General features: G+C 46.5%; 4 protein-coding genes across 5 annotated transcripts; 3 read left to right on the forward strand and 1 right to left on the reverse strand.

The window, feature by feature from the left end:
- Positions 1-2353: 2353 nt before the first annotated feature.
- LOC144479233 (CMRF35-like molecule 8) lies at positions 2354-24904 on the forward strand. Its single transcript, XM_078197901.1, has 6 exons — positions 2354-2432; positions 9602-9931; positions 14686-14821; positions 17943-18049; positions 19562-19593; positions 23524-24904. The coding sequence occupies exons 1-6, from the start codon at positions 2393-2395 to the stop codon at positions 23674-23676; spliced, it is 798 nt and encodes a 265-aa protein (XP_078054027.1). The 5' UTR covers positions 2354-2392; the 3' UTR covers positions 23677-24904.
- An 11540-nt stretch (positions 24905-36444) lies between these two features.
- Positions 36445-58033, reverse strand: LOC144479232 (polymeric immunoglobulin receptor-like). Its single transcript, XM_078197899.1, has 7 exons — positions 57861-58033; positions 55083-55409; positions 49842-50162; positions 41789-42115; positions 40019-40049; positions 37850-37956; positions 36445-36704 (listed from the first exon to the last, which is right to left on the reverse strand). The coding sequence occupies exons 1-7, from the start codon at positions 57898-57900 to the stop codon at positions 36685-36687; spliced, it is 1173 nt and encodes a 390-aa protein (XP_078054025.1). The 5' UTR covers positions 57901-58033; the 3' UTR covers positions 36445-36684.
- A 29223-nt stretch (positions 58034-87256) lies between these two features.
- LOC144511801 (polymeric immunoglobulin receptor-like) lies at positions 87257-190470 on the forward strand. The gene is made up of 12 exons (XM_078242137.1): positions 87257-87408; positions 92973-93299; positions 97590-97910; positions 108539-108865; positions 126757-127083; positions 132317-132643; positions 139816-140142; positions 173174-173500; positions 180542-180868; positions 187695-187728; positions 189039-189145; positions 190319-190470. Exons 1-12 carry the CDS (start codon positions 87369-87371, stop codon positions 190336-190338), a joined length of 2811 nt encoding a protein of 936 aa, XP_078098263.1. The 5' UTR covers positions 87257-87368; the 3' UTR covers positions 190339-190470.
- Positions 190471-198993: 8523 nt separating this feature from the next.
- Positions 198994-235662, forward strand: LOC144511802 (polymeric immunoglobulin receptor-like). 2 transcript variants are annotated; one of them, XM_078242138.1, is made up of 8 exons: positions 198994-199093; positions 204449-204775; positions 209034-209360; positions 216372-216698; positions 222867-222897; positions 224487-224605; positions 231282-231328; positions 234493-235662. In XM_078242138.1, the coding sequence occupies exons 1-8, from the start codon at positions 199054-199056 to the stop codon at positions 234721-234723; spliced, it is 1449 nt and encodes a 482-aa protein (XP_078098264.1). In that variant the 5' UTR covers positions 198994-199053; the 3' UTR covers positions 234724-235662. The 2 variants fall into 2 exon arrangements, with proteins under 2 accessions (XP_078098264.1, XP_078098265.1); XM_078242139.1 differs by lacking the exons at positions 222867-222897; positions 224487-224605 and having other exon boundaries at positions 199000-199093; positions 234493-235656.
- The last annotated feature ends 10133 nt before the right edge of the window (positions 235663-245795 follow it).

The following is a 245795-nucleotide window of genomic DNA, read 5'->3' on the forward strand; positions in this document are numbered from 1 at the left end:
TGCGTGGGTTTCCTCCGGGTGCTCCGGTTTCCTCCCACAGTCCAAAGATGTGCGGGTTAGGTTGATTGGCCATGCTAAACATTGCCCTTAGTGTCCTGAGATGCGTAGGTTAGAGGGATTAGTGGATAAATATGTAGGGATATGAGAGTAGGGCCTGGGTGGGATTGTGGTCGGTGCAGACTCGATGGGCCGAATGGCCTCTTTCTGTACTGTAGGGTTTCTATGATTTCTATGATTTCTATGATCCCTCTATTCCCATCCCATTCACGGAGCTGTAGAGATGCCCCTTAAAGGCCACTATCGTATCTGCATCCACCACCTTCTTCAGCAGTGAGTTCCAGGCACCCACTACTCTCTCTGTGCAAATAAACCCCGTACATCTCCTTTAAACCTTGCCCCTCGCAGCCGAAACTCATGCCCCTGAGAAGCTGCCTCAAAGTGAGTGGAGGAATGACAGATGCTCACGTCTGGACAGCAGCCCGACCATGCAGTCGCTGGCAGCCCACAGCTCCCCTTCTCTGGAGAGCTCCAGTGCCTGCTCCTCAAAGTGGGTGAAGACCCGGAGGTCTGGCTCACCAGCCCCTCTCTGCGCCCTCTCACGGGTGTTATGGTCGGTCTTCTTCTGTGGAGACAGAAGGAGCCATGAAAGAAATGATAGCATGACTCCAGCCCTTAGAGGGCCAACACAGCGGGGCTCATTGGGGAGGAAGGAAGGAGGTGTATGGGGATCAGGAGCTGGAAGCGTGCAGGGTGTTGGGAATGGGAGGATCTGGGGGAGATATGAGGGAACATGCAAAATGGGGTTCAGCACTCACCCTTGCTGCACGGATGAGGTCATTGAGTTTCTTCTGGCACTATTTCGTGGTTCGGGGGGGCCAGTGCCCTGGCACTGACTGAGGCGGCGACTTCCTCCCAGGCCGCATTTCCAACAGCCCCCCTGAGTCTGCGTCCTCCTGCGGGGACGAGGGTGTTCTGCCTCACCTCTGCTGCATCCAGCAGCCTCCCAGGTCACCCTCAGATAATCGGGAAGCTCATTTTCTCCCTGCACTGCCTGCCTGCCTGTCCATCCTTGAGTTTTTTATGGAGCTGCCCCTCATTAGGGCAGATCAGCTGCAGGCAGTTCGGCAGAGCATTCCGGCAAGTTCCACGCAGTTTGCTTGTTAGCATTGAGGGGAAGGCAAGTGAGCACTTGCAGGTGTGCTGCTGGGGAGGGGGGGGTGGGTGATGGATCAGTGCCTCAATGCGTGGGGACAGGGGAGAGAGAGGGAGGTGCCACACAGCCATCGGAGTCCGGAGGAGATGGGGGCCTAGTGTGGCAGGGTCCAGGGTGGGGGAGAGGGTGCTCACTCTGCCTGAGATATGTAGGGTGGAGGGGGGAGGATGGATCTCTCAGCCTGAGTTCAGTGAGGGAGAAGAGGGTGTCCGCTGTCAGTCTGCCTGAGATCAGTGGAGGGGAAGGGGGGAGGGGGCTGCGATCGGTCTGGGTGGCGGGGGGGGGTGGCGGTGGGGGGATAAGTGGGTCTATAATGTTATGGGGGTGGGGCCATGTCTGTGGGGGCCGGGGGGAGGCCCGGGCGCAATGTGGCACTTTTCAATTTATTTTACTGCGCATGCGCAGCTGAAGGATCCAATCGGAGCAGCAGCGTTTCGGGCGGGATAAGCCCCGCCCACAGCGCGATTCGGACTCGCGACTTTTTTTTTTCAGGCTAAGTGCGTACGGGGGCGCCTGAGAACAGGGTTTACAAGTCGGATCTGAATTACGCTCAGATTCAGCACTTAGAATCAAAAGGGTAAAATTGCCCCCTTTGTCTTCCTTCTCTCAATATCATCAAAATTTCGATCTCAGCTTCTAAACAATCTTCACAGACCACAAGGGGTTTCTTCTGGGAGATGAGGTGGCGATGGACAGTGATTCGGGGACAATTTTGATTAGACAGTTATTTTGTTGCTAAGGAAAAAATACCTCCTTAGTTTCCATGTTTCCGTTGTCATGGTGATTGATGAAAATAGAAGTTTTGGTCAATGTGTGAATAAGCCTGTAGAAGTGTTAATGTGTAAGGAGAGAATAAAATTGGATTGCACGGGAACACCGGGTTGGTCCAGTCCTGCTGAACGTCCACGGACTTTCTCCTGGCCCTCCACATCCCCGGGGGGCAGGGCCCAGCACGGCGGGACTGGAAAACAACCCAAGTGGAGTTGAGGAGCGTGGATGCAGATTCTGCAGTTGGCCTCTAACCACATCTACATTGTTCAAGAGGAACTGGCCGATGTGACAGAAATATAAAGAAGGAAATGACATACACAACTGAGGAAACTACCCGGTTGAAAGATAGCACGGCTGAAGTACAATATCTGGACAGAGAGAATTCACCCGCCAGAAACACTCAGAACAATGGAGTTAATCGCTCTCTTGATTCTAATGTCTGTATCAAGTAAGTCTATTAAATGTTTTTCATTGATTTTTAATATTCATAGAAAGTATTTTTGGCAATCTGAGATGATGAAGACCAGAAACAGCGACTGACCCAGGCACCAGTTGGTGTGAGCTAAAGATGAAGCACTTACGGTTTTGCAGATTGTGGCTGTTGTTGTGAAAGCTGTCTGCTGCTCCGGTATCTTCAGAAGATGGTGGCGTAGGGGTAACGTTTTGGGCTAGTAATCAGGCTAATGCTCTGGGGGCTTGGGTTCAAATCCCACTGTCACGGCTGGTGGAATGTAAAATTCAGTTAATTTATTGGGTGGCACGGTGGTTAGCACTGCTGCCTCAGCGCGGCGGGACCCAAGTTGATTCCTGGCCTCGGGTCGATATCTGTGTGGAGTTTGCACATTCTCCCCATGTCTGCATGGTTTTCCTCCGGGTGCTCCAGTTTCCTCCAACATTCCAGAGATGTGTGGGTTACGCTGATTGGCCATGCTCAATTGACCCCTTAAGGTCAGGGGGACGAGCAGGGTAAATATGTGGGTTTGCAGGAATAGTTCCTGGGTGGGATCATGGTCAGTGCAGACTCGATGGGCAGAATAGCCACCTTCTGCACTGTGGGGCTTCTGTGACATTCTATGACAATCAGTCTTTGCCTCTTTCTGTGCTTTGCCTCTGCATTCTGTCTCTATCTGCCTCGTCACAGCTCTGTCCTCCCCGAAACACCAGCTCCTCATCAACGACAAGGAACTAACTGGGTTTTTCTTTCCATTTGTCTCACACAAGCCCTGTTGTGTCGCACCTCGACCTGAGGGAAAACTCTCAAGGAGATTCACATGGTGCAGATTGCAGAAGAATCGAGAACCTGGAACACATTTGTGCCTTAAAAGGCAAACTGTCAAATATTATTCTTTAGAACAAAAATACATTTGGAGAACAAAACTCACAATCAGTTATTTCATTTCCGCAAAAATGAATTGTGTCTGAATAGACTGAGCACTTTCATTGTTTCTTTGTGTACTTTTTTTACCCAGTTTCTGAAGCTCAAAATGATCTTTTTTGTTAAGCAATTGTAGTATGTCTTTACTCGTAATTATTTGAACACATTTCTCAACAGGGCGGCACTGTGGCGCAGCGGTTAACTCTGCTGCCTCACAGCGCCAGAGACACGGGTTCGATTCCCGGCTTGGGTCACTGCCTGTGTGGAGTTTGCACATTCTCCCCATGTCTGCGTGGGTTTTCTCCGGGGGCTCCAGCTTCCTCCCACTCTCCAAAGATGTGCAGGTTAAATGGATTGGCCATGCTAAATTGCCCCTTAGTGTCAGGGGGTCTAGCTAGGGGAAATGCATGGGGTTATGGGGATAGGGCTTGGGTGGGATTGTGGTTGGTGCAGACTCGATGGGCCGAGTGGCCTCCTTCTGCACTGTAGGACTCGGTGATTATGATAATACCAGCTCAAAGCCAACAATTCTTCTCCTCGAGCTGTTCACGTCACCCTGCAACCTCTCTGACAACTTTTCCCATTGACTTTGTTATGAACCTCTCGATGCTGCTCCCATGCCCACATGTCTGTCCTTGGCCTGCTGCGATGTTCCAGTGAAGCTCAACGCAAACTGGAGGAACAGCATCTCATCTTCCAGCTCCCCACATTACAGCCTTCCGGTCTCAACATCAAATTCAACAACTTCAGATGATTAGCTCTACCCCACCTCGATTCCTTTCTTTTCATTCTATTTTATTTAATTTTTTACTGTTCTCCACCTTTTATTTCTTTATTGTCTTTCTTCATTTTTCTTCCCCCCCCCCCATTCTATCTCCCCCTACTTTATCCCTCTTCCCTTCCCTTTTCTCCCCCTTTGCTTCTCCTTTTCTAAATCTTACCTCTGTCCCATCCATTTTCCTCCCCCCTCACCCCACCCCCACAGCCACCGCCCCCCCCCCCCCCCCCCCGCCCCACCACCACCCCGCCCCGCCCTCACATCTTCATTTTGGCTTCTCTGCCGTTTGGCCATTCACATCCTTTATTCTCTCTGTGGACAGCCATTAGCAGCCTTTCCCCTGGTTTCTGTGGCTATGACTCATCTTTCATTCCCTCACCCTGCACTATAAATATCTCCCACTTTCTCTGCCTTTTAGCTTTGACAAAGGGTCGTCTGGACTCGAAACGTCAGCTCTTTTCTCTCCTGACAGATGCTGCCACACCGGCTGAGGTTTTCTAGCATTTCCTCTTTTGCACCAAATCCCCCAGATTCAGCCTCACCAAAGCTTCGCGTTGAGACATCATTGCTGCAAAACTCAAATCCTCTTGTCACTAAAGCCAAAATACCATTTGTCTTCTTAATTGTTTTCTCCATCGCCATGTTCACTTTCAGTGACCCACAAATAATTTCTCCTCATCTCTGCCTTAAATGTCACGCCTCAGTTTGAAACAGTGACTCCCTCCTTCTAGATTCTCTGACAAGAGGAAACTTCCAACTCACATTCACCCTGTCATCAAGTCGTAAAGCTTTACAGCACGGAAACAGGCCCTTCGGCCCAACTTGGCCTTTTTTTTAACAACTAAGCTAATCCCAATTGCCCAAGTTTGGCCCATATCCTATCTAAATGTTTTTTAAAAGACAAAATTGTACCCGCCTCTATTACTACCTCTGGCAGCTTGTTCCAGACACTCACCACCGTCTGTGTGAAACATTTGCACCTCTGGGCCCTTTTGTATCTCTCCCCTTTCACCTTAAACCTATGCCTTCTAATTTTGGACTCCCCGACCTTTGGGAAAAGATGTTGACTATCTAGCTGACCTATGCCCTCATTATTTTATAGACCTCTATAAGATCACCCCTAAGCCTCACTATTGTAAGACTGGCAGGAACCTAACTTACTTCTTCACTTAAACCATTCGTTAATTGCGAAACGCAAACAAAAACTAAACCACAGAGAGAGATTAACCCTTTAGTGACCTCTGTGAGCACCAGGATCGTATTTTACAAGGAGTGGTTATTGGGACAGAGAATACCTAATGAGATTGAAATTATCCTGAGAGCCATTGGTGCAGAACAGAGGCTGGACATTGGTTTCCCTCGCTGAGCAAGCCCACATCGTCTAGAGGTGTGCAGGCCCACAGTTTTATACCGACCAGGCCACTCCCTCCGCCTGTAATTGTCCATGGGCTCAGAAATGGGCAGACTGAGAAAGAATGAAGGGATTCATTTTTTCTTCTCAAGTTTCTTTTCATATTTCCCATTGCGACAAAGTCTGTAAATAAGGAATCTTCTGATTTGGTGGAATCTGGTCCCACAAGAAGCTCACAGCAGATAATCAGAGGGCTGCCTGTTGGGGAAATTGGGGACAAAAACTGTGGCCTCAATTTTTCGCCAATCGGACTCGCTGGGGCTGGAGGTGGGCGTAAGACATGTTCTCAGCTGCAGTCAACGCCATTTCACATTGGTTGGCCAATTAAGAGTCAGCCAGTGTGAAACACGCACGTGAAAATGCCACAGCCCTGACGGGGAGGGCATAGAACATAGAACATAGAACATAGAACATTACAGCGCAGAACAGGCCCTTCGGCCCACGATGTTGCACCGACCAGTTAAAAAAAAAAACTGTGACCCTCCAACCTAAACCAATTTCTTTTCGTCCATGAACCTATCAACGGATCTCTTAAACGCCCCCAAACTAGGCGCATTTACTACTGATGCTGGCAGGGCATTCCAATCCCTCACCACCCTCTGGGTAAAGAACCTACCCCTGACATCGGTTCTATAACTACCCCCCCTCAATTTAAAGCCATGCCCCCTCGTCCTGGATTTCTCCATCAGAGGAAAAAGGCTATCACTATCCACCCTATCTAAACCTCTAATCATCTTATATGTTTCAATAAGATCCCCTCTTAGCCGCCGCCTTTCCAGCGAAAACAATCCCAAATCCCTCAGCCTCTCCTCATAGGATCTCCCCTCCATACCAGGCAACATCCTGGTAAACCTCCTCTGCACCCTCTCCAAAGCCTCCACATCCTTCCTGTAATGTGGGGACCAGAACTGCACACAGTACTCCAAGTGCGGCCGCACCAGAGTTGTGTACAGTTGCAACATAACGCTATGACTCCTAAATTCAATCCCCCTACCAATAAACGCCAAGACACCATATGCCTTCTTAACAACCTTATCTACTTGATTCCCAACTTTCAGGGATCTATGCACACATACACCTAGATCCCTCTGCTCCTCCACACTATTCAAAGTCCTCCCGTTAGCCCTATACTCAACACATCTGTTATTCCTACCAAAGTGAATTACCTCACACTTCTCCGCATTAAACTCCATCCGCCACCTCTCGGCCCAACTTTGCAACCTGTCTAAGTCTTCCTGCAAACTACGACACCCTTCCTCACTGTCTACCACACCACCGACTTTGGTGTCATCAGCAAATTTGCTAATCCACCCAACTATACCCTCATCCAGATCATTAATAAATATTACAAACAGCAGTGGCCCCAAAACAGATCCCTGAGGTACACCACTTGTAACCGCACTCCATGATGAATATTTACTATCAACCACCACCCTCTGTTTCCTATCCGCTAGCCAATTCCTGATCCAATTTCCTAGATCACCCCCAATCCCATACATCTGCATTTTCTGCAGAAGCCTACCATGGTGAACCTTATCAAACGCCTTACTAAAATCCATATATACCACGTCCACTGCCTTGCCCCCATCCACCTCCTTGGTCACTTTCTCAAAAAACTCAATAAGGTTAGTAAGGCAGGAAGAAGGCAGGAGCTGATAACGGGGACGATGCAGGCTGGTGCTTCCAATGCGCTCCCTCAGGGGGATGGCCGGTGTGGAGTTGCTTCAGGGAGCTGCAGACCTGTGAAAAATAAATAGCCATGGAAAGACTATGCAAGGAGTGTCTGGTCAGCACATTCAAACACAATGTGCAGATTAAAGTCACCCATGATTAGTGCCGTACCATTCTTCCAAGCCCCCAGTACTTCCTGGTTTATACTGTGCTCCACTGAGGAACTACTGCTTGGGACCTATAGATTACTCCTACCACGTACTTCTTCCCTTTGCTATTCCACATCTTGATCTCCGGTCCTTTCTCATCCAGCACTGATCCCTTTCTTCACCAGAAAAGCTACTCCACCTCCTTTTCCTTTCAGTCTATCTTTCCGAAATGCTGAGTACCCTTGGATATTCAATTCCCAGACCTGCTCTCCTTGTAACCATGTCTCAGTAATCGCCACCAAATCATACCCGTCTGCTTCTATTTCCACCATTAACTCATTAATTTTGTTCCGAGTGCTTTGTGCGTTTAGATACAAAGCTTTTAAATTTGTTCTACTGGTAAACTTCCCTGCTCTTTTATAATTCCTTGGTGCATAAAGACTTTCACTCGTTCCGTCCCTCACTTTTATTGTCTGGTAACCATCCGCCACATCGCTAACCTGCACTCTTACCTCCTCCTTTAATTTGGGTTTTCTAATTTCCTCGACAAGTGAACCCTCCCCCCACCATTCAGTTTAAAGCCCTATTTACAGCCCGAGTTATGTGGTTCACTCGGACTCTGGTCCCTGCATGATTCAGATGAAGACTGTCCCATCGAAACAGGTCCCTTCTTCCCCAATACTGGTGCCAATGTCCCATTAACTCAAACCCATTTCTCCCACACCAATCTTTAAGCCATGCATTTACCTGCTAATTGGACCCTGCGTCAATTTGGTCATTGCTCAGGTAGTAATCCAGAGATTAGTACCTTTTTGGTTCTGCTTTTTAATTTAGCTCCGAGCTGTTTATACTCCCTTAGCAGAACCTCTGCCCTTGTTTTGTCTCTGTCATTTGTGCCCACGCGGACCACAACAATTGGATCTTTACCCTCCCCACTCCAAGTTCCTCCGCAGCCCAGATGAGATATCCCAAACCCAAGCATCAGGGAGGCAACACAACCTTCGGGACTCTTGATCCTGGTCACAGAGAACAGTGTCAATGCCCTGAACTATAATATCCCCAATTGCAACTACATTTAATTTCTCTCCCCCCAACTTGAATGGCTCCCTGCACCAAAGTGTTCCGCTCAGTTGGCTCACCCTCCCTGCAGCCCCCGTTCCCATCCACACAGGGAGCAAGAATCTGGAACCTGTTGGATAAGTACAAGGGCTGAGGCTCCTGCAACCCGCCCTCCTGGATCCCTCTACCTCCCTCACTCACAGCCACGCTCTTCTGTCCCTGACCGCTGGCTGAATTCAAGTGAGTTTGTCTAAGGGGTGTGACTGCCTCCTGAAACACGGCATCCAGGTAACTCTCCCCCTTCCTGATGTGTTGCAGCATCCGAAGCTCAGAATCCAGCTCATCAACGCTGAGTCGGAGTTCCTCCAGCAACCAACATTTCCTATGGATGTGGTCACTGGGAACCAGCTCCCACATCATGCAGGAACAACACATCACCTGACCCTCCATCCGTATTTTATTTAATTAGTTTTGAATTTGTGTTTTTTAAAATGTTTTAACTGTTTTCATATCTCTGCTTATTATCTCAATCTGAATGCAACTTATAACCGGCAATTTAACACAGATTCAAATTTAGCAGATTCCCGATTAGCTAATCAAATCACAGCCTTACTCTGAAGTTACTTTTCAGTTCCCCCCAGCTGAAACACTCAGAATCAGATTCCCTTACCGTCTCAGGTTATTCTCCGGCTCGCTCCCACTCTGTCCACTCCTGAAGTCAGGCCCACCACTTACCTGCCGGCTGTGACGACACGGTTCGATTTCTTTTTACCTTTCTCTTGCCCTCGAGTCTCCCTCGCAGGTCCATATCTTGGCTCCACCCAAAGACAAGTGCCTCTTTCCCCTCTGTGCCGAATTCCCACTCAGCTCCAAATTCCCGATACCCTCACTCTGGCTGAAATCTCACTCAGGCTGCAGTCTCTCTCCCACTGGCGTGCGCAGGCTCAGTGGTATCCGTAGTGAGCAACATAAAATTCTGGCCTGTGTCTGTGCAGTGCTTTGAAGGCATGTTGGTGAAATGAAGCAGCACAAGGAATTTGATCTTAACAATGTAATTTGATCCATCATTGCAAAGGAGATTGTTACAACAATGAAATGGGACTTTTTACTTGGTTGTTATTTAGTTGATTCAGATCGAGCTGTTAATAACCTTTCCTCATTAACATCCCCATAGGTTCATGTCAATTAACTGGACCCAAGGAGGTTAGTGGCCAATTAGGAGGATCAGTCACTGTGAAATGTCAGTATGATCTGAAATACAAGGACCATGTTAAACAATGGTGCAAAGGTAATTATTACTACCTGGTTAAATGTCCTGTTGTGGTTTCTACTAAAAAGCCGGAAGAAGGAAGAATATCACTGACTGATAACAAAACACAAGGGATATTTTCAATAACCATGGATAACCTAATGAAGAGTGATGAAGGGCAATATACCTGTGTGATAGAAACACCAACATTTGAATATAATCAACGGATTTCTATTGATTTGAAAGTTTCTCAAGGTAAGATGCAAACGTATTTCTATTTAATTTATTCTGCCTCAATTTAAACATTTTGAAATCAGAAATCCCACCTGTCCAATCAGCGGGCCAGCTTAACCTTGGCAGTGTCACCAATTCCCATGGCCACTGCTGAGGCTACAGGGGGAAGGTGAAGGGACTCCATGCTGAGGCCCCATCAAAGAAAACATATTTTTTTAAACCGAGCTGGGGCCTGGTGGGCAGGCCTCAGTAACCCGGGGCATGCACACTCCATCAGGAACACCCTAGCACGGAGGGGATCATTACTGATTGGTGGGCATCTCCACGGGCCATCTGCAGCCACAGAGGAGGCCTCCCCTTCCAGTGAAACAACTGGGACAGCAGCCAGGGTTTATCCGGAAGTCTCAACATGTGTTAGCAGCTGCTTCCAATGCCAGAAAATTGCTGATTGCAGCAGTGGACAATTAATTGGTTTAATTGCAGAGAGGCCGTGGCACAGTTGGAATCTCACTGGAGCAGGCAAACAAAGGGGGTCGTCCGACCTGGCTGTCTGCCCCTCTACTACGGTTACATTTGTGGCTGGTTGTCCCTGGACAGGAGCATGCAGTGTCCACAGACACTTCGAGGCCTTCCGTGCTGGTTGGGCACCGCAGGGACTGGGGTGCCTGATTGACCCCTTTAATCACATTTTAATTTGATGTTTTAAGTTTCATTTGTGCTTTGTTTTTGTTGGATTTAGGATCGCTCTAAGGTGCTGCCCTTTTGACTTTCTCCCTCAGTTCGTTTGATTTGGTTTAATTGGTTTATACAAAAGAGTTGCAATCACATTGGAGGTTCCCAGTGGAGGTCTCTCTATGGAGCAGTCCTCCCTTATCATTGGGGACCTGAGGTGGAGGGTGCCGCATGTCGCAGACCCACACAACCTTAGATTGCATCGGTTCATGGATTCCCAAGATGCTTGTCCTTTGTGTGGCCTTGAGGACCATGCATATATAGGATGCGTTAGACTGCATTTCCTTTTTAGTTATTTAAAATATCTTCTGTTACAGTTTTGTTTGCACTTCAGCCCCACGCTCCTGATCGACAGGCACCCGGTGCGGGGAGGGGCAGGGAAGGAGGAGGACCTCCTCATGAACCTGCTCCTGGGCCTGGCCAAACTTGCCCACAACAGGTCCAGGCAGCAAGCAACAAAGGGGGTCATCCGACCTGACTGCCGCTTAACTGCGGCTACATTCACGGCTGGGTGTCCCTGGAGAGTGAGCATGCAGTGATCAGGGGCACCATCAAGACCTTCCATGCCCGTTGGGCACCATGGGGACTGGGGTGCCTCATTGACCCTTTAATTACATTTCAGTTTGATGTTTTAAGTTACATTTGTGTTTTGTTTTCGTTTAAGGCACTGCGGTGACACAGTGGTTAGCACTTTACTTTACTTTACTTTACCCCTTTAAGGGACTGACACTTTTACTTTGTCCATCAGTTCATTTAAATCAATTAAATTGTTCTATACAAAAGGGTTAGAATCTCGCTGAGCTGGCAATCCAGTGGCCCAGAATATTGCCCTGGAACTATGGGTTCAAATCAAACCACAGCAGCTGATACAATTTAAACTCAATTAATAAATCTGGAATATAAATCTAGTCTCAATAATGGTGACCATGACAACTCTCATCAAATGGTGCAAAATCCCATCTGGTTCATAGAATCAGACAGTGCAGAAGAGACCCTTTGGCCCATCGATTCTGTATCGACACGTGAGAAACACCTGACTTCCCACCTAATCCCATCTGCCAGCATTGGGCCCATAGCCCTGAATGTGCAAAATCCAGGTACATTTTAAAAGATGTGAGGCAACCCACCTCTACCATCCTCCCAGGAAGCACATTCCAGACTATCACCACCCTCTGGTGGTTTTTTTCTCACATCCCACCTAAACCTCCTGTCCCTCACCTTGAACTTGGTCCCCTCGTGACTGACCCTTCAACTGAGGGGAACAGCTTCTCCCTATCCACTCTGTCCACGTCCCTCATAATTTTGTACGCCTCGATCAGGTCACCCTCTCAGTCTTCTCTTCTCCAAGGAAAACAACCCAAGCCTATCCAACCTCTCATCATAACTTAGATATTCCATCCCAGGCAGCATCCTGGTGAACTTCTGGTTCATTGCCACCCTTACATATTACTCCAAAACCACAGCAATGTGGTTGACTCCTAACTGCTCTCTGGAGTGGCCCAGCAAGCCATTCAGTTCAAGGGCAATTAGGAATGGACAACAGAAAACTGACCTTTCCCCTGACACCCACATACCGAAAAAGAATTTGAAAAACCTGCCACCTTTTTTTTATCCATTTGTTCTACATGGGCGTCACTGTCTGGCCAGCATTTATTGCCCATCCCTAGTTGCCTGAGGGCAGTTGAGAGTCAACCATATTGCTGTGGCTCTGATTTTGGTGAAGGGTCTTCTGCCTCCGAAGACTTATTACAGGCCAGACCAGGTAAAGAGAGCAGATTTCCTAAGGACATTAGTGAACCAGATTGGTTCTTCCAATAATTGACAATGGTTTCATAAGAACATAAGAACTAGGAGCAGGAGTAGGCCATCTGGCCCCTCGAGTCTGCCCTGCCATTCAATCAGATCATGGCTGATCTTTTCGTGGACTCAGATCCCTTACCCGCTCACTCACCATAACCCTTAATTCCTTTACTGTTCAAAAATTTATCCATCTTGCCTTAAAAACATTCAATGCTTCACTGGGCAGGGAATTCCACAGATTCACACTTTGCTCTGCCACCCACCTTAGTATTATCTGTGAATTTTGACACACTACACTTGGTCCCCAACTCCAAATCATCGATGTAAATCGTAAACAATTGCGGTCCCAACACTGAAGAAGTTCCTCCTCAACTCAGTCCTAAAACTGCTTCCCCTTATTTTGAGGCTATGTCCCCGAGTTCTAGTTTCACCCACCAGTGGAAACAACTTCCCCGCTTCTATCTTATCTATTCCCTTCATAATCTTATATATTGCTATAAGTTTTCTCCTCATTCTTCTGAATTCCAATGAGTATAGCCCCAAGCTACTCAGTCTCTCCTCATAAGCCAACCCTCTCAACTCTGGAATCAACCTAGTGAATCTCCTCTGCACCCCCTCCAGTGCCAGTATATCCTTTCTCAAGTAAGGAGACCAAAACTGTACACAGTACTCCAGCGTGGCCTCACCAGCGCCTTATACAGCTGCAACATGACCTCGCTGTTTTTAAACTCCATCCCTCTAGCAATGAAGGACAAAATTCCATTTGCCTTTTTAATTACCTGCTGCACCTGCAAACCAATTCCTTGAGATTTCTACATAAGGACATCCAGGTCCCTCTGTACAGCAGCAAGCTGCAATTTTTTACCATTCAAATAATAGTCCATTTTGCTGTTATTCCTACCAAGATAGATGACCTCACATTTACCAACATTGTACTCCATCTGCCAGACACTAGCCCACTCACTTAGATTATCTATATCCCTTTGCAGACTTTCAGCATCCTCTGCACACTTTGCTCTGCCACCTATCTTAGTGTTATCTGCGAATTTTGACACACTACACTTGGTCCCCAACTCCAAATCATCTATGTAAATCGTAAACAATTGCAGTCCCAACACTGATCCCTGAGGCACGCCACTAGTCACTGATTGCCAACCAGAAAAACACCCATTTACCCCCAATCTTTGCTTTCTGTTAGTTAACCAATCTTCTATCTATGCTAATACATTACCCGTAACACTGTGCACCTTTATCTTATGTAGCAGTCTTTGGTGCGGCACCTTGTCAAATGCCTCCTGGAAATCCAGATATACCACATCCACAGGTTCCCCATTGTCCACTGCACATGTAATGTTCTCAAAGAATTCCATCAAATTAGTCAAACATGACCTTCCCTTCATGAACCCATGCTGCGTCTTACCAATGAGACAATTTATATCCAGATGTCTTAATATTTCTTCTTTGATGATAGATTCAAGCATTTTCCCTACTACAGAAGTTAAGCTAACCGGCCTATAGTTACCCGCCTTTTGTCTACCTCCCTTTTTAAACAGTGGCATCACATTTGCTGTTTTCCAATCTGCGGGAACTACCCCAGAGTCCAGCGAATTTTGGTAAATTACCACTAGTGCATTTGCTATTTCTCCCGCCATCTCTTTCAGTACCCTGGGATGCATTCCATCAGGACCAGGAGACTTGTCTAACTTTAGCCCTATTAACTTGCTCAACACCAACTCTTTCGTGATAATGATGATTTCTAGGTTCTCACCTGCCATAGCCTTCCTGTCATCAATATTTGTGTCTTCCACTGTGAAGACCGACACAAAATATCCATTCAATGCCTCAGCCATTTCCTCTTCTCATTTCCAGTTATTACATTCCCCTTCTCATCCTCTAAAGGTTCATGGTCATCATTAGATTATAATTCCAGATTTTTTTTATTGAATTCAAATTCTGCCTTCTGCCGTGGCGGGATTCAAACCTGGCTCCCCAGAATATTAGCTGACTTTCTGGATTAATAGTCTCGCGATAATCCCATTGGGCCATCGCCTCCCCTAAACTGGAGGTAGATGGCTGTGTTACTGAGGTTGCTGCCACTGACAATGGCATGTGGCATCAGGAATACATTGGGTGACCCTCTTGTCACCTCCCACTACCATTGCCCAAGTCTTCCTGCCTCCCAATCCACCATATACACAAAGTACTTTTAATAATAAAATGTTCAACAAGTTCCTCTCTTTTAGGCCAACCACAAAGTTCAACAATAAGCCCGACCACCAGCGCAACAGGAAATACCAAGGCTTCTGTCAACACAACAGGAAATACCAAGGCTTCTGTTATCACAACTCTCACCATTTCACCCATCCACTTACCCCACAGGTAAGTTCTGCAAAAACTGAAGTCAGTATATGTGTACATACTATCTGTGATGGTCCACAGAACATTCTTAAGGAGAACTCCTATTCAACTGGCTGCAAACTAGTGCTTCACGCTTCAATCAATATTAGTTGTCATTATTGAGATGAGCTCCAGCTTCATTTTCCAGATTTATTAATCGAATTCAAGTTCCACCAGCTGCTGTGATGGGAGTTGAATCCATATCTCCGCGGCTATATCCTGGGATTACTAGTCAACTATTGGCACTGAGTTTAGACCCACAGCCTCTGCTGCCTAGGCAGTACATGCATAGGATCATCATTTCTGACCTTACGTTGGAGGATAGTTCATTGATGAAGCAGATAGTTGGGCTTAGGACCTAAGGAACTCCTGCAGCAATGTCCTGGGACTCAGTTGACTGAGTTCAAAAAAAACAGCCATATTCCTTACTGCTGAACGTGACTTCAATCAGAGGAAGGTTTTCCCCCGATTCCCCGCTAAAATCAAAATCAATATTGTGCATCTTTACCATAAGTATGTAACCATTTTGCAAATATCTCACCAAGACCTTTTTAAAATGCTGAAATGAAGAGGCACGCATAATATATAAATTCACTGCCCTTAGGCGAAACTTAAAATAGATCCTTTTTTAGCTCTGACATGAAACAGATGATGTGGAGATGCCGGCGTTGGACTGGGGTGAACACAGTAAGAGTTTTAACAACACCAGGTTAAAGTCCAACAGGTTTATTTGGTAGCAAATACCATTAGCTTTCAGAGCGCTGCTCCTTCGTCAGATGGAGTGGAAATGTGCTCTCAAACAGGGCACAGAGACACAAAATCAGGTTACAGAATACTGATTAGAATGCGAATCCCTAGAGATCCCTGTAGAGATTCGCATTCTAATCAGTATTCTGTAACTTGATTTTGTGTCTCTGTGCACTGTTTGAGAGAGATGATGTGGAGATGCCGGCGTTGGACTGGGGTAAACACAGTAAGAAGTTTAACAACACCAGGTTAAAGTCCAACAGGTTTATTTGGTAGCAAAAGCCACACAAGCTTTCGGAGCTGCAAGCCCCTTCTTCAGGTGAGTGGGAATTCTGTTCACAAACAGAGCATATAAAGACACAAACTCAATTTACATGAGTAATGGTTGGAATGCGAATACTTACAACTAATCAAGTCTTTAAGAAACAAAACAATGTGAGTGGAGAGAGCATCAAGACAGGCTAAAAAGATGTGTATTGTCTCCAGACAAGACAGCCAGTGAAACTCTGTGGGGGTTTGAGAGCACATTTCCACTCCATCTGACGAAGGAGCAGCGCTCCGAAAGCTAATGGTATTTGCTACCAAATAAACCTGTTGGACTTTAACCTGGTGTTGTTAAACAGATGAACATGAATTGCTGATAACCCATCTTTTTCTTAAGATGATCAACTAAATAAAACTAATTGAATTATATTTTTCCACCTTCCCTTTGCACGGTGCCATGTTGTGATGTCCTATATTTATCCTCTGTAGGATCTCCATGGGTTAATCTGCCAGGAAGAACTATTGCAAAGCACACCAAAAGTAGGCTTCAGTATACCCTCATTTTCAGCATTTAATCTTCCTCAGAAGTGAATGGGGACAAGTTCAGGAAATGGAAAATAAGTGTTAGTCTGTGTATAATCAATCCCAGTCGCTGTCTGTAGTGGTCGATGGCAGAATTGCCCAACTCTCTCCATTCTGCATTGTCATTGTGTGCAGGCAAGTGTAACAGCATTCTGCGTGCGTGTGTGTGTTCCTATGTCCCAATAGACAGGAAGAGTGTGATGCACGTCAATCGAGCACAAGACACAAGGCTTCGGTAACTGAAGGCTTTTATTGTCTAACAATGGAACTATTTGAACACGAGTACACCACTCCAGACTGGAGGGGTCCCGCCCGAGCAGAGGGTCTTATACCTCTCCCAGGAGGCGGGGCCCGACTGGGATGTGCCACAACAGCAACAACCACAGGTGTATTAATCCCACAGTGTAAACACCCTAGCCCAACAACAACATTATAACAACCCCACAGTGTGAACACCCTAACCCAACAACAACATTAGAACAACCCCACAGTGTAAACACCCTAGCCCAACAACAACATTAGAACAACCCCACAGTGTGAACACCCTAACCCAACAACAACATTAGAACAACCCCACAGTGGTAACCAACGATGGTTCACCACAGAGTGGCCATTGCGACATCCAATTATTTGCATCCCAGATGTCAGCTTTTGAACAACCCTTGCTACTGTTGCAGGAAAAGGAATTTAGTAGGAACACATTAAATATTCAATCTTTGCACTGTATAGTTCCATGGGCATAGAGCTCTCTTAATGGCATCAGACAGTATAGCGGCACGGTAGCACAGTGATGAGCACGGTGGCACAGTGGTTAGCACTGCTGCCTCACAGCATCAGGGACCCAGGTTCAATTCCAGCCACGGATGACTGTCTGTGCAGAATCTGCAGTTATCCCCGTGTCTGCGTGGGTTTCCTCCGGGTGCTCCGGTTTCCACCCACAGTCCAAAGATGTGCAGGTTAGGTGGATTGGCCATGCTAAATTGTCCCTTTGCATCACAGGGACTAGAAGGGTAAATACGTGGGGTCAGGAGATAGGGCCTATATAGGATTGTCGTCGGTGCAGGCTTGATGGGCCGAATGGCCCCTTCTGTGCTGTAAGTATTGTATGATTCCTTCCAAACTCTATCAGGCTGGAATAGAGCAGGAATGCTGGTCTGGACTAGTACAGCAACACTGTATTTCTCATTTATACGAGATCAGGTTGGAACAGAATCTGTGGAACTCGCTACCCCAAAGTGCAGTGGATGCTGGGACAGTGAGTAAATTTAAGGAGGAGTTAGACAGGTTTTTAATTGGTGATGGGTTGAAAGGTTATAGGGGAAAGGCAGGAAATTGGGGATGAGGAGCATATCAGCCATGATCGAATGGTGGAATGGACTCGATGGGCCGAATGGCCTAATTCTGCTCCTATATCTTATGAACTTATGAAGAATGAACTTAGGAGGAATGTTGTCTAATGATATCAGATCTGTCTGTCTCATGCCCCATATATCACAATTGTATTTTACAGTGTGGAAGCCTGGCATGTGACCCTACCAATAGTTATGGTGCTAATTATCCTACTGCTCAGCACCGCTCTTATTCTTTATGTGAAACTAAAGCAGCAGAAGAAAAACGGTGCGTTCTGTTCAAGTCAAAATGTAAAAATTATCAGCAAACATTTTTAATGTAACTGTGGAAATTAATTTGCATTTATTTATTCAGCGCTTTCCGGGAACTCTGGATGCCCCTGAATCACTTAACAGCCAATTAAATATTTTGAAGTGCAGTTACTGTCATGACGTCAGAACTGCATCTAATTTGCGCACAGCAAGATCCCACACACTACAAAGAGGGAGAGGCGATGGCCCAGTGGCATTATCGCTAAATCAATGGATTCTGTAATCCAACAGGACATGCTGATCATGTGATAAGGAACCTAAATCCAAAATCTATCCTTCAGAAGAAAAAGATCTCCATAGAACATACAATAAACTGGCTTCATGTAGTTATGATGTGGAGATGCCGGCGTTGGACTGGGGGAGGAACACAGTAAGAAGTTTAACAACACCAGGTTAAAGTCCAACAGGTTTATTTGGTAGCAAAAGCCACACAAGCTTTCGAAGCTCTAAGCCCCTTCTTCAGGTGAGTGGGAATTCTGTTCACAAACAGAGCTTATAAAGACACAGACTCAATTTACATGAATTACACCTCAATTTTCATGTAAATTGAGTCTGTGTCTTTATAAGCTCTGTTTGTGAACAGAATTCCCACTCACCTGAAGAAGGGGCTTAGAGCTCCGAAAGCTTGTGTGGCTTTTGCTACCAAATAAACCTGTTGGACTTTAACCTGGTGTTGTTAAACTTCTTCATGTAGTTATCCATAGAACATCTATCACATATCAGTTAAATTTCATAGAATCCCTCCAGGAGGCCATTCGCTTCATTGAGTCTGCACTGACTCTGAGAGAGCACCATGCCCTGTCTCTCTCCCTCACCCTATTCCCATAACCCCACACATTTACCATGGCTAATCCATCCAACCTACATGTCTTGAGACACCAAGGGACAATTTATCATGGTCAATCCACCTAACCTGCACATCTTTGGACTGTGGGAGGAAATTGGAGCACCCGGAGGAAACCCACGCAGACACGGAGAGAATGTGCAAACTCCACGCAGACAGTCACCCAAGGGCAAGAATTGAACCCAGGACCCTGGGGCTATGAGGCAGCAGTGCTAACCCACTGTGCCACCGTGCCGTCCAATAAGTAGATAAAACCCACCAGGAACCTTTGCATGTTTGAACTCAGTAAAGTTCTGATTATAAACCGATATTTTGATTATCATAGAGCCATAGAGGTTTACAGCGTGGAAACAAACCCTTCGGCCCAACTCGTCCATGCCGCCCTTTTTTTTAAACCCCTAAGCTAGTCCCAATTGCCCACATTTGGCCCATATCCTTCTATACCCATCTTACCCATGTAACTGTCTAAACGCTTTTTAAAGGACAAAATTGTACCCGCCTCTACTGCTACCTCTGGCAGCTTTTTCCAGACACTCACCACCCTCTGTGTGGTGAGTGTCTGGAACATTATAATTATAATTTACAATTATTAATGGTAATTAAAATTATAATTTTACTTTACAGGCATTGGTGCGGAGAGCCCTGCAACCTGCAAGGTGAGATGAGGCCGCGTCAGGGTCACATGGTAGACCCAAAGAGACAATTGACAGTTCTGATTGGATAGATCCTGACATGACATTCTGAGCACATGACACTCGGGTCACGTGACTCTGGTCACATGATGTCCAATCATGTGACAAATGCAAACGTGAATGAATTTACTTTATAAAGGTTTGGTCACCTGTGAGTTTGAACCAGGTGCTGATGTATAAGCAGATCGGAGAGCCAGCAAGTTACTCACGGGCAAGCAGAGAGAGGAAACATAGGACAGGGAAGGGTAGAAATTGAGAAGAAGGGTGAAATTCACAGAGGGGGAACTGGGTGGGAGGAGCTTTAGTTCCACCATTAACTAGAAATTACTCACTGGAATTGACTGGTAACTAATAGTGTTACTGGGAACACTCAGACACCCTCGAGTAAGTGAAAGGAATTTGAATAACTCACTGATAGCTTTCTTTATTCCTTCATGGGGTGAGGGTCTCACTGGCTAGTCCAGCTTTTATTGCCCATCCTCATTTCCCTTGAGAAGGTGCTGGGGGGTGAGGTGCCTTCTTGAATGGCTGCAGTCAGTGTGGCGTAGTTACACCCACAGTACTGTTGGGGAGGAGTTCTAGGACTTTGACCCAATGACAATGGAAGGACAGTGATATACCTCCAAGTTAGGATGATGTGTGTCTTGGAGGGGAGCCTGCTGGTGGTGGTGGTATTCCCATGTATCTGCTGCTCTTGTATTTCTAGGGACTGAAGGTTGGTGCTGTCTAAGGAGCCTTGGTGAGATGCTGCAGTGAATCTTGTAGATGGTACACACGCTACACTGTGCATCAGTGGTAAAGGGAGTGAATGTTTAAGTTGGTGCATGGGTTCCAGTCAAGCGGACTGCTTTGTCCTGGGTGATGTTAACTTCTTGAGTGTTGTTGGAGCTGTATTCACCCAGGCAAGTGGAGACCATTCCTTCACACTCCTGACCTGTGCCATGTAGATGATGTTCTCCAGTTGATGCCACTTTTAACAGACCTGCTCTCTCTCCCTATCTCCTTGGACTATGGTTCGGTCTCTGGTCCCCTGTCAAGGTGACAACTCCTTTGGAATCCTCATTCAGAGCCGACCTGTATTCGCATTATGTCAAAACTGACTGACACAAATTCACCTGAAGCGAACCGAGAAATCACGCAAAGGGCAGTAACCTTAGTGCTTGGCACAGTTCTCTGAAATGCCAAGGAGTCTCCTGGATTGAAGCTTGTGATAGTGCCCAGTCGATCCAAGTTTTGGGGCAACTGCAGGATGGTCGCTGACCCAGACCCAGGATTGGTTGTAAATGTCCGGAATCATCAGGGAGCCAGTGTTGGGAATGAGAGAGAGCAATGAGAACCAAATGGCATGAGTAGTGGGTGTGAGAGGTGGAAACTATCATTGGTTGATTAGAGCAGCCGAAGTCCAGGGAGGTAAGACATGCGGGGGCAAATGAGTCAGGGGGACCCAAGGTCAGGGCAAAAGGATTAGAACATAAGAACTAGGAGCAGGAGTAAACCCTTGAGCCTGCTCAGCCATTCAATAAGATCATGGCTGATCTTTTCAGCTCCACTTACCCGCCCACTTAACATAACCTTTAATTTCTTTATTGTTCAATTGATTGGAAGGTGCGAGAATCTTAGTGACTGTAAAACGGTTGGGATTCCTAAAAGACACAATATGGAGTTGTCGGCGTTAGACTGGGGTGGGCACAGTAAGTAGTCTCACAACACCAGGTTAAAGTCCAACAGGTTTATTTGGTAGCACGAGCTTTCGGAGCACTGCCCCTTCATCAGGTGAGTGCCTGATGAAGGGGCAGCGCTCCGAAAGCTCGTGCTACCAAATAAAGCTGTTGGACTTTAACCTGGTGTTGTAAAAGACACAACATTGTGGACGGCATGGTGGCACAGTGGTTAGCACTGCTGCCTCGCAGCGCCAGGGACCCGCGTTCAATTCCAACCTCGGGTCACTGTCTGTGCGGAGTTTATACATTCTCCCCGTGTCTCCAGGTGCTCCGGTTTCCTTCCACACAATCCCAAGATGTGCGGGTTAGGTTGATTGGCCATGCTAAATAGCCCCTTAGTGTCAGGGGGTTTGGAGGGGTAAATACACGGGGTTACTGGGATAGGGCCTGGGTGGGATTGTTGTCAGTGTGTGCTCGATGGGCTGAATAGTCTCCTTCTGCACCGTTGTGATTCTATGATTCTATGCAACTTCCTTTTTCCCTTACTTTCTTACTTAATTCAGAACAATTCCAAAAAATCATGGCAGATCTCGGACTTCAAATCCCTTTCCCTGACTCTTCCCAAATCCCTTAATTCCCTGAGAGACCAAAAATTTGCCATTCACAGCCTTAAATTTGATTAGTGATGGAGCATCCACGACTCTCTGGGATGGAGAATCCCAAAGATTCAAAACCATTTGAGTGAAAAAGTTTCTCTTCTCAGTGCTAAATGATCGGCCTTTCATCCTGAGATTGTGCCCCTGTGTTTTAGATTCCCCAACCAGCAGAAACAATCTCTTGAGTGCCCACCCTATCAAGCCCCTTCCCAATGTTGTAGTTTTCAATGGACTGGCCTCTCATCTAGAGGCACAACTTACTCAGCCCCTTATCATTGGACATCCCCCTCATTCCAGGGGCCAATGTAGTGAACCACTGCTGTCCTGCCTCCAATGCAAGTATATCCTTTCCTAAATGTGGAGGTGAAAAATGCGCACAGCACTCCAGATTCACCCTTTACAACAATAGCAAAACTTCTTCATTCGTGTCGTCCAAACCCCATGCTTAACCTTGATCCTTGATTCAAGTTCCTCAACGTAAAAAAGAACAACAGATCAGAAGAACAATGGACAACAACAGAACATTTGCAGCCCTAATATTTATTAGTTGTGATAAAATGTGTGAGCAGAATTTAATGTCCTTTCCCATGGCAACCATGATGATGGAGGGAATCACGGGGGAGGCTGGGGTCCCCATTGCCTTCCCCACTTCACTTCCCCCTCCATCTCCCCCTCCCCCTTGATTGAGTCTGAGGCTGGAAAGCTTGGGAGCATTCTTCCTGTCTATAATAACCCCAGGAGTCGGCTGTGAAGGAGCCGTGCTTTTATTGCACAAAATGAAAATTAAAAATTACCGCAAGCCTGCGGTGAACACAACTGGGACTAAAAGGTTAATGGATCCTCTCAAGGTCTTGCTTTATGCAAGGCTTGGTATTCGAGCTCCACCTGGTTGGTTAATTATTATTCCCCAGGGAACTTGTATTCAATGAGACCAATGGGGAGGTTGATTAGTGACTCCCCACGCAGATCATGGAGGCTGTCCCACTGCTGATTGAGGCTCTTCTAGTAGTCATATCCTGCCACCCAGCGCCTAGTGGGGTGATTGCCATGCGGGGAATGTGACAAGCAAAACTGTGCAGGGCTGCGTGTGGGCTTGGGAAGGGGGGGCGCGGTGGTTGTTGTCCTTATTTAAAGGCACTCAGTGCCTGATGGAGGGGCCAGCTGAGAGTTACCCACCTATCCTTGATGCCCCTCCCCCCATGACCCCCGACCTACTCCTGCCATCAGTCATCCATGTGCTGGGGTCCAGCTATTATACTTGGCCACAGGTGTAGGTCTTACCAATAACAGCCACCACTTCCCCAGTGCATAGCCATTCAATAGAGCTGCCAGCATCTGATTGGCTGGTAGCTCTCGGCAGATGGCACTTCCGCCCCTGGGGTCCTTGATCCCAGGGAAGGCTCTTCACCGTCCAGTTAAGTGCCTGACTGACACTTCATACAGCAGCAAAGAGGATTCTTGCTGGGTCAGCAGCAGATGGGAGAAACACCCTTTGCCTCCATCAAATACCCGCTATGAGTTTGGTTAACATTGTGCATAACTGTGGTGACAGTTTTCCCTTGTCTCAATTTCCTCAGGAAAATCAAGAGGTGACGTATTCCGCTGTGACCGTGGTACCCAGACCTGACTTGGAAAATACTTACCTTAATCTTCAGGATCTTACAGCTCAAAGAACAGCCAGAAACCAAGACTTTTCGGAAACTGTGGAATATTCTGCAATTCTTGTCTGATCATAATGAAATGAACCAACAAAGGAACCATGTTTGTGGTTTTTCTAGACATTTTTCGTACCAAAAAATGGCAGAGTGTTGATGCCGGCGGGAAAACTCATGCCTTTTTCTCCAGAGAATCACCCCGGTTTTACCTCCAGATCTTAGAACATTCTGCCTAAAATGAATCAAGGGGGTGTGTTTCACGCCGTCATGCAGGGGAGCGGGACCTCAGCACGCCAGCAAAACCTGGCTGCACTGAGATTGGGGTGCTATCTTTATCGGGCACCCCAATCATAACAGGAATAAACCCCCCACCCCCACCAGCCCACCACAGAGATTTTAACGGCTCCCTTCCCTGCCCCCACATGGAGTCAGCACTTTTTTCACCCTCCCCCCCCCATCATCAACCCCTTCTCTACCCCCAGATCATTGGCCGCATCAACACCATAGTCAGGGTCGGCATCCCTCCCTACCCCCACTAACAGCCATCACCAGCATACCCTGCTCCTCAATCTGCTCCTGCCCCACAACCAAATCTGAATGAACACCCCCCCCCCTTCACCACCCCCCATAAAACTCCCACTGGGGCCTGTCCCTTGGCACAAGTTGGCACTGCCAGGTTGGTGTGGGCATGGTGCCAACCTGGCAATGACAATCTGTGACAAGAGGCACTGCCAAGGGGTACTGCCTGGCCATGTCCCTCTCCCCCCCGCAGTGTATTCACCTTTACACCCCCACGTCCGGGTGAGCCTGTTGTAAATGGTGCCGGTGTGACATCACACTGACATCCGCTGAGTATCCGCTGTGGGGGGCAGGGTGGATGTCCCAGAGAGAGTGCTCGCTAATGACATGCTAATGTACTTAAATGAGCTTTCCGTGGTCCCATGACATGTTTCACGCTACTCCGCTGGCGAGGGGCCGGTAAGATCAGAACTCGGAAACTCACTGCTGCGAATCGCGCTTTCCGGATTTTGAGTGTGCGCTGCCATCTTGCAGGCGGAGAGTGCGGGCTCAAAATCTCCCCTGAGACTGTTTTCTTTTGTTGCTGCAGTTTCCCTGTCTGTTCTAACAACACTTTACGTCCATTCTAAGTGTGGCACAAGAAGTGCAGTGGCCAACAAGGAGAAAGACACGAAGAGCAGGAAATGTACATGAGACACAGTGTCTGATTATACTATAGAGTGTAACATTGATTGTTGGAAATGGTTAGATACCAGTCTTGTTTCATTGATAGGTATAAATATGTGTGTAAGATGCATAATGATGTATACAGAGTTTGTGAACGCAAATAAATCAAAAATATTCAGTGTAAATTTGAAACTAGTTACTTAAGACACACAGCACTGATACACAGATATCTGTCTAATTTCATGCATATCATATGGGAGCATTCCAATAACATAAGCCTACTTTAATATTGACTCTTCTGCAATGTTAGACCATTGACTCCATAGAATCCCTACAGGAGGCCATTCAGCCCATCAAGTCTGCACCGAACACAATCCCACCCAGGCCCTATTCCTACAAGCCCATGCATTTACCCTAGTTAGTCCCCCTGACACTAAGGGTCAATTTAGCGTGGCCAATCAACCTAACCTGCACATCTTTGCACTGTGGGAGGAAACCGGATGATCAACTCACTCCATTTCTCAGTGAATTTATATATCTGATATATCCATGGAGTATTGTTCTAAATAGAATTTTAAAAACTTGTATTTATACAGAACCTTTCACGGCCTCAGAATGTCCTGAAGCATTTTACATGCAATGTAGTAGTTTTGAAGTATAGAAATATAGTGATTGATTGTCAATTACTTATCCTTCGAGACAGCTTACACTTAAGTAGTAAAACAGACAGACACATACTAGTATACACAGATACACAAATACACACAAACAAACAGACACACACGCACAAATACACACACACACACACAACTAATATACACAGTCACACACACAAATATACACACACACACTCACCTTAATATACAGTCACACACACACAAATATACACACACACATGCACACACTAATATACACAGTCACACACAAATATACACAAAAAGAAAGACAGACACACACAAACAAATATATCCGTGCACACACACACACAAATATACACAAACACACACACAGATATACATAAACACACAGGCAGACACAAATATACATACACACCATATAGATAGACACACACACAAATGTATACCCCCTTCTTCCCCCGATCATTGGCCACTTCCTCCCCCACCCCCCAGCAAAATACTGCAGATGCTGGAACAAGATCAGAGGATGCTGGCAGCATCTGGAGGGGGAGAAAACAGAGTTAATGTTTGAAGTCCATTTGACTCTTCAGCAGAGCTAAACGAGAGGAAAACATCAGGGATATAACATTGTGTAGGAGGGGGTGGGACAGCTGGAACAGTGATTAGTGAGAACTGGGAGTGATTGCAACAACGATGTAGCAAAATTAAAAACTAATAGCTAAAGGCCCAATGGGAGGACAGAGAGGAAGGGAAAGGTTTTGCATTGAGAGAAAAAAATGTATAGGCTATAAAAAGGGGGGTTAAGACGGAGGAGAAAGATCACAGTCTAAAGTTGTTGAACACAATGTTGAACAACTTTAGACCTTGAGCACTCTCCCACATCTTAATCCCCTTTCTTATATCCCATATATTTCTTTTAGCTCAATGCAAAAACCCTCGCTTCCCCACTTTCACCACTGGGTCATTTGTCATTTGCTTTTAGATTTGCCAAATTTTTGTTGAAATCTCTTCTAGCCTTCACTAATCACTGCTCCAGTTGTCCCAGCCTTCATATACAGAATAATCTCAAGCCCATTCTCCCTCTCCTTTAGTTCTGAAGAAGAGACAGGCAGACTTGAAACGTTCACTCTGTTTTCTCTCCCTACGGATGCTGTCAGACATGCTGGGTGAGTTCTCCAGCCTCCCAGCCGCTTGTTTCCCACCAGAGAATTCCGGCCCCTGATCTTTTCCAACATTCTCTGCTTTTTGTCACTTGATAGCAATTCCCTGTAAGTGAGAAAACCTAACAGAGTGAAGGACTGTCACTAACGTCGAGATCACCTGAAAACCAACTTCATAGAAATTCAACGACCAGCCTGCTAAGAATCCTTCCCCTAACAAGAACCTCGATCCAACTTTAAACCATCCCCTTCATCTCAGAAAATACAGCATGGGCCTGCCATGAAATAGATAATTATAAGCTGTGACCGTATATTCCCTTCATCTCTGTCTCATCTGTGTGTGTGAGGGAGAGTGTGTGAGAGAGGAGTGAGCGAAAGATTGCATTATTTTGGGGGTAAATGTGTGAGAATAAACAGCCTTCTTTGTTTTTTAACTTCACAAAAGCTTGCTGCTAAAATTATTTAATCTGGGTAAGCACATACTCATAGATACAAATTTAAAACAGAGTTGAGGAGAAACTATTTCTCTCAAAGGGTTGTGAATCTGTAGAATTCGCTACCCCAAAGTGCGGTGGGTGCTGGGACAGTGAGTAAATTTGAGGAGGAGTTAGACAGATTTTTAATTGGTAATGGGTTGAAGGGTTATGGGGAGAAAGCAGGAAAATGGGGATGAGGAGTATATCAGCTTTGATCAAATGGCGGAACGAACACGATGGGCTGAATGGCCTAATTCTGCTCCTATGACAGAATCTCATCCTACGTCTCTCCAAGGAGAATCTTATGGATTTATGGATCTTATGGATTTATGAACTATACAGACATCCTGATCATGGACAGTTAAGGGAACACATACATTTTGTACATGACAACTGATTGGGCCTTGGGTAAATACCTCACCAAAAATATATAATTGCACTTTCATGCTGACTACAGATGAAGGAAGTGCACGGTAATTTGAAACAAGCTTAGCAACATGTCTCCTTAAACGCTGTCGGCAGACTTTACCAGTCATTCACGGTGGGATTCTCTGGTCCTGCTGCGGTGAACGGAGATTTGGCTGAGTGCCAAGTTCTCCATCCTCGCTGGCAGCGGCAGTGGGACGTGAGCGGCTGGAAAATTCCAGCCTCTACGTTATCCCTTGGGCTAAAATAATGGACGTTCCTCTGTGTACCAAGACTGCCCATAGCACTCTGAGGCTATCTGTCAAGATATGTACGGCTGGAACGCAGGAGAAATACATTGATAAACTTTGCCCCTCACTTACTGGGAAAGCACATACAACGTAGTCAGTCCATCTCCTCAGTCACTCCAGTAAGACAATTTGCCAAGCTGGGAAACAATAACATAGAAACATAGAAAAACTACAGCACAAAAACAGGCCCTTCGGCCCCACAAGTTGTGCCGAACATATCCCTACCTTCGAGGCCTCCCTATAACCCTCCATCCTATTAAGTCCCATGTACTCATCCAGGAGTCTCTTAAAAGTCCCTATTGAGTTTGCCTCCACCACCACTGACGGCAGCCGATTCCACTCGCCCACCACCCTCTGTGTGAAAAACTTCCCCCTAACATTTCCCCTGTACCTACCCCCCAGCACCTTAAACCTGTGTCCTCTCGTAGCAGCCATTTCCACCCTGGGAAAAAGCCTCTGAGAGTCCACCCGATCTATGCCTCTCAACATCTTACATACCTCTATTAGGTCTCCTCTCATCCTACGTCTCTCCAAGGAGAAAAGACCGAGCTCCCTCAGCCTATCCTCATAAGGCATGCCACTCAATCCAGGCAACATCCTTGTAAATCTCCTCTGCACCCTTTCAATCTTTTCCACATCTTTCCTGTAATGAGGCGACCAGAACTGAGCACAGTACTCCAAGTGGGGGCTGACAAGGGTCTTACATAGCTGCATCATTATCCCCGGACTCCTAAACTCAATCCCTCGATTGATAAAGGCCAGCACACCTTACGCCTTCTTAATCACCTCCTCCACCTGCAGGGCCGATTTTAGAGTCCTATGGGCCCGGACCCCAAAGTCCTTCTGATCCTATACAGCACTAAGAGTCTTTCCCTTTATATTGTACTCCTTCATCCCATTTGACCTGCCAAAATGGACCAATACGCATTTATCTGGGTTGAAGTCTATCTGCCACTTCACCGCTCAGTCTTGCATCCTATCTATGTCCCTCTGTAACTTCTGACATCCCTCCAGACTAACCACAACCCCACCAACCTTCGTGTCATCGGCAAACTTACCAACCTATCCCTCCACTTCCTCATCTAGGTCATTTATGAAAATGACAAACAGCAAGGGTCCCAGAACAGATCCCTGGGGCACACTACTGGTGACCGACCTCCATTTAGAAAAAGACCCATCTATACCCACTCTCTGCTTCCTTTGGGCAAGCCAGTTCTGGATCCACAGGGCAGCAGCCCCTTGGATCCCATGCCCTCTCACTTTTTCTAGAAGCCTTGCATGGGAGACCTTATCGAACGCCTTGCTAAAATCCATATAAACCACATCTACCACTTTCCCTTCGTCAATGTGTTTACTCACATTTTCGAAGAACTCCACCAGGCTCATAAGGCACGATCTGCCTTTGACAAAGCCATGCTGAGTATTCTTGAGCATACTACACCTCTCTAAATGCTCATAAATCTTGTCCCTCAGGATCTTCTCCATCAGCTTACCAACCATTGAGGTTAGACTCACCGGTCGGTAATTTCCTGGGCTATCCCTATTCCCCTTCTTGAAAATAGGAACCACATCCGCAATCCTCCAATCCTCTGGCACGTCTCCATCGACGACGCAAAGATCATCACCAGAGGCTCTGCAACCTCTTCCCTCGCCTCCCACAGTAACCTGGGGATAACATGGAATAATACCCTACCAGCTGGCACTATACCATGCCCATATGCCAACATGCGGCACCAGCCACATATAATTGTAAATATCTTGCAACTTGCAATTACACTTGGGCACTCAAAAATAATTCATAGTATTATCCCAGTTTACAATGGTAGGCTTGTCTAAGTTAATGAATTATTTTTCTTGCCCCAGTAACATCTGGTAGAGTTTGCAATGGGCTTTGCAGGATTATATAATCCTGCCAACTAGTCAAATAACAAAGAACAAAGAAAATTACAACACAGGAACAGGCCCTTCGGCCCTCCAAGCCTGCACTGACCATGCTGCCCGACTGAACTAAAACCCCTTATGCTTCCGGGGACCATAACCCTCTATTCTCAACCTATTCATGCATTTGCCAAGACACCCCTTAAAAGTTACTATTGTATCTGCTTCCACTACCTCCCCAGCAGCGGTTTTGGCACCCACCACACTCTGTGTAAAAAACTTGCCTCGTACATCTCCTTTAAACCTTGCCCCTCGCACCTTAAACCTATGCCCCATGGTATTGACTCTTCCACCCTGGGAAAAAGCTTCTGACTATCCATTCTGTCCATGCCCCTCTGTCTCATAATCTTGTAGACTCCTATCAGGTCACCCCTCAACCTCTGTCGTTCCAGTGAGAACAACGTTTCTCCAACCTCTCCTCACAGCTAATGCCCTCCATACCAGGCAACATCCTGATAAATCATTTCTGTCCCCTCTCCAAAGCCTCCACATCCTTCTGCTAGTGTGGCGACCAGAATTGAACACTATATTCCAAGTGTGAAAAGACCAAGTTCAGAAGCAATCTATTTATTTAACATCAAACAGGCCATTGGCAAAACAAATATATTTGTGAGACCATTGATCCAAAATTATTCTTAGTTTCTATTGATACGCAAATAGCAATCTGAACCAGAATCTTTCCAGAAATGCACTGCAAGTTGGCTCAGGTGAGAGAAACAGTGTGAAGCTCGCAGGCTGCACAGCCAGTTTTCCCCGCCGTATTTAACAGCACTGTGAAACGTTCAACACTCTGTGAAATTTCAAAGGGGAAGAGAGATTCGCACAGTCAGCTGGAGGGGCGGAGCCCCTCCCGGCTTGGGTCACTGTCTGTGTGGAGTTTGCACATTCTCCTCGTGTCTGCGTGGGTTTCCTCCGGGTGCTCCGGTTTCCTCCCACACTCCAAAGATGTGCGGGTTGGGTTGATTGGCCATGCTAAAATTGCCCCTTAGTGTCCTGGGATGCGTAGGTTAGAGGGATTAGCGGGTAAAATATGTAGGGATATGGGGGTAGGGCCTGGGTGGGATTGTGGTCGGTGCAGACTCCATGGGCCGAATGGCCTCTTTCTGTACTGTACAGTTTCTATGATTCTATGATTCTAAGCAAGCCAGCAACACCGGGAATCAATCCTATCATATGTTGGAGGGTGGACTCCATTGTAATGCTAAATTGCACAATGCTTATTGACACACAGAGAAAAACTTTAACAAGGCTGCTTTCCACGTGGAGTACCAGAGGAATTGGGTGGATTAAAAATTGACAAGATTCTTGTCAATTGTCTTCTACATCCTAATCACCGCAGCAATAAGCGTACAACATGGCTGACCGATTTCGATAACATGCTAATTTTGATTTTGATTTGATTTATTATTGCCACATATATTAGTATACAGCGAAAATTATTGTTTCTTGCATGTTATACAGACAAAACATACCATTCATAGAGAAGGGAAGGGGAGGGTGCAGAATGTAGTGTTACAGTCATAGCTAGGGTGTAGAGAAAGATCAACTTAATGCGAGTAGGTCCATTCAAAAGTCTGACAGCGGCAGGGAAGAAGCTATTCTTGAGTCAGTTGGTACGTGACCTCAGGCTTTTGCATCTTTTTCCCAAAGGAAGAAGGTGGAAGAGAGTATGTCCGGGGTGCCTGGGGTCCTTGATTATGCTGACTGTTTTCCCGAGATAGCGGAAAGTGCAGACAGAGTCAATGAATGGGAGGTTAGTTTGCGTAATGGACTGGCCTTGATTCATGATCCTTTGTCATTTCTTGCGGTCTTGGGCAGAGCAGGAGCCATACCAAGCTGTGATACAATCAGAAAGGATGCTTTCTATGGTGCATCTGTAAAAGTTGGTGAGAGACGTAGCTGACATGCCAAATTTCCTCAGGCTTCTGAGAAAGTAGAGGCATTGGTGGGCTTTCTTAACTAAATGTTGGACATCAACGAACACCAAAGAAGGCAGCATTTGTGGAGGGACCCCGTGATCAACACTACAGATAAAATATTAATATGAATATAATAAATAACGCTGAAAACATTCAATTTGTTCAGCCCAAGTAGGGGAGCATCTCAATGAGATGGGATGTCACTATGGGTGTATCACCAGTGCCTGCTAGCAAAACACTGTCAGAAACATGCTCAAAGGTGAGGGGTGGTGCAGGGGGTAGTTTGGTTGGTACGGTGGATGGGAGGAAACCAGGTTGATTTTCATGTTTAGACCCCAGCATTGGCACTTACCTGTGCTTCTACGCCTCACCAGACTGGCCAACATCGATGGGAGAGACGAGGAAATAGGTACCCTGATGATCAAATTTGAATACAAACGGAGGACACAGGTGAAGTTCCAGCAAGCCTCACCAACTCCAAATCAGGGAATGAGGAGGTCCAAGAGGGAGAGAGAACAAACCCCTACCTGCTCTAACCCCAGCTCCCCTGACTGAACCTCTAACTCACCTTCTCTCCAGTAGTCATTGTGATGTTACTGTGCCTTTAAGAAATGCATTTGTGTCATGTTTCTTGTGCAGAATTTTTTGAACATTCAGTTCTATTCGCCCGGTGCCGCTTTGTCTGTAACCGGCAGCCCCTATTTATACTGCAGAACCATAATTGGTCCTACTTGCTGAAATGTTTGTTTAATCTGGGCTAATGCAGTGTTGTTGTTTTCTCCTGGGGTTTTCAGAGTAGGGCTTGATTAGGTTGATTGACAGGAAAAATCATGTGACTGGGTTTTAAAGAGGGTGTTAAATGGGGAGCGTTGGTGAGCAGGAGGGGTTTGGTAATGGAGTTTCAGAGTGTTGGATCCAATTCAGAACACGGCCATTAACGTTGGGGCGAAGGGAGAATCCAATGCACTTGTTTCAGGTGAATGAAGAGTTAGCTCCTTCAGGGAGGGGGTTAGTGGAATCTTGGAGAACATTACAGGAATGTAAACAGATGAGTATAGCTTGCATAATCTAGAGGGCCACATGGCACTCACTCCTGTCACCTAGGGAAAGATCCCTTTAAATAAAGACAGAAACCAGAGTATCAGTCTTAACCAGCCAGGAAGTCAGCTCATTCTATCTCCGCCAATTTGGCCGAGTGAAAATCATCCTCAGGTTAAATCATTTCAGTTTAAGCCCATTGGCAAAATTGTATTTCATTCAGAGAATAATAATGAAGATAAACTTACAGCTCATGTGGAATGCAAGGTTAATATGAATGTCACATCATTAGATTTTAACCTGCAAAGATCATTTTAATGATGAGTTTCTTAGCTGGCTGACTGGCTGTTTCCTTCAATGGGTTCTATGTGCTCAGCTCACACTTTTCAATGTGATTTTTTGTGGTATAAGGATTTGGCACAAATAGAGTCACAATGGAACTGAATACAATACCGCCACATACTGACTTTTCTTCCAAACTTTATTCCTTTCTCAGGGTTACAAAGCCAATGCTCAGAGTGGACAGGGCCATCCATCTCCTTGCTTGTTCCAAAAAACAATTACAATTCAAATTGAATCCAATTCATGGTCTCCTGGAAAGGGACATCGTAGACCCAAGCTGACAAGAACAGACATTGCACCTGATCTCAGGCTTGATCCTAGCCAAAAGGCATAATGATGACCCAAGCTCAGCGGTGTTGAGCAGAGATCATAGACTCAAAGAATCCCTACAGTACCGAAGGCCATTTGGCCCATCGAGTCTGCACCAACTTTCCAACAGAGCTTTCCAACATTTACCCTAGCTAGTCCCCCCAACACCAAGGGGTAATTTAGCATGGTCAATCCAGCTAAGCCGCGTATCTTTGGACTATTGAGTTGTTGAACTCAATGTTCAGCCCAGAAGGAGAATGTGCAAACTCCACACAGACAGTGACCCAAGCCGGGAATCGAACCCAGGTCCCTGGAGCTGTGAAGCAGCAGTGCTAACCACTGTGCTACCGTGCCACCCTTGCAGTTAACTAATGGAAGAATATAGAGTCTTCTTGAAAACTAACACTTTTCCAACAGTTCTACCTTTGCAGCTCCATCACAAAAAAAAGAAGCTCCTTTTGTCAATTAAAGTTACTATAATGGTTCTACCGATCAACTGGATGATGATTTTTGATTTTTATACATCATCTGCGTGAGCAAGAGGGTTTGGAGTCGAGTGCTAAGGTCCACAAATCTCATACTGACTCACTTCTCATACTTCAAGCATCGTTCTGAAACGTACTGGATCGACCTCAGCCGCTTTCAATGTCACAGGTTCTCCAGACATATCCGTCATGTTGCTCAGTAGAAGGAAGATTCACATACCCAATGGCCCCATGACATAGTAAGAAGTCTCACAACACCAGGTTAAAGTCCAACAGGTTTATTTGGTAATGGCTTGTGCTACCAAATAAACCTGTTGGACTTTAACCTGGTGTTGTGAGACTTCTTACTGCGCTTACCCCAGTCCAACGTCGGCATCTCCACCCCACGACATAGCCCAGTGTCTCGGTATTGGCATCCGAACAAAGTAGAGCAGACTGCACAGGCTGACTTCAACATGAATGAAAAACAGAAAGTGCTGGACATGCAGACTCTGCACAGACAGTGACCCAAGCCGGGAATCTAACCTGGGTCCCTGGCGCTGTGAGGCCATGATGTGGAGACGCCAGCATTGGACTGGGGTCAGCACAGTAAAGAAGTCTCACAACATCAGGTTAAAGTGCGACCAAATAAACCTGTTGGACTTTAACCTGGTGTTGTGAGGCTTATTACTGTGGCAGCAGTGCTAACCACTGTTCTCCTGTCCATATCAGAATTTGTTGCTGCAGCCAAGATTGGAACCAATTGAACTGAAATGAGGCAAATCTGAGGTTAAAAGAATAAACTGGGAACAAGAAGGGAAAGTGCAGCAGCTGAAAGTGTTTCTTTGAAATGAAAAGCCTCGAGCAGCATGTTTTGTGCGTTTGTCACCACTAGAGGGTGGAGTGGCTCGATTCAATGTGAACTCATTTGTGGAAGTGGAGGATTGAACTCAGCAAAGGTTACCAGCCCCAACAACAGAGCAGCTTCAAGCAATAACTAGCCCGGTGGGACTCACTGTGAGGAAATGGGCACAACACACTGAGGAACTAGAAATACTGGCTGAGGAACTTGGCCTCAACTGGAACAGGCAGAAGACACAAGCCTGACACGGACCAGGTTACCCTCGGCAAGATTCAGCTGGAGGAGCAGAGGCAAGAGTTAGAGTTTCAGGCAGGGAAGGAAAAGGGGGATTCCAGGAAAGAGAGTTGGAGTGAGCCTTCCCGCTGGAGAAGCTTGAGGATGAATTACAAGCACCAAACGAGAGGGAACCAAAGCAGATTGAAGCAGCTTTGGAGAAATTGTCTTTATCCAGGAGAGACACCGCTTGATTGGCACCACATCCACAAACACCCACTCCCCCCAACACCGACGCTCAGTAGCAGCAGTGTGTACCATCTACACAATACACTGCAGCAATTCACCAAGGATCCTTAGACAGCACCTTCCAAACCCATGACCACTTCCATCTAGAAGGACAAGGGCAGCAGATACATGGGGAAAACCACCGTCTGTAAGTTCCCCTCCAAGTCACTCACCATCCTGACTTGGAAATATATCGGCCGTTCCTTCGCAGTCGCTGGGTCAAAATCCTGGAATTCCCTCCCGAACGGCATTGTGGGTCAACCCACAGCACGTGGACTGCAGCGATTCAAGAAGGCAGCTCACCACCACCTTCTCAAGGGCAACTCGGGATGGGCAATAAATGCTGGCCAACCAGCGACACCCTTGTCCCACGAATGAATTAAAGAAAAGACACCACTGGTAATTTAAACCCCCCGGAGCTCAGAGACACACTTTGACCTCTCGAAGTATTTCTGATTCACCCCCAGGTTTGACGATGATGCTGTGGAAACCTCCTTCACAGCCTTCGAGAAGCTGGCTGATTGGTTAAAGTGGGTGGCAGAGACTTGGACTCTCCTGATGCAGGTTGGCTAGTTGGCGAAGTGCCCACAGTTTATTCCAGACTGCCTGCAGAATGCTCTGCAAGATATCAACATCAGTGAAGAGCTAGATTGAGCTGATCAGTTAGTAACAGAAGCACCATCAGAGATTTAGGAATTGTTGCAAAAAATCCACGCGACCGTCTTTGAATTTGAAAGAATTAAACTGTTGGCATTTGTTTAAAGCTATTTATTAATGTCACAAATTGGCTTACATTAACACTGCAATGAACTTACAGTGAAAATTCCCCAGTCGCCACACTCCGGCACCTATTCAGATACACTGAGGGAGAATTTAACATAATGGACCTAACCAACACGTCTTCTGGAGTGTGGAAGGAAACCGGAGCACCCGGAGGAAACCCGCGCAGACACAGGGAGAATGTGCAGACTCCGCACAGATAGTGACCCAAGCCCGGAATCGACTTGGATCACTGTCTCTGCGGAGCCTGCATGTTCTCGCTGTGTCTGCGTGGGTTTCCTCGGTTCTCTAGTTTCCCCCCACAGTCCGAAGGACATGCTGGTTCGGTGCATTGGCCATGGTAAATTCTCCCTCAGATTACCTGAACAGGAGCCAGAGTGTGGCGACGAGGGGGTTTTCACAGCAACTTCATTGCATTGTTAGTGTAAGCCTACTTGCGACACTAATAAATAAAGATTAAAACTTAGACATTTGTGACCATGGCAAAAAACAACTTGACTCCTTCAAATAAAAATATCAAGAAAGTTTATCTATTTTTTATTAGAATAAAAGGAGTTTGCACACAATTTCTGGAGGCGGTACAAAGCATTTCAGATTGTCATAAAGTATAAAATACTGCAATATTGCAAAGTAACTTCCAAAAGCAAGTGGGAATATTCTGGATATTCGTGTAGGAATTAGTCAATCTTCCGAGCAATCTTCGAATCAAGCTCTGATCCATTTATGTTCTGTGGTTGAGGTTTCCACATAACCCATCATTTGCTCACCTGGGGAGCTGAAGGAGAAATTAATTTAAGCAACTGGACTGTCGAAAATGGATGAAGTGAAATACTTTGAGAGACACTGGCAAAAAAATAGGCGAAGGAATGGTTGGGGATATCCTCACATAATTGCTGAAGCGTGTTTGCCATAATCACAAACAGTGATATTGTTCAAGTTTCCTGAGGTAGGGGGAACTTTCTATTTTGCGTGCGGTGCCCATAGCTCTGGCGCCCATCTTGGGGTTCCAGGTTCTACAATGCAATATACTGGGCGGGATTTTCCGGCCGCACTCGCCCCAAGACCGGAAAATCCCGCCCGAAGTCAGTGGCCATTTGCCCCTCACCTGTTCCGATTTCCACGGCGGGCCAGACGGAAAAATTCCACCAACTGTTTCTGATCCAGGAACACTGCTGGTGTTCATTTATCCATGTTCCAGGCCATTGAGTCATCTTGGATTCTTAAGGGGCTTGACAGGGTAAATGCTGAGAGAATGCTTCCCATCATGGGAGAGTCTAGGGCCAGAGGGCACGGTCTCAGAATAAAGGGGCACCAATTTAAGACTGAGATGAGGAGGAATTTCTTCTCTCAGAGGGCTGTGAGTCTTTGGAGCTCCTTGTCACAGAGAGCTGTGGGGGCAGAGTCCTTGTGTATATTTAAGACCGAGATAGATAGATTTTTGATCAGTAAAGGAATTATGGGTTACGGGGAAGGGCAGGAAATGGGATCAGCCATGATCCTGTTGATTGGTGGAGCAGGCTTGAGGGGCCGAACAGCCTTCTCCTGTTCCTGTTTCTTATGGTCTTATGGCCACCTTTGTCCACAAGCGTGCATTTTAAATAAACATTGAATGAAACTGAGTGCTTTGTATCCACTGCCTACTTGGAATTTTCCCATCTTGGACTCCCACGTGTAAACTAAAAACTGCAGATGAACTGACAGTTTATCCTTTCTATTAACAAACATAAAATTCACTCCAGCAGTTCTTGTTCTAACACTGGCCTGGTGATAATGGTTCATTCGGTTCGATTTCTCGAGTAGGAATCATTTTCTTGTGGATTTTTTTGCTGTGTTTTTTCAGCAACTTTCAAAGTGCCTAAGCTTTAAGATTGAAGTTAAATATCTATAAATATTAGAGGAAACAGATTTAAAATATTATACCTGGGTCTTTTGCAAAATGTGCATAGCATGTGACTGAAACAGTGCAAGCAACCAGAGCACTCAAGAGCAGCCAGCGGAATATCGCCCATATCTCCAACAGAACGTCTCTGACAAAACAAGGAGCTATAATTAATACCAGATAACTTATCTCAAAGTTTATGTGATAAACTTGTGTGATAAACACGGTGGCACAGTGGTGCTTTATCCTTTTTTACCTCAAGTGCTATTGGGGTCATGCTCACACACATTCATGGTGGCACAGTGGTTACCACTGCTGCCTCACAGCACCAAGGACCCGGGATCAATTCCCGGCTTGGGTCACTGTCTGTTGAGTTTGCCCGTTCTCCCCGTGTCTGCGTGGGTTTCCTTCAGGTACTCTGGTTTCTTCCCACAGTCCAAAGATATGCAGGTTGTGTGGATTGGCCATACTATAATTGCCCCTTAGTGTCCAACGGTGTGCAGGTTAGACAGATTGTCCATGGTAGATGAATGGGTTTATGGGGATAGGGCAGAGAGTCGGTGCTGATTTGATGGGCCGAATGGAGTTTTCTGTGCTGCAGAAATTCTATGACCATATTCAACCCCCCAAAATGTGTGCAACATCATATTGAAAGCACAGACAGTTTGGACAAGCTGTGGGCTGATTTACAACGTGTAATCACATTGCGGAGTTATTGGGGTGTGTGTGCACAGGGAAAATATCTCCAACAGATTGACCCAACTTGAGGAATTCATTTACTTACTCCTGAGCTGAGAGCTGGGCAATGTTCTGGTGAGATTACATCTCGTTGTTGACGATACTTTGCAGCAACTTTCTGAGGCTTCTTCAACATGACCTTCCAAACCTGTGACCATCGCCATTTACAGAGACAAGGGCAGCAGGCATGACAGCGCCACCTGTAATTCCCCTTTTAACTCCCACGCTAACTTGAATTGGAAGTGTATCACGGTTTCCTCACCTTTTCTGGGTCAAAACCCTCTCCACTGAATAACATTGTGGGTGCACCGACATCACATGGACAGCAGGGGTTGAAAGTTGGCAACTTACCAACTCTTTCTCAAGGGCAATTAGGGATTGGGAATAAATGCAGGCTCTGTCAGCAGCGCCCACATCCCGGGAATGAATGAAACACCGGGCTGAGGTGACGGGTGTTCCATGGAGGAGCAGAGGGATCTAGGTGTATGTGTGCATAGATCCCTGAAAGTTGGGAATCAAGTAGATAAGGTTGTTAAGAAGGCATATGGTGTCTTGGCGTTTATTGGTAGGGGGATTGAATTTAGGAGTCGTAGCGTTATGTTGCAACTGTACACAACTCTGGTGCGGCCGCACTTGGAGTACTGTGTGCAGTTCTGGTCCCCACATTACAGGAAGGATGTGGAGGCTTTGGAGAGGGTGCAGAGGAGGTTTACCAGGATGTTGCCTGGTATGGAGGGGAGATCCTATGAGGAGAGGCTGAGGGATTTGGGATTGTTTTCGCTGGAAAGGCGGCGGCTAAGAGGGGATCTTATTGAAACATATAAGATGATTAGAGGTTTAGATAGGGTGGATAGTGATAGCCTTTTTCCTCTGATGGAGAAATCCAGCACGAGGGGGCATGGCTTTAAATTGAGGGGGGGTAGTTATAGAACCGATGTCAGGGGTAGGTTCTTTACCCAGAGGGTGGTGAGGGATTGGAATGCCCTGCCAGCATCAGTAGTAAATGCGCCTAGTTTGGGGGCGTTTAAGAGATCCGTAGATAGGTTCATGGACGAAAAGAAATTGGTTTAGGTTGGAGGGTCACAGTTTTTTTTTTTAACTGGTCGGTGCAACATCGTGGGCCGAAGGGCCTGTTCTGCGCTGTAATGTTCTATGTTCTATGTTCTATGAAGGAATCAGCAGAAAGTTGCAATGCGATCCTCACATATTATTGTACTGAATGATTATTGCCAGGACATGCAAGAACTTTACTCCCTGACTTCGATGTTGTGTGTCTTAAATGGGAAGACAATCAATGGAAGAATCCTGAGGAAAAATATGGCACCAAGATTGCCGCTATCTGGACTGTGGTAATATAAAGACATTGCATTGCTCACCATGACTTGTGAGGGAAGCTGGATTATCTATCAACTGTGGCTTCATTCAAAATGGCTCAACAATTGTTATTTATAAGATGCAAATTCAAATCTTACCTTGAGGTATTGTTGGAAACTTCTGAATTTCCTATTGTAGCAAATAAACATGAATGAATAATTCAATGAAGAACTGATAACCACCACAATTCTCTTCAGTAGACAGTACTTATAGAAAGTGAGCCTGGGTGTTGTGAGTGGGGGAATGGCAGGTTGGTGGTGGGGGGCGCAGGGGTTTAATTCATTCTGAAAACTGGCTGGTTAAGTTTCCTTACATCAATTGGTCAAATACAGGATGAATGAACAGTGATTTTTTGAATGGACTTCTGTGTCCTTAACTAACATATTGAAAAATGAGCTGAGGAGAAGGTTTTGATTTGATTTATTATTGTCACATGTATTAGCATGCAGTGAAAAGTATTGGTTCTTGCGCGCTGGACCGACAAAGCATCCCTAACATGGTGACAGGAAGGAGAGAGTGTAGAATGTAGTGTTACAACCATTGCTCAGGTGTAGAGAAAGATCATCTTAATACGAAGTAGGTCCATTCAAAAGTCTGATGGCAGCAGGGAAGAAGCTGTTCTTGATTCGGCTGGTATGTGATCTCAGACTTTTGTATTTTTTTCCCGATGGAAGAAGGTGGAAGAGAGAATGCCCGGGGTGCGTGGGGTCCTTGATAATTCTGGCTGCTTTTCCGAGGCAGCGGGAAGTGCAGACAGAGTCAATGGGTGGGAGGCTGGTTTTCTGAGGGGGTTTCACAAGGGGCTAATAGTGTTGGAAAGACAATATTCTGTGAGGTATAGCATAAACTTTCAATGTAGTTTTATTATTCGTGGTTGTTATTCGTATCAGTGAAAATTTCTAAACTCTTTACCCAGAGAGTGGTTAGAAGGTGGAACTTGTTCAATGTGGAATTGGGTGGAATCGCTCAAATCCAGTCCTGCTGGATTTCAGACCTTGCTGGAATGCGGTCGGTTGGTTCAGGCCACGGGTGGTTCATGTCTCTCTGGGTCGGCTGGTGTAAGGGTCACTTTGAGTGGCGGAGAGAGTGGAATATGAAGCGATGAAGCCGGTAACTAGTCGAGAGCTACATGACGGCCAACACAGTGCCGAGGCAGAATTGTCCAGGTAAGTTTAAAAAAACACTCGGTTAAAATTGGTGCACGGAGCATCTTAAAGATGTCCAGCTTATGGACATTGCTGGTTTTTGGTCAGTGAATGTGAGATATTCTGAAGGAATACTCTTGCTCCCATTTCCTATGTTTCTGTGTTTACCTGCACCATAAGGTGCAGTTGTGGCAAATATTGTCGATACTTTTCGGGGGAATCGAGAGGAACTTACTGGGGAAAAGAATAGAAGGATATGCTGCAAGATTGAGATGAAATAGGGTGATAGCCTTGTGTAAAACATGAACAACAGCATTGACCAATTGTTCAAAGAATCATAGAATCCCCACAGGACAGAAGGAGGCCATTTGGCCCATCGAGTCTGTACTGACCACAATCCCACCGAGGCCCTATTCCCATAACCTATATTAACCCTGGTAATTCCCCTGATGCTTGGGTCAATTTAGCATGGCCAATCAACCTAACCCGCACATCTTTGGAGTGTGGGAGGAAACCGGAGCACCCGGAGGAAACCCACACGGACACTGGGAGAATGTGCAAACTCCACACAGACAGTGACCCGAGGCTGGAATGGAATCCGGGCCCCTGGTGCTGTGAGGCAGCAGTGCAAACCACTCTGCACCACCATGCCAGCCTCTGTTATTGTTTTGTGAGTTTTATACAATACTGATTGAATTATAATAATTTTATATTGATCCTTACCTTCAGTAATTGTCAAGTTTTTGATCGCTACGATCTTTATGTCATTGATTTTTTCTGCTCCACACCAATACTCTCCTTCATCGCCTTTGTCTATGTTAGTCATGGTAACGGTAAAATTATGAGAATTATTAATAGTGATTGAAACGTTCCCATTATTCCGATTCTCTGTAACTCCATCAGAGCTGGCAATAATAATACATTTATTTACAGAGGTTGCTTTACACAAGAATTTCTTATAGAGTCTCTCCTTCTCCGTGAACAGACACGGTATAATGGTGGCATTTCCCACAACACCACTGACCTCTGATAGGATTGGTTCCCATCTACCTGTTGATAAATGAGAAAAAGAGTTTTGAAAAGTTCAAAATGGTGAAAAACTGAACATTTTTCATTGCCCAAAACATGATAAATTAACCAAACATTGAAAATGTCAACAATATTTTCTGTTTTTAAAGTACGAAAAGGATTATAGTCATAAAATGCAGTGTAATTGTTAAATGCTCCTGTATTCAATTCTTGCTCATTCTAAACACTTCATTTAAAATTTCAGAGGTGTCTGGGTCTAAGGTTAATAAAAACCATTTCTATTTTCTGCAGCTGCAATGAAATTGCTCAGCATGTCTGGGTGAATTTCCAAAGTTGATGGATGGTATCCAACTCCAGGCCTGTTCTTCATGAACTGGGTCTAGTTTTGGATGAACACTACAGACTTACAAGTAACATGAGTTTGTTACTTGTAGGTCAAATGGAGTTTGAATCTTCATTGCAAAGTATACCCACTGTGCTGTTAGGGTGGGCATTCCAGGATTTTGACACAGCGACAGTAAAGGAACAGCAATACATTTCCAAATTAGGATGCTGAGTGGCTTGGAGGGGAGCCTCCAGGTGAAAGGTGTTCCCAGATTTTTGTTGCTCTTGTCCTTCTAGATGCCAACTAGAGAGGATGCGATATTGGATCTCCTATTGGGAAAGTGGATGATGGATGTGAGTGTGAGGGAACACTTTGGATCCAGTGATCATAATGCCATTAGTTTCAACCTGATCGTGGATATGGATAGATCTGGTCCACGGGTTGAAGTTCTGAACTGGAAAAAGGCCAAATTTGATGAAATGAGAAGGGATCTGGGAAGTGTGGATTGGCACAGGCTGTTCTCTGGTAAGGATGTAAATGGAAAGTGGGAGGCCTTCAAAGGAGAAATTTTGAGAGTGCAGAGTTTGTATGTTCCTGTCAGGATTAAAGGCAAAGTAAATCGGAATAAGGAACCTTGGTTCTCGAGGGAGATTGTAACAGTGATTAAGAGGAAGAGAGAGTTGTATGAAATGTACAGGCAGCAAGGAACAGATCAGATGCTCGAGGAGTATAAAAAGTGCAAGAAGCTACTTAAGAGGGAAATCAGGAGGGCTAAAAGAAGACATGAGGTTGCTTTGGCAGACAGAGTGAAGGAAAATCCAAAGAGCTTCTATAGGTATGTTAGGAGCAAAAGGATAGTGAGGGATAAAATTGGTCCTCTTGAAGACCAGAGTGGTAGACTGTGTATGGAACCAAAAGAGATGGGGGAGATACTAAATGGGTTTTTTGCATCCGTATTTACTGAGGAAACGGGCATGAAGTCTACGGAAATAGGGCAAACTGGTAGGGAGGTCATGGAACCTTTACAGATTAAAGGGGAGGAGGTGCTCGCTGTCTTGAGGCAAATCAGAGTGGATAAAGCCCCAGGACCGGACAGGGTATTCCCACGGACCTTGAGGGAAGCTAGTGTTGAACTTTCAGGGGCCCTGGCAGACATATTTAAAATGTCAGTATTCACGGGGGAGGTGCCGGATGATTGGAGGGTGGCTCATGTTGTTCCGTTGTTTAAAAAAGGTTCCAAAAGAAATCCGGGAAGTTATCGGCCAGTAAGTTTGACGTCGGTGGTGGGCAAGTTATTGGAAGGTGTGATAAGGGATAGGATCTACAAATATTTGGATAGACAGGGACTTATTAGGGAGAGTCAACATGGCTTTGTGCGTGGTAGGTCATGTTTGACCAATCTATTAGAGTTTTTCGAGGAGGTTACCAGGAAAGTGGATGAAGGGAAGGCGGTGGATGTTGTCTACCTGGATTTCAGCAAGGCCTTTGACAAGGGCCCTCATGGGAGGTTAGTTAGGAAGGTTCAGTCGCTAGGTATACATGGGGAGGTAGTAAATTGGATTAGACACTGGCTCAATGGAAGAAGCCAGAGAGTGGTTGTGGAGGATTGCTTCTCTGAGTGGAGGCCTGTGACTAGTGGTGTGCCGCAGGGATCGGTGTTGGGTCCATTGTTGTTTGTCATCTATATCAATGATCTGGATGATAATGTGGTAAATTGGATCAGCAAGTTTGCTGATGATACAAAGATTGGAGGTGTAGTGGACAGTGAGGAAGGTTTTCAAAGCTTGCAGAGGGATTTGGACCAACTAGAAAAATGGGCTGAAAAATGGCAAATGGAATTTAACACAGACAAGTGTGAGATATTGCACTTTGGAAGGACAAACCAAAGAAGAACGTACCGGGTAAATGGTAGGACTCTGAAGAGTGCAGTTGAACAGAGGGATCTGGGAATACAGGTACAGAATTCCCTAAAAGTGACGTCACAGGTGGATAGGGTCGTAAAGAGTGCCTTTGGTACATTGGCCTTTATAAATCGGAGTATCGAGTATAAAAGTTGGAGTGTTATGGTAAGGTTATATAAGGCATTGGTGAGGCCGAATTTGGAGTATTGTGTACAGTTTTGGTCACCTAGTTACAGGAAGGATGTAAATAAGATTGAAAGAGTGCAGAGAAGGTTCACAAGGATGTTGCCGGGACTTGAGAAGCTGAGTTACAGAGAGAGATTGAATAGGTTGGGACTTTATTCCCTGGAGCGTAGAAGATTGAGGGGAGATTTGATAGAGGTGTATAAGATTTTGATGGGTATAGATAGAGTGAATGCAAGCAGGCTTTTTCCGCTGAGGCTAGGGGAGAAAAAAACCAGAGGGCATGGGTTAAGGGTGAAAGGAGAAAAGTTTAAAGGGAATATTAGGGGGGGCTTCTTCACGCAGAGAGTGGTGGGAGTGTGGAATGAGCTGCCGGATAAAGTGGTAAATGCGGGGTCACTTTTAACATTTAAGAAAAACTTGGACGGGTTCATGGATGAGAGGGGTGTGGAGGGATATGGTCCAAGTGCAGGTCAGTGGGACTAGGCATAAAATGGTTCGGCACAGACAAGAAGGGCCAAAAGGCTGTTTCTGAGCTGTAATTTTCTATGGTTCTATGGTTCTATGGTGGTGGTCGTGGGTTTGGAAGGTGCTGCCTAAGGAGTCTTGGTAAGTTCATGCAGTGCATCTTGTAGATGGTACACTGTCACTGTTCATCAATGGGGGAGGGATTGAGTTTTTTGTGGAAGGGATAGCAATGAAGTGGGCTGTTTTGTCCTGGACGGTGTTGAGCTTCTTACGTGTTGGTGCTACACACATCCAAACAAATGGAGAGTATTCCATCTCTATCCTGACTTGTGCCCTGTAGATGGTGGGCATGGAATTCAGTGCCTGAGTTGGCGGTGGAGGCAGAGACCCTAAACTTGTTAAAAAGTACCTGGATCTGCACCAGTGCTGTAAGCTACAGGGCTATGGGCCGGCATGAAGATGAAATGAGAAAGGGCACCTGAGTGTCTTTGGGTTGGCATGGACAAGATGGGCTGAATGGCCCCCTTCTGTGCTGCATCATTTCTATGGTTCTATGGTCGGCCTTGTGGAGTCAGGTGGTGAGTTACTCGCCTCAGGAATCCTAGCCTTTGATCTACTCTAGTAGCCACAGTGTTTACATGGCTAGTCCAGTTCAGATTCTGTTCAATGGTAAATTCTAAAATGTTGAAATCTCATCCATTGAGATCAAAAGCTGCAAGAAAAAGTTGATGTTATTTTTGCGCTAAAAATGATCAACTGACATTTGACATCAAATGTGATCAAAGGCATCGAATTCGCTCAGAAAACCTGCACCAAAACACAAGGAAATGAATTAAATAAAACCTGAATTTATTTATTTTATTTAGTCCAAAAAAGCTATCACTCTAGGTTTTCAAAACTACCATCAGATCCCCATTAGTTATTAGTTAATTTTATTAATGTATGCATTACTATTCTGCTGTATTCAGGATTGGAGGAGTGAGTCTCGGTGGCCCTGGGCGTAGAGTGGGGGATGGAGAGAGGAGAGAAGAAGAGTGGGGTGGAGGAGAGGGAGATAGAGGGAGGAGGAAGTGGGAAACGGGGGTAGGACAGAACCATCGAAAAGTTACAGCACAGAAGAGGGTCATTTGGCCCACCTTGTCCATGCCAGCCCGAGGACACCCAGGCTCACTTTGTAATCCCACCTTCCTGCACTGGGACCATGAGGGAAGAAGACTGGCGCAATCCAGGAGTGGGGGAGTGGTGTCTGGATGGGGGGTTGGGGAGGGGGGAGGGCGGCGTGAGAGGAATCTTTGAGAGTGAGTGAGTAATTAGTGAGTACCACACGCTATTGTCTGGGCTCACTTGCCCTTACCTTGCCACCAGTCGAGGTCCTTACTTGCGAGGATCACGTACGGTTCCCCAGCAACGGGTACCAGATGTGATTGCCTCGCCGGTGGGAGTGGAGACCATTGAAGCCTCCTGGATGGTCAGGGGCAGTGCCCCTAGCAAAATAGGAAGAATCTGCCTGGCAACAGCAGGAACCCACATTCGAACGGGCTGATGAGATGCGTTCCCTAGCAACCATCTAGATAAATTCAGATGTAAATGGCCCTGTTATCAGGAAGTGGTTTACCGAGATATCTGTGGCATCAAGGGTGGCATACAGATCCTAATTTTTGAGGGTCAAGGAATGTGGGAGAGACAGACAGTCCATAATACAGTGAGCGCAATCAGAGAGCCAGGGGTATAATTGCCAACTCCCGCAGAAGCAGTGAGGCCAGTTTTAACACGTCACAGGAAGGCCGGTTTTAACATGTCCCTTGGAAGATGAGAGGGGGGATTTAATAGTGGAAAATGAGGAAATGGCTGAGACTTTAAATAAGTTCTTTGTGTCGGTCTTCACGGTGGAAGACACAAATAGTTTGCCGAATATTAGAGATCGAGAGTTGGTGGGAGGGGAGGTCCTTAATATAATTACTGTTACTAAGGAGGTGGTGCTTGGTAGACTAATAGGACTGAAGGTAGACAAGTCCCCGGGCCCGGATGGAATGCATCCCAGGGTACTGAAAGAAATGGCTGAGGTAATAGCAGATGCGTTAGTAGTAATTTATCAAAATTCGCTGGACTCTGGGGTAGTGCCGGCTGACTGGAAAACAGCTACTGTTACGCCGCTGTTTAAAAAAGGAAGTAGACAAAATGCGGGTAACTACAGGCCGGTTAGCTTAACGTCCATAGTTGGGAAGATGCTAGAGTCCATTATTAAAGAGGAAATAACAGAGCACCTGAATAAGAATGGTTCGATCAAGCAGACGCAGCATGGATTCATGAAGGGAAAGTCGTATTTGACGAATCTACTGGACTTTTATGAAGATGTCACTCGTGCGGTTGACAGAGGGGAACCGGTGGATGTGGTGTTTTTAGATTTCCAGAAGGCGTTCGATAAGGTGCCTCACAAAAGGTTGCTGCAGAAGATTGGGGTACACGGAGTTAGGGGTAAGGTGTTGGCGTGGATTGGGGATTGGCTATCTAACAGGAAGCAGAGAGTTGGGATAAATGGGTGCTTTTCTGATTGGCAGTTGGTGACCAGTGGCGTGCCGAAGGGATCGGTGCTGGGGCCTCAATTGTTTACCATTTACATAGATGATCTGGAGGAGGGGACTGAATCTAGGGTATTCAAGTTTGCTGATGACACGAAGGTGAGTGGGAAAGCGAATTGCGTGGAGGACGCGGAAAGTCTGCAGAGAGATTTGGATAGGCTGAGCGAGTGGGCGAAGATCTGGCAGATGGAATATAACGTTAGCAAATGTGAGGTTATCCACTTTGGAAGAAATAATAGTAATTTGGAATATTATTTAAATGGAGAAAAATTACATCGTGCGACTGTGCAGAGGGACCTGGGGGTCCTTGTGCACGAATCGCAAAAACTCAGTCTGCAGGTGCAGCAGGTGATCAAGAAGGCGAATGGAATGTTGGCCTTTATCGCGAGGGGGATAGAATATAAAAGCAGGGAGGTCTTGCTGCAACTGTACAAGGCACTGGTGAGGCCGCAACTGGAGTACTGTGTGCAGTTTTGGTCCCCTTATTTGCGAAAGGATATATTGGCCTTGGAGGGAGTGCAGAGAAGGTTCACCAGGTTGATACCGGAGATGAGGGGTGTAGCTTATGAGGAGAGATTAAACAGATTGGGTCTGTACTCGTTGGAGTTTAGAAGGATGAGGGGTGATCTTATAGAGACATATAAGATAATGAAGGGGCTGGATAGGGTAGAGGTGAAGAGATTCTTTCCACTTAGAAGGGAAACCAGAACTAGAGGGCACAGCCTCAAAATAAGGGGGGGCAGGTTCAGAACAGAGTTGAGGGGGAACTTCTTCTCTCAGAGGGTAATGAATCTCTGGAATTCTCTGCCCATTGAAGTGGTGGAGGCTTCCTCGTTGAATATGTTTAAATCCCGGGTAGAGAGTTTTCTGATCGATAAAGGAATTAGGGGATATGGGGAGCAGGTGGGTAAGTGGGACTGATTCGCTTCAGATCAGCCATGATCTTGTTGAATGGCGGGGCAGGCTCGAAGGGCCAGATGGCCTACTCCTGCTCCTATTTCTTATGTTCTTATGTTCTTATGTCACAGGAAGGCCGGTTTTAACATGTCACAGGAAGGTCGGTTTTAACTTGTCACAGGAAGGCCAGGATAACATCTCGCAGCAAGCTGACTAATATGAGAGGCCACTTCTAAAGTCTTACAGCTAACTTAATGCAGAAGTCTTACAGCTAACTTAAGGCAGTTTATCTGTCTTCGCTGAACCACTTTCCAGACTGGATCACCCTTCTGGTATTGAGTGGTAACAACAAGCTGGATTTTGCTGACAGATTTGTTTAAGGTGGAGGTTGTTTGGGGAATGGGGGAGTCTTGTTGAGTTCAGGTATGGTAGATATGGTTTGGAACGAGGGGGAATTTGTAAATGAAGCTGTGTGTGTGTGTGTGTATTACTCGGGTGCTTATGTGTCTTATAGAATTGTAGTCCTGTTTCTCTGGATACCAACAGAAGTTAGGAATATTTTTGTGGCAGTGTGACCCTTTAAGGGGAAAGGCGTTCTCGTGAGCCACATGATCCCGCCGGACCCAATGGATTGTCAAGGCCGGAAGCTGAGCCAATCAGCAAGAGGGTGCGTACCATGGATCTTACAGTTGGAACCAGGGAACCAAGTTGTTGAGTTGCATTGTAATTCAGCCTGACCTTGTTGTATATATAATATATATATCCGTATTGTTGGCAATAAATCCTTTATTGGTTCAAGCCACATTGAGTCACCCTCGATCTATTACAATGTTACTATGGAGACACACAGCATTGAATTAAATCTCCTTCCAAACCTGCAAAATGTAACACCTAGAAGGAGGAGGGAAGCAGGTGCATGGGAACACCACCACTTACAAGCTCCCCTCCAAAACACGCACCATCCAGACTGGGGAATATATCGCCGTTCCTTCACTGTCACTGGCTCAATCCTGGAACTCCCTCCCTAACAGCACTGTGGGTGTACGTACACCACATGGGCTGCAGCAGTTGAAGAAGGCAGCTCACCACCACCTTCTCAAGGATAATTAGGGATGGGCAATAAATGCTGTTTTAGACACATCCCGTGAATGAATCAATAAAAGAGGCTTGCGTGGAATATGATTTTTGGTTTGTAAGAGTAAAGGAGGAAAGGATGTGGAAATAGGTTAATGGAAATGGATAGAAATGGGAATATGGGAGGTCACTACTTGTACATGAGGAGTTGTGATAATATTTTATTAATCTGAGTTCACACAGCACACAGCAGCTGTCCTGTGTTATTGCAGCCAGATCACATTATCAGTGCTATAATCAATCTTCTGAAATATTCTTACCTGAGAAAACCTTCAGTATTATAACATCTGAAATATGTATTTCGGGTAGAGGTCCACACCAGTATGTTCCTGTATCTGTCTCCTGAAGTTGTTGTATGGTTACAGAAATGTTACCATTGGTATCAGCGATCGATGTTCTTCCATCAACATTCCAACCTCTGTCTCCGTCAATGCTCGATATCAGATTGCAACAGTTTTTTGAAGTTTCCTTACACCACCAGATTTCTCGGTGTTTTTGCTGTGTTGCCTGTGGACATTCCACAGTGATGGTTTCTCCCACTGCAGCTTTCATCACTATCGAGGCAGTTTGTGTCCATAAAACTGTTGGTGAAACATAATGTTTTAAGAAAGCTGGAAATATCCCAACAACCAATTGTAGACAATCCTTTTGGTCCAATGCTAGCCAGTGCTTCACAAGGGGACACACACAAGTCCTGGGTGGGACTGGAATCAAGAATCTTACAGCAGAGAAGGAGGACATTCGGCCTGTCATGTCTGTGCTAGCTCTTTGAAAATTTATTGTCCAGTTGAATCCCACGGCCCAACTTCCCCCACAACCCTGCACATTAATCCCCTCTAAACACATGTCCAATTGCCTTTTAAATCCCTTCCTCATTTTCAATACATTGATTCGGTTTCTCTTTAATATTTTCTGTTTCAAGAACAATAATCCCAGTTTCTCCAATCTGTCCACATAACCAAACTCCCTCATCCCTGGCATCATCCTGGTAAATCTGCTCTGTGTCCTTGCCCCCTTCCTCGAGTGTGGTGCCCAGAATTGAACCCAGTACTCCAGCAGAGACCTAATCAGTGATTAGTAAAGGTTTAGTGGAACTCCTCATTTCTCTAATTAATAGTCCAATTTTATTTATTTATTTATTTATGAATTGTCACAAGTAGGCTTACATTAACACCGCAATGAAGTTGCTGTGAATATCCCCGAGTCGCCACACTCCGGCGCCTGTTCGGGTACACTGAGGGAGAATTTAGCATGACCAATGCACCTAACCAGCACATCTTTTAGACTGTGGGAGGAAACCTGAGCACCCGGAGGAAACCCACACAGACACGGGGAAAACATGCAGACTCCACACAGACAGTGACCCAAGCCAGGAATTGAACCCAGGTCCCTGGTGCTGTGAGGCAGCAGTGCTAACCACTGTGCCACTGTGCCATCCCCAAGAAACCCACAACTGCCTCTCAACCTGCCCTTCCACCAGTGGGGTGTTGCTGTCAGAGTGCACCGGAACCCAACTCCAGCACCTCCAAACGAGGCCTGGGGACAAGCATGAGGAGGCCCTGGGGAGGCGAGCTGGCCACAACGCCCAGGAGTGAGACTCTGTTGAGCAAAGCCCTAGGCCATGATGGAGGGTGGGAGAGGATGACTACTGTGAGTGTGTGTGTGTGTGTGTGTGTGTGTGCGTGCGTGCGGGCGTGAAAGAGAATGTGTGTGAGGGAGAGAGTGAGTGTGAGAGAGAGAGTGTGTGAGGGAGAGAGTGAGTGTGAGAGAGAGAGTGTGTGAGGGAGAGAGTGAGTGTGAGAGAGAGTGTGTGTGAGGGAGAGAGTGAGTGTGGGAGAGTGTGTGAGGGAGAGAGTGAGTGTGAGAGAGAGTGTGTGTGAGGGAGAGAGTGAGTGTGAGAGAGAGAGTGTGTGCATGTGTGTGTGTGTGGAGAGAGTGAGAGAGAGTGAGAGAAAATTAGAGTGCGTGTGTGATTGGGAGAGAGAAGAAGAGAGAGATAGTGTGTGTGTGTGTGTGTGTGTGTGTGCGGGAGTGAGAGAAGGTGTGTGAGCAAGAGAGTGAGAGAGAGTGTGTGAGAGGGAGAGTGTGTGTGTGAGAGAGAGACAGGATCAAATGTGGAAAAGAAATACTCCCAGATAGATAAGGAAAACTTGGTGGTCATTTATGGGCGACATTTTACAATAGTTTCAGACCACAAGCCATTGTTAGGTCTATTTAGAGAAGAGAAGCCAGTGCCACTCTGCTCTTGAGCAGACACAATTAGCCGTTGCCTTTGCCACAAACAGTCGCACCACCACCGGTTCCTCAAGAGATTATACTGGCTCTGCATCTGGTAGAGACCTTGCCAGTCTCGGCGAAACAGATAAAACTGTGGAGAAAAAGAGAGCCGGTATGGTCAGAAGTAAAGAAGATGGTAACGCAAGGGTGGCGATATAAGTCAGAGTAGCTCAAACCCTACCAAAGGAGATGGATGGAGATAACCTGTGAAGATGGGGTGTTGCTGCGGGTGGCTAGAGTTATAGCGCTACCACAGGGCAGATGACTCCAGGAAGGCATGGTGGCACAGTGGTTAGCACTGCTGCGTCACATCGTCAGGGACCAGGGTTTGATTCCCGGCTTGGGTCACTGTCTAAGTCGTGTCTGGTTATTCTCCCCGTGTCTGAGTGGGTTTCCTCCGGGTGCTCCAGTTTCCTACCACAGTCCAAAGATGTGCGGGTTAGGTGAATTGGCCACGCTAAATTCTCCCTCAGTGTGCCCGGAGAGGCGCCGGACTGTGGCAACTTGGGGATTTTCACAGTAACTTCATTGCAATGTGAATGTAAGCCTACTTGTGACTTTAACTTTAACTCCTGTTACAAGAACTGCACCACTCTCATCGAGGTCAAAGTAGAATGAAGGCCCCACGCATATGTATTTTCACCAGGCATTGGCAGGGAAACAGAATGGATGGTTTGTCAATGCCATAGTTACGAAGCTCAACGGGCTTCACCATCACAGGTGAATTTGCACCATTGGGAATGGCCTGGTCGACCTTAGTCGAAGTTACATTTGGATTTTGCCGGGCCATTTCTGGGTCATATGTTTCTTATATTAGTTGTAGTTGGATATGCAGTTGATGAAGTCCCCAACAGCCACGGACACCATTGATCGATTGAGGAAATTCTCTGCTATCCGTGGCATTCCGGAAGTGGTTGTGTCGGACAATGGCACATCATTCACTGTGGAAGAATTCCAAAAATTCCTCAAGCCCAATGGCATTCACCATGTGAGGTCAATACCTTCCCTCGAAGCCTCAAATGGACCAGTGGAGAGTGTGGTACAAACATTCAAATCATCAATAATAAAACAAGTAAACTGTCCTCTTCCTTTATGTATGGACAGTTTTTTGTTGTCTTATAACCCCACCCCAAACGTGACCACAGGGGTTACTCCAGCAGAGTTACTGATGGGATGCCAGTTAAGAACACTATTGGACATGATATTCCCAAATCTGGCAGGGAGTGTGCAGTCCTTCAGAAGGAAAACTGTGATTCAGGAAAAGGAAACAAAGTGTTTCAAGCGGGGGGTGCAGTCTTGGTTCCAAATTTTACACCAGGCCCGTCCTGGGTGGCTGGTAAAGAGAACAGGACTGGTCTCCGACATTGTGGAGATACAAGGCTGTCGGCTCAGGTAGACCATTGAAGGAGGAGAGACTGATGGACGCAGAGGATCAACAGGTGCCCCCTGCAGTTGGTTGAACTTTGCCGGGGTTGGTTACTGGGATTTTGGTGGAGAATGTGGGAGCGCAGCAACCGCTGGTTGTGGAGACTGAGGAACCAGAAGCTGCTGAAGAGCCACCAGACCCTGGATTGATGAGTCTGCCTTTCCCGTCTGTCCCGTCTGGCCCTTTAAACTTAGGAGAGCAAACCACTGAACTGAGGCGCTCTGCCAGAGACCGGAATCCTCCGGACTGATTAAACCTTTGATGGGTTTTCCATTTCTGTCACTCTTTTCACTTTAACACTAATCCTGTTCTTTATTCCTCCATAGTTGTATTTCGGATTTTAGGGGGAAGAATTGTGGCCCTTTAATTGGGGTGGGGGAGTGTTTAGAGGGCCATGTGATTGGGTCAGGCCCTGTGGATTCTCAAGCCTGGAAGCTGAGCCAATCGGCAAGAGGGTGTGAATCATGGGTTGAGGAACGTTTTGCATTTGGAGCCAGGGAGCTGAGTAGCAGATTCGCATTGTAATTCAGTCTGACCTTGTTGTGTGTATATATATATATATACTTATTGCGAACAACAAAGAACAGTACAGCACAGGAACAGGCCCTTCGGCCCTCCAAGCCTGTGCTGATCATGTTTACCTATCTCAACCGAACGCTTAGATCCCTCTATTCCCCGTTTGTTCCTATGCCGATCGATATAAGTCTTAAATGTGACTAAAGTAATTGCCTCAACCACCTCACTTGGGACTGCATTCCAGGCCCCCACCACCCTCTGTGTAAAAAACTTCCCCCGCACATCTCCACTGAACCTTTCCCCCCTTATCTTGAACTTGTGCCCCCTTGTAATTGTCATTTCTGCCCTGGGAAAAAGCTTCCAACTGTTCACCCTATCTATACCACTCATAATTTTATAAACTTCTACCAGGTCGCCCCTCAGCTTCCGTCTTTCCAGGGAGAACAACCCCAGTTTATTCAACCTCTCCTCAGAGCTAATACCCTCCATACCAGGCAACGTCCTGGTAAACCTTTTCCTCACTCTCTCCAATGCCTCCACATCCTTCTAATGGTGTGGTGACCAGAATTGGACACAGTATTCCAAATGTGGCCGAACCAACGTTTGAGACAATTGTAACATAATTTGCCAACTTTTATACTCGATGCCCAGTCCGATGAAGGCAAGCATGCCATATTGTTGGCAGTAAAGTCTTTATTGATTCAAGCCACATTGAGTCACCCTCGATCTATTACAAGTTACTCTGGAGACACAAAGCAATGAATTAAATCTCCTTCCAAACCTGCAACATCTAACACCTAGAAGGAGGAGGGAAGCAGGTGCATGGGAACACCACCACTTACAAGCTTCCCTCCAAAACACACACCATCCAGACTGGGAAATATATCGCCGTTCCTTCACTGTCACTGGCTCAATCCTGGACCTCCCTCCCTAACAGCACTGTGGGTGTACGTACACTTCATGAGCTGCAGTGATTCAAGAAGGCAGTTCAAGGATAATTAGGGATGTGCAATAAATGCTGTTCCAGACACTCACATCGCATGAAAGAATCAATAAAGGAGCCTTGGGTGGAATATGATTTTTGGTTTGTAAGAGTATAAATGGAAAGCTGTGGATATAGGTTAATGGAAATGGATAGAAATGGGAATATGGGAGGTCACGACTTGTACATGAAGAGCTGTGATAATATTTTATTAATCTGAGTTCACACAGCAGCTGTCCTGTGTTATTGCAGCCAGATCACATTATCAGAGCTATAATCAACCTTCTGAAATATTCTTACCTGAGAAAACGTTCAGTAATATAGCATCTAAAGCATGGATACTGTTTTGTCCTTGAGGTCCACACCAGTATGTTCCTGCATCTGTCTCCTGAAGTTTTGTTATGGTTACAGAAATTTTACCATTGGTATTCGCGATCGACATTCTTGCATCATCATTGCTGACACTGTGTCCGGAAGTGCTCACTATCGAATTGCAATAATTATATGAAGTTATCTTACACCACCAGATTTCTTGGTGTTTTTGCTGTGTTGCCTGTGGACATTCCACAGTGATGGTTTCTCCCACTGCAGCTTTCATCACTATCGAGGCAGTTTGTGTCCGTAAAACTGTTGGTGAAACATAACATTTTAAGAAAGCTGGAAATATCCCAACACCCAATTGGAGACAATCCTTTTGGTCCAATGCTAGTCAGTGCTTCACGAGGGGACCCACACAAGTCCTGGGTGGGACTGGAATCAAGAATCTTAAAGCAGAGATGGAGGACATTCGGCCTGTCATGTCTGTGCCAGCTCTTTGAAAATTTATTGTCCAATTGAATCCCACGGCCCAGCTTCCCCCACAACCCTGCACATTAATCCCCTCCAAACACATGTCCAACTGCCTTCTGAAAGTTCCTTTGGAATCTCATTCCATCGCCATTCCAGGTGGTGTATTCCGCACCATAACAATCTTCTGCATGAAATAATTTCCCCTCATTTATCCACTGGTTTGTATTCCAACTATTTGAAATCTATGATCACTGGTTCCTAATCCACCAGCGAGAGGAAATAATTGCTCTCTCCACTTGCTGTATTAAAACCCTTCCTCATTTTCAATACATTGATTAGATTTCCCTTTAATCTGCTCTGTTCCAAGGACTATTATCCCGGTTTCTCCAATCTGTTCACATAACCAAACTCCCTCATCCCTGGCATCATCCTGGTAAATCCGCTCTGTGCCCTTGCCTCCTTCCTTCGGTGTGGTGCCCAGAATTGTAAAGTAAAGTTTATTTATTAGTCACAAGTAGGCTTACATTAACACTGCAATGAAGTTACTGTGAAAATCCCCTCGTCGCCACACACCGGCACCTGTTCAGGTACACTGAGGGAGAATTTAGCCTGGCCAATGCATCTAACCAGCAAGCCTTTCAGACTGTGGGAGGAAACCGGAACACCCTGAGGAAACCCACGCAGACACGGGGAGAACGTGCAGACTCCACACAGACAGTGACCCAAGCCAGGAATCGAACCCAGGTCCCTGGCACTGTGAGGCAGCAGTGCTAACCACTGTGCCACTGTGCCGCCCCTTTTTATATCCCCATACCTGGAGTACCCAATACTCCTGTAGTGAGCAGTAAAGGGTTAATGTAACTCCTCATTTTTATAATTAATATTCATATTTAAAGCACATTCTGCAGGTCAGCCCCTCAGCCTAGCACTGGGGTGAGGCCAAGCCAGTCGATTTCAAGCCTGTATTCTTCCAGAAGAAACAATATATCCTGCTTTTCGAGTAATGTCCTTTTTTCCTTTGTGTTATCACAAGCAGGAGTGAATCAGGTAATGGCCTCAATTATAGAACCTCAGCACCAGGGCTGTGATCTCGTTCATCTTCCCAGCCTGATAAATATTTTATAAAGATAAAAACCTGGGTCATGTGAAGCCACATTCTCTATGAACAGAGAGGCTCCTTTCGACCCCAGAGGTTTTGTCCGTGTCTCTTTTAGTCGCATTTGAAGGAGAAACGCAACATCTAAAATGTAAAATTGATATATATTATGAAGCGATGTTAATTGGTCAGAAATGACGGTGTGTTATCTTGTGCAATAGAAAGGATGACAGGAAAGATAGTTGAGGGCGCAGGCAAGAATTTCTTCAACATGATATTTGCTCAACATGTTGGGAAGTAATGGATTTAATCCGTATCCTGAGATATTTGATTTCCATGTGGGCAAAGTAGTAAAGTTTATTTATTCGTGTCACAAGTCTGCTGATATTGACATTGCAATGAAGTTACTGTGAAAATCCCCTAGTCGCCACACTCAGGTGCCTGAGGGAGAATTTAGCATGGCCAATGCATCTAACCAGCGCGTCTTTCAAACTGTGGGAGGAAACCGGAGCACCCGGAGGAAACCCACAGACACGGGGAGAACGTGCAGACTCCGCACAGGCAGTGACCCAAGCTGTGAATCGAACCCAAGTCCCTGGCACTGTGAGGCAGCAGTGCTAACCACTCTGTCACCGTATTTCACAGCACAGAAAGAAACTCTACTGCCCATCATTGAAACTGCAGAACTCTCGAGAAGAACTATCGAGGCTGTCCTATTCCCCATCTTCCTCTCTTTTCTTTACTTCAGGTATGAAAGGTATGATGGATTCTATTCCTATCGCTATCTCTGGGTGGCAGGAGTGAGCGCCATGTGGGTTTCTAGATTAATTTGCAAATTATACACGTCTGTTCACATTCCTGTAATGTCTTCTGATATTCCACTATCCCCCTCCCTGAGGGAACTCTCCATTCCTCTGAAACCAAGTGCCCCACCATTAATGGCCGTGTTTTCAACTAGATCCAACCTTTTGAAACTCTGTTGTCAAAACTCTTCTCCTCGCCAATTCCCTCTCCCCCTCTTCAAAACCCTTCTCTTCGACTGAGCTTTTGGTTCACCCTTTCCACCTGCCCTCCTTTGGCCCAGAGTCTGTGTTTCTTCACTCCTCTGTGAAGAACGTTGAACCATTTTCCTCAGATGAAGATTTTACATAAACATGAACTTTCATTCCAAATATAGAACTGGAAAATCTTACTTGATATCAAAGTGAGGAGCAGCAACTCGGTGAACCTCATGGTCCCGGCAAAAGTATCCACAGTTTTCAGCACAAGTGTCTCTAAATCGGTCAAAGGATCTGCACTGAATCATTTACTTCGTCATAGCAGTGGAACTATCTCCCCCACACCCACAGGATCAGAGAAGTTGACCAACCACACTCTTTCACAACGTAGTTTGTGGAGATGCCAACGGATGAAGGTGCAGGAAATGATCTGTCCTTGGCTGACTGTTGTCAAAGTACAACGTTACATAAAGATGTTAGCAAAGGAAAGACATCTTCTTTGTAAAGACATTTTCAGTTGGAACTTCTGTTTGTTCTGCTTTTTGCTGCAATGTGTATTGAAGCAATAAATCACCCTCCTTGGTGCTTTCCGTCAGAAATTAATTCCAATGCATCCTGTTTGAGTCATGAACAACAATTCAATTTGAGGGATGGGAATCAGTGTGACTTGGTTTTCAGGGAGTGTGAAGAGGAACAGGACTGAGGATGTTTTAACTTAAAGCACATCTATAGTATTTTGAACTGGGGTGTTTGCTCCCTCAGGTTTACGAGATCCAAAGAGAGACCGAGCTTATCAGATTTCCATTCATTTATTATCAGAGATCTATCGGCCTTTAATGTTTGAATGATTCTTTCTCTACACCCCAGCTATGACAGTAACACTATATTCAGCACCCTCTCCTTTCCTCCACCCCTATATACTCTGTGAACGGTATGCATTGTCTGTATAGAGCGCAAGAAACAATACTTTTCACTGTATCCCAATACATGTGACAATAATAAATAAAAATAAATCAAATCAATGACAGAGGCTGACAGTGCGACACTCAAAATCTGACATGTAACTTTAGTGAGACCACCTAACCAGCCATGATGAAACTCTGTGCCCCTCCCCTGCCCCTTCCAAACCTCCACCCCAGCTGAAAATGCCAATGTTCCTCAGCTGAAGCATTGGATGTGATCAATGGTCCATCCCACATTCACTTAGCTGAAGTCACATGAATATTTTCCTCAGTTCAATGGGTTTTCTACATTGATGTGGAGATGCCGGCGTTGGACTGGGGTAAGCACAGTAAGAAGTCTCACAACACCAGGTTAAAGTCCAGCCAAATAAACCTGTTGGACTTTAACCTGGTGTTGTGAGACTTCTTACTTTCTACATTGGCCAGATGTTGTCACAGGCTTGTCAGCTGAGAGCTTTGTGTGGTGCAGCATTTGGGTTTTAAATAAAGTTTTATCGTGAGTAGAACATTGTCACTGGGTTGAGTCAGTCTCCATTCCCTGTAGACCTCGCTGAAGATTCACTGGATCAGTGCATCATTCGTGTCCCTGCCCCCCACCCACCCCCCCTCCAAAATCCCACCTCCCCAGACACGTCTGTCTGTCTGACTCTGACTTGGATCTGAACAGGATTCAGCCGTCCCTTGTGTTGCAGTAACTATTGGTACTTTACCCGCATCCCAACTGTCCAATTCATCAAACTCACTTGATTCTTTCTAACCTTCTTAACCTTTGTGAATCTCTGAAATTAAAACAAGAAGTATGTGTACAAACGTAACATTTCCAGCATCAAACATCTTGACTAAACATGTGCAAGGATCACACATTTTCATGACTATTCTTGGGAGTCTTCTCAGCCACTTATGATGATGTTGTTTCATCTTAACTTCCTGGTTTAACTTCAGACTTGTTTCTCTTACTCCACCCCGAACAGGATTCTCTTTCTGTCTGGTTTTGTCCCTCTTCTACTCACTGTGCTAAATGTTCTCAGGAAAATGGACACGATGACAGAGTGCCAGCGACGCTTCACCAACTGATTGAGGGCATATTGGAGTGTTGGAAGAAGACCTGTTTAAAAAGAAAGTCCAAGTAAAGTCATGGATCACAAACTGTTGATGCTGTAACGTGTCCAACTTCTGAAAAAGGGGAATTGGGACTGTACCCTCTCCTGAGAGGACATGGAATTTGGCACTTGAAAAGGTGTCAAGGCCCATTTCAAGCAGAGACACTTGAAAGGAAGGCCTGGAAAATGCAAAGGCTGGACTCTAATCATCATGACTTTGTAAAGTGTCAGGAAGACTTGAGCTGCTCCAGTTTGTCCCGCAGTTCAAAAGATGTGCTGGTAAGGTGCGTTGGAATGCTAAATGCGCCCTCAATGCACCCGAACAGGTGCTGGAATGTGGTGACCAGGGGATTTTCACACTAACTTAAAGTAAAGGGCGGCACGGTAGCACAGTGGTTAGGGCGGCACGGTAGCACAGTGGTTAGCACTGCTGCTTCACAGCTCCAGGGTCCCGGGTTCGATTCCCGGCTCGGGTCACTGTCTGTGTGGAGTTTGCACATTCTTCTCGTGTCTGCGTGGGTTTCCTCCGGGTGCTCCGGTTTCCTCCCACAGTCCAAAGATGTGTGGGTTAGATTGATTGGCCAGGTTAAAAATTGCCCCTTAGAGTCCTGGGATGCGTAGGTTAGAGGGATTAGCGGGTAAATATGTGGGGTGGGATTGTGGTCGGTGCAGACTCGATGGGCCGAATGGCCTCCTTCTGCACTGTAGGGTTTCTATGATTTCTATGATTTCTATGATAAAGTTTATTTGTTAGTCACAAGTAAGGCTTACATTAACAGAGCAACGAAGTTACTGTGAAATTCCCCAAGTCGCCACACTCTGGCGGCTGTTTGGGTAAACTGAGGGAGAATTTAGCACGGCCAATGCACATAACCAGCCCGTCTTTCTGAATGTGGGAGGAAACCAGAGCACTCGGAGGAAACCCATGCCGACACGAAAAGAAAGTGCAAGCTCCACACATACAGTGACCCAAGCCGGGAATCGAACCCGGGTCCCTGGCTCTGTTGCAGTGTTAAATTAAGCCTGCTTGTGACATTAATAAATAAACTTTAAATAAAATTTTAAACTTGAAACTCAAGCTTGAATGAAGTAAAGATTTAAGAATTGGATGCAATAAAGATGAAGGGAGTTCCGATAAAATGATGTTTAAAGAATTGGATAAAAGGTCATTGCAGTTGTCTGGAAGATTTTGATATATGAATTAGCTTAGCAGCAAGGCAAACAAATATTTACCGCAGTGAGGTGGAGAACAATAGGGTATAGAATTGTAAAACTGAGGAAGAGGTATGTTCAAAGTGGAGACATATGAAAGCGGGTCACACTTACATGCTAAAAGCATGGCTTCTAAGGTGAGTCCTATAGAGATTGTGAGATCAAAATGGAAGTATGATATGTCAGCAACAGGGTGCTGGTGAGTGGTTAAGATCATCTTCACGCCCAGCTGGTAAGAGAAACTCTCCGGAAAGCAGCATTCTGTTCTAGCCCCAAAGCAGATCTGGGCTCAAAGATATCCTGAACATTCCTTAAATCTTCAACTTCACCCTGAAATTCCCGTAGTCACCACAGTTTGGGTCAATGCACCAAACTAGCACGTCTTTCAGACTGTGGGAGGAGTACCCGAAGGAAACCCACGCAGGCACGGGGAGGACATGCAGACTCTGCACAGACAGTGACCCAAGTCGGGAATCTAACCTGGGTCCCTGGCGCTGTGAGGCCATGATGTGGAGATGCCGGCATTGGACTGGGGTCAGCACAGTAAAGAAGTCTCACAACATCAGGTTAAAGTGCGACCAAATAAACCTGTTGGACTTTAACCTGGTGTTGTGAGGCTTATTACTGTGGCAGCAGTGCTAACCACTGTTCTCCTGTCCATATCAGAATTTGCTGCTGCAGCCAAGATTGGAACCAATTGAACTGAAATGAGGCAAATCTGAGGTTAAAAGAATAAACTGGGAACAAGAAGGGAAAGTGCAGCAGCTGAAAGTGTTTCTTTGAAATGAAAAGCCTCGAGCAGCATGTTTTGTGCGTTTGTCACCACTAGAGGGTGGAGTGGCTCGATTCAATGTGAACTCATTTGTGGAAGTGGAGGATTTAACTCAGCAAAGGTTACCAGCCCCAACAACAGAGCAGCTTCAAGCAATAACTAGCCCGGTGGGACTCACTGTGAGGAAATGGGCACAACACACTGAGGAACTAGAAATACTGGCTGAGGAACTTGGCCTCAACTGGAACAGGCAGAAGACACAAGCCTGACACGGACCAGGTTACCCTCGGCAAGATTCAGCTGGAGGAGCAGAGGCAAGAGGTAGAGTTCCAGGCAGGGAAGGAAAAGGGGGATTCCAGGAAAGAGAGTTGGAGTGAGCCTTCCCGCTGGAGAAGCTTGAGGATGAATTACCAGCACCAAACGAGAGGGAACCAAAGCAGATTGAAGCAGCGAGGGAGAAATTGTCTTTATCCAGGAGAGATACCGCTTGACTGGCACCACATCCACAAACACCCACTCCCCCCAACACCGACGCTCAGTAGCAGCAGTGTGTACCATCTACACAATACACTGCAGCAATTCACCAAAGATCCTTAGACAGCACCTTCCAAACCCACGACCACTTCCATCTAGAAGGACAAGGGCAGCAGATACATGGGAACACCACCACCTGAAAGTTCCCCTCCAAGCCACTCGCCATCCTGACTTGGAAATATATCGCCGTTCCTTCGCAGTCGCTGGGTCAAAATCCTGGAATTCCCTCCCTGACAGCATTGTGGGTCAACCCACAGCACGCGGACTGCAGCGATTCAAGAAGGCAGCTCACCACCACCTTCTTAAGGGCAACTAGGGATGGGCAATAAATGCTGGCCAGCCAGCGACACCCATGTCCCACGAATAAATTAGAAAAAGACACCACTGGTAATTTAATCTCCCCCGGAGCTCAGAGACACACTTTGACCTCTCGAAGTATTTCTGATTCACCCCTAGGTTTGACGATGATGCTGTGGAAACCTCCTTCACAGCCTTCGAGAAGCTGGCTGATTGGTTAAAGTGGGTGGCAGAGACTTGGACTCTCCTGATGCAGGTTGGCTCGTTGGCGAAGTGCCCACAGTTTATTCCAGACTGCCTGCAGAATGCTCTGCAAGATATCAACAGCAGTGAAGAGCTAGATTGAGCTGATCAGTTAGTACCAGAAGCACCATCAGAGATTTAGGAATTTTGCAAAAAATCCACGCGACCATCCTTGAATTTGAAAGAATTAAACAGCTGGCATTTGTTTAAAGTTTATTTGTTCATGTCACATTCACACTGCAATGAAGTTAATGTGAAAATTCCCCAGTCGCCACACTCCGGCACCAGTTCAGGTACACTGAGGGAGAATTTAGCATGGCCAATACACCCTAACCAACACGTCTTCTGGAGTGTGGGAGGAAACCGGAGCACCCGGAGGAAACCCACGCAGACACGGGGAGAACATGTAAACTCCACATAGACAGTCACCCAAGCTGGGAATCAAACCCAGGTCCCTGGCGCTGTGGAGCAGCAGTGCTATACACTGTGCCACTGGAGGGTGCGAGCTCTCACAACTGACCGCTTGTCTGAGGGATTAAGTGAAATAATCCTTTTGCAGGATTTCAAAAACCTCCTCTCGTCCAACCCTAAAGCTCATGTGGAGGAACAAGGAGATTCCAAAGCCAGAGGAGCAGCCACCCTGCCCAGTGACAACGAATTGATTCACAACCTCCTCACTCAGAGTGAAGCTGGATTTAATAATTCCCACAAGCTCGAGAGAGATGAGGTGGAGGTGGATGAAACAGAATCAATCTCCAGAGAACAGGAGAGCAGGGAAGAATAAACAGACCGATTTGCCACTGTTCAAAGAAGGAACATTAATGGATGAAGTGCTTGGGAAACCATCAAGAGCAGTCATATGGCTTCTGGTGAACTGTGGGTTCATGGAGTGTCCAGCTTAATTCTGCAATGCTGGAAAGATTTGGACTTCACAGGCTGTTGGAGGACAGCGCCTACACGATGCAAATTAGAGCTTCAAGAACTTCTCGTGGAAGCCTTAGTTTAACCCTTTGATTGGTGCTTCTGCAACCCCTTAGTTACATTGTTCTGTTTCTGGTCTATGTATAAATTTTCCAGCCATTCCCCCAATGGGATCCTCCGGCCCTGTCATGGTGACCAGTCACGGCGCGATCCCAGGGGCGGTAGGTGTGGTGCATCCAAAGCACTGCAGACATTGGCGGGACTGGACGATCCCACCAACAGCCAATGGCAGACCACCTCCATCGCCAGAAATATGACACTTATTTGCCACGCGATGTTGGGCAATTAATTATTTTTAAATCCTTGTGAGACATTTGAGTTCAACTCCTGCATGTTGTCCTCAGTGGGTTGTGAAGGTGCATTGTTGGGTTGAGTGAGTTTAGAAATTTGAACTTTGCCCTGTGATATTTTAGTGGGTAATTCTACACAGACTTTTATTTCCCCCGTGGTTTTCACAAGGTGCTGTTTGTCTTTGGGTATGGCATCTCCCCTTCTCCACTTACCTCAGGGAGGGATTTTCCCCCAATCTATTCCATGTTCCCTGGGACATTACTGCCCTCAGGCGTCAGCCAGGTTTTGCTGAACCCTCTGTGGTGCTACAACCGGGTGAGGCATCTCCATCAATTTGTGTCTGCCCGCTTGGGAATTCTCTTGGGAACCTTCAAGAACTTTCCAGGGAGCCCTTTTGCCAACACCGTATGATTTGTTATGCTTTCAGTTTGCATCTCTGAAACCTTTGGGATGAGTCGGGGGTGATTCTCCCCAAAAATATCGAAATGTTGAATTCACGTAAAAACTGGAGCAAATCCCGCTGGATTTTTCAGCGGGAGTTTCCAAATGAATCTCCCACATTGTGCATTGCAGAGTGCACTCGCATGAATCACACTGAAAATCAGTGGGCGGTGCCTATTCCCGTTGGAGAGGCCGGCAGTGTAGAGCTGAGCGGGCCACTGTGCATACGCTGATTGGTCAGAGCAGAGATTGATGCATCTGTCGTAGTCCCGCACTGCCGGCCGCCTGATTGCTGGCCAGCCCCCAACAGCCCCCTCCCACCCCCTCCCACCCCCCCACCCCCCCCCCCCCCCCCCCCCCGCCCCCCACCCCCCCACACCTGCCGCCCATGGCCCAATTGCTGGCCACCCCAACATGCTTGGACCAGGCTCGAACCACCACTCCCCCCACCCCCACTCAGTCCCGGCAGCCCCGATCTCCTGATCCATCCCTGTTCCGCCCCTCCCCGCAGCCCCGACACCCCCTCCCCGCAGTCCTGTCCCTCTCTCTGCAGCCCCGACCCACCCAGCAGGCTTCCCCCTCCCACCCTGCTGGCCAGCCCCAATAGCTGGCCTCCCTCCCTCTGTCACTCAGCCTATAGAGGAAAGTGGCAACGCGACCCCCCACCTTCACAGATCGCCCCTCCCTCCCCACTGAGGTCCCCCCCATCAGGCCCCACCCCCAATAGGCCCCTCCCCTTGTCCCTGCTCTATGCCCGGTGAGCAGTGCTGAGAAGCCCCCTGGGCATGGCACTTTGCCACTTGGGCATTTCCAGGGGCCAGGTTGGCACTGCCAATATGGCAATGCCCAGGGGGAACCCCCCCCCCCCCCCGCCACTGCACCCGATCCTGTGGGGGGCCTCGATGGCTGCTCTTCACTTGAGTGGGTCGGGCCACCGGCTCCCCTCAAGTGGGGAACGATGCTAAACCCGGCTGGAGTGAAATACTCCTGGCAGGGGGGGTGAGAGGCTGATTTTAAATATATTTAAATGAGGGTCTGCAGACATTATGCAACTGCCCGATTTCCGACGCGGAGCTGACTGCACCAAAACCCCGGCTACGGGAGATGCGCAGCGGCCGTGACGCCCAGTGAGGAGCCCCAGAAACTGCCTCTGCTCGAGTCTCCCAGGTGCCCGGGTTCAATGCCGGCTTGGGTCACTGTCTGTGTAGAGTTTGCACATTCTCCCTGTGTCTGCGTGGGTTTCCTCCGGGTGCTCTGGTTTCTTCCCACAGTCCAATGATGTACAGGTCAGGTACATTAGCCATGCTAAATCGCCCCTTAGTGTCAGGGAGTTAGCAGGGTAAATAAGTGGGTGTGATAGGGATAGGGCCTGGGTGATGTAGGAGGGAAATAAAGCGAGTTGAGCCTTGGAGACTGTGTTGAACTTCAAGGAAAGTTTTTATTCCGCATGCATGAGGGAGAGCTGGACTCCGGCCTGAAATCTCAGGTTTCCTGCCAGTCCTTCTCTGCCCCGATAGGTTGGTACTGGTTAATATACTTTTTCAAGTCACAAAGGTTTACATTAGCATATTAATTCCTTGAGTTGGATACAAGATGGTTCTTCTAATCTTGTTATGCAGACTGCATTGTGAAGTACATCATCGTTAATCAGTTCTTTGTCGGTTCCGTTTACCCGATTATAATGTGAAAGCGCTGTATTTGCTCAACTGATTTGCACTGAATCGTTCCCCCCCCCTCTGCTCGATGATCGTGTTTTACAGAAGACAATATCCTCCCTGGACTATATGGAGCCTGGCTGTCTTCATGCCGGTTCTCCCATTGTTGTGATAATTCGGAACGATCTCCTGCACATCAGAAGTTGATGGCACGCGTTAATTGTTACCTGTCGGCAGAGCAGGCCTCGAGCTGTCTGCATTAACCCTTTCCTTCCCTCTGATGAGGCCTGGCTCTCTGGGCTTGCTCTATGTAGCCCTGCATGTATTATACTGAAATTAAATAAAATATGAATGAACATATCCATTAAAATATAAAAGACACAATGCCCGATATTGTGCTACAACAGTGGGATTGTGATCAGTGCAGACCTGATGGGCCGAATGGCCTCTTTCTGCACTGCAGGGATTCTATGATTCTATGAAACAAGAGCTTGTAGCTCATCAAAGAAAACACAAGACTATATTTGGAAGGTGGCGATAAATAACCACGTGGTGAGGAAGACCAGTTTTTGTGCTGCCCCCTTTTATTCAAAGATTCAGGGCACGATCTTACCGGTCGTTCACGCCCCACTGCCGCTGCAAGCGAGGATGGAGAATTTGGTGTTCAGCCAAATCTCTGTTCACTGCAGCGGGACCGGAAAATCACGCTGACAAGAATGGCGGGAAAATCCCGTCCTCAGTCTTCAGATAACGCCTGGAAAGATGCCAGCTGCAGCAGGTGAGGCAGTGTTATCTTTGCCTTTAAAGACCCAGGGCAAGAATTCTCCAGCCGTTCATGCCCCGTGGCCGATGTCAGCAAGAACGGAGAAATTGGCCCTCAGCGGGACTGGAAAATCCGAGCTGCAAGCGAGATCGGAGAATCCAGCTCCAGGTGGCCAAAACTCCAAGTCCATCTGTGAATAAATTTTTGTAGGATGGTATTGGGATCCTGGTCTTCTGTGACTTTTAGGGGATTAAACTTTAAAACTTAGACATTTGTGACCATGGCAAAAAACAACTTGACTCCTTAAAATAAAAATATCAAGAAAGTTTATCTATTTTTTATTAGAATAAAAGGAGTTTGCACACAATTTCTGGAGGCAGTACAAAGCATTTCAGATTGTCATAAAGTATAAAATACTGCAATATTGCAAAGTAACTTCTCAAAGCAAGTGGGAATATTCTGGACATTCGTGTAGGAATTAGTCAATCTTCCGAGCAATCTTCGAATCAAGCTCTGATCCATTTATGTTCTGTGGTTGAGGTTTCCACATAACCCATCATTTGCTCACCTGGGGAGCTGAAGGAGAAATTAATTTAAGCAACTGGACTGTCGAAAATGGATGAAGTGAAATACTTTGAGAGACACTGGCTGAAACATAGGCGAAAGAATGGTTGGGTATATCCTCACATAAGTGCTGAAGTGTGTTTGCCATAATCTCAAACAGTGATATTGTTCAAGTTTCCTGGGGTAGGGGGAACTTTCTATTTTGCGTGCGGTGCCCATAGCCCTGGCGCCCATCTTGGGGTTCCAGGTTCTACAATGCAATATACTTAGTGGCACTTTCCGGCCCGCTCGCCCCAAGACCAGAAAACCCCGCCCGAAGTCATCTGCTCTGATTCCCACGGCGGGCCAGACAGGAAAATTCCACCAACTGTTTCTGATCCAGGAACACTGCTGGTGTTCTTTTATCCATGTTCCAAGTCAGATTGGATTCTTAAGGGGCTTGACAGGGTAAATGCTGAGAGAATGCTTCCCATCATGGGAGAGTCTAGGGCCAGAGGGCATGGTCTCAGAATAAAGGGGCACCAACTTAAGACTGAGATGAGGAGGAATTTCTTCTCTCAGAGGGCGGTGAGTCTTTGGAACTCCTTGCCACAGAGAGCTGTGGGGGCAGAGTCCTTGAGTATATTTAAGACCGAGATAGATAGATTTTTGATCAGTAAAGGAATCAAGGGTTATGGGAAAGGGCAGGAAAGTGGACGGAAGGAATGTTGGGAACAGCCATGATCCTGTTGATTGGTGGAGCAGGGTTGAGGGGCCGAACAGCCTTCTCCTGTTCCTGTTTCTTATGGTCTTATGGCCACCTTTGTCCACAAGCGTGCATTTTAAATAAACATTGAATGAAACTGAGTGCTTTGTATCCACTGCCTACTTGGAATTTTCCCATCTTGGACTCCCATGTGTAACTGAAAAACTGCAGATGAACTGACATTTTATCCTTTCTATTAACAAACATAAAATTCACTCCAGCAGTTCTTGTTCTAACACTGGCCTGGTGATAATGGTTCATTCGGTTCGATTTCTCGAGGAGGAATCATTTTCTTGTGGATTTTTTTGCTGTGTTTTTTCAGCAACTTTCAAAGTGCCTCAGCTTTTAGGTTGAAGTTAAATATCTATAAATATTAGAGGAAACAGATTTAAAATATTATACCTGGGTCTTTTGCAAAATGTGCATAGCACGTGACTGAAACAGTGCAAGCAACCAGAGCGTTAAAGAGCAGCCAGCGGAATATCGCCCATATCTCCAACAGAACGTCTCTGACAAAACAAGGAGCTGTAATTAATACAAGATAACTGATCCCGAAGTTGATGTGATACACCCGTGTGATAAACATGGTGGCACAGTGGTTCGCACTGCTGCCCCACAGCCCCAAGGAACCCGGTTCAATTCCCGGCTTGGATCACTGTCTGTGTGGAGTTTGCCAATTCTCCCTGTGGGTTTCCTTCAGGTGCTCTGGTTTCTTCCCACAGTCCAAAGATATGCAGGTTATGTGGATTGGCCATACAATAATTGCCCCTTAGTGTCCAAAGGTGTGTAGGTTAGACGGATTGGCTATGGTAGATGAGTGGGTTTATGGGGATAGGGCAGAGCAGAGGACCTGGCACGGAGTCAGTGCTGATTTGATGGGCCGAATGGACACATCTGCGTTGAAGGGATTCTATGACCATATTCAACTTCCCAAAATGTGTGCAACATCATATTGAAAGCACAGACAGTTTGGACAAGCTGTGGGCTGATTTTCAACGTATAATCACATTAAGGTGCTATTGGGCTGTGTGTGCACAGGGAAAATATCTCCAACAGATTGAACCAACTTGAGGAATTCATTTACTTACTCCTGAGCTGAGAGCTGAGCAATGTTCTGGTGAGATTACATCTCGTTGTTGACGATACTTTGCAGCAACTTTCTGAGGCTTCTTCAACACGACCTTCCAAACCTGTGACCATCGCCATTTACAGAGACAAGGGCAGCAGGCATGACAGCGCCACCTGTAATTCCCCTTTTAACTCCCACGCTAACTTGAATTGGAAGTGTATCACGGTTTCCTCACCTTTGGGTCAAAACCCTCTCCACTGAATAACATTGTGGGTGCACCGACATCACATGGACAGCAGGGGTTGAAAGTTGGCAACTTACCAACTCTTTCTCAAGGGCAATGAGGGATTGGGAATAAATGCAGGCTCTGTCAGCAGCGCCCACATCCCGGGAATGAATGAAACACCGGGCTGAGGTGACGGGTGTTCCATGGTGGAAGGAATCAGCAGAAAGTTGCAATGCGATCCTCACATATTATTGTACTGAATGATTATTGCCAGGACATGCAAGAACTTTACTCCCTGACTTCGATGCTGTGTGTCTTAAATGGGAAGACAATCAATGGAAGAATCCTGAGGAAAAATATGGCACCAAGATTGCCGCTATCTGGTCTGTGGTAATATAAAGACATTGCATTGCTCACCATGACTTGTGAGGGAAGCAGGATTATTTATCAACTGTGGCTTCATTCAAAATGGCTCAACAATTGTTATTTATAAGATGCAAATTCAAATCTTACCTTGAGGTATTGTTGGAAACTTCTGAATTTCCTACTGCAGCAAATAAACATGAATGAATAATTCAATGAAGAACTGATAACCACCACAATTCTCTTCAGTAGACAGTACTTATGGAAAGTGAGCCTGGGTGTTGTGAGTGGGGGAATGGCAGGTTGGTGGTGGGGGGCGCAGGGGTTTAATTCATTCTGAAAACTGGCTGGTTAAGTTTCCTTACATCAATTGGTCAAATACAGGATGAATGAACAGCGATTTTTTGAATGGACTTCTGTGTCCTTAACTAACATATTGAAAAGTGAGCTGAGGAGAAGGTTTTCATCATAGAAGAAATCATAGAAACCCTACAGTGCAGAAGGAGGCCATTCGGCCCATCGAGTCTGCACTGACCACAATCCCACCCAGGCCCTACCCCCACATATTTACCCGCTAATCCCTCTAACCTACGCATCTCAGGACTCTAAGGGGCAATTTTTAACCTGGCCAATCAACCAAACCCACACATCTTTGGACTATGGGAGGAAACCGGAGCACCCGGAGGAAACCCACGCAGACACGAGGAGAATGTGCAAACCCCACGCAGACAGTGACCCGAGCCGGGAATCGAACCCGGGACCCTGGAGCTGTGAAGCAGCAGTGCTAACCACTGTGCTACCGTGCTGATTTGATTTATTATTGTCACATGTATTAGCATGCAGTGAAAAGTATTGTTTCTTGCACGCTGGACCGACAAAGCATCTCTAACATGGTGACGGGAAGGAGAGAGTGTAGAATGTAGTGTTACAACCATTGCTCAGGTGTAGAGAAAGATCATCGTAATACGAAGTAGGTCCATTCAAAAGTCTGATGGCAACAGGGAAGAAGCTGTTCTTGATTCGGCTGGTATGTGACCTCAGACTTTTGTATCTTTTTCCTGATGGAAGAAGGTGGAAGAGAGAATGCCCGGGGTGCGTGGGGTCCTTGATAACTCTGGCTGGTTTTCCGAGGCAGCGGGAAGTGTAGACAGAGTCAATGGGTGGGAGGCTGGTTTTCTGAGGGGGTTTCACAAGGGGCTAATAGTGTTGGAAAGGCAATATTCTGTGAGGTATAGCATAAACTTTCAATGTAGTTTTATTATTAGTGGTTGTTATTCGTATCAGTGAAAGTTTCTAACCTCCTTACCCAGAGAGTTGTTAGAAGGTGGAACTTGTTCAATGTGGAATTGGGTGCAATCACTCAAATCCAGTCCTGCTGGATTTCAGACCTTGCTGGAATGTGGTCGGGTGGTTCAGGCCACGGGTGGTTCATGTCTCTCTGGGTCGGCTGGTGTAAGGGTCACTTGGAGTGGCGGAGAGAGTGGAATATGAAGCGATGAAGCCGGTAACTAGTCGAGAGCTACATGACGGCCAACACAGTGCCTCGGCAGAATTGTCCAGGTAAGTTTAAAAAAACACTTACTCGGTTAAAATTGGTGCACAGAGCATCTTAAAAATGTCCAGCTTATGGACATTGCTGGTTTTTGTTTAGTGAATCTGAGATATTCTGAAGGAATACTCTTGCTCCCATTTCCTATGTTTCTGTGTTTACCTGTACCATAAGGTGCAGTTGTGGCAAATATTGTAGATACTTTTCGGGGGAATCGAGAGGAACTTACTGAGGGAGAAAGGAATAGAAGAATATGCTGCAAGATTGAGATGAAATAGGGTGATAGCCTTGTGTAAAGCATGAACAACAGCATTGACCAATTGTTCAAAGAATCATAGAATCCCTCCAGTACAGAAGGAGGCCATTTGGCCCATCGAGTCTGTACTGGCCACAATCCCACCGAGGCCCTATTCCCGTAACCCATATTAACCCTGGTAATCCCCCTGATGCTTGGGTCAATTTAGCATGGCCAATCAACCTAACCCGCACATCTTTGGAGTGGGAGGAAACCGGAGCACCCAGAGGAAACCCACACAGACACGGGGAGAATGTGCAAACTCCACACAGACAGTGACCCGAGGCTGGAATGGAATCCGGGTCCCTGGTGCTGTGAGGCAGCAGTGCAAACCACTGCACCACCATGCCAGCCTCTGTTATTGTTGTGTGAGTTTTATACAATACTGATTGAATTATAATAATTTTATATTGATCCTTACCTTCAGTAATTGTCAAGTTTTTCATCGCTATGATCTTTATGTCATTGATTTTTTTCTGCTCCACACCAATACTCTCCTTCATTGCCTTTGTCTGTGTTAGTCATGGTAACGGTAAAAGTATAAGAATTATTAATAGTGTTTGAAACTTTCCCATTAATCCGATTCTCTGGAACTCCATCAGACCTGGCAATAATAATACATTTATTTACAGAGGTTGCTTTACACAAGAATTTCTTATAGAGTCTCTCCTTCTCCATGAACAGACACGGTATAATGGCAGCATTTCCCATAACACCACTGACCTCTGATAGGATTGGTTCCCATCTACCTGTTGATAAATGAGAAAAAGAGCCATTAAAAGTTCAAAATGATGAAAAACTGAACATTTTTCATTGCACAAAGTATTATAAATTAACCAAACATTGAAAATAATAGAATCCCTACAGTGCAGGAAGAGGCCATTTGGCCCATCGAGTCTGCACTGGCTCCCCAGCAGAGCATCTTACCCAGGCCCACCCCCTTCCTATCTCCATTCCCCCCACCATTTGCCCCACTAATCCCCGTAACCCACACATCTTGGTACACCAAGGGGTAATTTGGCAGGGCAAATATACCTCACCGTCTTTGGAGTGTGGGAGGAAACTGGAGCACCCGGAGGAAACCCACACAGACACAGGGAGAACTTGCAAACTCCACACAGTCACCCGAGGCTGGAATCGAACTTGAATCCCTGGTGTTGTGAGGCAGCAATGCTAACCACTGTGCCATTGTGCTGCAAAAATGTTTTCTGTTTTTAAAGTATAAAAAGGATTATAGTCATAAAGTGCAGTTTAATGGTTAAATGCTCCTGTATTCAATTCTTGCTCATTCTAAAGCTTTAATTTGAACTTTCAGAGGTGTCTGGGTCTAAGTTTAATAAAAACCATTTCTATTTTCTATAGTTGCAGTGAAATTGCTCAGCATGTTTGGGTGAATTTTCAAAGTTGATGGAAGGTACCCAACTCCAGGCCTGTTAGAAACATCGAAGATAGGAGCGAGAGGAGGCCATTTGGCCCTTCGAGCCTGTTCCGCCATTCATCACGACCATGGCTGATCATCCATCTCAATAGCCTAATCCTGCTTTCTCCCCATAACCTTTGATCCCATTCACCTCAAGTGCTATATCCAGCCACCTCTTGAATACATGGAGGAACTGGGTCTAGTTTTGGATGAACACTGAAGACTCAGAAGCAACGTGAGTTTATTACTTGTCGGTCAATCAGAGTTTTAGCTTTCATTGCAAGAACCATTGGGTCTGATTTTAACTCTGTGTAAGTGGAGGGGTTTGAATGAGTTAAGATCTCGCCCACTGAGTTCAAAGGGCTCCTGTACATTCGCGATTGGAGTTTGGAGAAAAAGTCAACGGGAAACAGAAGTGTTTGAGAAATGGGCTGGCAATTTGTGAATACACATTTTGTGATGTTGCCCAGGACCAACTGCACCCTCATTTGAGGCCAAGGCCATGAGTGTTTGAAGCCGGAAGCAATTGTACCGAACACCAGGCCTGTTATACTGGAAAGAGTCCTATATCACTGTGGTGAACCATAGTTGGTTACCACTATGAGTGCTGAGCCATGGATGGTCAGCACTATGGGGTTTGTAGATATGTTACTGTAGTTACTGTTGGTGTTAGGGTTGGGCTGTTCTACCTGTTGATATTGTTCTGTGGTACACTCCAGTTGGCTCCGCCTACCAGGGGAAGTATAAAGGTCACTGCACTGCCTGGAGACCCTTTAGTCTGGGATTGTATTGTATATAGTGTGCTCCATTCTTGTCAGTAATAAAAGCCTTTATTTCCCGGGTACAATCTAGCCTCCCGAGTGATTTAATCGCGCATCAATTTTATTACTGACAAAATTTTGAAAACCATGGAGCAAATGCTGAAACCCGATCGGCTTACACTAGACCCACGTGTGGCAGGAGCGTCAAACACTTTCGACCATTGGTTAAAGTGTTTTCAAGACTACATCGATGCCTCAACAGCCATTCAAAACGACGATGATAGACTGCGGGTCCTCCACGCGAGGGTAAGCGACACTATATACTTAGCAATCCGCGATGCCCAAGACTACAAAGGGGCCATCGAACTACTTAAGAAGTGGTACAACAAACCGCCACACGAGATCCATGCTCGGCACCTTCTAGCCACTCGACGGCGGCAGCCCGGCGAAACGACAGAACAGTACCTGGGTGAACTCCAGCAGCTAGCCAGAGCCTGCAATTGCAAGTCAGTGTCGGCGGCCCAGTATACGAGCGACTTGATCCGCGATGCGTTCGTGGCGGGAATCGGCTCGTCGTACATTCGCCTCCGGCTGTTAGAGCAAGGTAACCTAGACCTCGCTAAGACAGTAGAATTGGCTGACGCTATGGAGACGGCCTCCAGAAGCCTAGAAACGTACCCCACCGACCACGTGGGAACATCGTGGCAAGTACAGCCACCGACTCTGCTTTATTCAGCGGCTCTGAAAAACTGCGCGATTGTGTTCCCAACCTCGGACCTGACGACGGCGGCAGCTCCAGGTGGCCCGTGGTGTTACTTCTGTGGATTGGCGAAACACCCTCGGCAACGATGTCCAGCCAGAACGGTATTGTGCTCCGTGTGCGGAAAGAAAGGGCATTATGCCAAAGTCTGCAGGACCAAACCACCCTCCAAACATAGCAGTGCGGCGTGTGATTCTCCTGAGCCTGTCTCCTTGTCTCCAGCGTCTTCGAGGTCTTCCAGCACGTGCGATTCCAGAGCGCCGCCATTCCTGACGACGGAGAGGCAAGACATGTGCAACCAGCAGGGGCCGCCACTTTTAGCGACACCGACCACGTGCGATCCATGGGCGCAGCCATTTTGGTCAGCACCGACTGCGGACGACCAGCAGGGGTCATCATCATCAACCATCTCAGCTGCCTGCAACGGCACCCAAGATCCAACGGTGGCGTCAATCATCCTGGACCAGGCCAAGCCTCACAGACTCGACAAGTCCATGATGGACATAGAGGTAAACGGACGCCAAATTCATTGTTTGTTTGACAGCGGGAGCACGGAGAGTTTCATTCACCCTGACACCGTGAAACGGTGCGGTCTCCGAGTACGGACTGTCAGACAGACAATTTCGACGGCGTCGAGGTCCCAGTCTGTTACCGTGCTAGGGAGCTGCGTGGTCAACCTGATGGTGCGGGGCACAGTTTACGAGAACTTCAGGCTCCTTTGTGTTACCGCACCTTTGCGCTCCGATGCTCCTGGGACTAGACTTTATGGTCCACCTGAGGAGTGTAACCCTGCAGTACGATGGACCGCTCCATCCACTTTCAGTGGGAGCACAGCAGCCTCCAAATTGCCCAGCGCGCTCCACGTGTAGCCTCTCGACACTCAGAATCACCCCACCATCCTTATTCGAGAATCTAGTGCCAGGCTGCAAGCCCATCGCAACCAAGAGCAGGCGTTACAGCGCTGAGGATCGGATCTTTATTCGATCTGAGGTTCAGCGGCTCCTCAAGGAAGGGATCATCCAACCTAGCTCTAGTCCATGGAGAGCGCAAGTAGTGGTGGTTAAAACTGGACACAAACCCCGGATGGTCATAGACTATAGTCAGACCATTAATAGATACACACAGCTGGATGCGTATCTCTCCCGCGCATATCTGACATGGTCAACCAGATTGCGCAGTACCGGGTGTTCTCCACCATTGACTTGAAGTCAGCTTACCACCAGCTCCCCATTCGCCCAGAGGACCGAAAATACACGGTCTTTGAGGCAGATGGTCGTCTTTATCACTTTTTAAGGGTTCCCTTTGGCGTCACGAATGGGGTCTCGGTCTTCCAGCGTGCAATGGACCGAATGGTGGACCAAAACGGGCTGCGAGCTACCTTCCCGTACCTGGATAACGTCACTATCTGCGGCCATGACCAGCAGGACCACGATGCCAACCTCCTTCGATTTTTACGCACTGCGTCTCGCCTGAATCTGACCTACAACAGGGAGAAGTGCGTATTTCGCAAGCGCCGTTTAGCAATTCTCGGATACGTGGTGGAAAACGGGGTCCTTGGCCCTGATCCAGACCGCATGCGTCCCCTACTGGAACTTCCCCTGCCCACTAGCATCAAAGCACTGAGAAGATGCTTAGGCTTCTTCTCATACTATGCACAGTGGGTTCCCAATTATGCGGACAAAGCCCGTCCGCTCATCAAGTCTACCTCCTTTCCCCTAGCAACAGAGGCTCGCTTAGCCTTTGAAGGGATAAAAGCCGACATCGCGAAAGCCACGATGCACGCTGTTGATGAGTCCATCCCCTTTCAGGTGGAGAGTGATGCATCGGATTTCGCCCTGGCCGCCACACTTAACCAGGCGGGCAGGCCCGTCGCCTTTTTCTCTTGCACCCTCCAAGGCCCCGAAATTCGACACTCTGCGGTGGAAAAGGAGGCCCAGGCCATTGTGGAGGCCGTTCGGCATTGGCACCATTACTTGGCGGGAAAACGATTCACCCTGCTCACGGACCAGCGGTCCGTGGCGTTCAGGTTCAACAACACGTTACGGGGTAAGATCAAAAATGATAAAATCTTGAGGTGGAGAATCGAACTCTCCACCTACAATTATGATATCATGTACCGTCCAGGGAAGCTCAATGAGCCTTCAGACGCCCTGTCGCGTGGAACATGTGCAAGTGTGCAGGAGAATCGATTACAGGAGTGTGGACTTTAAGGGCCCCCTTCCTTCGACAGATCGGAACGTGTACTTCCTCAATGTGATTGACGAGTACTCACGATTCCCTTTTGTCATTCCCTGTTCTGATACGACCACTGCCACGGTCATTCAAGCATTACGGGATCTTTTCACCCTGTTCGGTTACCCCAGCTATATCCACAGTGATAGGGGCTCGTCATTCATGAGTGACGACTTGAGGCAATACCTGTTCTCAAAAGGGATTGCCTCAAGTAGAACTACGAGTTACAATCCTTGGGGTAACAGACAGGTTGAACGGGAAAATGCTACAGTCTGGAAGGCTGTCTTACTGGCGTTGAGGTCTAAAGGTCTTCCAGTCTCCTGTTGGCAAGAGGTACTCTCTGATGCGCTCCATTCTATCCGCTCACTCCTGTGTACGGCAACCAACGCTACTCCACATGAGAGGATGTTTTCCTTCCCTAGGAAGTCTTCCTCTGGGACCTCATTACCATCTTGGTTGACGCACTCAGGACCTGTCCTCCTGCGGCGGCATGTTAGGACCCGCAAGTCCGACCCTTTGGTTGAACAGGTCCATCTCCTCCACGCCAACCCTCAATATGCCTATGTGGCATATCCTGACGGGCAAGAGGACACGGTCTCTTTTAGAGATCTGGCGCCAGCAGGGGACTTGGACACCCCAGTCGCTCCCACACCCCTAGTTAGGGACCCCCCGACCCTTATCTCCCCTCCTGACACGGCGCGGGCAGTATCGGGACCACCACTTAATCCTCTTACTCCCCTGTACAGCTTGCCTGAATCCAGGAGATTGTCACCACCTCGAGGCGTGCTCGAGTCCAGCAGATTGTCGCCACCTCGTGGTCCACCTGTCCGTGAGGAACTGGAGGAGTCACTGGACACCGCCTTGGAGAGAAGGTCACCACGGTCACCAGAACCGGCGTTACCGCCAGTGTTGAGGAGGTCGCAGAGATGGTGCGGTCCTCCAATACGACTGAACTTGTGATTATATGAACAGTTGTTCTGTTGTTTTTTTTTTGCCCCACCGGCCTTTGTTTTTAAAGGAGGGGTGAATATGGTGAACCATAGTTGGTTACCACTATGAGTGCTGAGCCATGGATGGTCAGCACTATGGGGTTTGTAGATATGTTACTGTTGTCACTGTTGGGGTTAGGGTTGGGCTGTTCTACCTGTTGATATTGTTCTGTGGTACACTCCAGTTGGCTCCGCCTACCTGGGGAAGTATAAAGGTCACTGCACTGCCTGGAGACCCTTTAGTTTGGGATTGTATTGTGTATAGTGTGCTCCATTCTTGTCAGTAATAAAAGCCTTTATTTCCCGGGTACAATCTAGCCTCCCGAGTGATTTAATCGCGCATCAATCACAGCATAGTTTCCGGTGTACACGAAGCAATTTGTGTTTTAGTTTGCATTGATGAAACCATTGGACCTGATTTTAACCCTGTGCAAATGGATGGACTTTTAAAAATTCATTTCCAGGATGTGGGTGTCGCTGGCTGGGCCGACTTTTATTGCCCATCGCGAGTTGCCCTTCAGAAGGTGGTGGTGACCCGCCTCTTTGGTGTAGGTACACCCACCGTGCTGTACACCCAGAATTCCAAAATCCTGGAATTCCAGGATTTTGACACAGCGACAATGAAGGAACAGCAATATATTTCCAAATTAGGATGGTGAGTGACTCGGAGGGGAATCTCCAGGTGAAAGGTGTTCCCAGCTGCTCTTGCTATTCTAAGTGGTGGTGGTCGTGGGTTGGAAGGTGCTATCTAAGGAGTCTTGGTAAGTTCATGCAGTGCACCTTGTAGATGGAACACACGGCTGCAACTGTTCATCAGTGATGGAGGGATTGAGTGTTTTGTGGAAGGGATAGCAATGAAGTGGGCTGTTTTGTCCTGGACAGTGCTGAGCTTCTTAAGTGTTGTTGGCGCTGCACTCATCCAGGCAAATGGAGAGTATTCCATCTCTCCCCCGACTTGTGCCCTGTAGATGGTGGGCATGGAATTCAGTGTCTGAGTTGGTGGTGGAGGCAGAGATCCTAAACTTGTTAAAAAGCACCTGGATCTGCACCTTAAGTGCTGTAAGCTACAGGGCTATGGGCCGTGTGCATGAAGATGGGATTGGAAAGGGCACCTGAGTGCCTTTGGGTCAGCATGGACAAGATGTGCTGAATGGCCCCCTTCTGTGCTGCGTCATTTCTATGGCTCTATGGTCAGCCTTGGGGAATCAGGTGGTGGGTTACTTGCCTCAGGATTCCTAGCCTTTGACCTGCTCTAGTAGCCACAGTGTTTACAGTCCAGTTCAGATTCTGGTCACTGGTAAACCCCAGAATGTTTAAATCTCATCCATTGAGATCAGAAGCTACAAGAAAATGTTGACATTATTTTTGCGCTAAAAATGATCAACTGACATTTGACGTCAAATGTGATCAAAGGCATTGAATTCGCTCAGAAAACCTGCACCAAAACACAAGGAAATGAATTAAATAAAACCTGAATTTATTTATTTTTCATTTAGTCCAAAAAAGCTATCACTCTAAGCGCTTGATAACACCACCAGATCCCCATTAGTTCTTGGTTCATTTTACTCATCGACTAATTGCTGTCCTGGGCAGAAATTTTGCAAGACTCAGGATGGTAGGAGTGAGTCTCGGTGGCCTTGGGTAGGCGGAGAGTGGGGGACAGAGGGGGGAGAGACAAAGAGGGGGGAATAGGGTGGAGGAAGCAGGAAAGTGGGGGAGGATTATAGAGCCATAGAACCATAGAGAAGTTACAGCACAGAAGGAAGCCATCTGGCCCACCTTGTCCATGCCAGCCCGAGGACACCCAGGTACGCTTTCTAATCCCACCTTCCTGCACCCGGCCCATAGCCCACATGAGGGAAGCAAACCAACACAATCCAGGAGATTGTGGGGCGGAGGGGTGATGGGAATTTTGGAGACGGGCGGCAAAAAGGAAATTACTCTGGAGAGGCAGGTGGGGAGAAAATTGCTGCAATCTGGGATAGTGGGAGTGAGGGTGCACGGGGCGATGTGCTGTACTTGTTATCAGCTTTGAGGAAAAACCTTAAACTAATGAAAACATATATGAGTGCAGCGCTCATGAAAGCGTATGTTAAAACAAAGTCTGCTTTTCCGAAAGTTAGCTCAGATTTAGGATGATTGAAGCAGCAGAAATTCAGAAATATGGAGAACAAACACTGTGGGGGCAATCTTACCGGCTCGTCATGCTGGTCGATCAGCGTGGTAAGTGGGTGAGGGGAGAAAAATGGGATTTGTGCCCAGTCTTTCGCCTCTTCGATTTTATTGGCACAGATATGTCCTTACCTGCCCACCGATGAAGGTCATCATCGGCGTGAATCATGTACAGGCACCAGATATGATGGCATTACTGATAGGAATGTGGGTGGTCAGGGGCAGTGGGTGGTCAGGGGCAGTGGGTGGTCAGGGGCAGTGGGTGGTCAGGGGCAGTGGGTGGTCAGGGGCAGTGGGTGGTATGGGGCAGTGGGTGGTCAGGGGCACTGGGTGGTCAGGGGCAGTGGGTGGTCAGGGGCAGTGGGTGGTCAGGGGCAGTGGGTGGTCAGGGGCACTGGGTGGTCAGGGGCAGTGGGTGGTCAGGGGCAGTGCCCCGAGCAATAAAGGGAGTATCTGTCTGGCGACAGCACTAACCCACATTCAAAGGGGCTGATGAGATGCGTTCTCTTCCTTGCTACGAGAGGACACAGGTTTAAGGTGCTGGGGGGTAGGTACAGAGGAGATGTCAGGGGTAAGTTTTTCACTCAGAGGGTGGTGGGTGAGTGGAATCGGCTGACGTCGGTGGTGGTGGAGGCAAACTCATTGGGGTCTTTTAAGAGACTTCTGGATGAGTACATGGGATTTAATGGGATTGAGGGCTATAGATAGGCCTAGATGTAGGGATATGATCAGCGCAACTTGTGGGCCGAAGGGCCTGTTTGTGCTGTGGCTTTCTATGTTCTATGTTCTAATGAGATCAGCAGTCATTGAGTCATAGAGGTTTACAGCATGGAAACAGGCCCTTTGGCCCAACTTGTCCATGTCGCCCAGTTTTTACCATTAAGCTAGCCCCAATTGCTTGCGTTAGGCCCAGATCTCTCAATACCAATCTTACCCATGTAACTGTCTTAAATGCTTTTTTAAAAATAAAATTGGACCTGTCTCTAGTATTACCTCTGGCAGTTCCTTCCAGACACTCACCCTCTGTGTGAAAAAATTGTCCCTCTGGACCCTTTTGTATCTCTCCCCTCTCACCTTAAACCTATGCCCTCTAGTTTTAGACTCTCCGACCTTTGGCAAAAGATGTTGACTATCTGCCTTATCTATGTCCGTCATTATCTTATAGGCCTCTATCAGGTCACTCCTAAGCCTCTTATGCTCCAGAGAAAAAAGTCCCAGTCTATCCAACCTTTCCTTATAACTCAAACCATCAAGTCCCTGCAGCAAAGGAGAAAATGCTGGAAAATCTCAGCAGGTCTGGCAGCAATCTGCAAAGAGAGAAAAGAGCTGATGTTTCGAGTCCAGATGACCCTTTGTCAAAGCTACTCTTGAGTCCCGGTAGCATCCTAGTGTATCTTTTCTGCACTCTTTCTAGTTTAATAATAATCTTTCCAGAATAGGGTGACCACAACAATGCACAGTACTCCAAATGTGGTCTTACCAATGTCTTGTACAACTTCAACAAGATATCCCAACTCCTGTATTGAATGTTCTGACCAATGAAACGAAGCATGGCGAATGCCTTCTTCACCACCCTGTCCACCTGTGATTCCACTTTCAAGGAGCTTTGAATCTGTACCACTAGATCTCTTTGTTTTATAACTCTCCCTAATGCCCTACCAGCCCTCTACAACCACTCTCTGTCTTCCACCATCAAGCCAATTTTGTGTTCAATTGGATACCTCATCCTGGATCCCGTAAGATTTAACCTTATGCAGCAATCTACCATGCGGTATCCTGTCAAAGGCCTTGCTAAAGTCCATGTAGACAATGTCAACAGCACTGCCTTCATCTACCTTCTTGGTTACCCCTTCAAAAAACTCAATCAAATTTGTGAGACATGATTTGCTCATGGTAACAGTAAAATTAACATGATGTTGACTTTCCCTAATCAGTCCTTTCCTTTCTAAGTACTTGTAGATCCTGTCGCTCAGCATACCCTCCCAGAACTTACCCACAGCAGACATTAGGCTCACCGGCCTGTAGCTCCCAGGCTTTTCCCTACAGCCCTTCTTAAACAAAGGCACAACATTTGCCAACCTCCAATCTTCAGGCACCTCACCTGTGGCTGTCGATGATTCAAATATCTCTTTGAGGGAAGCCGCAATTTCCTCTCTAGCCTCCCACAATGACCTGGGGTACACTTCATAAGGTCATTGTGGTGAACCATCGTTGGTTCCCACCAGGTAGTACTGAGCCAGGGTCTGGCCAGTACTAGGAGTCTGTATATATGTTGCTGTTGGGGTTAGGGTTGGGTTGTTCTACTTGTTACTGTTGGGGTTAGGGTTGGGCTGTTCTACCTGTATTATAGTTATTATGGTACATCCCAGTCGGGTTCCGCCTCCTGGGAGAGGTATAAAGGTCACTGCTCTGTCTGGGACCCCTCAGTCTGGGATCGTGTATTATATATGGTAGCTCTATTGTAGTAGTCAATAAAAGCCTTTATTTCCTCGAGCATCTCTAGCCTCATGAGTTATATCGCACATCAGTCATGAGGATTTATCTACCTTGATGCACTTTAAGACTTCCAGCACTTCCTTCTCGATAATATGTACACTCCTCAGGACATCATTATTTATTTCCCCAGTTTCCCTAACATCCATGCCTTTCTTAACAGTAAATACTGGTGAGAAATATTCATTTATTATTCATTCAGCCATCTAGATAAGATCAGATGTAAATGGCCGTCATCAGGATGTAGTTTACAGAGATGTCCGCACGATCAGGGGAGCCATACAGATCCTAATTTTCAAGGGTCAAGGAATGTGGGAGAGGCAGACAGTCCATAATACAGTGAGCAGAATCAAAGATAGCCAGGGTATAATTGCCAACTCCCGCAGAAGCAGTGAGACCAGTTTTAACACGTCACAGGAAGGCCGGTTTTAACATGTCACAGGGAGGCCATGATAACATCTCACAGCAAGCTAGCTAATAAGAGTGGCCACTTCTAAAGTCTTACAGCTAACTTAATGCAGAAACCTTCAGACAGGCAGTTTATCTGTCTTCGCTGAACCAGGCAGGCACTTTCCAGACTGGATCACCCTCCTGGTATCGAGTGGTAACAACAAGCTGGATTTTGCTGATAGATTTGTTTAAGGTGGAGGTTGTTTGGGGGATGGGGGAGTCTTGCTGAGTTCAGGTATGGTAGATATACATAGAACATAGAACATAGAACAGTACAGCACAGATCAGGCCCTTTGGCCCACGATGTTGTGCCGAGATTTGTCTGAAACCAAGATCAAGCTATTTCCTCCCGATCATCCCGAAGTACTCCATGTGCCTATCCAATAGCTTCTTAAATGTTCCTAAAGTGTCTGACTCCACTATCCCTGCAGGCAGTCCATTCCACGCCCCAACCACTCTCTGAATAAAAAACCTACCTCTGATATCCTTCCTATATCTCCCACCATGAACCCTATAGTTATGCCCCCGAGTTACCGCTCCATTCACCTGAGGAAATAGTCTTTGAACGTTCACTCTATCTATCCCCCTCATCATCTTATAAACCTCTATCAAGTCTCCTCTCAACCTCCTCCGCTCCAAAGAGAAAAGCCCAAGTTCCCTCAACCTTTCCTCATAAGACCTACTGTCTAAACCAGGCAGCATCCTGGTAAATCTCCTTTGCACTCTTTCCAGTGTCTCCACATCCTTCTTATAGTGAGGTGACCAGAACTGCACACAATATTCCAAATGTGGTCTCACCAAGGTCCTATACAGTTGCAGGATAATCCCACGGCTCTTAAACTCAAACCCCCTGTTAATGAATGCCAACACACTATAGGCCTTCTTCACGGCTCTATCCACTTGAGTGGCAACCTTCAGAGATCTGTGAATATAAACCCCAAGATCTCTCTGTTCCTCCACATTCTTCAGAACCCTACCTTTGACCCTGTAATCCACATTCAAATTTGTCCTACCAAAATGAATCACCTCGCATTTATCAGGGTTAAACTCCATTTGCCATTTTTCAGCCCAGCTCTGCATCCTATCAATGTCTCTTTGCAGCCTACAACAGCCCTCCACCTCATCCACTACTCCTCCAATCAGCAAATTTACTGAACCACCCTTAAGCCCCCTCCTCCAAGTCATTTATAAAAATTACAAATAGCAGAGGACCAAGCACGGATCCCTGTGGCATTCCACTGGTAACCGGTTTCCAGTCTGAAAATTTTCCATCCACCACCACCCTCTGTCTTCTGTTAGATAGCCAGTTACCTATCCAATCAGCCAAACTTCCCTCTATCCCACACATCCTTACTTTCTTCATAAGCCGACCATGGGGGACTTTATCAAATGCCTTACTAAAATCCATGTATATGACATCAACTGCACTACCTTCATCAACACACTTAGTTACCTCCTCAAAAAATTCTCTCAAATTTGTGAGGCAAGACTTGCCCTTCACGAATCCGTGCTGACTATCCCGGATTGAGCTGCACCTTTCTAAATGGTCGTAAATCCTATCCCTAAGGACCTTTTCCATCAACTTACCGACCACCGAAGTAAGACTAACCGGCCTATAATTACCAGGGTCATTTCTATTCCCTTTCTTAAACAGAGGAACAACATTCGCCACTCTCCAGTCCTCTGGCACCATCCCCGTGGACAGTGAGGACCCAAATATCAATGCCAAAGGCTCTGCTATCGCATCCCTTGCCTCCCAAAGAATCCTAGGGTATATTTCATCAGGCCCAGGGGACTTATCAACCTTCAGTTTATTCAAAATTGCTAGTACATCTTCCCTCTGAACATCTACTTCCTCCAGCCTATCAGCCTGTGACACCCTCTCTTCCTCAAAAACATGGCCCCTCTCCTTGGTGAACACCGAAGAAAAGTATTCATTCATCACCTCTCCTATCTCTTCTGACTCCATGCACAAAACCCACTGCCGTCCTTGACCGGCCCTAACCTCACCCTGGCCATTCTTTTATTCCTCACATAAGAGTAAAAAGCCTTGGGGTTTTCCTTGATCCGACCCACCAAGGACTTCTCATGCCCCCTCCGAGCTCTCCTAAGCCCCTTTTTCAGCTCATTTCTTGCTAACTTGTAACCCTCCATCGAGCCAACTGAACCTTGTTTTCTCAACCTTACCTCCTTCTTCCTCTTGACAAGACATTCAACCTCTTTTGTGAGCCATGATTCCCTCACTCGGCCATTTCCTCCCTGCCTGACAGGGACATACCTATCAAGGACGTGCAGTATTTGCCCCTTGAAAAAGTTCCACTTATCATTAGTGCCTTTCCCTGACAATTTCTGTTCCCATCCTATGCTTCCTAATTCCTGCCTAATCGCATCATAATTACCTCTCCCCTAATTGTAAACTATGCCCTGCTGTATGGCCCTATCCCTCTCCATTGCAATAATGAAAGACACCGAACCCCATGACAACTACCCCGTGACCTCCACAACGCAGCCAAAGAGCTGAACTCCAGAGGTGAGGTGCGGTGACTGCCCTTTACATCAAAGCAGCATTTGACAAAGTGTGGCATCAAGGAGCCCCAGCAAAACTGGAGTTAATGGGAATCGGGGAAAGGTCACCATTCGAGTCAGACCCAATACAGAGGAAGATGGTTATGGTTGCTGGAAGTCAATTATCTTAGGGGAGGTGGTGATGTAATGGTATTGTCCAGAGGACTAGAGCAATGCTCTGGGGACCCAGGTTCAAATCCCACCTGTATGGTTTCATTGTGAAACTTTTGTCGATTGTTGTAAAAGCCCATCTGTTTCACTAATATCCTTTTAGGGAAAGAAATCCACTGTCCTGATCTACCTGTGACTCCAGACCCATAGAAGTGGGCCTTAATTGACATCTCAAGGGCAATTAGGGATGGCCAATAAATGCTGGCCGAGTCAGCAATGACCATATCCCATGAATGAATTAAAAACCGTGTCTGAATGGGAGCAAATATTTCAGGAAAGATCAAGGGAGCGCGGGAGAAAATTGGATAGCCCTTTCTAAGAGCCAGCACGGACACAATGGGTCAGGTGGCCTCTTTCTGTGCTGTATAATTCTACAATCCATTACTCCTTTGAATCTGGAACACGGACCACATGCTCCACTCCAGGACAAGGTTCCAGCGCTCAAGAGCAAATTGTCCAGGAGCGAGATCCAGAATCCGTGCAGACAATTATTTAGAAAGGGTGCATCCTGAGTGATGTATCCTGTCCTTGGCCATGCCTCCAATGCAAACATGTTTCTGGCAGTGTGGATCTGGTAGGCACTGAACATGTGCCAATGGTGACACCTGCAACACCTGCCCCATCTCAATGAAGTGCCCTCCTGCTTGACCAGAGCAAACTGAATGAGTAGGATGGACCATTGATCATATCCAATGCTTCAGCTGAGGAACATTGGCATTTTCAGCTGGGGTGGAGGTTTGGAAGGGGCAGGGGAGGGGCACAGAGTTTCATCATGGCTGGTTAGGTGGTCTCACTAAAGTTACATGTCAGATTTTGAGTGTCGCACTGTCAGCCTCTGTAATTGATTTGATTTATTTTTATTTATTATTGTCACATGTATTGGGATACAGTGAAAAGTATTGTTTCTTGCACTCTATACAGACAATGCATACCGTTCACAGAGTATATAGGGGTGGAGGAAAGGAGAGGGTGCTGAATATAGTGTTACTGTCATAGCTGGGGTGTAGAGAAAGAATCATTCAAACATTAAAGGTCGATAGATCTCTGATAATAAATGAATGGAAATCTGATAAGCTCGGTCTCTCTTTGGATCTCGTAAACCTGAGGGAGCAAACAGCCCAGTTCAAAATACTATAGATGTGCTTTAAGTTAAAACACCCTCAGTCCTGTTCCTCTTCACACTCCCTGAAAACCAAGTCACACTGATTCCCATCCCTCAAATTGAATTGTTGTTCATGATTCAAACAGGATGCATTGGAATTAATTTCTGACGGAAAGCACCAAGGAGGGTGATTTATTGCTTCAATGCACATTACAGCAAAAAGCAGAACAAACAGAAGTTCCAACTGAAAATGTCTTTCCAAAGAAGATGTCTTTCCTTTGATAACATCTTGATGTAACGTTGTACTTTGACAACAGTCAGCCAGGGACAGATCATTTCCTGCAACTGCAACCGTTGACATCAACACAAACCAAGTTGTGAAAGAGTGTGGTTGGTCAACTTCTCTGAACCTTTGGGTGTGGGGGAGATACTTCCACTGCTATGATGAAGTAAATGATTCAGTGCAGATCCTTTGGCCGATTTAGAGACACTTGTGCTGAAAACTGTGGATACTTTTGCCGGGACCATGAGGTTCACCGCGTTGCTGCTCCTCACTTTGATATCAAGTAAGATTTTCCTGTTCTATATTTGGAATGACAGTTCATGTTTATGTAGAATCTTCATCTGAGGAAAATGGCTCAAAGTTGTTCACAGAGGAGTGAAGAAACACAGACTCTGGGCCAAAGGAGGGCAGGTGGAAAGGGTGAACCAAAAGCTCAGTCGAAGAGATGGGTTTTGAAGAGGGGGAGAGGGAGTTGGCGAGGAGGAGAGGTTTGACAACGGAGTCTCAAAATGTTGGATCTAATTGAAAACACGGCCATTAATGGTGGGGCACTTGGTTTCAGAGGAATGGGGAGTCCCCTCAGGGAGGGGGATAGTGGAATATCGGAGGACATTACAGGAATGTGAACAGATGAGTATAATTTACAAATTAATCCAGAAACCCAAATACGGTGACAGAGTGGTTAGCACTGCTGCCTCACAGTGCCAGGGACTTGGGTTCGATTCACAGCTTGGGTCACTGTCTGTGTGGAGTCTGCACATTCTCCCCGTGTCTGCGTGAGTTTCCTCCGGGTGCTCCGGTTTCCTCCCACAGTTCGAAAGATGCGCTGGTTAGATGCCATTGGCCATGCTAAATTCTCCCTCAGGCACCTGAGTGTGGCGACTAGGGGATTTTCACGGTAACTTCGTTGCAATGTCAATGTCAGCCGACTATTGACACTAATAAATAAACTTTACTACTTTGCCCACATGGAAATCAAATATCTCAGGATACGGATTAAACCCATTACTTCCCAACACATTAAGCAAATATCACGTTGAAGAAATTCTTGCCTGCGCCCTAAACTATCTTTCCTGCCATCCTTTCTATTGCATAAGATAACACACCGTCATTTCTGACCAATTAACATCGCTTCATAATATATATTAACTTTGCATTTTCGATATTGCGTTTCTGCTTCAAATGCAACTAAAGAAACGTGGACAAAACTTCTGGGGACTAAAGGAGCCTCTATATTCACAGAGAATGTGGCTTCACATGACCCAGGTTTTTATCTTTATAAAATATTTATCAGGCTGGGAAGATGAACGAGATCACAGCCCTGGTGCTGAGGTTCTATAATTGAGGCCATTACCTGATTCACTCCTGCTTGTGATAACACAAAGGAAAAAAGGACATTACTCGAAAAGCAGGATATGTTGTTCCTTCTGGAAGAGTACAGGCTTGAAATCGACTGGCTTGGCCTCACCCCAGTGCTAGGCTGAGGGGCTGACCTGCAGAATGTGCTTCTCTCTCTCGGTGAGTTGGTGTCGCATTCCTGTACCCCACATCCTACTGCGAAGGCAGCTGTCCCAGAACACATCCAGTCACCAAATGCATCACAAAGATGGCCGCTGTCACGATTGGCTCAATCCTGAAGGAGCAGGTCCAAAGTATGTATGTACTTGGAATATAGTGTTCAATTCTGGTCGCCACACTACCAGAAGGATGTGGAGGCTTTGGAGAGGGTACAGAAAAGATTTACCAGGATGTTGCCTGGTATGGAGGGCATTAGCTCTGAGGAGAGATTGGAGAAACTTGGGGCCTGATTTTACCAAATCACGGTAAAGTTGGGCGTCGGGCCTTTAACGCGATCTGCACCCGAATCCGAGCAGATCGCGCCTTTACTGACACCCGATTCGGCTGCGGGTCCGGCCCACGCCCGAATCGGGTGGCCCGATTCTACCACCAAATCCCACTTTACCGTCTTCTGGCCCGATCCGCATCCGTGCTGTTACCGACCTGCAAACTAAAAGTCTGAAGTCGCCGCGTCAGCCTCTGAAGAGCGGGGTCAGAGACTGCAACGGCTCTCTGACCCAGGTCATCCTCTGGTCGGGGCGGGAGGAGGAGGGGGGAGTGTGACGTCTCATCCCCTGCGGGGGGTGGAGGGAAGGGGGTGCGACCGATCATTCCCTGGGAGGAGGGGTGGGGGGGAGGAGAGGGGGTGTGATGTCTCATCCTCTGGGGGGCGGGGAGGTGGGTGGTGGGGGAGGAGAGAGGGTGTGACGTCTCATCCTCTGGTCGGGGGAATTCTGCTGCCTGTCTGTGGCCAATCCCTCCTTCCACCATCACTGGTTCACTACCAGCCACAGATTACTCTTCCCTGCAGGTGCGAGAGAGCGGGAGAGATGGCTGTGGCTGGTAGTGAACCAGTGATGGTGGAAGGAGGGATCGGCCGCAGACAGGCAGCGGAACCCCCCCCCCACCCCAGACCAGAGGATGAGACGTCACACCCCCTGTCCTCCCCCCCCCCCAGGGGATGATCAGTCACATCCCCTCCCCTCCCACTCCCCCACCCCCTCCCAGGGGATGAGATGTCACACGCCCTCTCCACCCCCCCCCCCCCCCCCAGGGGGTGATCGGTCACACCCCCTCCCCTCCCACACCACCCCCGCCCACAACCCCCCCCCCCCCACCGCCCCCCACCCCCCCACCCCGCCCACCACCACCGACCAGAGGATGAACGTCAGAGAGCTGCTTTCTCCGCTTTCTGCATTTTTTTTTCGCTCCCAGGCGCGCTGTCAGATTTTTTTCAAACTGCGCATGCGCAGTTCAGAGCTCCGATCGGTCCGCCAGCGCTAAGCCCCGCCCACAGCGCGATCGGGCCGGAGCCGGCAAAACGCGTACGGGCACGCTGGAAAGAGGATTCCAGGCGCGGATCTATTTGACGCCCAGACTCGGCACTTAGACTCAAAATGGTAAAATTCCCCCCTTGGTTTGTTCTCACTGGAACGACGGAGGTTGAGGGGAGACCTGATAGAAGTCTACAAAATTATGAGAGGCACGGACAGAGTGGATAGTCAGAAGCTTTTTCCCAGGGTGGAAGAGTCAATTACTGGGGGCACAGGTTTAAGGTGCGAGGGGCAAGGTTTAAAGGAAATGTACGAGGCAGATGTTTTACACAGAGAGTAGTGGGTGCCTGGAACCCGTTGCCGGGGGAGGTAGTGGAAGCGGATACGGTAGTGACTTTTAAGGGGCGTCTTGACAAGTACATGAATAGGATGGGAATAGAGGGATATGGTCCCCGGAAGGGTAGGGGGTTTTAGTTAAGTCGGGCAGCATGGTCGGTGCAGGCTTGGAGGGCCGAAGGGCCTGTTCCTGTGCAGCAATTTTCTTTGTTCTTTGTTCTTTGTTCACAGAACACACACACACACACACGAACATACACACACACATACACGCATACACATACACACACACATACATACACACACACATACACACACACGAACATACACACACACATACACGCATACACATACACACACACATACATACACACACACATACACACACACGAACATACACACACACATACACGCATACACATACACACACACATACATACACACACACATACACACACACGAACATACACACACACATACACGCATACACACATATGCACACACACACATACACACGCACATACACACACACACACACATGCGCACATACACACACATGCGCACATGCACACACACACGCACATACACACACACGCGCAAACACACACACATACACACGCACATACACACACACGCACACACGCAAACACACACACATACACACGCACATACACACACACACGCACACACACACACATACACGCACATACACACACACGCACACACGCAAACACACACACATACACACGCACATACACACACACGTACACACATACGCACACACACACACACACACATACACACACAAACGCACACACACAAACCCATACACATACACATGCACATACACACACACACACACACACACACGCACGCACACACACGCATACACACACGCATACACACACACACACATACACACGCACGTACACACACACAGACACACACAAACATACACACACACATATAGACACACACACGCATACACACATGCATACACACATACGCACACACACACATGCACACACACACGCACATACACACACACACTGCACTCACACAAACACACACACACACGAACATACACACACACATACACGCATACACACACGCATCCACACATACGCACGCACATACACACACACACACATGCGCACATGCACACACACACGCACATACACACACGCACACACGCAAACACACACACATACACACGCACATACACACACACGTACACACATACGCACACACACACACATACACACACAAACGCACACACACAAACCCATACACATACACATGCACATACACACACACACACACACGCACATACACACACGCATACACACACATACACACGCACGTACACACACACAGACACACACGAACATACACACACACATATTGACACACACACGCATACACACATGCATACACACATACACACACACACACATACACACGCACATGCACCCACACACGCACATACACACACGCACACACTGCACTCACACAAACACACACACATACACATGCACATACACACACATACATAAACACACGCATACACACATGCATACACACATACGCACACACACACACACACAAACGCACACACACAAACATACACACGCACATACACACACACACGCACATACACACACGCATACACACATGCACACACACATACACACGCACATACGCACCCACACATACACACACACGCACATACGCACACATACATACACACACACACACATATACACACACACGCACACACACAAACACACACACATACACACGCACATACACACACATGCACATATACGCACGCACGCACATACAGATACACACACACACACAGACAAACACACACACATACACACACACATACACACACACATAAACACACATGCACATACACACACATGCACATATACACACACATGCACACACACGCACACACACTCACATACACACTCACAAAAGCACACACACGCATACGCACTCACACACACGCACATATACCTAAAAAAATACACACACACACCGCCACATGCACGCACTCACATACATGCACTTACATACGCACACACGCATATGCATGCACACACACACACACATGCACATACATGCACACACACTCACATACACATGCGCACACATAGTCGTACACACACACACATGCACACATACATACACATGCACGCAAGCATGCACGACACTCACATACACACACACACACAAACACACAAAAATACACACACACATACACACACGCACACACACACTCACACACACACACACATATACAGATTGGAGAAACTGGGAATTTTGTCCTTGGAACAGAGCAGATTAAAGGGAAATCTAATCAATGTATTCAAAATGAGGAAGGGATTTAAAAGGCAGTTGGACATGTGTTTGGAGGGGATTAATGTGCAGGGTTGTGGGGGAAGCTGGGCCGTGGGATTCAATTGGACAATAAATTTCCAAAGAGCTGGCACAGCCATGATAGGCCGAATGTCCTCCATCTCTGCTTTAAGATTCTTGATTCCAGTCTCACCCAGGACTTGTGTGTATCCCCTTGTGAAGCACTGGCTAGCATTGGACCAAAAGGATTGTCTACAATTGGGTGTTGGGATATTTCCAGCTTTCTTAACATGTTATGTTTCACCAACAGTTTTACGGACACAAACTGCCTCGATAGTGATGAAAGCTGCAGTGGGAGAAACCATCACTGTGGAATGTCCACAGGCAACACAGCAAAAACACCATGTAATCCGGTGGTGTAAGGCAACTTCAAATAATTATTGCAATCGTATATCGAGCATTGACGGAGACAGAGTCTGGAATGGTGATGCAAGAACATCGATCGCTAATACCAATGGTAAAATTTCTGTAACCATACAACAACTTCAGGAGACAGACACAGGAACATACTGGTGTGGACCTCCAGAACAAAACAGTATCCATGCTTCAGATGTTATAATACTGAAGGTTTTGTCAGGTAAGAATATTTCAGAAGATTGATTCTTGCTCTGATAATGTGATCTGGCTGCAATAACACAGGACAGCTGCTGTGTGCTGTGTGAACTCAGATTAATAAAGTATTATCACAACTCCTCATGTACAAGTGGTGACCTCCCATATTCCCATTTCTATCCATTTCCATTAACCTATTTCCGCATCCTTTCCATTTATACTCTTACAAACCAAAAATCATATTCCACCCAAGACTCCTTTATTGATTCTTTCATGCGATGTGAGTGTCTGGAACAGCATTTATTGCACATCCCTAATTATCCTTGAACTGCCTTCTTGAATCACTGCAGCTCATGAAGTGGACGGACACCCACAGTGCTGTTAGGGAGGGAGTTCCAGGATTGAGCCAATGACAGTGAAGGAACGGCGATATATTCCCCAGTCTGGATGGTGTGTGTTTTGGAGGGAAGCTTGTAAGTGGTGGTGTTCCCATGCACCTGCGTCCCTCCTCCTTCTAGGTGTTAGATGTTGCAGGTTTGGAAGGAGATTGAATTCATTGCTTTGTGTCTCCAGAGTAACTTGTAATAGATCGAGGGTGACTCAATGTGGTTTGAATCAATAAAGGCTTTATTGCCAACAATATGGCATGCTTGCCTTCATCAGACTGGGCATCGAGTATAAAAGTTGGCAAATTATGTTACAATTGTCTCAAACGTTGGTTAGGCCACATTTGGAATGCTGTGCCCAATTCTGGTCACCACACCATTAGAAGTATGTGGAGGCTTTGGAGAGAGTGAGGAAAAGGTTTACCAGGATGTTGCCTGGTACGGAGGGTATTAGCTATGAGGAGAGATTGAATAAACTGGGGTTGTTCTCCCTGGAAAGACGGAGGCTGAGGGGCGACCTGGTAGAAGTTTATAAAATTGTGAGAGGTATAGATAGGGTGAACAGTTGGAAGCTTTTTCCCAGGGCAGAAATGACAATTACAAGGGGGCACTGGTTCAAGTTAAGGGGGGAAAGGTTCAGTGGAGATGTGAGGGGGAAGCTTTTTACACAGAGGGTGGTGGGGGCCTGGAATGCAGTCCCAAGTGAGGTGGTTGAGGCACATTTAAGACTTATATCAATAGGCATAGGAACAAACGGGGAATAGAGAGATATAAGCAGTAGGTCTAGACAGGTAAACATGATCAGCACAGGCTTGGAGGGCTGAAGGGCCTGTTCCTGTGCTGTACTGTTCTTTGTTCTTCGCAAGAGGAATATATATATATATATATATATATACACCAAGGTCAGACTGAATTACAATGCGAATCTACTACTCGGCTCCCTGGCTCCAACTGCAAGACATTCCTCAACCTGTGGTTCACACCCTCTTGCTGATTGGCTCAGCTTCCACGCTTGAGAATCCACAGGGCCTGACCCAATCACATGGCCCTCTAAGCACTCCCCCACCCCAATTAAAGGGCCACAATCCTTCCCCCTAAAATCCAAAATACAACTATGGAGGAATAAAGAACAGGATTAGTGTTAAAGTGAAAAGAGTGACAGAAATGGAAAACTCATCAAAGGTTGAATCAGTCCAGAGAATTCCAGTCTCTGGACCTGAGTGTTTGTACCGCACTCTCCACTGGTCCATTTGAGGCTGCGTGGGAAGGTGTTGACCTCACATGGTGAATGCCATTGGACTTGAGGAATTTTTGGAATTCTTCCACAGTGAATGATGTGCCATTGTCCGACACAACCACTTCCGGAATGCCATGGATAGCAGAGAATTTCCTCAATCGATCAATGGTGTCCGTGGCTGTTGGGGACTTCATCAACTGCACATCCAACTACAACTAATATACGAAACACATGACCCAGAAATGGCCCGGCAAAATCCAAATGTAACTTCGACAAAGGTCGACAAGGCCATTCCCAAAGATGCAAATTCATCTGTGGTGGTGAAGCCCATTGAGCTTCATAACTAGAGCACTAACAATCCACCTGTTCTGTTTCCCTGTCAATGCCTGGTGAAAACACATATACCTGGGGCCTTCATTCTACTTTGACCTGGATGGGAGTGGTGCAGTTCTTGTAACAGGTGTTAAAGTTAAAGTCACAAGTAGGCTCACATTCACACTGCAATGAAGTTACTGTGAAAATCCCCAAGTCGCCACAATCCGGCGCCCGTTCGGGTACACTGAGGGAGAATTTAGCGTGGCCAATTCACCTAACCAGCACGTCTTTGGAGTGTGGGAGGAAACCAGAGCACCCGGAGGAAACCCACACAGACACGGAAAGAACATGCAGACACGACACAGACAGTGACCCAAGGCGGGAATCAAACCTTGGTCCCTGGTGCTGCGACGCAGCAGTGCTAACCACTGTGCCACCATACCTTCCTGGAGTCATCTCCCCAGGGGCGGCACGAGAAACTCTCGCCACCCACAGCAACACCCCATCTTCACAGGTTATCTCCATCCTTCTACTTTGGTAGGGTTTGAGCTACTCTGACTTATATCACCACCCTCGTATTACCATCTTCTTTACTTCTGACCATACCGGCTCTCTTTTTTCCACAGTTTTATATGTTTCGCTGAGACTGGCAAGGTCTCTACCAGATGCAGAGCCAGTATAATCTCTTGAGGAACCGGTGGTGGTGCGACTGTTTGTGGCAAAGGCAACAGCTAATTGCATCTGCTCGTGATATCTGCGTTCCAGGGTGATGCTGAAACGTATAACTGTACGCTGCAAACAAAGGAGCCCATCTCTGCATCCTTACAGAGGCAATTAGTGGCACCGGCTTCTCTAAATAGACCTAACAATGGCTTGTGGCCTGAAACTATTGTAAAATGTCACCCATAAATGACCAGCAAGTTTTCCTCATCTCTCTGGGAGAATTTCTTTTCCACATTTGATCATGTCTCTCTCACACACACACTCTCCCTCTCACTCTCTCTCTCACTCTCTCTCACTCTTTCGCTCACAAACTTTCTTTCACTCTCACTACCACACACACTCTATCTGTCTCTTATTCTCTCTCACAATCACACACGCACTCTACCTTTCTCTCACTCGCTCTCACTCTCTCCACACACACACAAACACACACACACACTCTCCCTCTCACTCTCCTCCAACCCCTCCACACACACATGCACACACTCTCTCTCTCTCTTTCTCACTTACTCTCTCCCTCACACACATTCTCTCTCTCACTGCCGCGCACACATACACAGACACGCACACGCACACACACACACAAACAGCAGTCACCCTCTTCCACCCTCCATCCTGGCCTAGGACTTTGCTCAACAGAGTCTCACTCTTGGGTCTTGTGGTCAGCTCTCTTCCCCAGGGCCTCCTCACGCTTGTCCCCGGGCCCAGTTTGGAGATGCTGGAGTTGGGTTCCGGTGCACTCTGTTAGCAACACCCCACTAGTGGAAGGGCAGGTTGAGAGGCAGTTGTGCGATTCTTGGGGACGGCACGGTGGCACAGTGGTTGGCACTGCTGCCTCACAGCACCAGGGACCTGGGTTCAATTCCTGGCTTGGCTCACTGTCTGTGCAGAGTCTGCGCATTCTCCCCGTCTCTGTGTGGGTGTCCTCCGGGTGCTCTGGTTTCCTCCCACAGACCAAAAGACGTGCTGGTTAGGTGCATTGACCATGCTAAATTCTCCCTCAGTGCACCCAAGCAGGTGCCGGAGTGTGGCGACTTGGGGATTTTCACAATAACTTGGTTGCACTGTGCCTACCTGTGATAATAAAATAAATAAATAAAATTGGAGTATTAATTAGAGAAATGAGGCGTTCCACTAAACCTTTACTAATCACTGATTAGGTCTCTGCTGGAGTACTGGGTTCAATTCTGGGCACCACACTCGAGGAAGGAGGTCAAGGCCCTGGCAAGGGCACAGAGCGGATTTACCAGGATGATGCCAGGGATGAGGGAGTTTGGTTATGTGGACAGATTGGAGAAACTGGGATCAATGTCCTTGGAACAGAGAATATTAAAGAGAAACCTAATCAATGTATTGAAAATGAGGAAGGGATTTAAAAGGCAGTTGGACATGTGTTTGGAGGGGATTAATGTGCAGGGTTGTGGGGGAAGCTGGGCCGTGGGATTCAACAGGACAATAAATTTTCAAAGAGCTAGCACAGACATGACAGGCCGAATGTCCTCCATCTCTGCTTTAAGATTCTTGATTCCAGTCCCACCCAGGACTTGTGTGTGTCCCCTTGTGAAGCACTGGCTAGCATTGGACCAAAAGGATTGTCTACAATTGGTTGTTGGGATATTTCCAGCTTTCTTAAAACGTTATGTTTCACCAACAGTTTTACGGACACAAACTGCCTCGATAGTGATGAAAGCTGCAGTGGGAGAAACCATCACTGTGGAATGTCCACAGGCAACACAGCAAAAACACCAAGAAATCTGGTGGTGTAAGGAAACTTCAAAAAACTGTTGCAATCTGATATCGAGCATTTCTGGAGACAGAGGTTGGAATGTTGATGCAAGAACATCGATCGCTAATACCAATGGTAGCATTTCTGTAACCATACAACAACTTAAGGAGACAGATACAGGAACATACTGGTGTGGACCTCTATACGAAATACATATTTCAGATGTTGTAATACTGAAGGTTTTCTCAGGTAAGAATATTTCAGAAGATTGATTATAGCTCTGATAATGTGATCTGGCTGCAATAACACAGGACAGCTGCTGTGTGCTGTGTGAACTCAGTTTAATAAGGTTGTGGTGAACCATAGATGGTTAGCACTATGGGTACTTGTACATATGTTACTGTTGTCACTGTTGGGGTTAGGGTTGGGGTGTTCTACCTGTTGGTATTGTTCTGTGGTACACTCCGGTTGGCTCCGCCTACCTGTAGTAGTATAAAGGTCACTGCACTGCCTGGTGACCCTTTAGTCTGGGATTGTATTGTTATATAGTGTGCTCCATTCTTGTTACTAATAAAAGCCTTTATTTCCCGGGTACGATCAGCATCCCGAGTGATTTAATCGCGCATCAATTTTATTGGTAACAATTTTGGTAAAAAAAAACCATGGAGCAACTGTAAAAACCCGATCGACTGACCTTAGATCCGCGTGCAGCAGGAGCGTCGAACACTTTCGACCATTGGTTCAAGTGTTTTCAAGACTATATCGAGGCCTCAACAGCCATTCAATATGACGCCGATAGACTGCGGGTCCTCCACGCAAGGGTAAGCGACACTGTATACTCATCAATCCGCGATGCCCAAGACTACACAGGGGCCATCGAACTACTTAAGAAACTGTACAACAAACCGCCAAACGAGATCCATGCTCGACACCTTCTCGCCACTCGACGGCGGCAGCCCGGTGAAACGACAGGACAGTACCTGCGCGAATTTCAGCAGCTAGCCAGAGCCTGCAATTGCAAGCCAGTGTCGGCGACCCAGTATACTAACGATTTGATCCGAGATGCATTCGTGGCGGGAATCGGCTCATCCTACATTCGCCTGCGGCTGCCAGAGCAAGGTAACTTAGACCTAGCTAAGACGGTGGAATTGGCGGACACGATGTAAACGGCCTCCAGAAGTCTAGAAACTTACCCCACCGACCACGTGGGAACGTCGTGGCAAGTACAGCCACCGACTCAACACTACCCAGCGGCTCCGAGAAACTGCGCGATCATGCCTTCAACCTCAGACCTGACGACGGCGGCAGCTCCAGGAGGCCCACGGTGCTATTTCTGTGGATTGGCGAAACACCCTCGGCAGCGATGTCCGGCCAGAACGGTATTTTGCTCTGCGTGTGGGAAGAAAGGGCACTATGCCAAAGTATGCAGAGCTAAACCACCCTCGAAGCCTAGCAGTGCGGCGGGTGATTCTCCGGAATCTGTCTCCTTGTCTCCGGCTTCATCGAGGTCTTCCACCACGTGCGGTTCACGAACGCCGCCATTCCTGATGACGACGGCGCAAGACGCATGCGACCTGCAGGTGCCGCCACTTTCAGCGCCACCGACCACGTGCAATCCATGGGAGCAGCCATTTTGGTCGGCACCAACCGCAGACGACCAGCAGGGGTCATCATCATCATCAACCATCTCAGCTGCTTGCAGTTGCACTCCAGGCTCAACGGTGGCGTCAATCATCCTGGACCAGGCCAAGCCTCACCGACTCGACAAGTCCATGATGGGCATAGAGGTAAATGGACGCCTATTACATTGTCTGTTTGACAGTGGGAGCACGGAGAGTTTCATTCATCCTGACACCGTGAAACAGTGCGGGCTTCGAGTACAGACTGTCAGACAGACAATTTCTATGGCGTCGAGGTCCCGATCTGTTACCGTGCTTGGGAGCTGCGTGGTGAACCTAACGGTGCGGGGCACAGTTTATGAGAACTTCAGGCTCCTCGTGTTACCGCACCTTTGTGCTCCGATACTCCTGGGACTAGACTTTATGGTCCACCTGAGGAGTGTGACCCTGCAGTACAATGGGCCACTCCCTCCACTTTCAGTGGGAGAACAGCAGCCTCCAAATTGCCCAGCGCGCTCCACGTGCAGTCTCTCGACACTCAGAATCACCCCGCCATCTTTATTCGAGAATCTCGTGCCAGGCTGCAAGCCCATTGCAACTAAGAGCAGGTGTTACAGCGCTGAGGATCAGATCTTTATTCGATCTGAGGTTCAGCAGCTCCTCAGGGAAGGGATCATTCAACCTAGCTCTAGCCCATGGAGAGCACAAGTCGTGGTGGTTAAGACTGGAGACAAACCCCGGATGGTCATAGACTATAGTCAGACCATTGATAGGTACACGCAGCTGGACGCGTATCCTCTCCCGCGCATATCTGACATGGTCAACCAGATTGCACAGTACCGGGTGTTCTCCACCATCGACTTGAAGTCAGCTTACCACCAGCTCCCCATTCGCCCAGAGGACCGAAAATATACTGCCTTTGAAGCGGATGGTGGTCTTTACCACTTATTAAGGGGTCCCTTTGGCGTCACGAATGGGGTCTCGGTCTTCCAGCGTGCAATGGACCGAATGGTGGACCAAAACGGGCTACGGGCTACCTTCCCGTACCTGGACAATGTCACTATCTGCGGCCATGACCAGCAGGACCACGATGCCAATCTCCTAAAGTTTTTACGCACTGCGTCTCGCCTGAATCTGACCTATAACAGGGAGAAGTGTGTATTTAGCAAGCACCGCCTAGCTATTCTCGGATACATGGGGGAAAACGGGGTCCTTGGCCCTGATCCAGACCGTATGCGTCCCCTCCTTGCACTTCCCCTACCCACTAGCATCAAAGCACTGAGAAGATGCTTAGGCTTCTTCTCGTATTACGCACAGTGGGTTCCCAACTATGCAGACAAAGCCCATCCGCTCATAAAGTCTACCTCTTTTCCCCTGGCAGCAGAGGCTCGCTTAGCCTTTGAAGGGATAAAAGCTGACATCGCGAAGGCCACGATGCACGCTGTTGATGAATCCATACCCTTTCAGGTGGAGAGTGATGCATCTGACTTTGCCCTGGCCACCACACTTAACCAGGCGGGCAGGCCCGTCGCCTTTTTCTCTCGCACCCTCCAAGGCCCTGAAATTCGGCACTCCGCGGTGGAAAAAGAGGCTCAGGCCATTGTGGAGGCCGTACGGCATTGGCGCCATTACTTGGCTGGGAAACGATTCACCCTGCTCACGGACCAGCGGTCCGTGGCGTTCATGTTCAACAACACGTTACGGGGTAAGATCAAAAATGATAAAATCTTGAGGTGGAGAATCGAACTCTCCACCTACAACTATGATATCATGTACCGTCCAGGGAAGCTCAATGAGCCTTCAGACGCCCTGTCGCGTGGAACATGTGCCAGTGTGCAGGAGGATCGGTTACAGGCCCTCCACAATGATCTCTGCCATCCGGGGATCACTCGGCTCTTCCATTTCGTAAAGGCCCGGAATCTACCCTACTCGGTGGAGGATGTCAGGTCAATAACCCGAAGCTGCCAGGTATGTGCTGAATGCAAGCCGCACTTCTTCCGACCTGACAGGGCACACCTCATTAAGGCCATTCGCCCTTTCGAAAGACTGAGTGTGGATTTCAAGGGCCCCCTTCCTTCGACAGATCGGAATGTGTACTTCCTCAATGTGATTGACGAGTACTCCCGATTCCCTTTTGCCATTCCCTGTTCAGACATGACCGCTGCCACGGTTATTAAAGCATTGCGGGATCTTTTCACCCTGTTCGGTTACCCCAGCTATATCCACAGTGATAGGGGCTCGTTGTTTATGAGTGACAACTTGAGGCAATACCTGCTCTCAAAAGGTATTGCCTCAAGTAGAACTACGAGTTACAACCCCAGGGGTAACGGGCAAGTTGAAAGAGAAAATGCTACAGTCTGGAAGGCTGTCTTACTGGCGTTGAGGTCTAAGGGTCTTCCAGTCTCCCGTTGGCAAGAGGTACTTTCTGATGCGCTCCATTCAATCCGGTCCCTCCTGTGTACGGCAACCGACGCTACCCCGCATGAGCGGATGTTTACCTTCCCTCGGAAGTCTTCCTCTGGGACCTCACTGCCGTCTTGGTTGATGTACTCAGGACCTGTCCTCCTGCGGCGGCATGTTAGGACCCGCAAGTCCAACCCTTTGGTTGAACAGGTCCATGGCTGGACTTGCGGATAGCGAAGAGCATTGTCGGGCAATACAGCAGGATGTAGATAGGCTGGAAAATTGGGCGGAGAGGTGGCAGATGGAGTTTAATCCGGATAAATGCGAAGTGATACATTTTGGAAGAAATAATGTAGGGAGGAGTTATACAATAAATGGCAGAGTCATCAGGAGTATAGAAACACAGAGGGACCTAGGTGTGCAAGTCCACAAATCTTTGAAGGTGGCAACACAGGTGGAGAAGGTGGTGAAGAAGGCATATGGTATGCTTGCCTTTATAGGACGGGGTATAGAGTATAAAAGCTGGAGTCTGATGATGCAGCTGTATAGAACGCTGGTTGGGCCACATTTGGAGTACTGCGTCCAGTTCTGGTCGCCGCACTACCAGAAGGACGTGGAGGCATTAGAGAGAGTGCAGAGAAGGTTTACCAGGATGTTGCCTGGTATGGAGGGTCTTAGCTATGAGGAGAGATTGGGTAAACTAGGGTTGTTCTCCCCGGAAAGATGGAGAATGAGGGGAGGTCTAATAGAGGTGTACAAGATTATGAAGGGTACAGATAGGGTGAACAGTGGGAAGCTTTTTCCCAGGTCGGAGGTGACGATCACGAGGGGTCACGGGCTCAAGGTGAGAGGGGCGAAGTATAACTCAGATATCAGAGGGACGTTTTTTACACAGAGGGTGGTGGGGGCCTGGAATGCGCTGCCAAGTAGGGTGGTGGAGGCAGGCACGCTGACATCATTTAAGACTTACCTGGATAGTCACATGAGCAGCCTGGGAATGGAGGGATACAAACGATTGGTCTAGTTGGACCAAGGAGTGGCACAGGCTTGGAGGGCCGAAGGGCCTGTTTCCTGTGCTGGACTGTCCTTTGTTCTTTATCTCCTCCACGCCAACCCTCAATATGCCTATGTGGCATATCCTGACGGGCGAGAGGACATGGTCTCTATTCGCGATCTGGCGCCTGCAGGGGACTTGGAAACCCCTGTCGCTCCTGTACCCCTGGTTAGGGACCCCTTGACCTTTATCTCTCCTCCTGACATGGCGCGGGCAGTATCGGGACCACCACTTAACCCTCCTACTCCCGTGTACAGCTTGCCTGAGTCCAGGAGATTGTCGCCACCTCGGGGCGTGCTCGAGTCCAGGAGGTTGTCGCCACCTCGTGGTCCACCTGTCCGTGAGGAACTGGAGGAGTCTCTGGACACCGCCTTGGAGAGAGGGTCATCGCGGTCACCAGAACCGGCGCTACCGCCAGTGTTGAGGAGGTCGCAGAGACGGTGCGGCCCTCCGATACGACTGAACTTGTGAATATATGGACAGTTCGTACTGTTTTTTTTGGTTTGCCCCACTGGCCTTTGTTTAAAAGGAGGGGTGAATGTGGTGAACCAGAGATGGTTACCACTATGGGTACTGAACCATAGATGGTTAGCACTATGGGTATCTTGTGTATATGTTACTGTTGTCACTGTTGGGGTTAGGGTTGGGACGTTCTACCTGTTGGTATTGTTCTGTGGTACACTCCGGTTGGCTCCGCCTACCTGTAGCAGTATAAAGGTCACTGCACTGCCTGGTGACCCTTTAGTCTGGGATTGTATTGTTATATAGTGTGCTCCATTCTTGTTACTAATAAAAGCCTTTATTTCCCGGGTACGATCAGCATCCCGAGTGATTTAATCGCGCATCAAAAGTATTATCACAACTCCTCATGTACAAGTGGTGACCTCCCATATTCCCATTTCTATCCATTTCCATTAACCTATATCCACATCCTTTCCATTTATACTCTTACAAACCAAAAATCATATTTCACCCAAGCCTCTTTTATTCATTCATTCACGGGATGTGTCTAAAACAGCGTTTATTGCCCATCCCTAATTATCCTTGAGAAGGTGGTGTTGAGCTGCCTTCTTCAACTGCTGCAGCCTATGTGGTGTACGTACACCCACAGTGCTGTTAGGGAGGGAGTTCCAGGATTGAGCCAGTGACAGTGAAGGAACGGCGACAGATTCCCCAGTCTGGATGGTGTGTGTTTTGGAGGGAAGCTTGTAAGTGGTGGTGTTCCCATGCACCTGCTTCCCTCCTCCTTCTAGGTGTTAGATGTTGCAGATTTGGAAGGAGATTTAATTCAATGCTGTGTGTCTCCATAGTAACATTGTAATAGATCGAGGGCGACTCAATGTGGCTTGAACCAATAAAGGCTTTATTGCCAACAATACGGATATATATATATATATATATACAACAAGGTCAGGCTGAATTACAATGTGACTCTACTACTCGGCTCCCTGGCTCCATCTGCGAGACGTTTCTCAACCCATGATATGCACCCTCTTGCTGATTGGCTCAGCTTCCGGCCTTCACAATCCATGGGGTCCGGCGGGATCACGTGGCTCTCGGGAACGCCTTTCCCCTTAAAGGGTCACACTGCCACAAAAATATCCCTAACTTCTGTTGGTATCCAGAGAAACAGAACTAGAATTCTATAAGACACATGAGCACGCGAGTAATACACACACACACACACACACAGCTTCATTTACAAATTCCCCCTCGTTCCAAACCATATCTACCATACCTGAACTCAACAAGATTCCCCCATTCCCCAAACAACCTCCACCTTAAACAAATCCATCAGCAAAATGTTGTTACCACCCAATATCAGAAGGGTGATCCAGTCTGGAAAGTGGTTCACCGAAGACAGAGAAACTGCCTTTCTGAAGGTTTCTGCATTAAGTTAACTGTAAGACTTTAGAAGTGGCCTCTCTTATTAGCTAGCTTGATGTGAGATGTTACCCTGGCCTCCTTGTGACATGTTAAAACCGACCTTCCTGTGACATGTTAAAAATGGCCTTCCTGTGACATGTTAAAACCGACCTTCCTGTGACGTGTTAAAACTGACTTTCCTGTGACATGTTAAAACCGACCTTCCTGTGACATGTTAAAACTGACTTTCCTGTGACGTGTTAAAACCGACCTTCCTGTGACATGTTAAAACTGACTTTCCTGTGACGTGTTAAAACTGGCCTCACTGCTTCTGCGGGAGTTGTCAATTATACCCTGGCTATCTTTGATTCTGCTCACTGTATAATGGACTGTCTGTCTCTCCCACATTCCTTGACCCTCGACAATTAGGATCTGTATGCCACCCCTGATGCTACAGATATCTCAGTAAACCACTTCCTGATAACAGGGCCATTTACGTCTGAACTTATCTAGATGGTTGGTAGGGAACACATCTCATCAGCCCGTTTGAATGTGGGTTCCTGCTGTTGCCAGGCAGATTCTTCCCATTTTGCTAGGGGCACTGCCCCCGATCACCCAGGAGGCTTAAATGGTCTCCACTCCCACTGCCGAGGCAACCACATCTGGTGCCCATTGCTGGGGAACCGTACGTGATCCTCGCAAGTAAGGACCTCGACTAGTGGCAAGGTAAGGGCAAGTGAGCCCAGACAATACCGTGTGGCACTCACTAATTACTCACTCACGCCGCCCTCCCCCCTCCCCCCTCCCCAACCCCCCATCCAGACACCACTCCCCCACTCCTGGATTGCGCCAGTCTTCTTCCCTCATGGGCCCAGTGCAGGAAGGTGGGATTACAAAGTGAGCCTGGGTGTCCTCGGGCTGGCATGGACAAGATGGGCCAAATGACCTACTTCTGTGCTGTAATTTTTCGATGGTTCTGTCCTCCCCCCGTTTCCCACTTCCTCCTCCCTCTACCCCCCCTCTCCTCCACCCCACTCTTCTTCTCTCCTCTCTCCATTCCCCCACTCCACGCCCAGGGCCACCGAGACTCACTCCTCCAATCCTGAATACAGCATAATAGTCATGCATACATTAATAAAATGAACTAAGAACTAATGGGGGTCTGATGGTGGTTTTGAACACTGTGGTGGACTTCAGTTGTGTTTGTTATGCCTGGACACATCCCCTGCCGGCTCGGCTCCTCCCCTTGTCACCTAGTATAAAGGTGGCTGTTTCCTCCCCCTTGTTCAGTTCGGGTCGGTCATCTGTTGGGATGTGCTCCTGGTTCTGTAATGAATAAAAGCCTACAGTTGTATTGGCACACAAGTAGTCTTTTGCCCTAATTGATAGCGCATCAAACGCCTAGAGTGATAGCTCTTTTGGACTAAATTTAAAAAATTAAGTCCAGCTATTATTTAATTCATTTCCTTGTGTTTTGGTGCAGGTTTTCTGAGCGAATTCGATGCCTTTGATCACATTTGATGTCAGTTGGTCATTTTTAGCGCAAAAATAATGTTAACATTTTCTTGTAGCTTCTGATCTCAATGGATGAGATTTAAACATTCTGGGGTTTACCATTGACCAGAATCTGAACTGGACTAGCCATGTAAACACTGTGGCTACTAGAGCAGGTCAAAGGCTAGGAATCCTGAGGTAAGTAACCCACCACCTGACTCCCCAAGGCCGACCATAGAACCATAGAAATGATGCAGCACAGAAGGGGGCCATTCAGCCCATCTTGTCCATGCCGACCCAAAGACATTCAGGTGCCCTTTCTAATCCCATCTTCATGCACACGGCCCATCGCCTGTAGCTTACAGCACTTAAGGTGCAGATCCAGGTACCTTTTAACGAGTTTAGGGTCTCTGCCTCCACCACCAACTCAGGCAGCGAATTCCATACCCACCATCTACAGGGCGCAAGTCAGAAGAGAGATGGAATACTCTCCATTTGCCTGGATGAGTGCAATGCCAACAACACTTAAGAAGCTCAAAGCAGCCCGCTTGATTGCTATCCCTTCCACAAAACACTCAATCCCTCCACCACCCATGAACAGTGGCAGCCATGCGTACCATCTACAAGATGCACTGCATGAACTTACCAAGACTCCTTAGGCGGTACCTTCCAAACCCACAACCACCACCATCTAGAAGGACAAGAGCAGCAGCTACCTGGAAACACCTTTCACCTGGAGATTCCCCTCCAAGTCACTCACCATCCTAATTTGGAAATATATTGCTGTTCCTTCACTGTCGCTGTGTCAAAATCCTGGAATTCCAGGATTTTGGAATTCTGGGTGTGGTGTACAGCACGGTGGGTGTACCTACACCAAAGAGGTGGGTCACCAACACCTTCTGAAGGGCAACTAGCGATGGGCAATAAAAGCCTATCTTCTATGTTTCTGTGTTTCTATAATAGGCTTGGAATTGGGTACATTCCATCAACTTTGAAAATTCACCCAAACCTGCTGGGCAATGTCACTGCAACTACAGAAAATAGAAATGGTTTTTATTAAACTTAGACCCAGACACCCACATCCTGGAAATGAATTTTTAAAAATCCATCCACGTGCACAGGGTTAAAATCAGGTCCAATGGTTTCATCAATGCAAACTAAAACACAAATTGCTTAGTGTACACCGGAAACTATACAGTGATACAGGACTCTTTCCAGTATAACAGGCCTGGTGTTTGGTACAATTGCTTCCGGCTTCAAACACTCATGGCCTTGGCCTCAAATGAGGGTGCAGTTGGTCCTGGGCAACATCCCAAAATGTGTATTCACAAATTGCCAGCCCATTTCTCAAACACTTCGGTTTAATATTGACTTTTTCTCCAAACTCCAATCGCGAACGTACAGGAGCCCTTTGAACTCAGTGGGCGAGATCTTAACTCATTCAAACCCCTCCACTTACACAGAGTTAAAATCAGACCCAATGGTTCTTGCAATGAAAGCTAAAACTCTGTTTGACCGACAAGCAATAAACTCACGTTGCTTCTAAGTCTTCAGTGTTCATCCAAAACTAGACCCAGTTCCTCCATATATTCAAGAGGTGGCTGGATATAGCACTTGAGGCGAATGGGATCAAAGGTTATGGGGAGAAAGCAGGATTAGGCTATTGAGTTGGACGATCAGCCATGGTCGTGATGAATGGCGGAACAGGCTCGAAGGGCCAAATGGCCTCCTCCCGCTCCTATCTTCGATGTTTCAAACAGGCCTGGGGTTGGGTACATTCCATCAACTTTGAAAATTCACCCAGACATGCTGAGCAATTTCACTGCAACTATAGAAAATAGAAATGGTTTTTATTAAACTTAGACCCAGACACTTCTGAAATTTCAAATTAAAGCTTTAGAATGAGCAAGAATTGAATACAGGAGCATTTAACAATTACACTGTGCTTTATGACTATAATCCTTTTCATACTTTAAAAACAGAAAACATTTTTGCAGCACAATGGCACAGTGGTTAGCATTGCTGCCTCACAACACCAGGGATTCGAGTTCGATTCCAGCCTCGGGTGACTGTGTGGAGTTTGCACGTTCTCCCTGTGTCTGCGTGGGTTTCCTTCGGGTGCTCCAGTTTCCTCCCACACTCCAAAGATGGTTAGGTAGATTTGCCGTGCCAAATTACCCCTTGGTGTACCAAGATGTGTGGGTTACGGGGATTAGTGGGGCAAATGGTGGGGGGAATGGAGATAGGAAGGGGGTGGGCCTGGGTAAGATGCTCTGCTGGGGAGCCAGTGCAGACTCGATGGGCCAAATGGCCTCTTCCTGCACTGGAGGGATTCTATTATTTTCAAAGTTTGGTTAATTTATAATACTTTGTGCAATGAAAAATGTTCAGTTTTTCATCATTTTGAACTTTTAATGACTCTTTTTCTCATTTATCAACAGGTAGATGGGAACCAATCCTATCAGAGGTCAGTGGTGTTGTGGGAAATGCCGCCACTATACCGTGTCTGTTCACGGACAAGGAGAGACTCTATAAGAAATTCTTGTGTAAAGCAACCTCTGTAAATAAATGTATTATTATTGCCAGGTCTGATGGAGTTCCAGAGAATCGGATTAATGGGAAAGTTTCAAACACTATTAATAATTCTCATAGTTTTACCGTTACCATGACTAACACAGACAAAGGCGATGAAGGAGAGTATTGGTGTGGAGCAGAAAAAATCAATGACATAAAGATCGTAGCGATGAAAAACTTGACAATTACTGAAGGTAAGGATCAATATAAACTTGTTATAATTCAATCAGTATTGTATAAAACTCACAAAACAATAACAGAGGCTGGCATGGTGGTGCAGTGGTTTGCACTGCTGCCTCACAGCACCAGGGACCCGGATTCCATTCCAGCCTCGGGTCACTGTCTGTGTGGAGTTTGCACATTCTCCCAGTGTCCGTGTGGGTTTCCTCTGGGTGCTCCGGTTTCCTCCCACACTCCAAAGATGTGCGGGTTAGGTTGATTGGCCATGCTAAATTGACCCAAGCGTCAGGGGGATTACCAGGGTTAATATGGGTTACGGGAATAGGGCCTCGGTGGGATTGTGGTCGGTACAGACTCGATGGGCCAAATGGTCTCCTCTGTACTGTCGGGATTCTATGATTCTTTGAACAATTGGTCAATGCTGTTGTTCATGTTTTACACAAGGCTATCACCCTATTTCATCTCAATCTTGCAGCATATTCTTCTATTCTTTTCCCCCTCAGTAAGTTCCTCTCGATTCCCCCGAAAAGTATCGACAATATTTGCCACAACTGCACCTTATGGTACAGGTAAACACAGAAACATAGGAAATGGGAGCAAGAGTATTCCTTCAGAATATCTCAGATTCACTAACCAAAAACCAGCAAAGTGCATAAGCTGGACATTTTTAAGATGCTCTGTGCACCAATTTTAACCGAGTAAGTGTTTTTTTAAACTTACCTGGACAATTCTGCCGAGGCACTGGGCTGGTCGTCATGTAGCTCTAGACTAGTTACCGGCTTCATCGCTTCATATTCCACTCCCTCCGCCACTCCAAGTGACCCTTACACCAGCCGACCCAGAGAGACATGAACCACCCGTGGCCTGAACCACCCGACCGCATTCCAGCAAGGTCTGAAACCCAGCAGGACTGGATTTGAGCGATTGCACCCAATTCCACATTGAACAAGTTCCACCTTCTAACCACTCTCTGGGTAAGGAGGTTAGAAACTTTCACTGATACGAATAACAACCACTAATAATAAAAATACATTGAAAGTTTATGCTATACCACACAGAATATTGTCTTTCCAACACTATTAGCCCCTTGTGAAACCCCCTCAGAAAACCAGCCTCCCACCCATTGACTCTGTCCACACTTCCCGCTGCTTCGGAAAAGCAGCCAAAGTTATCAAGGACCCCATGCACCCCGGGCATTCTCTCTTCCACCTTCTTCCATCGGGAAAAAGATACAAAAGTCTGAGCTCACATACCAGCCGAATCAAGAACAGCTTCTTCCCTGCTGCCATCAGACTTTTGAATGGACCTACTTCGTATTACGATGATCTTTCTCTACACCTGAGCAATGGTTGTAACACTACATTCTACATTCTCTCCTTCCCGTCACCATGTTAGGGATGCTTTGTCGGTCCAGCGCGCAAGAAACAATACTTTTCACTGCATGCTAATACATGTGACAATAATAAATCAAATCAAAACCTTCTCCTCAGCTCACTTTTCAATATGTTAGTTAAGGACACGGAAGTCCATTCAAAAAATCGCTGTTCATTCATCCTGTATTTGACCAATTGATGTAAGGAAACTTAACCAGCCAGTTTTCAGAATGAATTAAACCCCTGCGCCCCACCACCAACCTGCCATTCCCCCACTCACAACACCCAGGCTCACTTTCTATAAGTACTGTCTACTGAAGAGAATTGTGGTGGTTATCAGTTCTTCATTGAATTATTCATTCATGTTTATTTGCTACAATAGGAAATTCAGAAGTTTCCAACAATATCTCAAGGTAAGATTTGAATTTGCATCTTATAAATAACAATTGTTGAGCCATTCTGAATGAAGCCACAGTTGATAGATAATCCAGCTTCCCTCACAAGTCATGGTGAGCAATGCAATGTCTTTATATTACCACAGTCCAGATAGCGGCAATCTTGGTGCCATATTTTTCCTCAGGATTCTTCCATTGATTGTCTTCCCATTTAAGACACACAGCATCGAAGTCAGGGAGCAAAGTTCTTGCATGTCCTGGCAATAATCATTCAGTACAATAATATGTGAGGATCACATTGCAACTTTCTGCTGATTCCTTCCACCATGGAACACCCGTCACCTCAGCCCGGTGTTTCATTCATTCCCGGGATGTGGGCGCTGCTGACAGAGCCTGCATTTATTCCCAATCCCTAATTGCCCTTGAGAAAGAGTTGGTAAGTTGCCAACTTTCAACCCCTGCTGTCCATGTGATGTCGGTGCACCCACAATGTTATTCAGTGGAGAGGGTTTTGACCCAGAAAAGGTGAGGAAACCGTGATACACTTCCAATTCAAGTTAGCGTGGGAGTTAAAAGGGGAATTACAGGTGGCGCTGTCATGCCTGCTGCCCTTGTCTCTGTAAATGACGATGGTCACAGGTTTGGAAGGTCGTGTTGAAGAAGCCTCAGAAAGTTGCTGCAATGTATCCTCAACAACGAGATGTAATCTCACCAGAACATTGCTCAGCTCTCAGCTCAGGAGTAAGTAAATGAATTCCTCAAGTTGGTTCAATCTGTTGGAGATATTTTCCCTGTGCACACACAGCCCAATAACTCCGCAATGTGATTACACGTTGAAAATCAGCCCACAGCTTGTCCAAACTGTCTGTGCTTTCAATATGATGTTGCACACATTTTGGGGGGTTGAATATGGTCATAGAATTCCTGCAACACGGAAGACTCCATTTGGCCCATCAAATCAGCACCGACTCTCTGCCCTGTCCCATAAACCCATTCATCTACCATGGACAATCCATCTAACCTGCACACCTTGGACATTAAGGGGCAATTATAGTATGGCCAATCCATGTAACCTGCATATCTTTGGACTGTGGGAAGAAACCAGAGTACCTGAAGGACACGCAGACACGGGGAGAACGGGCAAACTCAACAGACAGTGACCCAAGCCGGGAATTGATCCCGGGTCCTTGGTGCTGTGAGGCAGCAGTGCGAACCACTGTGCCACCGTGTTTATCACACAGGTTTATCGCATAAACTTTGGGATAAGTTATCTTGTATTAATTATCGCTCCTTGTTTTGTCAGAGATGTTCTGTTGGAGATATGGGCGATATTCCGCTGGCTGCTCTTCAGTGCTCTGGTTGCTTGCACTGTTTCAGTCACATGCTATACGCATTTTGCAAAAGACCCAGGTATAATATTTTAAATCTGCTTCCTCTAATATTTATAGATATTTAACTTCAACCTAAAAGCTGAGGCACTTTGAAAGTTGCTGAAAAACACAGCAAAAAAATCCACAAGAAAATGACTCCTCTTCGAGAAATCTAATGTGGGGGTAGGGCCTGGGTGGGATTGTGGTCGGTGCAGACTCGATGGGCCGAATGCCCTCCTTCTGCACTGTAGGGTTTCTATGATTTCTATTCTATGATTTCTAACCGAATGAACCATTATCACCAGGCCAGTGTTAGAACAAGAACTGCTGGAGTGAATTTTATGTTTGTTAATAGAAAGGATAAAATGTCAGTTCATCTGCAGTTTTTGGTTTACACGTGGGAGTCCAAGATGGGAAAATTCCAAGTAGGCAGTGGATACAAAGCACTCAGTTTCATTCAATGTTTATTTAAAATGCACGCTTGTGGACAAAGGTGGCCATAAGACCATAAGAAACAGGAACAGGAGAAGGCTGTTCGGCCCCTCAAGCCTGCTCCACCAATCAAAAGGATCATGGCTGATCCCAACATTCCTCATGTCCACTTTCCTGCCCTTCCCCGTAACCCGTAATTCCTTTACTGATCAAAAATCTATCTATCTCAGTCTTAAATATACTCAAGGACTCTGCCCCCACAGCTCTCTGTGACAAGGAGCTCCAAAGACTCACAGCCCTCTGAGAGAAGAAATTCCTCCTCATCTCAGTCTTAAGTTGGTGCCCCTTTATTCTGAGACCGTGCCCTCTGGCCCTAGACTCTCCCATGATGGGAAGCATTTTCTCAGCATTTACCCTGTCAAGCCCCTCAAGAATCCAAGATGACTCAATGGCCTGGAACATGGATAAATGAACACCAGCAGTGTTCCTGGATCAGAAACAGTTGGCGGAATTTTCCCGTCCGGCCGCCGTGGGAATCGGAGCAGGTGGCGGCGGACCATGCAAATCCCATTGACTTGGGGAGGGATTTTCCGGTCTTGGGGCGAGCGCGGCGGGAAAATCCCGCCCAGTATATTGCATTGTAGAACCTGGAACCCCAAGATGGGCGCCAGGGCTATGGGCACCGCACGCAAAATAGAAAGTTCCCCCTACCCCAGGAAACTTGAACAATATCACTGTTTGAGATTATGGCAAACACGCTTCAGCACTTATGTGAGGATATACCCAACCATTCCTTCGCCTATTTTTTTGCCAGTGTCTCTCAAAGTATTTCACTTCATCCATTTTCGACAGTCCAGTTGCTTAAATTAATTTCTCCTTCAGCTCCCCAGGTGAGCAAATGATGGGTTATGTGGAAACCTCAACCACAGAACATAAATGGATCAGAGCTTGATTCGAAGATTGCTCGGAAGATTGACTAATTCCTACACAAATGTCCAGAATATTCCCACTTGCTTTGAGAAGTTACTTTGCAATATTGCAGTATTTTATACTTTATGACAATCTGAAATGCTTTGTACCGCCTCCAGAAATTGTGTGCAAACTCCTTTTATTCCAATAAAAAATAGATAAACTTTCTTGATATTTTTATTTTAAGGAGTCAAGTTGTTTTTTGCCATGGTCACAAATGTCTAAGTTTTAACGTTTATTTATTAGTGTCGCAAGTAGGCTTACACTAACAATGCAATGAAGTTACTGTGGAAGTCCCCTCATCGCTCTCACTCTCACTCCCCTGCCAGGAGTATTTCTCTCCAGCCGGGTTTAGCATCGTTCCCCACTTGAGGGGAGCCGGTGGCCCGACCCACTCAAGTGAAGAGCAGCCATCGAGGCCCCCCACAGGATCGGGTGCAGTGGGGGGGGGGAGTTACCCCTGGGCATTGCCACCTTGGCAGTGCCAACCTGGCCCCTGGAAATGCCCAAGTGGCAAAGTGCCATGCCCAGGGGGCTTCTTGGCACTGCTCACCGGGTATAGAGCAGGGACAAGGGGAGGGGCCTATTGGGGGTGGGGCCTGATGGGAGGGGACCTCAGGGGGGAAGGAGGGGCGATCTGTGAAGGTGGGGGGTCGCGTTGCAACTTTGCACTTTAGGCTGACAGAGGGAGGGAGGCCAGCTATTGGGGCTGGCCAGCAGGGTGGGAGGGGGCAGCCTGCTGGGTGGGTCGGGGCTGCAGAGAGAGGGACAGGACTGCGGGGAGGGGGTGTCGGGGCTGCGGGGAGGGGGGGAAAGGGATGGATCAGGAGATCGGGGCTGCCGGGATTGGGTGGGGGTGGGGGGAGTGGTGGTTCGAGCCTGGTCCAAGCATGTTGGGGTGGCCAGCAATCGGGCCATGGGCGGCAGGTGTGGGGGCGGGTGATGTGTGGCGGGGGGGTTGCGGGGCTGTCCAGCAATCAGGCGGCCGGCAGTGCGGGTCCACGACAGATGCATCAATCTCTGCTCTGACCGATCAGCGTATGCACAGTGGCCCGCTCAGCGCTACGCTGCCGGCCTCTCCAACGGGAATAGGCACCGCCCACTGATTTTCAGTGTGATTCATGCGAGTGCACTCTGCAATGCACAATGTGGGAGATTCATTTGGAAACTCCCGCTGAAAAATCCAGCGGGATTTGCTCCAGTTTTTACGTGAATTCAACAATTAGATATTTTTGGGGAGAATCACCCCCGACTCATCCCAAAGGTTTCAGAGATGCAAACTGAAAGCAAAACAAATCATACGATGTTGGTAAAAGTGCTCCCCGGAAAGTTCTTGAAGGTTCCCAAGAGAATTCCCAAGCGGGCAGACACAAATTGATGGAGACGCCTCACCCGGTTGTAGCACCACAGAGGGTTCAGCAAAACCTGGCTGACGCCTGAGGGCAGTAATGTCCCAGGGAACATGGAATAGATTGGGTGAAAATCCCTCCCTGAGGTAAGTGGAGAAGGGGAGATGCCATACCCGAAGACAAACAGCACCTTGTGAAAACCACGGGGGAAATAAAAGTCTGTAGAATTACCCACTAAAATATCACAGGGCAAAGTTCAAATTTCTAATCTCACTCAACCCAACAATGCACCTTCATAACCCACTGAGGACAACATGCAGGGGATGAACTCAAATGTCTCACAAGGATTTAAAAATAATTAATTGCCCAACAGCGCGCGACAAATAAGTGGAATATTTCTGGCGACAGAGGTGGTCTGCCATTGGCTGTTGGTGGGATCTTCCAGTCTTGCCAATGTCTGCAGTGTTTTCGATGCACCACTGATGTGCGACAATCAAGCACGAGGTACAAGGCTTCAGCGATTGAAGGCTTTTATTGACAAACAATGGAACTATTTAAACACGAGTACACCATTCCAGACTGGAGGGGTCCCGCCTGAGCAGAGGGTCTTATACCTCTCCCCAGGAGGCGGGGCCCGACCGGGATGTGCCATAACAGCATCCACCACAGGTATATTAATCCCACAGTGTAAACACCCTAACCCAACAACAACATTATAACAACCCCACAGTGTCAACACCCTAACCCAACAGTAACATTGGAATAACCCCACAGTGGTAACCAACGATGGTTCACCACAACCACATCTACCGCCCCCAGGATCGCACCGCGACTGGTGATCATCGGTGGGGCCGGAGAATCCCACTGGCGGAATGGCTGGAAAATTTATACATGGACCAGAAACAGAACAATGTATCTAAGGGGTTGTAAAAGCACAAATCAAAGGGTTAAACGAAAGCTTCCACGAGAAGTTCTTTAAGCACTAATATAAATTTGCATCGTGTAAGCACTGTCCTCCAACAGCCTGTGAAGTCCAATTCTTTCCAGCATTGCAGAATTAAGCTGGACACCCCATGAACCCACAACTCACCAGAAGCCATATGACTGCTTTTGATGGTTTCCCAAGCACTTCATCCATCAATGTTTCTTCTTTGAACAGTGGGAAATCGGTCTGTTTATTCTTCCCTGCTCTCTTTGTCTCTGGAGATTGATTCTGTTTCATCCACCTCCACCTCATCTCTCTCGAGCTTGTGGGAATTATTCAATCCAGCTTCACTCTGAGTGAGGAGGTTGTGAATCAATTCGTTGTCACTGGGCAGGGTGGCTGCTCCTCTGGCTTTGGAATCTCATTGTTCCTCCACATGAGCTTTAGGGTTGGACGAGAGGAGGTTTTTGAAATCCTCCAAAAGGATTATTTCACTTAATCCCTCAGACAAGCGGTCAGTTGTGAGAGCTCGCACCCTCCAGTGGCACAGTGTTTAGCACTGCTGCTCCACAACGCCAGGGACCTGGGTTTGATTCCCAGCTTGGGTCACTGTCTGTGTGGAGTTCACACGTTCTCCCCGTGTCTGCGTGGGTTTCCTCCGGGTGCTCCGGTTTCCACCCAAAGTCCAGAAGACATGTTGGTTTGGTGCATTGGCCATGCTAAATTCTCCCTCCATGTACCTGAACAGGTGCCGGAGTGTGGCGACTACGTGATTTTCACATTAACTTCATTGCAGTGTTAGTGTAAGCCAATTTGTGACATTAATAAATAAACTTTAAACATTTTAATTCTTTCAAATTCAAGGACGGTCACATGGATTTTTTGCACCAATTCCTAAATCTCTGATGGTGCTTCTGGTACTAACTGATCAGCTCAATCTAGCTCTTCACTGCTGTTGATATCTTGCAAAGCATTCTGCAGGCAGTCTGGAATAAACTGTGGGCACTTCGTCAACTAGCCAACCTGCATCAGGAGAGTCCAAGTCTCTGCCACCCACTTGAACCAATCAGCCAGCTTCTCGAAGGCTGTGAAGGAGGTTTCCACAGCATCATCGTCAAACCTGGGGGTGAATCAGAAATACTTCGAGAGGTCAAAGTGTGTCTCTGAGCTCCGGGGGGTTTAAATGACCAGTGGTGTCTTTTCTTTAATTCATTCGTGGGACATGGGTGTCGCTGGTTGGCCAGCATTTATTGCCCATCCCTAGTTGCCCTTGAGAAGGTGGTGGTGAGCTGCCTTCTTGAATCGCTGCAGTCCACGTGCTGTGGGTTGACCCACAATGCTGTTTGGGAGGGAATTCCAGGATTTTGACCCAGCGACTGCGAAGGAACGGTGATATATTTCCAAGTCAGGATGGTGAGTGGCTTGGAGGGGAACTTTCAGGTGGTGCTGTCCCCATGTATCTGCTGCTCTTGTCCTTCCAGGTGGAAGTGGTCGTGGGTTTGGAAGGTGCTGTCTAAGGATCTTTGATGAATTGCTGCAGTGTATTGTGTAGATGGTACACACTGCTGCTATTGAGCATCGGTGTTGTGGGGAGTGGGTGTTTGTGGATGTGGTGCCAATCAAGCGGTGTCTCTCCTGGATAAAGACAATTTCTCCCTCGCTGCTTCAATCTGCTTTGGTTCCCTCTCGTTTGGTGCTTGTAATTCATCCTCAAGCTTCTCCAGCGGGAAGGCTCACTCCAACTCTCTTTCCTGGAATCCCCCTTTTCCTTCCCCGCCTGGAACTCTAACTCTTGCCTCTGCTCCTCCAGCTGAATCTTGCCGAGGGTAACCTGGTCCGTGTCAGGCTTGTGTCTTCTGCCTGTTCCAGCTGAGGCCAAGTTCCTCAGCCAGTATTTCTAGTTCCTCAGTGTGTTGTGCCCATTTCCTCACAGTGAGTCCCACCGGGCTAGTTATTGCTTGAAGCTGCTCTGTTGTTGGGGCTGGTAACCTTTGCTGAGTTAAATCCTCCACTTCCACAAATGAGTTCACATTGAATCGAGCCACTCCACCCTCTAGTGGTGACAAACGCACAAAACATGCTGCTGCAGGCTTTTCATTTCAAAGAAACACTTTCAGCTGCTGCACTTTCCCTTCTTGTTCCCAGTTTATTCTTTTATCCTCAGATTTGCCTCATTTCAGTTCAATTGGTTCCAATCTTGGCTGCAGCAGCAAATTCTGATATGGACAGGAGAACAGTGGTTAGCACTGCTGCCACAGTAATAAGCCTCACAACACCAGGTTAAAGTCCAACAGGTTTATTTGGTCGCACTTTAACCTGATGTTGTGAGACTTCTTTACTGTGCTGACCCCAGTCCAATGCTGGTGTCTCCACATCATGGCCTCACAGCGCCAGGGACCCAGGTTAGATTCCCGGCTTGGGTCACTGTCTGTGCAGAGTCTGCATGTTCTCCCCGTGTCTGCGTGGGTTTCCTCCGGGTACGACTGTTTCCTCCCACAGTCTGAAAGACATGCTAGTTAGGTGCATTGACCCAAACAGGCACCAAACTGTGGTGACTATGGGAATTTCACAGTAACTTCATTGCAGTGTTAATGTAAGCCTGACTTGTGACTAATAAATCAATAAACTTGAAACTTTATCAACAGGTACCCTCCAGTTCCCTTCCCTTCCTGCCGGGAATCAGTGTGGCTGTTTTTGGAACGGTTTCTCTGTGTGATTCTAAGCTCCCTTTAGCACCTGGTCAGTTTAAAGGAACAGCAGGAGGCTTTCATGTGTTTAAAAATAAAGATTATTTCTTCACGCACTCACTCTGAAGAAGCCTAAATGTCACATCATTCACACACTGAGTAGGGCGTTACTGGATTAAATATTTATTTCAGCTCCAAGCAGCCGGGCCTGTGATGACAGGCTGAAAATGGTGCTCCAACCTTTGGAAAAGCATGGAGTTTGGGCAAAGGCGCTCAAATGTGAATTGTTTCCAATTTCTGTGAAGCGTTTGGGTCACAGGGTGGATAAAGAATGGTTACATCCTACCGGGGGTGAAGTTCAAGATTTAAGAAGTGTTCAGGATATCTCTGAGCCCAGATCTGCTTTGGGGCTTAACCACATCTTCTAGAACAGAATGCTGCTTTCCAGAGAGTTTCTCTTATCAGCTGGGCGTGGAGATGATCTTAACCACTCACCAGTACCCTGCTACTGACATATCATACTTCCATTTTGATCTCACAGTCTCGATAGGACTCACCTGAGAAGCCATGCTTTTAGCATGTAAGTGTGACCCGCTTTCATATGTCTACACTTTGAACATATCTCTTCCTCAGTTTTACAACTCCATACCCTTTTGTTCTCCACCTCACTGTGGTAAATATCTGTTTGCCTTGCTGCTAAGCTAATTCAGATATCAAAACCCTCCAGACAACTGCAATGCCCTTTTATCCAATTCTTTAAACATCATTTTATCGGAACTACCTTCATCTTTATTTCATCCAATTCTTAAATCTTTACTTTATTCAAGCTTAAGCTACAAGTTTAAAATTTTATTTAAAGTTTATTTATTAGTGTCACAAGCAGGCTTAATTTAACACTGCAACAGAGCCAGGGACCCGGGTTCCATTCCCAGCTTGAGTCACTGTATGTGTGGAGTTTGCACTTTCTTCCCATGTCGGCATGGGTTTCCTCCGAGTGCTCCGGTTTCCTCCCACATTCAGAAAGACGTGCTGGTTATGTGCATTGGCCGTGCTAAATTCTCCCTCAGTTTACCCAAACAGCCGCCAGAGTGTGGCGACTCAGGGAATTTCACAGTAACTTTGTTGCTCTGTTAATGTAAGCCTTACTTGTGACTAACAAATAAACTTTACTTTAAGTTAGTGTGAAAACCCCCTGGTCGCCACATTCCAGCACCTGTTCGGGTGCACTGAGGGCGCATTTAGCATTCCAACGCACCTAACCAGCACATCTTTTGAACTACGGGACGAACTGGAGCAGCTCAAGGCTTCCTGACACTTTACAAAGTCACGATGATTAGAGTCCAGCCTTTGCATTTTCCGTGTCTTCCTTTCAAGTGTCTCTGCTTGAAATGGGCCTTTGCACCTTTTCAAGTGCCAAATTCCTTGTCCTCTCAGGAGAGGGTACAGTCCCAATTCCCCTTTTCAGAAGTTGGACACGTTACAGCATCAACAGTTTGTGATCCATGACTTTACTTGTACTTTTTTTTTAAACAGGTCTTCTTCCAACACTCCAATATGCCCTCAATCAGTTGGTGAAGCGTCGCTGGCACTCTGTCATCGTGTCCATTTTCCTGAGAACATTTAGCACAGTGAGTAGAAGAGGGACAAAACCAGACAGAAAGAGAATCCTGATCGGGGTGGAGTAAGAGAAACAAGTCTGAAGTTAAACCAGGAAGTTAAGATGAAACAACATCATCATAAGTGGCTGAGAAGACTCCCAAGAGTAGTCATGAAAATGTGTGATCCTTGCACATGTTTAGTCAAGATGTTTGATGCTGGAAATGTTACGTTTGTACACATACTTCTTGTTTTAATTTCAGAGATTCACAAAGGTTAAGAAGGTGAGAAAGAATCAAGTGAGTTTGATGAATTGGACAGTTGGGATGCGGGTAAAGTACCAATAGTTACTGCAACACAAGGGACGGCTGAATCCTGTTCAGATCCAAGTCAGAGTCAGACAGACAGACGTGTCTGGGGAGGTGGGATTTTGGAGGGGGGGGGGGGGTGGGGGGCAGGGACACGAATGATGCACTGATCCAGTGAATCTTCAGCGAGGTCTACAGGGAATGGAGACTGACTCAACCCAGTGACAATGTTCTACTCACGATAAAACCTTATTTAAAACCCAAATGCTGCACCACACAAAGCTCTCAGCTGACAAGCCTGTGACAACATCTGGCCAATGTAGAAAGTAAGAAGTCTCACAACACCAGGTTAAAGTCCAACAGGTTTATTTGGCTGGACTTTAACCTGGTGTTGTGAGACTTCTTACTGTGCTTACCCCAGTCCAACGCCGGCATCTCCACATCAATGTAGAAAACCCATTGAACTGAGGAAAATATTCATGTGACTTCAGCTAAGTGAATGTGGGATGGACCATTGATCACATCCAATGCTTCAGCTGAGGAACATTGGCATTTTCAGCTGGGTTGGAGATTTGGAAGGGGCAGGGGAGGGGCACAGAGTTTCATCATGGCTGGTTAGGTGGTCTCACTAAAGTTACATGTCAGATTTTGAGTGTCGCACTGTCAGCCTCTGTAATTGATTTGATTTATTTTTATTTATTATTGTCACCTGGATTGGGATACAGTGAAAAGTATTGTTTCTTGCGCTCTATACAGACAATGCATACCGTTCACAGAGTATATAGGGGCGGAGGAAAGGAGAGGGTGCTGAATATAGTGTTACAGTCATAGCTGGGGTGTAGAGAAAGAATCATTCAAACATTAAAGGTCGATAGATCTCTGATAATAAATGAATAGAAATCTGATAAGCTCGGTCTCTCTTTGGATCTCGTAAACCTGAGGGAGCAAACACTCCAGTTCAAAATACTATATATGTGCTTTAAGTTAAAACACCCTCAGTCCTGTTCCTCTTCACACTCCCTGAAAACCAAGTCACACTGATTCCCATTCCTCAAATTGAATTGTTGTTCATGATTCAAACAGGATGCATTGGAATTAATTTCCGACGGAAAGCACCAAGGAGGGTGATTTATTGCTTCAATGCACATTCCAGCAAAAAGCAGAACAAACAGAAGTTCCAACTGAAAATGTCTTTACAAAGAAGATGTCTTTCCTTGGATAACATCTTTATGTAACGTTGTACTTTGACAACAGTCAGCCAAGAACAGATCATTTCCTGCAACTGCAACCGTTGACATCAACCCAAACCAAGTTGTGAAAGAGTGTGGTTGGTCAACTTCTCTGAACCTTTGGGTGTGGGGGAGATAATTCCACTGCTATGAGGAAGTAAATGATTCAGTGCAGATCCTTTGACCGATTTAGAGACACTTGTGCTGAAAACTGTGGATACTGTTGCCGGGACCATGAGGTTCACCGCGTTGCTGCTCCTCACTTTGATATCAAGTAAGATTTTCCTGTTCTATATTTGGAATGACAATTCACGTTTATGTTGAATCTTCATCTGAGGAAAATGGTTCAAAGTTGTTCACAGAGGAGTGAAGAAACACAGACTCTGGGCCAAAGGAGGGCAGGTGGAAAGGGTGAACCAAAAGCTCAGTCGAAGAGATGGGTGTTGAAGAGGGGGAGAGGGAATTGGCGAGGAGGAGAGGTTTGACAACAGAGTCTCAAAATGTTGGATCTAATTGAAAACACGACCATTAATGGTGGGGCACTTGGTTTCAGAGGAATGGAGAGTCCCCTCAGGGAGGGGGATAGTGGAATATCGGAGGACATTACAGGAATGTGAACAGATTCGTATAATTTGCAAATTAACCTAGAAACCCACATGGCGCTCACTCCTGCCACCTAGAGATAGCGACAGGAATAGAATCCATCATGCCTGTCATATCTGAAGTAAAAAAAAGAGAGGAAGATGGGGAATAGGACAGCCTGGATAGTTCTTCCTGAGAGTTCTGCAGTTTCAATGATGGGCAGTAGAGTTTCTTTCTGTGCTGTGAAATACGGTGACAGAGTGGTTAGCACTGCTGCCTCACAGTGCCAGGGACTTGGGTTTGATTCACAGCTTGGGTCACTGCCTGTGCGGAGTCTGCACGTTCTCCCCGTGTCTGTGGGCTTCCTCCGGGTGCTCTGGTTTCCTCCCGCAGTTCGAAAGATGTGCTGCTTAGATGCCATTGGCCATGCTAAATTCTCCCTCAGGCACCTGAGTGTGGCGACTAGGGGATTTTCACAGTAACTTCATTGCAATGTCAATATCAGCCGACTTGTGACACGAATAAATAAACTTTACTACTTTGCCCACATGGAAATCAAATATCTCGGGATACGGATTAAACCCATTACTCCCCAACATGTTGAGCAAATATCATGTTGAAGAAATTCTTGCCTGCGCCCTCAACTATCCTCCCTGCCATCCTATCTGTTGAATAAGTTAACACACCGTCATTTCTGACCAATTAACATCGCTTCATAATATATATTATCTTTGCAATTTAGATATTGCGTTTCTGCTTCAAATACGATTAAAGAAACGCAGACAAAACTTCTGGGGTCTAAAGGAGCCACTATATTCATCGAGAATGTGGCTTCACATGACCCAGGTTTTTATCTTTGTAAAATATTTATCAGGCTGGGAAGATGAACGAGATCACAGCCCTGGTGCTGAGGTTCTATAATTGAGGCCATTACCTGATTCACTCCTGCTTGTGATAACACAAAGGAAGAAAGGACATTACTCGAAAAGCAGGATATGTTGTTCCTTCTGGAAGAGTACAGGCTTGAAATCGACTGGCTTGGCCTCACCCCAGTGCTAGGCTGAGGGGCTGACCTGCAGAATGTGCTTCTCTCTCTCGGTGAGTTGGTGTCGCATTCCTGTACCCCACATCCTACTGCGAAGGCAGCTGTCCCAGAACACATCCAGTCACCAAATGCATCACAAAGATGGCCGCTGTCACGATTGGCTCAATCCTGAAGGAGCAGGCCCAAAGTTTGTATGTACTTGGAATATAGTGTTCAATTCTGGTCGCCACACTACCAGAAGGATGTGGAGGCTTTGGAGAAGGTGCAGAAAAGATTTACCAGGATGTTGCCTGGAATGGAGGGCATTAGCTCTGAGGAGAGGTTGGAGAAACTTGCTTTGTTCTCACTGGAGCGACGGAGGTTGAGGGGAGACCTGATAGAAGTCTACAAGATTATGAGAGGCATGGACAGAGTGGATAGTCAGAAGCTTTTTCCCAGGGTGGAAGAGTCAATTACTAGGGGGCACAGGTTTAAGGTGCGAGGGGCAAGGGTTAAAGGAGATGTACGAGGTAGATTTATTACACAGAGAGTAGTGGGTGCCTGGAACTCGTTGCCGGGGGAGGTAGTGGAAGCGGATACGATAGTGAGTTTTAAGGGGTGTCTTGACAAGTACATGAATAGGATGGGAATAGAGGGATCTGATCCCCGGAAGGGTGGGAGTTTTAGTTAAGTCGGGCAGCATGGTCGGTGCAGGCTTGGAGGGCCGAAGGGCCTGTTCCTGTGCTGTAATTTTCTTTGTTCTTTGTTCTTTGTTCACAGAACACACAAACACACACGCACACACACGCACACACACGCGCACACACACACACACACACACACACACACGCGCGCACACACACACATGCACGCACACACATACACACACACACATGCACATACACACATACACGCACATACACACACATGCACATACACACACATGCACATACACACACACTCACGCACGCACACGTACACACGCACACACACACACATACACATGCACATACACACACGCACATAAACACACATGCATACACACACACATGCACATACACACACATGCACACACAAACACACACATGCACATACACACACCCGCGCGCACACACGCACATACACACACACGCACATACACACACCCGCACGCACACACACACATACACACGCACATACACACACACGCACACACGCACATACACACGCACATACACACACACATACACACGCACATACACACACATACACACGCACATACATACGTACACACGCACATACGCACACACACACACGCGCAGATACACAGACACATACACACGCACATACACATACACAAACATGCACATACACACACACAAAAACACGCACACGCACACACACTTACACACACATGCATGCACGCACACACACACAAGCCCATACATGCACACACTCACACAAACAAATGCACACGCACACACATGCACACACTCACAGACACATGCACACACACGCGCACATATACATAAACACGTACACACACATACACGCCCGTACGCACGCAAACTCACATACACACGCACATAAATGCACTTACATACACACACACGCACATGCACGCACGCACACACACACACATGAACATACATGCACACACACTCACATACACATGCGCACACACAGTCATACACACCCACTCACACACACACACACATGCACACATATATACACACACAAACACACACACAAACACATGCATGCACGCATGCATGGCACTCACATACACACACGCATGCACACACTCACATACACAGGCGCACACACACACACAGAAACACAACTCACACACACATGCACACATACACACACATTCACACACTCACACACACACATACACGCACACACACATGCGCGCACACACACACACAAAGACACACACACGCACACGCACGCATGCACACACACATGCACACACACTCACATACACATGCACACACACTCACTCACGCAAACACACATGCACACATACATACACACACACACATATACACGCACACACACACGCATACATGCACGGCACTCATACACAAGCGCATACACACACATACATTCACATGCACACACGCACGCACACACACACGCACACTCACACAAACACATACAAACACACACACACACAAACACACACACGCGCGCACACACACACTCCTCTCACTCCCATACAGACACACACACTCTCACTCCCAAGGACACACACCCACACAATCCCTCACACAGACATAGACGCACACTCACTCATTCCCTCACACACAGACTCTCACTTACTCTCTCACTCTCTCACACGCACACACACACACACACACTCTCTCTCTCACTCTCCCTCCCACAAAAACACTCTCCTTCTCTCACTCCCACACACACTCACTCACACATTTGGGGCTCTGCTCAACAGAGTCTCACCCCTGGGCCTTGTGGCCAGCTCTCCTCCCCAGGACCTCCTCATGCTTGTCCCCAGGCCCAGTTTGGAGGTGCTGGAGTTGGGTTCTGTGCACTCTGACAACAACACCCCACTGGTGGAAGGGCACGATGAGAGGTAGTTGTGGAAATCTTGGGATTTTAAAAATGAATATTAATTCTAAAAATGAGGAGTTACATTAACCCTTTACTGCTCACTTGTTACATCTCTGCTGGAGTATTGGGTACTTCAAGTATGGGGATATAAAAAGGGGTGGCACGGTGGCACAGTGGTTAGCACTGCTGCCTCACAGTGCCAGGGACCTGGGTTCAATTCCCGGCTTGGGTGACTGTCTGTGTGGAGTCTGCACGTTCTCCCCGTGTCTGCGTGGGTTTCCTCAGAGTGCTCCGGTTTCCTCCCACAGTCTGAAAGGCTTGCTGGTTAGATGCATTGGCCAGGCTAAATTCTCCCTCGGTGTACCTGAACAGGTGCCGGTGTGTGGCGACGAGGGGATTTTCACAGTAACTTCATTGCAGTGTTAATGTAAGTCTACTTGTGACTAATAAATAAACTTTACTTTACAATTCTGGGCACCACACTCGAGGAAGGGGGCAAGGGCACAGAGTGGATTTACCAGGATGATGCCAGGGATGAGGGAGTTTAGTTATGTGAACAGATTGGAGAAACCGGGATAATAGTCCTTGGAACAGAGCAGATTAAAGGGAAATCTAATCAATGTATTGAAAATGAGGAAGGGTTTTAATACAGCAAGTGGAGAGAGCAATTATTTCCTCTCGCTGGTGGATTGGTCACCAGAGAACATAGATTTCAAATAGTTGGAATACAAACCAGTGGATAAATGAGGGGAAATTGTTTCATGCAGAAGATTGTTATGATGCGGAATACACCACCTGGAATGGTGATGGAATGAGATTCCAAAGGAACTTTCAGAAGGCAGTTGGACATGTGTTTGGAGGGGATTAATGTGCAGGGTTGTGGGGGAAGCTGGGCCGTGGGATTCAATTGGACAATAAATTTCCAAAGAGCTGGCACAGCCATGACAGGCCGAATGTCCTCCATCTCTGCTTTAAGATTCTTGATTCCAGTCCCACCCAGGACTTGTGTGGGTCCCCTTGAGAAGCACTGGCTAGCATTGGACCAAAAGGATTGTCTACAATTGGTTGTTGGGATATTTCCAGCTTTCTTAAAATGTTATGTTTCACCAACAGTTTTACGGACACAAACTGCCTCGATAGTGATGAAAGCTGCAGTGGGAGAAACCATCACTGTGGAATGTCCACAGGCAACACAGTACAAACACTTTGAAATCTGGTGGTGTAAGAAAACTTCAGAAACTCGTTGCAATCAGATATCGAGCACAGACGGAGACAGAGTCTGGAATGATGATGCAAGAACATCGATCGCTAATACCCACGGTAACATTTCTGTAACCATACAACGACTTGAGGAGACAGACACAGGAACATACTGGTGTGGACCTCTATATCAAAACACTCTCCATGCTTTAGATGTTGTCATACTGAAGGTTTTCTCAGGTAAGAATATTTCAGAAGATTGATTATAGCTCTGATAATGTGATCTGGCTGCAATAACACAGGACAGCTGCTGTGTGAACTCCGATTAATAAAGTATTATCACAACTCCTCATGTACAAGTGGTGACCTCCCATATTCCCATTTCTATCATTTTCCATTAACCTATTTCCACATCCCTTCCATTTATACTCTTACAAACCAAAAATCATATTCCGCCCAAGCCTCTTTTATTGATACTTTTATGAAAAGTGAGTGTCGAGAACTGCACTTATAGTCCATCCCTAATTATCCTTGAACTGCCTTCTTGAAGCACTGCAGCTCACGAGGTGTACGTACACCCACAGTGCTGTTAGGGAGGAAGTTCCAGGATTGAGCCAGTGACAGTGAAGGAACGGCGATATATTTCCCAGTCTGGATGGTGTGTGTTTTGGAGGGGAGCTTGTAAGTGGTGGTGTTCCCATGCACCTGCTTCCCTCCTCCTTCTAGGTGTTAGATGTTGCAGGTTTGGAAGGAGATTTAATTCATTGCTTTGTAATAGATCGAGGGCGACTCGATCTGGATTGAATTAATTAAGGCTTTATTGCCAACAATAAGAATATACCTATATATACATATACATGTGCAACAAGGTCAGACTGAATTACAATGCGAATCTACTACTCGGCTCCAACTGCAAAACGTTCCTTCATCCGTGTTTCGCACCCTCTTGCCAATTGGCTCAGCTTCCCACCTTGACAATCCACAGCGCCTGACCCAATCACATGGCCCTCTAAACACTCCCCCACCCCAATTAAAGGGCCACAATCATTCCCACTAAAATCCGAAATACAACTATGGAGGAATAAAGAACAGGCTCAGTGTTAAAGTGAAAAGAGTAACAGAAATGGAAAACTCATTAAAGGTTTAATCAGTCCGGAGGATTCCGGTCTCTGGCAGAGCGCCTCAGTTCAGTGGTTTGCTCTCCGAAGTTTAAAGGGCCAGACGGGACAGACGGGAAAGGCAGACTCATCAATCCAGGATCTGGTGGCTCTTCAGCAGCTTCTGGTTCCTCAGTCTCCACAACCAGCGGTTGCTGCGCTCCCACATTCTCCACCAAAATCCCAGTAACCAACCCCGGCAAAGTTCAACCAACTGCAGGGGGCACCTGTTGATCCTCTGCGTCCATCACTCTCTCCTCCTTCGATGGTCTACCTGTTTCCTGTGCCGACAGCCTTGTATCTCCACAACGTCGGAGACCAGTCCTGTTCTCTCCACAATTTTACCAGCCACCCAGGACGGGCCTGGTGTAAAATATCTGACCAAGACTGCACCTCCCGCTTGAAACACTCTGTTTCCTTTTCTTGAATCACAGTTTTCCTTCTGAAAGACTAGCCTCGCCTGCACACTCCCTGGCGAATTTGGAAACATCATGTCCAGTTGTGTTCTGAACTGGCATCCCATCAGCAACTCTGCTGGAGTAACCCCTGTGGTCACGTTTGGGGTGGGGTTATAAGACAACAAAAAACTGTCCATACAAAAAGGAAGAGAACAGTTTACTTGTTTTATTATTGATGATTTGAATGTTTGTACCGCACGCTCCACTGGTCCATTTGAGGCTGCGTGGGAAGGTGTTGATCTCACATGGTGAATGCCATTGGGCTTGAGGAATTTTTGGAATTCTTCCACAGTGAATCATCATAGATCATCATAGAAACCCTACAGTGCAGAAGGAGGCCATTCGGCCCATCGAGTCTGCATCGACCACAATCCCACCCAGGCCCTACCTCCACATATTTTACCCGCTAATCCCTCTAACCTACGCATCCCAGGACTCTAAGGGGCAATTTTTAACCTGGCCAATCAACCTAACCCGCACATCTTTGGACTGTGGGAGGAAACCGGAGCACCCGGAGGAAACCCACGCAGACACGAGGAGAATGTGCAAACTCCACACAGACAGTGACCCGAGCCGGGAATCGAACCCTGGACCTTGGAGCTGTGAAAAAAAAGCGGGGACCTGGGGTGGAGGGTGATGCATGCAGCAGTTCCGCACAACCGTAGGGTTCACTGGTTCACGGGCTCCGAAGACTGCCCTTTCTGCGGCCTTGTGGAGTCCGTGGACCACGTCTTTGTTGTGTGTCTTAGGCTGCACTCCCTTTATGTTTTCCTGAAGAACCTTTTGTTGATGTTTTGTCTGCACTTCAGTCCCACGCTCCTGATCTACGGACACCCGGTGCGGAGAGGGGAGGGTCGGGATGGCGATCTCCTCGTGAACCTGCTCCTGGGCCTGGCGAAACGCGCCATTTACCGGTCCAGGCTGTGGGCGATCGAGGGGGCCGTCCATCCTGACTGTCTTCCCCTCTACCGCGGCTACGTTCGCGGCCAGGTGTCCCTGGAGAGGGAGCATGCGGTGTCCACGGGCGAGGTTGACGCTTTCCGCGCCCGCTGGGCACCGCAGGGGTTGGGGTGCATCATTGACCCCAATAATCACATTTTAATTTGATGTTTTTAAGTTTCCTTTGTACTTTGATTTCTGTTCTGGCTGTTCCCCCTCCTTTTTGGGGAGCTGCCCCTTTTACTTTGTCCGGATTTAATCTGAGTTTGTTTACTTGGTTTGGTTTGACCTAAAAAGAGAGCAACAGTGCTAACCACTGTGCTACCGTGATGTGCCATTGTCCGACACAACCACTTCCGGAATGCCACGGATAGCAGAGAATTTCCTCAATCGATCAATGGTGTCCGTGGCTGTTGGGGACTTCATCAACTGCATATCCAACTACAACTAACATATGGCCCAGAAATGGCCGGCAAAATCTATATGTAACTTCGACCAAGGTTGACCAGGTCATTCCCAATGGTGGTGAAGCCCATTGAGCTTCGTAACTATGGCATTGACGAACCATCTGTTCTGTTTCCCTGCCAATGCCTGGTGAAAACACATATGCCTGGGGCCTTCATTCTACTTTGACCTCGATGAGAGTGGTGCAGTTCTTGTAACAGGAGTTAAAGTTAAAGTCACAAGTAGGCTCACATTCACACCAATGAAGTTACTGTGAAAATCTCCATGTCACCACAATCCGGCGCCCGTTTGGGTACACTGAGGGAGAATTTAGCGTGGCCAATTCATCTAACCAGCACGTCTTTGGAGTGTGGGAGGAAACCAGAGCACCCGGAGGAAACCCACACAGACACGGGAAGAACATGCAGACACGACTCAGACAGTGATCCAAGCCGGGAATCAAACCCTGGTCCCTGGCGCTGCGACACAGCAGTGCTAACCACTGTGCCACCGTACCTTCCTGGAGTCATCTCCCCAGGGGTGGCACGAGAAACTCTAGCCACCCACAGCAACACCCCATCTTCACAGGTTATCTCCATCCTTCTACTTTGGTAGGGTTTGAGCTACTCTGACTTATATCGCCACCCTCGCATTACCATCTTCTTTACTTCTGACCATACCGGATCTCTTTTTTCCACAGTTTTATATGTTTCGCTGAGACTGGCAAGGTCTCTACCAGATGCAGAGCCAGTATAATCTCTTGAGGAACCGGTGGTGGTGCGACTGTTTGTGGCAAAGGCAACGGCTAATTGCATCTGCTCGTGATATCTGCGTTCCAGGGTGATGCTGAAACGTATAACTGTACGCTACAAACAAAGGAGCCCATCTCTGCATCCTTGCAGTGGCAATTAGTGGCACCGGCTTCTCTAAATAGACCTAACAATGGCTTGTGGTCTGAAACTATTGTAAAATGTTGCCCATAAATGACCAGCAAGTTTTCCTCATCTCTCTGGGAGTATTTCTTTTCCACATTTGATCCTGTCTCTCTCTCACACACACACTCTCCCCCTCACTCTCTCTCACTCTCTCGCTCACAAACTTTCTCTCACTCACAAACTTTCTCTCACTCTCACTACCACACACACACACTCTATCTGTCTCTTATTCTCTCTCGCAATCACACAAGCACTCTACCTTTCTCTCACTCTCTCTCACTCTCTCCACACACACACACGCACACACACACACTCTCCTTCTCACTCTCCTCCAACCGCTCCACACACACATGCACACACTCTCTCTCTCTCTCTCTCTCTCACTTACTCTCCCCCTCACACACACACTCTCTCTCACTCCTGCGCACACATACACACCCACACACACACACACACACACACACACAGCAGTCACCCTCTTCCACCCTCCATCCTGTCCTAGGACTTTGCTCAACAGAGTCTCACTCTTGGGCCTTGTGGCCATCTCTCCTCCCCAGGGTCTCCTCACGCTTGTCCCCGGGCCCAGTTTGGAGATGCTGGAGTTGGGTTCCGGTGCACTCTGTTAGCAACACCCCACTAGTGGAAGGGCAGGTTGAGACGCAGTTGTGCGATTCTTGGGGACAGCACGGTGGCACAGTGGTTAGCACTGCTGCCTCACAGCACCAGGGACCTGGGGTCAATTCCTGGCTTGGCTCACTGTCTGTGCAGAGTCTGCACATTCTCCCCGTCACTGTGTGGGTGTCCTCTGGGTGCTCTGGTTTCCTCCCACAGACCAAAAGACGTGCTGGTTAGGTGCATTGGCCATGCTTAATTCTCCCTCAGTGCACCCAAGCAGGTGCCGGAGTGTGGCGACTCGGGGATTTTCACAGTAACTTCGTTGCAGTGTTAATATAAGCCTACCTGTGATAATAAAATAAATAAATAAAATTGGAGTATTAATTAGAGAAATGAGGAGTTCCACTGAACCTTTACTAATCACTGATTAGGTCTCTGCTGGAGTATTGGGTTCAATTCTGGGCACCACACTCGAGGAAGGAGGTCAAGGCCCTGGCAAGGGCACAGAGCAGATTTACCAGGATGATGCCAAGGATGAGGGTGTTTGGTTATGTGGACCGATTGGAGAAACAGGGATTATTGTTCTTGAAACAGAAAATATTAAAGAGAAACCGAATCAATGTATTGAAAATGAGGAAGGGATTTAAAAGGCAGCTGGACATGTGTTTGGAGGGGATTAATGTGCAGGGTTGTGGGGGAAGCTGGGCCGTGGGATTCAATTGGACAATAAATTTCCAAAGAGCTAGCACAGTCATGATAGGCCGAATGTCCTCCTTCTCTGCTTTAAGATTCTTGATTCCAGTCCCACCCAGGACTTGTGTGTGTCCCCTTGTGAAGCACTGGCTAGCATTGGACCAAAAGGATTGTCTACAATTGGTTGTTGGGATATTTCCAGCTTTCTTAAAATGGTATGTTTCACCAACAGTTTTATGGACACAAACTGCCTCGATAGTGATGAAAGCTGCAGTGGGAGAAACCATCACTGTGGAATGTCCACAGGCAACACAGCACAAACACCGAGAAATCTGGTGGTGTAAGAAAACTTCTGAAATTCGTTGCAATCAGATATCGAGCATTGACGGAGACAGAGTCTGGAATGATGATGCAAGAACATCGATCGCTAATACCAACGGTAACATTGCTCTAACCATACACCGACTTGAGGAGACAGACACAGGAATATACTGGTGTGGACCTCTATATCAAAACACTCTCCGTGCTTTAGATGTTGTCATACTGAAGGTTTTCTCAGGTAAGAATATTTCAGAAGATTGATTATAGCTCTGATAATGTGATCTGGCTGCAATAACACAAGACAGCTGCTGTGTGCTGTGTGAACTCAGATTAATAAAGTATTATCACAACTCCTCATGTACAAGTAGTGACCTCCCATATTCCCATTTCTATCATTTTCCATTAACCTATTTCCACATCCCTTCCATTTATACTCTTCCAAACCAAAAATCATATTCCGCCCAAGCCTCTTTTATTGATACTTTTATGAAAAGTGAGTGTCGAGAACTGCACTTATAGTCCATCCCTAATTATCCTTGAACTGCCTTCTTGAATCACTGCAGCTCACGAGGTGTACGTACACCCACAGTGCTGTTAGGGAGGAAGTTCCAGGATTGAGCCAGTGACAGTGAAGGAACGGCGATATATTTCCCAGTCTGGATGGTGTGTGTTTTGGAGGGGAGCTTGTAAGTGGTGGTGTTCCCATGCACCTGCTTCCCTCCTCCTTCTAGGTGTTAGATGTTGCAGGTTTGGAAGGAGATTTAAATCATTGCTTTGTAATAGATCGAGGGCGACTCGATCTGGATTGAATCAATTAAGGCTTTATTGCCAACAATAAGAGTATACCTATATATACAATAAGAGTATACCTATATATACATATACATATACAGGTCAGACTGAATTACAATGCGAATCTACTACTCGGCTCCAACTGCAAAACGTTCCTTCATCCGTGGTTCGCAACCTCTTGCCGATTGGCTCAGCTTCCCACCTTGACAATCCACAGCGCCTGACCCAATCACATGGCCCTCTAAACACTCCCCCACCCCAATTAAAGGGCCACAATCATTCCCCCTAAAATCCGAAATACAACTATGGAGGAATAAAGAACAGGATTAGTGTTAAAGCGAAAAGAGTAACAGAAATGGAAAACTCATTAAAGGTTTAATCAGTCCAGAGGATTCCGGTCTCTGGCAGAGCGCCTCAGTTCAGTGGTTTGCTCTCCGAAGTTTAAAGGGCCAGACGGGACAGATGGGAAAGGCAGACTCATCAATCCAGGGTCTGGTGGCTCTTCAGCAGCTTCTGGTTCCTCAGTCTCCACAACCAGCGGTTGCTGCGCTCCCACATTCTCCACCAAAATCCCAGTAACCAACCCCGGCAAAGTTCAACCAACTGCAGGGGGCACCTGTTGATCCTCTGCGTCCATCACTCTCTCCTCCTTCGATGGTCTACCTGTTTCCTGAGCTGACAGCTTTGTATCTCCACAACATCGGAGACCGGTCCTGTTCTCTCCACAATTTTACCAGCCACCCAGGACGGGCCTGGTGTAAAATATCTGACCAAGACTGCACCCCCACTTGAAACACTCTGTTTCCTTTTCTTGAATCACAGTTTTCCTTCTGAAAGACTAACCTAGCCTGCACACTCCCTGGCGAATTTGGAAACATCATGTCCAGTTGTGTTCTGAACTCGCATCCCATCAGCAACTCTGCTGGAATAACCCCTGTGGTCACGTTTGGGGTGGGGTTATAAGACAACAAAAAACTGTCCATACAAAAAGGAAGAGAACAGTTTACTTGTTTTATTATTGATGATTTGAATGTTTGTACCACACTCTCCACTGGTCCATTTGAGGCTGCGTGGGAAGGTGTTGATCTCACATGGTGAATGCCATTGGGCTTGAGGAATTTTTGGAATTCTTCCACAGTGAATGATGTGCCATTGTCCGACACAACTACTTCCGGAATGCCATGGATAGCAGAGAATTTCCTCAATCCATCAATGGTGTCCGTGGCTGTTGGGGACTTCATCAACTGCATATCCAACTACAACTAACATATGGCCCAGAAATGGCCGGCAAAATCTATATGTAACTTCGACCAAGGTTGACCAGGTCATTCCCAATGGTGGTGAAGCCCATTGAGCTTCGTAACTATGGCATTGATGAACCATCCGTTCTGTTTCCCTGCCAATTCCTGGTGAAAACACATATACCTGGAGCCTTCATTCTACTTTGACCTCGATGAGAGTGGTGCAGTTCTTCTAACAGGAGTTAAAGTTAAAGTCACAAGTAGGCTCACATTCACACCAATGAAGTTACTGTGAAAATCTCCATGTCACCACAATCCGGCGCCCGTTCGGGTACACTGAGGGAGAATTTAGCGTGGCCAATTCATCTAACCAGCACGTCTTTGGAGTGTGGGAGGAAATCAGAGCACCCGGAGGAAACCCACACAGACACGGGAAGAACATGCAGACACGACTCAGACAGTGATCCAAGCTGGGAATCAAACCTTGGTCCCTGGCGCTGCGACGCAGCAGTGCTAACCACTGTGCCACCATACCTTCCTGGAGTCATCTCCCCAGGGGTGGCACGAGAAACTCTAGCCACCCACAGCAACACCCCATCTTCACAGGTTATCTCCATCCTTCTACTTTGGTAGGGTTTGAGCTACTCTGACTGATATCACCACCCTCGCATTACCATCTTCTTTACTTCTGACCATACCGGCTCTCTTTTTTCCACAGTTTTATATGTTTCGCTGAGACTGGCAAGGTCTCTACCAGATGCAGAGCCAGTATAATCTCTTGAGGAACCGGTGGTGGTGCGACTGTTTGTGGCAAAGGCAACGGCTAATTGCATCTGCTCGTGATATCTGCGTTCCAGGGTGATGCTGAAACGTATAACTGTACGCTGCAAACAAAGGAGCCCATCTCTGCATCCTTGCAGAGGCAATTAGTGGCACCGGCTTCTCTAACTAGACCTAACAATGGCTTGTGGCCTGAAACTATTGTAAAATGTCGCCCATAAATGACCAGCAAGTTTTCCTCATCCCTCTGGAAGGATTTCTTTTCCACATTTGATCATGTCCCTCTCTCACACACACACTCTCCCCCTCACTCTCTCACACTCTCTCTCTCACATTCTCTCTCTCATTCTCTCGCTCACACACCTTCTCCCACTCTCACTCCCACACACACACACACTCTATCTCTCTCTTATTCTTTCTCCCAATTACACACACACTCTAACTTTCTCTCACTCACTCTCACTCTCACTCTCTCTATACACACACACACACACACACTCCTTCTCACTCTCTCCCCACCCCCCACACACTCATGCACACACTCTCTCTCTCTCTCTCTCACACGCTTACAGAACAAAGAGATCGAGGGGTACATGTTCATAGCTCCTTGAAAGTGGAGTCACAGGTGGACAGAGTGGTGAAGAAGGCATTCGGCATGCTTGGTTCCATCAGTCAGAACATTGAATACAGGAGTTGGGACGTCTTGTTAAAGTTGTACAAAACATTGGTAAGGCCACACTTGGAATGCTGTGTGCAATTCTGGTCACCCTATTATAGAAAGGGTATTATTAAACTAGAAAGAGTGCAGAAAACTGCACTATAAGTGCAGTTCTCGACACTCACTTTTCATAAAAGTATCAATAAAAGAGGCTTGGGCGGAATATGATTTTTGGTTTGTAAGAGTATAAATGGAAGGGATTTGGAAATAGGTTAATGGAAAATGATAGAAATGGGAATATGGGAGGTCACTACTTGTACATGAGGAGTTGTGATAATACTTTATTAATCTGAGTTCACACAGCACACAGCAGCTGTCCTGTGTTATTTTCTGGGATGCTACCGGGACTTAATGAATTGAGTTATAAGGAGAGGCTGAATAGACTGGGACTGTTTTCTCTGGAGCGTAGGAGGCTGAGGGGTGATCTTATAGAGGTCTATAAAATAATGAGGGGCATAGACAAGGTAGATAGTCAATATCTTTTCCCAAAGGTAGGGGAGTCTAAAACTAGAGGGCATAGGTTTAAGGTGAGAGGGGAGAGATACAAAAGTGTCCAGAGGGGCACTTTTTTCACACAGAGGGTGGTGAGTGTCTGGAACAAGCTGCCAGAGGTAGTAGTAGAGGCGGGTACAATTTTATCTTTTAAAAAGCATTTAGATAGTTACATGGGTACGATGGGTATAGAGGGATATGGGCCAAATGCGGGCAATTGGTATTAGTTTAGGGGATTTTTTAAAAAAGGGCGGCATGGACAAGTTGGGCTAAAGGGCCTGTTTCCATGCTGTAAACCTCTATGACTCTCCCTCTCACACACAAACACACACACAGTCGTCATTCTCTTCCACCCTCCATCCCAGCCTAGGGCTTTGCCCAACAGAGTCTCATTCCTGGGCCTTGTGGCCAACTCTCCTCCCCAGGCCTCCTCAAACTTGTCCGCAGGCCCAGTCTGGAGATGCTGGAGTTGGGTTCCGGTGCATTCTGACAGCAACACCCCACTGGTGGAAGGGCAGGTTGAGAGGCAGTTGTGGGATTCTTGAGGACGGCACAGTGGCACAGTGGTTAGCCTCACAGCACCAGGGACCTGGGTTTGATTCCAGGCTTGGGTCACTGTCTATGTGGAGTTTGCACATTCACCCCGTGTCTGTTTGGGTTTTCTCCGGGTGTTCCGTTTTCCTCCCACAGACCGAAAGATGTGCTGGTTAGGTGCATTGGCTTTCTAGTTTAATAATATCCTTTCAATAATAGGGTGACCAGAATTGCACACAGTATTCCAAATGTGGCCTTACCAATGTTTTGGTATGACTCCCCCATTCCCCAACCAACCTCCACCTTAAACAAATCTATCAGCAAAATCCAGCTTGTTGTTACCACTCGATACCAGGAGGGTGATCCAGTCTGGAAAGTGCCTGCCTGGTTCAGCGAAGACAGATAAACTGCCTGTCTGAAGGTTTCTGCATTAAGTTAACTGTAAGACTTTAGAAGTGGCCTCTCTTATTAGCAAGCTTGCTGTGAGATGTTACCCTGGCCTTCTTGTGACATGTTAAAACCGACCTTCCTGTGATATGTTAAAAATGGCCTTCCTGTCACATGTTAAAACCGACCTTCCTGTGACGTGTTAAAACTGGCCTCTCTGCTTCTGCGGGAGTTGGCAATTATACCCTGGCTATCTTTGATTCTGCTCACTGTTTTCTGAACTGTCTGCCTCTCCCACATTCCTTGACCCTCGAAAATTAGGATCTGTATGCCACCCCTGATGCTACAGATATCTCGCGAAACCACTTCCTGATAACAGGGCCATTTACGTCTGAACTTATCTAGATGGTTGCTAGGGAACACATCTCATCAGCCCATTTGAATGTGGGTTCCTGCTGTTGCCAGGCAGATTCTTCCTATTTTGCGAAGGGCACTGCCCCCGACCACCCAGGAGGCTTCAATGGTCTCCACTCCCACTGCCGAGGCAATCACATCTGGTACCTGTTGCTGGGGAACCGTACGTGATCCTCGCAAGTAAGGACCTCGACTGCTGGCAAGGTAAGGGCAAGTGAACCCAGACAATAGCGTGTGGTACTCACTAATTACTCAAGCACTCTCAAAGATTCCTCTCACGCCGCCCTCCCCCCTCCTCAACCCCCCATCCAGACACCACTCCCCCACTCCTGGATTGCACCAGTCTTCTTTCCTCATAAGGGCCATGGGCCCAGTGCAGGAAGGTGGGATTACAAAGTGAACCTGGGTGTCCTCGGGCTGGCATGGACAAGATGGGCCAAATGACCTACTTCTGAGCTGTAATTTTTCGATGGTTCTGTCCTACCCCTGTTTCCCACTTCCTCCTCCCTCTACCCCCCCTCTCCTCCACCCCACTCTTCTGCTCTCCTCTCGCCATCCCCCACTCTACGCCCAGGGCCACCGAGACTCACTCCTCCAATCCTGAATACAGCATAATAGTAATGCATACATTAATAAAATGAACTAAGAACTAATGGGGATCTGATGGTGGTTTTGAACACCTGGACTGATAGCTTTTTTGGACTAAATAAAAATAAATAAATTCAGGTTTTATTTAATTCATTTCCTTGTGTTTTGATGCAGGTTTTCTGAGCGAATTCGATGCCTTTGATCACATTTGATGTCAAATGACAGTTGATCATTTTTAGCTCAAAAATAATGTCAACATTTTCTTGTAGCTTTTGATCTCAATGGGTGAGATTTCAACATTCTAGAATTTACCAGTGACCAGAATCTGAACTGGACTAGCCATGTAAACACTGTGGCTACTGGAGTAGGTCAAAGGCTAGGAATCCTGAGGCGAGTAACCCACCACCTGACTTTTCAAGGCTGACCATAGAACCACAGAAATGATACAGCACAGAAGGGGGCCATTCAGCCCATCTTGTCCATGCTGAGCCAAAGACACTCAAGTGCCCTTTCTAATCCCATATTCATGCACACGGCCCATAGCCTGTAGCTTACAGGACTTAAGGTGCAGATCTGCCTCCACCACCAACTCAGGCACTGAATTCCATACCCACCATTGAGTGGGTATGGAAGTCAGGAAAGAGATGGAATACTCTCCATTTGTTTGGATGTGTGTAGCACCAACACTTAAGAAGCTCAACACTGTCCAGGACAAAACAGCCCACTTGATTGCTATCCCTTCCACAAAAAAACTCAATCCCTCCCCCATCAATGAACAGTGACAGTGTACCATCTACAAGATGCACTGCATGAACTTACCAAGACTCCTTAGGCAGCACCTTCCAAACCCACGACCACCACCATCTAGAAGGACAAGAGTAACAAAAACCTGGGAACACCTTTCACCTGGAGGCTCCCCTCCAAGCCACTCAGCATCCTAATTTGGAAATGTATTGCTGTTCCTTTACTATCGCTGTGTCAAAGTCCTGGAATTCTCACCCTAACAGCACAGTGGGTATACTTTGCAATGAAGATTCAAACTCTATTTGACCTACAAGTAACAAACTCATGTTGCTTGTAAGTCTTTCATGTTCATCCAAAACTAGACCCAGTTCCTGTAGAACAGGCCTGGAGTTGGATACCATCCATCAACTTTGAAAATTCACCCAGACATGCTGAGCAATTTCATTGCAGCTGCAGAAAATAGAAATGGTTTTTATTAACCTTAGACCCAGACACCTCTGAAATTTTAAATGAAGTGTTTAGAATGAGCAAGAATTGAATACAGGAGCGTTTAACAATTACACTGCATTTTATGACTATAATCCTTTTCGTACTTTAAAAACAGAAAATATTGTTGACATTTTCAATGTTTGGTTAATTTATCATGTTTTGGGCAATGAAAAATGTTCAGTTTTTCACCATTTTGAACTTTTCAAAACTCTTTTTCTCATTTATCAACAGGTAGATGGGAACCAATCCTATCAGAGGTCAGTGGTGTTGTGGGAAATGCCGCCATTATACCGTGTCTGTTCACGGAGAAGGAGAGACTCTATCAGAAATTCTTGTGTAAAGCAACCTCTGTAAATAAATGTATTATTATTGCCAGCTCTAATGGAGTTCCAGAGAATCGGAATAACGGGAACGTTTCAATCACTATTGATAATTCTTATAATTTTATCGTTACCATGAATAACATAGACAAAGGCAATGAAGGAGAGTATTGGTGTGGAGCAGAAAAAATCAATGACATAAAGATCGTAGCGATCAGAAACTTGACAATTACTGAAGGTAAGGATCAATATAAAATTATTATAATTCAATCAGTATTGTATAAAACTCACAAAACAATAACAGAGGCTGGCATGGTGGTGCAGTGGTTTGCACTGCTGCCTCACAGCACCAGGGACCCGGGTTCCATTCCAGCCTCGGGTCACTGTCTGTGTGGAGTTTGCACATTCTCCCAGTGTCTGTGTGGGTTTCCTCCGGGTGCTCCGGTTTCCTCCCACACTCCAAAGATGTGCGGGTTAGGTTGATTGGCCATGCTAAATTGACCCAAGCGTCAGGGGCATTACCAGGGTTAATATAGGTTACGGGAATAGGGCCTCGGTGGGATTGTAGTCAGTACAGACTCGATGGGCCAAATGGCCTCCTTCTGTCCTGTAGGGATTCTATGATTCTTTGAACAATTGGTCAATGCTGTTGTTCATGTTTTACACAAGGCTATCACCCTATTTCATCTCAATCTTGCAGCATATCCTTCTATTCTTTTCCCCCTCAGTAAGTTCCTCTCGATTCACCCGAAAAGTATCGACAATATTTGGCACAACTGCACCTTATGGTGCAGGTAAACACAGAAACATAGGAAATGGGAGCAAGAGTATTCCTTCAGAATATCTCAGATTCACTAACCAAAAACCAGCAAAGTGCATAAGCTGGACATTTTTAAGACGTTCTGTGCACCAATTTTAACCGAGTAAGTGTTTTTTTAAACTTACCTGGACAATTCTGCCTCGGCACTGTGTTCGCCGTCATGTAGCTCTCGACTAGTTACTGGCTTCACTGCTTCATATTCCACTCTCTCCGCCACTCCAAGTGACCCTTACACCAGCCGACCCAGAGAGACATGAACCACCCGTGGCCTGAACCACCCGACCGCATTCCAGCAAGGTCTGAAATCCAGCAGGACTGGATTTGAGCGATTCCACCCAATTCCACATTGAACAAGTTCCACCTTCTAACAACTCTCTGGGTAAGGAGATTAGAAACTTTCACTGATACTAATAGTAACCGTCAATAATAAAAATATATTGAAAGTTCATAGAATCGCTACAATGCAGATGGAGGCCATTCAGCCCACACTCACAACAATCCCACCCAGACCCTATCCTCGTAACCCCACACATTTACCCTGCTAATTCCCCAACACCAAGGGGTAATTTAGCATGACCAATCAACCTTAACCTACACATCTTTGTTGTGTAGGAGGAAACCAGAGCACTCAGAGGAAACCCACGCAGACACGGGGAGAATGTGCAAACTCCACACAGACAGTGACACAAGCCAGGAATCGAATCCGGGTCCCTAGCACTGTGAGGCAGCAGTGCTAACCACCATGCCACTGTGCTGCACCTCACAGATTATTGTCCATCCGACACTATTAGCCCCCTGTGAAGCCCCCTCAGAATCTACCTTCTCCTCAGCCTTTTCACAAGATTATATACGTTAGTTAATTTTATTGTTACCAAGAGGAAAGGAAATGAAGGAGTGTTCTGGTGTGGAACAGCAAAAATAAATGGTGTAAACCTTGTAAAGATAAGAGAATCGGACAGTTGCTGACGGTAAGATTCTATGTAAGATTATTATAATTCAGTCGGTATTGAATCGAACTCGGAACGGAAACTTGGCCAATACCAGTGCTTGTGCTTCACATGAGGCCCATTCTAGTCACCCCTTATCTCACACTTTTAGCATCCCCTTTGGTTCATTTCCGTCTATATGCCTTTATCTCGCTCCCCATTAAAAGCATCTATGACTTTTGCCACAACTTCTGCTTACGGTAGCAAGTTTCACATTTCGCAGGTTCCACATTCTAACAATTCTGAGTTAAGAATTTTCTTCCTGAATTCCTCATCGGTTATTTTAGTAACCATTTTAGATTTTGGTTCTGTCATAATCATAGAATCACTGAATCCCTGCAGTGCAGAAGGAGGCCATTTGGCCCATCGAGTCTGCACCAAACACAATCCCACCCAGGCCCTATTCCCGTCACCCCTCTTTTTTATCCTGTTAACTCCCCTGACACTAATTTAGCACGGCCAATCAACCTAACCCGCACATCTTTGGACTGTGGAAGGAAACCGGAGCGCCCGGAGGAAACCCATGCAGACACGGGGAGAATGTGCAAACACCACACAAACAGTGACTCGAGGCCGGGATTGAACCCGGGTACTTGGCGCTGTGAGGCAGCAGTGCTAACCACTGTGCCGTGCCACCCCAGTGCATAAGTGGAAACATCTCATGTCTTATGATTTTTTTCCCCACCATGCATGGGATGTTGGTGCCTCTGAGGAGGCCAGCTCTAATTAAATTTGATTTGATTTGATTTATCATTGTCACATGTATTACTATACAATGAAAAGCATTGCTTCCTGCATGCTATACAGACAAGGCATACCATTCAGAGATCAGGAAAGGAGAGAGTGCAGAATGTAGTGTTACATTCATAGCTAGGGTGTAGAGAAAGATCAGCTGAGTGCAAGGTGGGCCCATTGTAGAGTCTGGTGGCAGCAGGGGAGCAGCTGTTCTTGAGTCGGTTGGTACATGTCCTCCGACTTTTGTATCTTTTTCCGACAGAAGAAGGTGGAAGAGAGTATGTCTAGGGTGCGTGGGGTTCTTGAAAGCTGGCTGCATTTCCGAGGCAGCAGGAGGTGTAGACAGACTCAACGGATGGGAGGCTGATGGACTGGGCTTCATTCATGACCCTTTGTCGTTTTTTACGGTCTTGGGTAGAGCAGGAGCCATACCAAGCTGTGATACAACCAGAAAGAATGCTTTCTGTGGTGCATCTGTAAAAGTTGGCGAGAGTCGTAGTGGACATGCCAAATTTCCTTAGTCTTCTGAGAAAGTAGAGGCTTTGGGGGGCTTTCTGAACTATAGTGTTGGCATGGGCAGACCAGGACAGGTTGTTGGTGATCTGGATACCTAAAAGCTTGAAGCTCTCGACCATTTCTACTTCGTCCCCATTGATGTAGACAGGGGCATGTCCTCTACTACGCTTCCTGAAGTCAATGACTCTCTCCTTCATTTTGTTGACATTGAGGGAGAGATTGTTGTTGCCGCACCAGTTCACCAGATTCTCTATCTCTTTCCTGTACTCCGTCTCATCATTATTTGAGATCCGACCCATTGGTGGTGATGCCATCAGCAAACTTGAAAATTGAGTTGGAGTGGAATTTGTCCACACAGTCATAGGTGTATAAGGAGTATAATAGGGGGTTAAGAACACAGCCTTGTTGGGCACCGGTGTTGAGGATGATCGTGGAGGAGGTGTTGTTGCCTATCCTTACTGATTGCGATCTGTGGGTTAGGAAGTTCAGGATCCAGTCGCAAATGTGAACATTTGGTGGCAGGTCACTGCTGCAATCCATGTAGTGTTGGTGCTGTTTGGGAGAGAATCCCAGGATCCGAATCCAGTGAGAGTGAGATAACAACGATGCATTCCTGAACCTGGGTAGAATATTACACATACTTATTTGGTCAGGCAGCACGGTGGCACAGTGGTCAGCACTGCTGCCTCACAGCGCCAGGGACCTGGGTTCAATTCTGGCCTTGGGTCAGTGCCGGTGTGGAGTTTGCACATTCTCCCCATGTCTATGTGGGTTTCCCCCGGGGGGTTCGGTTTCCTCCCACAGTCCAAAGGTGTACAGCAAAGGTTGATTGGCCATGCTAAATTGCCCCTTAGTGTCAGAGGAATTAGCATGGTAAAAACATGGGGTTATGGGGATAGGGCCTGGGTGGGATTGTGGTCGGTGCAGACTCAATGGGCCGAATGGCCTCTTGCTTCACTGTTGGGAATCTATGACTCTAATCCATCTATGAGCTTTCGTGAAATCATTGCTTGCGGTAGTACATAGAATTCAGTAAATGGAGATGAATTGGCATCTTAATCTGGACATAAAAACATTTGCAAGTCATCACTTCGATTTCGAATGAGCAACAAGTGAGGCCACGATTATTTCTCTTTGTTTCAGCCTCACTTTATGATGAAAGAAGATAACCTCATTCTGTGTTATGGGGCAGAAACATGTATTGAAGAAGCTCTGTGGCAAATCCATCCTCATTTTGAGTTTGACCACATTGGACAGTGAGGCATCAAGTAATCTTTCCCTGCACAAGGGAAGAAAAGATTAAGGGTGCAGTCACGGCTCGGCGCTTTGGATGGATTCTTACCAGTGCCATTAGCATTGCCAACTTTGAATCGGGTGGCACAGTGGCACAATGGATAGCACTGCTACCTCACAGCACCAGGGACCCAGGTTCAATTCCAGCTTTGGGTATCTGCCTGTGTGGAGTCTGCACGTTCTCCCCATATCTGCGTGGGTTTCCTCCGGGTGCTCCGGTTTCCACCCACAGTCCAAAGATGTGCTGGTTAGGTGGATTAACCATGATAAATTGACCCTTAGTGTTCAGGAATTTGTAGGTTTAGTGAATTGGCCATGGTAAATTTACAGGGTTACGGGAATAGGACGGTGGGGAGGGGGGGGGGGTGGAATGGCCTCCTTCTGCACTGTAGGAAGTTTATAGAAATATACTTCTCCAACCATGCTCCAACCATCAGTCACTCAACACATGCATCTCGTGACATACCACCTTCCTACGCTAATTGGAAAACAAAAAGGCTCATTTTTTGAGTGGATGATGCATGATTGTCAATGAAATAGCATTTCCACTGCACCCCTCTGTCACCCCCACCTTTTTCAATATTTTTACAACCAGTAAAGAGAAGTGTTCGAAGAAAATGACCAAAGAAAATCTTTTTTAATGTCCGGATGATTTTTCTCCAGTGTCCTGGAGATTCCAGATCAATCCAGGAGGGTTGGTGACCCTAACTCCCTGGAGGTGATGTTACAGGTGGAGGCAAGGGGAATTTCAGACAGTTGAGTGTTGGGACAGTTCTCCACTGTTGTCCCACCTCTGGGCCAGTATCCCATGGGCAGACTACCATGGGAACTGTCAGCCTACTCCCTGGAGACAGGCAGTCAACAAAGCCAATTAAGGGTCTACTCAGCAGCCATTTTCAGCAGTCACTGGAATTTTCCTGGTATCAAGCCCCAACCTCCACTGTTCCTCCCCCCCCCAACCACCCATCCCTTCCCATCCCCCGCACCCCACTCCTCCTACTGGGGCCAGAGCCAGCTCTTTGAAGACAACCTCCCAGCAGGTGGAAGGCCATTGGACCCTCTTCTCAATCCCCCTATTCATGGAGCCACACAAACTAAAGAGCCACAACCACAATAACTCCTGCCAGGGAGATCCCCCTTCAATCTGATAGCCCAAATGGATGTGGGCCTTCTTCAATTGCAAATTCTCGACAGGCCTCTGAGGTCACCTCCATTTTGATAAAACCCTCTCAGTCCTCTAGCTGCCTGTTTGACCATAAACTAAATCTATCTCTTCCTCTGCTCCCCTTGCACAAGATTATGCGACAATTCAAGACAAGGAAATCCGTTCAACCAACGTCCATCCGTCCATCCATCCATCCATCCATCCATCCATGTCTATTCATCCATCCAGCCAAATCTATTCATCCAAGTCTATTCATCCATCCATATATATCCATCCATATCTATCCATCCATCCAGAATTTGACCAGTTGGCTCAAGGAAACTGAAAGGGCGGCACGGTAGTACAGTGGTTAGCACTGCTGCTTCACAGCTCCAGGGACCCGGGTTCGATTCCCGGCTTGGGTCACTGTCTGTGTGGAATTTGCACATTCTCCCCGTGTCTGCGTGGGTTTCCTCCGGGTGTTCCGGTTTCCTCCCACAGTCCAAAGATGTGCGGGTTAGGTTGATTGGCCGTGTTAAAATTGCCCCTTAGTGTCCTGAGATGCGGAGGTTAGAGGGATTAGCGGGTAAATGTGTGGGGATACGGGGGTAGGGCCTGGGTGGGATTGTGGTCGGTGCAGACTCGATGGGTCAAATGGCCTCTTTCTGCACTGTAGGGTTTCTATGAATCTATGAAAGAGCCAGTGATCAGAACAACTCTCTGGGTAAAGAGTTTAGAAACTTTCACTGATATTAATAACAACCACTAATAATAAAACGACATTGAAAGTTTATGCTATACTTCACAGAATATTGTCTTTCCAACACTATTAGCCCCTTGTGAAACCCCCTCAGAAAACCAGCCTCCCACCCATTGACTCTGTCTACACTTCCCGCTGCTTCGGAAAAGCAGCCAGAGTTATCAAGGACCCCACGCACTCCGGGCATTCTCTCTTCCACCTTCTTCCATCGGGAAAAAGATACAAAAGTCTGAGGTCACATACCAGCCGAATCAAGAACAGCTTCTTCCCTGCTGCCATCAGACTTTTGAATGGACCTACTTCGTATTACGATGATCTTTCTCTACACCTGAGCAATGGTTGTAACACTACATTCTACACTCTCTCCTTCCTGTCACCATGTTAGGGATGCTTAGTCGGTCCAGCGCGCAAGAACCAATACTTTTCACTGCATGCTAATACATGTGACAATAATAAATCAAATCAAAAACTTCTCCTCAGCTCACTTTTCAATATGTTAGTTAAGGACACAGAATCCATTCAAAAAAATCGCTCTTCATTCATCCTGTATTTGACCAATTGATGTAAGGAAACTTAACCAGCCAGTGTTCAGAATGAATTAAACCCCTGCCCCCACCACCAACCTGCCTTTCCCCCACTCACAACACCCAGGCTCACTTTCTATAAGTACTGTCTACTGAAGAGAATTGTGGTGGTTATCAGTTCTTCATTGAATTATTCATTCATGTTCATTTGCTACAGTAGGAAATTCAGAAGTTTCCAACAATACCTCAAGGTAAGATTTGAATTTGCATCTTATAAATAACAATTGTTGAGCCATTCTGAATGAAGCCACAGTTGATAGATAATCCAGCTTCCCTCACAAGTCATGGTGAGCAATGCAATGTCTTTATATTACCACAGACCAGATAGCGGCAATCTTGGTGCCATATTTTTCCTCAGGATTCTTCCATTGATTGCCTTCCCATTTAAGACACACAACATCGAAGTCAGGAAGTAAAGTTCTTGCATGTCCTGCCAATAATCATTCAGTACAATAATATGTGAGGATCGCATTGCAACTTTCTGCTGATTCCTTCCACCATGGAACACCCGTCACCTCAGCCCGGTGTTTCATTCATTCCCGGGATGTGGGCGCTGCTGACAGAGCCTGCATTTATTCCCAATCCCTCATTGCCCTTGAGAAAGAGTTGGTAAGTTGCCAACTTTCAACCCCTGCTGTCCATGTGATGTCGGTGCACCCACAGTGTTATTCAGTGGAGAGGGTTTCGACCCAGAAAAGGTGAGGAAACCATGATACACTTCCAATTCAAGTTAGCGTGGGAGTTAAAAGGGGAATTACAGGTGGCGCTGTCATGCCTGCTGCCCTTGTCTCTGTAAATGGCGATGGTCACAGGTTTGGAAGGTCATGTTGAAGAAGCCTCAGAAAATTGCTGCAAAGTATCGTCAACAACGAGATGTAATCTCACCAGAACATTGCTCAGCTCTCAGCTCAGGAGTAAGTAAATGAATTCCTCAAGTTGGTTCAATCTGTTGGAGATATTTTCCCTGTGCACACACAGCCCAATAACTCCGCAATGTGATTACACGTTGTAAATCAGCCCACAGCTTGTACAAACTGTCTGTGCTTTCAATATGATGTTGCACACATTTTGGGAAGTTGAATGTGGTCATAGAATCCCTACAACGCAGAAGTGTCCATTCGGCCCATCAAATCAGCACTGACTCTCTGCCAGGCCCTCTGCTCTGCCCTATCCCCATAAACCCACTCATCTACCATAGCCAATCCGTCTAACCTACACACCTTTGGACACTAAGGGGCAAATATAGTATGGCCAATCCACATAACCTGCATATCTTTGGACTGTGGGAAGAAACCGGAGCATCCGGAGGAAGCCCACACAGACACAGGGAGAACGGGCAAACTCCACACAGACAGTGATCCAAGCCGGGAATTGAACCCGGGTCCTTGGAGCTGTGAGGCAGCAGTGCGAACCACTGTGCCACCGTGTTTATCACACAAGTTTATCACATAAACTTTGGGATAAGTTATCTTGTATTAATTATAGCTCCTTGTTTTGTCAGAGACGTTCTGTTGGAGATATGGGCGATATTCCGCTGGCTGCTCTTCAGTGCTCTGGTTGCTTGCACTGTTTCAGTCACGTGCTATGCACATTGTGCAAAAGACCCAGGTATAATATTTTAAATCTGTTTCCTCTCATATTTATAGATATTTAACTTCAACCTAAAAGCTGAGGCACTTTGAAAGTTGCTGAAAAAACACAGCAAAAAAATCTACAAGAAAATGACTCCTCCTCGAGAAATCTAACCGAATGAACCATTGTCACCAGGCCAGTGTTAGAATAAGAACTGCTGGAGTGAATTTTAGGTTTGTTAATAGAAAGGATAAAATGTCAGTTCATCTGCAGTTTTTGGTTTACACATGGGAGTCCAAGATGGGAAAATTCCAAGTAGGCAGTGGATACAAAGCACTCAGTTTCATTCAATGTTTATTTAAAATGCACGCTTGTGGACAAAGGTGGCCATAAGACCATAAGAAACAGGAACAGGAGAAGGCTGTTCGGCCCCTCAAGCCTGCTCCACCAATCAAAAGGATCATGGCTGATCCCAACATTCCTCATGTCCACTTTCCTGCCCTTTCCCGTAATTCCCGTAATTCCTTTACTGATCAAAAATCTATCTATTTCGGTCTTAAATATACACAAGGACTCTGCCCCCACAGCTCTCTGTGGCAAGGAGTTCCAAAGACTCACAGCCCTCTGAGAGAAGAAATTCCTCCTCATCTCAGTCTTAAGTTGGTGCCCCTTTATTCTGAGACCGTGCCCTCTGGCCCTAGACTCTCCCATGATGGGAAGCATTCTCTCAGCATTTACCCTGTCAAGCCCCTTAAGAATCCAAGATGACTCAATGGCCTGGAACATGGATAAAAGAACACCAGCAGTGTTCCCGGATCAGAAACAGTTGGCGGACTTTTCCCGTCCGGCCCGCCGTGGGAATCGGAGCAGGTGGGGGGCGGACCATGCAAATGGCCATTGACTTCTAGTGAGATTTTCCAGTCTTGGGGCGAGCGCGGCCGGAAAATCCCACCCAGTATATTGCATTGTAGAACCTGGAACCCCAAGATGGGCGCCAGAGCTTTGGGCACCGCACGCAAAATAGAAAGCTCCCCCTACCTCAGGAAACTTGAACAATATCACTGTTTGAGATTATGGCAAACACGCTTCAGCACTTATGTGAGGATATACCCAACCATTCCTTCACCTATTTTTTTGCCAGTGTCTCTCAAAGTATTTCACTTCATCCATTTTCAACAGTCTAGTTGCTTAAATTAATTTCTCCTTCAGCTCCCCAGGTGAGCAAATGATGGGTTATGTGGAAACCTCAACCACAGAACATAAATGGATCAGAGTTTGATTCGAAGATTGCTCGGAAGATTGACTAATTCCTACACGAATGTCCAGAATATTCCCACTTGCTTTTGGAAGTTACTTTGCAATATTGCAGTATTTTATACTTTATGACAATCTGAAATGCTTTGTACCGCCTCCAGAAATTGTGTGCAAACTCCTTTTATTCTAATAAAAAATAGATAAACTTTCTTGATATTTTTATTTTAAGGAGTCAAGTTGTTTTTTGCCATGGTCACAAATGTCTAAGTTTTAAAGTTTATTTATTAGTGTCGCAAGTAGGCTTACACTAACAATGCAATGAAGTTACTGTGGAAATCCCCTCGTCGCCACACTCCAGCGCCTGTTCGGGTACACTGAGGGAGAATTTAGCACGGCCAATGCACCTAACTAGCACATCCTTCGGATTGTGGGGGGAAACCGGAGCACCGAGGAAACCCACGCTGACTCTGGAAGAACATGCAGACTCCGCACAGACAATGACCCAAACCGGGGATCGAATTCAGGTCCCTGGCACTGTGAGGTAGCAGCATTAACCACTGCGCCACCGTGCAAATGATAGGATTCATGCTGATAATTGTCCCCAGTTTGCATTAATCAGCACAAACTGGTTAAAAAGATGTCATAGTTTGATTTTGAAATAATACAATGAAATTGGAGGAAAATGGAAAGACAAGGGGAAGTGGCTTTGAGCGCATGTGGAGAGTTTAATCCCCTTAAAGTCACAGAAGACCAGGATCCCAATACCAAAAAATCCCAATAACAAAAATTTATTCACATATGGACTTGGAGTTTTGGCCACCTGGAACTGGATTCACCAACCTCGCTTGCAGCTGGGATTTTCCAGACCCGCTGAGGGCCAATTTCTCCGTTCTTGCTGACATCGGCCACGGGGCATGAACGGATGGAGAATTCTTGCCCTGGGTCTTTAAAGGCAAAGATAACACTGCCTCACCTGCTGCAGCTGGCATCTTTCCTGGCGTTTTCTGAAGACTGAGGACGGGATTTTCCGGCCATTCTTGTCAGCGGGATTTTCCGGTCCCGCTGCAGTGAACAGAGATTTGGCTGAGCACCAAATTCTCCATCCTCGCTTGCAGCGGCAGTGGGGCGTGAACGACCGGTAAGATCGTGCCCTGAATCTTTGAATAAAAGGGGGCAGCACAAAAACTGGTCTTCCTCACCACGTGGTTATTTATCGCCACCTTCCAAATATAGTCTTGTGTTTTCTTTGATGAGCTACAAGCTCTTGTTTGATAGAATCATAGAATCCCTACAGTGCAGAAAGAGGCCATTCGGCCCATCGGGTCTGCACTGATCACAATCCCACTGTTGTAGCGCAATATCAGAAATTGTATCTTGTATATTAATTGTAAATTGTATAATGTACATGTCCATTCATATTTTATTTAATTTCAGTATAACACATGCAGGGCTACATAGAGCAAGCCCAGAGAGCCAGGCCTCACCAGAGGGAAGGAAAGGGTTAATGCAGACAGCTCGAGGCCTGCTCTCCCAACAGGTAACAATTAACGTGTGCCATCAAATTCTGATGTGCAGGAGATCATTCAAATTATCACAACAATGGGAGAACTGACATTAAGACAGCCAGACTCCATATAGTCCAGGGACGGCATCGTCTTCTGTAAAACACGATCATCTAGCAGAGGGGGGGAACGATTCAGTGCAAATTGGTTGAGCAAATACAGTGCTTTCACATTATAATCGGGTAATCGGAACCGACAAAGAACTGATTAACGAAGTTGTACTTAACAATGCAGTCTGCATAACAAGATTAGAAGAACCATCTTGTATCCAACTCAAGGAATTAATATGTTAATGCAAACCTTTGTGACTTGAAAAAGCATATTAACCTGAACCAACCTATAAGGCCAGAGAAAGACTGGCAGGAAACCTGAGATTTCAGGCCGGAGTCCAGCTCTCCCTCATGCATGTGGAATAAAAACATTTCTTGAAGTTCAACACAGCCTCCAAGGCTCAACTCGCTTTATTTCCCTCCTACATCACCCAGGCCCTATCCCTATCACACCCACTTATTTACCCTGCTCACTCCCTGACACTGAGGGGCGATTTAGCATGGCCAATCTACCTGACCTGTCTGTCATTGGACTGTGGGAAGAAACCAGAGCACCCGGAGGAAACCCACGCAGACACAGGGAGAATGTGCAAACTCTACACAGACAGTGACCCAAGCCGGCATTGAACCCGGGCACCTGGGAGACTCGAACAGAGGCAGTTTCTGGGGCTCCTCACTGGGCGTCACGGCCGCTGCGCATCTCCTGTAGCCGGAGTTTTGGTGCAGTCAGCTCCGCGCCGGAAATCGGGCAGTTGCATAATGTCTGCAGACCCTCATTTGAATATGTTTAAAATCAGCCTCTCACCCCCCCCTGCCAGGAGTATTTCACTCCAGCCGGGTTTAGCATCGTTCCCCACTTGAGGGGAGCCCGTGACCCGAGCCCGCTCGAGTGAAGAGGGGCCATCGAGGCCCCCCACAGGATCGGGTGCAGTGGGGGAGGTTCCCCCTGGGCATTGCCACCTAGGCAGTGCCAACCTGGCCCCCAGCAATGCCTGAGGGGCAAAGTGCCAATGCCCAGGGGGCTTCTTGGCCCTGCCCACTGGGCATAGGGCAGTGCCGAGTGGAGGGGCCTATTGGGGGTGGGGCCTGATGGGGGGGACCTCGGCGTGGGGGTTGCGATCTGTGAGGGTGTGGGGTCCTGTTGCCACTCTGCACTTTGGGCTGAGTGACAGAGGGAGGGAGGGAGGCCAGCGATCGGGGCTGGCCAGCGAGGTGGGAGGGGGCAGCCTGCTGGGTCTGTCAGGGCTGCAGGGAGGGAGTTACGACTGCGGGGAGGGGGTGTCGGGGCTGCGGGGTGGGGGGGAAACGGGATGGATCGGGAGATCGGGGTTGCCGGGGATGGGTGGAGGTGGGAGGGGGTGGTCGTTCAAGCTTGGTGCGAGCATGTTGGGGGGGCCGGAAATCGGGCCATGGGGGGGCGGGGGGGTCGCACGGTCAGCGATGCGGGGGTTGTGGGGCTGGCCAGCAATCGGGAGGCCGGCAGTGCGGGACTACAACAGATGCATCAATCTCTGCTCTGACCAATCAGCGTATGCACAGTGGCCCGCTCAGCGCTACGCTGCCGACCTCTCCAATGGGAATAGGCACCGCCCACTGATTTTCAGTGTGATTCATGCGAGTGCACTCTGCAATGCACAATGTGGGAGATTCATTTGGAAACCCCCGCTGAAAAATCCAGCAGGATTTGCTCCAGTTTTTACGTGAATTCAACAATTAAATATTTTTGGGGAGAATCACCCCCGACTCATCCCAAAGATTTCAGAGATGCAAACTGAAAGCAAAACAAATCATACGGTGTTGGTAAAAGTGCTCCCTGGAAAGTTCTTTAAGGTTCCCAAGAGAATTCCCAAGCGGGCAGACACAAATTGATGGAGACGCCTCACCCGATTGTAGCACCACAGAGGGTTCAGCAAAACCTGGCTGACGCCTGAGGGCAGTAATGTCCCAGGGAACATGGAATAGATTGGGGGAAAATCCCTCCCTGAGGTAAGTGGAGAAGGGGAGATGCCATACCCGAAGACAAACAGCACCTTGTGAAAACCACGGGGGAAATAAAAGTCTGTGTCGAATTATCCACAAACATATCACAGGGCAAAGTTCAAATTTCTAATCTCACTCAACCCAACAATGCACCTTCACAACCCACTGAGGACAACATGCAGGAGTTGAACTCAAATGTCTCACAAGGATTTAAAAATAATTAATTTCCCAACAACGCGCGACAAATAAGTGGCATATTTCTGGCGATGGAGGTGGTCTGCCATTGGCTGTTGGTGGGATCTTCCAGTCCCGCCAATGTCTGCAGTGTTTTGGATGCACCACACCTACTGCCCCCAGGATCGCACCGTGACTGGTCACCATGACAGGGCCGGAGGATCCCATTGGAGGAATGGCTGGAAAATTTATACATAGACCAGAAACAGAACAATGTAACTAAGGGGTTGTAGAAGCACCAATCAAAGGGTTAAACTAAGGCTTCCTACCTACAACAATTGGGGGCTCGTCCGGGATAATCTGTTTACGGTCCGGTTGAATGGCCACGACCGGGACACCGGAATAGATTATCGAACTTTAAATTGAATGGGTCAAAATGCAGTGGGAATCATCTGTGATAAGAGTGTGTGATGTTCTGACGTGAGTGAGATGGAGACTGTCTGAGTGATCGCCGGAGTTTGAAGGAAAAGCCTTCATGTGTAAGAGTTAGAAGGAAAGGCCTTCTAAGGTGAAGCCGGCTTAAAAAAATAGTATAAGCAGTGGTACGGAGGGATCTGATCAACCCTTACAGGTATCACCGGACTCCGATAAGAGCGACCTGGGAGGGGGAGAGCGAGAAGGGAGAATAAATCACTCCAGGTGGTGAGTATAAACTTATCAGTGTTATGGCGGGACAAAGACAGTGGGGACCCCCTGGGTCCCTAATAAATGAATTTATGATTAAGAGGGACAGACTCATAAAACAGATGATAAAAGGGGGATGGGATTTAGACCACCCACTAGACCAACAACGAAAATGGTTGGAAAAGGAAAAGAAAAACAAAACTAAGAAAATTGGAGTTCTCTTAATTCATCAATTGGCCGGATTAATTGAACAGGTTTCAGTCTCGGGTAAGAAATGGGCTGATATCAAAGAAAAAATTAAAATGTTAATCAACAAAGGGGTGAAAGAGCCTATGAATTTGCGGAGCGACTCTTTAGAGTATACCAAGAATGTTGGGGAGTACCCGAAACTGCCCGAACAGATAGAGCCTTTTTACAAGCATTTAAAGACGGGCTGTCGCCAGCTCACCAAAAAAATCCTTAAAATGGGAGTTCTCAATACCCAGACTTATGATGAATTAGTGGAATGGGCATCTGGAATTAGAGATGGACCAGATGAGAAACCATACCTACAAATAAAACAGGAAAACGTTGGTGCAAGCAGTAGAGAAGATAAATCAAAGGGTGCGTGCCATAATTGTAGGAAACTGGGTCACTTTGTCAGGCACTGTAGGGCTCCAAAGGGGGGTAGTGAAGTCTGCAAAATGGCAGATAATGAAGTAATGAGGGGATCTGCAGGTCCTCTCATTGACGTGTACTTATCAAAGAAAAAAGCATTAATAAAGAGGATGCAAAAGGATGGCTGGGATACGTCTCAGACCTTAGAGTAGCAGAAAACGTGGATATATAAAGAAAAGAGAAACGAGGCAGAGAAGATAGGAGTATTGTTAATGCATCAGTTAGCTGGACTAATTGAGCAAGATAGAAAAAAGATTAGAGAACTAGAATTCAGAATAAGAGAATTGGAGAAACAAAACCAAGTCTTCGAAGAAAAACAATAGAGAGGGGAAACTGTTCCTCTACCTCCTAATGAGTCCAGACAGGGACCAACCACTCCTCCAGAGGAGTAGGAAGTGCTAGAATACAACTCAGCACCAGTAACCCAGAGGGGAACTGGTGCACGGCCAAAAGCAAAATTATAAACCCGTCACCCAGTGTAAAACAGAGATTCAGAGAGTATTAGGGAATGCTCCCACTTATTGGAGCAGAATTACCACAATAAAACAATTAAGAGGGATCAATGAATGTGAGAATCAAAGGAAAGATAAAGAGGTATCTGGCTTGCCAATGTTGTTCCAAAATCCCGATACGAATGAACAGGAGTGGTGGAATTGATCCAGTGTAGATAATCACCAGACGGCACTATACTCAGTCCTGAAACACTTAGAAGAACAGGGACTAAAGGCGAGCCCCAGGAAGGCCCAAATAGGGAAAGCGCAGGTGTTATATTTGGGACACCTGATATCCCAGGGGACCAAAGAAATGCCATTGGACAGGAAAACAGCCATACAGCAAATGCCAAGACCAGTAACCGTCCGGGGGGTAAGGAAGGTTTTGGGGTTGTTTAATTACAGCCGCAACTTTATACCAGAATTCGCAAGGCTCGCCGAACCAATACAAAGGCTCGTAAAAGGGGGGAAACCCGCTCTAGAAGTTATAGAATGGGGATCAGAACAGGAAAGGGCATATAGTAAACTAAAAGTAGAACTAATGAAGGCTCCAGGACTTGGACTGCCTGACTCTCGTAAAGATTTTCACATCTATTGTAATAACGAGGGGGGGTTTTATTCGGCAGTAGTCACACAGGTCCATGGGGACAAACAGCGACCCGTGGGTTATTATTCCACAGTGGAGGGCCCCGTAGTAACCGGGTTACCCAGATGTATAGCCGCACTAGATTGCGCGGCATGGGCAGTAAAGGTCAGCGAGCCCATCATAATGACGGGGAATATTGTTTTACACACCAAACACACCTTGGTGGAAATGCTGAACACAGGAAAATTGCGGTCTGTCTCAAACATGAGAAGGGCGAAGTGGGAGGCAGTGCTTCTCCCACCCACTAAGTCCATCACCATTGTACAAGACATGGGAATGAACCCCGCAGAAGGAATGTTAGGTGAAGGGTCTCCCCACTCATGTGGGGACGTAGACGAAGAGGTAGAGGAGAGTAGAATAAAAGATGTGCCCCTGGAGGCACCAGATTTGGTCCTGTTTGTGGATGGATCACGGAAATATGCAGATGTAGGCCCATTACAGGACAGGATTAGACGGTATGTATTAGAGTTAAGCTCCCAATTGAAAGATATGCGGAAAACAGTATGGGACAAACAAATAGTGACGGATGAGCACAATAAACTAGAACAGACCCCGGAGGTACCCCCGACGGGCAGCAAGGTTATGGTAAAAACACGACCAGGAAAACCTGGATTTGCCCCCAAATGGAAAGGCCCCTATGAGGTCATTATCAGTGGAGACACCTGTGCCTGCATAGATATGCAAGGTAGGGGTGTCTGGAAGCATTGGACTCAGTTAAAGGAATACACCAATTACCGCAACAAAACAGTTAAAAAGGGAATAAAAGGTTAAAAGAAAACAAGCAGGCTATGAATCTCTCTCTTACTTAAGAGAGAGAGAGAGAGATGTAAGATGTAATTGCGATCGAGAACCTCATGTGGTGGAATGGGGTATAGCAGATCAATGCGAGTTTAATAAATTAATAAATTTTACGATAGGGGCATCGGACAGAGATTTGGGGAATGTGGGAATAATAGCATTAGATTACATCTGAAGAGTCGTAAGGAGAGTTAACCATCTAAGCACGCAGTAGATTCGATCTTGCATCTGCCTGTGTAAAGATAAATATTTTAGTAGGGATCATAGAAATCATAGAAACCCTACAGTGCAGAAGGAGGCCATTCGGCCCATCGAGTCTGCACCGACCACAATCCCACCCAGGCCCTACCCCCACATATTTACCCGCTAATCCCTCTAACCTACGCATCTTAGGGGCAATTTTATTTTTAACCTGGCCAATCAACCTAACCCGCACATCTTTGGACTGTGGGAGGAAACCGGAGCACCCGGAGGAAACCCACGCAGACACGAGGAGAATGTGCAAACTCCACACAGACAGTGACCCGAGCCAGGAATCGAACCCGGGACCCTGGAGCTGTGAAGCAGCAGTGCTAACCACTGTGCTACCGTGCCGCCCAAAAGTGATAAAATAAATGGATTATTTGGATCAGGCTTTTGTTAAATTTGAAAATGTATTTTTGATAGAACTGAAGTTGAAAAGATAAATAGAAAGAATTATTCCTGCGTATTTGAAATGATGATTAATCACTTGTTTATGTTCCTCTGAGTTATAAGACTTGCAGTAATTTTAAGATATAGTCAAAATTTAACAGAGAAGAGAGTTACATAAGGTAGAATGGGAGTGCGTGTGTCATACTGGGAATTATTATACTGCCATAATGCATTCTAATTAAAATGTGTTACATGGATCAACCATGAAACTGTATTAAATGACAGACAGGCTAAAAGGGAGTGCCCGCCTATAATACCAAATTGACAAATCAATATAATTAGAGATGAGGGAAATAATTCAGTGGAATAATGAGATAAGAAAATGCTGGGGAAGTATTTGTTACAAACGGTTAAAGATTAAAGTGATAAGATTTCTTGAATTTACTTCTGTTTTGAGTTGAATTACAGCTTGGAAGGCAGCAGAATAAAAGTGACTGTTAATCAACGGTCTGTATTCTTAAATGTTTTACTTCCATCCCAGTTTAAGATGTTAAGTCTGAATAAATGTTGGAAGCTTCCATGTGTACCTGTGTGTTTAACAACGTGATTGCGTGAATGTTTTGTTGTTGTTCGTTTTAATGTTGAGAAAGGAGTTAAACCTTGGAAGGACCATGTGCTCTTTCCTTGTCTTGAAGTTGAAATTATAAGAGTGTAGTTGAGAAGTTTAAAAAAAATAAATAATTTTGTGAAAAATAGAAAAGCAGGCACAAAAAAATGAGGTGAATATACTGTCTATGAGTCAGTTTAAAGTCTATCAAATCAATGAATCGTAGTTCCGATTATCCCAAGTTACAGCAGGAGATTAATCAATTAAAACCTCAGTTGTTAATACAAATAAAGATGTTGTCCTTGAGTATTTTTAATTTGCATTTGATGCCAACCATTGAACACCATGAATTATTGGAACTTGTGTTGCCGGTTAGTTAGCGATATGAAATTCAAGACTTGTGTGATGTTCCGATAACATGCAACAACTTACATCATTTAAATCATCTAACATTGATGATAGTTCTGATAGTGTAACTAGTTAAAACTATATACTGCCATTGGAATTGTGCCATCTATTGTTCAAGGTTTTCCAAATCTAAGAACACTGCAAAGCTCAGAACCTAGCCAGCTAGGAAGCAAACCAAATCATTTCTAATCAAGTAACTCTTGTTATTGTTATATGTATTGTGCTTGTTATTGTTCTAAAAGTGCAAGGAATTCTGATCTGGAGCTCAGTTTAAAAATGGAAACAAATTAATTTAAAAATTAAATTAAGAAGGTTTTGAGATACCCGATATAATATATATTGTGTATTGATAAAAACATAAGTCTGTGAAAAAAAAGTCTAGTTATTCCAAACATGTAACCATTCTTTGCCATAATTTGTAATAGCTTGAACAATTAATATTAACATGACAGGAAGTGAAACCGGATTACTTAAGAGAGAGAGAAAAAGAGTTGGAGACTGGCTTTGCAGCCAGACTCAGAAATCTTGCATCATTTCGGTTATCTGTGTTTTTAAAGAGCTGTGTGTGGCAGCATAAACTATTGGCATCTGTGAGACCTTATGAGACAATCTGTCTATAGAAGAATCATTTCTGCTTAAACATTGCACTTTCAAATGTGGACAAACAAATGATCAAATTAGATATAATGTAAGAATACATCATACAAAGATCGGAGTTGTATGGTATGTGATTTAAATGAGAAAAGCGATGTCTTTTGATAGAATGTCCGGCTGCAGCCAGTGCAAAGTGTTGTGTGATTCGCACTAAGCCAACTGAAGGGTCTGTTTATTTCTTCAGAATAAACTCGACTGATCTGAAGTAAATATGCCTTTCTTTAAGCATTGCTTTCGAAATAACGGTTATTTTAGAAAAAGGAGAGAGAGACCAACCAAAAACCAGCGCTGAGATTTTTTAAAAAACATCTGTTGCGAAAGCATAACTAAATTAGATATTATTATTACATACAAGCAGTCTCCAGCTACATCAACAACTTGGCCATGAGAAAGTTTGTTTACCTTACATTGTACTATCAGAGAATGCAGCTAAGTTTCTAAGTTGGACTCAGAATTCCAAGCTGCTGAGGCCAAATTAGCTTCAATTAACTTAAAGCATAGCACAATTAATTACATTGGGCAAAAATACTTTGACCTGGCGAAGGCCATACAGACATCGGGGAAAAAAACGTGGATGAAGGTATTGCCCACCATACTAAATGAGATTAAGGGTTGCTACAAACCAAACAACCGGATTAACCCCTTATGAGCTAATGACAGGACGGACGACGCAATTACCAAAAAGCATCATAACAGGTGGGACCGATGTAGGTCCACTAAAAGATAAAATCAGGAGATATGTTTTGGAACTAAGCACCCAACATAAATCGGTAAAAGACAATCAAGAAATAAGAGATGCAGAGAGAGCTTGAAATGCTCCCTGACAGTCCCAACAGTGGGATGTCCTAGTAAAAATATTACCTAACAAATCAGGGCTTGTACAAAAATGAAATGAGCCGCATGAAGTATGATATCTGTGCCTGTATGTACTCAGTTGAATATGCTGAAATTAATTGGAAAAATATGTGATATACTCCAATTGCAGATATAAAGAAACAACAACTGACCTCCAAGCAAGCTGAACGGGCGCGCGGAAACTTTGCGCGTGGGCGATATAGCCTTCGGACCATTGTATAACGGTCACGCGGGATATTAGTAAGTGATAAGATGCTTCTCATGCTGATACTCACGACCCTGGCCCTGTTAGCCATAGCGGGAGAATATAAATTGAATTATGAGGAGTTAGGGGATGAAGTACAGTGATCATCTCTGTAACGATGACTCTGTCTATTGTATGAACAACTTTGTGTATATGTCTTATCTGTATGCATCACAATCGAATCTGAGCAAGTGCTGGGTCTGTTCACACATTCCCACGCACGGAGGAAAGGGAGGAATTCCCTTATTTCCTATCCCTTTATCAGCTCCAGAAGTAATTGAATGGGTTTTAAATAAGGAATGGAACCCAGAAAGGGACAAGGAAACTGACATTTAAAACCCCATCGGGTACCACTATGCAGGGTATCAGCAACAGTGATGTTGTTTCAAGGCTCGGGGGCGGAGGGTGCTCTTTATCGACCTTTAAGAAGAATTACCAGCCCCGCTACAACAGATCAGATTCCCCACCCGACTTCATTGTGAAAAATCAACAAAGGGGAGTTATCTGCCTGACAAGAAATGGAACCATACCTGTTGGCCGTAGCTACTGTATACAGCAGGTTGATATCACTGATGACGCTGAGGCCATGATACAGGTCACAATCCGGTGCCCCATAGCCACCGTCCCGGTTAACCTCTCCTCCGCTTATATAAGCACGATGACTGCATATAATGATACCTATTTTGTCTGTGGAAACAATGCCTATCTGTGGCTTCCCTGGAATTGGACAGGATCGTGTTATTTGGCTTATGTGGTGCCTTAAATTCACCATTACACTGACTTACGGGACCACCCCGAGATACACATGCTTAGGGCTAAGTGAGCCATTAGTGAGACAGAACGATTCTTCATGATAGCCTACCCATTTTTTGGGACGGCAAAGGCAGCACAGGAACTTATACGGATGGCCTCAACCCTAGAGAAAGTTGCAAATAAGACTAAGGATGGATTCGAGGAGGTGAGCACGGCCGTCTCTGAAATGTCAGCAGAGGTCGTAGCTATTCAAACTATGGCGTTACAGAACTGATTGGAACTCGATTATGTGCTAGCCTCCCAAGGTGGAACATGTGCCATAGTTGGCTCGAAGTGCTGTACGTATATCCCCGAAGCTTCTGAGAATATAACTCACTTAGCAGATCATATTAAACAAGTAGCAAAAGCAATACAGGAAGAAGGGAACCAATAGCATGATTATAACCCTCCGGGCTGGCTGGGGCAATGGTTCGGGTCGTGGGGTTCATACCTGATGCATGGATTGATTGTATTAATTGTAATTGTAATTACTTGCTGTGTTTGTATGGCATTATTGAACGCCTGTAGCAAAACAGTAACAGCACGAATTATGACGGTCGCAAGTGTACAGGTGGAGGGGGCAGACCTCCCGACTAAGGAGCTAGGCCCATTCCCCGATAACATGTGGTTCTGAGTTGGTCCTAAATGCCATGGTTGGACCTGGCATCCGACCAAAATGGGGGAATGAAGTCGGGAATGGGTTAATGAACTTTGTCACACTTAAGCATTAAAACCCGAACTCTGTGATTTTGTTGAGAACACTGCAGAGTCCATGTTTTTGTCAGAGTTCGGTGTTTTTCATGTCTGTGCCAGAATAGAGGAACAGCTATTCTTGTTATTAAGAAATGCGATTAACCCAGCTCGAAATAAGCTAAACAGTCTCCATTTTTATGTACCTTTGTTTAACACGATGGAGTTGACATGTATGCCTTCTGTCTTTGTATAACCATAGATTTATATATATATATATATATTCATCATACGTTATTCATTTTATCCTGATATAAAGTATTATACAAACTTGTATGTATATTAGTTAACTTGTTTGTGCAAAACCTGTGATGTTGTTTCAAGGATATAAATGACGAACAATCGTGGCCTTGGAGATCAAACAAACTACGCAGAGGAAGATACTGCTAATACAACAAGAATCTCACCATGAACGATGACAGACATCTTAGAGAATTGCAATGTAATGAGGGCAGGGCCCGGGACATATATAAACTCTGTTCTTACTTGTGTTCGATGAGAAGGCTGGGGGTCCACTGTTAGGAACCTCACTTCTCCCACAATTGTGAAAATAAACACTGCATTTTGAACCACTAATAGTGTCAGAGGTTTTTACCGACAACAGCTCGAACATAAATTTGCATCGTGTAGGCGCTGTCCTCCAACAGCCTGTGAAGTCCAATTCTTTCCAGCATTGCAGAATTAAGCTGGACACTCCATGAACCCACAACTCACCAGAAGCCATATGACTGCTTTTGATGGTTTCCCAAGCACTTCATCCATCAATATTTCTTCTTTGAACAGTGGCAAATCGGTCTGTTTATTCTTCCCTGCTCTCTTTTTCTCTGGAGATTGATTCTGTTTCATCCACCTCCACCTCATCTCTCTCGAGCTTGTGGGAATTATTAAATCCATCTTCACTCTGAGTGAGGAGTTTGTGAATCAATTCGTTGTCACTGGGCAGGGTGGCTGTTCCTCTGGCTTTGGAATCTCCTTGTTCCTCCACATGAGCTTTAGGGTTGGACGAGAGGAGGTTTTTGAAATCCTGCAAAAGGATTATTTCACTTAATCCCTCAGACAAGCGGTCTGTTGTGAGAGCTCGCACCCTCCAGTGGCACAGTGTTTAGCACTGCTGCTCCACAACGCCAGGGACCTGGGTTTGATTCCCAGCTTGGGTCACTGTCTGTGTGGAGTTTACACGTTCTCCCCATGTCTGCATGGGTTTCCTCTGGGTGCTCCGGTTTCCTCCCACACTCTAGAAGACATGTTGGTTAGGTGCATTGGCCATGCTAAATTCTCCCTCAGTGTACCTGAACAGGTGCCGGAGTGTGGCGACTAGGGAATTTTCACATTAACTTCATTGCAGTGTTAATGTAAGCCAATTTGTGACATTAATAAATAAACTTTAAACAAATGCCAACTGTTTAATTCTTTCAAATTCAAGGATGGTCGCGTGGATTTTTTGCACCAATTCCTAAATCTCTGATGGTGCTTCTGGTACTAACTGATCAGCTCAATCTAGCTCTTCACTGCTGTTGATATCTTGCAGAGCATTCTGCAGGCAGTCTGGAATAAACTGTGGGCACTTCGCCAACTAGCCAACCTGCATCAGGAGAGTCCAAGTCTCTGCCACCCACTTGAACCAATCAGCCAGCTTCTCGAAGGCTGTGAAGGAGGTTTCCACAGCATCATCTTCAAACCTGGGGGTGAATCAGAAATACTTCGAGAGGTCAAAGTGTGTCTCTGAGCTCCGGGGGGTTTAAATTACCAGTGGTGCCTTTTTCTAATTCATTCGTGGGACATAGGTGTCGCTGGTTGGCCAGCATTTATTGCCCATCCCTAGTTGCCCCTGAGAAGGTGGTGGTGAGCTGCCTTCTTGAATCGCTGCAGTCCACGTGCTGTGGGTTGACCCACAATGCTGTGAGGGAGGGAATTCCAGGATTTTGACCCAGCGACTGCGAAGGAACGGTGATATATTTCCAAGTCAGGATGGCAAGTGGCTTGGAGGGGAACTTTCAGGTGGTGGTTTTCCCATGTATCTGCTGCCCTCGTCCTTCTAGATGGAAGTGGTCGTGGGTTTGGAAGGTGCTGTCTAAGGATCTTTGGTGAGTTGCTGCAGTGTATTGTGTAGATGGTACACACTGCTGCTACTGAGCGTCGGTGTTGCGGGGAGTGGGTGTTTGTGGATGTGGTGCCAATCAAGCGGTGTCTCTCCTGGATAAAGACAATTTCTCCAAAGCTGCTTCAATCTGCTTTGGTTCCCTCTCGTTTGGTGCCTGTAATTCATCCTCAAGCTTCTCCAGCGGGAAGGCTCACTCCAACTCTCTTTCCTGGAATCCCCCTTTTCCTTCCCCGCCTGGAACTCTAACTCTTGCCTCTGCTCCTCCAGCTGAATCTTGCCGAGGGTAACCTGGTCCGTGTCAGGCTTGTGTCTTCTGCCTGTTCCAGTTGAGGCCAAGTTCCTCAGCCAGTATTTCTAGTTCCTCAGTGTGTTGTGCCCATTTCCTCACAGTGAGTCCCACCGGGCTAGTTATTGCTTGAAGCTGCTCTGTTGTTGGGGCTGGTAACCTTTGCTGAGTTAAATCCTCCACTTCCACAAATGAGTTCACATTGAATCGAGCCACTCCACCCTCTAGTGGTGACAAACGCACAAAACATGCTGCTCGAGGCTTTTCATTTCAAAGAAACACTTTCAGCTGCTGCACTTTCCCTTCTTGTTCCCAGTTTATTCTTTTAACCTCAGATTTGCCTCATTTCAGTTCAATTGGTTCCAATCTTGGCTGCAGCAGCAAATTCTGATATGGACAGGAGAACAGTGGTTAGCACTGCTGCCACAGTAATAAGCCTCACAACACCAGGTTAAAGTCCAACAGGTTTATTTGGTCGCACTTTAACCTGATGTTGTGAGACTTCTTTACTGTGCTGACCCCAGTCCAATGCCGGTGTCTCCACATCATGGCCTCACAGCGCCAGGGACCCAGGTTAGATTCCCGGCTTGGGTCACTGTCTGTGCAGAGTCTGCATGTTCTCCCCGTGTCTGCGTGGGTTTCCTCCGGGTACGACTGTTTCCTCCCACAGTCTGAAAGACATGCTAGTTCGGTGCATTGACCCCAAACAGGCACCAAACTGTGGTGACTATGGGAATTTCACAGTAACTTCATTGCAGTGTTAATGTAAGCCTGACTTGTGACTAATAAATCAATAAACTTTAAACTTTATCAACAGGTACCCTCCAGTTCCCTTCCCTTCCTGCCGGGAATCAGTGTGGCTGTTTTTGGAACGGTTTCTCTGTGTGATTCTAAGCTCCCTTTAGCACCTGGTCAGTTTAAAGGAACAGCAGGAGGCTTTCATGTGTTTAAAAATAAAGATTATTTCTTCACGCACTCACTCTGAAGAAGCCTAAATGTCACATCATTCACACACTGAGTAGGGCGTTACTGGATTAAATATTTATTTCAGCTCCAAGCAGCCGAGCCTGTGATGACAGGCTGAAAATGGTGCTCCAACCTTTGGAAAAGCATGGAGTTTGGGGAAAGGCGCTCAAATGTGAATTGTTTCCAATTTCTGTGAAGCGTTTGGGTCACAGGGTGGATAAAGAATGGTTACATCCTACCGGGGGTGAAGTTCAAGATTTAAGAAGTGTTCAGGATATCTCTGAGCCCAGATCTGCTTTGGGGCTTAACCACATCTTCTAGAACAGAATGCTGCTTTCCAGAGAGTTTCTCTTATCAGCTGGGCGTGGAGATGATCTTAACCACTCACCAGTACCCTGCTACTGACATATCATACTTCCATTTTGATCTCACAGTCTCGATAGGACTCACCTGAGAAGCCATGCTTTTAGCATGTAAGTGTGACCCGCTTTCATATGTCTACACTTTGAACATATCTCTTCCTCAGTTTTACAACTCCATACCCTATTGTTCTCCACCTCACTGTGGTAAATATCTGTTTGCCTTGCTGCTAAGCTAATTCAGATATCAAAACCCTCCAGACAACTGCAATGCCCTTTTATCCAATTCTTTAAACATCATTTTATCGGAACGACCTTCATCTTTATTTCATCCAATTCTTAAATCTTTACTTTATTCAAGCTTAAGCTACAAGTTTAAAATTTTATTTAAAGTTTATTTATTAGTGTCACAAGCAGGCTTAATTTAACACTGCAACAGAGCCAGGGACCCGGGTTCCATTCCCAGCTTGAGTCACTGTATGTGTGGAGTTTGCACTTTCTTCCCATGTCGGCATGGGTTTCCTCCGAGTGCTCCGGTTTCCTCCCACATTCAGAAAGACGTGCTGGTTATGTGCATTGGCCGTGCTAAATTCTCCCTCAGTTTACCCAAACAGCCGCCAGAGTGTGGCGACTCAGGGAATTTCACAGTAACTTTGTTGCTCTGTTAATGTAAGCCTTACTTGTGACTAACAAATAAACTTTACTTTAAGTTAGTGTGAAAACCCCCTGGTCGCCACATTCCAGCACCTGTTCGGGTGCACTGAGGGCGCATTTAGCATTCCAACGCACCTAACCAGCACATCTTTTGAACTACGGGACGAACTGGAGCAGCTCAAGGCTTCCTGACACTTTACAAAGTCACGATGATTAGAGTCCAGCCTTTGCATTTTCCGTGTCTTCCTTTCAAGTGTCTCTGCTTGAAATGGGCCTTTGCACCTTTTCAAGTGCCAAATTCCATGTCCTCTCAGGGGAGGGTACAGTCCAAATTCCCCTTTTCAGAAGTTGGACACGTTACAGCATCAACAGTTTGTGATCCATGACTTTACTTGTACTTTTTTTTTAACCAGGTCTTCTTCCAACACTTCAATATGCCCTCAATCAGTTGGTGAAGCGTCGCTGGCACTCTGTCATCGTGTCCATTTTCCTGAGAACATTTAGCACAGTGAGTAGAAGAGGGACAAAACCAGACAGAAAGAGAATCCTGATCGGGGTGGAGTAAGAGAAACAAGTCTGAAGTTAAACCAGGAAGTTAAGATGAAACAACATCATCATAAGTGGCTGAGAAGACTCCCAAGAGTAGTCATGAAAATGTGTGATCCTTGCACATGTTTAGTCAAGATGTTTGATGCTGGAAATGTTACGTTTGTACACATACTTCTTGTTTTAATTTCAGAGATTCACAAAGGTTAAGAAGGTGAGAAAGAATCAAGTGAGTTTGATGAATTGGACAGTTGGGATGCGGGTAAAGTACCAATAGTTACTGCAACACAAGGGACGGCTGAATCCTGTTCAGATCCAAGTCAGAGTCAGACAGACAGACGTGTCTGGGGAGGTGGGGTTTTGGAGGGGGGGTGGGTGGGGGGCAGGGACACGAATGATGCACTGATCCAGTGAATCTTCAGCGAGGTCTACAGGGAATGGAGACTGACTCAACCCAGTGACAATGTTCTACTCACGATAAAACCTTATTTAAAACCCAAATGCTGCACCACACAAAGCTCTCAGCTGACAAGCCTGTGACAACATCTGGCCAATGTAGAAAGTAAGAAGTCTCACAACACCAGGTTAAAGTCCAACAGGTTTATTTGGCTGGACTTTAACCTGGTGTTGTGAGACTTCTTACTGTGCTTACCCCAGTCCAACGCCGGCATCTCCACATCAATGTAGAAAACCCATTGAACTGAGGAAAATATTCATGTGACTTCAGCTAAGTGAATGTGGGATGGACCATTGATCACATCCAATGCTTCAGCTGAGGAACATTGGCATTTTCAGCTGGGTTGGAGATTTGGAAGGGGCAGGGGAGGGGCACAGAGTTTCATCATGGCTGGTTAGGTGGTCTCACTAAAGTTACATGTCAGATTTTGAGTGTCGCACTGTCAGCCTCTGTAATTGATTTGATTTATTTTTATTTATTATTGTCACCTGGATTGGGATACAGTGAAAAGTATTGTTTCTTGCACGCTATACAGACAATGCATACCGTTCACAGAGTATATAGGGGCGGAGGAAAGGAGAGGGTGCTGAATATAGTGTTACAGTCAGAGCTGGGGTGTAGAGAAAGAATCATTCAAACATTAAAGGTCGATAGATCTCTGATAATAAATGAATAGAAATCTGATAAGCTCGGTCTCTCTTTGGATCTCGTAAACCTGAGGGAGCAAACAGCCCAGTTCAAAATACTATATATGTGCTTTAAGTTAAAACACCCTCAGTCCTGTTCCTCTTCACACTCCCTGAAAACCAAGTCACACTGATTCCCATTCCTCAAATTGAATTGTTGTTCATGATTCAAACAGGATGCATTGGAATTAATTTCCGACGGAAAGCACCAAGGAGGGTGATTTATTGCTTCAATGCACATTCCAGCAAAAAGCAGAACAAACAGAAGTTCCAACTGAAAATGTCTTTACAAAGAAGATGTCTTTCCTTGGATAACATCTTTATGTAACGTTGTACTTTGACAACAGTCAGCCAAGAACAGATCATTTCCTGCAACTGCAACCGTTGACATCAACCCAAACCAAGTTGTGAAAGAGTGTGGTTGGTCAACTTCTCTGAACCTTTGGGTGTGGGGGAGATAATTCCACTGCTATGAGGAAGTAAATGATTCAGTGCAGATCCTTTGACCGATTTAGAGACACTTGTGCTGAAAACTGTGGATACTGTTGCCGGGACCATGAGGTTCACCGCGTTGCTGCTCCTCACTTTGATATCAAGTAAGATTTTCCTGTTCTATATTTGGAATGACAATTCACGTTTATGTTGAATCTTCATCTGAGGAAAATGGTTCAAAGTTGTTCACAGAGGAGTGAAGAAACACAGACTCTGGGCCAAAGGAGGGCAGGTGGAAAGGGTGAACCAAAAGCTCAGTCGAAGAGATGGGTGTTGAAGAGGGGGAGAGGGAATTGGCGAGGAGGAGAGGTTTGACAACAGAGTCTCAAAATGTTGGATCTAATTGAAAACACGACCATTAATGGTGGGGCACTTGGTTTCAGAGGAATGGAGAGTCCCCTCAGGGAGGGGGATAGTGGAATATCGGAGGACATTACAGGAATGTGAACAGATTCGTATAATTTGCAAATTAACCTAGAAACCCACATGGCGCTCACTCCTGCCACCTAGAGATAGCGACAGGAATAGAATCCATCATGCCTGTCATATCTGAAGTAAAAAAAAGAGAGGAAGATGGGGAATAGGACAGCCTGGATAGTTCTTCCTGAGAGTTCTGCAGTTTCAATGATGGGCAGTAGAGTTTCTTTCTGTGCTGTGAAATACGGTGACAGAGTGGTTAGCACTGCTGCCTCACAGTGCCAGGGACTTGGGTTTGATTCACAGCTTGGGTCACTGCCTGTGCGGAGTCTGCACGTTCTCCCCGTGTCTGTGGGCTTCCTCCGGGTGCTCTGGTTTCCTCCCGCAGTTTGAAAGATGTGCTGCTTAGATGCCATTGGCCATGCTAAATTCTCCCTCAGGCACCTGAGTGTGGCGACTAGGGGATTTTCACAGTAACTTCATTGCAATGTCAATATCAGCCGACTTGTGACACGAATAAATAAACTTTACTACTTTGCCCACATGGAAATCAAATATCTCGGGATACGGATTAAACCCATTACTTCCCAACATGTTGAGCAAATATCATGTTGAAGAAATTCTTGCCTGCGCCCTCAACTATCCTCCCTGCCATCCTATCTGTTGAATAAGTTAACACACCGTCATTTCTGACCAATTAACATCGCTTCATAATATATATTATCTTTGCAATTTAGATATTGCGTTTCTGCTTCAAATACGATTAAAGAAACGCAGACAAAACTTCTGGGGTCTAAAGGAGCCACTATATTCATCGAGAATGTGGCTTCACATGACCCAGGTTTTTATCTTTGTAAAATATTTATCAGGCTGGGAAGATGAACGAGATCACAGCCCTGGTGCTGAGGTTCTATAATTGAGGCCATTACCTGATTCACTCCTGCTTGTGATAACACAAAGGAAGAAAGGACATTACTCGAAAAGCAGGATATATTGTTCCTTCTGGAAGAGTACAGGCTTGAAATCGACTGGCTTGGCCTCACCCCAGTGCTAGGCTGAGGGGCTGACCTGCAGAATGTGCTTCTCTCTCTCGGTGAGTTGGTGTCGCATTCCTGTACCCCACATCCTACTGCGAAGGCAGCTGTCCCAGAACACATCCAGTCACCAAATGCATCACAAAGATGGCCGCTGTCACGATTGGCTCAATCCTGAAGGAGCAGGCCCAAAGTTTGTATGTACTTGGAATATAGTGTTCAATTCTGGTCGCCACACTACCAGAAGGATGTGGAGGCTTTGGAGAAGGTGCAGAAAAGATTTACCAGGATGTTGCCTGGAATGGAGGGCATTAGCTCTGAGGAGAGGTTGGAGAAACTTGCTTTGTTCTCACTGGAGCGACGGAGGTTGAGGGGAGACCTGATAGAAGTCTACAAGATTATGAGAGGCATGGACAGAGTGGATAGTCAGAAGCTTTTTCCCAGGGTGGAAGAGTCAATTACTAGGGGGCACAGGTTTAAGGTGCGAGGGGCAAGGGTTAAAGGAGATGTACGAGGCAGATTTATTACACAGAGAGTAGTGGGTGCCTGCAACTCGTTGCCGGGGGAGGTAGTGGAAGCGGATACGATAGTGAGTTTTAAGGGGTGTCTTGACAAGTACATGAATAGGATGGGAATAGAGGGATCTGATCCCCGGAAGGGTGGGAGTTTTAGTTAAGTCGGGCAGCATGGTCGGTGCAGGCTTGGAGGGCCGAAGGGCCTGTTCCTGTGCTGTAATTTTCTTTGTTCTTTGTTCACAGAACACACACACACACACACGCACACACACGCGCGCACACACACACACACACACACACACACACGCGCGCACACACACACATGCACGCACACACATACACACACACACATGCACATACACACATACACGCACATACACACACATGCACATACACACACATGCACATACACACACACTCACGCACGCACACGGACACACGCACACACACACACACATACACATGCACATACACACACACGCACATAAACACACATGCATACACACACACATGCACATACACACACATGCACACACAAACACACACATGCACATACACACACCCGCGCGCACACACGCACATACACACACACGCACATACACACACCCGCACGCACACACACACATACACACGCACATACACACACACGTACACACGCACATACACACGCACATACACACACATACACACGCACATACATACGCACACACGCACATACGCACACACACACACGCGCAGATACACAGACACATACACACGCACATACACATACACAAACATGCACATACACACACACAAAAACACGCACACGCACACACACTTACACACACATGCATGCGCGCACACACACACAAGCCCATACATGCACACACTCACACAAACATATGCACACGCACACACATGCACACACTCACAGACACATGCACACACACGCGCACATATACATAAACACGTACACACACATACACGCCCGTACGCACGCAAACTCACATACACACGCACATAAATGCACTTACATACACACACACGCACATGCACGCACGCACACACACACACACACATGAACATACATGCACACACACTCACATACACATGCGCACACACAGTCATACACACCCACTCACACACACACACACATGCACACATATATACACACACATACACACACACAAACACATGCACGCACGCATGCATGGCACTCACATACACACACGCATGCACACACTCACATACACAGGCGCACACACACACACAGAAACACAACTCACACACACATGCACACATACACACACATTCACACACTCACACACACACATACACGCACACACACATGCGCGCACACACACACACAAAGACACACACACGCACACGCACGCATGCACACACACATGCACACACACTCACATACACATGCACACACACACATTCACGCAAACACACATGCACACATACATACACACACACACATATACACGCACACACACACGCATACATGCACAGCACTCATACACAAGCGCATACACACACATACATTCACATGCACACACGCACGCACACACACACGCACACTCACACAAACACATACAAACACACACACACACAAACACACACACGCGCGCACACACACACTCCTCTCACTCCCATACAGACACACACACTCTCACTCCCAAGGACACACACCCACACAATCCCTCACACAGACATAGACGCACACTCACTCATTCCCTCACACACAGACTCTCACTTACTCTCTCACTCTCTCACACGCACACACACACACACACACACTCTCTCTCACTCTCCCTCCCACAAAAACACTCTCCTTCTCTCACTCCCACACACACTCACTCACACATTTGGGGCTCTGCTCAACAGAGTCTCACCCCTGGGCCTTGTGGCCAGCTCTCCTCCCCAGGACCTCCTCATGCTTGTCCCCAGGCCCAGTTTGGAGGTGCTGGAGTTGGGTTCCGTGCACTCTGACAACAACACCCCACTGGTGGAAGGGCACGATGAGAGGTAGTTGTGGAAATCTTGGGATTTTAAAAATGAATATTAATTCTAAAAATGAGGAGTTACATTAACCCTTTACTGCTCACTTGTTACATCTCTGCTGGAGTATTGGGTACTTCAAGTATGGGGATATAAAAAGGGGTGGCACGGTGGCACAGTGGTTAGCACTGCTGCCTCACAGTGCCAGGGACCTGGGTTCAATTCCCGGCTTGGGTGACTGTCTGTGTGGAGTCTGCACGTTCTCCCCGTGTCTGCGTGGGTTTCCTCAGAGTGCTCCGGTTTCCTCCCACAGTCTGAAAGGCTTGCTGGTTAGATGCATTGGCCAGGCTAAATTCTCCCTCGGTGTACCTGAACAGGTGCCGGTGTGTGGCGACGAGGGGATTTTCACAGTAACTTCATTGCAGTGTTAATGTAAATCTACTTGTGACTAATAAATAAACTTTACTTTACAATTCTGGGCACCACACTCGAGGAAGGGGGCAAGGGCACAGAGTGGATTTACCAGGATGATGCCAGGGATGAGGGAGTTTAGTTATGTGAACAGATTGGAGAAACCGGGATAATAGTCCTTGGAACAGAGCAGATTAAAGGGAAATCTAATCAATGTATTGAAAATGAGGAAGGGTTTTAATACAGCAAGTGGAGAGAGCAATTATTTCCTCTCGCTGGTGGATTGGTCACCAGAGAACATAGATTTCAAATAGTTGGAATACAAACCAGTGGATAAATGAGGGGAAATTGTTTCATGCAGAAGATTGTTATGATGCGGAATACACCACCTGGAATGGTGATGGAATGAGATTCCAAAGGAACTTTCAGAAGGCAGTTGGACATGTGTTTGGAGGGGATTAATGTGCAGGGTTGTGGGGGAAGCTGGGCCGTGGGATTCAATTGGACAATAAATTTCCAAAGAGCTGGCACAGCCATGACAGGCCGAATGTCCTCCATCTCTGCTTTAAGATTCTTGATTCCAGTCCCACCCAGGACTTGTGTGGGTCCCCTTGAGAAGCACTGGCTAGCATTGGACCAAAAGGATTGTCTACAATTGGTTGTTGGGATATTTCCAGCTTTCTTAAAATGTTATGTTTCACCAACAGTTTTACGGACACAAACTGCCTCGATAGTGATGAAAGCTGCAGTGGGAGAAACCATCACTGTGGAATGTCCACAGGCAACACAGTACAAACACTTTGAAATCTGGTGGTGTAAGAAAACTTCAGAAACTCGTTGCAATCAGATATCGAGCATTGACGGAGACAGAGTCTGGAATGTTGATGCAAGAACATCGATCGCTAATACCCACGGTAACATTTCTGTAACCATACAACGACTTGAGGAGACAGACACAGGAACATACTGGTGTGGACCTCTATATCAAAACACTCTCCATGCTTTAGATGTTGTCATACTGAAGGTTTTCTCAGGTAAGAATATTTCAGAAGATTGATTATAGCTCTGATAATGTGATCTGGCTGCAATAACACAGGACAGCTGCTGTGTGCTGTGTGAACTCAGATTAATAAAATATTATCACAACTCCTCATGTACAAGTGGTGACCTCCCATATTCCCATTTCTATCATTTTCCATTAACCTATTTCCACATCCCTTCCATTTATACTCTTACAAACCAAAAATCATATTCCGCCCAAGCCTCTTTTATTGATACTTTTATGAAAAGTGAGTGTCGAGAACTGCACTTATAGTCCATCCCTAATTATCCTTGAACTGCCTTCTTGAATCACTGCAGCTCACGAGGTGTACGTACACCCACAGTGCTGTTAGGGAGGAAGTTCCAGGATTGAGCCAGTGACAGTGAAGGAACGGCGATATATTTCCCAGTCTCGATGGTGTGTGTTTTGGAGGGGAGCTTGTAAGTGGTGGTGTTCCCATGCACCTGCTTCCCTCCTCCTTCTAGGTGTTAGATGTTGCAGGTTTGGAAGGAGATTTAAATCATTGCTTTGTAATAGATCGAGGGCGACTCGATCTGGATTGAATCAATTAAGGCTTTATTGCCAACAATAAGAGTATACCTATATATACATATACATGTGCAACAAGGTCAGACTGAATTACAATGCAAATCTACTACTCAGATCCCTGGCTCCAACTGCAAAACGTTCCTTCATCCGTGGTTCGCACCCCCTTACCGATTGGCTCAGCTTCCCACCTTGACAATCCACAGCGCCTGACCCAATCACATGGCCCTCTAAACACTCCCCCACCCCAATTAATGGGCCACAATCATTCCCACTAAAATCCGAAATACAACTATGGAGGAATAAAGAACAGGCTCAGTGTTAAAGCGAAAAGAGTCACAGAAATGGAAAACTCATCAAAGGTTTAATCAGTCCGGAGGATTCCGGTCTCTGGCAGAGCGCCTCAGTTCAGTGGTTTGCTCTCCTAAGTTTAAAGGGCCAGACGGGACAGACGAGAAAGTCAGACTCATCAATCCAGGGTCTGGTGGCTCTTCAGCAGCTTCTGGTTCCTCAGTCTCCACAACCAGCGGTTGCTGCGCTCCCACATTCTCCACCAAAATCCCAGTAACCAACCCCGGCAAAGTTCAACCAACTGCAGGGGGTACCTGTTGATCCTCTGCGTCCATCACTCGCTCCTCCTCCGATGTTCTACCTGTTTCCTGAGCTGACAGCCTTGTATCTCCACAACGTCGGAGACCAGTCCTGTTCTCTCCACAATTTTACCAGCCACCCAGGACGGGCCTGGTGTAAAATATCTGACCAAGACTGCACCCCCCGCTTGAAACACTCTGTTTCCTTTTCTTGAATCACAGTTTTCCTTCTGAAAGACTAACCTAGCCTGCACACTCCCTGGCGAATTTGGAAACATCATGTCCAGTTGTGTTCTTAACTGGCATCCCATCAGCAACTCTGCTGGAGTAACCCCTGTGGTCACGTTTGGGGTGGGGTTATAAGACAACAAAAAACTGTCCATACATAAAGGAAGAGGACAGTTTACTTGTTTTATTATTGATGATTTGAATGTTTGTACCGCACTCTCCACTGGTCCATTTGCGGCTTCGTGGGAAGGTGCTGACCTCACATGGTGAATGCCATTGGACTTGAGGAATTTTTGGAATTCTTCCACAGTGAATGATGTGCCATTGTCCGACACAACCACTTCCCGGAATGCCATGGATAGCAGAGAATTTCCTCAATCGATCAATGGTGTCCGTGGCTGTTGGGGACTTCATCAACTGCATATCCAACTACAACTAATATAAGAAACATATGACCCAGAAATGGCCGGCAAAATCTATATGTAACTTCGACCAAGGTTGACCAGGCCATTCCCAATGGTGGTGAAGCCCATTGAGCTTCGTAACTATGGCATTGACGAACCATCCGTTCTGTTTCCCTGCCAATGCCTGGTGAAAACACATATGCCTGGGGCCTTCATTCTACTTTGACCTCGATGAGAGTGGTGCAGTTCTTGTAACAGGAGTTAAAGTTAAAGTCACAAGTAGGCTCACATTCACACTGCAATGAATTTTCTGTGAAAATCTCCAAGTCACCACAATCCGGCGCCCGTTCGGGTACACTGAGGGATAATTTAGCGTGGCCAATTCATCTAACCAGCATGTCTTTGGAGTGTGGGAGGAAACCAGAGCACCGAGAGGAAACCCAACAGACACGGAGAGAACATGCAGACACAACTCAGACAGTGATCCAAGCTGGGAATCAAACCTTGGTCCCTGGCGCTGTGACGCAGCCGTGCTAACCACTGTGCCACCATACCTTCGTGGAGTCATCTACCCAGGGGTGGCACGAGAAACTCTCGCCACCCGCAGCAACACCCCATCTTCACAGGTTATCTCCATCCTTCTACTTTGGTAGGGTTTGAGCTACTCTGACTTATATCGCCACCCTCGCATTACCATCTTCTTTACTTCTGACCATACCGGCTCTCTTTTCTCCACAGTTTTATCTGTTTCGCCGAGACTGGCAAGGTCTCTACCAGATGCAGAGCCAGTATAATCTCTTGAGGAACCGGTGGTGGTGCGACTGTTTGTGGCAAAGGCAACCGCTAATTGCATCTGCTCATGGTATCTGCGTTCCAGGGTGATGCTGAAACGTATAACTGTACGCTGCAAACAAAGGAGCCCATCTCTGCATCCTTGCAGAGGCAATTAGTGGCACCGGCTTCTCTAAATATACCTAACAATGGCTTGTGGTCTGAAACTATTGTAAAATGTCGCCCATAAATGACCAGCAAGTTTTCCTCATCTCTCTGGAAGGATGACACACACACTCTATCTCTCTCTTATTCTTTCTCCCAATTACACACACACTCTAACTTTCTCTCACTCACTCTCACTCTCACTCTCTCTATACACACACACACACACACTCCTTCTCACTCTCTCCCCACCCCCCACACACTCATGCACACACTCTCTCTCTCTCTCTCTCACACGCTTACAGAACAAAGAGATCTAGGGGTACATGTTCATAGCTCCTTGAAAGTGGAGTCACAGGTGGACAGAGTGGTGAAGAAGGCATTCGGCATGCTTGGTTTCATCAGTCAGAACATTGAATACAGGAGTTGGGACGTCTTGTTAAAGTTGTACAAGACATTGGTAAGGCCACACTTGGAATGCTGTGTGCAATTCTGGTCACCCTATTATAGAAAGGGTATTATTAAACTAGAAAGAGTGCAGAAAACTGCACAATAAGTGCAGTTCTCGACACTCACTTTTCATAAAAGTATCAATAAAAGAGGCTTGGGCGGAATATGATTTTTGGTTTGTAAGAGTATAAATGGAAGGGATTTGGAAATAGGTTAATGGAAAATGATAGAAATGGGAATATGGGAGGTCACTACTTGTACATGAGGAGTTGTGATAATACTTTATTAATCTGAGTTCACACAGCACACAGCAGCTGTCCTGTGTCATTTTCTGGGATGCTACCGGGACTTAATGAATTGAGTTATAAGGAGAGGCTGAATAGACTGGGACTTTTTTCTCTGGAGCGTAGGAGGCTGAGGGGTGATCTTATAGAGGTCTATAAAATAATGAGGGGCATAGACAAGGTAGATAGTCAATATCTTTTCCCAAAGGTAGGGGAGTCTAAAACTAGAGGGCATAGGTTTAAGGTGAGAGGGGAGAGATACAAAAGTGTCCAGAGGGGCACTTTTTTCACACAGAGGGTGGTGAGTGTCTGGAACAAGCTGCCAGAGGTAGTAGTAGAGGCGGGTACAATTTTATCTTTTAAAAAGCATTTAGATAGTTACATGGGTACGATGGGTATAGAGGGATATGGGCCAAATGCGGGCAATTGGTATTAGTTTAGGGGATTTTTTAAAAAAGGGCGGCATGGACAAGTTGGGCTGAAGGGCCTGTTTCCATGCTGTAAACCTCTATGACTCTCCCTCTCACACACAAACACACACACAGTCATCAGCCTCTTCCACCCTCCATCCCAGCCTAGGGCTTTGCCCAACAGAGTCTCACTCCTGGGCCTTGTGGCCAACTCTCCTCCCCAGGCCTCCTCAAACTTGTCCGCAGGCCCAGTCTGGAGATGCTGGAGTTGGGTTCCGGTGCATTCTGACAGCAACACCCCACTGGTGGAAGGGCAGGTTGAAAGGCAGTTGTGGGATTCTTGAGGACGGCACAGTGGCACAGTGGTTAGCCTCACAGCACCAGGGACCTGGGTTTGATTCCTGGCTTGGGTCACTGTCTATGTGGAGTCTGCACATTCACCCCGTGTCTGTTTGGGTTTTCTCCGGGTGTTCCGTTTTCCTCCCACAGACCGAAAGATGTGCTGGTTAGGTGCATTGGCTTTCTAGTTTAATAATATCCTTTCAATAATAGGGTGACCAGAATTGCACACAGTATTCCAAATGTGGCCTTACCAATGTTTTGGTAAGACTCCCCCATTCCCCAACCAACCTCCACCTGAAACAAATCTATCAGCAAAATCCAGCTTGTTGTTACCACTCGATACCAGGAGGGTGATCCAGTCTGGAAAGTGCCTGCCTGGTTCAGCGAAGACAGATAAACTGCCTGTCTGAAGGTTTCTGCATTAAGTTAACTGTAAGACTTTAGAAGTGGCCTCTCTTATTAGCAAGCTTGCTGTGAGATGTTACCCTGGCCTTCTTGTGACATGTTAAAACCGACCTTCCTGTGACATGTTAAAAATGGCCTTCCTGTCACATGTTAAAACCGACCTTCCTGTGACGTGTTAAAACTGGCCTCTCTGCTTCTGCGGGAGTTGGCAATTATACCCTGGCTATCTTTGATTCTGCTCACTGTTTTCTGAACTGTCTGCCTCTCCCACATTCCTTGACCCTCGAAAATTAGGATCTGTATGCCACCCCTGATGCTACAGATATCTCGCGAAACCACTTCCTGATAACAGGGCCATTTACGTCTGAACTTATCTAGATGGTTGCTAGGGAACACATCTCATCAGCCCATTTGAATGTGGGTTCCTGCTGTTGCCAGGCAGATTCTTCCTATTTTGCGAAGGGCACTGCCCCCGACCACCCAGGAGGCTTCAATGGTCTCCACTCCCACTGCCGAGGCAATCACATCTGGTACCCGTTGCTGGGGAACCGTACGTGATCCTCGCAAGTAAGGACCTCGACTAGTGGCAAGGTAAGGGCAAGTGAACCCAGACAATAGCGTGTGGTACTCACTAATTACTCACGCACTCTCAAAGATTCCTCTCACGCCGCCCTCCCCCCTCCTCAACCCCCCATCCAGACACCACTCCCCCACTCCTGGATTGCGCCAGTCTTCTTTCCTCATAAGGGCAATGGGCCCAGTGCAGGAAGGTGGGATTACAAAGTGAACCTGGGTGTCCTCGGGCTGGCATGGACAAGATGGGCCAAATGACCTACTTCTGAGCTGTAATTTTTCAATGGTTCTGTCCTACCCCCGTTTCCCACTTCCTCCTCCCTCTGCCCCTCTCTCCTCCACCCCACTCTTCTGCTCTCCTCTCGCCATCCCCCACTCTACGCCCAGGGCCACCGAGACTCACTCCTCCAATCCTGAATACAGCATAATAGTAATGCATACATTAATAAAATGAACTAAGAACTAATGGGGATCTGATGGTGGTTTTGAACATCTGGACTGATAGCTTTTTTGGACTAAATAAAAATAAATAAATTCAGGTTTTATTTAATTCATTTCCTTGTGTTTTGATGCAGGTTTTCTGAGCGAATTCGATGCCTTTGATCACAATTGATGTCAAATGACAGTTGATCATTTTTAGCTCAAAAATAATGTCAACATTTTCTTGTAGCTTTTGATCTCAATGGGTGAGATTTCAACATTCTAGAATTTACCAGTGACCAGAATCTGAACTGGACTAGCCATGTAAACACTGTGGCTACTGGAGTAGGTCAAAGGCTAGGAATCCTGAGGCGAGTAACCCACCACCTGACTTTTCAAGGCTGACCATAGAACCACAGAAATGATACAGCACAGAAGGGGGCCATTCAGCCCATCTTGTCCATGCTGAGCCAAAGACACTCAAGTGCCCTTTCTAATCCCATATTCATGCACACGGCCCATAGCCTGTAGCTTACAGGACTTAAGGTGCAGATCTGCCTCCACCACCAACTCAGGCACTGAATTCCATACCCACCATTGAGTGGGTATGGAAGTCAGGAAAGAGATGGAATACTCTCCATTTGTTTGGATGTGTGTAGCACCAACACTTAAGAAGCTCAACACTGTCCAGGACAAAACAGCCCACTTGATTGCTATCCCTTCCACAAAAAAACTCAATCCCTCCCCCATCAATGAACAGTGACAGTGTACCATCTACAAGATGCACTGCATGAACTTACCAAGACTCCTTAGGCAGCACCTTCCAAACCCACGACCACCACCATCTAGAAGGACAAGAGCAACAAAAACCTGGGAACACCTTTCACCTGGAGGCTCCCCTCCAAGCCACTCAGCATCCTAATTTGGAAATGTATTGCTGTTCCTTTACTATCGCTGTGTCAAAGTCCTGGAATTCTCACCCTAACAGCACAGTGGGTATACTTTGCAATGAAGATTCAAACTCTATTTGACCTACAAGTAACAAACTCATGTTGCTTGTAAGTCTTTCATGTTCATCCAAAACTAGACCCAGTTCCTGTAGAACAGGCCTGGAGTTGGATACCATCCATCAACTTTGAAAATTCACCCAGACATGCTGAGCAATTTCATTGCAGCTGCAGAAAATAGAAATGGTTTTTATTAACCTTAGACCCAGACACCTCTGAAATTTTAAATGAAGTGTTTAGAATGAGCAAGAATTGAATACAGGAGCGTTTAACAATTACACTGCATTTTATGACTATAATCCTTTTCGTACTTTAAAAACAGAAAATATTGTTGACATTTTCAATGTTTGGTTAATTTATCATGTTTTGGGCAATGAAAAATGTTCAGTTTTTCACCATTTTGAACTTTTAATGGCTCTTTTTCTCATTTATCAACAGGTAGATGGGAACCAATCCTATCAGAGGTCAGTGGTGTTGTGGGAAATGCCGCCATTATACCGTGTCTGTTCACGGAGAAGGAGAGACTCTATCAGAAATTCTTGTGTAAAGCAACCTCTGTAAATAAATGTATTATTATTGCCAGCTCTAATGGAGTTCCAGAGAATCGGAATAACGGGAACGTTTCAATCACTATTGATAATTCTTATAATTTTATCGTTACCATGAATAACATAGACAAAGGCAATGAAGGAGAGTATTGGTGTGGAGCAGAAAAAATCAATGACATAAAGATCGTAGCGATCAGAAACTTGACAATTACTGAAGGTAAGGATCAATATAAAATTATTATAATTCAATCAGTATTGTATAAAACTCACAAAACAATAACAGAGGCTGGCATGGTGGTGCAGTGGTTAGCACTGCTGCCTCACAGCACCAGGGACCCGGATTCCATTCCAGCCTCGGGTCACTGTCTGTGTGGAGTTTGCACATTCTCCCAGTGTCTGTGTGGGTTTCCTCCGGGTGATCAAGTTTCCTCCCACACTCCAAAGATGTGCGGGTTAGGTTGATTGGCCATGCTAAATTGACCCAAGCGTCAGGGGAATTACCAGGGTTAATATAGGTTACGGGAATAGGGCCTCGGTGGGATTGTAGTCGGTACAGACTCGATGGGCCAAATGGCCTCCTTCTGTCCTGTAGGGATTCTATGATTCTTTGAACAATTGGTCAATGCTGTTGTTCATGTTTTACACAAGGCTATCACCCTATTTCATCTCAATCTTGCAGCATATCCTTCTATTCTTTTCCCCCTCAGTAAGTTCCTCTCGATTCACCCGAAAAGTATCTACAATATTTGGCACCACTGCACCTTATGGTACAGGTAAACACAGAAACATAGGAAATGGGAGCAAGAGTATTCCTTCAGCATACCTCAGATTCACTAAACAAAAACCAGCAATGTCCATAAGCTGGACATTTTTAAGACGTTCTGTGCACCAATTTTAACCGAGTAAGTGTTTTTTTAAACTTACCTGGACAATTCTGCCTCGGCACTGTGTTCGCCGTCATGTAGCTCTCGACTAGTTACTGGCTTCACTGCTTCATATTCCACTCTCTCCGCCACTCCAAGTGACCCTTACACCAGCCGACCCAGAGAGACATGAACCACCCGTGGCCTGAACCACCCGACCGCATTCCAGCAAGGTCTGAAATCCAGCAGGACTGGATTTGAGCGATTGCACCCAATTCCACATTGAACAAGTTCCACCTTCTAACAACTCTCTGGGTAAGGAGATTAGAAACTTTCACTGATACTAATAGTAACCGTCAATAATAAAAATACATTGAAAGTTCATAGAATCGCTACAATGCAGATGGAGGCCATTCAGCCCACACTCACAACAATCCCACCCAGGCCCTATCCTCGTAACCCCACACATTTACCCTGCTAATTCCCCAACACCAAGGGATAATTTAGCATGACCAATCAACCTTAACCTACACATCTTTGTTGTGTAGGAGGAAACCAGAGCACCCAGAGGAAACCCACGCAGACACGGGGAGAATGTGCAACCTCCATGCAGACGGTGCCCCAAGCCAGGAATCGAATCCGGGTCCCTAGCGCTGTGAGGCAGCAATGCTAACCACCATGCCACTGTGCTGCACCTCACAGATTATTGTCCATCCGACACTATTAGCCCCCTGTGAAGCCCCCTCAGAATCTACCTTCTCCTCAGCCTTTTCACAAGATTATATACGTTAGTTAATTTTATTGTTACCAAGAGGAAAGGAAATGAAGGAGTGTTCTGGTGTGGAACAGCAAAAATAAATGGTGGAAACCTTGTAAAGATAAGAGAATCGGACAATTCCTGACGGTAAGATTCTATGTAAGATTATTATAATTCAGTCGGTATTGAATCGAACTCGGAACGGAAACTTGGCCAATACCAGTGCTTGTGCTTCACATGAGGCCCATTCTAGTCACCCCTTATCTCACTCTTTTAGCATCCCCTTTGGTTCATTTCCGTCTAAATGCCTTTATCTCGCTCCCCATTAAAAGCATCTATGACTTTTGCCACAACTTCTGCTTACGGTAGCAAGTTTCACATTTCGCAGGTTCCACATTCTAACAATTCTGAGTAAAGAACTTTCTTCCTGAATTCCTCATCGGTTATTTTAGTAACCATTTTAGATTTTGGTTCTGTCATAATCATAGAATCACAGAATCCCTGCAGTGCTGAAGGAGGCCATTTGGCCCATCGAGTCTGCACCGAACACAGTCCCACCAAGGCCCTATTCCCGTAACCCCTCTTTTTTATCCTGTTAACTCCCCTGACACTAATTTAGCATGGCCAATCAACCGAACCCGCACATATTTGGACTGTGGAAGGAAACCGGAGCGCCCGGAGGAAACCCATGCAGACACGGGGAGAATGTGCAAACACTACACAAACAGTGACTCGAGGCCGGGATCGAACCTGGGTACTTGGCGCTGTGAGGCAGCAGTGCTAACCACTGTGCCATGCAACCCCAGTGCATAAGTGGAAACATCTCTTATGTCTTATGATTTTTTTCCCCACCATGCATGGGATGTTGGTGCCTCTGAGGAGGCCAGCTCTAACTAAATTTGATTTGATTTGATATATCATTGTCACATGTATTACTATACAATGAAAAGCATTGCTTCCTGCATGCTATACAGACAAGGCATACCGTTCAGAGATAAGGAAAGGAGAGAGTGCAGAATGTAATGTTACATTCATAGCTAAGGTGTAGAGAAAGATCAGCTGAGTGCAAGGTGGGCCCATTGTAGAGTCTGTTTGCAGCAGGGGAGCAGCAGCTGTTCTTGAGTCGGTTGGTACATGTCCTCCGACTTTTGTATCTTTTTCCGACAGAAGAAGGTGGAAGAGAGTATGTCCTGGGTGCGTGGGGTTCTTGAAAGCTGGCTGCTTTTCTGAGGCAGCAGGAGGTGTAGACAGACTCAACGGATGGGAGGCTGGTTTGCGTGATGGACTGGGCTTCATTCATGACCCTTTGTCATTTTTTGCGGTCTTGGGTAGAGCAGGAGCCACACCAAGCTGTGATACAACCAGAAAGAATGTTTTCTGTGGTGCATCTGTAAAAGTTGGCGAGAGTCGTAGTGGACATGCCAAATTTCCTTAGTCTTCTGAGAAAGTAGAGCCTTTGGGGGGCTTTCTGAACTATAGTGTTGTCATGGGAAGACCAGGACAGGTTGTTGGTGATCTGGATACCTAAAAGCTTGAAGCTCTTGACCATTTCTACTTCGTCCCCATTGATGTAGACAGGGGCATGTCCTTTACTACGCTTCCTGAAGTCAATGACTCTCTCCTTCATTTTGTTGACATTGAGGAAGAGATTGTTGTTGTCACACCAGTTCACCAGATTCTCTATCTCTTTCCTGTACTCCGTCTCATCATTATGTGAGATTCGACCCATTGGTGGTGATGTCATCAGCAAACGTGAAAATTGAGTTGGAGTGGAATTTGTCCACACAGTCATAGGTGTATAAGGAGTATAAAAGGGTGTTAAGAACACAGCCTTGTTGGGCACCGGTGTTGAGGATGATCGTGGAGGAGGTGTTGTTGCCTATCCTTACTGATTGCGATCTGTGGGTTCGGAAGTCCAGGATCCAGTCCAAATGTGAACATTTGGTGGCAGGTCACTGCTGCAATCCATGTAGTGTTGGTGCTGTTTGGGAGAGAATCCCAGGATCCGAATCCAGTGAGAGTGAGATAACAACGATGCATTTCTAAACCTGGGTAGAATATTACACATACTTATTTGATCAGGCAGCACGGTGGCACAGTGGTCAGCACTGCTGCTTCACAGCGCCAGGGACCCAGGTTCAATTCCGGCCTTGGGTCAGTGCCAGTGTGGAGTTTGCACATTCTCCCCATGTCTATGTGGGTTTCCCCCGGGGGGTTCGGTTTCCTCCCACAGTCCAAAGGTGTACAGCAAAGGTTGATTGGCCATGCTAAATTGCCCCTTAGTGTCAGAGGAATTAGCATGGTAAATACATGGGGTTATGGGGATAGGGCCTGGGTGGGATTGTGGTTGGTGCAGACTCAATGGGCCGAATGGCCTCTTGCTTCACTGTTGGGAATCTATGACTCTAATCCATCTATGAGCTTTAGTGAAATCATTGCTTGCGGTAGCACGTAGAATTCAGTAAATGTAGATAAATTGGCATCTTAATCTGGACATAAAAACATTTGCAAGTCATCACTTCGATTTCGAATGAGCAACAAGTGAGGCCACGATTATTTCTCTTTGTTTCAGCCTCACTTTATGATGAAAGAAGATAACCTCATTCTGTGTTATGGGGTAGAAACATATATTGAAGAAGCTCTGTGGCAAATCCACCCTCATTTTGAGTTTGACCACATTGGACAGTGAGGCATCAAGTAATCTTTCCCTGCACAAGGGAAGAAAAGATTAAGGGTGCAGTCACGGCTCGGCGCTTTGGATGGATTCTTACCAGTGCCATTAGCGTTGCCAACTTTGATTAGGGTGGCACGATGGCACAATAGATAGCACTGCTACCTCACAGCACCAGGGACCCAGGTTCAATTCCAGCTTTGGGTGTCTGTCTGTGTGGAGCCTGCACGTTCTCCCCATACCTGCGTGGGTTTCTTCCGGGTGCTCCGGTTTCCGCCCACAGTCCAAAGATGTGCTGGTTAGGTGAGTTAACCATGCTAAATTGATCCTCAGTGTCCAGGAATTTGTAGGTTTAGTGAATTGGCCATGGTAAATTTACAGGGTTACGGGAATAGGACAGTGGGGGGGTGAGGGGGGGTGTTAGGGGCATAAGGCTAGTAAGATGCTCTTTCAGAGAGTCAGTGCAGGCTCAATGAGCCAAATGGCCTCCTTCTGCACTGTAGGAAGTTTATAGAAATATACTTCTCCAACCATGCTCCAACCATCAGTCACCCAACACATGCATCTCGTGACATACCACCTTCCTACGCGAATTGGAAAACATAAAGGCTCATTTTTTGAGTGGATGATGCATGATTGTCAGTGAAATAGCATTTCCACTGCCCCCCTCCGTCACCCCCACCATTTTCAATATTTTTATAACCAATAAAGAGAAGTGTTCGAAGGAAATGACCAAAAGAAATCTTTTTTAATGTCCGGATGATTTTTCTCCAGTGTCCTGGAGATTCCAGATCAATCCAGGAGGGTTGGTGACCCTAACTCCCTGGAGGTGATGTTACAGGTGGAGGCAAGGGGAATTTCAGACAGTTGAGTGTTGGGACAGTTCTCCACTGTTGTCCCACCTCTGGGCCAGTATCCCATGGGCAGACTACCATGGGAACTGTCAGCCTACTCCCTGGAGACAGGCAGTCAACAAAGCCAATTAAGGGTCTACTTAGCAGCCATTTTCAGCAGTCACTGGAATTTTCCTGGTATCAAGCCCCAACCTCCACTGTTCCCCCCCCCCCCCCCCAACCATCCATCCCTTCCCATCCCCCGCACCCCACTCCTCCTACTGGGGCCAGAGCCAGCTCTTTGAAGACAACCTCCCAGCAGGTGGAAGGCCATTGGACCCTCTTCTCAATCCCCCTATTCATGGAGCCACACAAACTAAAGAGCCACAACCACAATAACTCCTGCCAGGGAGATCCCCCTTCAATCTAATAGCCCAAATGGATGTGGGCCTTCTTCAATTGCAAATTCTCGACAGGCCTCTGAGGTCACCTCCATTTTGATAAAACCCTCTCAGTCCTCTAGCTGCCTGTTTGACCATAAACTAAATCTATCTCTTCCTCTGCTCCCCTTGCACAAGATTATGCGACAATTCAAGACAAGGAAATCCGTTCAACCAACGTCCATCCGTCCATCCATCCATCCATCCATGTCTATTCATCCATCCAGCCAAATCTATTCATCCAAGTCTATTCATCCATCCATATATATCCATCCATATCTATCCATCCATCCAGAATTTGACCAGTTGGCTCAAGGAAACTGAAAGTGCGGCACGGTAGTACAGTGGTTAGCACTGCTGCTTCACAGCTCCAGGGACCCGGGTTCGATTCCCGGCTTGGGTCACTGTCTGTGTGGAATTTGCACATTCTCCCCGTGTCTGCGTGGGTTTCCTCCGGGTGTTCCGGTTTCCTCCCACAGTCCAAAGATGTGCGGGTTAGGTTGATTGGCCGTGTTAAAATTGCCCCTTAGTGTCCTGAGATGCGGAGGTTAGAGGGATTAGCGGGTAAATGTGTGGGGATACGGGGGTAGGGCCTGGGTGGGATTGTGGTCGGTGCAGACTCGATGGGTCAAATGGCCTCTTTCTGCACTGTAGGGTTTCTATGAATCTATGAAAGAGCCAGTGATCAGAACAACTCTCTGGGTAAAGAGTTTAGAAACTTTCACTGATACTAATAACAACCACTAATAATAAAACGACATTGAAAGTTTATGCTATACTTCACAGAATATTGTCTTTCCAACACTATTAGCCCCTTGTGAAACCCCCTCAGAAAACCAGCCTCCCACCCATTGACTCTGTCTACACTTCCCGCTGCTTCGGAAAAGCAGCCAGAGTTATCAAGGACCCCACGCACTCCGGGCATTCTCTCTTCCACCTTCTTCCATCGGGAAAAAGATACAAAAGTCTGAGGTCACATACCAGCCGAATCAAGAACAGCTTCTTCCCTGCTGCCATCAGACTTTTGAATGGACCTACTTCGTATTAAGATGATCTTTCTCTACACCCGAGCAATGGTTGTAACACTACATTCTACACTCTGTCCTTCCTGTCACCATGTTAGGGATGCTTAGTCGGTCCAGCGCGCAAGAACCAATACTTTTCACTGCATGCTAATACATGTGACAATAATAAATCAAATCAAAACCTTCTCCTCAGCTCACTTTTCAATATGTCAGTTAAGGACACAGAATCCATTCAAAAAATCGCTGTTCATTCATCCTGTATTTGACCAATTGATGTAAGGAAACTTAACCAGCCAGTGTTCAGAATGAATTAAACCCCTGCCCCCCACCACCAACCTGCCATTCCCCCACTCACAACACCCAGGCTCACTTTCTATAAGTACTGTCTACTGAAGGGAATTGTGGTGGTTATCAGTTCTTCATTGAATTATTCATTCATGTTCATTTGCTACAGTAGGAAATTCAGAAGTTTCCAACAATACCTCAAGGTAAGATTTGAATTTGCATCTTATAAATAACAATTGTTGAGCCATTCTGAATGAAGCCACAGTTGATAGATAATCCTGCTTCCCTCACAAGTCATGGTGAGCAATGCAATGTCTTTATATTACCACAGTCCAGATAGCGGCAATCTTGGTGCCATATTTTTCCTCAGGATTCTTCCATTGATTGTCTTCCCATTTAAGACACACAACATCGAAGTCAGGGAGCAAAGTTCTTGCATGTCCTGCCAATAATCATTCAGTACAATAATATGTGAGGATCGCATTGCAACTTTCTGCTGATTCCTTCCACCATGGAACACCCGTCACCTCAGCCCGGTGTTTCATTCATTCCCGGGATGTGGGCGCTGCTGACAGAGCCTGCATTTATTCCCAATCCCTCATTGCCCTTGAGAAAGAGTTGGTAAGTTGCCAACTTTCAACCCCTGCTGTCCATGTGATGTCGGTGCACCCACAGTGTTATTCAGTGGAGAGGGTTTTGACCCAGAAAAGGTGAGGAAACCGTGATACACTTCCAATTCAAGTTAGCGTGGGAGTTAAAAGGGGAATTACAGGTGGCGCTGTCATGCCTGCTGCCCTTGTCTCTGTAAATGGCGATGGTCACAGGTTTGGAAGGTCATGTTGAAGAAGCCTCAGAAAATTGCTGCAAAGTATCGTCAACAACGAGATGTAATCTCACCAGAACATTGCTCAGCTCTCAGCTCAGGAGTAAGTAAATGAATTCCTCAAGTTGGTTCAATCTGTTGGAGATATTTTCCCTGTGCACACACAGCCCAATAACTCCGCAATGTGATTACACGTTGTAAATCAGCCCACAGCTTGTACAAACTGTCTGTGCTTTCAATATGATGTTGCACACATTTTGGGAAGTTGAATGTGGTCATAGAATCCCTACAACGCAGAAGTGTCCATTCGGCCCATCAAATCAGCACTGACTCTCTGCCAGGCCCTCTGCTCTGCCCTATCCCCATAAACCCACTCATCTACCATAGCCAATCCGTCTAACCTACACACCTTTGGACACTAAGGGGCAAATATAGTATGGCCAATCCACATAACCTGCATATCTTTGGACTGTGGGAAGAAACCGGAGCATCCGGAGGAAGCCCACACAGACACAGGGAGAACGGGCAAACTCCACACAGACAGTGATCCAAGCCGGGAATTGAACCCGGGTCCTTGGAGCTGTGAGGCAGCAGTGCGAACCACTGTGCCACCGTGTTTATCACACAAGTTTATCACATAAACTTTGGGATAAGTTATCTTGTATTAATTATAGCTCCTTCTTTTGTCAGAGACGTTCTGTTGGAGATATGGGCGATATTCCGCTGGCTGCTCTTCAGTGCTCTGGTTGCTTGCACTGTTTCAGTCACGTGCTATGCAGATTGTGCAAAAGACCCAGGTATAATATTTTAAATCTGTTTCCTCTCATATTTATAGATATTTAACTTCAACCTAAAAGCTTAGGCACTTTGAAAGTTGCTGAAAAAACACAGCAAAAAAATCTACAAGAAAATGACTCCTCCTCGAGAAATCTAACCGAATGAACCATTATCACCAGGCCAGTGTTAGAATAAGCACTGCTGGAGTGAATTTTATGTTTGTTAATAGAAAGGATAAAATGTCAGTTCATCTGCAGTTTTTGGTTTACACGTGGGAGTCCAAGATGGGAAAATTCCAAGTAGGCAGTGGATACAAAGCACTCAGTTTCATTCAATGTTTATTTAAAATGCACGCTTGTGGACAAAGGTGGCCATAAGACCATAAGAAACAGGAACAGGAGAAGGCTGTTCGGCCCCTCAAGCCTGCTCCACCAATCAAAAGGATCATGGGTGATCCCAACATTCCTCATGTCCACTTTCCTGCCCTTTCCCGTAATTCCCGTAATTCCTTTACTGATCAAAAATCTATCTATTTTGGTCTTAAATATACACAAGGACTCTGCCCCCACAGCTCTCTGTGGCAAGGAGTTCCAAAGACTCACAGCCCTCTGAGAGAAGAAATTCCTCCTCATCTCAGTCTTAAGTTGGTGCCCCTTTATTCTGAGACCGTGCCCTCTGGCCCTAGACTCTCCCATGATGGGAAGCATTCTCTCAGCATTTACCCTGTCAAGCCCCTTAAGAATCCAAGATGACTCAATGGCCTGGAACATGGATAAAAGAACACCAGCAGTGTTCCCGGATCAGAAACAGTTGGCGGACTTTTCCCGTCCGGCCCGCCGTGGGAATCGGAGCAGGTGGGGGGCGGACCATGCAAATGGCCATTGACTTCTAGTGAGATTTTCCAGTCTTGGGGCGAGCGCGGCCGGAAAATCCCACCCAGTATATTGCATTGTAGAACCTGGAACCCCAAGATGGGCGCCAGAGCTTTGGGCACCGCACGCAAAATAGAAAGCTCCCCCTACCTCAGGAAACTTGAACAATATCACTGTTTGAGATTATGGCAAACACGCTTCAGCACTTATGTGAGGATATACCCAACCATTCCTTCACCTATTTTTTTGCCAGTGTCTCTCAAAGTATTTCACTTCATCCATTTTCAACAGTCTAGTTGCTTAAATTAATTTCTCCTTCAGCTCCCCAGGTGAGCAAATGATGGGTTATGTGGAAACCTCAACCACAGAACATAAATGGATCAGAGTTTGATTCGAAGATTGCTCGGAAGATTGACTAATTCCTACACGAATGTCCAGAATATTCCCACTTGCTTTGAGAAGTTACTTTGCAATATTGCAGTATTTTATACTTTATGACAATCTGAAATGCTTTGTACCGCCTCCAGAAATTGTGTGCAAACTCCTTTTATTCTAATAAAAAATAGATAAACTTTCTTGATATTTTTATTTTAAGGAGTCAAGTTGTTTTTTGCCATGGTCACAAATGTCTAAGTTTTAAAGTTTATTTATTAGTGTCGCAAGTAGGCTTACACTAACAATGCAATGAAGTTACTGTGGAAATCCCCTCGTCGCCACACTCCAGCGCCTGTTCGGGTACACTGAGGGAGAATTTAGCACGGCCAATGCACCGAACTAGCACATCCTTCGGATTATGGGGGGAAACCGGAGCACCGAGGAAACCCACGCTGACTCTGGAAGAACATGCAGACTCCGCACAGACAATGACCCAAACCGGGGATCGAATTCAGGTCCCTGGCACTGTGAGGTAGCAGCATTAACCACTGCGCCACCGTGCAAATGATAGGATTCATGCTGATAATTGTCCCCAGTTTGCATTAATCAGCACAAACTGGTTAAAAAGATGTCATAGTTTGATTTTGAAATAATACAATGAAATTGGAGGAAAATGGAAAGACAAGGGGAAGTGGCTTTGAGCGCATGTGGAGAGTTTAATCCCCTTAAAGTCACAGAAGACCTGGATCCCAATACCAAAAAATCCCCAATAACAAAATTTTATTCACATATGGACTTGGAGTTTTGGCCACCTGGAACTGGATTCACCAACCTCGCTTGCAGCTGGGATTTTCCAGACCCGCTGAGGGCCAATTTCTCCGTTCTTGCTGACATCGGCCACGGGGCATGAACGGATGGAGAATTCTTGCCCTGGGTCTTTAAAGACAAAGATAACACTGCCTCACCTGCTGCAGCTGGCATCTTTCCTGGCGTTATCTGAAGACTGAGGACGGGATTTTCCGGCCATTCTTGTCAGTGGGATTTTCCAGTCCCGCCGCAGTGAACAGAGATTTGGCTGAACACCAAATTCTCCATCCTCGCTTGCAGCGGCAGTGAGGCGTGAACGACCGGTAAGATCGTGCCCTGAATCTTTGAATAAAAGGGGGCAGCACAAAATCTGGGCTTCCTCACCACGTGGTTATTTATCGCCACCTTCCAAATATAGTCTTGTGTTTTCTTTGATGAGCTACAAGCTCTTGTTTGATAGAATCATAGAATCCCAACAGTGCAGAAAGAGACCATTCGACCCATCGGGTCTGCACTGATCACAATCCCACTGTTGTAGCGCAATATCGGACATTGCGTCTTTTATATTTTAATGTATATGTTCATTCATATTTTATTTAATTTCAGTATAATACATGCAGGGCTACATAGAGCAAGCCCAGAGGGCGAGGCCTCAGCAGAGGGAAGGAAAGGGTTAATGCAGACAGCTAGAGGCCTGCTCTGCCGACAGGTAACAATTAACGCGTGCCATCAAATTCTGATGTACAGGAGATCGTTCCGAATTATCATGACAATGGGAGAACCGGCATTAAGACAGCCAGGCTTCATATAGTCCAGGGACGGCATAGTCTTCCATAAAACACAATCATCTAGCAGAGGGGGGGCATGATTCAGTGCAAATTGGTTGAGCAAATACAGCGCTTTCACATTATAATCGGGTAAACGGAACCGACAAAGAACTGATGAACGAAGTTGTACTTAACAATACAGTCTGCATAACAAGATTAGAAGAACCATCTTGTATCCAACTCAAGGAATTAATATGCAAATGTAAAGCTTTGTGACTCGAAAAAGTATATTAACCTGAACCAATCTTTCACGGGCAGAGAAGGACTGGCAGGAAACCTGAGATTTCAGGCCAGAGTCCAGCTCTCCCTCATGCATGTGGAAGAAAAACATTTCTTGAAGTTCAAAACAGTCTCCAAGGCTCAACTCGCTTTATTTCCCTCCTACATCACCCCGGCCCTATCCCTATAACACCCACTTATTTACCCTGCTCACTCCCTGACACTGAGGGGCGATTTAGCATGGCCAATCTACCTGACCTGTCTGTCATTGGACTGTGGGAAGAAACCAGAGCACCCGGAGGAAACCCACGCAGACACAGGGAGAATGTGCAAACTCTACACAGACAGTGACCCAAGCCGGCATTGAACCCGGGCACCTGGGAGACTCGAGCAGAGGCAGTTTCTGGGGCTCCTCACTGGGCGTCACGGCCGCTGCGCATCTCCTGTAGCCGGGGTTTTGGTGCAGTCAGCTCCGCGCCGGAAATCGGGCAGTTGCATAATGTCTGCAGACCCTCATTTGAATATGTTTAAAATCAGCCTCTCCCCCCCCCTGCCAGGAGTATTTCACTCCAGCCGGGTTTAGCATCGTTCCCCACTTGAGGGGAGCCCGTGGCCTGAGCCCGCTCGAGTGAAGAGGGGCCATCGGGGCCCCCCACAGGATCGGGTGCAGTGGGGGGGGGGGGGGGTTCCACCTGGGCATTGCCACCTTGGCAGTGCCAACCTGGCCCCCAGAAATGCCCGAGGGGCAAAGGACCAGAAACAGAACAATGTATCTGAGGGGTTGTCGAAGCACCAATCAAAGGGTTAAACAAAGGCTTCCACAAGAAGTTCTTTAAGCACTAACATAAATTTGCATCGTGTAGGCGCTGTCCTCCAACAGCCTGTGAAGTCCAATTCTTTCCAGCATTGCAGAATTAAGCTGGACACTCCATGAACCCACAGTTCAGCAGAAGCCATGTGACTGCTCTTGATGGTTTCCCAAGCACTTCATCCATTAATGTTCCTTTCTTTGAACAGTGGCAAATCGGTCTGTTTATTCTTCCCTGCTCTCCTGTTCTCTGGAGATTGATTCTGTTTCATCCACCTCCACCTCATCTCTCTCTCATTTGTGGGAATTATTCAATCCAGCTTCACTCTGAGTGAGGAGGTTGTGAATCAATTCGTTGTCACTGGGCAGGGTGGCTGCTCCTCTGGCTTTGGAATCTCCTTGTTCCTCCACATGAGCTTTAGGGTTGGACGAGAGGAGGTTTTTGAAATCCTCCAAAAGGATTATTTCGCTGAATCCCTCAGACAAGTGGTCAGTTGTGCGAGTTCAGACCCTCCAGTGGCACAGTGTTTAGCACTGCTGCTCCACAGCGCCAGGGACCTGGGTTTGATTCCCAGCTTGGGTCACTGTCTGTGTGGAGTTTACACGTTCTCCCCGTGTCTGCGTGTGTTTCCTCCGGGTGCTCCGGTTTCCTCTCAAAGTCCAGAAGATGTGTTGGTTAGGTGCATTGGCCACGCTAAGTTCTCCCGCCATGTACCTGAACAGGTGCTGGAGAGTGGCGACTGGGGAATTTTCACATTAACTTCATTGCAGTGTTAATGTCAGCCAATTTGTGACATTAATAAATAAACTTTAAACAAATGCCAACTGTTTAATTCTTTCAAATTCAAGGACGGTCACGTGGATTTTTTGCACCCATTCCTAAATCTCGGATGGTGCTTCTGGTACTAACTGATCAGCTCAATCTAGCTCTTCACTGCTGTTGATATCTTGCAGAGCATTCTGCAGGCAGTCTGGAATAAACTGTGGGCACTTCACCAACTAGCCAACCTGCATCAGGAGAGTCCAAGTCTCTGCCACCCACTTTAACCAATCAGCCAGCTTCTCGAAGGCTGTGAAGGAGGTTTCCACAGCATCATCTTCAAACCTGGGGGTGAATCAGAAATACTTCGAGAGGTCAAAGTGTGTCTCTGAGCTCCGGGGGGTTTAAATTACCAGTGGTGCCTTTTTCTAATTCATTCGTGGGACAAGGGAGTCTCTGGCTGGCCAGCATTTATTGCCCATCCCTAGTTGCCCTTGAGAAGGTGGTGGTGAGCTGCCTTCTTGAATTGCTGCAGTCCGCGTGCTGTGGGTTGACCCACAATGCTGTCAGGGAGGGAATTCCAGGATTTTGACCCAGCGACTGTGAAGGAACGGCGATATATTTCCAAGTCAGGATGGTGAGGGGCTTGGAGGGGAACTTTCAGGTGGTGGTGTTCCCATGTATCTGCTGCCCTTGTCCTTCTAGATGGAAGTGGTCGTGGGTTTGGAAGGTGCTGTCTAAGGATCTTTGGTGAATTGCTGCAGTGTATTGTGTAGATGGTACACACTGCTGCTACTGAGCGGCGGTGTTGGGGGGAGTGGGTGTTTGTGGTGCCAATCAAGCGGTGTCTCTCCTGGATAAAGACAATTTCTCCAAAGCTGCTTCAATCTGCTTTGGTTCCCTCTCGTTTGGTGCCTGTAATTCATCCTCAAGCTTCTCCAGCGGGAAGGCTCACTCCAACTCTCTTTCCTGGAATCCCCCTTTTCCTTCCCCGCCTGGAACTCTAACTCTTGCCTCTGCTCCTCCAGCTGAATCTTGCCGAGGGTAACCTGGTCCGTGTCAGGCTTGTGTCTTCTGCCTGTTCCAGCTGAGGCCAAGTTCCTCAGCCAGTATTTCTAGTTCCTCAGTGTGTTGTGCCCATTTCCTCACAGTGAGTCCCAACGGGCTAGTTATTGCTTGAAGCTGCTCTGTTGTTGGGGCTGGTAACCTTTGCTGAGTTAAATCCTCCACTTCCACAAATGAGTTCACATTGAATCGAGCCACTCCACCCTCTAGTGGTGACAAACGCACAAAACATGCTGCTCGAGGCTTTTCATTTCAAAGAAACACTTTCAGCTGCTGCACTTTCCCTTCTTGTTCCCAGTTTATTCTTTTAAACTCAGATTTGCCTCATTTCAGTTCAATTGGTTCCAATCTTGGCTGCAGCAGCAAATTCTGATATGGACAGGAGAACAGTGGTTAGCACTGCTGCCACAGTAATAAGCCTCACAACACCAGGTTAAAGTCCAACAGGTTTATTTGGTCGCACTTTAACCTGATGTTGTGAGACTTCTTTACTGTGCTGACCCCAGTCCAATGCTGGCGTCTCCACATCATGGCCTCACAGCGCCAGGGACCCAGGTTAGATTCCCGGCTTGGGTCACTGTCTGTGCAGAGTCTGCAAGTTCTCCCCGTGTCTGCGTGGGTTTCCTCCGGGTACGACTGTTTCCTCCCGCAGTCTGAAAGACGTGCTAGTTAGATGCATTGACGCCAAACTGTGGTGACTATGGGAATTTCACAAGTAACTTCATTGCAGTGTTAATGTAAGCCTGACTTGTGACTAATAAATCAATAAACTTGAAACTTTATCAACAGGTACCCTCCAGTTCCCTTCCCTTCCTGCCGGGAATCAGTGTGGCTGTTTTTGGAACGGTTTCTCTGTGTGATTCTAAGCTCCTTTTAGCACCTGGTCAGTTTAAAGGAACAGCAGGAGGCTTTCATGTGTTTAAAAATAAAGATTATTTCTTCACGCACTCACTCTGAAGAAGCCTAAATGTCACATCATTCACACACTGAGTAGGGCGTTACTGGATTAAATATTTATTTCAGCTCCAAGCAGCCGGGCCTGCGATGACAGGCTGAAAATGGTGCTCCAACCTTTGGAAAAGCATGGAGTTTGGGCAAGGGCGCTCAAATGCGAATTGTTTCCAATTTCTGTGGAGCGTTTGGGTCACAGGGTGGATAGAGAGTGGTTACATCCTACCGCGGGTGAAGTTGAAGATTTAAGAAGTGTTCAGGATATCTCTGAGCCCAGATCTGCTTTGGGGCTTAACCACATCTTCTAGAACAGAATGCTGCTTTCCAGAGAGTTTCTCTTATCAGCTGGGCGTGGAGATGATCTTAACCACTCACCAGCACCCTGTTACTGACATATCATACTTCCATTTTGATCTCACAGTTTCCATAGGACTCACCTTAGAAGCCATGCTTTTAGCATGTAAGTGTGACCCGCTTTAATATGTCTCCACTTTGAATATATCTCTTCCTCAGTTTTACAACTCTATACCCTATTGTTCTCCACCTCACTGCGGTAAATATCTGTTTGCCTTGCTGCTAAGCTAATTCATATATCAAACTCTTCCAGACAACTGCAATGCCCTTTTATCCAATTCTTTAAACATCATTTTATCGGAACTTCCTTCATCTTTATTGCATCCAATTCTTAAATCTTTACTTTATTCAACTTAAGCTTCAAGTTTACAATTTTATTTAAAGTTTATTTATTAGTGTCACAAGCAGGCTTAATTTAACACTGCAACACAGCCAGGGACCCGGGTTCCATTCCCAGCTTGGGTCTCTCTATGTGTGGAGTTTGCACTTTCTTCCCATGTCGGCATGGGTTTCCTCCGAGTGCTCCGGTTTCCTCCCACATTCAGAAAGACGTGCTGGTTATGTGCATTGGCCGTGCTAAATTCTCCCTCAGTTTACCCAAACAGGCGCCAGAGTGTGGTGACTCGGGGAATTTCACAGTAACTTTGTTGCTCTGTTAATGTAAGCCTTACTTGTGACTAACAAATAAACTTTACTTTAAGTTAGTGTGAAAATCCCCTGGTCACCACATTCCAGCACCTGTTCGGGTGCATTGAGGGCGCATGTGGCATTCCAACGCACCTAACCAGCACATCTTTTGAACTGCGGGACGAACTGGAGCAGCTCAAGGCTTCCTGACACTTTACAAAGTCATGATGATTAGAGTCCAGCCTTTTGCATTTTCCGGGCCTTCCTTTCAAGTGTCTCTGCTTGACATGGACCTTGACACCTTTTCAAGTGCCAAATTCCTTGTCCTCTCAGGAGAGGGTACAGTCCAAATTCCCCTTTTTCAGAAGGGGAACACGTTACAGCATCAACAGTTTGTGATCCATGACTTTACTTGTACTTTCTTTTTAAACAGGTCTTCTTCCAACACTTCAATATGCCCTCAATCAGTTGGTGAAGCGTCGCTGGCACTCTGTCATCGTGTCCATTTTCCTGAGAACATTTAGCACAGTGAGTAGAAGAGGGACAAAACCAGACAGAAAGAGAATCCTGATCGGGGTGGAGTAAGAGAAACAAGTCTGAAGTTAAACCAGGAAGTTAAGATGAAACAACATCATCATAAGTGGCTGAGAAGACTCCCAAGAATGGTCATGAAAATGTGTGATCCTTGCACATGTTTAGTCAAGATGTTTGATGCTGGAAATGTTACGTTTGTACACATACTTCTTGTTTTAATTTCAGAGATTCACAAAGGTTAAGAAGGTTAGAAAGAATCAAGTGAGTTTGATGAATTGGACAGTTGGGATGCGGGTAAAGTACCAATAGTTACTGCAACACAAGGGACAGCTGAATCCTGTTCAGATCCAAGTCAGAGTCAGACAGACAGACGTGTCTGGGGAGGTGGGATTTTGGAGGGGGGGGGTGGGGGGCAGGGATACGAATGATGCACTGATCCAGTGAATCTTCAGCGAGGTCTACAGGGAATGGAGACTGACTCAACCCAGTGACAATGTTCTACTCACGATAAAACTTTATTTAAAACCCAAATGCTGCACCACACAAAGCTCTCAGCTTACAAGCCTGTGACAACATCTGGCCAATGTAGAAAGTAAGAAGTCTCACAACACCTGGTTAAAGTCCAACAGGTTTATTTGGCTGGACTTTAACCTGGTGTTGTGAGACTTCTTACTGTGCTTACCCCAGTCCAACGCCGGCATCTCCACATCAATGTAGAAAACCCATTGAACTGAGGAAAATATTCATGTGACTTCAGCTAAGTGAATGTGGGATGGACCATTGATCACATCCAATGCTTCAGCTGAGGAACATTGGCATTTTCAGCTGGGGTGGAGGTTTGGAAGGGGCAGGGGAGGGGCACAGAGTTTCATCACGGCTGGTTAGGTGGTCTCACTAAAGTTACATGTCAGATTTTGAGTGTCGCACTGTCAGCCTCTGTCATTGATTTGATTTATTTTTATTTATTATTGTCACATGTATTGGGATACAGTGAAAAGTATTGTTTCTTGCGCTCTATACAGACAATGCATACCGTTCACAGAGTATATAGGGGTGGAGGAAAGGAAAGGGTGCTGAATATAGTGTTACTGTCAGAGCTGGGGTGTAGAGAAAGAATCATTCAAACATTAAAGGTCGATAGATCTCTGATAATAAATGAATAGAAATCTGATAAGCTCGGTCTCTCTTTGGATCTCGTAAACCTGAGGGAGCAAACACCCCAGTTCAAAATACTATAGATGTGCTTTAAGTTAAAACACCCTCAGTCCTGTTCCTCTTCACACTCCCTGAAAACCAAGTCACACTGATTCCCATCCCTCAAATTGAATTGTTGTTCATGATACAAACAGGATGCATTGGAATTAATTTCCGACGGAAAGCACCAAGGAGGGTGATTTATTGCTTCAATGCACATGACAGCAAAAAGCAGAGCGAACAGAAGTTCCAACTGAAAATGTCTTTCCAAAGAAGATGACTTTCCTTGGATAACATCTTTATGTAACGTTGTACTTTGACAACAGTCAGCCAAGGACAGATCATTTCCTGCAACTGCAACCGTTGACATCAACCCAAACCAAGTTGTGAAAGAGTGTGGTTGGTCAACTTCTCTGATCCTGTGGGTGTGGGGTAGATAGTTCCACTGCTATGAGGAAGTAAATGATTCAGTGCAGATCCTTTGACCGATTTAGAGACACTTGTGCTGAAAACGGTGGATACTTTTGCCGGGACCATGAGGTTCACCGCGTTGCTGCTCCTCACTTTGATATCAAGTAAGATTTTCCAGTGCTATATGTGGAATGCCAGTTCACGTTTATGTAGAATCTTCATCTGAGGAAAATGGTTCAAAGTTGTTCACAGAGGAGTGAAGAAACACAGACTCTGGGCCAAAGGAGGGCAGGTGGAAAGGGTGAACCAAAAGCTCAGTCGAAGAGATGGGTTTTGAAGAGGGGGAGAGGGAGTTGGCGAGGAGAAGAGTTTTGACAACGGAGTCTCAGAATGTTGGATCTAATTGAAAACACGGCCATTAATGGTGGGGCACTTGGTTTCAGAGGAATGGAGAGTCCCCTCAGGGAGGGGGATAGTGGAATATCGGAGGACATTTCAGGAATGTGAACAGATTAGTATAATTTGCAAATTAACCTCGAAACCCACATGGCGCTCACTCCTGCCACCCAGAGATAGCGACAGGAATAGAATCCATCATACCTTTCATACCTGAAGTAATAAAAAAAGAGAGGAAGATGGGGAATAGGACAGCCTGGATAGTTCTTCCTGAGAGTTCTGCAGTTTCAATGATGGGCAGTAGAGTTTCTTTCTGTGCTGTGAAATACGGTGACAGAGTGGTTAGCACTGCTGCCTCACAGTGCCAGGGACTTGGGTTCGATTCACAGCTCGGGTCACTGCCTGTGCGGAGTCTGCACGTTCTCCCCGTGTCTGTGGGTTTCCTCCGGGTGCTCCGGTTTCCTCCCACAGTTTGAAAGACGCGCTGGTTAGATGCATTGGCCATGCTAAATTCTCCCTCAGGCACCTGAGTGTGGCGACTAGGGGATTTTCACAGTAACTTCATTGCAATGTCAATGTCAGCCTACTTGTGACACGAATAAATAAACTTTACTACTTTGCCCACATGGAAATCAAATATCTCGGGATACGGATTAAACCCATTACTTCCCAACACATTAAGCAAATATCACGTTGAAGAAATTCTTGCCTGCGCCCTCAACTATCCTCCCTGCCATCCTATCTGTTGAATAAGATAACACACCGTCATTTCTGACCAATTAACATCGCTTCATAATATATATTAACTTTACATTTTAGATATTGCGTTTCTGCTTCAAATGCGATTAAAGAAACGTGGACAAAACTTCTGGGGACTAAAGGAGCCTCTATATTCATCGAGAATGTGGCTTCACATGACCCAGGTTTTTACCTTTGTAAAGTATTTATCAGGCTGGGAAGATGAACGAGATCCCAGCCCTGGTGCTGAGGTTCTATAATTGAGGCCATTACCTGATTCACTCCTGCTTGCGATAACACAAAGGAAGAAAGGACATTACTCGAAAAGCAGGATATATTGTTCCTTCTGGAAGAGTACAGGCTTGAAATCGACTGGCTTGGCCTCACCCCAGTGCTAGGCTGAGGGGCTGGCCTGCAGAACGTGCTTCTTTCTCTCGGTGAGTTGGTGTCGCATTCCTGTACCCCACATCCTACTGCAAAGGCAGCTGTCCCAGAACACATCCAGTCACCAAATGCATCACAAAGGTGGCCGCTGTCACGATTGGCTCAATCCTGAAAGAGCAGGCCCAAAGTTTGTATGTACTTGGAATATAGTGTTCAATTCTGGTCGCCACACTACCAGAAGAATGTGGAGGCTTTGGAGAAGGTACAGAAAAGATTTACCAGGATGTTGCCTGGAATGGAGGGCATTAGCTCTGAGGAGAGGTTGGAGAAACTTGGTTTGTTCTCACTGGAGCGACGGAGGTTGAGGGGAGACCTGATAGAAGTCTACAAGATTATGAGAGGCATGGACAGAGTGGATAGTCAGAAGCTTTTTCCCAGGGTGGAAGAGTCAATTACTAGGGGGCAGAGGTTTAAGGTGCGAGGGGCAAGGGTTAAAGGAGATGTACGAGGCAGATGTTTTACACAGAGAGTAGTGGGTGCCTGGAACTCGTTGCCGGGGGAGGTAGTGGAAGCGGATACGATAGTGAGTTTTAAGGGGTGTCTTGACAAGTACATGAATAGGATGGGAATAGAGGGATATGGTCCCCGGAAGGGTGGGGGTTTTAGTTAAGTCGGGCAGCATAGTCGGTGCAGGCTTAGAGGGCCGAAGGACCTGTTCCTGTGCTGTAATTTTCTTTGTTCTTTGTTCACAGAACACACACACACACACACACCCACACACACACACACACATACACACACGCACACACACACACACACACACGCGCACACACATACACACACACGCGCGCACACACATACACACACGCACACACACGCACACACACACGCACACGCACACACACACACATACACACAACCACACACACGCACACACACACACACACACACACGCACATACACACATACACGCACATACACACACATGCACATACACACATGCACATACACACACACTCACGCACGCACACGTACACACGCACACACACACATGCACATGCACATACACACACACGCACATAAACACACATGCATACACACACACATGCACAGACACACACATGCACACACAAAGACACACATGCACATACACACACCCACGCGCACACATGCACATACACACACACGCACGTACACACACCCGCACGCACACACACACACGTACACACGCACATACACACACATACACACGCACATACACACACATACACACGCACATACGCACACACGCACATACACACACGCACGCACACACACACGCAGATACACAGACACATACACATACACACGCACAAACACATGCACATACACAAACATGCACATACACACACACACAAAAACACACACACACACTCACACACACATGCTTGCACACACACACACACACAAGCCCATACATGCACACACTCACACAAACATATGCACATGCACACACATGCACATACACACACACACTCACAGACACATGCACACACACATATACATAAACACATACACACACATACACACCCGTACGCACGCAAACTCACATACACACACACATAAATGCACTTTATACACACACACATGCACATGCACGTACGCACACGCAGACACATGAACATACACTCACATGCACATGTGCACACACAGTCATACACACCCACTCACACACACACGCCCACACACATATATACACACACATACACACACACAAACACATGCACGCACGCATGCACACACTCACATACACAGGCGCACACACACACAGACACACAACTCACACACACATGCACACATACACACACTCACACACGCACATACACGCACACACACATGCGCGCACACACACACACAAAGACACACACACGCACACGCACGCACACACTCACACATACATGCACACACACTCACATACACATGCACACACACACACTCACGCAAACACACATGCACACATACATACACACACACACATGTACACGCACACACACACGCATACATGCACGGCACTCATACACAAGCGCATACACACACATACATTCACATGCACACACGCGCGCACACACACACACACACACTCACACAAACACACAAACACACGCATACACAAACACACACACACAAACACACACACGCACGCACACACACACTCCTCTCACTCCCATACAGACACACACACTCTCACTCCCAAGGACACACACCCACACAATCCCTCACACAGACATACACGCACACTCACTCATTCCCTCACACACAGACTCTCACTCTCTCTCACACACACACACACACTCTCTCTCTCACTCTCCCTCCCACAAAAACACTCTCCCTCTCTCACTCCCACACACACTCACTCACACATTTGGGGCTCTGCTCAACAAAGTCTCACCCCTGGGCCTTGTGGCCAGCTCTCCTCCCCAGGACCTCCTCAGCCTTGTCCCCGGGCCCAGTTTGGAGGTGCTGGAGTTGGGTTCCGTGCACTCTGACAGCAACACCCCACTGGTGGAAGGGCACGATGAGAGGTAGTTGTGGGAATCTTGGGATTTTAAATATGAATATTAATTATAAAAATGAGGAGTTACATTAACCCTTTACTGCTCACTTGTTACATCTCTGCTGGAGTATTGGGTACTCCAAGTATGGGGATATAAAAAGGGGCGGCACGGTGGCACAGTGGTTCACACTGCTGCCTCACAGCGCCAGGGACCTGGGTTCAATTCCTGGCTTGGGTCACTGTCTGTGTGCAGTCTGCATGTTCTCCCCGTGTCTGCATGGGTTTCCTCCGGGTGTTCCGGTTTCCTCCCACAGTCTGAAAGGCTTGCTGGTTATTTGCATCGGCCAGGCTAAATTCTCCCTCGGTGTACCCGAACAGGTGCCGGTGTGTGGCGACGAGGGGATTTTCACAGTAACTACATTGCAGTGTTAATGTAAGTCTACTTGTGACTAATAAATAAACTTTACTTTACAATTCTGGGCACCACACCGAAGGAAGGAGGCAAGGGCACAGAGTGGATTTACCAGGATGATGCCAGGGATGAGGGAGTTTAGTTATGTGAACAGATTGGAGAAACCGAGATTATTGTCCTTGGAACAGAGCAGATTAAAGGGAAATCTAATCAATGTATTGAAAATGAGGAAGGGTTTTAATACAGCAAGTGGAGAGAGCAATTATTTCCTCTCGCTGGTGGATTGGTCACCAGAGATCATAGATTTCAAATAGTTGGAATACAAACCAGTGGATAAATGAGGGGAAATTATTTCATGCAGAAGATTGTTATGATGCGGAATACACCACCTGGAATGGTGATGGAATGAGATTCCAAAGGAACTTTCGGAAGGCAGTTGGACATGTGTTTGGAGGGGATTAATGTGCAGGGTTGTGGGGGAAGCTGGGCCGTGGGATTCAATTGGACAATAAATTTCCAAAGAGCTGGCACAGACATGACAGGCCGAATGTCCTCCTTCTCTGCTTTAAGATTCTTGATTCCAGTCCCACCTAGGACGGTGGCACGGTGGCACAGTGGTTAGCACTGCTGCTTCACAGCTCCAGGGACCTGGGTTCGATTCCCGGCTTGGGTCACTGTCTGTGTGGATTTTGCACAGTCCCCTCGTGTCTGCGTGGGTTTCCTCCGGGTGCTCTGGTTTCCTCCCACGGTCCAAAGATGTGCGGATTAGGTTGATTGGCCATGTTAAAATTGCCCCTTAGTGTCCTGAGATGCATAGGTGAGAGGGATTAGTGGGTACAATATGTAGGGATATGGGAGTGGGGTCTGGGTGGGATTGTGGTCGGTGCAGACTCGATGGGACAAATGGCCTCTTTCTGGACTGTAGGGTTTCTATGATTTCTATGACTTGTGTGTGTCCCCTTGTGAAGCACTGGCTAGCATTGGACCAAAAGGATTGTCTACAATTGGTCGTTGGGATATTTTCAGCTTTCTTAAAACGTTATGTTTCACCAACAGTTTTATGGACACAAACTGCCTCGATAGTGATGAAAGCTGCAGTGGGAGAAACCATCACTGTGGAATGTCCACAGGCAACACAGCAAAAACACCATGAAATCTGGTGGTGTAAGAAAACTTCATATAATTATTGCAATCAGATATCGAGCATTGACGGAGCCAGAGTCTGGAATGGTTATGCAAGAACATCGATCGCTAATACCAATGGTAACATTTTTGTAACCATACAACAACTTCAGAAGACAGATACAGGAACATACTGGTGTGGACCTCAACAACACAACATTCTCCGTCCTTTAGATGTTATAGTACTGGAGGTTTTCTCAGGTAAGAATATTTCAGAAGATTGATTATAGCTCTGATAATGTGATCTGGCTGCAATAACACAGGACAGCTGCTGTGTGCTGTGTGAACTCAGATTAATAAAATATTATCACAACTCCTGATGTACAAGTAGTGACCTCCCATACTCCCATTTCTATCCTTTTCCATTAACCTATTTCCACATCCTTTCAATTTATACTCTTACAAACCAAAAATCATATTCCGCCCAAGACTCCTTTATTGATTCTTTCATGCGATGTGAGTGTCTGGAACAGCATTTATTGCACATCCCGAATTATCCTTGAACTGCCTTCTTGAATCACTGCAGCTCATGAAGTGTACGTACACCCACAGTGCTGTTAGGGAAGGAGTTCCAGGATTGAGCCAGTGACGGTGAAGGAACGGCGATATATTTCCCAGTCTGGATGGTGTGTGTTTTGGAGGGAAGCTTGTAAGTGGTGGTGTTCCCATGCACAGGTTTGGAAGGAGATTTAATTCATTGCTTTGTGTTTCCAGAGTAACTTGTATTAGATCGAGGGTGACTCAATGTGGTTTGAATCAATAAAGGCTTTATTGCCAACAATATGGCATGCTTGCCTTCATCAGACTGGGCATCGAGTATAAAAGTTGGCAAATTATGTTACAATTGTCTCAAACGTTGGTTAGGCCACATTTGGAATGCTGTGTCCAATTCTGGTCACCACACCACCAGAAGGATGTGGAGGCTTTGGAGAGAGTGAGGAAAAGGTTTACCAGGATGTTGCCTGGTACAGAGGGTATTAGCTATGAGGAGAGATTGAATAAACTGGGATTGTTCTCCCTGGAAAGACGGAGGCTGAGGGACAACCAGGTAGAAGTTTATAAAATTATGAGAGGTATAGATAGGGTGAACAGTTGGAAGCTTTTTCCCAGGGCAGAAATGACAATTACAAGGGGGCACAATTCAAGATAACGGGGGAAAGGTTCAGTGGAGATGTGCGGGGGAAGTTTTTTACACAGAGGGTGGTGGGGGCCTGGAATGCACTGCCAGGTGAGGTGGTTGAGGCACATTTAAGATTTAGATCGATCGGCATAGGAACAAACGGGGAATAGAGGGATATAAGCGGCAGGTCGAGATAGGTCAACATGATCAGCACAGGCTTGGAGGGCCGAAGGGCCTGTTCCTGTGCTGTACTGTTCTTTGTTCCTCACAATAAGAATATATATATATATACACACCAAGGTCAGACTGAATTACAATGCAAATCTACTACCCGGCTCCCTGGCTCCAACTGCAAGACATTCCTCAACCCGTGGTTCACACCCTCTTGCCGATTGGCTCAGCTTCCAGGCTTCAGAATCCACAGGGCCTGACCCAATCACATGGCCCTCTAAACACTCCCCCACCCCAATTAAAGGGCCACAATCCTTCCCCCTAAAATCCGAAATACAACTATGGAGGAATAAAGAACAGGATTAGTGTTAAAATGAAAAGAGTAACAGAAATGGAAAACTCATCGAAGGTTTAATCAGTCCAGAGAATTCCAGTCTCTGGACCTGAATGTTTGTACCGCACTCTCCACTGGTCCATTTGAGGCTGCGTGGGAAGGTGTTGACCTCACATGGTGAATGCCATTGGACTTGAGGAATTTTTGGTTTTCTTCCACAGTGAATGATGTGCCATTGTCCGACACAACCACTTCCGGAATGCCACGGATAGCAGAGAATTTCCTCAATTGATCAATGGTGTCCGTGGCTGTTGGGGACTTCATCAACTGCATATCCGACTACAACTAATATAAGAAACACATGACCCAGAAATGGCCCGGCAAAATCTATATGTAACTTCGACAAAGGTCGACCAGGCCATTCCCAAAGATGCAAATTCATCTGTGGTGGTGAAGCCCATTGAGCTTCATAACTAGAGCATTGACGAACCATCCGTTCTGTTTCCCTGCCAATGCCTGGTGAAAACACATATGCCTGGGGCCTTCATTCTACTTTGACCTCGATGACAGTGGTGCAGTTCTTGTAACAGGAGTGAAAGTTAAAGTCATAAGTCGGCTTACATTCACACTGCAATGGAGTTACTGTGAAAATCCCCGAGTCGCCACAATCCGGCGCCCGTTCGGGTACACTGAGGGAGAATTTAGCGTGGCCAATTCACCTAAGCAGCACGTCTTTGAAGTGTGGGAGGAAACCGGAGCACCCGGAGGAAACCCACACAGACACGGGAAGAACATGCAGACACGACACAGACAGTGACCCAAGCCGGGAATCAAACCCTGGTCCCTGGCGCTGCGACACAGCAGTGCTAACCACTGTGCCACCATACCTTCCTGGAGTCATCTCCCCAGGGGTGGCACGAGAAACTCTCGCCACCCGCAGCAACACCCCATCTTCACAGGTTATCTCCATCCTTCTACTTTGGTAGGGTTTGAGCTACTCTGACTTATATCACCACCCTCGTATTACCATCTTCTTTACTTCTGACCATACCGGCTCTCTTTTTTCCACAGTTTTATATGTTTCACCGAGACTGGCAAGGTCTCTACCAGATGCAGAGCCAGTATAATCTCTTGAGGAACCGGTGGTGGTGCGACTGTTTGTGGCAAAGGCAACAGCTAATTGCATCAGCTCGTGATATCTGCGTTCCAGGGTGATGCTGAAACGTATAACTGTACGCTGCAAACAAAGGAGCCCATCTCTGCATCCTTACAGAGGCAATTAGTGGCACCGGCTTCTCTAAATAGACCTAACAATGGCTTGTGGCCTGAAACTATTGTAAAATGTCGCCCATAAATGACCAGCAAGTTTTCCTCATCTCTCTGGGAGTATTTCTTTTCCACATTTGATCCTGTCTCTCTCTCACACACACACTCTCCCCCTCACTCTCTCTCATTCTCTCGCTCACAAACTTTCTCTCACTCACAAACTTTCTCTCACTCTCAATACCACACACACACACTCTGTCTCTTATTCTCTCTCGCAATCACATACGCACTCTACCTTTCTCTCACTCTCTCTCACTCTCTCCACACACACACACACACACACACACACTCTCCCTCTCACTCTCCTCCAACCCCTCCACACACACATGCACACACTCTCTCTCTCTCTCTCTTACTTACTCTCTACCTCACACACACAATCTCTCTCACTCCCGCGCACACATACACACCCACACGCACACACACACACAAACAGCAGTCACCCTCTTCCACCCTCCATCCTGGCCTAGGACTTTGCTCAACAGAGTCTCACTCTTGGACCTTGTGGCCATCTCTCCTCCCCAGGGCCTCCTCACACTTGTCCCCGGGCCCAGTTTCGAGATGCTGGAGTTGGGTTCCGGTGCACTCTGTTAGCAACACCCCACTAGTGGAAGGGCAGGTTGAGAGGCAGTTGTGCGATTCTTGGGGATGGCACGGTGGCACAGTGGTTAGCACTGCTGCCTCACAGCACCAGGGACCTGGGTTCAAGTCCTGGCTTGGCTCACTGTCTGTGCAGAGTCTGCTAATTCTCCCCATCTCTGTGTGGGTGTCCTCTGGGTGCTCAGGTTTCCTCCCACAGACCAAAAGACATGCTGGTTAGGTGCATTGGCCATGCTAAATTCTCCCTCAGTGCACCCAAGCAGGTGCCGGAGTGTGGCGACTAGGGGATTTTCACAGTAACTTGGTTGCAGTGTTAATATAAGCCTATCTTTGATAATAAAATAAATAAATAAAATTGGAGTATTAATTAGGGAAATGAGGTGTTCCACTAAACCTTTACTAATCACTGATTAGGTCTCTGCTGGAGTACTGGGTTCAATTCTGGGCACCACACTCGAGGAAGGAGGTCAAGGCCCTGGCAAGGGCACAGAGCAGATTTACCAGGATGATGCCAAGGATGAGGGTGTTTGGTTATGTGAACAGATTGGAGAAACTGGGATTATTGTTCTTGAAACAGAGAATATTAAAGGGAAACCTAATCAATGTATTGAAAATGAGGAAGGGATTTAAAAGGCAGTTGGACATGTGTTTGGAGGGGACTAATGTGCAGGGTTGTGGGGGAAGCTGGGCCGTGGGATTCAATTGGACAATAAATTTCCAAAGAGCTGGCACAGTCATGATAGGCCGAATGTCCTCCATCTCTGCTTTAAGATTCTTGATTCCAGTGCCACCCAGGACTTGTGTGTGTCCCCTTGTGAAGCACTGGCTAGCATGGGACCAAAAGGATTGTCTACAATTGGTTGTTGGGATATTTCCAGCTTTCTTAAAATGTTATGTTTCACCAACAGTTTTATGGACACAAACTGCCTCGATAGTGATGAAAGCTGCAGTGGGAGAAACCATCACTGTGGAATGTCCACAGGCAACACAGCAAAAACACCAAGAAATCTGGTGGTGTAAGATAACTTCAGAAACTCGTTGCAATCATATACCGATCATTGACGGAGACAGAGTCTGGAATGTTGATGCAAGAACATCGATCACTAATACCAACGGTAACATTTCTCTAACCATACAACAACTTGAGGAGACAGACGCAGGAACATACTGGTGTGGATCTCGATATCAAAACACTCTCCATGCTTTAGATGTTGTAATACTGAAGGTTTTCTCAGGTAAGAATATTTCAGAAGATTGATTATAGCTCTGATAATGTGATCTGGCTGCAATAACACAGGACAGCTGCTGTGTGCTGTGTGAACTCAGATTAATAAAATATTATCACAACTCCTCATGTACAAGTAGTGACCTCCCATATTCCCATTTCTATCCATTTCCATTAACCTATTTCCACATCCTTTCCATTTATACTCTTACAAACCAAAAATCATATTCCGCCCAAGCCTCTTTTATTGATACTTTTATGAAAAGTAAGTGTCGAGAACTGCACTTACAGTCCATCCCTAATTATCCTTGAACTGCCTTCTTGAATCACTGCAGCTCACGAGGTGTACGTACACCCACAGTGCTGTTAGGGAGGAAGTTCCAGGATTGAGCCAGTGACAGTGAAGGAACGGCGATATATTTCCCAGTCTCGATGGTGTGTGTTTTGGAGGGGAGCTTGTAAGTGGTGGTGTTCCCATGTACCTGCTTCCCTCCTCCTTCTAGGTGTTAGATGTTGCAGGTTTGGAAGGAGATTTAAATCATTGCTTTGTAATAGATCGAGGGCGACTCAATCTGGATTGAATGAATTAAGGCTTTTTTGCCAACAATAAGAATATACCTATATATACATATACATGTGCAACAAGGTCAGACTGAATTACAATGCGAATCTACTACTCGGCTCCAACTGCAAAACGTTCCTTCATCCGTGTTTCGCACCCTCTTGCCAATTGGCTCAGCTTCCCACCTTGACAATCCACAGCGCCTGACCCAATCACATGGCCCTCTAAACACTCCCCCACCCCAATTAAAGGGCCACAATCTTTCCCACTAAAATCCGAAATACAACTATGGAGGAATAAAGAACAGGCTCAGTGTTAAAGTGAAAAGAGTAACAGAAATGGAAAACTCATTAAAGGTTTAATCAGTCCAGAGGATTCCGGTCTCTGGCAGAGTGCCTCAGTTCAGTGGTTTGCTCTCCGAAGTTTAAAGGGCCAGACGGGACAGACAGACTCATCAATCCAGGGTCTGGTGGCTCTTCAGCAGCTTCTGGTTCCTCAGTCTCCACAACCAGCGGTTGCTGCGCTCCCACATTCTCCACCAAAATCCCAGTAACCAACCCCGGCAAAGTTCAACCAACTGCAGGGGGCACCTGTTGATCCTCTGCGTCCATCACTCTCTCCTCCTTCGATGGTCTACCTGTTTCCTGAGCTGACAGCTTTGTATCTCCACAACGTCGGAGACCGGTCCTGTTCTCTCCACAATTTTACCAGCCACCCAGGACGGGCCTGGTGTAAAATACCTGACCAAGACTGCACCCCCACTTGAAACACTCTGTTTCCTTTTCTTGAATCACAGTTTTCCTTCTGAAAGACTAACCTAGCCTGCACACTCCCTGGCGAATTTGGAAACATCATGTCCAGTTGTGTTCTGAACTCGCATCCCATCAGCAACTCTGCTGGAATAACCCCTGTGGTCACGTTTGGGGTGGGGTTATAAGACAACAAAAAACTGTCCATACAAAAAGGAAGAGAACAGTTTACTTGTTTTATTATTGATGATTTGAATGTTTGTACCACACTCTCCACTGGTCCATTTGAGGCTGCGTGGGAAGGTGTTGATCTCACATGGTGAATGCCATTGGGCTTGAGGAATTTTTGGAATTCTTCCACAGTGAATGATGTGCCATTGTCCGACACAACCACTTCCGGAATGCCATGGATAGCAGAGAATTTCCTCAATCCATCAATGGTGTCCGTGGCTGTTGGGGACTTCATCAACTGCATATCCAACTACAACTAACATATGGCCCAGAAATGGCCGGCAAAATCTATATGTAACTTCGACCAAGGTTGACCAGGTCATTCCCAATGGTGGTGAAGCCCATTGAGCTTCGTAACTATGGCATTGATGAACCATCCGTTCTGTTTCCCTGCCAATGCCTGGTGAAAACACATATACCTGGGGCCTTCATTCTACTTTGACCTCGATGAGAGTGGTGCAGTTCTTCTAACAGGAGTTAAAGTTAAAGTCACAAGTAGGCTCACATTCACACCAATGAAGTTACTGTGAAAATCTCCATGTCACCACAATCCGGCGCCTCTTCGGATACACTGAGGGATAATTTAGCGTGGCCAATTCATCTAACCAGCATGTCTTTGGAGTGTGGGAGGAAACCAGAGCACCGAGAGGAAACCCAACAGACACGGGAAGAACATGCAGACACGACTCAGACAGTGATCCAAGCTGGGAATCAAACCTTGGTCCCTGGCGCTGCGACGCAGCTGTGCTAACCACTGTGCCACCATACCTTCCTGGAGTCATCTCCCCAGGGGTGGCACGAGAAACTCTCGCCACCCACAGCAACACCCCATCTTCACAGGTTATCTCCATCCTTCTACTTTGGTAGGGTTTGAGCTACTCTGACTTATATCGCCACCCTCGTATTACCATCTTCTTTACTTCTGACCATACCGGCTCTCTTTTTTCCACAGTTTTATATGTTTCGCCGAGACTGGCAAGGTCTCTACCAGATGCAGAGCCAGTATAATCTCTTGAGGAACCGGTGGTGGTGCGACTGTTTGTGGCAAAGGCAACCGCTAATTGCGTCTGCTCGTGATATCTGCGTTCCAGGGTGATGCTGAAACGTATAACTGTACGCTGCAAACTAAGGAGCCCATCTCTGCATCCTTGCAGCGGCAATTAGTGGCACCGGCTTCTCTAAATAGACCTAACAATGGCTTGTGGCCTGAAACTATTGTAAAATGTCGCCCATAAATGACCAGCAAGTTTTCCTCATCTCTCTGGAAGGATGACACACACACTCTATCTCTCTCTTATTCTTTCTCCCAATTACACACACACTCTAACTTTCTCTCACTCACTCTCACTCTCACTCTCTCTATACACACACACACACACACTCCTTCTCACTCTCTCCCCACCCCCCACACACTCATGCACACACTCTCTCTCTCTCTCTCTCACACGCTTACAGAACAAAGAGATCTAGGGGTACATGTTCATAGCTCCTTGAAAGTGGAGTCACAGGTGGACAGAGTGGTGAAGAAGGCATTCGGCATGCTTGGTTTCATCAGTCAGAACATTGAATACAGGAGTTGGGACGTCTTGTTAAAGTTGTACAAGACATTGGTAAGGCCACACTTGGAATGCTGTGTGCAATTCTGGTCACCCGATTATAGAAAGGGTATTATTAAACTAGAAAGAGTGCAGAAAACTGCACTATAAGTGCAGTTCTCGACACTCACTTTTCATAAAAGTATCAATAAAAGAGGCTTGGGTGGAATATGATTTTTGGTTTGTAAGAGTATAAATGGAAGGGATTTGGAAATAGGTTAATGGAAAATGATAGAAATGGGAATATGGGAGGTCACTACTTGTACATGAGGAGTTGTGATAATACTTTATTAATCTGAGTTCACACAGCACACAGCAGCTGTCCTGTGTTATTTTCTGGGATGCTACCGGGACTTAATGAATTGAGTTATAAGGAGAGGCTGAATAGACTGGGACTTTTTTCTCTGGAGCGTAGGAGGCTGAGGGGTGATCTTATAGAGGTCTATAAAATAATGAGGGGCATAGACAAGGTAGATAGTCAATATCTTTTCCCAAAGGTAGGGGAGTCTAAAACTAGAGGGCATAGGTTTAAGGTGAGAGGGGAGAGATACAAAAGTGTCCAGAGGGGCACTTTTTTCACACAGAGGGTGGTGAGTGTCTGGAACAAGCTGCCAGAGGTAGTAGTAGAGGCGGGTACAATTTTATCTTTTAAAAAGCATTTAGATAGTTACATGGGTACGATGGGTATAGAGGGATATGGGCCAAATGCGGGCAATTGGTATTAGTTTAGGGGATTTTTTTAAAAAGGGCGGCATGGACAAGTTGGGCTAAAGGGCCTGTTTCCATGCTGTAAACCTCTATGACTCTCCCTCTCACACACAAACACACACACAGTCGTCATTCTCTTCCACCCTCCATCCCAGCCTAGGGCTTTGCCCAACAGAGTCTCACTCCTGGGCCTTGTGGCCAACTCTCCTCCCCAGGCCTCCTCAAACTTGTCCGCAGGCCCAGTCTGGAGATGCTGGAGTTGGGTTCCGGTGCATTCTGACAGCAACACCCCACTGGTGGAAGGGCAGGTTGAGAGGCAGTTGTGGGATTCTTGAGGACGGCACAGTGGCACAGTGGTTAGCCTCACAGCACCAGAGACCTGGGTTTGATTCCAGGCTTGGGTCACTGTCTACGTGGAGTTTGCACATTCACCCCGTGTCTGTTTGGGTTTTCTCCGGGTGTTCCGTTTTCCTCCCACAGACCGAAAGATGTGCTGGTTAGGTGCATTGGCTTTCTAGTTTAATAATATCCTTTCAATAATAGGGTGACCAGAATTGCACACAGTATTCCAAATGTGGCCTTACCAATGTTTTGGTAAGACTCCCCCATTCCCCAACCAACCTCCACCTTGAACAAATCTATCAGCAAAATCCAGCTTGTTGTTACCACTCGATACCAGGAGGGTGATCCAGTCTGGAAAGTGCCTGCCTGGTTCAGCGAAGACAGATAAACTGCCTGTCTGAAGGTTTCTGCATTAAGTTAACTGTAAGACTTTAGAAGTGGCCTCTCTTATTAGCAAGCTTGCTGTGAGATGTTACCCTGGCCTTCTTGTGACATGTTAAAACCGACCTTCCTGTGACATGTTAAAAATGGCCTTCCTGTCACATGTTAAAACCAACCTTCCTGTGACGTGTTAAAACTGGCCTCTCTGCTTCTGCGGGAGTTGGCAATTATACCCTGGCTATCTTTGATTCTGCTCACTGTTTTCTGAACTGTCTGCCTCTCCCACATTCCTTGACCCTCGAAAATTAGGATCTGTATGCCACCCCTGATGCTACAGATATCTCGCGAAACCACTTCCTGATAACAGGGCCATTTACGTCTGAACTTATCTAGATGGTTGCTAGGGAACACATCTCATCAGCCCATTTGAATGTGGGTTCCTGCTGTTGCCAGGCAGATTCTTCCTATTTTGCGAAGGGCACTGCCCCCGACCACCCAGGAGGCTTCAATGATCTCCACTCCCACTGCCGAGGCAATCACATCTGGTACCCGTTGCTGGGGAACCGTACGTGATCCTCGCAAGTAAGGACCTCGACTAGTGGCAAGGTAAGGGCAAGTGAACCCAGACAATAGCGTGTGGTACTCACTAATTACTCACGCACTCTCAAAGATTCCTCTCACGCCGCCCTCCCCCCTCCTCAACCCCCCATCCAGACACCACTCCCCCACTCCTGGATTGCGCCAGTCTTCTTTCCTCATAAGGGCAATGGGCCCAGTGCAGGAAGGTGGGATTACAAAGTGAACCTGGGTGTCCTTGGGCTGGCATGGACAAGATGGGCCAAATGACCTACTTCTGAGCTGTAATTTTTCAATGGTTCTGTCCTACCCCCGTTTCCCACTTCCTCCTCCCTCTGCCCCTCTCCCCTCCACCCCACTCTTCTGCTCTCCTCTCGCCATCCCCCACTCTACGCCCAGGGCCACCGAGACTCACTCCTCCAATCCTGAATACAGCATAATAGTAATGCATACATTAATAAAATGAACTAAGAACTAATGGGGATCTGATGGTGGTTTTGAACATCTGGACTGATAGCTTTTTTGGACTAAATAAAAATAAATAAATTCAGGTTTTATTTAATTCATTTCCTTGTGTTTTGATGCAGGTTTTCTGAGCGAATTCGATGCCTTTGATCACATTTGATGTCAAATGACAGTTGATCATTTTTAGCTCAAAAATAATGTCAACATTTTCTTGTAGCTTTTGATCTCAATGGGTGAGATTTCAACATTCTAGAATTTACCAGTGACCAGAATCTGAACTGGACTAGCCATGTAAACACTGTGGCTACTGGAGTAGGTCAAAGGCTAGGAATCCTGAGGCGAGTAACCCACCACCTGACTTTTCAAGGCTGACCATAGAACCACAGAAATGATACAGCACAGAAGGGGGTCATTCAGCCCATCTTGTCCATGCTGAGCCAAAGACACTCAAGTGCCCTTTCTAATCCCATATTCATGCACACGGCCCATAGCCTGTAGCTTACAGGACTTAAGGTGCAGATCTGCCTCCACCACCAACTCAGGCACTGAATTCCATACCCACCATTGAGTGGGTATGGAAGTCAGGAAAGAGATGGAATACTCTCCATTTGTTTGGATGTGTGTAGCACCAACACTTAAGAAGCTCAACACTGTCCAGGACAAAACAGCCCACTTGATTGCTATCCCTTCCACAAAAAAACTCAATCCCTCCCCCATCAATGAACAGTGACAGTGTACCATCTACAAGATGCACTGCATGAACTTACCAAGACTCCTTAGGCAGCACCTTCCAAACCCACGACCACCACCATCTAGAAGGACAAGAGCAACAAAAACCTGGGAACACCTTTCACCTGGAGGCTCCCCTCCAAGCCACTCAGCATCCTAATTTGGAAATGTATTGCTGTTCCTTTACTATCGCTGTGTCAAAGTCCTGGAATTCTCACCCTAACAGCACAGTGGGTATACTTTGCAATGAAGATTCAAACTCTATTTGACCTACAAGTAACAAACTCATGTTGCTTGTAAGTCTTTCATGTTCATCCAAAACTAGACCCAGTTCCTGTAGAACAGGCCTGGAGTTGGATACCATCCATCAACTTTGAAAATTCACCCAGACATGCTGAGCAATTTCATTGCAGCTGCAGAAAATAGAAATGGTTTTTATTAACCTTAGACCCAGACACCTCTGAAATTTTAAATGAAGTGTTTAGAATGAGCAAGAATTGAATACAGGAGCGTTTAACAATTACACTGCATTTTATGACTATAATCCTTTTCGTACTTTAAAAACAGAAAATATTGTTGACATTTTCAATGTTTGGTTAATTTATCATGTTTTGGGCAATGAAAAATGTTCAGTTTTTCACCATTTTGAACTTTTAATGGCTCTTTTTCTCATTTATCAACAGGTAGATGGGAACCAATCCTATCAGAGGTCAGTGGTGTTGTGGGAAATGCCGCCACTATACCGTGTCTGTTCACGGAGAAGGAGAGACTCTATCAGAAATTCTTGTGTAAAGCAACCTCTGTAAATAAATGTATTATTATTGCCAGCTCTAATGGAGTTCCAGAGAATCGGAATAACGGGAACGTTTCAATCACTATTGATAATTCTTATAATTTTATCGTTACCATGAATAACATAGACAAAGGCAATGAAGGAGAGTATTGGTGTGGAGCAGAAAAAATCAATGACATAAAGATCGTAGCGATCAGAAACTTGACAATTACTGAAGGTAAGGATCAATATAAAATTATTATAATTCAATCAGTATTGTATAAAACTCACAAAACAATAACAGAGGCTGGCATGGTGGTGCAGTGGTTTGCACTGCTGCCTCACAGCACCAGGGACCCGGATTCCATTCCAGCCTCGGGTCACTGTCTGTGTGGAGTTTGCACATTCTCCCAGTGTCTGTGTGGGTTTCCTCCGGGTGATCAAGTTTCCTCCCACACTCCAAAGATGTGCGGGTTAGGTTGATTGGCCATGCTAAATTGACCCAAGCGTCAGGGGAATTACCAGGGTTAATATAGGTTACGGGAATAGGGCCTCGGTGGGATTGTAGTCGGTACAGACTCGATGGGCCAAATGGCCTCCTTCTGTCCTGTAGGGATTCTATGATTCTTTGAACAATTGGTCAATGCTGTTGTTCATGTTTTACACAAGGCTATCACCCTATTTCATCTCAATCTTGCAGCATATCCTTCTATTCTTTTCCCCCTCAGTAAGTTCCTCTCGATTCACCCGAAAAGTATCTACAATATTTGGCACCACTGCACCTTATGGTACAGGTAAACACAGAAACATAGGAAATGGGAGCAAGAGTATTCCTTCAGCATACCTCAGATTCACTAAACAAAAACCAGCAATGTCCATAAGCTGGACATTTTTAAGACGTTCTGTGCACCAATTTTAACCGAGTAAGTGTTTTTTTAAACTTACCTGGACAATTCTGCCTCGGCACTGTGTTCGCCGTCATGTAGCTCTCGACTAGTTACCGGCTTCACTGCTTCATATTCCACTCTCTCCGCCACTCCAAGTGACCCTTACACCAGCCGACCCAGAGAGACATGAACCACCCGTGGCCTGAACCACCCGACCGCATTCCAGCAAGGTCTGAAATCCAGCAGGACTGGATTTGAGCGATTGCACCCAATTCCACATTGAACAAGTTCCACCTTCTAACAACTCTCTGGGGAAGGAGGTTAGAAACTTTCACTGATACTAATAGTAACCGTCAATAATAAAAATATATTGAAAGTTCATAGAATCGCTACAATGCAGATGGAGGCCATTCAGCCCACACTCACAACAATCCCACCCAGGCCCTATCCTCGTAACCCCACACATTTACCCTGCTAATTCCCCAACACCAAGGGGTAATTTAGCATGACCAATCAACCTTAACCTACACATCTTTGTTGTGTAGGAGGAAACCAGAGCACCCAGAGGAAACCCACGCAGACACGGGGAGAATGTGCAACCTCCATGCAGACGGTGCCCCAAGCCAGGAATCGAATCCGGGTCCCTAGCACTGTGAGGCAGCAGTGCTAACCACCATGCCACTGTGCTGCACCTCACAGATTATTGTCCATCCGACACTATTAGCCCCCTGTGAAGCCCCCTCACAATCTACCTTCTCCTCAGCCTTTTCACAAGATTATATACGTTAGTTAATTTTATTGTTACCAAGAGGAAAGGAAATGAAGGAGTGTTCTGGTGTGGAACAGCAAAAATAAATGGTGGAAACCTTGTAAAGATAAGAGAATCGGACAGTTGCTGACGGTAAGATTCTATGTAAGATTATTATAATTCAGTCGGTATTGAATCGAACTCGGAACGGAAACTTGGCCAATACCAGTGCTTGTGCTTCACATGAGGCCCATTCTAGTCACCCCTTATCTCACTCTTTTAGCATCCCCTTTGGTTCATTTCCGTCTAAATGCCTTTATCTCGCTCCCCATTAAAAGCATCTATGACTTTTGCCACAACTTCTGCTTACGGTAGCAAGTTTCACATTTCACAGGTTCCACATTCTAACAATTCTGAGTAAAGAACTTTCTTCCTGAATTCCTCATCGGTTATTTTAGTAACCATTTTAGATTTTGGTTCTGTCATAATCATAGAATCACAGAATCCCTGCAGTGCTGAAGGAGGCCATTTGGCCCATCGAGTCTGCACCGAACACAGTCCCACCAAGGCCCTATTCCCGTAACCCCTCTTTTTTATCCTGTTAACTCCCCTGACACTAATTTAGCATGGCCAATCAACCGAACCCGCACATATTTGGACTGTGGAAGGAAACCGGAGCGCCCGGAGGAAACCCATGCAGACACGGGGAGAATGTGCAAACACTACACAAACAGTGACTCGAGGCCGGGATCGAACCTGGGTACTTGGCGCTGTGAGGCAGCAGTGCTAACCACTGTGCCATGCAACCCCAGTGCATAAGTGGAAACAACTCTTATGTCTTATGATTTTTTTCCCCACCATGCATGGGATGTTGGTGCCTCTGAGGAGGCCAGCTCTAACTAAATTTGATTTGATTTGATATATCATTGTCACATGTATTACTATACAATGAAAAGCATTGCTTCCTGCATGCTATACAGACAAGGCATACCGTTCAGAGATAAGGAAAGGAGAGAGTGCAGAATGTAATGTTACATTCATAGCTAAGGTGTAGAGAAAGATCAGCTGAGTGCAAGGTGGGCCCATTGTAGAGTCTGTTTGCAGCAGGGGAGCAGCTGTTCTTGAGTCGGTTGGTACATGTCCTCCGACTTTTGTATCTTTTTCCGACAGAAGAAGGTGGAAGAGAGTATGTCCTGGGTGCGTGGGGTTCTTGAAAGCTGGCTGCTTTTCTGAGGCAGCAGGAGGTGTAGACAGACTCAACGGATGGGAGGCTGGTTTGCGTGATGGACTGGGCTTCATTCATGACCCTTTGTCATTTTTTGCGGTCTTGGGTAGAGCAGGAGCCACACCAAGCTGTGATACAACCAGAAAGAATGTTTTCTGTGGTGCATCTGTAAAAGTTGGCGAGAGTCGTAGTGGACATGCCAAATTTCCTTAGTCTTCTGAGAAAGTAGATCCTTTGGGGGGCTTTCTGAACTATAGTGTTGTCATGGGAAGACCAGGACAGGTTGTTGGTGATCTGGATACCTAAAAGCTTGAAGCTCTTGACCATTTCTACTTCGTCCCCATTGATGTAGACAGGGGCATGTCCTCTACTACGCTTCCTGAAGTCAATGACAATCTCCTTCATTTTGTTGACATTGAGGAAGAGATTGTTGTTGTCACACCAGTTCACCAGATTCTCTATCTCTTTCCTGTACTCCGTCTCATCATTATGTGAGATTCGACCCATTGGTGGTGATGTCATCAGCAAACATGAAAATTGAGTTGGAGTGGAATTTGTCCACACAGTCATAGGTGTATAAGGAGTATAAAAGGGTGTTAAGAACACAGCCTTGTTGGGCACCGGTGTTGAGGATGATCGTGGAGGAGGTGTTGTTGCCTATCCTTACTGATTGCGATCTGTGGGTTCGGAAGTCCAGGATCCAGTCCAAATGTGAACATTTGGTGGCAGGTCACTGCTGCAATCCATGTAGTGTTGGTGCTGTTTGGGAGAGAATCCCAGGATCCGAATCCAGTGAGAGTGAGATAACAACGATGCATTTCTAAACCTGGGTAGAATATTACACATACTTATTTGATCAGGCAGCACGGTGGCACAGTGGTCAGCACTGCTGCTTCACAGCGCCAGGGACCCAGGTTCAATTCCGGCCTTGGGTCAGTGCCAGTGTGGAGTTTGCACATTCTCCCCATGTCTATGTGGGTTTCCCCCGGGGGGTTCGGTTTCCTCCCACAGTCCAAAGGTGTACAGCAAAGGTTGATTGGCCATGCTAAATTGCCCCTTAGTGTCAGAGGAATTAGCATGGTAAATACATGGGGATAGGGCCTGGGTGGGATTGTGGTTGGTGCAGACTCAATGGGCCGAATGGCCTCTTGCTTCACTGTTGGGAATCTATGACTCTAATCCATCTATGAGCTTTCGTGAAATCATTGCTTGCGGTAGCACGTAGAATTCAGTAAATGTAGATAAATTGGCATCTTAATCTGGACATAAAAACATTTGCAAGTCATCACTTCGATTTCGAATGAGCAACAAGTGAGGCCACGATTATTTCTCTTTGTTTCAGCCTCACTTTATGATGAAAGAAGATAACCTCATTCTGTGTTATGGGGCAGAAACATATATTGAAGAAGCTCTGTGGCAAATCCACCCTCATTTTGAGTTTGACCACATTGGACAGTGAGGCATCAAGTAATCTTTCCCTGTACAAGGGAAGAAAAGATTAAGGGTGCAGTCACGGCTCGGCGCTTTGGATGGATTCTTACCAGCGCCATTAGCATTGCCAACTTTGATTAGGGTGGCACGATGGCACAATAGATAGCACTGCTACCTCACAGCACCAGGGACCCAGGTTCAATTCCAGCTTTGGGTGTCTGTCTGTGTGGAGTCTGCACGTTCTCCCCATACCTGCGTGGGTTTCCTCCGGGTGCTCCGGTTTCCACCCACAGTCCAAAGATGTGCTGGTTAGGTGGGTTAACCATGCTAAATTGATCCTCAGTGTCCAGGAATTTGTAGGTTTAGTGAATTGGCCATGGTAAATTTACAGGGTTACGGGAATAGGACAGTGGGGGGGTGAGGGGGGGTGTTAGGGGCATAAGGCTAGTAAGATGCTCTTTCAGAGAGTCAGTGCAGGCTCAATGAGCCGAATGGCCTCCTTCTGCACTGTAGGAAGTTTATAGAAATATACTTCTCCAACCATGCTCCAACCATCAGTCACCCAACACATGCATCTCGTGACATACCACCTTCCTACGCGAATTGGAAAACATAAAGGCTCATTTTTTGAGTGGATGATGCATGATTGTCAGTGAAATAGCATTTCCACTGCCCCCCTCCGTCACCCCCACCATTTTCAATATTTTTATAACCAATAAAGAGAAGTGTTCGAAGAAAATGACCAAAAGAAATCTTTTTTAATGTCCGGATGATTTTTCTCCAGTGTCCTGGAGATTCCAGATCAATCCAGGAGGGTTGGTGACCCTAACTCCCTGGAGGTGATGTTACAGGTGGAGGCAAGGGGAATTTCAGACAGTTAAGTGTCGGGACAGTTCTCCACTGTTGTCCCACCTCTGGGCCAGTATCCCATGGGCAGACTACCATGGGAACTGTCAGCCTACTCCCTGGAGACAGGCAGTCAACAAAGCCAATTAAGGGTCTACTCAGCAGCCATTTTCAGCAGTCACTGGAATTTTCCTGGTATCAAGCCCCAACCTCCACTGTTCCCCACTCCCCCCCTCCCCCACCCATCCCTTCCCATCCCCCCCCACCCCACTCCTCCCACTGGGGCCAGAGCCAGCTCTTTGAAGACAACCTCCCAGCAGATGGAAGGCCATTGGACCCTCTTCTCAATCCCCCTATTCATGGAGCCACACAAACTAAAGAGCCACAACCACAATAACTCCTGCCAGGGAGATCCCCCTTCAATCTGATAGCCCAAATGGATGTGGGCCTTCTTCAATTGCAAATTCTCTACAGGCCTCTGAGGTCACCTCCATTTTGATAAAACCCCCTCAGTCCCCTAGCTGCCTGTTTGACCATAAACTAAATCTATCTCTTCCTCTGCTCCCTTTGCACAAGATTATGCGACAATTCAAGACAAGGAAATCCGTTCAACCAGCGTCCATCCGTCCATCCATCCATCCATCCATCCATCTATCCATCCATCCATCTATCCATCCAGCCAAATCTATTCATCCATCCATAGCCATCCAGAATTTGACCAGTTGGCTCAAGGAAACTGAAAAGGCGGCACGGTAGCACAGTGGTTAGCACTGCTGCTTCACAGCTCCAGGGACCCGGGTTCAATTCCCGGCCTTGGGTCACTGTCAGTGTGGTGTTTGCACATTCTCCTCGTGTCTGCGTGGGTTTCCTCCGGGTGCTCTGGTTTCCTCCCACAGTCCAAAGATGTGGGCAGGTTAGGTTGATTGGCCCTTAGTGTCCTGAGATGAGTAGGTTAGAGGAATCAGCGGGTAAATGTGCAGGGATATGGGGGTAGGGCCTGGGTGGGATTGTGGTCGGTGCAGACCCGATGGGCCGAATGGCCTCTTTCTGCACTGGAGGGTTTCTATGATTCTATGAAACAGCCAATGATCAGAATGTTTAAAATATGCCCCCTTCGCCACAGAACTGCGCCCGCCTGCCCCTCCCTGCCCCATAACACCCACATTTGCTTTCTTAAATACTGTGTGATGAGAATAAAAGTATGTTATTATTGGGAATTATTATCAGTTATTGACTGACTTATTCATTCATGTTTGCTTGGAAAAACAGGGAATTCAGAGGTACCCAGCAATGGCCAAAGGTGAGATTTCAATAATTGTCTCGATATAATTTCTAATCATTCTAATTAAACTCATATTGACTAGATAGTTCTGCTCTCTTCATAATATTGCTGTGCAATCCGATATCTTTAAAACTACCACAATCCCCACAACTGCCTGTATGGCCCTATACTTTTCCTCATATAATTCCTATTGATATCTTCCTGTTTAATACAAGCATCAATTTCAGAGAGCAAGGTTTCCACAGGCTCTGCCAGTGATCGTACAGTTGGCGATGATCCGTGGCCTCTATCATTCAAGGCTATGGGCCAAGTGCTGGTAAACGGGATTAGGTGGGAGGTCAGGTGTTTCCCGCATGCCAGTGCAGACTCGATGGGCTGAAGGGCCTCTTCTGCACTGTATGATGCTATGATTCTTTGAGCTATGCATTACCACTTTCTTCTGATTTCCCTCCCCACACCTCAGTATTCATTCACTGCATGTGGGAATCACTGGCAAAGCCAGAATTTGTTGCCCATCCCTAATTGCCCTTGACATGGTGGTTTCTTGTCATCATGTGCCACAGTAGTCCACAAGGTGTAAGTATTCCCGTCGTACTATTAGAAAGGCAGTTCCTGGATTTTGACCCAGTGACGATGAAGGAAACTTGATGCATTTCCGAGTCACACTAGTGTGGGCATTGGAAGGGAAGCTACAGGAGGTGGTGTTTCCCCGCGCCTGCCATCCTTGTCCTTCTAGCTGGTAGAGGTGGCGAGTTTGGAGCATGCTGTTGAGGATACCTTGGTGGATTGCTTCAGTGTATTGTCAACTATGAGAGATAATCTCACCAGAATATAGCTCATCTTTCAATCAAGGGATATTACATTAAAAACCAGAAGTCACGTGGCACGGTGGGTAGTGTCCGGTTCAAGACGCACCCAAGGATTTGATGGCCGAGGAAGGTGTGTTTACAATGTGACCACACAGGTTGAGTATTGGGCGGCACAGTGGCACAGTGGTTAGCACAGCTGCCTCACAGCGCCAGGGACCCGAGTTCAATTCCGGCCTTGGGTGACTATCTGTGTGGAGTTTGCGCATTCTCCCCGTGTCTGCGTGGGTTTCCTCCAGGTGCTCCGGTTTCCCCCCACACTCCAAAGATGTGCAGGTTAGGTTGATTGGCCATGCTAAATTGCCCTTTAGTGTCAGGGAGATTAGGACTGTAAATATGTGGGGTTACGGAGATGGGACCTGGGTGGGATTGCTGTCAATGCAGACTCAATGGGCCAAATGGCCTCCTTCTGCACTGCAGGGATCCTATGAGTATTAACCTGTAAAATTCTTCCAACACACACCAATGGCAGACGGTTAGCGCGGGAGAGATTCCTGGTTAACCATGCTTGATGGAGTGGTGCCTCCAAGCTGTAAGCCTCTGGTGACGGGCTAGCGAACTGTTCCAGGGAAGACGTCACCATGGAGACAGATGGAAGGCTGCCTCGTGCACCACTAGTTATAGGAAGACAAACAACATTAAAAACCAGTTCCTCCATTTAGTTCACAATCCACTATATTTTCCTTTGTTTTATCATGTGCACAAAGTCTTAATTCAATCTATTCCGCTTGAATCCTTTAGCAAAATCTCTTCACTGGAATGGTACATCATCCTCACTGTTGTTCCAGGACTGTTAATCTTACTACTGCTGGTTTTATTCATATTCAGAAAGAAAATGCAAAAATCAGCCAGAGATCAGGGTGAGTAGCCATGGAGACATTTTCTCTGCAATAAATATGCAACATGGATTGCCCAGTGGAATAGCACAATAATACATTGTTGATATAAAATTGAAAGAACTACTTTTCAATGAGAAACAGGAAGAGCTAAATTTTCCCAGTTTTATGGAGGTGAGTTAAGTAAGTGAGACTGGGAAAAAAGATACAAAATGGCACTTCAGGTCAGCTACCAGAATCATTCCCATCCCCGACTGCTCTTGCCCAAGCTGAGTCAATGTGGCAAAGGCCGCCCATACAGCGGCAGCGGCTAACCAATTAGGTGCATTAATGGGACAATTGTGGGGGGGACAGGTGATGGCTTTGTTGGGATCTTCACAATAGCAGATGAGAGCCCTACTGAGGCCCAAGCCTAACAGGCAACTGGAGGTAGCCTCATTGCGATAGGGCTTGAGGCAGTTAATGCCTCCACTTGATCAAATCTGCTGGTGGTCACCAGCAACATCTGCAGCCACAGGCCACCCTGTGGAGGGTTCCCTCACTATTGTGATGACCACATAACTGTGGGCCGGTGCAATTTTCAATTTTTTCCAATGCTGCAGAGAGCATCTCCATTTTGAGGTGCCCTCGTGATCTCCTGCCTGAAGGGCCAACTCTCTTGGTGGAGTTGCTGTCGAGACACAGCTGTTGGGCCTCCTGTTTAGGCTCCAGCTTCCAATAGTCTGCCCTCTGTCCTTAACTGAACCGGGATTCCGGTGCTGGCTGCCTCTCTGAAAATCACAATCCACCAAGGCCTCTTCCACATTCTGAGCCAAAATTGAGGCGAACAACAAGGTCATGACCCAACCAAGAAAGTTCATCCCTCGGACCATCCAGCCCCTCCAACCCAACCAATTTTGGTCAATTCTTTCACTGCATGTTTGACATATAAACAATATGGAGGGAATAAAAGGTGAGAGCTACGATGAATGAAGCAAGCTTTCCATCCCAACACCTGGGCAGGAGGCGTACTCCACTGGAACCTGCCATCCCGTGCAACATAGGTGGCTCAGTGGTTAGCGGTTAGCACTGCTGCCTCAAAGCACCAAGCACCTGGGTTCGATTCCTGACTTGGGTCACCATCTGTGCGGAGTTTGCACATTCTCCCCGTGTCTGCATGGGTTTCCTCCGGCTGACAGTAATAAATGGATTTTAAACATTAATAATATTGCATCAGATTCTGAGTCATTCCACAGCACAGTGGCACAGTTTGCAGTAAACCTCTAAAGCATGGTCAAAGTCCTTGACACGCAATTCTTTCACTTCCTCACGCTATTCCTCCCCTTCTCTTCTGAAGCCACTTCTCCTTTAGCACCTTTAGGTAAAAGATAAAGTTTATTTATTAGTGTCACAGGTCGGCTTACATTAACACTGCAATGAAGTTACTGTGAAAATCCACTTGTCGCCACACTCCGGCGCCTGTTCGGGAACACTGAGGGAGAATTTAGCACGGCCAATGCACCCTAACCAGCACGCCTTTCAGAGTGTGGGAGGAAACCGGAGCAACCCGGAGGAAACCCACGCAGACACGGGGAGAACGTGCCGACTCTGCACAGACAGTGACCCAAGCCAGGAATCAAACCCAGGTCCCTGGTGCTGTGAGGCAGCAGTGCTAACCACTGTGCCACTGTACCGCTGCGAATATAGGAAGCTATTCAGCTGCAGCAGATATCACCGTGGACTTTGATACTCTCTTGCCCAATGTCCACAAGCAGAAATTCCTGGATAGCAGTGACAAAACTTCTGTCTGATCTTCCCTCCCTGAGTTGGGCTGCTGAAGCGATTTTCAGAGTCCCCAACACAGGGGCTTCTGAGATTAACTCACTTATAAAAGTGCAAGAAACAAAAATGCATTTACAGAGCTCAACAACTCGCTGTGCTAACTTGTTTTAACCATTGAAATAGCAGCTGAATCTTGGGGTTTTATTTATTTAGAGTTGTGATGTGGGGGATGCTGGTGTCATAGAATCCCTATAGTGCAGAAGGAGGCCATTTGATCCATCAAATCTGCACCAACTCTCCAATGTGGCACAGTGGTTAGCACTGCTGCCTCACAGCGCCAGGGACCCGGGTTCAATTCCCGGCTTGGGTCACTGTATGGAGTCTGCATGTTCTCCCCGTGTCTGTGTGGGTTTCCTCCCACAGTCTGAAAGACGTGCTGGTTATGTGCATTGGCCATGCTAAATTCTCCCTCAGTGTACCCGAACAGGCGCTGGAGTGTTGACGATTGGGGATTTTCACAGTAACTTCATTGCAGTGTTAATGTAAGCCAACTTGTGACTAATAAGTTAATGTTAACTCTTTAACAGAGCATGTTACCCAGACCTTATCCATGTAACCCCATGTATTTACCCCACTAATTCCCCTAACCTATACGTCTTGGGACACCAAGTGGCAATTTAGCATGGCCAATCCACCCAACCCTCACATCTTTGAACTGTGGGAGGAAACGGGAGCACCCGGAGGAAACCCACACAGACACGGGGAGAACGTGCAGACTCCACACAGTCACCCAAGGCCGGAATTGAACCCGGGTTCCTGACGTTGTGAGGTGGCAGTGCTAACTGCTGTGCCACCCCAATATTGGCATGGCCAACATTTATCAACGATCCCTAACAGCCTTTGAGAAGGTGAAAGTGAACCATATTCTTGAACCTTTGCAGTCAATGTGGTGGAGGTCGACACATAACCTATTTGGGGAGGGAGTTAACCAGCTACAGTGAGGGAATGGCGATATATATTCAAGTCAGGATGGTGCGATACTTGGAGGGAATTGTAGGTGGTGGTGTTCCCATGTATCACTGCCCTTGGATAGTAGAGGTTGCAGGTATGGTCAAAGTGGCCTTGGTGAGTTGCTGCAGTGCAGCTTGTAGATGCTACACACAACCGACATTGTGCGCCAGATGTTGTCAATGTGGATGGTTAAAATTTCAAATACTTTGACAGAGACATCACGGATGTTTTAGCTGATAATTGTTTTGTAATCCACTTTCTATTATCCTTTACAGAAAGTTTAACAAAAGATGAAATTGGTAAACTCAAAATGTCAAAAGTTAATTCATTGATTGTAGGCACACAGTCGATGGTGGAAGGTTATTTCTCGGATTGGAGGCCTGTGACTAGCGGTGTGACTCAGGGCTTGGTGCTGGGGCCCTTGTTATTCATATAAATGATTTGGATGTGAATGTACAAGGCACGGTTCGTAAGTTTGTGGATGATATTAAATTAGGAGGTTATCAAAAATTACAGGGGCATCTTAATCAATTAGGGAAGTGAGCCAAGGATTGGTACATGGATTCCAATACAAGTAAGTGCGGGGTGTTGCACTTTGGAAAGTCAAACCAGAGTAGGACTTACACAGTGAATGGTAGGGCCCTGGGGAGTGTTGAGGAACAGAGCGATTGAGGAGTACAAGTACATAGTATGTTGAAAGCAGCATCACAGGTAGACAGGGTTGTGGACAATGCGATTATCTCAGTGTAATAAACACTCCTGCATGGTATCTCAATATACTACACTCTGCTCCATGGTATCGCAGTGTACTCCACTCTGCTCCATGGTATCTCAGTGTACTACACACTGCTCCATGGTATCTCAGTGTACTACACACTGCTGCATGGTATCGCAGTGTCCTACACACTGCTCCATGGTATCTCAGTGTACTACACTCTACTGCAAAGTATCTCAGTGTACCACACTCTGCTCCATGGTATCTCAATATACTACACTCTGCTCCATGGTATCTCAGTGTACTACACACTGCTCCATGGTATCTCAGTGTACTACACTCTGCTCCATGGTATCTCAGTGTACTACACACTGCTCCATGGTATCTCAGTGTACTACACTCTGCTCCATGGTATCTCAGTGTACTACACTCTGCTCCATGGTATCTCAGTGTACTACACTCTGCTCCATGGTATCGCAGTGTACTACACTCTACTGCAAGGTATCTCAGTGTACTACACTCTGCTGCATGGTATCTCAATATACTACACTCTGCTGCATGGTATCTCAGTGTACTACACTCTGCTGCATGGTATCGCAGTGTACGACACTCTGCTCCATGGTATCTCAGTGTACTACACTCTGCTGCATGGTATCTCAGTGTACTACACTCTGCACAATGGTATCGCAGTGTACTACACTCTGCACAATGGTATCGCAGTGTACTACACTCTGCACAATGGTATCGCAGTGTACTACACTCTGCTGCATGGTATCTCAGTGTACTACACTCTACTGCAAGGTATCTCAGTGTACTACACTCTGCTCCATGGTATCGCAGTGTACTACACTCTGCTGCATGGTATCTCAGTGTACTACACTCTGCTGCATGGTATCTCAGTGTACTACACTCTGCACAATGGTATCTCAGTGTACTACACTCTGCACAATGGTATCTCAGTGTACTACACACTGCTCCATGGTATCGCAGTGTACTACACTCTGCTGCATGGTATCTCAGTGTACTACACTCTGCACAATGGTATCTCAGTGTACTACACACTGCTCCATGGTATCGCAGTGTACTACACTCTGCACAATGGTATCTCAGTGTACTACACTCTGCACAATGGTATCTCAATATACTACACTCTGCTCCATGGTATCGCAGTGTACTACACTCTGCTGCATGGTATCTCAGTGTACTACACTCTGCACAATGGTATCTCAGTGTACTACACACTGCTCCATGGTATCTCAGTGTACTCCACTCTGCTGCATGGTATCTCAGTGTACTACACTCTGCTGCATGGTATCTCAATATACTACACACTGCTCCATGGTATCGCAGTGTACTACACTCTGCACAATGGTATCGCAGTGTACTCCACTCTGCACAATGGTATCTCAGTGTACTACACTCTGCTCCATGGTATCTCAATATACTACACACTGCTCCATGGTATCGCAGTGTACTACACTCTGCTGCATGGTATCGCAGTGTACTACACTCTGCTGCATGGTATCGCAGTGTACTACACTCTGCTGCATGGTATCTCAGTGTACTACACTCTGCTGCATGGTATCTCAATATACTACACACTGCTCCATGGTATCGCAGTGTACTACACTCTGCACAATGGTATCGCAGTGTACTCCACTCTGCACAATGGTATCTCAGTGTACTACACTCTGCTCCATGGTATCTCAATATACTACACACTGCTCCATGGTATCGCAGTGTACTACACTCTGCTGCATGGTATCTCAGTGTACTACACTCTGCTCCATGGTATCGCAGTGTACTACACTCTGCTCCATGGTATCGCAGTGTACAACACTCTACTGCAAAGTATCTCAGTGTACCACACTCTGCTGCATGGTATCTCAATATACTACACTCTGCTGCATGGTATCTCAGTGTACTACACTCTGCTCCATGGTATCTCAGTGTACTACACTCTGCTGCATGGTATCGCAGTGTACTACACTCTACTGCATGGTATCTCAATATACTACACTCTGCTGCATGGTATCGCAGTGTACTACACTCTGCTGCATGGTATCTCAATATACTACACACTGCTCCATGGTATCGCAGTGTACTACACTCTGCACAATGGTATCGCAGTGTACAACACTCTGCACAATGGTATCGCAGTGTACTACACGCTGCACAATGGTATCTCAGTGTACTACACACTGCTCCATGGTATCGCAGTGTACTACACACTGCTCCATGGTATCTCAGTGTACTACACTCTGCTCCATGGTATCTCAGTGTACTACACACTGCTCCATGGTATCTCAGTGTACTACACTCTGCTGCATGGTATCGCAGTGTACTACACTCTACTGCAAAGTATCTCAGTGTACCACACTCTGCTGCATGGTATCTCAATATACTACACTCTGCTCCATGGTATCGCAGTGTACTACACTCTACTGCAAGGTATCTCAGTGTACTACACTCTGCTGCATGGTATCTCAATATACTACACTCTGCTGCATGGTATCGCAGTGTACTACACTCTGCACAATGGTATCTCAGTGTACTACACTCTGCTGCATGGTATCGCAGTGTACTACACACTGCTCCATGGTATCTCAGTGTACTACACACTGCTCCATGGTATCGCAGTGTACTACACTCTGCTGCATGGTATCGCAGTGTACTACACACTGCTACATGGTATCGCAGTGTACTACACACTGCTGCATGGTATCGCAGTGTACTACACTCTGCACAATGGTATCTCAGTGTACTACACACTGCTCCATGGTATCGCAGTGTACTACACACTGCTCCATGGTATCGCAGTGTACTACACTCTGCACAATGGTATCTCAGTGTCCTTCACACTGCTCCATGGTATCGCAGTGTACTACACTCTGCTCCATGGTATCTCAGTGGACTACACTCTGCTGCATGGTATCGCGGTGTACTACACTTTGCACCATGGTATCTGTGTACTTTCTGATCAATGTTGTCCGGCGCTGAGGTTTTTCTGTCATGTGGTTAATGAGTAGCTCTCTCTGTAGCAGACTCGAAGAACATGTTTGGATTGATGTGGGTAGGTGTGTGTAAGCCTGAAACCAACTTGAGGTTCTCGCAGTGAATATCGATTTCAGAATAAAATAGAACAGTGCTCGTATTGGTCAAAGTGACAGAAGAATTTTATTGTAATTGAATCATATATTATTGATTTTCCAGGCAAGAATGAAAATGAGAATGCGGAACCCCAGATCCTGGTCACAAAAGTAAGAATGAAAGTAGTTTAAGATGATAGAAGTTCTATTTCTTGTATTTTGCAATTATTTAACACAAACGTCATTTCTTTATTAAGCTCCAAATTCCCTCATCGTAGAATCCTACATTGTAGGAGGCCATTTGGCCCATCGAGTCTGCACCAACCACAATCCCACCCAGGCCCTATCCCTATGTATTTACCCCAGCTAGTCCCCCTGACACTAAGGTTCAATTTAGATTGGCCAGTCAACCAAATCTGCACATCTTTGGACTGTGGGAGGAAACCGGAGCACCCGGAGGAAACCCACGCAGACACGGGGAGAACGTGCAGACTCCGCACAGACAGCGACCCAAGCCGGGAATTGAACCCGGGTCCCTGGCGCTGTGAGGCAGCCGTGCTAACCACTGTGCCGCCATACTCACCATAACTATATCGACATTGTATGCTTTGGTTTTCAATAGCACCAGTTGTATCTTCCTCTCCAAGCCACTTCCCATCCTGACTTGGTATATAATCGCTGTTCTTTCATTGTTGCTGAGTCTGAAGCCTGGAACACCATTCCTAACAGCACTGTGGATGCACCTACAGTACATGGACTGCAGTGGTTCCAGAAGGTGCTCATCACCAGGCGCTAGTGGGTATGGGTAATGAACACTGGCTGAGCCAGCAACACATGCATCCCATGAAATAATGTAACCAAAATATTTGGCAAGTTGCTTCATGATGGGCTCCTTAATCAAATATAGAACCATGGGATAACTGGATAAATCCTGGGTTTGGTATAGAGAGGTGGCGATTATTACAAGCAATGATTCCATGTGGGGAGCAGATACTCATGGAATCCTGCAGGGATTGGTGATTGAGATGGCAAAGAGGAGTTACGTCTCCAGTGCTGACAGTATTGAGGAGAACTAAATTCCAGGTGATACAAAACAGGTGTTGGAACATTGGGTGGGAAATATGTTGTCAGCAAATCTAAATGTGATTGAGAAATGGGCCCACGTAGGACTGGTATAATTTAACAGATTGATGGAGTATTATGGGTAGGGGGTCATATCAAACATGGGCAAACTGTGGAATTGCAAATTTAAGACTGCAATGAGAGAAAGAACTAGCATCATAAAATCCCTACAGTACAGAAGAGACCATTCGGCCCATCGAGTCTGCACCGACTCTCTGACAGAGCATCTTCTCCACGGCCTCTCCCTGCCGTATCCCTGTAAAGATGGCTAATCCATCTAACCTACACACCTTGGGACAGTAAGGGATAATTTAGCATGGCCAATCCACCTAAACTGTACATCTTTGGACTGTGGGAGGAAACCAGAGCACCCAGAGGAAACCCCCTCCTCCGGGTCTCCCGTTTCCTCCCACAGTCCAAAGATGTGCAGGTTAGGTGGATTGGCCATGCTAAATTATCCCTTAGTGTCAGGGGGATTAGCAGAGGAAATTAGGTGAGGTTGCAGAGATAGAGCCTGGGTGGGATTGCTGTCGGTACAGACTTGATGGGCCGAATGCCCTCATTCTGCACTGTAAGGATTCTACAATTCTAGGAATGTGCACAATTTGCAACAGGACTGTTTGTTTCGTCAGAAGGAACTCTTCAAAATGCAACTAATGAAACAACAACAGAACTTACTCCAACTTATAAATCAAAGAAAGGGTTTAATAAAAAAACATCATTACTCCAAACTTGGGGCCTCACCCTGGGCCACTCCAAGCTCCCCACAATTCTACATAGTTCCTTATTTATAGTGAATCAGTTGGTCAGCTGACTATTGTGTCACTCTGTGATTGGTTCCATGTTTTACTGGGTCAGCTGACCCTTACATCTTGTTCCCAATGGTCACATTACATCCAATACAAATTTGTCACTGGTTACATTCTAACACTGTTTAGGTACATCCCATTGAAGGCATGACATGGCGATGCCTTTCTCAAACAACCCAATTCCAGCTCCTTCTCTCCCACAATGAAAGTGGTATAGTTTCCAAACAAGACTTTATAAAGGGGTCAATTATCTTTCAACCTTGGCCTTTGGAAGAGCTGCCAAGGACAGTGTTTATTTCCCATCCCCAATTCCCCTCGAGGTGGGGAGCTGCCAACTTGAACCGCTGCAGTCCATGTGGTGTAGGTGCTCCCACAGTGCTGTTAGGGAGGGAGTTCCAGGATTTCGACTGAGCGACAGCAAAGCAACGGTGATGGTGTACGGCTTGGAGAGGAATTCGCAGAGAGCGATGTCCCCATGCATTTGCTCCATTTGTGCTCCCAGCTGATAGGTAGCTATGGCACACACTGCTGTCCGTGCGCTGGTAATAGAGCGAATGAATGCTTAAGATGCTAATGGGGTACCACATGAGTAGGCTGTTTCGTCCTGGAAGGTGTTGAGTTTCCTGAGTTGCACTTATCAGGCAAGTGAAGAGTATTCCAGGACCCTCCTGCCATACCCTGTTGATGATGGAATTTAAGGAGGTTGGAGGCGACTTACTCACCGCAGAATTCCCCACCTTTACCTTGCTGTTCTAGCTACAGTATACAAAGAGATCAAAGAACAGTACAGCAGAGGAACAGGCCCTTCGGCCCACCAAGCCTGCACAGATCACATTGTCCTACCTAGACAAACCGCCTGTATCCCTCTATTCCCTGTTTGTTCATGTGTCTATCCAGATAAGTCTTAAATGTCACTAATGTATCTGCCTCAACCACCTCACTTGGCAGCGCATTCCAGGCCCCCACCACCCTCTGTATGAAAAACTTCCCCCGCACATCTCCACTGAACCTTTCCCCCGTTATCTTGAACTTGTGCCCTCTTGTAATTGTCATTTCTGCCCTGGGAAAAAGCTTCCAACTGTTCACCCCATCGATACCTCTCATAATTTTATAAACTTCTATCAGGTTGCCCCTCAGCCTCTGTCTTTCCAGGGAGAACAATCCCAGTTTATTCAATCTCTCCTCATAGCTAATACCCTCCATACCAGGCAACATCCTGGTAAACCTTTTCTGTACTCCCTCCAAAGCCTTCACGTCCTTCTGGTATGTATATGGCTGGTACAGTTTGATAAATGGTAACTCTCAGGATGTTAATGTTGGGGCAGTGTCATAGAAATGTCAGTGTGCATATTTTGTCTGATCACCTTTAGACAGCACCAAGCACAAATGATGTATTTATTTCAGTTTGACAGGGAAGCAGAAGACATGATCACTTATTCTACTGTGGGAATTCAAACTCCCGCTCAAAGAGGGGAAAATTCTACAATTTACGCCAATTTGAAGAACACAAAAGCGCAAAAGGCTAGTATCGTGGTCAATTCTTCAGAATCAGTGGAATATTCCACTTTGATGTTTGGATCCAAGTGCAATGACGATACAATTCCAAAACAGGACTCTATAAATATAGAGTCATAGAGGTTTACAGAGTGGAAACAGGCCATTCAAACCAACCTGTCTGTGCTGCCCAGTTTTTACCATTAAACTAGTCCCAATTGCCTACATTTGGCCCAGATCCCTCGATACCAATCTTACTCATGTAACTGTCTAAAATGCTTTTTAAAAGACAAAATTGTGCCCGCCTCTACTCCTACCCCTGGCAGCTTGTTCCAGACACTCACCACCCTCTGTGTGAAAAAATTGCCCTTCTGGACTGTTTTGTATCTCTCCCCTCTCACCTTAAACCTAAGCCCTCTAGTTTTAGACTCCACTACCTTTGGGAAAAGATGTTGACTATCTACCTCATCAATGCCCCTCATTATTTTATAGACCACTATAAGATCATCCCTAAGCCTCCTACGCTCCAGGGAAAAAAGGCCCGGTCTATCCAGCCTCTCCTTATAACTCAAACAATCAAGTCCCGGTAGCATCCTAGTAAATCTGTTCTGCACTCTTTCTAGTTTAATAATATCCTTTCTATAATGGGGTGACCAGAACTGTACACAGTACTCCAAGTGTGGCCTTACCAATGTCTTGTACAAATTCAATAAGTCGTCCCAACTCCTGTATTCAATGTTCTGACCAATGAAACCAAGCATGCCGAATGCCTTCTTCACCACTCTGTCCACCTGTGACTCCATTTTCAAGGATCTATGAACATGCACCTCTAGATCTATCTGTTCTATAACTCTCCCCAACACCCTACCATTAACTGAGTAAGTCCTGCCCTGGTTCGATCTACCAAAATACATCACCTTGCATTTATCTAAATTAAACTCCATCTTCCATTCATCAGCCCACTGGCCCAATTGATCAAGATCTAGTTGCAATCCTAGATAACCTTCTTCACTGTCCACTATGCCACCAATCTTGGTGTCATCTGCAAACTTACTAACCATGCCCCCTATATTCTCATCCAAATCATTAATATAAATAACAAATAACAGTGAACCCACACCGGTCCCCGAGGCACACCGCTGGTCACAGGCCTCCAGTTTGAAAAACAACCCTCTCCAACCACCATATATATATTAAAGCAAAATACCGCAGATCCCTTCAATCTGAAATATTCAGTAGACCTGGAAGCAGCAGTGGAGAGAAGACGTTAACAGCTATCATTTTATATGGCCTGGGAATGGGCTGGCAGCTGGGGGTTCATGCAAAGTCAGGTGCCATGGCAGCAATGCCAGGCCTGCTGTCGCTGGTATTTTACCAGCATCAGGGGGAGGTGCCAGGTGGCCAACCTACCCTTGGTCCCCTCCCTCTGCTTTTATTCTACCATTGGCAAGGGACACCCAGACGAGGCTGCCAGGTGAAACATACCGGCCTTGTTCCGGCCTGACTTGAGCATCCCTTCAGTGCGAGCACCTTGTGCTGAATGAGGCGCATCCCACCACCCCCAACACCCACCCTTGCCTCCTGATATTTCTCTTTCCTGCCCCTCTCCCCCCCCCTCCTTTCCTGAACCCAGTCCTCTGTTGGAGCCTGCCTCCTGGCCATTCAATACCCCACCTTCACTTCCAAATCCGCATCCTCAAACCCTCACCATTGGGACGGCCTCCTGCATTTGCCACGGCTCCAGGTATCCGGCTTGGACTGAGCTCTGAGAAGTGGCACTTGCTCCCAGATAGGGACAAAAGCATCACCCTGATGCACTTAACAGCCCGAGAGCCGTAGACTCAGCTTGGAGAAACCCAGTTCTCCTCATGAAGTTCCACCTGAAGTTTTTGGTCACTGACCTTTCACCAGAATTTTCATTGAAAAGGTCATGACCAGAAAAATGAACAGCTTGGCTTCCCAGTTACTGCCAAAACTTCCCCATATTCTGCTATTGTCACTTTGTATTTCAGACATTTGAGCTGAGTCTAAGTCTATTTTGTTTGAATTCTTCGTGCTCTACTGGATGACGTTATGGAAATACCAAAGAACAGTCCAATAAGTTGATTTATTAGTCACAAGTAAGGCTTATGAAGTTACTGTGAAATTTCCCGAGTCGCCACACTCCAGCGCCTGTTCAGGTCAATCCACCTAACCAGCATGTCTTTCGGAACTGTGGGAGGAAACCGGAGCATCCGGAGGAAACCCACGCAGGCACGGGGAGAACGTGCCAACTCCACACAGACAGTGACCCAAGCCGGGAATCGAACCCGGGTCCCTGGCGCTGTGAGGCAGCAGTGCTAACCCACTGTGCCACCGTGCCACCCACACACTTCCCTCTTATGTGTCAAAGCAGCATTAGGTTGATTGCCTTGATAGCCCACCAGGATCAGCGTGTGGAGAGTTACAGTCTAAAACTCATGACTTTGCTGCAGATAATTACAGATTTATCAGTTTGACTGCACAAAATTCCCTCTCAATTATTACAAAATCAGTTAGTTCTTTTTCTCAATTTCTGGTGCGCTCTGTGATTCTATGCCTTGGGACTGTGCGTAATCAAAGTATACAGCCATAAAACAACATTAAAACACAGAAATGCCGGCATTTACAATAATAAGATGCTTTCGCTTTAACACTGCAATTAAGTTACCGTGAAAATCCCCTGGTCGCCGCACTCCAGCGCCTGCTCGGGTACACTGAGGGAGAATTTAGCGTGGCCAATGCATTGAACCAGCACGTCTTTCGGGCTGTGGGAGGAAACCCACGCAAGACACGGGGAGAATGTGCAGACTCCGCACAGACAGTGACCCAAGTCAGGAATCGAAACCCAGGCCCCTGGCGCTGTGAGGCAGCAGTGCTAACCACTGTGCCACCGTAAGCACAATTGGCACATAAAATTTACACTGGCTCGAGTCTAACGGATAAAAGAAACAGATACTCTGTGCTGAGCAGGCTGAGTATTTCCACCTTCTCAAGATCTGCAGTATTTTGCTTTTGCGTCTAGACCGTGAATAGAAAAATTTTAAAATACTATCTTTTTGTTATGAACATCTTGCTTAACAGTATTATTTTGATGGATTGTACCTTGTGAAAATATTTTTGAATAAACATTTTTTGATACCATTTTGTTCTCGCCGGTTTTTATGCATGGCAGTGTTGCACTGAATTAGACAGATTGGGAAGGTTGTCGGACTGGTTTCTCAAGTTAGTCAAGGACTTTGGGAGCGGTTCCAATTCCAGCCAAGCCCAAAAGTTAAAAGTTAATCTATTAGTCGCGAGTAAGGCTTACATTAAACACTGCAATGAAGTTAGTGTGAAATTCCCCACGTCGCCACACTCCGGTGCCTGTTCAGGTCAATGCCACCAACCAGCACGTCTTTCAGAATGTGGGAGGAAACCGGAGCACCTGGAGGAAACCCACACAGACACGGGGAGAACGTGCAAACTCCGCACAAACAGTGACCCAAGCCAGGAATCGAACCTGGGTCCCTGGCGCTGTGAAGCAGCAGTGCTAACCACTGTGCCACCCCCTTCCTTCTATAACTAAGCCTTCCTTCCGTAACAGAGGAGCAGGCTGAAAATAGCCAGCTGACAGTCCGTATGGTGACTTAGAGGAACAAACACTGGACAACTAATGTCAGAAGTGCACACCAGCTGTAGTAGGATCTGTGGTACCTCGTGACCCTTCCATTCCACAAGTGATAAAGGGTCTCTCAGAATCTATTTCCTATGGTTGTTTCTAGTTCACTTTCTGCCCTTGCATTTTATTCTTTGAATAACTCTTCACTTTCCACAATTCGCTATAAACATTCAGATGCTTGGTTTAAAATGACCTTACTATAAAAGAGAAAAACAAAATCTAAAATTAAGGCAGGCTTCTCATGGCCACATGACTGTCCTTCCTGTTTCTGCAATAGCCTTGAAATATAAACAGGATAATGATTCAATGGTCAGAACCACTTGACATTGTGTCAGAGCAGCAGGACATTGCTTTGCAACTATGATTTCCACAGCACCTCAGGACGGCACTCCCTTGTCATGGTAGCACAGTGGTTAGCACCGTTGCCTCACAGCGCCGTGGTTCTGGATTCGACTCCAGCCTCGGGTGACTGGTTGGAGTTTGCACGTTCTCCTCGTGTCTGCGTTGATTTCTTCCAGGTGCTCCAGTTTCCTCCCACAGTCCAAAGATGTGCATGTTAGGTGGATTGGCTATGCTAAATTGTCCCTTTGCATCCAAAGAAGTGTAGGGTAGATGGATTAGCCATTAGTGGAGGGAAGGGCCTGGGTGGGATGCTCTTTTGGAGAGTTGGTGCAGACTCAATTGGCCGAATGGCCTCTCGCTAAAGGAGATAGCAAACCTTTCCCTATAGGGAAGAAGATTAGAGAGCCTGCAAATAGCCAACAATGCTACGAGTGCCAGTAACTGCATCAAAGTCACTATTGGAAGAGGCTTGCGAATAATGTTTGCTTTTTATTTTGTTGGCACAAGCACAGCTCTCTCAGTTCTGGAGAAGAGACTTTCAGGGTTATGGACGTGGAAATTTGCTGACATGAAATTTCACTGCACAAGATGAACCAGGACACGTACCACATGCCCACCGGCCAGAAAATATACAGATAATTATTGTTGCACCCCTCAATCATTAAAATGGATTTAAAAAGCATTGCAAAACAGGGCAAACAAATTCTGAGCTCAGTGTCATTTGGATGAGGCTTTGATGTACGTGCTAGTTAGATGTTTATAAATATTATTGAACGACAAATCCACTCGCTAAGGAAAGATAAATCTTTTACATCCATATAAAGGAGGGAAGAGTAAATTCTGCACACTCTCTTCATGGGAGGAAAACAGCAAAAATATGTTGTGTAAACAAACCGGCGATGACTTGAGGAGGAATTAACATAGTCACTTGCTTCTTAAATTTGTCAACATTAAAACAATAAACTACACTTACGTCCCATGAAAAATCCCAAAGCACTTTATGACCAGTGAAGCGAATTATTGCTTCCCATTGAATCCCCACAGTGCAGAAGGAGGCCATTCGGCCCATCGAGTCTGCACCAACCACAATCCAACCCAGGCTCTATCCCCATAACCCCACACATTTACCCCGCTAATCCCTCTAACCTACGCATCCCGGGACACGAAGGGGCAATTTAGCATGGCCAATGCACCTAACCCGCACACCTTTCGGACCGTGGGAGGAAACCGGAGCACCCGGAGGAAACCCACGCAGAGAACAGGCAAACTCCGCACAGACAGTGACCCAAGCCGGGAATCAAACCTGGGTTCCTGGAGCTGTGAGGCAGCAGTGCTAACCACTGTGCCACCGTGCCGCCCTTGTGCCCTTCTGTAGGAAAACAGTATTATAAATGTTAAACCTGCAGCTTTTCAGAATCAATAGTTTCTAACTTTTCTTTTTAACCTGATGTCCATTCTGTTATTACCTTCATAAAGTTGCAGAAGCACCAACACATTTCTGCTGCAGTAGGTGAGCAGTGAACAGAGAAACAGAAAATACACTGGAACACAGAACGCATCTGACCTTCGTGACTGACAGAGCCATTAGTAAAATCTGCTGTCATCAATAAAAGATTTGGGTGAAAAGGTCATCTTGAAACAGTGCCATGATCAAAGTTTAACAGGATACTTCCACAGTTTGATCTTCGGTCTCAGACCGTTGAAGCCAGGTAGGTACAGTGGCTAGCCTCACAGCACCATGGACCCGGGTTCGATTCCCGGCTTGGGTCGCTGTCTGTGCGGAGTTTGCATGTTCTCCCCATGTCTGCGTGGGTTTCCTCCGGGTGCACCGGTTTCCTCCCACAGTCCAAAGATGTGCTGGTTAGATGTATTGGCTATGCTAAATTCTCCCTCAGTGAACCTGAACAGGCGCCAGAGTGTGGCGACCAGGGGATTTTCACAGTAATTTCGTTGCAGTGTTAATGTAAGCCTACTTGTGACTAATAAACTTTACAAGTCAGACAAAACACGACAAATGGAAAAACACAATTACACTTTTTGGATGGGTGAAAAAGACAACAGCGCGCAAAACATAATGATTGTTTAGGAGACCTTTATTAAGGTTAAAGACATTTTTCATCTACTACTCTTCATAGTACAGCAATGAAAAAGGTTGTATGCAATAGAAAATTATCAAATAATATGTAGAGCAATATGTATTCTCTACTTTGAATATATCAAGTATTTCTTTAATTCGCTGAAATGAAGACTCTACATTGCTAGTTCACCCAGCGGCCTTTTAGATTTTTCAAGCAATTGCCTTATCCTCTGAGAAATCAGGCTGATAACAGTGAGTAGCACCAGTTAAGGAACTACACTACTGCTTTTTAATTCTCTGTAAATGTAATACCCAGTTCAGATAACAGCAATGACTTTGCACTTGGACAGAGGTTATATTATAGTACAGCGACAATATGCTCCTGTTTCAATCGTTGTCGTTATGGAAAACCACAGCGATTAAGTTCACCCATGGCAGTGTTGTTTCCCCATCCACATCTCCTTTTGTCTTCAGTGACTGTGTTTTATATTCAACCAAAATACAGCATACACCAATATATATATATATAGATAGATACAGTCCAAACTTTTCAGGGAAGTTTTGGTCACTAAGTTCACAGTTAACTTCTAAAAACCTGCAGAACTGTTAATAGGACTCTGCACTAGTTCTGGTACTAATAGGTTTCTTGCACAAGCCACAAGGTTTGCGTAATTCATACGCATTACATGTGGTAATGAAACATAAATCTTTTGCCACAATTAAATTCACCCACATAAATGGGCTGCTACCAGCAAATTAAGTAAGAAGTCTCACAACACCAGGTTAAAGTCCAACAGGTTTATTTAGAATCACGAGCTTTCGGAGCGCTGCTCCTTCATCAGCTGAGAAGGGGCCGCGCTCCTTTTGGAATCACGAGTTTTCAGAGCGCTGCCCCTTCTCACCTGAAGAAGGAACAGCGCTCCGAAAGTTCGTGATTCCAAATAAACCTGTTGGACTTTAACCTGGTGTTGTGAGACTTCTTACTGTGCCCACCCCAGTCCAATGCCGGCAGCTCCACATCATAGCAAATTGAGTGAGTTAGCTGCCCGTTTATTATCGTATTAAATCCATTACCATTTAAATCAGAAAGGAAAAAAAACATTTCAATGTGAAGAGTGTACAATACTTCAAAGAGTAGAGATTTTGTATTGTGAAAGTTAGTTTCTAGGAATTGCCTTAACTGCATCCATTTTTTTCCTTCTATAAAAGGAAGAACCGGGGGACAAAATCAAAATGTTTTATCAGGAGCTTATGGGAAGAAAACTTAATTTTAAAATATTCTGAACCTTTTAGTTAATAAACGGCTGCAGTGAACCACATGGTTGGAGCGTACAGCAAGATCTTTACAAACCCAGCATTGTCTTTTGTTACTGTTTTAGTAACACAAGGGTGATGACCCCCAGAAGCAGCTATATTGGATGGGTAACAAAGCAAGTATCAAGTCCTTTTTAATGTTATCAGAATGCTGTAGAATATGCAAGACCAATGGATTTCTTTATTCAATTTTTATATCTCCTTATAGTTAATAGGTCTCCATTACGATTTGATGTACCAGTAACAGAAACACCAAAACCAATTCAGTTCCCCACCTCTGCTGGCTTTATGAGCACATCTGACTGTAATACATTAATGGTGCTTAATAGGAAAATGGTAATTCTACAGAGCCCAAACTCCAAAAAAACTGATTTCTCCCAACTCTTAATATTTTAGTCCATCTTCCATAAGTATTTAACCTGGATTTTCACTGAACTACTAACTGATAGGGAGTGTATAATTTAGCTGCTCGTAGTCAGTGTTGATGATCTTCCCAAAAACAACACGAGAATAAACTACCCTGAACACCCCGCTGCAAATATATACTCAAGTGGAAATCCTTCCTGTTCTTAACCTTGACTATAATTATTTCTAAAAATTCTTAACATTCAATTAGAGCTAGTTCGTCAAGTTCCGCACATATTCATTCTTTGGGATTCTCTACTCCAGAGGGCTGTGGAAGACCAAGATCGATAGACTCTTTGACACTAAAGGGAATTAAGGGATTTCAGGAATCAATACTGAAGTGCAGCCATGAGGTTATTGATGGAGGAACTCTCCAAGATGTGGCTTGGTGTACTCCTGTTCTTATTTTTTAGGTTCTTACTGCATGAGTGGACAAAACCCAACGGAGTCAATGTTCATCGAGTTACCATCACACTTGCTTAGGAAGAGTTTAGGTGTCGGGAGGTCAGAAGAGGTGGACAGGGTGGGGTGTCGGTATGGATCAAAGGATTTTCCAAGTGTGCACCAGACAGTGCCAGTAAAACTAAAGCCTACACAAAATCTTCGTCACTTAAAACACTATCAAGGTGGATTCCCGTGCTACAGATTGTATCTGCTGCAGAGGATTATTCTAGCACATGTCACTTCAATGCATTGCCTCCCAAGCTGTGCTTCTGCAGAGCTCAATGGGAAAGGACTGACTTAGTTCATTTGCAAATACCCTCGGGTAAATACTCTTTAGTTAGGGCAGGGGACACTGAAGAACAAATTGTTTATCATTTTCCTGGTTCATGCTTTAGTTCTACACCACATAATTAAGCTAAAGCTGGGGAAAAAAAGTCACAAACACAAGAAAACAATACCCTATTTCGTAAAGCATGAACAAATTTTAATACAATCTTGCCATCTTGGGATTTATGAAGAAAAGTACCGATTATCTCGAAAGAAGATTTTAACAATACTTTAGGAGTCAGCTGAAAATCCTATTAGTCCTCAAAATGAAAAACTGTGCCTGTCTGCTGGCTCAAATATATGAATGGAACACACTCCTTTCCCAGTTGTATAGATTAATGAAAAACAGTCTTCTAAGAATCGTGAGATTCAGACTCACACTATAGCGCATGGTGGCACAGTGGTTAGCACCGCTGCCTCTCAGCACCAGGGACCCGGGTTCAATTCCCAGCTTGGGTCACTGTCTGTGCGGAGTCTTTATGTTCTGCTGGGTTCCTTCTGGGTGCTCCGGTTTCCTCCCACAGTCTGAAAGACATGCTGGTTAGGTACATTGGCTGTGCTAAATTTTCACTCAGTGTACCCAAGTCTGGCGACTAGGAGATTTTCACAGTAACTTCATTGCAGTGTTAATGCAAGCCTACTTGTGACACTAATAAATAAAACTTTATCCACAAAGCGTATCCTTTTATGAACAAGGACTGACTTTTGGGCAAGGTTTGATGGATGGTGGGTTGCAGAGAGGATATTCAATGAGAATACTGCCTTGTTGTCTCTGAGCACCATTTGTACAGTCACGATTGGGGTGGTCGGAAACCCTGGAGTTTTCCTGCCTTTCCTCTGCCACACTCTTGGCCCGGGGAACTTCCTGCACCAGATTTGCGATGCTGCCCTCCTGCTAATGCTGTTACCATTGACAATCCCCCTTGATCTGTCTTTTGTCTGATTATCACCTAACTTTAGCCCTTGCCATTCATCACTTTCACTATTTGCTCACTCCTGCCCTCTCTACCCCATCAGTGTTCTTTCCTTTTGTTTTATTTTTCCTTCTTCTGCAGCTCTGCACGGGGGACATGGTGGCACAGTGGTTAGCACTGCTGCCTCACAGCGCCAAGGACCCAGGTTCGATTCCCGGCTTGGGTCACTGTCTGTGTGGAGTTTGCACATTCTCCCTGTGTCTGTGTGGGTTTGCTCCGGTTTCCTCCCACAGTCTGAAAGACGTGCTGGTGAGGTGCATTGACCTGAACAGGCGACAAAGGGTGGCGACTAGGGGAATTTCACAGTAACTTCATTAGAGTGTTAACATAAGCCTTACTTGCAACTAATAAATAAACTTTAACTTCACTTGCTTAAAAAAATCTTTAACACCTCCCCATTGTAACGATGTTATCGAGACAGTAACTCTACCTACTGTGTCCGCAGATGCTGATAAGCATCTGCAGTTTTTGTGGACTTTATTTTGTTTTTATTGTGGGTTTTGGGGTGTTAAAACGTTAGCAAAAATGCAAGTTCTAGAATTTGAGGTCCCCAAGTTTGTGAAATTAAACACGAGTTTACAAGACACAAGATACAAACTCTACAGACCCACAGAACAAGCAGCAGCTGCCCAAGCTCATTTGCACCAGCCATACTGCAAACAAATACAGTGAAACCCTTTTAATGCTAATACTCTGCCTGTTAAAAATGATTTGGACTGTGATGGGATGCCCTTGTTAAAAAAGGATCTACCAGAATTTCCCATTTCTATATGGAGTGGTGAAACTTAAGGAGCCGGTGTACCTATCAATTTTCTCTCCTTTCCTTATTTATTCCGGGTATCATAGCAATTTTGTGAGAAAAACAAATTATAGGCAAAGCAGGTCCACTTATCCCCTCCTATGTATGAACGTTGTTATTCACACTGCACATTTTAAGTCTCACACTATCAGCATTCATTAAATGTTAAACCTCACTGGGCAGAGGTTTAGTTACCAGCTATTCAGATGGTATTTTTGGAATTATATAGCTGAAGCTGGTATTGATGTGGGATTTCAATGGGCTTATCAGATAGCCCCGCAGACATAGCATGTATATGCGGCATTGTGGCACAGTGGTTAGCACTGCTGCCTCACAGCACCAGGGACCCGGGTTCAATTCCGGCCACGGGTGACTGTGTGGAGTTTGCACGTTCTCAGTGTCTGCGCAGGTTTCCTCCGGGTGCTCCGGTTTCCTCCCACACTCCAAAGGTGTGCGGGCTAGGCTGATTGGCCTGCTGAATTGACCCTAGTGTCAGGAGATTATGAGGGTAAATATGTGGGGTTACAGGAATAGAACCAGGGTGGGATTATCATCAGTGCAGGCTCGATGGGCCGAATGATCTCCTTCGGCACTGTAGGGATTCTATGCATGACAGAGGGAGAAATTGGTTAGACCCGTTAAATTAATGGAAGTTGGAGCTACAGTAATTGCTCAGTTCACATCACTATGGTCAAGAGTTCCCAAGCTGAAAGCAAGGCTGGTCCTCTAAGGTTTCCTACTTTACTGCCCAGGGCAACACGCATCAGGCTTCTCAGCAACTATTCTCTCATCACTGGCAGCAAGATGATGCATTACTGGCAACACTTCTCTTGGTTTTCCCTACCCTCATGA

The sequence above is a fragment of the Mustelus asterias genome, chromosome 25 (assembly GCF_964213995.1).
Source record: "Mustelus asterias chromosome 25, sMusAst1.hap1.1, whole genome shotgun sequence".
Classification (NCBI taxonomy): domain Eukaryota; kingdom Metazoa; phylum Chordata; class Chondrichthyes; order Carcharhiniformes; family Triakidae; genus Mustelus; species Mustelus asterias.

Bases quoted from the DNA above. Each gene is read 5' to 3' on its own strand.
- LOC144479233 (XM_078197901.1), top strand. From the start codon at position 2,393: ATGGAGTTAATCGCTCTCTTGATTCTAATGTCTGTATCAA. The intron at 14,822-17,942 runs GTAAGTTCTGCA...TGTATTTTACAG, and splicing joins CCCATCCACTTACCCCACAG to TGTGGAAGCCTGGCATGTGA. The intron at 18,050-19,561 runs GTGCGTTCTGTT...TTTACTTTACAG, and splicing joins AAAGCAGCAGAAGAAAAACG to GCATTGGTGCGGAGAGCCCT.
- LOC144479232 (XM_078197899.1), bottom strand. From the start codon at position 57,900: ATGAGGTTCACCGAGTTGCTGCTCCTCACTTTGATATCAA. The intron at 55,410-57,860 runs GTAAGATTTTCC...TTTCACCAACAG, and splicing joins GCTCCTCACTTTGATATCAA to TTTTACGGACACAAACTGCC. The intron at 37,957-40,018 runs GTAAGATTTGAA...TTGTTTTGTCAG, and splicing joins GTTTCCAACAATACCTCAAG to AGACGTTCTGTTGGAGATAT.
- LOC144511801 (XM_078242137.1), top strand. From the start codon at position 87,369: ATGAGGTTCACCGCGTTGCTGCTCCTCACTTTGATATCAA. The intron at 93,300-97,589 runs GTAAGAATATTT...TTTCACCAACAG, and splicing joins AATACTGAAGGTTTTGTCAG to TTTTACGGACACAAACTGCC. The intron at 127,084-132,316 runs GTAAGAATATTT...TTTCACCAACAG, and splicing joins CATACTGAAGGTTTTCTCAG to TTTTATGGACACAAACTGCC.
- LOC144511802 (XM_078242138.1), top strand. From the start codon at position 199,054: ATGAGGTTCACCGCGTTGCTGCTCCTCACTTTGATATCAA. The intron at 209,361-216,371 runs GTAAGAATATTT...ATTTATCAACAG, and splicing joins AATACTGAAGGTTTTCTCAG to GTAGATGGGAACCAATCCTA. The intron at 216,699-222,866 runs GTAAGGATCAAT...TTGGAAAAACAG, and splicing joins AAACTTGACAATTACTGAAG to GGAATTCAGAGGTACCCAGC.